This window comes from Centropristis striata, chromosome 2, assembly GCF_030273125.1.
Source record: "Centropristis striata isolate RG_2023a ecotype Rhode Island chromosome 2, C.striata_1.0, whole genome shotgun sequence".
Lineage (NCBI taxonomy): Eukaryota > Metazoa > Chordata > Actinopteri > Perciformes > Serranidae > Centropristis > Centropristis striata.
The window spans coordinates 4,158,530-4,446,887 of record NC_081518.1 but is presented as its reverse complement, the minus strand read 5'-3'; the positions used below and the strand labels follow the sequence as shown (position 1 = coordinate 4,446,887).

At 36.0% G+C, this 288,358-nt stretch overlaps 9 protein-coding genes across 10 annotated transcripts in view; 5 read left to right on the top strand and 4 right to left on the bottom strand.

Annotated features, from left to right (window-relative positions):
- The window catches only part of dennd5a (DENN/MADD domain containing 5A), a 69,823-nt gene extending 19,022 nt beyond the window's left edge, over positions 1 to 50,801 (bottom strand). Inside the window, 14 exon segments of the mRNA XM_059349254.1 lie at positions 131 to 218; positions 313 to 400; positions 501 to 653; positions 2,240 to 2,371; positions 3,667 to 4,014; positions 4,016 to 4,055; positions 5,753 to 5,903; positions 9,238 to 9,472; positions 10,022 to 10,237; positions 14,553 to 14,864; positions 17,371 to 17,558; positions 30,051 to 30,735; positions 31,748 to 31,857; positions 50,587 to 50,801. Of these exon segments, the coding sequence (XP_059205237.1) occupies positions 131 to 218; positions 313 to 400; positions 501 to 653; positions 2,240 to 2,371; positions 3,667 to 4,014; positions 4,016 to 4,055; positions 5,753 to 5,903; positions 9,238 to 9,472; positions 10,022 to 10,237; positions 14,553 to 14,864; positions 17,371 to 17,558; positions 30,051 to 30,735; positions 31,748 to 31,857; positions 50,587 to 50,686 (2,846 nt within the window). The 5' untranslated portion in view covers positions 50,687 to 50,801.
- Positions 50,802 to 57,507: 6,706 nt separating this feature from the next.
- tmem41b (transmembrane protein 41B) lies at positions 57,508 to 65,327 on the bottom strand. The gene is made up of 7 exons (XM_059359763.1): positions 65,072 to 65,327; positions 63,537 to 63,654; positions 61,815 to 61,943; positions 60,443 to 60,536; positions 59,448 to 59,552; positions 59,159 to 59,297; positions 57,508 to 58,281 (listed from the first exon to the last, which is right to left on the bottom strand). Exons 1-7 carry the CDS (start codon positions 65,157 to 65,159, stop codon positions 58,112 to 58,114), a joined length of 843 nt encoding a protein of 280 aa, XP_059215746.1. The 5' UTR covers positions 65,160 to 65,327; the 3' UTR covers positions 57,508 to 58,111.
- Positions 65,328 to 69,583: 4,256 nt separating this feature from the next.
- Positions 69,584 to 102,295, top strand: ipo7 (importin 7). The gene is made up of 25 exons (XM_059350871.1): positions 69,584 to 69,781; positions 73,348 to 73,429; positions 79,612 to 79,765; positions 80,548 to 80,706; positions 80,799 to 80,955; positions 81,983 to 82,072; positions 82,169 to 82,263; positions 83,309 to 83,393; positions 83,489 to 83,623; positions 84,898 to 84,997; positions 85,123 to 85,199; positions 85,856 to 85,972; positions 87,060 to 87,149; positions 87,842 to 88,007; positions 88,560 to 88,720; positions 90,629 to 90,757; positions 93,607 to 93,673; positions 93,825 to 93,950; positions 94,772 to 94,869; positions 94,977 to 95,072; positions 95,860 to 96,080; positions 96,948 to 97,156; positions 98,033 to 98,239; positions 98,329 to 98,445; positions 101,477 to 102,295. Exons 1-25 carry the CDS (start codon positions 69,698 to 69,700, stop codon positions 101,572 to 101,574), a joined length of 3,120 nt encoding a protein of 1,039 aa, XP_059206854.1. The 5' UTR covers positions 69,584 to 69,697; the 3' UTR covers positions 101,575 to 102,295.
- Positions 102,296 to 112,406: 10,111 nt separating this feature from the next.
- LOC131993624 (nuclear factor of activated T-cells 5-like) lies at positions 112,407 to 165,872 on the bottom strand. The gene is made up of 13 exons (XM_059359620.1): positions 165,657 to 165,872; positions 133,328 to 133,453; positions 130,126 to 130,741; positions 128,210 to 128,396; positions 127,272 to 127,462; positions 125,686 to 125,858; positions 122,658 to 122,792; positions 121,842 to 121,894; positions 119,837 to 119,969; positions 118,556 to 118,630; positions 117,659 to 117,756; positions 115,104 to 116,937; positions 112,407 to 113,831 (listed from the first exon to the last, which is right to left on the bottom strand). Exons 1-13 carry the CDS (start codon positions 165,727 to 165,729, stop codon positions 113,593 to 113,595), a joined length of 3,933 nt encoding a protein of 1,310 aa, XP_059215603.1. The 5' UTR covers positions 165,730 to 165,872; the 3' UTR covers positions 112,407 to 113,592.
- Positions 165,873 to 167,965: 2,093 nt separating this feature from the next.
- Positions 167,966 to 210,540, bottom strand: pkd1l2a (polycystic kidney disease 1 like 2a). Its single transcript, XM_059353220.1, has 42 exons — positions 210,225 to 210,540; positions 210,041 to 210,046; positions 208,950 to 209,108; positions 207,501 to 207,689; positions 206,078 to 206,188; positions 204,137 to 204,284; positions 202,941 to 203,170; positions 202,447 to 202,857; positions 201,135 to 201,253; positions 200,905 to 201,043; positions 199,017 to 199,215; positions 198,785 to 198,896; positions 198,405 to 198,546; positions 197,186 to 197,398; positions 196,140 to 196,282; positions 194,813 to 194,992; positions 193,990 to 194,127; positions 192,056 to 192,202; positions 190,554 to 190,678; positions 190,333 to 190,453; positions 188,942 to 189,070; positions 187,354 to 187,579; positions 186,130 to 186,320; positions 185,511 to 185,741; positions 184,739 to 184,840; positions 184,165 to 184,343; positions 183,921 to 184,067; positions 182,879 to 183,078; positions 182,276 to 182,499; positions 181,964 to 182,180; positions 180,260 to 180,732; positions 179,357 to 179,453; positions 177,973 to 178,113; positions 177,699 to 177,884; positions 176,409 to 176,739; positions 175,645 to 175,778; positions 174,755 to 174,882; positions 172,243 to 172,403; positions 170,213 to 170,423; positions 170,010 to 170,111; positions 168,827 to 168,958; positions 167,966 to 168,294 (listed from the first exon to the last, which is right to left on the bottom strand). Exons 1-42 carry the CDS (start codon positions 210,538 to 210,540, stop codon positions 168,121 to 168,123), a joined length of 7,464 nt encoding a protein of 2,487 aa, XP_059209203.1. The 3' UTR covers positions 167,966 to 168,120.
- Positions 210,541 to 213,310: 2,770 nt separating this feature from the next.
- On the top strand, positions 213,311 to 215,598 carry bola3 (bolA family member 3). Its single transcript, XM_059354507.1, has 4 exons — positions 213,311 to 213,501; positions 213,640 to 213,757; positions 214,553 to 214,641; positions 214,989 to 215,598. The coding sequence occupies exons 1-4, from the start codon at positions 213,433 to 213,435 to the stop codon at positions 215,052 to 215,054; spliced, it is 342 nt and encodes a 113-aa protein (XP_059210490.1). The 5' UTR covers positions 213,311 to 213,432; the 3' UTR covers positions 215,055 to 215,598.
- A 1,800-nt stretch (positions 215,599 to 217,398) lies between these two features.
- Positions 217,399 to 237,835, top strand: vat1l (vesicle amine transport 1-like). Its single transcript, XM_059360017.1, has 9 exons — positions 217,399 to 217,884; positions 218,448 to 218,577; positions 219,387 to 219,602; positions 220,823 to 220,965; positions 224,519 to 224,622; positions 226,177 to 226,232; positions 226,396 to 226,590; positions 235,152 to 235,235; positions 237,297 to 237,835. The coding sequence occupies exons 1-9, from the start codon at positions 217,670 to 217,672 to the stop codon at positions 237,393 to 237,395; spliced, it is 1,242 nt and encodes a 413-aa protein (XP_059216000.1). The 5' UTR covers positions 217,399 to 217,669; the 3' UTR covers positions 237,396 to 237,835.
- Positions 237,836 to 243,297: 5,462 nt separating this feature from the next.
- Positions 243,298 to 246,484, top strand: clec3a (C-type lectin domain family 3, member A). Its single transcript, XM_059360025.1, has 3 exons — positions 243,298 to 243,624; positions 243,717 to 243,809; positions 245,754 to 246,484. Exons 1-3 carry the CDS (start codon positions 243,513 to 243,515, stop codon positions 246,149 to 246,151), a joined length of 603 nt encoding a protein of 200 aa, XP_059216008.1. The 5' UTR covers positions 243,298 to 243,512; the 3' UTR covers positions 246,152 to 246,484.
- Positions 246,485 to 248,865: 2,381 nt separating this feature from the next.
- usp47 (ubiquitin specific peptidase 47) lies at positions 248,866 to 284,899 on the top strand. 2 transcript variants are annotated; one of them, XM_059349612.1, is made up of 28 exons: positions 248,866 to 249,161; positions 256,700 to 256,894; positions 260,906 to 261,022; positions 261,142 to 261,295; positions 262,827 to 262,923; positions 263,017 to 263,162; positions 263,293 to 263,372; positions 265,702 to 265,851; positions 267,582 to 267,677; positions 267,762 to 267,914; positions 268,845 to 269,000; positions 271,263 to 271,394; positions 271,604 to 271,680; positions 272,355 to 272,410; positions 272,770 to 272,882; positions 273,006 to 273,107; positions 273,947 to 274,154; positions 274,947 to 275,062; positions 275,176 to 275,295; positions 276,196 to 277,045; positions 278,011 to 278,186; positions 278,270 to 278,350; positions 279,909 to 280,024; positions 280,114 to 280,232; positions 280,901 to 281,031; positions 281,877 to 281,924; positions 282,040 to 282,170; positions 283,196 to 284,899. In XM_059349612.1, the coding sequence occupies exons 1-28, from the start codon at positions 249,117 to 249,119 to the stop codon at positions 283,368 to 283,370; spliced, it is 4,140 nt and encodes a 1,379-aa protein (XP_059205595.1). In that variant the 5' UTR covers positions 248,866 to 249,116; the 3' UTR covers positions 283,371 to 284,899. The 2 variants fall into 2 exon arrangements, with proteins under 2 accessions (XP_059205595.1, XP_059205589.1); XM_059349606.1 differs by having other exon boundaries at positions 268,842 to 269,000.
- The last annotated feature ends 3,459 nt before the right edge of the window (positions 284,900 to 288,358 follow it).

The following is a 288,358-nucleotide window of genomic DNA, read 5'->3' as shown; positions in this document are numbered from 1 at the left end:
AGTCTTAGCCCGACTTTCTGTTACTGACACATTTGAAAACCAGCTTGAGTTCACTGGATGAAATCAACCGAGACTTCATCCTTCACTTCTTTATTGAGTTTCTCATTAGCTCACATCTACATAACCTCACCTCATGTCCTGGATCAGGGAGATCTTGAGGGGGGGCATGGCTGATACACCACCATCAGATTTGCGTCTCTCTGTGTCGTGAATGAAGCCTGGTGTGGCAAGAAAGAAAAACAGGGTTATAATTGTAACAAGAGTCACTAATTTGCTGCGTTATTTTGTTCACCAGCTGGTTTCTGTCTTTACCTGGAGGCCCTAAACCTCCTGGAGTTGCATTTTTCTTCTCCTTGCTCTCCTGATAGTGCAGCAGGTGGGACCACAACGCAGATTTACCCTGAAAAAACACACACTCGTGTTATTATTTGTGCCGGGAACACGCTGTTTGTCCACCGGCTGTGCAGAGCCGGTGCTGTGTGGATGTTGTTCCTCCTGACCTGTTTGACCTGCAGCCCGTGGCTCCAGATCCTCTCCAGCAGGTCGCACAAGCTGGCGATCAGAGTGTTCTCCTCCACGCCAGTGATGCTGACCTCGCCGTGGCCCAGCTCCACCGCCTCCCGACCCATCTTCTCCACCAGCATACGCTTGGTCTGGAGACAAACACACAAACACACAAACACACACACACACACACACACACACACACACACACATTCTGTTGTTAGTCAAAGGTCTGCTGACAAAAACTAATAATACTGGATTTTCATTTTCTGCAAAATTCAGTTTTTTTACCAATATGTTTGAGATTTTTTCTTTTTATCCCAGAACAAAAGGTGAAATGCAATAAATTCAAACAGCATCAGACATCAATTTATGAGTCTGTGCTTATGTGCTTTTATTTGTGTGCATCTTGTATGTTTTCTTTAAATGCCATCAATCTGCCAGGGACTGAAAATTGAAAATTTGCCTGTTTGGCTAAATCTGACACATTTATATGATTAAAACATGAACCTTTGTAAGTACAAGAGATAGACTGACAGGATAATGCATGCTGTATGTATATCATACTTGCAAAATGTTGCAAGGCACTCAGCCTTTTTTGTGGTTTTAGTGGTTTGTAGAAGCCCCAGAAACCCACCGAGGGCCGACAAGTAAGAAACATGAGCAGCCCCTGAAGCCTAACCTCTGAAACTTAAAACTCACTTTTATAGACTTGCTTTTATGTAATGCTGTCTATCTCACCACTCCTTTTTACTTCTTCACTTTTTACTTTTACTCCTTTTCCCTTTTATTTTCTGTGTATCTGAGAATGTCTTGTGATTGTTCCTGCTCTGTCTCTTATTGTTTTTCTTTAAATGTAAGAATTGTTTTTAGCCTTATGGCATCATCATTCTCTGTGTAATTAACTGCTCTCTGTTTAAGCACTTTGTAAACTGCTGTTTTTAAAAGGTGCTATATAAATAAAGAAAATTAATTAATTAATTCAAATTCTGATTCTGATATTAGTTTTTGTGCTGCAGGAAAAACAACGTACAAACAACGCAGGTAAACACAAAGCTTTAATTTGTTTTTTGATTGTTTTCCTGTTTTATTGTTATTTGAGTGAATCAATCTGTCGTCCTCTGTGATTACATTATGTTCTGCTTTCTTTCGAATAAATGCAGACATAAAAAATCTGGTTATATGCCAATGCTAGCTATTTGCTGCTAACTTCATTTCACTGCACTGCAAAAAAGCTGTGTCTAAAAACAAAATAAAACACTAAATCTGCTGCATCGACAGATAATTTCACTTGACAAGATTTCTTAAAAGAAGATGATTAAATCTAGAAATAAGTATGTTGAACGCTTAAAATAAGAAATTAACTCTTAAAACAAGATAAATTAAAGCTGCAAGCAGAGATGAACTGCAAATTATTTGTTATTTGTTCTTTACCAAGATAAAAAAAACATTTAGATTAATAAATGTTGGATAATTTATCTTGTTTTAAGAGTTAATTTCTTATTTTAAGCATTCAACATGCTTATTTCTAGATTTAATAATCTTAATTTAAGAAATCTTGTCAAGTGAAATTATCTGTCCATGCAGCAAGATCATTTCCCTCAGATTTGGTGTTTTTATCTTGTTTTTAGACACACCTTTTTTTGCAATGTGCAGCACTCATTCAGTAAATATGTGACGACCCTTTTGTTTAACTGAAACACTGCAGCAGAGATGACAGTCAGGCTGCACAAACCTTGTTCCTGCACTCCTTCAGCAGTCCTTCAACAAACTTCCAGTTGGTCTGAGCGATGACAGACGGCGACAGGTTGGACAGTTTGGGCTGTCTGATGGTGGTGCCCAGGTTCCTGGCTTCCTGGATGTACTTCTAGTAAAAGACAGAGAGATTTCAGTCAGCTAACCACAAAAGGAAACAGAGAAACTTTCTGTCAGAGAATCAACTCATCTTACTGACGACATACGTCACTGGTGACGGTTACTAGAGAGGAGGAAGGATTACTAGAAGAACTACCGGCTGCATAGAGATAAAACATCCTGCTGCACTATTGCTGTGGTTAACACCCAGTCGGAAGCCCATATAGGCAGTGAAACTCACAAAATAAAATAGTGAAAAAACAGAAGATATTCAAAAAAGATCTAAAAGATTAGCTCTGAGAATTGTAACTTTCTTTGATCTTCCTTTTTAACACGATTTATTAAAAGAAAAATATCAAAGAGCTTCAGTTGAAACACAACACTTCAAATACTTTTACATCAAAGTGTGACGAGTCAATAACAAGTCACACTGACAACATAATGTGCAGGTTTATTTATATTTAAGAGATGCAATCCAGAAAACTAGAAAATATTTTATTATTATTATATATTTTGTATTTTTTTCCTTTGTACTCATTTATTATTATTTATATTTGCATTATATATTTATGATTTTTTATTCATCTTTTTATTTATTTTGTGTCCCACAATTTTTGTCACATTTAATTTATTCATCTGACCAATTCTGTTATATATATATATATATATATATATATATATATATATATATATATATATAATTATTTAAAAAAATATATTTTGTAAAAAAAATGTCTTTGTACTCATTTATTATTATATTGTGATTTTTTTGATTTATTCATCTTTTTATTTATTTTGTGTCTCACAATTTTTGTCACATTTAATTTATTCATATGTACAGGGAAGTGATAAAACCAATTCTGTATAATTACTAACAGGTACAGTAATACTGTAATAGTGATGTGGCTCTGTGTGAGTAGAAAAACAGTGGAGAGGGAGATATACTGAGTCTATCCAACTGATTCTGTGTTTAATTGCATTTTATATGACTTTAATTATCAACAAAAAGACCTTAGGCAAGAAAAAAAGGAATAAAATAAAATCCAGCCTAATATAATAAAATTATTCAGACTGAAACAGAACATTCATTTAGAAACGAATAATTTAGAGGGGGGAAAAAATGTAGAAATTATATCGTACTTTCACTAATTTCATTCTTATGAGTTTCAAAACATGCCGTGCTCTAGAAAGTGACACAGATCATCAGATCAAGCTGCTGCTGATGATGGTGGTGGTGGAGGAGGAAGCAGAGGGAGGTAAAGACCACATGTGTGCAGGAAAAGCTGCTCACAAACTACCAACACATACCACGTCCACAGTCACCGACTTTAGACAGGGCTTGAAGGACTGCGAGAGCCAGTAGTAGTCAAGAAACAGCAGGAGCTGCAGCTCCGGAAACAAACACTCTACATGCTGAGAGTGATGTGAGTGCAGGAGAGAGAAAGAGAGCGAGGAGTGTGAGGGGAGGAGGGTGGAGAGCAGACGAGATGGTGAGTCAAAATAAAGCAAACAGGTCATGCAAAATGAACAAAGACAACAGAGCTCTGAGTCAATCTGTGTGAAAATGAGCAGAGAGAAGGAAGCAGCGCGGTGACCTCTGACCTCTCTCTGGTCGTTGTCTAAATAAAGGTGCTCAGCGTGCTGCTTCTGTCGGTCCCCGCCTCCTCCACTGGGCCGGAGCGCTCCTCTTGGTCCACCTGTCAAATAAAAAACAACAAACCGTCCGTCAGCTTTATTGAGAAACAAGCTCAGAGTTATTATAGACACTGAGGGTTTATTTAAAGCAACTACAAACAACTTTGTGTTGATTTGTGGCGCCCCCTGTGGACAAAAGTGAGTCGTACAGATCTTAATCTGGCTGTTTGTTTTGGAAGCAAGTGAATTAAAGACATTTATAATATTATTTTTCCTTTTTTAACAGCTGTTTGCAGGATGCAGATCAATGGGGTAAAGCAGGGGTGTCAAACTCTGGCCCGCGGGCCAAATTTGGCCCGCAGTGTAATTTTATTTGGCCCGCGAGGCAATACCAAATTATGATATGATTATTGTACTATAAAAGCTGACCCGCCGGTATTATACGGCGCATTTACCGCTAATACTAGATTTATTATTGTTATTTTATTTTTAAATGTATTAACCTGTTGAAAAACTTTATTTTGATATTTAAATCAGAAGGATGCAAATAGAAAAGAGACATACGATTTTTATTTAATTTTTATTTAATAAATTAATGACATTGATGTGAATTTGATTTTGCATGGCTGCACTATTTAGTTATATATTGTATGTTTATAAGCGTTGCTGGTTCCATATTTAATGTTAAAGTAAAACATGTTTGGTATATATTAAAAGGTTTATTTGTTCAATGTTGGCCCGCGATTTTATTCAAGTTTTAAATTTTGGCCCATTGTGTATTTGAGTTTGACACCCCTGGGGTAAAGTAATTATTTGTAGCTATGTACAGGTGCATCTCAATAAATTAGAATATGATGGAAAGTCCATTTCCAGTAGTTCAAGTCAAATAGTCCCAACCAAGTATTGAGTTATATAGATGAACATACTTTTCAGAGGCCAACATTTCCATATTAAACATACTTTTTGAAATTGGTCTTTCGTAATATTCCAATTTTTTGAGACACTGAATTTTAGGTCTTCATGAATTATTTATTTAAGTATTGAAGCCTATTATGGTGAATAAAGGGTCATAACATTAGGGTCCAGTCCAGGTTCAACTGGGTCCCAGAAGTTGTTGCAGCAATTTTTGGGTTGATACCATTTGCTACACATGTTTGGTGCTAAATAATGCAATTTTATTCATATGGGTAATGGATAAAAATGGTCAGAGAAAACCTCCAGAATATAACATCAATATACAAAGACCTTTGGAACAACATAGAAGAATCCGTGCTGTTTATCTAGGATATTTTAATATCTCTTTTCCAGATTTTAATTCCAATGTTTGATATTCTCGAGATTAAAAAATGAATTGTTGTGGAAAAGGATGAACTTATCATGCTCTAATATCGTTATAAAACGAAAACAACATCAATACAATGATACTATCGTTTATCTTGATAGTTTCTGGGAAAATATATTGTGTTAAGGTGACAGGCCTAGTCCCATAAGTAGTTAAAAACGTTTTGTAGCTGCTTTAAAATAAATATTAATTACAGTTGTGTGACATTAATGTGAAATGACTGTATTTTGTATTTGTATTAAACTGTATTTAATTGTTTATGTTAACTGTGTTTAAATGTTGTAACTTGTCACTGTTTATGACGCTTTCTTGGCCAGGTCTCTCTTGGAAAAGAGATGTTTTTAATCTCAACGAGACTTTTTACCTGGTTAAATAAAGGAGATATATATATATATATATATATAAATAAATACTCACTTGTTGCTGGTGGGCCCCGTGGAGAGCACGTCAGACGTCAGCCGGGGGAAGAAGCCCTGCTCGTAGCGCCCCTGGCCGATCTTCATGTCCAGCAGGTGGGGGTGCAGGGCGGTGTGGTCGATCTTCACCACTCTCATCTCGATGGCTTTCTCTGTGGACGAGAAGTTTGACAAGTGAGTGGAATCACAGAGAGCAATCATCATTCTCATCTTGTTAAAATGCCCGAATCCCAGTGATTTCATTCTCAAGATGTGAGAGTGTTCTTGGTACAACAGCACGGGCAAAATCTAAATATTAACAATTTACAATTCATGAGATCCTCGTCATGAATTGAGGACGTCGACCCCCAAAACTGATTATTTAGGATTGGTCAGGGAAGATTTTAAAGGAAGATTTTCATGTTTTTCTGTAGGTAATTGTGTTGAGAAACAACACAGAACTGACCTACAAAGTCTAACTGCAGAAGATAAAACTGAGAAAAACTGCTTTAACGTATTTTAACTGACCAAATTGGTTACATGTAGATAAGTGATAGATCACTTATTTCTACATGAATTGATGATGTAATTTTTATGCTCAAAAATCATGATTTATTTCACCTTTGACCCCAAAAATGTAGTTACTGCACTCTGGTTTTGCTGTAAAAGGTTCAAATAGTAATGCAGAAACAGTAACAACAGTGTTTTTGCCTTCTTTCAGCTTTTATATTTGGTTTTCAGTGAATAACATTTTCAAATTAATTTTGTTATAAGTGTATTTAAAAGTGTTTAACAACTCTATTCAAATAGATTTAATATTATGATAAAATGTTATATATTAGTCTTAATATAATTGTATCTCACTTTTTTACTTCATCGCTAGCTAGATATAATTTCCCTTTCAAATTAACTTATAATTTCTATTATTTTGATGTTTAAATTAGTATATATGTCCAGAGCAGACCGTGGTAAGTGCAATTACTGCTTGGTTTTGAGTTGGATTTTGTGGTTGTTATATAATAATTTCTCTAAAATAAAGCAAAATTGAAATCTAAAACTTTGTCACAAGATAAAACAGGCATCAAGGAGTTCATTTTTAGTTATAACTCAATTTTTTAACCAAAAATGTAGTTACTGCAGTGATGCTTTGTAGGGCAGAGAAGAAAGACAAGAAAGTTAAAATAGAAAAAGAAATGTCCTCCCAAACACCCACAGCACCGAGAGAAGGACGGAGGCTTATAATAGATGATTTCTTTTTTCTCTAAAGTCACCAATGAAAGCAGCTTTAGACAGTGATTTTATGAAGCCTGATTAAAAACCCACGCACACATGGGTTGTGTTAACAAAAGAAAACCCACATTGTTAGAGAATACAATGGACCCAATAGATAAACAGAAACAGCACAAAACTTTACAAAAGGTGAAATATGGTGCAATAAAATCTCATAAATTGGCTTTCACTGTCTGAAGCTGATTCACCGGGACAAAGATTTGATTCCCTGAAAAATAATTTATCACCCATTCACCTGCATGCTGCAAGTTATCAGATCACCACACTGCAAAAAAGGGTGTGTCTAAAAACAAGATATAAACACTAAATCTGAGGGAAATGATCTTGCTGCATGGACAGATAATTTACCTTGACAAGATTTCTTAAATTAAGATTATTAAATCTAGAAATAAGCATGTTAAAATAAGAAATTAACTCTGAAATTATCTGTCCATGCAGCAAAATAATTTCCCTCAGATTTACTGTTTTTATCTTGTTTTTTTGCAGTGCACCATAAAGATCAGAGATAGTGCTTTGAATTGTAAAATGTATGCAATGCATTAAGGATCTCACAGAGGACTCTTTAATTTAAATGAATGAGTAAATAAAATAGATTTAGCATATTTAAAATAGAATAAAACACAGTTATAGTGTGTTTCAGTTAAAGTGAACCTCTGTGAGTGAACCTATCATAATTCATTGCACACACATTCAGAGAGCCGCCACCCGGGGACGTTTTTTAAAGTAACGAGAGCAAATATTACGAAGGTGAGTCTTGTCGTTCTCGAGCCCAATGGCATGAGGTCCAGGAGCGACAAAATCAGCTTTTTCATAACGCTTTGTAAGCAGCTTGTCTGCAAACAAAACAGCAATCAGCAACCAGCAGTCAGTTAACTAAAGAGAGCAAAGTCTGTCAGAAGTTCACACCTTCAAATTAAATTCTCACCACACTGAAATGAAAAACAGTTGATAGGACCTTTTCATTAAATTCACAAAACTTTAAATTGGAAATGTTTTGGCTTTACACAGGGTCCTATTTAAACATTAAAGAGGTCCATTTTTACTGTCTCAAGTTTAAATAATATAGTGAAGCTATTCATTTTTTAAACTAAAACCTTTCTCATTATTAGTGCAAACCAATCACAGAGTTTTCATCAAGTTGAAAGGTTTATATTCATAGATAGAAGATAGAAACAGGTTCAGGGCGCTGAGGTACAATGATGAATTTGAATACAACTATTTAAACATTACAGAGGCTCATTTTTACTGTCTAAAGTTAACCCTCTATGGTACGCAATATGATGCCAGTTAAAAAAAATATATTTTTGAGTGTGTTTTTGACTAAATAAACATAATCTGAAGAAATTTTATAAAAAAATAATTTTTGTGTGGGAGTTTTTGGGTTTTGTTGCCTGTAGCAACATTGCCCCTTAATGGTGCACAAGTGAAAAATATTGTTTTAAAAATTAATTTTAACATAATTTATGTAATAAACATGTGTAAAAGATTCAGTAGCTTCAACAGGGTACAATACATAATATTTTAAACTTAAAAACATTATGAAAGGAACTTTTTTAACCGGTTTCTTGTCTGAATGTTGCCTGTAGGAAACATTGAACCATTGAACCAACGACCCATTGAAAGTGTATGAAACTATCACAAATGAAGGTTTACTCACCTATCAGTAGGAATATATTTTTTCCAGATGGAAAAGGGCCACGAAATGACATGTTAAGTGATTTTTATTGTGACGCAAAATGGCAAAGCTGTTTTCTTTGGAAAAGTCTGCAAAATAGGGTTTCAATATGGCCTCCTGGAGGTCATGTGACAAATTAAAGCATTGCTATTGGTTCCCTATACTCTTCCTTCTTTTTAAAAGTATCGCATCACTCAAAAAGATGCATTGTAGAAATTTGACAGACTAAAAATGGGGCAACGCCATACCATAGAGGGTTAAAAAACTGTAGTGAAGCAATTCATTTTCAAACTAAAACTTTTCTCATTATGAGTGCAAACCAATCAGAGTTTTCCTCAAGTTTAGAGGTTTATATCCAAAGATAGTACACTGTAACACTGTAGTGAAGCTATTCATTTTTAAACTAAAACCTTCTAAAAAAGATAGAAACAGGTTCAGAGCGCTGAGGTACATTGATGAATTGGAATACAACATCTGGTGCTTTGAAAGCCTCTTTTTTCTGTTTCTCTGAAGTCCACAGAGCTCTGATCTTTCTTCCTTACCTGCTTCTTCAATGTTGGTGCATTTCTGGTACATGGAGGTTCTCAGTGTGGGCGTCCGGACGTTCAGCATGCGGATCTTGTCCACGCGGGAGTCGAACACCCTCAGCGTGTGCTCCTTCTCCTCGTCATCGTGACAGAGGATCTTACTGTCGATGAACGACGCAAACATCTGCGTCTCCAAGAAGCGAGACAGGAAGGGCAGGTAGGGCTCCGGCTGGTCCGACAGGAAGGACGCCTACAGAAATAAAAGGGGGGAATTAAATGTCATACTATAGGAAAAGAATACATTTTACTGTGTTATTTCATTTAATTTATTCATTTCTTCTTAAGAAGATCTACAGATCTACAGGTACCTGTAGATCTGAGGTCTGCCCAAACGGTCAACTCCTTTAAATCAGGACTAAAAACACTATTGTTTACCGCAGCGTACTCTTAACTTTAACACTGCTCTACTCTACTGCCCTTACTTTTTAACTATGCAATGTTTGACTTGTGCTTTTTATTATTTTGTCTATTTTCTTATCCTGCTGTTTCTTATTTTATCTTATTTGTATTTTTATTTCCATTTCCCTGTTTTAGTTGACTGTATTTACTGTTTTCAATTGTGTCTTGCTGTTTTTAATGTTTATGGAAAACACTTTGAATTACCTTGTGTTGAATTGTGCTATACAAATAAACTTGCCTTGCCAATGTCCTCATCCAGTTTGTAACCTTTACTTATTTAGCATATCATTGTTCATAAGCCTTTAGTTATGCTTTTCATTAAGTGTCTGTAGCGCTTTACCTTGTCAAAGTTCTGCATCTGGTCTCTGTTGGTGAACCAGGACTCTTTGTCTTGGCTCGGCTGGATGACAAACACCTCGTAGTCTGCAAACATCTGCGTGAATCTGTTGGCGAAGACTTCGCGCACGTGGATGTTGAGCTGGTGCATCTTCAGCTCCTCCTCGTCACACTGAACCCGCGGGTCTTTATTACTGCTGGCGTCCTCTCTCACCTCCAGCTGGTGTTCACCAGCATCCAGTACAGCACCCAGGAGGGAAAACAGCAGGGAGAAGGAAAGGAAAACAAGAAAAAGTGTGTGAGAAAGAAGTCAGACGAAGAAAATAAGCAGCAGTGTGTTTTCCATGTTATCTTATCAGACTGTTATCAGGCTGCTGGGGTTATGGGAAAGGAAGTCAAGGACATCTGTTTTGATTAATGACACAAGAAAACTGAAACACGCGTTCTTTTCTTAGCATGTCAGAGGGTCGGCTGGACAGACGCCAGCACCAGGAGGCTAAAAAAACACAAACCACTGTCAACTTAAGAATACATTCAACCACTGCTGTGTTCCTTTATCTCATTTAGGCCTAAAACGCCTGGAAAAAGTGCCTGTAAAACCTCTGGGCCATTTTAAAATAAGCCCCTAAAACCTGAAGTTTTTCTGTAAATTCAACAGAAGTGTCAACTCTTCCTACTAAATAATAGATTTTTCAGCCTCTGTAGCAGATAGAAATGAAATTCAAGAAGTATTTGAGAGCTTATAGCTGTTATATCTGAGCTCCCTCCGCTATAGTCGTCTTCGCCATGATTTCAGTTCTGGAAAAGTCCCATGTTGCATTGCGACACTCCCATATGTATTCTCATTTTGTGTCTTTTTTTTAGTCATTTTGTGTCTTTTAGTGTCTTTTTTTGGTCATTTTGTGTCTTTTTTTAGTTATTTTGTGTCTTGATATGTCTTTTTTTGGTCATATGTGTCTTTTTTTGGTCATTTTGTGTCTTTTTTTAGTCATTTTGTGTCTTTTTTGTCATTTTGTGTCTTTTTGTGTCATTTTTTGGTCTTTTTGTGTCTTTTTTTGGTCATTTTGTGCCTTTTTTTTAGTTATTTTGTGTCTTGTTATGTCTTTTTTTGGTCATTTTGTGTCTTTTTTTAGTTATTTTGTGTCTTGTTATGTCTATTTTTGTCATTTTGTATCTTTTTTTGTCATTTTGTGTCTTTTTGTGTCTTTTTTGGTCATTTTGTGTCTTTTATTTGGTAATTTTGTGTCTTTTTTTGATGATGATTTCAAAGTTCTGGAAAAGTCCCATGTTGCATTGCGACACTCCCACATGTATTCTGATGCATTTCATTGGCCAAAAGACCGAAAATAGGTGGAAAAAACTACAAATACTACAAAACGTATCCGCTTTCCCAGCTTTAATGGGTTAAATCATATTGAGCAGCCAGTTGAGATAAGAATACTTCTATGTGAGGTCTGACCTCATGGTTGGAAAACTACACACAGACGATGAGCTAATCCGTTCATGGAAAGCTAATGCTGGCCACTGGCTCATAAGCTGATTAGGCTGCATACAGAGACTCTCCCTAATTAGCAGCTAATTCATCCATTTATCAGTCTTCAGAGAGAGAGAGAGTATTTCATCGTACTGTTGGTGAGACACTCCAGCCAAATGAGACTGTACAGATGCCAACTACATCTGTTGATGTCAGAGTCCATAAAGTGTTTCTGTCATCTCGGCTGAGAAACATCGACCAGCAGCGTTTCAAAGGCTTTTCAACTGATGGAGCCTCTAGAATGGATAAACAGCTCCTCACTCCTGTGGGTGTTGGCTACCTGCTCTGTTTACATGATGCACTGGCTTTTAACACCACGTAGAGTCTTGATTTTATGATTTATCTATTTATTTTAATTTTATTTTTTTATGATTTTATGCATATACGTACATATTTTATTTTGTGTGGGCAATGCATTTTATTTATTTTTATTTTATTCTATTTTATCTTTTTGTATTTTATTGTTTTATTGTCTACTTACACTACAGGCCCAAAAATTGGAAGCAAGATCAAATTTGTACCAAAAAAGATCATAGTTTCATTGGTATATTAACAAAATAAACATGATTATTATATAAAGAGTCACTTATCGGAGCACATTTAAACTATAATTTTCGGCTTTTCTGGGTTTTTCTTGCTTAGACTTTGCTTTCTTCAAAGTAACCTCCTCTGGCTTTAACAACAGCATGGAATATATACGAGCCATTTGTTTATATTTAAAGGCAAACTCTCAAAAGCCAAAGAGCTAAAGTGAATAATGTGAAGAAACTATTTGTTAATTTAATTTTTTTTCTATTTTGCACTGAAGTTCTGACTCTTGCAAATCTTCTTAACCCTAAAACTAAGCCCTTCTTCTCTTTTGTTCACATTTATTCAATTTAATTCAATGAAACTAGTCTGATCATGCAGTAAACACATTAAAAAATCCAAAAAATGCATACTGTTTTTTAAAAAAAGTAAATGTGAACAGAAAATTTAAGATTTTTGGCCTGTACTGTCCTTGCTTCCAAACTTTTGGCCTGTAGTATATCTTTTTTTATCGTGCTTTTATTGTGTTATCTATTTATTGTGTTTTTCTGTAGCATTTATTTTGGAAACCCTGTGTTTGCTATAAACGTGCTACATAAATAAAGTGGGTTGGGTTGCTCAAAGAGTTATTGAAGAACTAATTTTGTTCTATTTTTGTTTTTGTTTTGGTACTTGTATATATAGCATTTTTTGCTTCATTTACTTTGTTTTATTTGTTTATTGTTTTTTGGGTTTGTACATATTGGCACTGTTTGCACCTGGAGAGGAGGAGAATAAAAACTCAGAACATTAATTTCCCGACTAAGCCTAGATTTTTGTATTTTGACGAGGTTGATAGTAGAACCCCGCGACACAGGACAAAAACAGTTGTAGTCTGCAACATATTTACTCCATATTTATGTAGTTTACATTAGTGCTAGGGGTAGTGCTGATTTACTGAAATGTGGTTCTATGAGGCACTTATCCACAGTCAGTGTATTATCTACAGTAGATGGCAGTCTGCAAGCCCCCAAAATTGGAGAAGCAGGCAGGAGTACCGGCACTGAAGCTAAGCTATGAACTGCTGTGGTCAGGGGCAGCAAAACAGTTTTTAGCCGATTTAAAAAAGGCTCACCTACCTCCAGTAATTTAAAGCTAGAGTAAACACAGACAGTTTGTGTTATTGTTAGACATCAGTGAAACCAAACTAACCCTCCAAAACACCAAACTAAACGACAGAAGCAGCGGTAGAGCAGCAGTCACATGATGTGTCTGGTAAAACGACTGGTTTTGTCAAAGGAGTCTGGTGTCTTTGAAGAGAGCACAGATAACAGCTTCTGTTCCTCCTGAGTCAACTGAAACATCTGACAGCAAGGAAACGCAGTGGAAATATTCTAAATATAGCGTATCTTTAAACTGATATTGATTTTTAGGCGGGCCTTTCTTTAACGGCCCCTTTCCACAGCAGTACATTGCTGAGCTTTTGTGCTTCTTTATCGATTCAAACAACTTCTGTTTTGTCCTTTTTCTGTCTTTACTGAAAAAACATATATCCATTGCAGTGTGAAGCATAGAGCTCCCCATTTGTTCAGTGTCCCTTACTGCAATACCAAGGGCAATAGTATAATAATGTATATGTATGTGTATATATATGTAATATGTTTGTATTCAAGTAATGTCCAATATAACACATTATAACACTGTTTAACACCGTCAAAAACTTGATGTGATTTGAACCTACACTGAAAAAAAGAGATTTTTTTGGCCCTGTAATTATTATTTCAATCATCAATATAAATTCTACCAAGAAATACAAATTCAGTGCTTTTACTTTAAAATAGCAGTTTTTCATACTTAGTGATTGTTTGTTATTATGTGTCCTCAGTTTTGTCTGTAAATTGAATCATTCGTTCCAAGTAATATTCACTAAACCAGTTCATTGGCTTAATTAGTTCATATTTCCAAGTAAAATCAGTGAATCTGCAATTTACTTGTGTATTTCCATTAAAAAAAGTGGTTCTATTAAATAAACATTACTTAGAAACAGCCTGAGTAAAGATTCCAAACACTTTCTGTGTGGAAAAACTTGCCTAGCTTTTTTTAAGTAAATGTTAAGTTTTTGAAGTAAATGTCAGACTTTAGAGTATCTGATGCAAAACCACCCACTTCTTTTTGTCGTGTGCACTAAATGCTGCATTATGGCACCTGTCATAAATTTCAAAATGTCTGCAATCTATCACTCTATGCCCGGGGATTTGAACACAGCTGCCCATTAGGACATTAATTCCATCTGAAAATGTATTTGCATTTGTGCTGAATATACTTTTTAAAAAAACATATTAGCAAGGCTGATTTCACACTGAATGCATTAATGTTTCAAACCATTCAACTATAATTTAAAATCTGTTTAAAAGATTATCTCCCAGGCAGAACCAGGTCTAATTATATATGTGTGCAGCCCATTTTGAACCAAAGCGATGACATCATTCCTCACCTTCTCCAGGCTGACGCCGGTCCTCTTGACCAGCGCCTGCAGCCTGGCGATGGTCTCGTTCTCCCGCAGCAGGAAGGAGTTGAGCGGCGACGCCAGGTTGCCGTTGCGTTTGTCAGAGACCATGTCGACGGATCTGAAGCCCCGGTACTTGGCCTGGCTGTCGCTGGATTGGATATTTCCCTCTGGAGACACGCCGAAGGACATGAGCACCTCGGAGATCTCCTGAATGAACTCTAGTTTGTTGGGGAACTGGGGCAACTCTTCTGGCAGCTCAATGAAGTGGTTGTCGATGTCCACGAAACACAAGTTAGCCTAGAAGAAGACAGAGAACAAGATAATAAAGCATGAAAACTTAACCTGTTACTATTCAGAAGTCCCGCGGGCGGGCCGGCCGAATAATACGCCAAATTTTTTTCCCGGAGGCCGTAGCGGGCTCAATTTTAGGATAACATGTCCGAAAATTATTGAAAAAAACGCTGCATAGTTATGCTATTTTGACGATTTACAAAATATAGATTCTGGACCTCAGTGTATAAAATGAGATGCTGTGACCTTGAGGATAATCACAGCCTCATGAAACTTTACAACCATAAACTAGAGACCGAGAGCATTCAGAGGATGTGCAGCTTTCCTACGTTTATTGACAATAAGAGGGTTTCTCAGCAGTTTGTAGAGCAGAAGTGCTCGTCATCCAATCGCTGAAAATACAGAAATCTCCTAAATGACCAAAGTTTTTTAACCCAAATCTCAACATGGATTCCTCTATGTTGTTCCAAAGGTCTTGGCATATTAATGTAATATTCTGGAGGTTTTCTCTGACCATTTTTATCCTTCTCCATATGAATAAAATTGCATTATTGAGCACCAAATGTGTGTAGCAAATGGTATTAACCCAAAAATTGCTGCAACAACTTCTGGGACCCAGTTGAACCTGGACTGGACTTCAGAAAGCGTCCCCTAATGTTATGACCCTTTATTCACCATAATAGGCTTCAATAAATAAATAATTAATTTATTGAGTCATTTTTATTAGAGATTTTTGACCAGAACAACTTGACACACAGTGCTGAGCTTCATCTCAAATTAATCTTCAGGTTCACAGCTTTCAGATGATGTCACCACTTCTATGTGGTATTTATTGTTGACCTGCTATCTCCCCCTAAACATCCATTGCCCACAACCACCAAAAAAGTTATTTGAATGATAACAGGTTAAACAAATGAATATATTGAGCCTGATGCATGAAAACGGGTGTAACACTAATATTACCAGTGCTACTAGTTCTATAAGTCATACTAACGAGTCTAACAAGTCCTAATAAGACAGTTACACGGCCTACAAAGCCTATTTTTGTATTCCTTTATACCTGACCTGTCTGACAGCACACTTTCTACACACGTCTGTCTGAGTATAAAACAGGAAACAAGAATCGTTCCTAATGAGCAAACTGATGACTGAGCTTAAAACTGCAGCCGCAAGAGGAATGAGAAGAAGAAAAACTGTCCGTGGTGGGTTGTGTCAGCAGTACAACAAAGACCTTACCTCTGCAGAATGACAAGAATTAACCTGCTGCTTCTGACTGTAAATAAAAACACTGACACAGATACAGCGTGCCCAAAAAAAAAAAGACAAGGAGGGATTTTTTTGTCTTATTTCATAGTGCGCATGGGTGGAATGTAACTAAGTACATTTCCTCAAATACTGTACTTAAGCACACTTCTACTACACTACATTTTGAGCAAATATTGTACTTTTTACTCCACTACATTTAGCTGACAGCTTTAGTTACTTTTCAGGTCGAGATTTAACATAAAAACATGATATATTTAAAGTGATAAGACCATATTAGACCTCATAACAGTATATAAAGTAGTTAAAATGAGCCCTATCTTTACAAAATGTAAACACTGCTTCCATAAATGCATCACTGCTAAGAATCTAATAATATATATTTTAAACAATCTGAGTGGGTCCATTCTGCATAACATGTACTTTTACTTTTGATACTTTAAGTCAATTTGATGCTGATACTTTTGTATTTTTACTCAAATAAGTTTTGAATGCAGGACTTTTACTTGTGAAGTAATTTTGCAATGCAAGTATTGATATTTTTACTTAAGTAAGGGATCTGAATACTGTATCCACCACTGATACTGCGTTAACAGACAAAAGGAATCACAAGTGAAAGCAATGTTTTAGGAGTGGGACAAATAGACATAAAAATAATATTACATAAATTATTAGACCATTGTTTTCTTCAATTTCTTGTTCATTTTGATGATATCTGATATCTAGCCATTTTCCATGGTTTTCTTGCTAGTGATTTTGGTTATTATCAAGAAAACCATGGGAAATGTCTAGATATCAGCTCTTTAATTATGAGCTATTTTTGTTGTTATCATTATATTTGTCCAAACAAATGTACCTTTAGTTGTACCAGGCATTAAAATGAACAAGTGGTCTAATAATTTGTTCCATGACTGTAGTATTAAAATCCTACACTGCAAGTTATTTGTTTCTTACCAAGATTAAAAAAAACTTAGATTTAGAAGTCTTAGATAATTCATCTTGTTTTAAGAGTTAATTTCTTTTTTTTAAGCGTTCAAGATGCTTATTTCTATATTCAACAATCTTATTTCAAGAAATCTTGTCAAGGTAAATTATCTGTCCATGCAGCAAGATCATTTCCCTCAGATTTAGTGTTTTTATCTTGTTTTTAGAAACACCTTTTTTGCAGTGTAGCAGTTAATTCGGCTGCAATTTACTACCATTTCAAGAGTCAACTAAGTATGGAAGACATGGTGTGTTTGTAGTGTACCTCCTGTGGCAGCTCTAGCTTGGTGCGGTCATCCTGCCCGTTGGAGTGGAGGCCCATCAGATACGGCACCGGAGCGTCCAGGAAGTGGAGCAGGGAGGCGGGCAGAATGGGAACGTACACATGCTGCCACTGGAAGGGGAACATTAAGGCTGTGATGCTCTCTGCCACCGTCATCAGCCTCTGGTAATCTGTTTCAGACACACATAAAAGAGAGTAGAGTGGTGAAGGACACGCTGTAACGCTGCAGGAGATAGTGTCTGTGTGTGCCAGCAGTATATATATACAGTGCACATTTCAGGGCTCATTTCCTGACTTGATTATTACTTATAAGCCTCAGTGATTGTAATGTTTCTGATGGATCATTTGTTCTTGAACATTTTGTCCTGATTGGTGGTTTCAGCACAATCATCAAAAACCCCCAAATGCCTGTTTGATGACGTGAGAAGTGATTAATTCAACATTTACTGGACAAGAAAAGAAGATTTAACCCGTTGGACAGAAACCTGCTGCTGTCTCCATAACACTGTTAAATTATTCTAAACTATTAAAGTGTGTTCTTGAGACAATTCCGGACATTAAAATAAATGGATAACAGATTGATATTCTCCCCTAAAAAGTTCTGGGCCACGCTGCCTTTGTCTGATGTTTATTCCTCCAAAACATTGGCAGTAAACAGAATATTACAGAAGAGTTGTGCAACATGACTGTCTGTTGTTTAAACTGGATTACATTGTTTATGCCTCAGCTATTGTGCTGATAGAAATCACCTGCTGCAACAACACTGAGCAGCTGAGGGCAAAAGTACAACAGGATGGAAAGATTCACTAGCGGTGTTTCCATTATAGTCCAATACCCAGAATGAGGCGGGTCTCACTCGCCCAAACGCTCCTAATTTGAATATGAGCCATCCTTAGTGGTCTTTTGTCCGGACGTTTTTGTCCCTGTAGAAGAGCAGGGCCATTTTTCTCACCAGAAAAACGCCTTTACTGATTGGATAGAACGCTAAGCGGGATGTGACGTAGCACTCGACGCCACAACAACACGTGCCATTTTTAAAATCCAGCGAAGTAGCGAGTAGTCACAAGCGACAATAATCATAAGCCCCTTTCATTGTGTGGTCCCGCAAATCCCCGCTATACTGCTGGAAAGATCTGTGCCAGCCCTTCACCTTAGCGGCTGTGGCTCAGTTGGCTCAGTTGGTAGAGGGTTCAGAACGTTGGTGGTTCGATCCCCGACCATGGCAGCTACATGTCAAAGTATCCTTGAACCCCCAAATTGCTCCCACTGCGTTCATTGGTGTGTGAATTCCCAATGGTGGCAGGTGGCAGGCACCTGGTAGCCTCGGCCACCAGTATGAATGTGTGTGTGAATGTGTGTAGTATAAAGCTTTTTGGATAAAAGCGCTATATAAGTGTACTCCATTTACCATTTAGGGCGTTCATAGTGATCCCACGAAGGCAAAGTGATTTTCTGTCCTTTCATAGTGCGGTCTGGCGTCGCAGAACGAGGTGCACAATAGGACAGTGCTAATAGGCTAACAGTTAGCTCTGTAGCAGTACAGTGTGTATGTGCTGCTGCTGCAGGAGGTGTTCACTTAGCGATCCCAGACACTCTATGTACAGTTAGCAATGCCGGTAAGTTCACGATCACTATGTTTATGATCAGCGGAGACGCTGTGCATAATTAGCCATGCTTGTTTGTTTATAATCAGCGGTGGACGTTGTGCACAGTTAGTGAGGGCGGCCACAGTTGCTTCTCCCGTGTTTCATCCGTCACGTATGTGATCACAGATCTGAGACTTTCCCAGCAGCAACTCTTCCCCCTAAAGGAAACATGGCTACTGCGTTCCAAAATGCATGCTTTTTCTTTTTACTTTTTTTGCTGCAACTGCCATTACAAAGTACTGTTGCATGCAGTATTCATATAATTGGGACATAGTACTTCATCATAAAAGTGCCTTGACCTTCTGGCTCATGCATATGCTGCACAGAGGAATAGCCAAATAGCCTGAAAAGCATGCTGACTTCCATACTGTAAAATTGGCTGTAAGCAGTAGAACATCCCAGCATTTATGTCATATTCATATGCTATGAATTGGGACGGATAAAATGTTTTTCTGACTCCTCTTATGGTAGTATGGGTAGTGGAACACGCAGTCAAAAGCAACAGAAATCAGTGCAGAAGCAATTTTCTGCTGTGTTTGATTCAGTATTCATTAGTAACCTTGTGAACCCAAAACAGTTTCAGGGTTTTGTTTTTGTTGTTGTCACATTTTACTCTCTGTGGCCTTGTTTTTCACTGCAGTATATTATTCCCACATCTCTATGGAAACAGCACAGTCACAGCTAGAAGTAGGGAGAACTAAAAATGTGCAGTTACATAGTCACAGCCGTAAATCCTAACAAAAATAAAGTTGTAGTTTCATTTTCTTTCGTAATTTATTTTACAAAAAAATGGTAAGTATATATTCCAAGTGCCTACAAGTGTTATTATCAATATTGTAAAACAAATTGGGGCTCCTCATGCTGTACATATGGAACTATTTACATTTAACAGGCTCTCTTGTCTTCTCCTCTCTGCTCTGTGTAAACAGCCTCCAGTTCAGCCAGATCTTCAGGGATTTTTTTGTCACATGATTGCTCGTCTCAGCTGAGTCATTGGTGGCTTCCCAGTTGTGCAGAGGAGTGAATAATTTAATGCTTTTTACAGGATCTGGTTAATGCAAACTGTTTATTTTTGGCGAATTTTCAATGTGGAATAAAGTGATTTGAATAAAATATCACTATTTTAAGTGTTATCTTCCCTGACAGAAGCATCCATCACACTTTGAGAAGAGCACAGGAGAGAAAAAGTGGATGAACATGACAAGACAAAAGGAAACACCCAACCCTGCTACTGTGTTGACTCTTTAGTCCGGCTGTCTTTGTTGTTCTCTGTTCTGTAAATCTGGGAGTGGAGCGGAGATCAATGACCAGCCTTAAAGGAATTAGTCGTAATTAAACACAAGCTGTCCAGTTTTAAAGCATTAGGCCTGGGCGATATGGACCAAAAGTCATAACCCGATATATTTAGGCTGAATATCAATATACGATATATATCCTGATATTTTTATCACAAAGTGAGAGCAAGTGTTCAGTCAAAGTCAAATATAACATGTCACAAGTAGTTTTATTGAAACTGTTTATTTAAGTGAACATAAATACTGTTTAACAGGAGTACCTTTTGCTAAATCAGAGCTCCATAAAGTGCACATTTAAATAAAAAAATACCTCAAATAAAAATAACCTATGATATATTTATATGAGAAAGGAATAACGAACATTACAAAAAAACTTAAACAAACTAACCCAAGTAAGGGCAGCATTTATATATGGGTCATATTTAGTTCTTTTGTAATGTTCATTATTCTTTTCTCATATAAATATATTTATTTCAGAAAACGATTGCTCTATTTTATTTCATAGGCTATTTTTATTGATGATATTTTTTTTATTTAAATGTGCACTTTATGGAGCTTTGATTTTATTTTTTTAAAAGGTACTCCTGTTATACAGTATTTATGTTCACTTAAATAAACGGTTTCAATAATACTACTTGTGACATGTCATATTGGACTTTGACTGAACATTTCCAAAATATCAGGATATCGTATATCGATATTCAGCCTTAATATGTCGAGATATGACTTTTGGTCCATATCGCCCAGCCCTAATTCCATATCACATTTAAAAAAATGTCCATATATATTTTTTTTTATATCGATATATCGCCCAGCCCTAGTGGATCTTCTGAAATCCACATTTGTAGAACAAAAGCACTGAGCCTAGCCTGTTACTGTATAAAGACTCCTGCAAGAAGACATTTTTTCAATTCTTGAGTGCCTGAACTCCTTATTAGTTTTGGTGTCTGGGATCATCTGATGTGAGGAGGAAGGTTCCCTGAAGGACATTAGTGTGCAGCTCCAGCTCCACTCAGCTGGCTATCGTTAAATTCTTTTGTCATGACTCCACACAGCAACACTCCTTCATGTTCACGGTTGTTGTACATGCAAATATGTGTCCAGTCCTCCTCATCTGCATTCCTGCTCTATCCCAATGACACCTACTGTACATTCAGCCTCTCCTGTTATGGTGCCAAAACAAACGCCATTCCTTCATTTGGTCATGTGCTGCTCCATGAGAAGAGTTTCTCCCCCGGCCCGGGCCTCCCCCTCAGCTCCCCCCTGCTCAGCAGGCTTCCTCTCCCAGGATGGGGACCAGAATACTAACATCAGCCGTCTGCTGGTAAACTAGGCCACCAGAACAAGAATAACAAGAAGCCACTTTAACGTGGGTCACAAAAGGTCAAGTGCTGCTGCTTATATAGACAGATGCATGCCATGAATGTTTTATAAATCTCCTCACTGAGAACTGGAAGCAGTCTGGACCTGAAGTGATGTTTGAACTGTTCAGTTTACATACTGGGTGCAAAAAGATGCAGCGCAGCAGGCTAAAAATACTCTGAAGAAGTGAAACTGGTGCAGATCTCGTTTTTTTTCTCTCTGATCAAAAGACTCTTTTGACCAAATGTGGTGTGTGTTTATTTAAACAGCCTCGGTTTGTTCCATGGTAATGAAAAAGTTGCAAGCATGCACGTACAACCCAGAAAATGTATGTCAAGTATTAAAAGTACTTTTTTTATACAGCTAATTGTAACCTAATGAAAAAAAACTTAAACACATAATCCTCTGACTGAAAAGGAAAATGATAATATGTGGTTATGGGCTGATTTCGTATGTGTCTTGCGCATGGCATGAAGGTTTGCATCCTCGATTTTGAAGATTTTTGAATTCATTTTTCAAAATATCATTATTTACGTAGGACGTGTTGCAGCATTGCACTGTTTCCGATCGAATGCCTTTTTAGGGGAGCTCCGCCCCCTTTTAGTGGAGCTCCGCCCCATTGTGTGATAGGCCTACACCTGGTCAGTAACACAATTCACTCTGGATTTCCACCCTGACTCATCTCAGCTGTAAGTCTATTTAGCCTACCTATCTTTAGGAGTTTTAAAGTGGCTACAAGGTTTGATTTTCCAATAATATTCAAATAGTTTCCAGTGAATATCAATGTTCATTGTGTATGTGCTGGATGTTGTGGTACCTTATGAAAAGTAAGTGTTTTATGGAGTTGCAGACGTTGTTGTAGCGCGATTAGCATGCTAAGCGGAGATTTAGCTTTATTCACTTCTTATGTTGCATTACTATGTAATTCATGGATGACATTCATGTTGCTTAGCATAATGCCCATAATCATTTGATATGAGATACTTACATGCAATATAGTATATCAGCTAATTGGGTTCATGTTAATGTACTTTTAGTGCAGCATACTGCGTAATGTGCTATCTCATCATTAGCATGCTAAGTGGAGATTTAAGCCCTTTCTTCTGTATCAGTTTGATCCATTGAAAACAATAAAAACAAAACTTTATTAACTGACAGCTAAGCATAATACGGATGGAAAGATAGTGTTTCTGTGTTATTATGTTACACTAGCAAGACGCATTAGCATTAGCAACAAAATACAATCTTGCACTATACAAATACATACTGTGTACGGGCACTGCACTAGTGAAAAAAATTAAACACACAATCTTCTGACTGAAAAGGAAATTGTGGTTTTGGGTTGTCAAAGACAGAGGGGGGGAAGAACCAGAGCACGTTTTACAATCGTGACAATATAATAATGCTATTCTGCTATTCCCCAATATACAAACAGGTAATATCAGAAGGAGTGAAGTGGCTGAAGGACTGGCTTGATCCTGTATCTTAAAGCAGCAGCCAAACACACTGTGCTGTCAGAACCCCAGCTTCAAATATCTGCTTTTAAATGTAATTTCAGATGAAGCGTCTCTGTGGCTCAAATGTGTGTTGTGTAACAGCAACATCCTCCGTTCAGATCTCCCTCTGCCTCGTCTCTTCTGTCACCCTCCACTGCACGAATCACACGGAGAAAGAAAGTGGAATAATAATAATAAATAGCTACTAAATTGTAGTGTGTCACAATGGCTGACACATGATTGACACATGAAGAGCTTCCTGTTTGGTAAGGCGGGAGACGCAGTCGACAGCATTTAAATGTGTTCTTTTATGGCTTCACGGAAGAAATTGTATTTTTTTTAAAAGAAGAGATATGAATTCTGATCCTATTTTTGGCACATAACACACACAGTCATGTCCTTATTTGAAGGAAGAGCATCCCTGTCCTCTGTGTGATCGTGTGTGTGTGTGTGTGTGTGGAGTCTTTTCCAAACAACCCCCTTATTTCTTCCCAGTGGAAGATTGCCAGGGCTTAACTCTACACAACAACGTTCACACGTTCTGCAGTGATCAGCCTCATGGGGGGAAGAAAAAAAAAGAGAGGCATGATGTCACTTCCAACCAATAATAATCATCCTGCATCACTGCCATCCTCCCTGTCTCTGGGTTGCCGGGCAACACCACAGCTTCCCCCTCCTTAAGAGCCCTCCTCCTCCTCCTCTCCCCGGCCCCTGGCGTTTTGTAAACCATTTGCCTTCTCTTGCCATTGTAATGGATCCAATCACCCACCAGACCCAGCATCCTTAAATGATTTCCTTTTTTCTTCTGCTCCTCACACACACACTACAAAAAAGGTGTGTCTAAAAACAAGATAAAAACACTAAATCTGAGGGAAATGATCTTGCTGCATGGACAGATAATTTCACTTGACAAGATTCTTAAATTAAGATTGTTAAATGTAGAAATAAGCATGTTGTATGCTAAAAAATACTCTTAAAACAAGATAAATTAAAGCTGCAAGCAGCGATGAACTGGCCCGAGCAGAGTGACCTGACGATTATTTGCTTCTTACCAAGATAAAAAAAACTTTAGATTTAAAAGTGTTAGATATTTTATCTGGTTTCAGAGTTATTTCTTATTTTAAGTGTTCAACGTCCTATTCTGCTCAGCAAAGACTGAATAGAAAGAATAAATACCAACAGAATATTGAGGGTTTTCGAATTTTGGAAGATGTTTTGGGGTTTTTTCCTGCTTGTCAGACTCTTGCTGTGTGTTTTTCTTAGAGGATGGATCACAAAAGATCATCAAAAATGGCCCGTACTGCAAAAAAGGTGTGTCTAAAAACAAGATAAAAACACTAAATCCGAGGGAAATGATCTTGCTGCATGGACAGATAATTTAACTTGTTTTGAGTACCTTTTTCCTAAGATTTGGTGTTTTTATCTTGTTTTTAGACACACCTTTTTTGCAGTGTACGAACACAAAAAAGGTGTGTCTAAAAACAAGATAAAACACTAAATCTGAGGGAAATTATGTTTGTTTGACAGTTATTTTAAAAAAAAATATTGTGGCTTTAGAGTGAGTTCTGTGGTGTAACTACTGTTCATAATTTGTAGTAGCTACATAACTCTCTCTGAAACCTCAAATTGTCAAAAACAAACAAGATTTATGATGTACACTGCAAGAAAAAGGTGTGTCTAAAAACAAGATAAAAACACTAAATCTGAGGGAAATGATCTTGCTGCATGGACAGATAATTTCACTTGACAAGATTTCTTAAATTAAGATTATTAAATCTAGAAATAAGCATATTGAACGCTTGAAATAAGAAATTAACTCTTAAAACAAGCTAATTATCCTACACTTCTAAATCTTTTTTTTTTTTTTATCTTGATGAGAACCAAATAACTTGCAGTGCACATAGCCTAGCATCTCAGTGTGCACAGACACAGATTTCAATAGAAGGAGCTGCCTGTGCTGGTTGAGGGGGACCAACATTTACACAGGCTGGTACTCACACTGCATCACTTTAATGGAAACACTCAACAGGTTATGTAATCTCTTGGATAATAGTCCCACCGTGCATATCAAACATGTGATGCTGCCTAAAGGCTGCTGGGGTTTTGTTCCTACACAACGACCATCCAGACATTTGGAATCTGAACATTTCTGCAGTTGGAGAAGAGCTGGATTATAGAGATGCAGTGTAGCAGCAACGTTTCCTTTTAGGTATATTAACTTTCTGCTTCCATGATTCTGTGTGAAACGGACCATGAAGAGCTCAGCAGACAAATAGTTTGTGCTTTGGCCGCTGAAGATGACTTTGAGTTATGGTGTTTGGAAATAATCTCAGGTAAATTAATCCTCTGATCCCTGCAGACCACCAATGGGATTGAAAGGCATGCTCTCTTTAAAAAATGGGCAAAATTACACCATTTATGAAAGCCAGAAACTGTAATAAATTGAAATTCATTCATTGGATTTTCAAATTTCCAACAGTCCTCGAACAAATAATGTGTGATGAAGGCTTCCGTAACCAAATCAATGCTTTGTATAGTGATATTTTATCAAAATCACTTTAATATACATGTCTCAATTAAATATAAAATTTTTTGCTTGTAAAAAAACCCCCATTAAATTCTGTACTCTCACTTCAAACAGTCACGTCACAAAAATTCACTGAAACTTCGGTTTAACTGCAGGAGAGCAGAGAGAGACAAGAGAGTTGTAAAAATGTTAATAGCTCCATATTACTTACTTACTTTTCTTCCAATACTGACAAAACTTGTGGGCACTTGGACAGATGATGTATCTATAGATTCCATTTTTTCCTATTTTTGTAAAATAAATTATCAGCAAAATTCAACTGAATTTGTTATTGTAACTGTATTAAACTGAACAAAATACACTTCTCCTGACTAGTGAAGATTTCCGTTTTCATAGAGCTGCAGAACTTAAATACTGCAGTAAAAAACAAGTCCTCAATGAGTAAAATGTGAGGAGCAAAGAACCCTGAAACTGTGTGTGAGTTCAGGAGGTTTATACTGTAACATGAATCACAAAAATCCACTGAAACTTCGGTTAAACTGCAGGAAATCAGTGAGAGGCAAAAAAGTTGTAAGTAGAAGTTGTACAAATATTAATAGCTCCATATTACTTACTTTTCTTCCAATACTGACAAAACTTGTGGGACAAATGTATCTATAGATTCCATTTTTTCCTATTTTTGTAAAATAAATTCAACTGAATTTGTTATTGTTAGTGTGTTAAACTGAACAAAACACACTTCTCCTGACTAGTGAAGATTTCTGTTTCCACAGAGCTGCAGAACTTACAGGAGCATCTCAATAAATTAGAATATCATAGAAAAGTTTATTTATGTCAGTAATTAAATTCAAAAAGTGGAAATAACACATTATATAGATCCATTACACACAGAATGAAACATTTCATGTCTTGATTTATTTAATTTCTTCTAATTATAATGATTTTGGCTTACATTTAATGAAGACCTAAAATTCAGTGTCTCAAAAAATGTGTAATATTACAAAAGACCAATTTTAAAAAGTATGTTTAATATGAAAATGTTGGCCTCTGAAAAGTATGTAATCTGGAAATTGACTTTTCCATCATATTCTAATTTATTGAGACGCATCTGTAAATACTACAGTAAAAAACGAGTCCTCAATGAGTAAAAAATGAGGAGCAAAGAACCCTGAAACTGCGTCTGAGTTCAGGGGGTTTATATTGTAACATGAATGAGAAAACTGCCTCTGCACTCCTTTCTGTGGCTTCAAATGTTTTCATGTTGTATTTATTGCTTTAGCCAAGTGATACTGCAGCAGGTGATTCTATCAGCAGAATAGCTGAGGCTTATAAGAGTGCTTGACCCAGGGGAAAAACGCTCCTGGAATAAATATTTTCTCAAGGATCCACCTTTTCTAAGCTTGTTGAGCATCAACAAGGTTATCCTTTAAGAGCCGGTGTGCTCCGTCAGAGGTTGTCCAACAGCTTTGGAAACTCCCTGCCCCCGACACTTCTCTGGCGTCTGATAAGAAAAGGATGTTTCTGACCATTTTAGCAACTTTCGGAGAAAAGGACAATCCCAAATTCACTCCCACTTCACGCTGCGAGCAGCCAGCTGTGTGGAGGAGAGAGAGGAGCCAAGGTTTGCTTCTCGCTCAAGCTCCATTATTTTCATTCTTAGCAGAACAATTTATTTCTTTTTTCCTTCTGAAAAATGTAATACAACACTATGAATGTTTAGCAGGGGAGAAAATTGAGTGCAGCAGCTATCCACACTATTAAACCACATCTCACACCCTCCAACACCACTGAAATCTAAAATGTAACAATCATTTTTCCTTCCATTTTTTAAGACTTGCAAAACATATATGCATGGGATATATATATATATATATATATATATATATATATATATATATATATATAAATCTTTATATATATATATATATATATATATATATAAAGAGTCACTTATTAGAACACATTTTACTATAATTATCAGGTCTTTGGGTTTTTATTTCTTAGACTTTGTGTATCCTTCTTTCTTTAAAGTATAAATCTGAACTCTTGTTTCTTTACTCAGCTGCTTCAATTTGAGCCATTTCTGTGGTAGTTTGTCAAAAATATGAACACAGTTGAGATTTATTGGGATTTTTGTATCCAAACTCTCAAAAGCCAAAGAGCTAAAGTGAATAATTCAAACTGTGATTTTTTTTTTTTAAACTTTTGCACTGAAGTTGTGACTCTTCCAAATCTTCTCAACCCTAAAACTAAGCCCTTCTTTTCTGTTGTTAACATTTATTCAGCAGTGGTCTGATAACATCAATGTTTACCTAAAGGTCAATTGAGGAAAATGGATCAATTCAATAAAGGTAAAGTCTGATCATATAGTAAACACATCCAAAAATCCAAAGAATCCATACTGGTCTTTAAGAAAGCAATTGTGAACAGAAAATTGAAGTTGCTTCCAAACTTTTGGCCTGTTTATATATAGTATATATATATATATATATATATATATATATATGCATAAAAACATGGAGGAAAGCCTTGGAGCTCCAGCAGCGTATAACAGCCCCGGTCCCCAGACAATAACTGGTCTCATGTCAGGACACTGATACGTCTCCCAGCTGCAGACACCACGTCTCCTGAGACTAACGCTACTAACAGGATCATCTCACAGCTCTCACTGAACAGCTGTTACGGATATTGCATGATTTTTCATTGCTTCCAGCTATTCAGAAAACATGTCTAGTGTTAACGAACTGTGTCAGTGCTACACAGGATTGCAATGTGAGCTTGACATCTTGTCTATTTATTTTTTTAAATGTGCACTGCAAAAAAGGGTGTGTCTAAAAACAAGATGAAAACACTAAATCTGAGGGAAATGATCTTGCTGCATGGACAGATAATTTCACTTGACAAGATTTCTTAAATTAAGATGATTAAATCTAGAAATAAGCATGTTGAACGCTTAAAATAATCAATTAACTCTTAAAACAAGATAAAATATCTAACACTTCTTAATCTTTAGTTGTTTTTTTATCATGTTACTCTGCTCGGGCCAGTTCATCGCTGCTTGCAGCTTTAATTTATCTTGTTTTAAGAGTTAATTTCCTGTATTAAGAGCAAACTTAAGACTTATCTTTTTAATTTGGCTTTTACCTGATCCATTTTTAGATAATATTTTTCTGCTCATGCATCTTAGTGTTATAACATCTTCTCTTTTATTTATTTATTTATTTGCTACTATTTATTAGTCTATTTCTATATATATATATATATTTTATCATGCTCTGTTTCTTAATTATTAATTTATTGTTTTATCTTTTTTATCTAGCTTTTTAATTTTTTTTTAACTTTCTATTGTTATTAATTACTTTTAATTTATTTTTTTATTTTATATATATATATATATATATATATATATATATATATTTATATATATATATATATATATTTTAATCTTATTTTATTTTATTTAATCTTATCTTACTTTATTTTTTATCTAATTAATTTCTAACCTGCTCCATGTTGAGATGGAGCTTCCTCAGTTTGTGCTTTGTATTTAATAGGATGGTTGGATGAAGGTGGGGTGGAGGATGTTTGTTTGTTTCTATGTTTCGTTATTTTTTTTAATTATTATTATTATTATTATTATTATTTTCTCCTTTTTTATGTAAAGCGCTTTGTGTTGCATCTCTCTTGTATGAAAAGTGCTATACAAATAAAGTCCAATTGATTGATAAAGTCTGATTTTAAGCATTAAACATGCTTATTTCTACATTTAACAATCTTAATTTAAGAAATATTGTCAAGTGAAATTATCTGTCCATGCAGCAAGATCATTTCCCTCAGATTTAGTGTTTTTACCTTGTTTTTAGACACACCTTTTTGCAGTGCACACACACACGAACATCAATGTCACCTTTTCAAATATCCTATTCTGCTCAGCAAAGACTGAATAGAAAGAATAAATACCAACAGAACATTGAGTTTTTTCAAATTTTGGAAGATGTTTTTTACCCTGCTTGTCAGACTCTTGCTGTGTGTTTTGCTTAGAGGATGAATCACAAAAGATCACCAAAAAAGGCCTGCACTGGAAAAAAGGTGTGTCTAAAAACAAGATAAAATCACTAAATCTGAGGGAAATTATCTTGCTGCATGGACAGATAATTTCACTTGTTTTGAGTACCTTTTCCCTCAGAATTAGTGTTTTTATCTTGTTTTTAGACACACCTTTTCTGCAGTGTGGTTGTAATGTGAGCAGTAGTTGTAATCAATGCATGGTGCAGGGAGCGGATGCTGAAGGATCCATGAAAACACTGAGTGTAACAGTAGCAGGGCGGCTACTTACGCTGTGAGTAGAGCAGGATCTGCATCTCGAGCAGGGCACAGGTGAACAGCTGGAGAACGTTCTCCACCCCCAGAAGGTTAATCATCTCCCTGATGGCAAAGTCAAAGAGTGGCAGCTCCGACGTGCTGGGCCTCTGGCACACCACGGGCCCGTACACCCCTGAGAACTTGAGGGATCTCCCGGAGGGCGGCAGGGGCACCTCATAGAGGATGTTGTAGATGTAGCTCTCCAGCGGGAGCGGCGGCGGCTGCGGCGAGGAGACGGCCTGGTGCAGCTGCTGCAGCACCTTCCTGCAGGCCTGAGGGAAGGCCATGGGCGTGATCAGGCAGATGCACTTGGACACGTAGAGCGTGTCGCGGCTGATGTCGTACGAGTTGAAGCGCTGCAGGCGGGAGATGGCGGGCGCGGCGTGCAGCACGGGGCGGGGCGGGGGGTGTTGGTGGCGGTGGTCCGCGGGGCCCGGCGGGGAGGTGGGGGTGTGCAGGATGTCGTACTGCTCTGCGTTGTGCATGTGGTAAAGAGTTTGCATGGCACTGCAGATCTGCTTGCTGGTCACCTCCTCGAAGAAGGTGAGGGCGAAGCCGTAGGTCCGAGAGCCGTCCTCTCTGGTGATGATGAAGGAGTGGAACTGAGGCTCCCGCGTGTCCACCTGCGTCCTGAACGACAGACCCTTCGGCATGCAGAGCTGAGAGGACGGAGAAACATCAGAGAGGTGAGGGAAAACAGAGGCGGCATCCGACTAGATCATAGCAAATAGACAGACTATTTAAAACAATTTTGTTGGCTAAATTAAATGCATGGCTAAATATTTTTTCGGCAATTTGTTTTTTTTTTTTTCTTTTTTTCTCTCTGAGATTTAGATAAGAAGATCAATATCACTCAAAAAAGTTAAAAATGACATGTAGCAACATCCTAAAAGCTTCCTTACACTGCAAATTATTTGTTTCTAATCAAGATTAAAAAAAATGTAGATTTAGAAGTGTTAGATAATAGATAGATAATACAATAGGAACAGTTTTTAGTATCCGGTGCTTGTTGTAAACAAACAGAGATCACTAAGTGAACACCTCCTGCAGCAGCAGCACATACACACTGTACTGCTACAGAGCTAACTGTTAGCCTGTTAGCAATTTGCAGACTGGATGCTAAGGGGTTAACATCCCCTCTGGCTTTGCAGCTGGGAGAGACTGCTGCAGGAGGACTGTGCCGCTTTGACTCACTCTTAACGAGCCACAGGGGCCGGCGGCTCATTAAGAAGAGTAAGAACGAGTCTCCAAAAGTCTCCAATAACACCAGAAAAAGTCTGAAAAGTCTCTAAATATAGCAACGAAATTGCAAAGTTGGCAACACTGCTTCGCCGGCTTTTACAAATGGCGCGTGTTGTTGTGGCGGCGAGTACTATGTCACATCCTGCTTAGCATTCTATCCAATCAGCAACCAGGCTTTTTTCAGGGGAGAAAAATGGCCCCGCCCCCTGGTGGTTGGTGGACTACTGGTGTAGAAAGTGCTTGATTAGATATACAGGAGAGCCGCATTTTAAAATGGAAATATCGCCGACGATCAGGTTAATTTAATCGTGGCGGCCAAAATCGTGTTCACGATTAAAATTTGGTTAATTGTGCAGCCCTATTTAATAGTCAATCTTGTTTTGTGATGAGGACATGAGGAAAATGCTTGTTGCTGTGCAGAGATCATACCATGCCGACTGCATCCTGGTCAAATGGATTCCACTCGACATTGTCTGGATAATGTGCGAGGACTTTGGATTTAAAGGTTCTCCGCAGTGGACTCTGCTCAAAATTCTCACCTGTGGAAGGGAAACAAAACAGAGACGGGGCAAAAAAACAAACAAAAAAGGAGACAAACAGTTAGTATAAGGTTCACGATGTAGATGGAGGAGCAGAAGAAACAATCTGATCAGAAGCAGGTTTGAAGTGCGAGGCGCAACTCCAGCAGAAAGGCAAGTCAGCATGTTTGTCTTGAGAGGAAGATTGTATTGCATCATATAAAGCTGTCATCTGCATCCTGCTAGAGGAGGTAAACAAAATAAACTATTCAGACAGGAAGCATCTAATACTCCAAAGATAGATAATTTACTGTATGGATTTTAATGCTTCCTGACAGCTTTAATGGCAATACAAAGGAACACACAAAATAATCAATCATAGGAAGCACAAATTGAGTTGATTTGAACCCAGAGTAAAGCAGAAGTGATGCACACACACCAAGGCAGTACTGAAAAGTCATTCAGAGTGCGGAGGGGGAGAGTAAACACTGACCAAGCAATGCCAGCGCAGGCAGCACTGGATGTGTGTGTGTCTGTGTGTGTGTGTGTGAGAGAGAAACAGAAGCAGTGATTGTCAAACATCAGCTCATTGTTCAGCTGCTGCTCAAGGATGTGAAGGAGGGAGGAAGGGGAGGAGGAGAGAAATCAGAGTGCGCAAAACAGAAAAAAAGGCCCCACACCTGTGCAGAAAATAACTCAGGATTTGAAAAAAAGGGGGCTGCTGAGTTGAAAAAAAAAAAAGGCGTGGCAGGTTAAAGGTTGAAGGGTTAAAGCTGAGCTCAGGTGAAGAGGGGGAGGAGTGTGTGTGGTGGGAGGGTTACCTTCGTTTGCCCCCGCCAAATTTCCTCTGGCCCCATCTCTGAATTTAGTAGCCTCTATATACTGGCATAGAGCTACACAACAAATAAAACAAAAGTATAATTAAAAGCCTGCTTGTGGAAGGGGGAGCGCATCACTTCACTCAAGTTTGTGCAAAGACACTGTGACAGCTCTGAGAACAAGCTGCGCACACACACAGGACGTTAGCGCGTCTCTGTCAGGTGGGCGTGTGAATTCAAACAAGCCGTTTGTGTTTCTGTGCGTCGTAGTTTCCTCTTCTTCTTCTAGAGATCCATGCAAATCCATACTGCTCTCACTGCAAAAAAGGTGTGTCTAAAAACAAGATAAAAACACTAAATCTGAGGGAAATGATCTTGCTGCATGGACAGATGATTTCACTTGACAAGATTTCTTTAATTAAGATTGTTGAATCTAGAAATAAGCATGTTGAACGCTTAAAATATGAATTGAACTCTTAAAACAAAATAAATGATCTAACACATCTAAATCTAAAGGTTTTTTTTTTATCTTGGTAAGAAACAAATAATTTGCAGTGCACTCTGCTCGGGCCAGTTCATCGCAAGGTTACAAAATAACGACAATTAGAATTGAAAAAACATTTTCGTTAACTGAAATAAAAACAAAAACGACCGTTTAAAAAAAAAAACTATAACTAACTGAAACTGAAACTAACTAACTAAATTATAGTGAAAATGTCCTTTTTTCATACGTAAACCTTTTTGGTTGATATGAAATCTATTTCATCTATCTGGTTTTATGACTTAATAAACTTATATAACAGTAAAACTACTAAAAACTAAACTAAAACTAAGCATATTCCAAAAAATAAAAACGAATGAAAACTAACAAACACACTTTGAAACAAATTAACTAACTAACTGAATTTTAAAACAAAAGTGGACAACGAAATTAAAACTAAAACTAATGAAAAAACTATTATAACCTTGGTTCATCGCTGCTTGCAGCTTTAATTTATATTGTTTTAAGAGTTAATTTCTTATTTTAAGCGTTCAACATGCTTATTTCTAGATTTAATAATCTTAATTTAAGAAATCTTGTCAAGTGAAATTATCTGTCCATGCAGCAAGATCATTTCCCTCAGATTTAGTGTTTTATCTTGTTTTTAGACACACCTTTTTTTTGCAGTGCTCATATGGATTATATATTCTCTCCACAGAGAGTCTGCAGCCATGCTAGCAGCTCTTTGAGGCACAGTGGTGCTTGGAGCTAAATGCTAATGTCAGCATGCCCACAGTGACAATGCTATCATGCTAATGTTTAAAAGGTGTTAGCATGCCATCATTTGCTTATTAGCACTAAACACAAAGTGCAGCCGTGGCTGATGGGAATGTTTTGCAGGCAGTTTTGAGCTTTTTTAAATGTTTTTTTAAAGGGACAGTTTCAGTTTTTGTGCTATTTATCAGTCTGGATTGTTTTGGTGTGAATGTTGCTGAATGTTGCAGATATCAGACATAGAGATGTTTGCTCTCTTTCAATATAATGGAACTTGATGGTACTTGATTTGTGAGTTGATACTCTTTGTGGGTGAAGTTCAGCAGAGAGAAAATAGTTCCTACTAGGGCTGGGCAGTATATTGATATAAAAAAAATATATTGATATATTTTTAAACGTGATATGGAATTAGACCATATTGCACATATCGATATAGTTAAAAAATATATATTTCTTTAAATAAAAATGCTGCCCTTACTAGAGTTTGTCATATTTAGTTCTTTTTTAGTGTTCGTTATTCTTTTATCATATAAATATATTTATTATTTCAGAAAAAGATTGGCCTATTTTATTTCATCGGCTGTTATCATTTAAGATATTTCTTTATTTAAATGTGCACTTTCTGGAGCTTTGATAAAAAAAAAAAAAAGGTACTCCTGTTATACAGTATTTATGTTCACTTAAATAAACAGTTTCTATAAAACTACTTGTAACATGTCATATTTGACTTTGACTGAACATTTTCTTATACTTTGCGGAAAAAATATCGGGATATATATCGTATATCCATATTCAGCCTAAATATATCGGGATATTTTGGTCCATATCGCCCAGCCCTAGTTCTTACATGAATCTGCTCACAACAGGTCTGTGAATTATCTATTATTTTTATATAATTATTATTATTATCTTTTTTTTTTAAAGAGACATTACTGGTGAGAAAGCAAACCACTGCAACACATGGCAACATACACATAAACAATGTAAATTGCTAAATAGCACTACAGGTAAGAGAAAAATAGGTTTTTTTTTTTTATTTTGGGGTTATTTTAAAGAGTTGTTCTTTCAGTAGGAATTATTCTTAGCGCCACAGAACAGACAGGGTAAGACAGGTGGAGTTAATGACAAACCAACACATTCAGTCTTTTTATGAGATTTCTTGGCAATAAAACATATCATGGAAAATAATGTTTGCCTCATTCAGACTTGACAAGACATTTTAACACATTTTTCAACATTTTCTCCTTGTAATCACATGTGGAATAAACATCTCAAGGTGTGTCTAATCTCATCACTAGACAGTCATGAGGTCTGCAGAGTGAATGGTGCTCTTGTGCTGCAGACTGACTGCTAGGCCTGGAGCCCAGTTAGATTATCTCATATGTAACGTTTTACATAAAAAATAAAACATCCTTTATGCAACCGAGCAATGCTTTTTATTGCTGTTTCCTCTTCATGGGTGCCATTTGCAAAAGCACCAATGAGACATTCCTGCTGGCAGAAACACAATCATGCAGCATGTCAAAGTCAAATTCGCTTAAAAGTGAAGCTGCTGTGTGTAGCTCAGGGGGAGAACATCCAGTTTCACTGCACTTATTCTATGACTTAATGGTGACACACATGAAACGATGACTCTCCACTCTCTTCCTTGATGATTACCTTAAATCTCTCTTTTGCATTTGTTTGAACAAGACACACATTTAATCTTGGGAAGCATTTACTTAGTGAGAATCCGAGATGAAGGAAGAGTTTTAAGGATTAAAGGGTTTAATCTGTTGGTTACTTTCATTTCTTAACTCAGACCAGGAATGTAAACTTAGACGTCAGCAACCAAAAATATGTCAGACTGTGAGATTATTGAGATTAGCAGGGACGGGGAAAAGATTATCCGCTCCCTCATTATTTTGTTGACATTTTTATACCACCATGATGGCTCCAGAATTAATGATGAATCACCATATTTAAGGCACATTATTATTTTCTGAATCTATCTATAAAAGCAAGAAGTGTGTGTGTGTGTGTGTGTGTGTGTATGTGTGTGTGTGTGTGTGTCTAGTTCATATCTCTCTAACCGACTGACCTCAGATCTCGTATGTGGCTTGCACATGACACGAAGGTGTGCATCCTCGATGTTGAAGATTTTTGAATTCATTTTTCAAAATTTCATTATTTATGTAGGACGTGTTGCAGCATTGCACTGTTTCCGATCGGACGCCTTTTAGGGGAGCTAAAAAGGGGCGATTAGCATGCTAAGCGGAGATTTAGCTTAATTCACTTCTTATGCATTGCATTACTTTGTAATTCAGGGATGACATTCATGTTGCTTAGCCTAATGCCCATAATCATTTGATATGAGATACTTACATGCAATATAGTATATCAGCTAATTGGGTTCATGTTAATGTACTTTCAGTGCAGCACACTGCATGGTGTGCTATCTCACCATTAGCATGCTAAGTGGAGATTTAGTTTGATCCATTGAAAACAGTAAAAACAACTTTATTAACTGACAGCTAAGCATGATACGGACGGAAAGATAACGCTTCTGCTTTACTTAAGGTTACACTAGCAAGAGGCGTTAGCCAACACTATCGCTGCATACTTAATCTCCCACTATACATACTTCATACGGGCTCTGTACTAGTTAATGTTAAATCACCATATTTAAGGCACATTACTATTTGTTTTATTATATTCAAAGAGGATAAAAATGGTTTAGGTGCAACTGAGCTTCTGCTGTCACTGTGTACATTTAGGTCAAATTCCAAGACTCAAAGTGAAACCAGACATGGAGCTCCATGATGTGACTGAAGCTCTTTGTACACTCTGTCCTGACACGTACTGCAGTGATAGGACAAAAACATCTGGAAGCATCTGGCTGTGAAGCAAGTCAGCCAGCAGCATCAGTTCTTATTATTTTTAAGTAATCAGATATCCACGTATCATTGACTAATGGTTGTCTTAAATTTGTGTTAATCAGACCTAAAGTCTGCACGCAGCACGCCTCTACACTACCACAGCAAAGTCTGTTGATTGTGAAAATCACAGCAAAGTTATTATCACAGCATAAACTAGCAGCATATTTTAGGAAAAGTACAAAACATTCCTGTCTAACGTGCAAAATACTGAAAGCATAACACAGTCTGAATGCATAAAAATTTACCAAATGACAGAAAATAAAAGATTACTACAGGGATGTTAAGTTTTATCGACTTTTTTTCAAACATGGATAACATGGAAATGACCAGTTATTGGTTATGTGTTGTGAATGGAGAATCATTTTACCCAGACTTAGAATTAGAAATGAAAGCAGAAAATGTAATACTATTATCATATTTTATCATTCAGGATCATTTGGGAGTCGACAGGAAATGAGGGAGAAAAATGCAACAAAGGTTCACGGCTGAAAAACCAGACCAGACAGTAATTAAATGTTGAAAAGAAAAAAGGAAACTGAAAAGGGAAATTAGACTTTGAAATGACATAAGGATATTGTAAAAGGGCAACATGAAAATGACAAGAGTGTCTGAAACTCCTCAAATGGAAAAATTCTGTAAATGCTAAAAACGAATCAAAAGCTTAAATTGAAACATGTAAGATGAAAAGGAAAGTGTAATGGAAGAAGAGTAAAATAGAAAATAAATAAAATAAAACAAATAAGAGTATGGTCCGTTAGTTTTGATGCTCTCCACACAGATTTTACTTTCATTTGGTTTAGGTGATGCCTTTACTGGCTTGGTTACTGTGCAGGTTTTGATCATGATCATATAATGCTTGCTGATCTCCAGACTAAGGGATAAACAGAAGGCTTAAATAGCTATTAGCTAGCTTAGCTCATCTGGTGTAAGATGTCAAGAGGAGCAACAGACTATTATGACCAGATTGTTTCAATTCAAATATGAAAAGATTTTTGGTTTACATGAGATTGTGTAGATGAAACACCAAATTATGTTGAAAATCAAGCATTTTTCAATAAGAATGTTACATTTTGAGCAATTTTGAGCAACCTTGAAAACATAATGAAGCATTTTCCAAACTTTTAAGAAGTATAAAACCTGTATAATATTCTCTAGGGCAGTGGTTCTCAAATAGGGGTACGTGAGATCCATTTTGCATCCATGCAATTCACAAAATTAATTTTATATTCAGTAGTTTATTCAATTTCATTATCCTAAAAACCCAGAGTCTCCCCCATACCAGGATGGTTTGACCCAACCTGTCATATGCCACCTGCCATCAACTGTTTTTTATAATTTTGTGTCTTTTTAAATAATTTTGTGTCTTTTTTTATAATTTTGTGTCTTTTTTGGTAATTTTGTGTCTTTTTGTTCGTAATTTTGTGTCTTTTTTTGTCATTTCGTGCCTTTTTTAAGTAATTTAGTATTTTTTTTAAGTCATTTTGTGTCTTTTTTGTCATTTTGGGTCCTTTTGGTCATTTTCTGTCTTTTTTTGATCATCTTGTGTCTTTGTTTTTTGTAATTTTGTGTCTTTTTTAAGTAATTTAGTTTTTTTTCTGTCATTTTGAGTTTGAGACCCCTGCCCTATTCTCTAGGACAAATAAATCACACTCAGACTCCACAGGTGTTCCTTCTTTCAACCGACTGCGTCTTCACCTGATAATTAAAGCTAATTAAAGCTAATTACAAGCTAACTGCCTCACCTGAGGAGGACGCTCTTTAAAATGAGCTCCAGCGAGCTCGACAGTGTAAACATGTTCTTGATTTGTCACAAACAACTGTGGCTGTGACGCTGTCGGAGCGTGGACCGGTAGCAGTGGGAGGAGAGCGTCACTGAGTCCTGGCTCCTCGCCGCCGCTCTCCTCCTCCTGAAGCCAGGGACCACCCACAGCTCTGCTCCCTCCTGTCTCCTCCAGCCTCACACCTCCTCTAGCATGGCCCACTGGGCTCACACATAAAGGGATGCACCTACTCTATCCTCCAGTACGACTTCACTGCCCGCAGCAGATTTGGGCGAAGACGCTGCTAACGCTTCGAAATAGTTCTGCAGCAGAAACATCAACACTAGTTGACCCCGAGGAGCCGCGCTGACAGGACATGATGGCTCACTCTCAGCTTCAACTCTCTGCTTCACAGCTTCTGCTCCCCACAGAGACAATATGTGGGGTTCTTTTCAATAACACGATCAAATTCCACAAATAGCTCCTCAGATTTTTTTCCACTTGTTACAGTGTGGGAATAGGGTTGTCAAAAGTATCGATACTAAAATGGAACACCCTGCCTGACTCAGTTAAACATGCCAAATCAGTAGCCATTTTTAAAAACAGATTAAAAACCAATCTTTTTTCAACAGCATTCGGTTGAACTGTGTACGTGTGGTTGTGGGAGTGGGTGCACATGTGTGAGTAAGTAAGTGTGTATGTGGTGAATATGGCATAGCTTGTCTACCTGCACTCTTCAATTAATTTGTAATTGATCTAATTTTTTTTTTTCATTTTTTTTTTTTCTAATTGTTTGTATTTGCTTGTTTTCTGTTGTTTTGTTTTGTTTTTCAACTGTAATTATGTATATTGTGAAGCACATTGAGTCTGCCTTGTGCATGAAATGCGCTCTATAAATAAAGTTGAATTGAATTGAATTGAATAAAATGTTGTATCCGGATACGATACTCATTTTCAAAAGTATCGATAAATAATAATAATAATAATAATAATAATAATAAATAAATAAATAAATCAAATGCCCATTTTACATTAATTGACACAGTGTCAGTATACATAAGCATGTTTACATGTTGCATTTTTTCTTGTTGATAAAAATGTTTCTGTTAAATTTTGGGGTCTTTGTTTTTATCCTTGTGGTATCGAAAATGGTATCAAGTATCAAATATTTTCCTGAGTATCGGTATCGAGTTGAAAATTTTAGTATCGTGACAACCCTATGTGGGAATGGTTTCTATACCGGCACTTTAATTTACAGACACACTAACATCGATGTCTTTCCTCATTCAAATTAATGGAAACCTCCATCAAAGACACCATCCAGCAGATCCCAGTTTCAAACCTATGTTTTCTTTAAAGGATCGGCACAAATACGACGTTTATTGTAGAAAAAAACAACTATAAAACAGCCATTATCATCAACTTTCCAGCAGTCATTGAATGGACCATAGCTTATGAAAGTTTCCGTTAGAAAAAGTAACCAAAACAAAGCTTAAAGTTGTGATATTTCTGTCAAAATCACTTCATTCTACATGTCTGATTTTAATGTCAATCAACATAAACCGTTTGTAACAACTAGATCCTGTTAAAAACATTAAATTCTGCTCCTCAGCTACACTGTGATGCCATGATTGATTCTGCTGAGACGAACGGTCACGTGACAAATATTCACTGAGAATCAGACAGAACTGCAGGCTGTTTACACAGAGCAGAGGGGAGAGGACAGGAGAGTTTATCCAAGTTTTGTATTTGTTCAGAATCAGAATCAGAAGCCTTTATTGTCATTGTACAGGGTAACAAGTACTAGTACAACGAGATTTGCCATCAACCCGTCCAAAACGTATACTATTTATATAATATATGTATATATTACAAACTATATGACAGAGGTGAACAGGGCAGGAAGACAGATTTTCTCTGTGGATGTTAAAGCCAAGCCTGATGCCTTATACATAAAAGAATGAATCCAGTCACTTCCACACAGTGAGGCATACACTGATAATTAAACACTGGTCTATCTGATATGAGGCCCAGGTATACGGAGGTATTTGGACTGAAAGATGAATTGCTGCGTCACTACTTTAAATGTTACACTGCTTTGATGTAACACGACAGCCTGAAAATTCTGCCCCCTTAACATCTGTTAGCAGCTCCAGGATTGGACTGCAGAGAAACTTGACCTACAGAAAACACTCCGTCTTTGAGACAAGAATGTGCAGGTTTAATGACCGACAGGAAAGAATGTAAACCAGCAGAGCGGGGGACTAACAAACCATCACCTATTCTCCATTCTGTGCTCACATTTCATACTTTTCTGTTAATGATATCCTAAATAATACACATACCTTCCCCGTTACCTCTAAGGTTATATTATGACTATTTGTTATTAATTATTTTTCAGCTTTTGCCCATCATTTTGGCATTGCAGACAGGTCCAAACAGTACAATATCAATGAGCTCAGCCATAGAAGAGTAGAAGCCAGTCAGTATGTTTACATGACAAAAAACGAATAATGTGTTAGTCCGACTAATGCTGGAGTTCTCCAACTCCGATTAAGACACACAAATAATGTGATTTGAGTAGGATTTTCGCCGGCATGTATGACAAGACAACGCATGCTCCACATGCTCCTCCCACCGCGCTGGCATATGACCCCGGAACAAAAACATTCAAGAAAGGCGGCAGTATTAGCCGGTCACAGTAGCCGGTCGCACATTAGCCGGTCGCACAGTAGCCGGTCGCATTAGCCAGTTGCATTAGCCGGTCACACAGTAGCCGGTTGCACAATAGCCTGTCGCACGTTAGCCTGTCGCATTAGCCCGTCACACATTAGCCGGTCACACATTAGCCGGTCACACATTAGCCTGTAGCATTAGCCGGTCGCGTTAGCCGGTCAAAGTGGCTGGTCAAAGTAGCCGGTCACATTAGCCGGTCGCATTAGCCGGTCACACATTAGCCGGTCAAAGTAGCCGGTCGCACATTAGCCGGTCACATTAGCCGGTCACATTAGCTGGTCGCATTAGCCGGTCAAAGTAGCCGGTCGCATTAGCTGGTCGCATTAGCCGGTTGCTTTAGCCGGTCACATTAACCGGTCGCGCATTAGCCAGTCGCACATTAGCCGGTCAGTAGCAACGGCACAAAGTGTCGAACCGAAGACAGACTACTGTTGTAGCTCTCTAACAGCATCCGGCGTTCATGGCTGCCCCTCAAAATCCCCAACTATCTTGTTGTTTTTGTTGTTCGAAAATGTCGGTTTCCCACCTTTCTCCACCTGTTTATTATGATGTAATAATCAACCGTATTAACCCGCTGAAACGATGCATGTCGCCATCTAGTGTTGAGGAAGACGACACGTTCCCGTCAGTTATTTGATTTTCTCAGTTGAATGTAAACTGAGACAAGGACAGAAGTCTGATTAGACGGCAAAAGTAAATTTTAAGCATAGCTCGATTAAACTGTGCATGTAAACACACTGAATGACCCAGAATTTAAAAGTAACTTCATTTAAAGTGCCGATTTTACTGTTGCTTTTATCAAAACTGTAATGTTTAGTTTTCATCATTGTCATTCCGACGCTTGTTAAAGCCTAATTTATCGTCTGCTTCTGAGGTTGTAATTAATTTGGATGTTAAGATGAAGATACACTGAATCCTCAAAGCCCTTTAAAAAATCTGTAATGAATCTTCAAACTGCATTTAAAAATGTCTGATGCTTTTTCAAGCCGATTTTAAAAACACAGACCCTTTACAGGCCCATAAATAAACTACTGAGTGAAAATATGAAAGCCCACAGTATGCTTTTAAAGCCAGCTTTCATGTCGAGCCATTCAACCACATTTGTTTGCTGAGTAGGATTGGGGGAGAGAGGCTGCCTGGGAAATTCAAAAGGATATTTAGCATTTGAATAAGTGGAGCCTGTGTGCGAGTGTACTTATGTCCCTGAGCTGCCTGTGTTTCCAGTGTCGCCTGTGAGGCTGCAGGGTCATACATATGCTAATCAGGTCCTCGCTGTGCTGCCAGACACTGCGCTTCAAGAAAGTTTTGCACGTTTCTTTGTGTTTCACTGTACATGAATAACGATTGCATCATATTAAAAAGTGAGAAAAAACCACAAGCTTGACAAGTTTTGGAAAATCTGGAAGGTTTTCTGTAATTTCCTTGAGAAAAATGATATTGAAGTAAATGGCTGAACTGAAGATTTATTTATCTTTTTAGTTTAGTTTAGGTTAGTAAACACATTTTTAAAATTTACTTTAAATATTAAGTTTTGCTGGCCGAAAGGCAACGGCTCACATATTCTCATAAATAAATAAATAAATGCATCTTTATACACATTTAGAGCTTTATGGACATGTATATGGATCTGTGTGTGTGTGTATATATAGATATATGTATTTATTTATTTTTCATTTATTTATTTTGTGGTTATAAATGCCCCCCCCCCCCCTTTTATTTTTATTTATTTTATTTTATTTATTTATTTATTTATTTATTTATTTATTTATTTATTTATTTATTTATTTATTTATTTATTTATTTATTTATTTATTTATTTAATTTTTATCATCATTATTGCTATTAATATTGTTTATTATTATTTTTCTTGTATGTGCCTTCTTGTTCTATGTTGTTCACCGTTTGTAAATTAACAAAATGTGCAATAAACATATGTTTAAAGAATAAAAAATAAATAAAAAAGGGAGAAAATGTAGCAAGTTTCTGTTACATCACTGGAGAAAACCAGCAGAGAGTTTGGTTTCAGGTATCTATCAACAGACCTGTCAGCAGCGTTTAAGGCAAGGTTAATGAATTAAATATGTTTGAATCATTAGGGCGTATAATTACTGAATAATGATCAATCATCTGCTCAGTAATCATAATAATTAGTGAGTGAGTACGGCTCCAGAGATACCATCATTAGTATCGGTTGTTAAGATCAGGCTGAGGCACTTTCATCACATTTTTTGTTTATGATGCTCAAAACTCTTTCTTTTTATTGTAGCTGATGCATTAAAAGTAGCTCAAACTAACCATTTACAATACAAACAATTATTTTCATTATTGGTTTAATCATGAATTTGTTGATTTCTTCTTTTGTAGAGATATATTTATTGGGAATTTAGTGCAAGTTTGCTGCAGAAGTATCAGCACATTCCCTTTTTGTACTATATCGGTTAACAAAAATAACAATGACATAACATATCAAAATAATATGTTGGTTTTTCTGATTTAATGGATTCATTATTCGCTCTATGAAGTGACAGCCACACTTCCCTAAAGCCTGAGCTGTCCAAAAATCCAAAGATTTTAAATTTACTATTAAATACGAAAAAGAAAAGCATCAAATCCTCAAATTTAAGAATCTAGAACCAGAGTTTGTTTGACATTTTTGCTTGAAAATGACTGAAGGGATTAATTGCTCGTCGTCATTGTAACTGCCTTACAAGTTTAAATAAAGTGTTATGTAATTGGCTGTCAGAATAGTTGCCAATTTATTTTCTTGATTGATTGATTGAGGGGGTTTTTTGCGCTGGTATTCAAGTTTTTCTCAGAAAGGTTGAGGATCATTTACTCTTGTTACCATCTGTGAAAATACTACTTTAGTTGTTGACTTTTACATATTTACAGTTGTGTTTGCTGCAGAATTTCCCAACATTTGCAGTTCCTACTAATCCAACCACATGAAAAATAAACAATAATAACAATTATTTTCTTAATTAAAGCCTGAGGTGTAGTTGTCAAATGTCTCGCTTTTTCCCATAAACTGTGCAAAAATCCAAAGATTTTCAGTTTACTATTAAATACGAAAAAAAACTATTTTGCTTGAAAATGACTTAATGGATTAATTGGCTAACAGAATAGTTGCCTATTGATTTTCTTGACTGATTAATCAAGTAATAAGAGTATTTTTTGCGCTGGTATTCAAGTTTGTCTCAGAAAGGTTGAGGATCATTTACTCTTGTTACAATCTATCAAAATACTATTTTTGTTGTTGACTTTTACATATTTACAGTTGTGTTGGCTGCAGAATTTCCCAACATTTGCAGTTCCTACTAATCCAACCACATGAAAGTATCTAAAACCCCCCGGTGTTACCAAACAAACAATATTTGGTTTCAGGGTGAAAAACGTCATGCACTCTCTAGTGAGATACAGAAACGGAGGGAAAACAGAAGTTCTCTAGTAAAGATTACAATCTGACAGGATGACACACTTGCGTGATATTTAAAATGCTAAATAATCTCCAACTCTACCTCTAGCTGACATTTAGCCGTTATAACCTGTCACCTGAAACAATGGAATTTCCTTTACCTTACCATTTCCTCTCTTCGACTGAACCTGAAAGTCTTTAAGGGCAAGCCCCTAACCTCGTTCTCCAGTAAACAGCAGCAGGCTGCAGTAAGTAGAGCAGCTGCTGTCATCTTTGACCACAGAGCTTCAGTTTGTGCATCTGTGCAAGCTTTCACTCGTGTACGTTTCTGTCTAGTCAGAGAGACCTCAAAGAGCCTTTATCTCACACTCACTGCCAGCTTTATGATAACATAATACTTTTACAGTCATTTGAAAATTGGAAATTTTTCCTCTGAGAACATGATGATTCAGATCCTGCAACTTAGATCTTTTTACAGGTGAGAGAGGAAGCCAAGCAGTGGAACATTCCTCAATTGTAACAATTACTTTCTAGGCAGCGCACACATGCACAAAATGAAGCTAATCTTTTTTTTTACTTGCATCTAAAGAAAACTATATTCATTGATGTCTTTTACATGCATAAAAAGGAACAATGTGGTCTCGCAGCTGATCATTTAAGCGCCTGAGAGCTGAATGACAAATAAATTAGACAAATGTCTAATCAGCTGAAACAAAACAAGATGTCGTAAGTCGACCAAAATACTAGACAGAAGGACATGTACTCTGCAAAAAAAATTGTGTTTAAAAACAAGATAAAAACACTAAATCTGAGGGAAATGATCTTGCTGCATGGACAGATAATTTCACTTGACAAGATTTCTTAAATTAAGATTGTTAAATCTAGAAATAAGCATGTTGAACGTTAAAAATAAGAAATTAACTCTTAAAACAAGATAAATTAAAGCTGCAAACAGCAATTAACCAAGGTTATAATAGGTTTTTTTTTCATTTCTAACCACAATAAAAAGTTTAGATTTAGAAGTGTTAGATAATTTATCTTGTTTTAAGAGTTAATTTCTTATTTTTAACGTTCAACGTGGTTATTTCTAGATTTAATAATCTTAATTTAAGAAATCTTGTCAAGTGAAATCATCTGTCCATGCAGCAAGATCATTTCCCCTCAGATTTAGTGTTTTTATCTTGTTTTTAGACACCATTTTTTAGCTTAGTCATTCTTCACTAATACTGAGTATTTTTTCTCTCTACACCTCTTTTGCAGTTTAGAAGACAGAGAAATAGTGTCAGCACAATCTATTTCTCTACTGGGAACTTCTCGAGAAGACATTCAGCTGACCATCAATCGCAACCAAAACCACATTTTTGAAGAAAGATAATCACGCGACGGTGTTTTCTTTCTCTACGCCGATGATGCAAGGCTTTATTTGGCATATCTCAAGTAAATTTTTGACTCAAGTTGCTATCAGGAAGTTGAATTTAAGGAAGTAAAAGAAGAGGAAGTCAAGGCGCTGAGTCTTTGAAGAGGATTATGGGTGAAGTTATTGCTTTAAGGAGGGAAAGGACGGCCTGGCCTCTCACTATCTGCTGAGTCACAATGAATCACATAGAAACAGAAACACAGCAGACATCTCTATAAATCACAGTGGTGTACAAAAACTTTTTCTGCCCACAAGACTAAAAATTAGGGGTGAACCGATCAATCGGCACCGATTTCCTTAATTATGCGGCCGATTCTTTTACTTCAAACCGATCTTATCTAGTGATCTTATCTACCTCCGCAAAGGTCTGAAAGTGCGTCTGCACACACGCGTACTTCTGCATAACTGTGTTGTAGGGTTGTCAAAAGTATCGATACTCAAAAAAGTATAGATACTAAAATGTTGTATCCGGATACGATACTCATTTTCAAAAGTATCGATACCTAGCCAAGGAATGAACACTTAAGTTAAGTTATTGTTATTTATTTTATAAAGCTTGCCTAATATTGTGCACAGCATACAACCTCAAAATATTGTTCTAATTCTTATTGTTTATTGTATTTATTTATTTTTTGCACTACCTCAGACCTGAAGCTTGTTATCATAGTTGCAGTTTCTTTTTGCACAACTGTTTTTTATTATAAATATTTAACCTGTGGTTCTGTTCATTTTAACATGTTACATTTTTCTTGTTAATAAAAATATTTCTGTTAAATTTTGGGGTCTTTGTTTTTATCCTTGTGGTATCGAAAATGGTATTGAGTATCGAATATTTTCCTGAGTATCGGTATCGAGTTGAACATTTCAGTATTGTGACAACCCTAGTTGTATGTATGTTGTACTATAACGAAACCAAAGACACTTTATTTATGGTTGCAGTTCTTTTGTTAGTTCGTCCTGTAAATTGTTGCTATTTATTATAAGTTCAATATTTTATTAACTACCTCAGACATTGTGATTTCCTTTATTTGTTAAAGTTAAATACTGCTGTGTTATTGTTTTTCAATAAAATAAGATTCAAACATTGAAAGTGTATGCTGCGAGTTATAAAAAAATCTGTATCGGACAAAATTGGAATCGGCAGGTCAGGCTTTTTAAAAATCGGTGATTGGCCAGAAAATTGCAATCGGTGCAGCCCTACTAAAAATAATCAGTAAAAACGGCAGGACTAATTGGATTGCAGTGTGAGGAGTACAGGAGCAGCCAGTGACCCGGTCAACAGCCTCTTAGACCTCCTAACACTCACAGCAGGATTAAGGCTCCATGTTGGCTGATTTGTTCTCAGATAGGTTCTCTGACTGGAGCTTATCAGCCATCAACATAAGCGGGTATTTGGTGATTTTTCTAAACTATAAATGCACTGATGAGTTCATCATTTGACATTCAACATCAAGGGTTTTTTTTAGTAAGGAGTGGCGTTGTGGAAAGCCCTGATATTATTTGGTAGGGAAATTATGGAGCTGCCAGTTATTTACATACTCTCCAAAATGACACAAATCTCCACTGTCAAACGTAGGGCTGGGTGATACATCGATATAAAAGATATACTGATATATTTTATTAATGTGGTATGGAGTTAGACCATATCGCACATATCGTTATAGTTTAATTTTTTTCTTTCTTTATATTTGTTTGGTCAAATATAATGATAAGAACCAAAATAGCTGATAAGAGTTTATTTTAAGAGCTGATATCTAGACATTTTCCATGTTTTTCTTGATAATGAGTTTGGTTATTATTATTAAGAAAACCATGGAAAATTACTAGATATCAGCTCTTAAAATAAACTCTTATGAGCTATTTTTGTTGTTATCATTATATTTGTTCAAACAAATGTATCTTTAGTTGTACCAGACATTCAAATAAACAAGAAATTGAAAAAAACAAGGGTGGTCTAATCATTTTTTCCATGACTGTATATAAATGCTGCCCTTACTAGGGTTTGTCATATTTAGTTCTTTTGTAATGTTTGTTATTCTTCTCTTATATAAATATATTTATTTCAGAAAAAGATTGGCCTTTTCTATTTCATAGGCATTTTTTATTTATTAAGATTTATTTAACTTTATGGAGCTTTGATTTGAAAAAAAAAAGTACTCCTGTTGTTATACAGTATTTATGTTCACGTAAATAAAAAAAATCAATAAAACTAGCCTACTTGTTACATGTCATATTTGACTTTGACTGAACCTTTGCTCTCACTTTGCGTTAAAAATATCGGGATATATATCGTATATCCTATATATTCAGCCTAAATATATCGGGGTATGACTTTTGGTCCATATCGCCCAGCCCTAGTTAAACGTATAATCTATAATCCAGCACTAACACTCCCTCCTTCTCTGATATCTTGGGTCTGTCACGACTCCCAGAAGAGACAAAGACTCAACAGTATTCATTATAACATCATCTTTTCCAAAGTGGAAGCCTTTAGGGCAAAATACATCCACACCTCAGAAACTACAACGCACCCATCCGTCTGTTACACACAGAGACAAGGAGAAAATCCAACATTTCACTCACAGAAGTCTTTAATTAGACTATGAAAGCATAACTCTACTATCATGTGACAAATAAGGAAAATAATAGGAGTCTTTTGAGAGCCGTAGTTTACATTTTTTGGACCCGGACAAACTGTTTGTGCATGTTAGGACCTGCTCCTTTCAGATGAAAATGTGCAGTTATGGTAACATACCCGGTCACGTGCCTGCTGTCAGTTGTCATGGCGACCCGACCAGATTCACAGAGAGACTTTGTTCATGTTTATTAGCTTGTCACTTAAAAACTGCAGCTTGGATTCTGTGTCTTTATTATTCCTTACGAGATGTCTTTCAACAAGTTGGGAACACTAAGCAGCTATAAGGTTTGGAAGACTTCCTAACTGTGTAGTGCTGCTGCATAGTGTCACTGTGGTCTTTGCATCATTAAATTAAAGTTAGTTTGAGTCATTTCAATACTTAAACACAGAAGAAATGATTTTACCATTTGTAATATCTGAGTAGTAGGAGTAATCAATATACAGTCATGCAAAAAAATGATTAGACCACCCTTGTTTTTCTCAATTTCTTGTTCATTTTAATGCCTGGCACAACTAAAGGTACATTTGTTTGGACAAAAATAGCTCATAAGAGTTTAATTAAAGCCATTTTCCATGGTTTTCTCGATAATGATTTTGGTTTTTATCAAGAAAACCATTGAAAATGTCTAGATATCTGCTCTTAAATTAAACTCTTATGAGCTATGTTATTTTGTTATCATTATATTTGTCCTTTAGTTGTATCAGGCATTAAAATAAACAAGAAATTGAAGAAAACAATGGTCTAATCATCTTTTCCATGACTGTAGATATAACCCTATATCACTGTAAAGGCTTTACGATGATGATATGAACCGTCAAAATGATATTAATATGTCTATCGGATATATTTTTCTATATAATTTCTATAAAAAATGTTAAAAAAAAAAAAATGTTATGGCAATATTTACATAATTTAAACTTGGAATATGGAGCACAATATAAGCTTTATCATGTGGTTATTTCATATAGACTATTTATTAAATGAATTACCAGAAAACATGCTATATCATGATATATATTGTTAAGATATTAAATTACCTATGTCAGGATAGAACATTTTGGCCATATAGCGAAAGCCAAATAACAGTACATGCAATTTTATATTGAAATATCAATATTATAGCAAATATTCTGTAAAGTTGAATACCAAAAGGTTTTTGAATACCATGTACATTTTGTGTAATTCTGTGAAAAAAATACCTGAGACATTAAATTACCTTAATATAAAAATTATACATAAATCAAACATTGGCCTGAGAAACCCAGAAATACTGAAAGGGATAAAGAGAATAAGATGCAGCATTTGTCAGAGTAATTAAGGTGCAAATAATAATTGCCTTATAAATAAAAGTATACCAATAACTAGCCCTGCGTTTTACCATCAACCAACACTGGATGTCTGAGGAAACTGACATTAAATATGCATTTCTGCGCAGAAAACCAACAGCAAACCATTTAGATATGTAGAGTGAAAATATCAGGAGGTAATTCATAGACAACCTTTGAATTAAAATTCATGTCAGAGCGTAAAAAGAGAGCCAACAAGCAGTAATCCTCGCTGAGCACTAACAACCAGGCGGAGAGGAGATGATCTAGGCCTGGCCTTATGTCCGCTCTACATTAATAATAACAACATATATGTAATGTTACACCAATAAATCACCGCCAGGTTCGTAAAGAGACATTAAAAGCTGTATAATAACAGTGACATGATGTTTTAACACCCCTCCCTTCCGTGCTGATTTGCTCCCAGCATCAGCTCGACATTCACCCCGATGGCTGCTCGCTCTTACCGGACAGTTCGTCGGGCTCCAGTCCGCTGTCGGTGTCCAGTCCGCAGATCACAAAATAATCTGCGAACCGGCAGGAACCGGAGCTGAAGCCGGTGGTCATGTTGAGCCTGGTCCGGTGGTTCCCTTCTCCCCCCAACAGGGAGCATATTAACGCGACCCGGAGGAGTGATTTCTCTCTGCCATCACGGATCAAACGCTACTGCGAAGCTCCGAAATCACCACCGAGACTGAGACACGCGTTCTCTATACTCACATCCGGTCACGACCCTTCACAATAAAACACCGCAAAGGTAAACCGAAAATAAAAAACAAACAACCGAACAACAGAGTTAAGGTATTAAATTTAGTGATAAGAACCCAGACCTATTTATCCTTGAAGGAAAATTACGGGGGATATACCGCAGACCAAGTGGACCACATAGAACACATTTCTGATGTGTTTTTGTTAAATACTACCCCTAAGTGTCAATGATCTGTGATGTGATATAAACGTTACATTGGGCAATTTATAACATACATTTCTGCATTCTGTAAAAAATACAAAAAAAATACACACCTTTTCTGCTTACAGAAATTTGCTTTTTTCTTTGCATCTCGACAACATTTATCAAAATTGACAATGTGACAATAATAGTACTATTTAACAACTAATTATTTTCCAGATTTGTTATTAGTAATAAACTAATAATAAATCAATAATAAATAAAAACAAATAACCATTTGCCTTTTTGTTTGCATCTACATAACATATATTAAAATTGAAAAACTTTATAGTTACCGAACAAAGTTAAGGTAATATATTTAGTTATTTTTTTATTTATTTAATATGGACATTGTGTGTGTGTGTGTGTGTGTGTGTGTGTGTGTGTGTGTATTTATAGTGATATAGTGTATATTTTTATGTATATAATGTGTATGTGTTTTTAAAATGTATGTTGCTTCTTTGATTGCCTCTCTTCCCTCACTTTACATTTTTTTAACAAAGATATACAAAGGTATGAAAGCATTATTCTTCTGAGATACACATCAAGATTCAAGATTCAAGAGTTTTTATTGTCATTTTACAAGATAACAAAATTTCCTTCAGACTCACAGCTTAAAGACATACAATATGTTAAAAAGACTCACAGTAAGTTAAAAAGGCACACGCTAGAATAAAACAAAGAATAAATAAAATAAAATAGATATGACTGTACATGATGTGAAAAGGCTGTAGTGTAGATCAAGTGCACTTAGTGCAGGACCCAGTTAGGGGGCTGGAAGTGAGTGTGTGATTGTCCGCAGGGGGATTTGAGTCACTGCAGGGGGCTGATTGCTTTCACAGCTCTGGGGAAGAAGCTGTTACTGAGTCTTGTGTTGCTGGTTTTGATGTGACTGTACCACTTTCCTGATGGCAGTGGTACAAACAGTCTGTTTCAGAATCCCTTTCTACCTCTCCTGTCCTTTATCTTTGTGCAAATAGGATGCATCTTGAAAAATAAATACATAAAACAAGGAAAACGGTATACATACAAAGAATAAGTAACTTAACATATGGATCTATAATAAGAATGAGTAAGGGCAAAAAACAATCGACCAATATGTGCATCTAGTGGTTAGAAAAAACTTAAAGTAAGTAAGCCATACTGTGCAATAGTTACACCTGGAGATTGACACTGTTTTTTTATATTTATATATATATAATATATAATTATATTTGTTAATTATAATTTAATTATAAAGTTAATTATATATATATTATTTATACAAACTATCATCGAACCTGCAGTTGTCCAAGAAAACAAAAAACAGGCCATATTAATTAATACAATATATATATTTTGAGTGACACTTGTATTGTCTTATTTTTGCTCTTTTAATAATGCATGTTTGATCTATCAAACATTCCTCCTCGTTAGTGGTTGTATCCATGTGGTGTAAACAACTCTACCATAAAATCATTTTACCCAACATTTGCTGTTGAGACCAATTATTGTTTTATTTCGAAGGAAGTTTGCATTACTTCCGGTTTCGTTCTAGTTCTCTCTGGCTTCACAGATCCATAGAAATCAGAGCGTTGCAGTCGAAATGCATTGTGGTCCATCAACAGCACAACAGCTGTAATCATCTGCCTCTAATCCATAAAGTATCACAAGGAGGAGGCGGGTTGTTTGTGCATGAACCTGCCAGGACATTTTATTTTTTACCTGCACATCAGCTAGTGCAGATTTAGTTACAGTGCATAGGTTTATATTTTATTCCAGCACTTTATTTTAAAGCAGTGAATTAGCAGTTGCAGTTGTTTATTTCTAGAGAAACATATTTGACAATGTTGTTTTTATATGTGAAATGCTGCAACATTTTCCCACTTTTTTATTATTTAGAAGCACACTCATTTGTTCTTTATTTCTACATTTTTTTATTTATTTTACTATTGAATTAAATATATAATCCCCGATAGACGCATCTTAAAAGCATTACCATGCAGACCACACCACAGTATGGTAATAAAGGGTGGATGTCAGGTTATCCCAACAGACCAAAGCTTAGCAGGTATGTTACAATATCACCACCTGGTGGCACTAAACCTTCACTCTTGTTCATCAGAACAAATTATAACATTTGATCGTGGTTTAATAAAAAAGTGTCAGTGTCAACCATTTTGTTTGGGCCATAGAGACAAATGCTGCATGTTCTGTGGTCCTGCAATGCAAAAAAAAAAAAAAACAGCCCAGTCTATTCATAAGCTTAATACGTGATTGCTGGGAAGCCCTGAAACCCATTAATTATTATTAATCATTTATAATTCAATGTTGTAGTCTGGCCTCAAGAACAGGCTAATATACACTGCTAATTATTTGTTTCTTACCAAGATTAAAAAAAAAACCCTTTAGATTTAGAAGTGTTAAATAATTAATCTTGTTTTAAGAGTTAATTTCTTATTTAAAGCTTTCAACATGCGTATTTCTGTATTTAACAATCTTAATTAAAGAAATCTTGTTAAGTGAAATTATCTGTCCATGCAGCAAGATAATTTCCCTCAGATTTGTTTTTTTCCCGTTTTTAGACACCCTTTTTTTTTTTGATTAGTCATTCTTCACTAATACTGAGTATTTTTTTCTTTAAATACATATATATTTTTAATAATCTTCAGCCTAATTTGCTAAAAGTAAGAAACCAAAATATGTAATTGCTTATATTTAGTGTATTTCACTTATTTTGAGGCTGTAAAAAGTAAAATTTTTAAGTAATCTCATTTTAAAACCAGCATTTTATGCTTATGTTTAGTATATTTCACTTATTTAGGGGCTGTAAAAAGTTACTTTTTAAAGTAAGCTGATCTTAAAACCAGCATTTTCGGCTTATTTTAAGCCTTCTGAATACATCTGTAAACATGCTTGTTTCTAGATTTAACAATCTTAATTCAAGAAATCTTGTCAAGTGAAATATCTTGCTGCATGGACAGATAGTTTCACTTGTTTTGAGTCGCTTTTCCTTCAGATTTAGTGTTTTTATCTTTTTTTTAGACACCCCTCTTTTGCAGTCTACTTTTTGACAATTCCCACTGCAGCATGATCAAACGTGCTCTTTACAGATAACTCAAACTCATATTCTGTAAAGATAAGTTTAATGATTCAATAAATATAAAAACGAAACAAAAAATTTGATTAGATGGAACAGAAATGTGCAATCTGTAAACACTTCATACTGCAATACATCACTGCTCAGTACAAAATAATACTGCTTATTGAAATGTTAACAGAAGGTTACACAATAATTCTCTCTCTACATATTTGACAGGGTAATAAGACAGAAAAAACAGCAATAATATATCCAAATTGAAGTTTAGAATAGGTTCAGGTTTAAATATTGCAGCAAATAGAAGAAAAAAATCAATTAATAATCTATGTGTTGGCAAATTTAGCAATATGGAGAACCTCCAAGAAGTTAATCAATCTTCTATTTAAATATTAAGACAAAAAAATAAGTTCAGGAGCAATTTATAGCATTTACCACTTGATTTAACCATCTTAGTAAAGATGCATTTCCCAAAACAACAATGTATCTCAGTTGTACAAATGCCATTTTTTCATAAACCAGTATCATCCTGCAGAAAATGCTAAGACATCAGTATCCTCATACAGTAGAAACATTTAAGTTTCACATAAATTGATGCTTATATAGTCGTTTTAAATCTGTGTTTGAGAGGTTTATAATGGTACAGTAGTACACAGTAAATCTGCTGAATAAGACATGAAAGTAAAAACAGGAAATCTCAAAATGCATCAAACCAACTGCCTCTATAAATGTGATATTTTAAGAGATTGAAGAAGTTGTCTGCATGTACATTCACTGCATTAACTTCTCTATTAAGTGTCCACAATGATTTTCTGCAGCAGCAATAAGTTAACTTGGTACACAGGCAAAACAGAAAATGAAATAATATAACATCTAAAATGAAAAAATTCAGTAAGCTTTTTTATAAATCAGCCATTCGAAAACAATTTGAAGAACACTAGCAACAGAAATCAGGCATCATAATACATTTCTCCTGGTGAAGAATGGAAGCAGTAAAAAGCAAGGTAAGGCTTGTTTAGCTCAGTCCGTTGGCAGTCTTATTGAGGGCACAGCTGTTTCGGACATCTCCATTTTTATACTGGCATAGCGATCAGGATCATGGGGTGGAGACGGACACACCGAGACGTGCATTATCATTATTATCATCACCATATGCAAAACTTCAGAACCCATCACACACTGGATTTCTTTAAATTTACAAATCAGGAGGATTTTATTTGGCTTTTGACCAACTTTGCCCACATCTTACCACACATAAATTGGTTGTGTTGACATAATTTAACCCTTTTATTGGGAACTTACAGGTAATATTTCGAGAAAAAAGTTGCATTTAAGAGATTTAAAGTGGCAAATCTGTGCGAAAAAAGTCGCAATTTACGGAAAAAAAGTGGGAAAAAAGCAACTTTTTTCTCACAGATTCACCACTTTAAATCTCATAAATCTGCGCACTTTTTTTCTTGTAGATTTGCCACTTTAATCTCGTAAACTTTTTTCTCAAAATATTATTTTCGTATGTTTTTTTACACATTCCGGCAGTATGTAAAACCTCCAATATTCTCTAGGGTTAAAATTTGGAATTTGCAAGTATTTCAATGAGTGCCCTATTAAGGGTTAAAGTGGTGAATCTGGGAGAAAAAAAGTCACTTTTTTCCCACTTTTTTCTCATAAATCTGCAACTTCTTTCGCGCACATTTGCCACTTTAAATCTCTTAAATCTGCAACTTTTTTTCTTGTAGATTTGCCACTTTAATCTCGTAAACTTTTTTCTCAAAATATTATTTTCGTATGTTTTTTTACACATTCCGGCAGTATGTAAAACCTCCAATATTCTCTAGGGTTAAAATTTGGAATTTGCAAGTATTTCAATGAGTGCCCTATTAAGGGTTAAAGTGGTGAATCTGGGAGAAAAAAAAGTCGCTTTTCCACACTTTTTTCTTGTAAATCTGCAACTTTTTTCGCGCAGATTTGCCACTTTAAATCTCTTAAATCTGCGACTTTTTTTCTTGTAGATTTGCCACTTTAATCTAGTACATTTGCAACTTTTTTCTCAAAATATTACCTGAAGTTACCAAATATAGTTCTTTGCCTGATAAAGGGTTAATAATGATCACTTCTTAAATTTAAAATAATTCAATTTAATTGGGACTTGCTTGGATCTCGGCCTCCAGCAATTTGGATTTCCTGGGTTTTAATGTGCGAAAATAACAGCAGCTTAGTCCGTTCTTTACAAGTTACAGTTCTACTTCTACGAACAGAAACGGGTGAAAACTTGTGCGGCAGTGGATTCAGGCACCTTTCAAGGAAGAACATGGGAACTCACCCACATGTCAACAAAATTAGCACTTACTAAGATCAATTATTACATTTTTTATCCTCCAGTTTTAGTCTGTGCTCACACTGCATGTTTGCTAAAGGCAAGCACCAGGAATCAGAACGTACTTTTAAAAAACTAAACTCCACTTTGGACAGTAGTGTGACAGTTATTGCTGTGGTGGTACACTTCATTAGATAGAAATTAGACACAAGCATGTTAAAATAAATATTAAAAAAGGGGAGTGGAAGATAAAAGGTGCTACATACAGGATGTAGAAATTGATATGCTACTGCCAAAGCAAATGTAAAAGATTTCCAGTCATTAAAAAAAAACAGATGTTTGCAACAGTAATAAGATACTGATGACACTGTTTTTAGCAGTATCTATCAAGAAGAATATTAGAGTGATAATCCAACACCCTACAGTAGCACCTTTAAAGGAACAGTGTGTAGGATTCAGTGGCATCTAGCAGTGAGGTGGTAAAATGCAACCAGCTCAATACCCCTTTGTTCAAACCTGTGTAGGAAAACATACGGTAAAAATACGATGGCCTTCAGGGAACATAAAAACTCAGAAGGCCATCTCTACAGCTGGTGTTCAGTTTGTTCATTGTGGGCTACTGTAGACACATTACAGACTCAGTGGAAGAGGGTCGGGTCCAGAAGGAAACCCTAGATCTGCAAAAAAAAAAAAGCAGAAACTAGCTAAGACTCGCTAACCAATCAAGGTCTCACAAGTTTCGCAAATCTGCCTTCTAGACACGGTTGTAAAAGACGACCTGCTCCCTATTTGTAGATATGATAGCTTCTTCTAACCCAGGGATGGGCAACTTAAATGCTGGAGGGGGCCACAACTACCACAGGGCCACATATAGGACCGTGCTCTTAACCAGATATGATGAAACTGCCATTTTAAATATGTTTTAAGTGCAGTAACTTAACATATTTCATGCTGAAATGCATGTGTAAAAGAACAAATAGGAATAGAAAAGGTTTGAAGCAGATAAAAAACAACCAATTACTGTGATTTTGTGTTTTTGTGAATGCATTTCTACACTGCACTTTTAAGATTTCATGCTCAAATGCATGTAGTTGTACTGAGGGCCACTTCAAGTGAGGGTGCGGGCCGTCTGTGGCCCCCGGGCCTCCAGTTGCCCATCCCTGTTCTAAGCTAACGAAAACAAAATGTATATCTTCCGGTGATTATACACTGATGATTATAAAACTGACTTATGAACATTATATTCCGTTTGTGCCAATAATTCTCTCTGAATCCTTCACACTGGTGCTTTAGTTGTCTGACAAGAATCATAAAAACAATGAGCAGTGCCTTAAATAAAAAACAAACAACTCGATTTGTCGTATTTACAAGATGTGCCCCAATCGACAACGTAATTCACAGAAACCAAAAGACTTGTGCAAGCAGCGGCCAGTTTACACTAAACATCAGGAACAACCCACCACTGCATGCATGTTGTGGTCAGTGAGAGCTCGGAGCGCCACTGGTCAGATATTCTCCCTCCAGCAGCAGCAGCAGCCGTGTATGAGACCGAGGCGGAGCAACTTGAGTGACAGCTGCACGTTCCTGAGCCGAGGGGGGGTTGGGGGGGCGCCGGGATCAGCCAGCAGATGAGGTGCTGAGGTGTTTAATGTTCTACTCTAGTTTCTTCTGCAGCTTTTTCTGGAAGCAGACCGGCAAGATGGAGAGCACGGCGAGGACTCCGAGCACCGCCAAAGAGTTCCAGGACACGGCCTCGCCAGCTGTGGTCAGTTTGTACAGAGTCGTACCGGCGTTGATCGCTACAAAGGACGGCGGCGCCACTCCTGTGAACCAGACAGGGTGAAGAGAGACGAGTCAGACACAACAAATAATAACACAATATGGTAAAGACCAGGGACGGGCAACTTAAATGCTGCAGGGGGCCACAGTTTTTCATGGACACTACCACAGGGCCACATATAGGACCGTGCACTTAACCAGATATGATGAAACTGCAATTTTAAATATGTTTACAGTGCAGTAACTTAACATATTTCATGCTCAAATGCATGTATAACAGTATAAATAGGAATACAAAAGGTTTGAAGCAAATAAAAAATAACCACTTACTGTGATTTCTTTTTTTTTGTTCAGTGCAACAGCAGATCAACATTAATTGCAAGAAGTAATTTTGTGAATTTTTACACTGAACTTTTAAGATTTCATGCTCAAATGCATGTGCACTGCAAAAAAGGTGTCTAAAAACAAGATAAAAACACTAAATCTGAGGGAAATGATCTTGCTGCATGGACAGATAATTTACCTTGACAAGATTTCTTAAATTGAGATTATTAAATCTAGAAATAAGCATGTTGAACGCTTAAAATAAGAAATTAACTCTTAAAACAAGATAAATTATCCAACACTTCTAAATCTAAGTTTGTTTTATCTTAAGAACCAAATAATTTGCAGTGTGTAACAGTAGAAATAGGAAAACAAAAGGTTTGAAGCAAATAAAAAATTTTCCAGTGCAAGAACAGCAGACCAACATTAATTGCAAGAAGTAATTTTCTGCATTTTTACACTGCACTTTTATGATTTCATGCTCAAATGCATGTAGTTGTACTGAGGGCCACTTCAAGTGAGGGTGCGGTCCGTATGCGGCCCCCGGGCCTCCAGTTGCCCATCCCTGCTATAGACAAAAGGGACAGATAGTCTTACCAAGAAAAGTACCGATGAAGAAAACCCCTAAAGGCACGTTGATGACAGGTGAGGTGATGTTGATGAACCAGTTGGGAAGAAACGGCGTTATCCTCAGGAAGATGATGTAGTTGATTAAATGATCTCTATGTTTGTCGACCTGCCAGCAGAAAATCATGAACAGAAAGTTTTTTACAGATATTCACTGAATTTGACAAAAAGTGTACTGGACATCCATATATCTCAAAAAAGAAATCACTCTCAGAAATAAACATTCTACTCATAGCACATTTTCAGGTTGGGATTTTACCTGCTGGGACCATTTCTGTGCTCTCTCTGTGAGATATTTGTAGACCATGGGTCTGCCCACCAGATATGACAGCATGTAACAAAAGGAAGCACCAAGGCCAGAGCACTGCCAACAGATAAAACACACAGTAAGAAAACATTGCTTACAACCTTTATCTCCATTTACATGACTGGTCATTTTAACTTGTAGCAACAGCTGTGTTTTTTTATGTTGAATATGTAGTACGTAGTTTCAAAGACAGGGCTGATGTGTTCCTTGGAACAACAAAAACATCATATTTAATATAAAAAATATAAGAACAGCATTGCTAACTTATCCATGGTTCTGTACAACACAATATAAGCCTCACAAGGACTTGCTAAAGTCCAGTGGTGGAAAAAGTATTCAGATCCCTTACTTAAGTAAAAGTACTAATAAAACACTGTGAAATGACACCACTACAAGTAAAAGTCCTGCATTCAAAACTTACTGAAGTAAAAGTACAAAAGTATCAGCATCAAAATGTACTTAAAGTAAAAGTAATGCAGAATAGCTGTTATGCAGAAAATCCCCCCTCAGATTGTTTTATATATTCTAAATATATTATTAGATTATTTGTATTGATACTTTTATGTAAGCAGTGTTTTATTTAGTAAATATTGGGCTCATTTAACTACTTAATATACTGTTATAAGATTCAATAAAAAAAAAGTCTAATCACTTTAAACTTATCATGTCTTTATGTTAAATCTCAACCTGAAAGGAACTAAAGCTGAGATCAAATTTAGCATAAAAATATAAGAACAGCACTGCTAACTTATCCATGGTTCTGTACACGGCCGTATTTTCAAATGCCAGATTTGAATGATCAATAATGACTTCATTGACATTTATACTAAAAGTTCAGGTTTAAAGGGCACCATCTATTATTGTAATAGAGAGCATGTGTAGCTTAATGTTCCTCATCATACATTTGTTTCCAATTACACGTTTCATACCGTGCTTCCTTTACTCACCAAGCAGACTAAGAAAAGAGCCAGAGGGAAAGGGTAGAGATATCCAGACAGGATACTGAGGAAGATAGATCCGGGGATCGCAAATGTCTGGAGGCTGAAGAAAGCGTCAAGGCCAAACAACTTTGTGAAAAACACACACTCAGGCATATGCATCTTAATATAAATAGATTTACAATAATAACAGAAACATCAAAAGCATATTCCTCTAGACCATGGGTCTCAAACTCAATTGCGGCCCTCCTGATGATATTTTGTGGCCTCCACCTTAATATGAAAGTTTAATGTGAGTTTTATATGAATGGCACTTTACTGTGTAGTGTGTGAAAGGTCCCTTTGATTACTTTTTTTTTGGTAATTTTGTGTCTTTTTAAAATAATTGTGTGTCTTTTTTAAGAATTTTCTTGTCTTTTTTAAATAATTTTGTCTTTTTTTTTAATAATGTGTCTTTTTTGGTAATTCGGTGTCTTTTTGGTAAATTTGTGTATTTTTTTAATAATTTTGTGTCTTTTTAAATAATTTTCTTGTCTTTTTTTAAATAATTTTGTGTCTTTTTTGGTAATTCAGTGTCTTTTTGGTAATTCTGTGTCTTTTTTGGTCATTTTGTGTCTTTTTTTAAATAATTTTGTGTCTTTTTTGGTAATTCTGTGTCTTCTTTGGTCATTTCGTGCCTTTTTTGGTCATTTTGTTGGTCATTGTGTGTCTTTTTTTTGTAATTTTGTGTCTTTTTTTTGGTCCCCAGGTAATTGAGTTTGAGACCCCTGCTCTAGACATTTTAGCTGGCTGGTCTTTCTGTAGAATCTTTGATTTGATATTGTTCATGTTAAAGGAGACAGAATTACACAGAGGGAATGAAAACAGTATTTTCCAGAAATGTTTAGTATGTCTCCACCTGATTCGTCTTCCTATCATCAGTATAAATGGAAAGGTCAAATAAACTGATAATTTATCTTTAAGATTTGACTGTTTGCACATCGCAGCCAATGCTCACAAACACTTCTTTACATTAGATAAGACATGGCCGGCAGCCAGAATTTCATTCCGCAGATTCAGAGCCGTTACTCTTTGACACTAAGGTGAAGAATGACTGATATATACACTGAGTTGTTGAAATTTTTCAGATGGAGGACATGCTGCTTGACAGGTTTTGTCAGCCTGAACTTGTGTTACTTTGTAAGGCCTGCCTGGCAGAAGAATCTATCAAGAAATCAGCTGACAGGAACTGTAGCCAAGACTTTTCAAGGCCACATTCCAAGATGAAGAACCTGAAGCTGAAACTAACAAAAACTAACTGAACTGTTGCTACAAATGAACACCACAAACCAATACTGCCTCCTCACAGGAAGCCAAGTTGAGATAAGTTCTCCAAGGATACAAAACATATGTAGCGAAGTAGGCCACCAACACTTGGGAGTAGTACGTGTCTTTGTATTTGGACAGCACAGTTCCCAAAGCTTTGGCATCATCCATGTCTTTAGGGATCTTGATTTTCTCCATTTCATCACTGAAAAAAACAACAACATTAAATAAGAATCTTCAGCCATATATACTTTCACACAAAGATTTTTTGTTTGTTTTCATAACAATACAATGCATATGGGTCAGTGACAAATATATATATATATATATATATATATATATATATATATATATATATAATAACTTAATTTAAAAAAACATATTTCTGAGTATTTCTACATTTACACATTACACATTTACATTTCATCAATATTGAGCAGAACATATTCTTAAAACAACCATTTTCTTTCTAAAGTTTTGACAAATTATGTAAAATTTGTTATATACCATAATGTTCCAATGTAAACATGATTTTTATGGGGGAAAAAAAGACTGGTTACACCAACTGACACTGCAGTAGATCACGTCATTGACCCATATACTAAAGCTTGATTGCTCAAAATGCTACAGTCTCATCTGGAGGTCACTGAAACGTCATGCAATCTAAAGATAAGTCACTCCTCCACTAGGTCTCATTTGGTTCCTTTACACCTCACCCAGTCTGCACCAGTTTGACTCAGACTAGTTCAGTCCTTTGCTGCAAGGCTCCTAACAAAATTTGCATTATGTAGAACCAACATTGCATCAGTGCAATTTGTTAGATGACCTGTTAACTTTATTTACATCAATAATTTACAAGACATTGCACATGTAGTCAGGCCATTCTGTACTTAAAAATAATGGCATCAGTACAAAATTATACTTTATCTTATGGTTTGTATGTGTCAATGTTTTAACCTACGTGGGTCAATGACGTCTGATTATATACAGGGAAATAAATGTGAACTAAAATGAGAAAAAAAATACAATATATATATATATATATTGCAACACTATGATATATAACAAATTTTCACATAATTTGTCAAAACTTTTGAAAAAAATGGTTGTTTTTAGAATATGTTCTACTCAATATTGACAAAATGCGTAAATGTAGAAATACTCAAAAAAATTTAATTTGATGTTTTTTAAAATTAAGTAATTATATGTATACGTCCACTTAAATACAATGTAGGTGGATGAAGTATTTAATATTTATCATTTTTTGTGGTTACACCATTTGACATCTTGCCAACCCTTATTTGTCACTGACCCACATATGTCTGTTAATTTTTACTTCCTGTGTCTCTTGGTAAAGTACTTTGTTATTAATGTTTTCCCCTATGAATAAACATACTGTGTGTAGTACAAAATGGTGCTAAAATAGCCACAAACTAACTCTTGTAGGTCTGTCATTGTCACTCATAAGTCAGTTTACATGTCTGGCCTTACTGCTTACTGAATGTGACAAAGTAATGTATCCTTCCCTTGGGAAGCAACAGCACAAAGTACACTTTGGTAATCATAGGAGTGGACATGGAAAGGTCACAGGTTAATCCACTGACTGCCAATCTTTTGTGACTGCTGAAAATGTATCTTAGATTTTAAGTGTAACTTCAAAAACCTGTAACATACTTTTTTTTAAATGCTAAATGAGAACCAACAGTATTAGAAGTGTATACAAAAGGCTTAATTTCCAGAGATAAACACTGCACCCACCCTCATTCAAACAGGTTTAACAATACACAAAGAAACTTACTCAGGAAGTTCTGGGAAGTTCCTGTAGACCAGGTACATGACTGAGGCCGAGCACGCAAAGATCGACACCAGAATCAGGAGAGACATGCGAGCTGAGCCTCCTTCAGCATGCGGAGCCTCTGTGGGGGAAAGATAGTAGGTTATTTGTCTAATAATTTTAGGGATTACCATAAGAAACAGAAAAACTAGCTACCAGGGAGTCTTGTGTAATTTGCTTTTGAGTTTTGCATCACTTGTTCAGGCCCCTACAGAGAACTGTTCCCGCCCCCTGAGACTGTTACAGGGCCGGCCTCTTAAATCATGCTTTCATTAAAGACTTTATGGAAAGTTACAAGTGTAATGTTCGTTTATTTCAGGTGTCAGATAGAGGTGTCATGGAATAAGAAATCTTTTGTGTTTTTAAACTAGCTAATAGCACTATAACAAATCAACACAGGATTTAGAGCAGCACAGTCCAATACAGATATCTACAAACAAGTCATAAACATTGCTCTTTATGTATGGGACAAAGGTAAGTATTTATTAAAAACATCTAAAGCCAGAAATCCTGGTGGGGCCTAAAGCAGTTGAGTCAGAACAAAAGCAACTATAGTATCATCCTAACATAAACTCAGTTGCAAGCTTTTGGTACACCCAACAAAAACCAATGCAATCTAATACAATCACCCTGCAATAAATCAAACCTTCATGGAGATAATGTCCCTATGATATAGTTTCATTCATGTAAATGGGGTTGACAAAACAAATAATTTAAAGCACCTTTTTTAGTATCATCAAACAGCTGTTACACCTCTATTACACTAAAAGGTGAGAATTTGTACTTTTTACTCGCTTATATTTATTACCTCCACTAGCTTTTTCAAATTCTGTACAAGACAGTGTGTAAATTCTCATCTTTTTTTTTTTAAAATAAAAAATGTAAATATGTTCTTCGGTAGGGGAATGGGGGGTAACCCCAAAATAGTCTTCTATAGATTTAGGGAAAACGCTAGATCCTTCCAGTATACCTGACAATACGTACTTAAGATTAGATAAGACTCAATGTAGTTCCTTGAAGTATTTTTTGTGTTTTTTTCAGTGCAGCATTGTTGGTTTTATCTGAGTTGAGGATCTGACACTTCCCCCACCACTGCTCGTTTGACAGCCTTTGTTAATGGAACAGCATAATTTAGCTAATAAAACACATTTAACTCTCGTTTTAACATAAAACAAGCCACAATAGCGGCCTACTAACACTCACTAACATAGTTTGGTGATTATGTTAGCGAGGTGACGTCACTTCATGACGACAACGTTGTGATCTTCGTTAGCTTTAACGTTAGCTTCAAAGCTAACGAAGATCCCAGTCGGCTAGTTTCCTCCGTTATATCCATATATATCTATGGTTATATCTGTCTGAGTTACAACAACCAGCTGACTGCCGACATTATCTCCTGACCTTAACACAGGGACGACACCACCGACTCGGTATATTACCTAATCTGTCTCTATCTACCTAGAAGAAGTATTTCCTTCTCTACCGCAGTCTGAACCCACCTTTCACCGGAGAGTCTCCAGCCTTCACCTCCTCCTGTCCCGAGGACAGACCGTCCGTCTCTCGTCTCTCTCTCCGCTTTTTAGCCATTTTTTTTTAACTTAATAACCGTTAAAAGGTCAGTTGAGGTACCGATGTGTGTGTAAGAGAAGCAGCCGGCGGGTGGAGTGACACCGGTATGAGACAGACAGGCTGCTGACGACACGTTACAGGATGACCTTTAACCTTGACGTCACAGCAGATTATAACCTGCGACTTCCGCAACAGCGCCCCCTACAGGAACCATACAGGAACTGTGTTTCTATGACGTATTAGATTTTTTTTTTTTTTTTTTTAACCTTTATTAATCCTTAGAAGTCTAAGCATTCACATTACTTAACCCTTTGGAGTTTGGGCTCCTTTTCATTCTGCCTGGTTAAACCACTTAAAAATCTTTACCATGACATGTTGGTATCATTGTTTTCAAGACAACCTCACCTATATGACCATAAAAAAATTACAAAAAACACACACAAAATTACAAAAAAACCACATACAAACACATTCAAAACACACCAAAAACATAATGAAAATACAAAAACCACAAAAAATAAAAATAAAAAAACACACACATAAAAGACCAAAAAAACACACAAAATTACAAAAAACACATACAAACACAATCAAACACACCAAAAACATAATAAAAATACAAAAAACACACAAAAATGACAAAAAAAACACACATAAAAAACACAAAGAGATTTAAAAAAACACAGATAAAAACACTAAGAAATCACAAAAAACACACACAAAAAACAGTAAACACAAAAGATTGTATTACAAATGCTAAATGCACAAAGCTAAATTAGAAAATTCTCTGCCAAAAAGTAAAATCATGTTAATACACTTGGGCGAGGTGTTTTTTACCTTTGCTAAAAAGGGTTAATGCATTAAATTGGACATGGAAACTTCAGACAAGACAAGAAAGAGAGGTCTTCGATGAATGCAACAAGATTTATGGATATGCAGTTTGGCCAATTGTATTATAAGATTGATGATATAGTATTGTTTTTCTTTTGCAAAAGGAAAGTCAGTGAAACCAAACAGTATATGTTCAAAGTACAGTGACAAATGAGGTTCAATCAAAAAATAAATCAGGTTACAAATATCTTCCCACAATTTAGCTGAGAAAGGGCAAGACCAAAATATATGAAAAAAATCTTCAGGGTGTCCTCATGTTAGAAATAATCAGGGTTTTTTTTCTTGTTTTTTTTTCAATGCTTCATTGAAAATTACAAAAATAAACTTTTCTGGCACGTTTTTTACAGTACATACCTTGCATGAGTGTAGAAAGAATGCTAGGTGAACATCAATCAACAGTAAAACTTATAATAATTACATCAACATTGTAAATTCAGAGCAGTTGAAATAAAATAAAAATAAATACAAAAATGAATAGACAAAAATAAGATACATATAAAACAGTCTAAATGTTGTTTTCAATAAGGGGGATTCAAATTAGTTTTAACTGTTCATTTCAGTGAGACATTTTTTTCAAGATATCATATAATTTTGTGCCTTTAGATTAGATTAGATTTTATTAATCCCACAGCGGGGAAATGTCTTTGTTACAGCCGACCACAAAATTGCACACAAAATTATTTCCCTTTTAGATAAAGATAAAAAAATAAACAATCTAATAGAAAAAGATATTTAACAATATACTATATACAACATGGGCCAATTGCGCTCTCGTGGCGATATTTTGTGGCCCCCATGTGTCTTTTTTAAAATAATTTTGTGTTTTTTTAAATAATTTTGTGTCTTTTTGGTAATCCTGTGTATTTTTTTTGGTCATTTGGTGTCTTTTTTAGTAATTTTAGTAATTTAGTGTCTTTTTTTGGTAATTTCGTGTATTTTTAAAATAATTTTGTGTCTCTTTTTAAATAATGTTGTGTCTTTTTTGGTAATTCTGTGTCTTTTTGGTCATTTTGTTTCTTTTTTAAGTAATTTAGTTTTTTCTGTCATTTTGTGTCTTTTTTGGGTCATTTAGTGTCTTTTTTTTTTTTTACATAATTTTGTGTCTTTTTTGGTAATTCTGTGTATTTTTTGGTCATTTTGTGCCCTTTTAAGTAATTTAGTTTTTTTCTGTCATTTTGTGTCTTTTTTTGTTGTAATTTTGTGTCTTTTTTTGGTCATTTTGATACTGCCTCTAACGGCCCCCAGGTAATTTGAGTTTGAGACCCCTGACGTACAACATAGTGCAAATTAAGTGAAGAATGTGCAGAGTGCAAATTATATGCAAAATGTGCAGAAAAGAAAGAAAGAAGCTACAACACGTTCAGGTTGTGCTGGTGTTGTACAGTCTTATGGCAGTCTGCTGCTGAAGGAGCTGCTCAAAGACCCCACAGTGTCATGCAGCCTTTGTTATTGTTAGAATATTTAGAGATTTTAAGTACAATTTGAATTCATTCACGAAGGCAATACATTTGGGGGATGATTTCATAACTCTATTCTTGTGGATGAAACATTTTGCTAAACAAAGGATAACGTTGCAACATAGTTCATCGTTTTTGTTTTGCAAAAGCATACTGAAAGTGACATCATCTCTGGAGATAGCAGCTGGAAACAATATGATTTTTTTGCTTAATCCAATTGTGAATGTTGACCCATGAATGTTTGTATCACATCAAGAGAAGAAGACATGGTCCGTGGTTTCAATGTCATTTTCACAGAATGTGCATAAATTGTCATTGATATTAAAGTGTAAGTAATTCTTTAGAGGGATAAATGTTGTTCATAATTTTAAAGTGTGTTTCTTTCATTTTGGGGGGTAAATAATCTGTTATTCTGTCTCTGTTTTCTGTCTCTGTGCATGGGGCTCACTATCTGATTGACTACACTGGAAAATAGGAACTGTTGTTTTTACAGTAAAAAACTGGCAGCTGTGGTTGCCAGAACTTTACCGTAATAAATATGGTAGAACTTTTTTAAAAATATTACAGTAAAATGATTTTAGCACTGTTGATTTCACATTTAAGATTTCCATTTTATTCCATATTTTACTGTATAAATAAAAGGTTTTTCCATCAAAAGAAATGCTGTTCTGCCATATAATTGACCAAAAAATACTTTATAAAGCTGCATAAATTAAAGATTTTACCTACATAAAATATGACAGTATATTTTTGTTAGAGATATGGTGTTTAGTACATTTAACAGTTAGAAAAAGTATTTTTACAAAAATAAATGCAAAAATTACAGTGGTGGCTTGTATTTATATTGCAGTATATTTTTGTTACAAACACAGTGCCAGAGTATTTTACAGTGGAGTAATGTTTTTTTAAATTTTTTTTAAATAAAAAACTGTAAAAAAAAAAAAAAAAAAAAATACTGTTGGCTGACATACACATTTACGGTGTTTCATTGTTACTGAAACTGAATTAACCCATTTATCATTTTACGGTCTTTTACTGTCATGGTTTAGCAGTTTTTCACCGTAAAATCTACAAATATTTTTTACAGTGTAGCTCACTATCTATGCATGCTTAATTCACTAACTGTGTTTGTGCCCTCTCCCAATGCATTTATAGATTAATCATGTAAGATGCTTTTGATACAATGATCATGTACTAATATTGTTTTAAAACTATGATTACTCTAGATACATTTATTTGATCTGCCTAAACTTTCTGTGTCCTATTAAGTGTAAGTTTATATAATCACAAAAATATATATATTTTACGTTTTATATCTTATGTGAACATTGCAAAATCTGTGTCCCCATCATCTCTGCAAGTCATAACAAAGCAGGAGGTTATGTCTCAAAAGTTGTTCCAGATGTTAGAAATATCTATCTATCTATCTATCTATCTATCTATCTATCTATCTATCTATCTATCTATCTATTTCTCTAGATATCAGCCCTTTTATTAAACTCTTATGTGCTATTTTTGTTGGTTTCATTATATTCGTCCAAACAAATGTACCTTTAGTTGTACCAGGCATTAAAATGAACAAGAAATTGAAGAAAACAAAGGTCTAATCATTTTTTTCCATGACTGTATGTATATTTAACTTATTCATTAGTCCTCAAATAATCAAACGCCATCTATATATATATATATATATATATATATATATATATATATGTATATATATATATAGCCTTTTCCCATGGTTTTTCCTGATAATAACCAAAATCATTATCAATAAAACCATGAAAAATGTCTAGATTTCAGCTCCTAAATTACACTCTTATGAGTTATCATGGTGGAAATGAACAAGAAATTGAGGAACAATGGTCTAATATTTTTTTCCATAAGTGTACAAATATATTTTTTTCCTAGAATGATGGTAACCAGTAGGGGCTCACCTTCCCTCTCTCTTTCTCTTTGTACATATTATGGTCTGGTTCTGCCAGTCATGCTGAAAACTACAACTACTGAAAACTACAACTCCCACAACTAACCGACCGCCGCCGGATGTTCGTGTTGCACAAATTTGGCGCTGATCTATCCGGGTACTTTATCCACTGCTTCCTTTCGCGCCGGGTAACCGGAGAGCCGTGCGTCCATGTGCGCAGTGACTGGGAACTGATAGACGTCTGAAATATTAAAATCCGAGCCGTAAACAGAGTTCTCGTGATGGATCCTGAAGCTTTGGTCGAAGCCCTTCGGGGGACGATGGACCCCAACCTGCGGGAGGCCGCGGAGAGACAGCTGAACGAGGTAAAAAGTTGAGATTAGCCCTTAATGGTGATGGAGGTTGTGGCGCGGCTGGTCTCGCTGCGGGCCTCGATCCCTTCACAACATCAAGATGGAGCAGATCAGCAGCCTGCCGAAACCTTGACACGTTAAAACCCAAACCCCGCCGCTCGACAAGTATTAAGATCCTTATGGACACATTCATATCACCATTGTTGACCCGTTCACACGATCTCGGTGCTATTTTTTTCCATTTCGATGACACACTCTTGTGCCATGAGCCAGCTGTGTCGCTAATGCTAAACAAGGCTTTCCCTTCTTGTCCCGCTGAAGAGGCAATTATTAGCTCTTGTCTTCACACTCACTTACGGGTTGAAAGTTTTGACTCATTTCGGAGCTGACACGACACAAGAATAACATGGCTGGTGTGTTACACAACAAGTAAACTGGAGTGAAATGTGGGGCATGTGCTAGTTAGCGTGTTTTAACAGCAGGATGCCTCGTTGTGCGGCTAATATCGGCGGCTACTTCTTTTTTAAAGGTTTTTTTTTTTTTTGCTTTATTAGACTAGGACAGATTGAAAGGGGAAGACATGCGTCAGGTCGGATTCGAACCCGGGTCCGCAGACTCAGCTTTAGCCAGTGTGAGCTGGTGTGTGTGTGTGTGTGACCGGGACGCCCCAGCTAGCTAACTTCTATTTTTTTTTAAAGATTATTTTTTGGGTATTTGTCATGCTTTATTACACAAGGGCAGATTGAAAGGGGGACAATGAGGGGAATACATGCGTCAGGCCGGATTCGAACCCGGGTCCGCAGACTCAGCTTTAGCCAGTGTGAGCTGGTGTGTGTGTGTGACCGGGACGCCCCAGCTAGCTAACTTCTTTTTTTTTTTTTTTTACGTATTATTGTTACTATAAATGTTACTATTTTTTTGGTATTTGTCATGCTGTATCACACTGACAGATTGAAAGGGGGACAATGAGGGGAAGACATGTGTCAGGCCGGATTCGAACCCGGGTCCGCCGCAGCAGCAAGCACTCAGCTTTAGCTCCACCAGCTAACTTCTTGCTGGATGAGCTCCGCTACATAGCTGCTGCTCACGTGTCACTGTGACAAGCCCTGAAGTGATGACATTATTCAGCAACGCAATAAAAATTAACATGAGCCAACCTTTACCGTGGCTGCCCTTATTATTATATGATCAGTGGCTGTGTAGCTACGTTGTAACAAATGTAATAAAATAGAGTTTTAGGTGAGCCGAGCCCGAGCTCCATGTGAGCTAATAACTTAGTTAGCAACACTGTCGTCGGGCTATTTAAAAAGTCCCCACTTCCGCAAATCATGTCCTTATTTTGACTTTATATCGTGTGTCTAACCACATAACTTGAGGGTAGTTACACAACTTGTTTTTGTCTTCTCATAATTGCTGTTGAAATTTAGTATTAGAAGTGTAATAGCTAAAGTTTGAGACTGGGGCTGTTAACTTTGACCATAACGGGACGATATGGAGTCTCCTGTTTTCACACATACACTACAGGCAAAAAATGTTTGGAAGCAACTTAAATTTTTCTGTTCACAATGGCTTTCTTAAAAACCAGTATGGATTCTTTGGAATTTTGGATGTTTTTACTGCATTATAAGACTTTACCTTTTATTGAATTGAACCTTTGCTGAACCAGAAACAGAAAAGAAGGGCTTAGTTTTAGGGTTGAGAAGATTTGGAAGAGTCACAACTTCAGTGCAAAAGTAAAAAAACAAATCACAGCTTCATTATTCACTTTAGCTCTTTGGCTTTTGAGAGTTTGGATACAAAAATCCCAAATAAATCTCAACTGTGTTCATATCTCTGACAAAAGAAACAAGAGTTCAGATTTATACATTAAAGAAAGAAGGATACACAAAGTCTAAGCAATAAAAACCGAAATACCTGATAATTATAGTAAAATGTGTTCTAATAAGTGACTATATATAATAATAATAATAATAATAATATAATATATATAATAATCACCTTTATTTTGTTGCAAAACATAGCAATGAAACTATGATTTTTTTTGTACAAATTTGATCTTGCTTCCAAACTTTTGGCCTCTAGTGTACGTATATATTTTTGGGTTTCCCCCCTAAAATATCTATCAGTAATTATCGAAGGTTTCCTACATAAAATAACTTGAAGCATTCATGTCATGGTTTCAAATGACTTTTCCCAGAACATGTTTGGAGTTACTGATTGTCTTTTGATCGTCCTATTGTTGGAGATTAAATGCATGCAGGGCAGATTTAAAGTCCAATGTGGTTTGACTTTACATTAGACAGTGAAATCACAATGCCATGATGATTAACCTCTATCTTCTTGTACATCTCTGCTCCTGTTGGTCTCAGAGTTGAATTGAAATGGATGAGATTCATCATGAACTAAAGCCTATTTTGTCTTTAATTCAAGTGATAATAACCCAGTCATCATAGTACACGTGTTTAGTATGTTTTGCCCCTTCCTCTCTGTCTATTTTTGACACTTCAAGGGTCTTGGGTTGTTTTTTACTCCCACATCATGCATTGATGGTGATGGCTCACTTGAATGGCATAGCTTGGAGAGTGTTCTTACACAGCTGGCTGGAGTTATTTGAGTTGTGAACAGACCAAAAAAAACTTGTCTTCTGGAGGAGGATGGAGTAAATCTGTTGGAGAGCATAGTTTCTAAATACAGAGCTTTGCTTAGTCATAAACTCTGACTTTGTTTTTCATGGAAAATGGCCAGATAAAAACTGAATAAGGCTTGACAAAATGCTGAAAGGCATTGCATATTATCTGTAAAAAATATATTTTGATACATTGGAGCAGCCTTGTAGTTTAAAGCACTTTAAAGGATATAATGCAGCTGGATTTTTGGAGGTGGCAGTAAATCAGAAATGACCTTTTTGTCATTTTATCACTTAGTCATGTTATTTAGAAAATTTTAGATTTATTGTCCCAAAGGGGAAATTCATTTTCACATCACATTATCATCAACAACAAAAACATCACACAGCACATGACATAGGGACATTTATATGGCAAATAAAAATGACTTAGATTTATGTTTTAGTATTGACTAAAAAGACTCATACAGTTTAAGACCCTGGCTGGTAAATATCAGCATCCATTTTTATGCAAATTCATAATTTGACTCACTTATGTGGTATCCACCACAAGTCTGACAGTTGACAATTTCTGACATATGCTAGTGTTTTTAAAGACAATGGAGACATTGAGATTCTTTTTTCAGTGCACATAAACATGTAACAAAGCACAAAATTATTCATCAGTTTCAAAGGGTAACTGCAATATCCATTTTGTCCATAATATATAATGGACCTGCAATGTCACAAATGCATCCTCCCAATTATCATATTTACCAAACATCCTAAAGCCACGCTCATCTCCCAACAGCACATTAGTAGAAATCTATTGATAGCTGGAATAAGCGTTTATGCAAAATTATATGAAACCTACTTCTTGCAACAGGAAAACCGTATGAAAAATGATACTCTTAGTGTTGTTTCAGTGTTTATAACCGGTTTACCTTCAGCTGTTCTCAATTCTGCTTTTCAGGGTCACACCCAGGTAAACTTTGTGTCCACTCTGCTGCGTGTCACCATGTCTGATCAGCTGGATCTGCCGGTCAGGCAAGCAGGTGAGTCCAACCTTTTGTCATGTAAACAAAAAAACAAAAATAGTTCTGCATTTGGTAAAATATGGTCTTGGATAAAGCATAAAACCAGCTCTGCATGATAGATTAATAACTGAACATAAAGATGAAGTCCCTTCCATCTGCTGGTGGCCTCAGGCGAGGAAACGGCACATCTTTGACTGAGTCAACTGATTTGTTTATCAGAGTTGTGCGAGCTATGACTTTAAAAGCTGAGGTAGACATTCTGCACAAACGGGTTAAGGTGCCAGATGTGCCCTGGCGAAAACAGCTTATAGGGGAAAATATGTTTGGAAGTAGAAGTCTAAAAGCAGATCCACTGGTTTGCTCTACATTGAGATTAAACCCACACATAAAAATATGTAAACAATCCCTGGTGGAGCTAGATCAGGGATGGGCAACTGGAGGCCCGGGGACCGCATACGGCCCGCACCCTCACTTGAAGTGGCCCTCATTACAACTACATGCATTTGAGCATGAAATCTTAAAAGTGCAGTGTAGAAATGCACAAAATTACTTCTTGCAATTAATGTTGGTCTGCTGTTCTTGCACTGAAAACAAAAGAAATCACAGTAAGTGGTTATTTTTTATTTGCTTCAGACCTTTTGTTTTCCTATTTATACTGTTATACACTGCAAATTATTTGGTTCTTAAGATAAAATGAGCTTTAGATTTAGAAGTGTTGATAATTTATCTTGTTTTAAGAGTTAATTTCTTATTTAAAGCGTTCAACATGTTTATTTCTAGATTTAATCATCTTAATTCAAGAAATCTTGTCAAGGTAAATTATCTGTCCATGCAGCAAGATCATTTCCCACAGATTTAGTGTTTTTATCTTGTTTTTAGACACACCTTTTTTGCAGTGTACATGCATTTGAGCATGCAATATGTTGAGTTACTGCAGTGTAAACATATTTAAAATTGCAGTTTCATCATATCTGGTTAAGTACACAGTCCTATATTAAGTCGCCCATCCCTGAGCTAGATAAATACTTGACCTGGTCTAATGTTGTACTTTAAACTTTAGCAATTCAAAACTCAAACGGAATAGAAAATGACACTTGCTTAAGAAATGATGTTGTGCTTTTCTATTTTTCTCGGTAGGTAGTGTTCTTTTAAAACAATGTTATGACCAGCAGTGTGGGCTCTTGTTTTTGTTTATTTATTTTTACCCCCTTCGCATTAACTGGATCCACATTTGGTTGTTGAAGGACTCTCAGCACTGTGACTTACGACTTTATCCTGCATCTGACTCCAAACGTGTCCGATTGCACGATACGACAAACGGAGTAGATATTCTCCATGATCCCAAGTTAAACAGGTCACTTATATAATGGTTTCTAAAAGGATAATTTAGCGATGTTACATGATTCACACTTGTGTTTTTGTGAGGCTAAAGTGCCACGCTGAAGAGCAGTGGACACGTGGAGTCGGTTAAATATAGCTTGTTTTGCTCCAGTCAAATGGTGCTCTGTGAGGAAGGTATAAATGGAGGGGGGAAAAATAATCAGCGTTCAAAGGTAGGATCTTGACAAGTTGTTGCAGAGAGTACACAGATGGTATCTGGATTGTTGTGTATCCGTCTCCCAAGTATTCATTGCTGCGCTAGCAAATTAAGCCGTTATGGAGCTGTGTTTTAGTGCAATAAATTACTTCTCCAGCTGGAGGGAAAAGGTCTGACGGTGTTTAAAGCAGAATAGAGGAGCAGCTCCTCCACACGGCAGACGGGTCATTCTAATGAACATGGTGCAGCTCATAGCAATAACCCAGGAGCATTGAATACATATTGTCTTTGACCCTTTATAACGTATACAATCTAAAGTCACTGTTTAAGAGGGATTTATAATCCATTTAAAAAATGTAAGGTCTTTTCTGACATTTTTAGAGACACTGTGAGCAAAATTTATTACCGTAACACATTTTAAAATAGAAATAAAAAAACAACTTTTTTTTTGTTTGTCAAGCACATAAATATGCTCAAGGGTAGCTGGTATCACCAAAATGTATTTTATTAAAATACACACATATTTTAATGCAAACAATTCTATCATTACTGGACCATCCAACCATCAATTTTATTCAGATTTTGTTCTTTATACATTGTTTAAACCATTATGTTTGCTTATATTCTGTTAAATTATACATTTTTAAGCAAATGTATATTTCTTTTTATAAAGTTTATTAAATATTTATTGTATATAAGTGTGGGGGAAACCATGACATTTTTATCTGGACGCATTACGGTAATGAATTTGTGAATCAAAAATATAGAAAATATTATTTTAGCACAAAATGATGAATTGTGCCTCATTATGGCTATATTGTTAATTCATATAAAAGTGAAATATATTTAGTTTAATAAAGTATGTCCTTATAATCTTTACAGACAGAACTTAGACTGGCTTCATGAGAATCACCCAGACTCTGTGGTGAAGTGAAGCTGATTATAAATGGATATTATCCAAACTTTTGTACAACCCTGATTCTAGAAAAGTTGGGTATTTAAAGGTAAATAAAACATGGTGATAATTCGCTCATTCTTTGAAAAATAATCAATTGGAAACTTGAGTGACTAATAAACTTATACACTCTGAATTTGATGCATTTTGTTTTTATTTACATTTTAAACCTCTGTAGTCCAGGAGATTTTGGTTCAAATTTGTCAACTTCCTATGCAGAGCCACTGAGAGTCCATCGGATAAATTAGATTTATGGACAGGAAGTAAATTACTTCTTGAAAATGTCTACCTGCATGTAACTGCTGGGAGCCCAACAAATGATTGGCATGTGCTCAGGTTTTATTCAACTTTTTCCAAAACACAATATCACAGATAAATTACTTCTTTGTTAAACCTCTGAAGTCCAGCAGGTTTTGGTTCAAATTTGTCAACTTCCTATGCATTTGTTTCTGTCTCTGTTCAGCATCTTTCAGTCTGTCCTTACATCACATGCATGGCTCCTTTTTCTCCACACAAACTTGGCTATCAGTCAGATTTAAAATTTTATTTTAATTAACAAAGTATAAAGCTGCCAGGAACCCAAAATACAAACAAAAGACACAGGTGTCTATGGAAATGTAACTTTTTTTTAAATTTATTTTTTATTTTTTTTACCATTTATACGCACAAAAACAGCAGGAAAAAAAATAATAAATAATAAGACTACAAAACAGTATTTGCATGTAAATTAAAAATGGTAATAGTTTTCATTGTAGAAAGAAAATTCCCATTTTAAAAATGGTCTAGAAACATAAATGTCACACTGTGAAAACTCCTATGATTGAACTTTCAACTGGCTTTCTCAGCTTGTCTACATATCATATATAAATAAAGTTATTACTGTAAATAAAACGTGTATTTTCAATAAATAGATGGACTCCAGAGGGTTAAACCGCATCCTAACTTCTTTGGAAGTTGGCTTGCAGAAGTCCGTAAACTTTGATTAGTCTGATTCATTGAACTTCTCTCTGGTTTGATGTTTGCAGGCCAACAGAGAAGATAACAGCCAGTCTGCTTCTTTTATGATCATTTTATTCTCTTGGCAGTCATGATATCATTTTCAGTGACTAGATTGATAAAATTCCTTAATCGTAGTTGTTTTATAAGAGACGGCATGATTGAATGTGGGTTTGAGTTGTTTTTGAATCAGTATTGGCAGCGTTTACAGTGTGGTGAGTTTTAGAGATCTCCCTGCCAACCGAATACAAAGGAGCTAAATCAAATTTAGTGTGTGTTGGTCAAAGCTTTAAAAAAAAACAAAAAAAAAAACCCCACTGCTGTCAACAATTGTTGACGTGTCCGTTCCATACGTTTCACTTGTATTTGTGTGCAGAAATAACTTTAACCATAAAAACTCGTCGCACAAGGACACAAAGAAAAGCTTCACAACCTGCACAGCTACCAGGGTTTATTGAGTACTGAGGGGTTTTTATGCTTTGTATTTATAAAAAACACAAATAATGAGCTCTGTGTGTGTGTGTGTGTGTGTGTGTGTGTGTGTGTGTTTTTTAGATGGACACTTAGGTTATTTTAAGTTATTCATTCATGACAACCTTTTAATATGTTCCTGCTTTTTAGGCTTTTTATGCTTTTTATGTAGTTTACTGAAGTTAACCCTCTGGAGTCCATCTATTTATTGAAAATACACGTTTCATTTACAGTAATAACTTTATTTATATATGATATGTAGACAAGCTGAGAAAGCCAGTTGAAAGTTCAATCATAGGAGCTTTCACAGTGTGACATTTATGTTTTTAGACCATTTTTAAAATGTGAATTTTCTTTTTTTTAAACTTACATTTTTATTGAAATTTTTCAGCTCCACATGTAAAACATCAAAGTATACATATAGATCCATGTATTACATCCTATGGGTGAAGCGGTTGAAAAAATCGGATACAACTAAAAAGAGAACAACAGTCATGGCTACATGCCTCCATTATTAAATTACGCTGTATAGTGAATTTTCTTTCTGCAATGTAAAGTATTACTATTTTTAATTTACATGCAAAAAGACTGTTTTGTACTTTTATTAGGGTTTTTTTCTGCTGTTTTTGTGTGTATAAATGGTGTAAAAAAAAAAAATAGTACATTTTCATAGACACCTTGTGTCTTTTGTTTGTATTTTGGGTTCCTGGCAGCTTTATACTTAATTAAAATAAAATGAAAAATCTGACTGATAGCTAGTTTGTGTGGAGAAAAAGGAGCCATGCATGTGATGTAAGGACAGACTGAAAGATGCTAAACAGAGACAGAAATTAATGCATAGGAAGTTGACAAATTATAACCAAACCTCCTGGACTTCAGAGGTTTAACAAAGAAGTCATTTATCTGTGATATTGTGTTTTGGAAAAAGTTGAATAAAACCTGAGCACATGCAAATCATTTGTTGGGCTCCCAGCAGTTACATGCAGGTACATTTTCAAGAAGTAACCTCCTTCCTGTCCATAAATCTAATTTATCCGATGGACTCTGTGTGGCTGTGCCGTGTCGGCCCTAGTGTGGTTTGGTGGTCAGAGGGGAGGGAGGGGGTTTATGCTGGCTCAGCATTGATAGGCTGGATTATGATTGCCTGGCCACTGGTGTAGACATTAGTGTCAGCAGTCTGACGTCCGGCCCTCGCTCCTCGGCTCCCTCAGATGCCTCGCCCTGCCACACACAGGACTCAGAGCGGGGCCCCGCGGTGGAGATGTGAACCCAGCTGACACCCTCGTGCCACATTCAAAACTACTGAACCACAGACGGAAGAATTTATTCCTGCACCTTCGCTTTAGGTGGTTCTGAATTTACACCACAGTGTTGTACAACCTCATGATGATGTAAATGCAGTCGCTGTGATTGGTGCACATTTGGGAGTTGCCAGAGGTTTATAAGCCGGCTCAATTTAAAAATGGTACACTGCAAAAAAGGTGTGTCTAAAAACACTAAATCTGAGGGAAATGATCTTGCTGCATGGACAGATAATTTCACTTGGCAAGATTTCTTAAATTAAGATTATTAAATCTAGAAATAAGCATGCTGTACGCTTAAAATAAGAAATTAACTCTTAAAACAAGATAAATTAAAGCTGCAAGCAGAGTGCACTGCAAATTATTTCTTTCTTACCAAGATAAAAAAAACTTTAGATTTAGAAGTTTTAGATGATTTATCTTGTTTTAAGAGTTAATTTCTTATTTTAAATGTTCAACATGCTTATTTCTAGATTTAATAATCTTAATTTAAGAAATCTTGTCAAGGTAAATTATCTGTCCATGCAGCAAGATCTGTGTTTTTGTCTTGTTTTTAGACACTTTTTTTGCAGTGTACATAGTGATTTGCTTAGATTTTCCTCTGTAAAGCAGTTGGCACATAAATTACAGTGACTTGCAGATTCTGCTATTTTTTCCTCGGGAATGGAGAGCTTACTGAAATGTCAAACTCATCTTAAACTGAAATCTGCAGGTTTTAGGATCTTGTAAAAAAAATCAAGTGAATCTTAAATGTGTTGCATCACATGGCGGTCCCATTGGCCATGTGACTTTTTCCACCTCATACAGCTTAACAATTTCATTGATACCCTATTGGACTAGATACTTTCAGCATTTAAAAGATATTTCTATCTTTGTTTCAGCATGTTATGGGCGTGTCTTGCTGTTAAAGGGCTGACCCGTGTGTTCTCTTCCTGTCCAGGTGTGATCTACCTGAAGAACATGATAACCCAGCACTGGAGTGATGGTGACGGTACGGCCACAGAGACCGCCATCAATAACATCCCTGATGAGGACAGGCAGTTCATTCGAGACAACATAGTGGAGGCCATCATCCACTCCCCAGAGCGCATCAGGTAACCACACACACACACACACACACACACACACACACACCAGGGTTCATACAGGTGCTTAAAATGCTTGAATTGAAATGTTATATTTTCAAGGTTTAAAAAGTGCTTGGATTTTCTTTTTGGATCGGACTATATCCATCTATACACTATAGAACAGGGGTCTTAAACTCAAAGTACCTGGGGGCCACTGGAGGCAGTATCAAAATGACCAAAAAAGGACACAAAATTACTAAAACAAATACACAAAATGACAGAAAAAACTAAATTAATTAAAAAAGACACAAAATGACCAAAAAAGACACAAAATTACTAAAAAAAATACACAAAATGACAGAAAAAAAAAATTACTTAAAAAAGACACAAAATTACCAAAAAAGACACAAAATGACAGAAAAAACGAAATTACTTAAAGACACAAAATGACCAAAAAAGACACAAAATGACAGAAAAAACTAAATTACTTAAAGACACAAAATGACATTACATAACATTTCCACTTCTTCCGGTAACAACAACATGGCAGATAATAAACGCTCCGGTAGCATCTGCCTTTCTTTTTGTTAACGTCGTCATAGAAACAAGTGAAACAAAGCTCCAGCTGGAGCAATAAAGGGACCTTCCACACACAACACGGTAAAGAGACATTCATATAAAACTCACATTAAACTTTCATATCAAGGTGGGGGCCACAAAATATCGTCACGAGGGCCACAATTGACCCGCCAGTTTGAGACCCCAGTTCTTGATCAACCAACCTAAAACTGTACTTTTGAACTTGTCAGGGTCCAGTTGACGACATGTATCCACCACATGATCAAACACGACTACCCGGCCAAGTGGACGACCATCGTGGACAAGATCGGCTTCTACCTGCAGTCAGACAACAGCGCCGGCTGGCTGGGCATCCTGCTCTGTCTCTACCAGCTCGTCAAAAACTACGAGTAAGTCTCAGTCCTCAGTCCTAACTGTACCTTTTATTATACCACATGGCATTGTGTATGTGTGTCTGATGTACTGTGTGTATGTGAACCAGATATAAGAAACCAGAGGAGCGTCAGCCCCTGGTGGCCGCCATGCACATCTTCATGCCCATGCTGAAAGAACGCTTCATCCAGCTGCTCCCCGACCACTCCAGTGACTCTGTCCTCATCCAGAAACAGATCTTCAAAATCCTCTACGCCCTCTTCCAGGTAACAGCACAGTACAGTAAAGAATGAGAATGTGTTGAATAGTTTAGATCTCTGAGTAAAATTAGATAGAAAGATAGATTACGTTATTCATCCCAGAAGGGAAATTTGGTTGTCACAGCAGTCTGGTATTTAAGTACAATAAAATACTGAGGTAGAATAAATAAAAACAACAATAAAAAAAAACCACACAGAATAGAACAAGGACACTTAAGAAGTGAAAAAGATCATACAGCTATTGCTGTATGGGACCAGTGCTCGGTGCGATTGCCCCGAGGCCCTAATAACATAACAATGTGTCATATTTAGCCTGTGCAGGGTGTGCATACATAACATAATAACAGGATTACAGGATTTGTTTTCTTAACCCATTTAGGCCTAAAACGCCTGGAAAAAATGCCTGTAAAACCTCTGGGCGTTTCTAAAATAAGTCCCTAAAAAACCTGAAGTTTTTCTGGAAATTCAACAGAAGTGTCAACTCTTCCTACTAAATAATAGATTTTTCAGCCTCTGTAGCAGATAGAAATGAAATTCAAGAAGTATTTGAGAGATTATAGCTGTTGTATCTGAGCTCCCTCCGCTATAGTCGTCTTCCGCCATGATTTCAGTTCTGGAAAAGTCCCATGATGCATTGCGACACTCCCACATGTATTCTCAGTCTGTCTTTTTTTTAGTCATTTTGTCTTTTTTTTTTTTTTAGTCATTTTGTCTCTTTTTGTGTCCTTTTTTTAATCATTTTGTCTTTTTTTTTTTTGGTCATTTTGTGTCTTTTCTTGGTGATGATTTCAAAGTTCTGGAAAAGTCCCATGATGCATTGCGACACTCCCACATGTATTCGCATGCATTTCATTGGCCAAGAGGCTGAAAAATAGGTGTAAAAAACTACAAATACTACAAAACGACGTATCCGCTTTCCCGGCTTTAATGGTAGAATAACACAACAGCGCCCCCGGTTTTAATGGTAGAAATGCGGTAATGCTTTCCCGCCTTATATGGGTTAAATACCACTGACTGTTGCTGGTCTCCACAGTACAACCTGCCCCTGGAACTCATCAACAGACAGAACCTGACAGAGTGGATGGAGATCCTGAAGACAGTAGTGGACAGAGACGTGCCTCCGGTAAGACGAAGTGAATTTGTAACACGTTAATATCGCCAATCGGTCGTAAACTCTCCAGTTCTCCACCAGCTGACTGATCCTACGTTGTTTGTGCAGGAGACGATGCAGATAGATGAAGACGAGCGACCTGAGCTGCCGTGGTGGAAGTGTAAGAAATGGGCCCTTCACATCCTGGCTCGGTTGTTTGAGAGGTAAAAAGCCACTAAATGTTCCCTTAGAGTCATTATCTCAGTAGCCACATTTTACCACGATGACGCGCACACACACACACACACACACACACATACACACACACACTCTCACTCTTGTCCTTCTATCTTTGTGAGGGCCCATTTTGGAATAGTGAATTCCTTAGCAAGGTTATAATTATGAATCTTTTATCAGTTTTATTTTTAATTTCATTGTCAATTTTTGTTTTCAAATTCAGTTTTTTCAAATTCGTTTTTTAGAGTCAGTTTGCTAGTTTCAGTTTGGTATTTATTTTTTTACATTTTTGATTAGTTTTTAGTTTTTTTGTAATGGGGTATTTGTTGGGTGGGAGATTTAAAAAAAGGTCACAATCATTTTTTCCTTTATTTCCTTTGTCTTATCCATCTTCATGTATGAAAAAAGTAAAAAAAGGACGTTTTCACTATAATTTTAGTTAGTTTAGTTAGCTCAGGAGATTTTTGTTATTATACAGTTTTCTGTACACACACACACACACACACACACACAGACCCACAAGGTGAAACGCTGTCACCTGTGTTGCGGCTGGTAATTGCCACTTGTTGCTATAGGTTCAACCACAGAAGACATAAGAGGTCTTCAGGATTGTATCTTGACCTTGTAATTAAATCGTACAAGCATTTTTTTTTTTTTTAAGCACTTTATTTAATGTTACTGTTCTGTAACTTCAAAAATCTATAAACAACCAATCAATCCCACCCACCCACCCCTCATAAGGCCGAAATACATAATTAATAAAATAAGTAGAATTAAATGAAATGAAAAAAATAGATAATAATACATTAATAAAATGTAATTAATAAATCAAAATTTATTTTTTTTATTAAAAAAAATTTATTATTTTTTTTTAAAAAGGGCAAAAACGGAAAGGGGGGGGAAAAAAGACAGTTTATACTTTTATGTACAAACAAACAAACGCATATTGAAGCACTTACACTCTTATGCGTTCTCAATGAATTCTATGAAGTAAGCATTTTTTGACAACAAATATCCACTTTGTCTTTGCAGGTATGGAAGCCCAGGCAACACAACCAAAGAGTACGCAGAGTTTGCCGACCTTTTCCTCAAGGAATACGCAGTTCCTGCTGAGCAGGTAAGAGCTTCACGAGGCAGCAGCTTCAGTCTGAACCGAGTCTTTGAAGTCGACTCCACAAACCTAAGGAACGTCTTTGTACATGTGTCTTCTAGGTGCTGCTGAAAGTCTTATACCACTACAAGGAAAAGCAATATGTGGCTCCCAGAGTACTCCAACAGACGCTCAACTACATCAACCAGGGCATCGCACATGCTCTGACGTGGAGAAATCTCAAACCACACATCCAGGTACTGTCATAACCCGGCGGAGTGTTAATTCAACTCACATAGTGTTAAATTTAACACTTTTTCTGAGTTTATATAGTTCAAATTACTAAAAATTAGTTAAAATTACACTTTGAAAAATGTTAATATTTTTATATGTTAATATTTTAACTATTTAATGGTGTTAAATATTTGACACCCTTGGTGTTGTTTAATGACACCACATAAGTGCACTTTTAACTCCAAATTGTGGTATTCCTTTTCACTTTGAGTGTTAATTTTTTAGCATATATCGTGTTATTTTATGACTCAAAGTGTATTTTCAACACTAAAATCATGTTACTCCCTTTTACTGAGTGTTCATTTTTAACATACATTATGTTACTTTGACACATTAAAGTGTATTTTCAACCCTAAAATCATGTTATTTCCTTTCACTAATGTGATAATTAACATTCATTGTTTTGTTTTACGATACATTAAAAGTGCGTTCTGTCTTTAGCCGAACATACAAGTCACAAAATCTGAAAGTCAACTCCAACTGAAGTGAATGTAACTCAGGTGTTAACATGTAACAATGCTGACAGAAGCTTTTTGATCACTACAAGTGTTAAAACAACTCCAAAGCAATAACACTATAGATTTTGCTCTGTAGGCTATGACAAATACAGAACAGGACACAAAGGATGTCTAGAAATTAATGAATTTATTAAATTAACTTAAACAACTGAGGTGATAAGTACAAATGTGAAGTGTGTAAGTCAAAGTCAAGTTAAACTTTATTTATAGAGCAAAAAAAACGTTTAAAAAAACCGGGGTTGACCAAAGTGCTGTACAGATATCACCGTTGCAGGAAATACGGTAAAAACTAAAATACATAAACACAGTGCAACAATAGAATAAAATAAGTAAGTCAGTTACATCATCAGTAATGTAAATGTGGAGGTGTGAGCAATATGAAGTGTAAATGTTGTAAAGTGGAAACAAAGCAGAAACCAAACAAAGAGAATGTGCTGCTGGCTGATGGAGAGAGCAGCGTTGAAACAGGTTTTTATCCTTTTAGGAGCCTGAAACAGGTGCTCCAAATACACAATCTGCTGATGGTGCCTTCAAGGACACATAGGAGAAACAATAACTGGTCAACCACATCAGCACATCAACACTAGACGGGGGCCGTCACAGTATAAAAACAGCTGAATATCTAGTAATCATGTCACAGAGCTTGTAAGAGGCGGAACTATCCCGGCATTAACTGCTCGTCCCACTCCTGATTGTGACTGTTTTTTTGTTTTTTTCAGGGCATCATTCAGGATGTGGTCTTCCCCCTCATGTGTTACACAGACAGTGATGAGGAGCTGTGGCAGGAGGATCCATATGAGTACATCCGCATGAAGTTTGGTAAGAAAGAAAAGGAAAAAGTTGATGTTTGTGTGTGTGTAATCCAAAAAGATGTGTGTGTGTGTGTGTGTGTGTGTGTGCACCGGTGATGACTAACCATTTGTCCAATCTCTGCTGTCTCTTAGACGTGTTTGAGGACTTCATCTCTCCAACAACAGCAGCCCAGACACTCCTCTTCACTGCCTGCAACAAGAGGAAAGAGGCAAGTTGAAGATGTTTCTTGGTTCTTTTTATTCTGGTTTTTCACTTTTAGTTAGGAAAAAACCCAAAAATGGAAAAGTAAAAAATATATCTACACCTGTCCCCACCTGTATTTACTAAATGTAATGTGTATTTAGTATTGTGCATTTAAAATAGCACTTTATATTTACTGTGCAATCAGGCAATCTGCAATATAATCACGCACCTAACACTTTAACACTTCAACACTTCAGCACACTTTAATCAGCCCTTTGATATCTAAATTTAGCGTTTAACACTACATATGGTCCCCTGACCCTTGGCCTGTATGTTCCATGATCCACTATACTTTTCACTGTTCTTGCTTTTATTTTTATTTTCTGTTCCATTATGTTTTCAAGGACAAGTTTTTTTTTTTCTCTATGTAATTACTCCTCCTGCTCATTCTGGCCATGAAGGCCAACTCTTCTACTTGTTGTTACTGTTGTTTTATTGATTTTATTGTCTTATGGTCAATCTGCCAAAGGGACTAAAGATGGAAATTAGCCGTTGGCTATAATCTTGCATATTTACATGTATATGTTCATTAATATGTATTGTCCCCTTTGTAAATAAATAAATAAACTCAAACTATTCACTTTCATTGAGGCCTAATTGCTGATGTTCTTGCTCCTTCAGGTGCTGCAAAAGACGATGGGCTTCTGCTACCAGATCCTCACCGACCCCGCCTCCGACCCCAGGAAAAAGGACGGCGCCCTCCACATGATTGGCTCTTTGGCTGAAATCCTGCTGAAGGTAAACATGTCACAGATTAAAAGACATTCAGGGTTCGTATGGGTGCCTGAAATCCTTGAAAATGCTTGAATTTATATGTATTTTCAAGGTTTAAAAAGTGCTTGGATTTTGGATAAAATGCTTGTAAATGCTCGAAATTCTTACTGTATTTCTCTTGTAATCTGACTATATCCATCTATAGACTATAGAACAGGGATGGGCAACTGGAGGCCCGGGGGCCGCAAACGGGCCGCACCCTCACTTGAAGTGGCCCTCAGTACAACTACATGCATTTGAGCATGAAATCTGAAAAGTGCAGTGTAAAAATGCACAAAATTACTTCTTGCAATTAATTTTGGTCTGCTGTTCTTGCACTGAAAAAAATGTATTCCTATTTATACTGTTCTACATGCATTTGAGCATGAAATATGTTAAGTTACTGCACTGTAAACATTTAAAATTGCATTTTCATCATATCTGGTGAAGTGCACGGTCCTATATGTGGCCCTGTGGTAGTGTCCATTAAAAACTGTGGCCCCCTCCAGCATTTAAGTTGCCCATCCCTGGTATAGATAATCACATGTTCAATGTAAAAAAATAATGAGTAGCCTATCTGAAATGAAAACCGCTTAAGTGCTTAAGTGTACGAACCCTGGACATTGTTTCCATTCTGAGCAAAACGTGTTGAACATTTGCAGCATCGTGCAGCAAAACAGGCTTTTTTAACCGCCTCTTCCTGTTTTTTTTTTTTCACCACGACTGGCCTCATGAGCATCTAGTCGGAAATGATCGCCTCAGACCAGGGCAAGACATGATTTAGCAGAAGTTGGTTTTAAGCTATTGGCGCAATGTCTTTCCTCATCACTAAAAGCCAAGTAAATTGTGGCTTGGCAGGCGATTGAAATCAGTTTCAATATTTTAAAGCTGTGGACCAAATATTCAAGTGCTGATAGTTGTCAACAACCAGTTTACTCCATGTACTCTTGGCATGTTTAACTTTAACAAAAAAACATCCAGGACTCTAGAAACAGGCTGTTCAGACTGAGTTTAAGTGTGTTTCTTACTCTCTTTGCAAACCTTGACAGTTTGTAATTCTTCTCCTCCACAGAAAAAGATTTATAAGGACCAGATGGAGTTCATGCTGCAGAATCACGTCTTCCCCCTGTTCCGCAGTGAACTGGGCTACATGAGGGCCAGGGTGAGTCATCCTCTGGTGTAATAACATGACTAAATAAGGTGCTTTGACTTAGGGCTGGGCGATATATCTATATGAAAAAAATATATTTATATTTTTAAATGTGATATGAAATTAGACCATATCATGTATATCTATATAGTTTTAAAAATGTCTTTCTTTATATATAAATGCTACCCTTACTAGGGTTTTTCTTATTAAGTTCTTTTGTAATGTTTATTCTTTTCTCATATAAATATATTTATTTCAGAAAAAGATTGGCCTATTTTATTTCATTGGCTATTTTTATTTAAGTATTATATTATTATTATTATTATTATTGTTTATTTATGATATATTTTTATTTAAATGTGCACTTTATGGAGCTTCGACTTTTAAAAAAAAAAAAAAAAAAAAAAAAAAAAGGTACTCCTGTTATACAGTATTTATGTTCACTTAAATAAACTGTTTCACTAAAACTACTTGTGACATGTCATATTTGACTTTGACTGAACATTTGCTCTCACTTTGTGATAAAAATATCAGGATATATATCATATATTGATATTCAGCCTAAATATACCAGGATATGACTTTTGGTCCATATCGCCCAGCCCTACTTTGACTTAACACCAGCTTGTTTATTGTCTCAGTCCTTTGCTTTAGTTTGTCATAAACTGTATATCTAACGTGTCCTATGACCTGTTTCCACTCAGGCCTGCTGGGTGTTGCATTACTTCTGTGAGGTGAAATTCAAAAGTGACCAGAACCTGCAGACGGCTCTGGAGCTGACCCGCCTCTGTTTAATCAACGACAACGAGATGCCAGTTAAAGTGGAGGCAGCTATCGCCCTGCAGGTTCTCATCAGCAACCAGGAGAAAGGTGAGACCCTAAACTCATTCAGATGTTTGTACTTTACTGACTTGACTCAATTATTTTTTTTTCTTTTAATGTAGTAATGTTTGTTTTTTAAACTTACATTTTATTGCAATTTTTGCAGCTTATACAGACATATAAATACAAATTCACATTTAGTCTGCTGTTTTTCATTTGTGATCTGCTTAATACAGCATTAAAGTCTATGCATCAGGTCAAATGTGTATAAAGCATATGGTTAAACAAAAGTAACACAAACAATAAGTACTTAAATATTAAACTGTGTAAAGTCAGTGATTGTTTGTGTGCATACAGATGTGTATGTGGGAATGGGAGGAGTGGGTTTTGTCATTTTATTGTCCGTTTTAATTCTTATTTTTTGTAAAGCACTTTGTGTTGCATTTATATGTATGAAAAGCGCTATTTAAAAACAGCTGAAATCAGTAATATTTATAAAATTTTATTCCCCCCTTCCAGTAATGTAATTTGGTATTAGTCCAGTTTAGTAGTTTTCTTTGTGTCTCTTTATTAACTGGTGTGTTTTCTATCTTCCTGTAGCCAAAGAGTACATCACCCCGTTCATCCGGCCAGTGATGCAGGCGCTCCTGCACATCGTCAGGGAGACGGAGAACGACGACCTCACCAATGTCATCCAGAAGATGATCTGTGAATACAGCGAGGAGGTGACTCCCATCGCCGTGGAGATGACGCAGCACCTGGTGAGTGTACCAGTAAAGATTCATCATCATTTTTACGGGAAGCCATCAACAGGACCGGGAATCTTTTAAAAATGCTTGAATTTTAATGTTGCGTTTTCAATGTTTGAAAAGTGCTTTCATTTTGGATAAAGTGCTTAAAATTGTATCTGCATTTCTTTAACAACAAAATCTTATGGAATAGAAATATAATTAGTTGGAGAACCTGAAATGAAAAATAATAAATTTCTGTATATATGTATTGGAAGAAATATGTAATTTATCACAGCTGTAAGATGCTGTAAAAGCTTGAAAATGGACCTTAAAAGTGCTTGAATTTGACCTCGGAAAAGGTGTAAGAACTCTGAAAAATGTTCAATAGCGGTACCATTCCCTTACTTTAATACCAGACATGAGTCTCCCATCTGTGTTTTAATGTGTTTTTCCTGCATGCCTCTATGATGTGACGTTAGACAGCCAATCACCAGCATTATTAGACACTTATTGTCTCACTGACGCTCATAAGATGGACTCCTTAGGCATTGAAATTTGATATTGAGAGCTGAGGCATTAATCGATATTATGTAGGCAAACCATTCATGCCTAGAGTTTGGTACTCAGCCCGAACCGTCAATGAGTGCTTTGATAAACTTCCTGTGGCTGCAATGTATAATATATATAAAACAAATGATCATAATGATCCATAGTACTTGGAATAAAAAGATGGACTACAAGCAACCGAGATAAGTCACTCACTGTGTTATCCAAAAGGGAAGAGATTATCCAATTGACATAAATTGCCAGACAATAATGTTGCTGCTACCTTAAATTAAGTTGCCAAAGTGCTGAAAACATTTTTCTCTTCTCTTTAGCCAGCAGAAGTTTGTAAAAAAAGTGTGCAGTCAGTTCATTCACATGGCAATAAAACGCTGCTAAAACAGTTTCACAGCACCTCTTTTTTTTTAATCTTTTATTAAGTTTTTATCAACAATTTTTGCAACAATTAAAACAAATGCAAGCGAAGCCAAACACAAAGCTGCCTGGGGAGTGCACACTAGTCTTACAATATTGTAGAGTGGTATGTGTTTCAATTATTATTCAGTCCATTATCAGCATTTAGAGTCCTCTACAGGGTCCATTTTTCCCCATTTCCTGTCCAGTTGAGCTTCCTGTAGCCTCAATATATTTGTCAATTATTCCACTAAAAAGATTTCTTCCACTTTGATCAGATATTCATGATGAGTAATATCAACCTCTTCTATTAGTTTCCATAAATAAAGCACTAAACAAGTCACTCCATGCCCTAATATTTGCTGTAACATAACACATACATACAGTGGAATGTTTTAAGTCTCGTCTCAAGACCCATTTTTATTCCTTGGCTTTTTAACACTGCGTGAGTTTTGTGGTCCTCTGTGTCTTTTATTTATTTTATTTATTTTACTACTTTTAACTACGTCTTTTATTTTATTTTACTATGTTTATCTGTTTGATTGTATTGTTTTATTTATGGCATCATTTTAGATTTATACACTTATTATTTATTGCTGATTGGTATATGGATTTGTTTGTTTTATTGATTTTATGTACAGCACTTTGGATACGTTTGTGTTGTTTGTGCCATACAAATGTGCTATACAAATAAAGGGGGATTGGATTAGATACCATTTCCCAGAATTACAGTTATTCTTTGTCATTTACAAATGATATCCACAGCAGCTCTTTACCGAGATCTGATGCTGAAAATGTAGCCTTTCAGTCAGTTAAACATGATGTCACATGCATATTCTGCTAATGCTTTTAAGCAGAGGATGTGATCCAATTTAGTAGGTTTCCCCTGTTTTTTTCTCTGCTGTAGAGATAATAAATCAGTCAGATCTTGGAGAGAAATGGACGCAGTGCTGAATGTGTTTGTGTTTGTCTCTTTGTCAGGCGATGACGTTCAACCAGGTGATTCAGACGGGTCCCGACGAGGAGGGGGGGGACGACAAGGCAGTGACGGCTATGGGCATCCTCAACACCATCGACACGTTGCTAAGTGTGGTGGAGGACCACAAAGAGGTGAGCAGCATCGCCACTAAGCACACTGCCCACACACACACACACACGTTCTGGTCCTTCTGTCTTTGTGAGGACCCTCATTGGAATAGTGGATTCCCTAGCAAGGTTTTAATAGTTGTGAATTTTTCATTAGTTTTAGTTTTAATTGGGTTGTGAATTTTTGTTTCCAAATTCACTTAGTCTTAATGCTTGTCTTTTCTTAGGACTGAAAGGCACACAGCCAAAAGAAAGCTTCCAACTTTCATGCTTTGTGACCAAATACTCATAAGAACACAATGTTAATGTTTTAACTTTTGTCCTTTACAACATTTGAGCTGTAATAAACATTTGTTCTTTGAGGTTCGATTTGAATACCTGCAAGAACACAATGTTACTATCTTCTGTTTTTTTTTCTATTTCTAATAATAAAGAAACTCTTTAGTTTGGTATTTATTTTTTTGAAATGCTTTAGTTTTAGTTTAGTTTTTATTAGTTTTAGTTTTTTGTAATGGGGTATTTGTTGGGTGGGAGATTAAAAGAGGTCACAGTAAATTTTGCCTTTATTTCCTTTGTCTGATCCATCTTCATTATGTATGAAAAAAGTTGACAAAGACGAGAACAAAGGACATTTTCACTATAATTTTAGTTAGTTTTGTAACCACACAATACCGTTTTAGTTAATTATCATTATCATGTAACCTTTAACCCTTAAAACAAAGTCTGGAATCTCAAAAAAGCCTTTAAAGAAGTGAGGACCGGCTGAAATGTGCTCACTTTGCAAAAATGTCCTCACTCTGTTGGTTAAAAACATGTTGTGGTCCTCACTATGTAGGAAGTACAGTTTGCTAGCTTTAGTTTGGTATTTACTTTTTTGAAATGCTTTAGTTTTAGTTTAGTTATTCGTTTTTTGTAATGGGATATTTATTGGGTGGGAGATTAAAAGAGGTCACCGTAAATTTTGCCTTTATTTCCTTCGTCTTATCCATCTTCATTATGTATGAAAAAATTTGACATGACAAAAATGACTTTCACTATAATTTTAGTTTCTTTTAAGGGTTAAGGTTACATGATAATGATAATTAACTGCAACTGTATTGTGTGGTTACAAAACTAAGTCTGAAATCTCAAAAAAGCCTTTCAAGAAATGAGGACCGGCCGAAATGTCCTCACTTTGCAAAAATGTCCTCACTCTGTTGGTTAAATACGTGTTGTGGTCCTCACTATGTAGGAAGTACAGTTTGCTAGTTTTAGTTTGGTATTTACTTTTTTGAAATGCTTTAGTTTTAGTTTAGTTTTTATTAGTTTAGTTTTTTATAATGGGATATTTGTTGGGTGGGAGATTAAAAGAGGTCACAGTAAATTTTGCCTTTATTTCCTTTGTCAACTTTTTTCATACATGATGAAGATGGATAAGACAAAGATGAAAAAGGACATTTTCACTATAATTTGAGTTTCTTTTAAGGGTTAAGGTTACATGATAATGATAATTAACTGAAACTGTATTGTGTGGTTAGAAAACTGAGTCTGAAATCTTTAAAAAAGCCTTTAAAGAAGTGAGAACCGGCCAAAATGTCCTCACTTTGCAAAAATGTCCTCACTCTGTTGGTTAAAAACGTGTCCCGGTCCTCACTATGTAGGGAGTACAAGAACACACACACACTCTCTCTCCAGGCTGATCACTCATCTCGGTGCCACTTCCTCTGCAGAAGCAGCTCTGGTCTGCTGTAGCGTTGCTGCCAACACACTTCAGCCACCCACCAACTCCTGGGAACACGCTCTGTTCTCACCGTGCTGAAATGACTCAGAGGCTGAGGCAGACGCTAGAAATAGTGCCGGGGCACGCTGCCACCGTGTCTGCTGAAACACAGGACCGCCGGCCAACAAGCCGTTAGATTCGACCGAGCGTCTCTTTACACCGAGGACTTTAGGTTGCACAACAGTTCAGCAGTTTATGTTTCAGCGATGGTCAGCGGACGTCACTCTGCTTCGAGGAAGTGCAATTATTTTTATTTCACCAGTGAAATTACGGGGAAATTTAACCTGTTCACTTGGTGCCAGAGGAGATATGACAGGACTGACGCACTAAGTGCATATTTAAAATAATAAAATACTCATTCACTGAATTCATAAGCGTTTCCAGACCTCAACACTGATGTTTGATCATGTTTTTAGTGCAGGAGGGATTCAGTTCATCATTTATACATTTTTATTCCTTGGCTTTCAACCACACGAGACTCTGCTCTTGTTTTTAATTGTTTTATGGTTTGCTTTTATTGTTTTTTAAATTGGTGTTTTTTTTAAAAAGCAAATTAGAAAAAATTGAAAGCAACCAGATGGATGAAATAGATTTCATATCAACCAAAAAGGTTTACGTATGAAAATAATTGACAAAGACGAAAACTATGCACATTTTCTCTATAATTTTAGTTAGTTTGTTTTGTTACCGCAAAATACAGTTTCAGTTCGTTAAAGTTTTCATTGTTTTATTTTATTTTTATTCTGTTTGTTTATGTAGAGCACTTTGTTGCGGCTGTGGTTGTTTTAAAGTGCTTTACAAATAAAGTTGATTATAAAGTCACATCCTGGATTTAAAAAATTGGAACAAGAAATGATGTCTTTGATGCAAGCTTCCCTTTTTTATATAAAATTCAGTTACATACAGCTATAATGTTTAAAACATTTGGCTCAAATATGCTTTGAAACTGAGTTTTGCATGCATTTAATTAGGTTCTTAAACGGATAATTCGGTTTGTTTGAAGTGGCTTTGTAAGAGGAACTTATCTGTAGTCTGTGTATTACAGCAGCTGTATCTCCTTTAAGTTATCATATTTACCAAACCCTCATTGTATTTCTCCCTGGTGCTGTTTCAGATCACCCAGCAGTTGGAGGGCATCTGTCTGCAGGTGATTGGCACGGTGCTGCAGCAACATGTTCTGGGTGAGCAGGTCCTTCCTGAGCCGCAGCATTCCTCTTGCATGTTGCACTAAGACGCTGTCTGCCTCCCTGTCTAAGAGACGCTCTATTGATAATAATAAAAAGACTATATTTACCTCCACTGACTCGCATCTCTTTCTCTTTCTTTTCCCAGAGTTCTACGAGGAGATCCTGTCTCTGGCTCACAGCCTGACCTGCCAGCAGGTCTCCCCACAGATGTGGCAGCTCCTGCCACTCGTCTATGAAGTCTTCCAACAAGACGGCTTTGACTATTTCACAGGTAAATAGGTGGCTGGAACTACTGCTTGCATCCCTATAGGAATACCGATCCTCAGGAAAATATTCAATACCGATTTTTTTTTTTTTTTTTTTTTTTTTTTTTTTTTTTTTTTTTTAACTCTCAGCATACACCTTCAATGTTTGAATCTTATTTTATTGAAAAACAATAACACAGCAGTATTTTTCTTTAACAAATAAAGGAAATCACAATGTCTGAGATAGTTAATATAATATTGAACTTAAAATAAATAGCAACAATTTACAGGACAAACTAACAAAAGAACTGCAACCATAAATAAAGTGTCCTGAGTTTTTGGTTTCGTTATAGTAAAACATATATACAACTAGGGTTGTCACGATACTAACATGTTCAACTCGATACCGATACTCAGGAAAATATTCGATACTCGATACCACAAGGATAAAAACAAAGACCCCAAAATTTAACAAATATTTTTATTAAGAGAAATGCAACATGTAAAAATTAACAGAACCACAGGTTAAAAATTTGTAATCAAAAACAGTTGTGCAAAAAGAAACTGCAACTATGATAACAAGCTTCAGGTCTGAGGTAGTGCAAAAAATAAATAAATAGAATAAACAATTACAATTAGAACAATATTTTGAGGTTGTATGCTGTGCACAATATTAGGCAAGCTTGATAAATAAATAACAATAATTTAAGTGTTCATTCCTTCCATTCCTTTGAAAATGAGTATCGTATCCGGATACAACGTTTTAGTATTGATACTTTTTTGAGTATCGATACTTTTGACAACCCTACATGAGACACTCAGCTTTGTGAACGTGTTTGTGTTTCAGATATGATGCCACTTCTTCATAACTACGTCACAGTTGACACAGACACTCTCCTATCTGACACCAAATACCTGGAGATCATCTATAGTATGTGCAAGAAGGTAAGGTGCAGGTGCTAATACAGGATGCAGCAGACTGTTTGCAGGCTAATTATTAGTGGTGGTGGGTGTGTATCAGGAGGTTTACCTGAGCCTCTCACTTCATAAAGGTCCTGACAGGAGATCCAGGCGAGGACCCAGAGTGCCACGCAGCCAAACTACTGGAGGTGATCATCCTGCAGTGCAAAGGACGCGGAATAGACCAGGTCAGAACGTCACACATTTACACCTCAAACTGGTTAGCTGAAGAGAAGCACCGACATGTTAGGGCTGGGCGATATGGACCAAATGTCCATATCCCGATATGTTTAGGCTGAATTTTTTTCAAATCAAAGCTCCATAAAATGCACATTTAAATAAAAAATATCATAAATAAAATAGACCAATCTTTTTCCGAAATAAATATATTTATATGAGAAAAGAATAACTAACATTACAAAATAACTAAATATGACAAATCTGAGTAGGAAAAAAATTGAGCTATATCAATATATGCGATATGGTCTAATTCCATATCACATTTAAAAATATATCGCCCAGCCCTAACTACAGGTACATCTCAAAAAATTACAATATCATGTAAAAGTAAAAAGCAATTATTTCAGAAAGTGAAACTCGTATATTATATAGATTCATTACACATGGAGTGAAATATGTCAAGCCTGTTTTGTTGTAATTTGATGATTCTGGCTTAGAGATAATGAAAACACAAAACGCAGTGTCTCAGTATAAAATGAGAATATTGAAATACAGGCTTGAAATATTTCACTCTGTGTAATGAATCTTTTATAATATAAGAGTTTCTGAAATAATTGACAAAAAATACTTTTTCATGATATTCTTATTTTTTGAGATGTACCTGTATAGAGCCTTGAAGCTGCACAGGATGCATTCACTCCTGGCCTTCACAGGGACCAATCCTAATATTTGCCATAAAAACACCCATAAAGCGTGATGCTCTGTTGAAGATATAGGTCTTGCTGGTTATTGCAGGTTGTGCCCTTGTTCGTGGCTGCTGCACTGGAGCGTTTGACGCGGGAGGTGAAGACCAGCGAGCTGAGGACGATGTGCCTGCAGGTGGCCATCGCCGCACTTTATTACAGCCCTCCTCTTCTCCTCAACACTTTGGAAAACCTTCGCTTTCCCAACAACACCGAGCCTATCACTAACCACTTCATCACCCAGTGGCTCAAAGATGTCGACTGCTTTCTTGGGTAAGAGTTTTCAGTGTTGGTTAGCGCTACGCTACACCGACTGTTGGAGCAATTAACAGTCTGTGTGAAGTACAGTTATTGCTGTAGGCTATTTTATATCCTTCAAATGTTGTTTCTTTATTCTTTTACTATTTATTCTGTTGTTTTGAGACATGTCTATGGTGAAACCAAAGAGGAATTTCCACTCGGTGGATAATAAAGTTTTCGTATTCTCTAGCAGCAACTGCAGTCACTTAACATTCATACTTGACATTACATACAACCCGATTCCAAAAAAGTTGGCTCACTGTGTAAAATGTAAAGTATTTTCCTGTTTGAATATTAAATATTTTGTCTGTGTATTCAATTGATTGTAGGTTTTGAAAGATTTGAATGATTGCTTCTTTTCCTTTTTTTTATTTATTTATTTTAAACAGCGTTTCAACTCTTTTGGAATCAGTTGTACTTGACAAATGTATAAATTATCACTGCAACTATTAAAAATTTCATTGATATTCATCTTTAGTTTTGATGAAGACAAATGCTGATCTGTACAGCCCAAAATTATTTTCAAACTTTTTGGTAAATATTTGTTTTATTTCAAGCCCAAAGTTTATGATTGGACCAAAATATTTGACCATTTGTTCATTTGGTAGATTTTCCCTCTGCTCAGAACTTAAGTCTGTTTGCTGCTTGTCTAATTTGTACTTTATCAGCCCTTCTAACTGCTTTGCTTTGAATATTTGCTGTTAATTACTACCAAAGCTCCAGAGCCTAAATTTTTTTTGGGGGGCAGCCCAAGTGGATTTACCAAGTCATTGGTCAAATTTAACCATAATTTCCGAACCGTTTTCATAAATCCAACTAACCTGTTGTTCTCCCTCTCAGCCTCCACGACAGGAAGATGTGCATTCTGGGACTTTGCGCTCTCATCGACCTGGACCACAGGCCTCAGGTGGTGAACCAGGTGGCAGCTCAGCTCCTCCCAGCAGCGATCCTCCTCTTCAACGGGCTGAAGAGGGCGTACGCCTGTCGAGCAGAGCACGAGAACGACGAGGACGACGATGATGAAGACGGCGAAGATGAGGACGACAATGGTAAGACATTAATGGTTCAGTGTTACTCTGCAAGATGAGTTTAGTGCATGAAGATTTAAGATCTTTTTACTGGTTTTTAAATCTCTTAATGGTCTTAGTCCAGCCTATTTATCTGATTTACTTTTATCCTCTGAACCCTCGAGGACCCTCAGGTCTTCTGGGAGCCTTTTTCATAATAATAGTTAGCACAAAAACCCAATGTGAAGCGTTGTTTTCTCACTGTGGTCCACGTTGGTGGAACAGCCTCCTGAAGACCTGAGGCCAGCAGAGAGACTTCAGATTTTTAGGAGCAAACTTAAGATTTTTTTTTAAACTTAAGGCTTTTACTTGAACCATTTTAGAATATTTTTCTGCTCATACATCTTAGTGTTACAACATCTTCATGTATTAATTTATTTATTTGCTACTATTGATTAGTCTATTTTTATATAAATATATTTTATCATGCTCTACTTTTTTTTTTTTTACTCTTTTTATTGGATTTTTCTTTTCAAACCATAAAACAAGACATACATTCAACAAACAACAGACACTTCAATCAGAAAGGACCATGCTCTACTTTTTAATTAGTTTTCATCTTTTTTATCTAGCTTTTTTTGCTTTTATCTTGCCTTACTTTACTTTTATTTTTATCGAATTAATTTCTAATCTGCCTCCAGTGTTTCCTCGCTGCTCCACGTTGAGATGGAGCTTCCTCAGTTTGTGCTTTGTTTTTAATAGGATGGTTGGATGGAGGGTGTTTGCTTGTTTCTATGTTTTAATATTTTTTTTATGTGAAGCACTTTGTGTTACATTTCTCTTGTATGAAAAGTACGAATAAAGTCTGATTGATGATTGAAGTGATTTGTAAACGTTCCCCTGACTCTCTGCCTGTAGCCGAGCTGGGCAGTGACGAGGATGACATCGATGAGGAAGGCCAGGAGTACCTGGAGATGCTGGCGAAGCAGGCGGGAGAGGACGGAGACGATGAAGACTGGGAGGAGGACGATGCTGAGGAGACGGCACTTGAGGGCTACACTACAGCTGTAGATGACGAAGACAACTTAGTGGACGAGTATCAGATCTTCAAAGCCATACTACAGAGTAAGCATCTCTAGAGGAAAAAAAATAAAAATAAACGGTTCAGTGAAACAAATATTTCCGTCACTAATGTGTCTTTACTGTGTCTGCAGATATCCAGAGCCGTGACCCAGCGTGGTACCAGGCACTAACACAGGCCCTCGACGAGGATCAGGGCAAACACCTTCAGGACATCGGCACACTTGCAGACCAGAGACGGGCAGCACATGGTGAGCGTCTGATGAGACTGCACCAAAATTTGCAAATTAAACTCTGATGCAGCCCCTAAATCTGACAATAAAGCAACTTTTTTTGTTATGATTTCGTTGCATTTTTTTAAAAATTCCCAAATGTCTACACATTTACTTTGAATACCTGGTACTGTAGTATTCATAGCCTCTATCACATTACACTACAGTCCATCATGTAGCTGGTAAAGACCATTTTATCACGTGAGCCCACATGATAGTCTGGCCTTTCCCCCGGTCCAATCGCTTTCAGTAGGCGGGAGCTGGATGGGAGTATTTACCAAAACAGACTCCTTTAGTCAATCAGTGTACCAAAACATGTTACACTCTTCAATGGATACACAGGAGGCAATATTTTTATTCCTAGGTGGGTAAAGGCAGAGGGCGGGCCATGCCTTATCCCACCTACAGGGTTTGTACGGGTGCTTGAAATCCTTAAATTTAAATGTTGTATTTTCAAGGTTTAAAAAGTGCTTGGATTTTGGATAAAATGCTTGAAATTACTTCCTGTATTTCTCTTGCAATCTGACTAATTCCATCTATGGACTATAGATCAGGGATGGGCAACTGGAGGCCCAGGGGCCGCATACGGCCCGCACCCTCACTTGAAGTGGCCCTCAGTACAACTACATGCATTTGAGCATGAAATCTTAAAAGTGCAGTGTAAAAATGCACAAAATCACTTCTTGCAATTAATGTTAAAAAAAAAGAAATCACAGTAAGTGGTTATTTTTTATTTGCTTCAAACCTTTTGTATTCCTATTTATACTGTTCTACATGCATTTCAGCATGAAATATGTTAAGTTACTGCACTGTAAACATATTTAAAATTGCAGTTTCATCATATCTGGTTAAGTGCACGCTCCTATATGTGGCCCTGTGGTAGTGAACATGAAAAATTGTGGCCCCCTCCAGCATTTAAGTTGCCCATCCCTGCTGTAGATAATCACATGTTCAATGTAAAAATAATGAGTAGCCTATCTGAAATGAAGACCGTTCCTAAAAGTGTAACACCATCTCTGTTGGTATGGTTCAGTGAAATCTCCCCCTTTTAGTATGTAAGTACTCATCTAAAACATGCAATTTACAACAGGTGTAAGATACTGGAAAAGCTTGAAAATGGACCTGGAAAGTCCTTAAAAAATGCTTGAATTTGACCACTGCTAAAGTGTACGAACCCTGCAGCTAGGAATAAAAATACTGTACTACAGGATACATGATAGCATTTTAGGACTAGCAAACTTTGCAGAATCCAGTTAGAACAGTTAAAACATATCTGCCTCCACCACCTCTTTAAGGGTTTACTCCTGTTTTATTTTTATTTATTTCATCCATTTCACCAATTAGTGCAGCTATGGCAGCGTTTCCTGTCCTAACAGTAGCGTAGGAGCTGGTTCCTTCGGGAGCCGCCATTACTGTTTGGCAAGCAGCGAGCTGTATTTGACGTCATCATCTAAAACGCTGTCCCTGATTAGGAACATTTAAAACTTTTTGGAATCAGGAGAAAGGCCATAGTAGTACAGAGAGCCAACAGAAAATGTTGAGCTCATGTGACTGGATGCTCTTATTACCAGGCTACTGAACATGAGTGGGATGATAAAAAAAAAAACAAAAAAAACATTTCACCTCATGAAATAAAATGACGTGTGTTGTGATCCTGGTTGAGTTGTAAAATGCCAGTAGACTGTGGAGCGTCCTGCCTGCTCAGCTTCTGTCACTGTTTGTGAGCCAAAGTGGAGAAAAAAAAAAAAAAGAGTACAGGAGCTTCCTATGAACCAGAGTCCAGTGTTTTTTATTGTTCCCAGGGTAGAAAATATATATTTATTGTTATGGGTGATTTCTTTCCCCCAGATATTTGAAATTTTGAGGCATTTTCACACATTTATTTTTGCCCCCTTGGTTGTGTTTTGAGGCAAATACCTTTTTAAATTTGGTTGTCTCCAAGGTTATAATAGTTTGGGATTTTTCATTCATTTTAGTTTTAATTTCATTGCGATTTTTTGTTTTCAAATTCAGTTTGTTTTATTTCGTTTTTAGAGTGAGTTTACTAGTTTTAATTAGTTTTTATCTTTTGGAAAAATGCTTAGTTTTAGTTTAGTTTAATTTTTTTATTGTTTTAGTTTTTTTGTAATGGGGTATTTGTTGGGTGCGAGATTTTAAAAAAGTCATAATAAATGTTTTGTCTGATCCATCTCCGCCCCAATAAGTTTATTAAGTCATAAAACCAAATAGATGAAATGGAACCAAAAAGGTTTACATATGAAAAAAATGTCCAACTCTTCACACCATCTGTGTAGTAAATGAGCAGTGAACACTTAAGGCAGGGGTCGGCAACCTTTGAGATAAAACGGCCTTAATTGAGGCCTTATTAGCCTTCCAACATTGCTAATAGGTTACAATGAGCAGTTATTAAGATGCTTTTGTCAGAATGCAGTGAGGACGGAAGTGAGGGAAACTCAGAACTAGACTTGAAATCGGCTATATTTAGAGATTAAGGCGTCGGGCTGCAGACTTTCAAAAGCTAGGGTGCACATTTAAATTGACTAAAATGTTGTTGTTTTTTTAAATGTTTTAGTGCTGTTTATAAACCACATTTTTACAATTGAAGAATACAAATTGATTTGGGCCTACATCAATGATAAATAAAAATTATAATGTAAAAAAAACAAACGTATTTCATATAATTCTTTGGTCATCCTCTAATCATCTAAATTTTGCCAATTAGGGCCAAGTATGAAAGTCACAAATTTATGAGATTTAAATTGGCAAATCTAGGAGAAAAAAATCAGATTTATGAGATTAAAAGTGGCAAATCCAGGAGAAAACAAAACAGATTTATGAGATAAAAAGCTGCAAATCCAGGAGAAAAAAAAATCAGATTTATGAGATTAAAAGTGGCAAATCCAGGAGAAAAAAGGGAGCCGGAGGTTGCCGACCCCTGACTTAAAGAAACAACTTTATTCCCCTTCACATTTGTAATATTTTAAGCATCTTACTTATCGTCTTATTACAGAATCCAAGATGATCGAGAAACACGGCGGGTACAAGTTCACAGCGCCAGTGGTGCCATCTACTTTCAACTTTGGAGGCACTGCTCCAGGAATGAATTGAGTCATCCGTTCTACTTTTTATTACTCTGTGACTGATTGTAGTGAAGTGAAAAAAAGCTTGTGTTGTTCCCTTAAATAGTGGTTCCAGAACTGGTTCTTCTCAGTCATTCTTCAATCTGTCAAATGGGGAAATAGCACCAGAAGATGTGGGAAAGCAACCAAAATGCAACCAATGGCTGGGGAAAACAAACCAAGAACTTGAGCACGATGCAAGAGAAGAGGCTCTGAACAACGTTGTCTTCTGGAGCCCAGCGTGGACGGGATACCATGACGTCAACTCTTTTGTTTTTTTTCCCACTTAAACAAAATTTGGGGGATTAACAGTTAGAAATTGATAATGGGACTAAATATTTCATTATCACTGTTGTGGCCAAACGGCCGTAATAAGATTATACCTCTGGTAGTGGTGATATCTACGTTATTTTCTGCATAAACAAACACTCATGTTTATGTACATACAAGCCAAGGTTATTGATTTTTCAAGTAGCCTTGAAATACAACAAGAGGCATTTGTAAGGTGTTAACAGCTGTATTCATATGTAGCATATTGGATACTTCATAGCACTATGTGATGCCTGATCTCTGTAAATTAATGACTAGCACTTTCATATTGTTCAGGTCTCCTAGCCTTCTGTATCAGACTGCAAATTTTTTAAATTGAAGACTATTTAAAATGAAAAAAAACAGCTGTAACTTTGTTACTTTGCAAGCGACTTCTGTAACGGCTGGTTGTCACGCATCTGGTTACAGAGCGGATCGGTGGGCAACTCGGAAACTTTATTGATTTCAGGAAAAAGAGAATGCTCTTGGTGTTAAAGTACGGCTACAGGACATGTGTTTGTGAGCACTGAAAGTACAATTGAATACATCATTGAAGCATGTACAATTGGACTTATCGTGAAGGTCTCAAGCTTTTGGTTGATGTATGGATGAACCATCTATATATACAACATATTAAAAAGAAAAAGCTAAGGGAAACCGTGAGCCCGAGTGTTTCCTTAAGTAGACTTGTACTGTGTACCTGCTCTACGTGTTTAATTTCAGGTTCACTTTAGCTGCCTTTTTTTCATATTTTTAACACTTCAGTTTGTTTACATAATGCCACTGTTTTTTTTGTTTTTTTTTGTTCAACAAAAAAGTGTTTCTGCATACTAAATACCAGGGAGGATTAAAGAAAACAAACCATAACACAATGCTGCTGTCTTCTATAATAAAGCAGCATGAACCACTAGTGCAGTGGTCGGCAACCTTTTCCATGAAAAAAAAAAAAAGACATTTTTGGGCAAAAAAATGAAAGAAAAATCCCTCTGGAGCTGCATCTTTGAGCCTTATAATTAAAGTAATTTGCCAATTTCTCACTGCAAATTAAGCAAATCACTCACAGGAAGCACTGACAGTTAATATAAACTATTATGTCTTTTCTGTGTTAGGTAGTTTTTGCAGAAATGTATAGAAGAAAATAAATTGTGAAGAGCCAGATGGTCATAGGCTATGATGCACATTTCAGTCCCCTAAAATATATTTTTTCCTGTCTATAGGGTACAAATTTTTACAATTGGATCATTTAATAATAACTACAATGATGTAGATTAAATTGTAGACAAATTCCATTTTTTTTTTTTTTTTGTCAAAGCAACAGGGAGCCTCAGGTTGCCGACCCCTGCACTAGTGGAAACCAGGAGAATAGCATGAACTCACCCCCACAGGCCAGACTTAAGAAAATGGCCCAATCTGGTGGAAAATAGTAAAACTGCAATTTCTGAAGCCAGGGCTCTCCAGATTAAAAGCCTGATCTAATAGAATGTATGATTTTATGATGTAATGGCAGTTGGTTTTCAAAATAACTCTGGTTTTAATGGTGATATTTTGTTGTAAAGGGTCTGAGTGTCTGTATTAGGGCGTCACAGTGTATTAAATATGTATTATAGGAGCTAAAAAAAAGACTTTGCCAACATGTATGTCCTATGCATCAACACAGTCAAAATGTTCATTATGAGGCACAAGAGTGAAGCCTGTAGTCGAGGCTGGAAAGCTCAGAAAATACATTTTACTGTGAATAATATAATCAAGAATTCCATTTACCTGCTCAGGGTCCTGCATGGTGCACAGGAAGCAATCATTGTGATTAGTTACACCTGTGCTCTAGTTATAAAACTCAATATCAGCTGAAGTGATGCCTGATGCTACCTATACACCAGAAGACTGAAAAAATTTGGAAAAGACTCCCAGAAAACTATCGTGTCACACCTGTTCACATCTAAAGACAAGAGTTTAGAGTTTCTAGTCTCACACTGAGATTTTAGACAGACTGTCAATCTAGCAGGGAAACTATTTACAAGACTACAACTAGATTTTTTTTAGCAGTTTTTCCCATCATGCTCTTAGTAAAAACTGACTAAATGGAGGAGAAGCAGCTTTTGGCTGGAACATTTAGAAATTAATTCATGATATACATTTATGTCCTATTTAATTATAATGTGTTTAATTGAATAATTATATTTATCAGCTCTATTAACTTTCATTTAGTTAATCATGGATTATTTATGACTTATTTATGTCTACATTTATTGATACATTTTAACTGGGTCTCCTTACTGTTCTCTTTACTAAGAAACATCTAAATATATGACATCACTAGATTTTTATTGAGGCATTATTGTGATGTTCCTTTTTCCTGTGGAAGTGGTTTTACTGGCTGGTCTGGAACCGTGATTCCAGTAAAACTCCTAGATTTACTAAAGACTTTCAGCTTTTAGTCTGGAACTGGGGAGATATTTTGGTGGAAGCCCAGCATTAAGGTGCATTGTGCTTTATTACCTAATATTGGTGTTCTGTTTTGAGCCAACCTATTAGTTTTAAAACCATTATTTTGGTTTTGTTTGTTTATTCTTTTAAGTGTGTTTGATCACTTTACCACTCAGTAAATCAGAATCAGAAATACTTAATTGATCCTGGAGGGAAATTTGATTTCAGTTACTCAAACTACAAACAGTAAAAAATAAAGTATATATAAATATAGTAGAAAAATGGTAATAAACAGACTTTTAAAAAATATGCAAACTTAAAACAAAAAATACAGACTTAATAAAAAAATGTATACTCAAGCTTCAAAACAAATACAGACTAAAAAATACCAAGTAAGCAGGTGACAAGTGACATTAAATTAAATTAAGGTGTTAAATCTAGTATTGTAGCATAGGGAAGCTGCACATGTTGCTTAGAAACTGGAGAAAACAGGTTTAATAGAGAGCTGCCTGCTCATTCAGGGCCTACAGATACATCTAAAAAAATTGAATATCATGAAAAAGTTCAATATTTTTTGTCAATTATTTCAGAAAGTCAAACTCATACATTATATAGATTCATTAGACAGAGTGAAATATTTCAAGCCTGTTTTTTTTGTAATTTTGATGATTCTAATTTTCTGAGACACTGAGTTTTGTGTTTTCATTATCTCTAAGCCAGAATCATCAACATTACAAGATAAACAGGCTTGAAATTTTTCACTCTGTGTGTAATGAATCTATATAATGTATGAGTTTCACTTTCTGAAATGGTTGACAAAAAATATTGAACTTTTTCACGACATTCTAAATTTTTTTTAGATGTAGGCCTACCTGTACTTTGAGTTTAATCAAAGGCTTTATATGTCCAAAATACTTGACTTGAGGCAATTAAGGGTCAAATTCAATTTCCCGTCCTTTAAAATTCCCTGTTCATGTTACCTTGTTAAAGAGTGTAATGGGTTTTATTTAAAAAATAAATGATGGAGAAACAGGCCAACCTGGCGCTGGTGAGTTAAAGTGATGAAAATAAACTGAAGTAACCGTTAGGTGGCGATAAAATCACACTTTTCTACTGCGCCTCCATCACTGGTTGTATTAAGGAGGCGCACAGTGAAACTACACACACAAAGTGACACACAGACAGACAGACAGAGAGAGAGAGAGAGACAGACCTGCTGTGATGCTGCTGAGGGACAACATGTGGCTCCAGGACCAGGTTTTGAACGCATCACAGCTCTGGACGTGGACCACTGTGGAAAAGTCTCCAAATCTCAGTTAAAGGTGCGTTTCACTTCTGTTTTTATTACTTTCGTTGAGAAGTTCAGACTTCCTGAAGGATGAACAAACCCTCAGAGTAACTGCAGGATCTTTATTAACGTGTGTTGCGTTGATTTTAATCCGTGGAGTAGAAGTATAAAGTTACATAAAATAGAAATACTCTGGTGAAGTACAACTTCATCAAACCTGTACTTAAGTACACTACTTGAGTAAATGTAGCCTACTTAGTTACATTCCACCACTGTATTTATAAATACAGTATATACATTCTTGTTTAGTGTTTATTTGTGCACTTACTCTTCAACTTATTGCTCAGTTTATTTGTTCTTTTTTAGTACATTGAGGAGCACTGTGAAACGAGTCTAATCCTTGTATGTTGCACACATATTTGGCCAATAAAGCAGATTCTGATTCTGAAAATATATTTTGTGTGGTTACAGTGACTTTAGACCAAGGTTATTATCGTTAACGGAAACTAGAATTGAAAAAAACATTTCCGTTAACTGAAATAAAAATAAAAACGAGATTTAAAAAAAAAAACGATAACTAACTGAAACTATATTTTGTGGTTACAAAACTAAAACTAACTTAAATTATAGTGAAAATGTCCTTCTTTTTCGTCTTTGTCAACTTTTTTCATACGTAAACCTTTTTGGTTGATATGAAATCTATTTCATCTATCTGGTTTTATGACTTAATAAACTTATTGGGGCTGAGATGGATCAGACAAAGGAAATAAAGGAAACATTTATTGTGACTTTTTTAAATCTTGCACCCAACAAATACCCCATTACAAAAAAACTAAAACTAAAGCATTTTCCAAAAAATAAAAACTAATAAAAACTAGCAAACACTCTAATTAATTAACTAATTAAAACTAACTGAATTTTGAAAACAAAAAATCACAACGAAATTAAAACTAAAACTAATGAAAAATCCAAAACTATTATAACCTTTGTTTAGACGTCCAAAATCTAGATCTAAGGCGATCCTGAGATATTGCACAAGAACATAAAATAAAAGCACACAGACACATTTAAAGTATATATGTTTAATATAGATAGCAGCAAGTTTACAGAAATTTAATTGCAAGAGAATAAAAACATCCCAACAAAAGCAAAATATAAAGAAAGTTTTTCTCCCCCCCAAGGGTGATTATTTGACAGTTGTTCACATGGTTAGAAACAAAAAGGCAAATTTTACCCCTTGCTATTTCCAGGAGCTGTTTACTTGCAGAGTGGGTCACGTGTGTTGTGAGTGAAGAGACTTTGGATATATTACAGAATATTTGGAGTAAGCAGGGAACAAATTAGGGACAATCCTTTCCCTAGAATCGTTTTTTGGAGAATTTGTAATCAGAAAGATCAGGAGCCACTGCAGCAGTAAACAGTTAGCCTGGAGCCACATAAACCCAACAAGCAAGAAGGCAATAGAGAAGACTGGAAAACAATAAGTGACCCTTGTTTCACAAAATAAGAATTGTTGGTTTTTCAGAAGAGAAATCTGCATTTTAACTGTCTAAAAAGGATTTAAAATCTGTTTCAGGCGGCACTCAAAGCACGAGAAAATAATTCAACAAGCAACATAAATAATAGAAAGAACATCTACTTTGGTTTCTCCTTTATGCTGAAAACGGGAGATGCTATTTAGAAAAATATATATTCAAAAACTAACAGATCTACATTTACAGTATATTAGCTGCATAGCAGTTTCAGGGAAAATGTGTCTGCATCTACGTTGTATAACATAAATGCAATGGATACTTCAGTACAAACAAGTTAGATGCATGACAGAAATTGCACAACACGTTCATCAACCACAGCCACATTTATCTGGTCACTGTTGTCGAGCATTTAAAGTACATTTAAAGTCTTATTATGGCTTAAAAACATTCTAGTTAATGAGGACTAATCATTGCTGGCAGAACCAGCAGGGTTTAAACAGGCAACAATGGTCAAACATCAATCTGGTCACGACTACGCTGCAAAAAAGGTGTCTAAAAATAAAATAAAAACACTAAATCTGAGGGAAATGATCTTGCTGCATGGACAGATAATTTCACTTGACAAGATTTCTTAAATTAAGATGATTAAATCTAGGAATAAGCATGTTGAACTCGGGCTGCACGATTATGGCCAAAATGATAATAACGATTATTTTGATCAATATTGTAACCACGATTATTCATCATGTTAGGGAAAACAAATGTATTTTTATTGCACTACTTTTAAAGAAACAAAAGGAACAGTTGTAGTGTGTGCAGTGTCTAGTAGTGCTTGTTGAAAACAAACAGATCTCTAAGTGAACACCTCCTGCAGCAGCAGCACATACACACTGTACTGCTACAGAGCTAACTGTTAGCCTGTTAGCAATTTGCAGACCGGCTCGTTAAGAGTAAGTACGAGTCTCCAATAACACCAGAAAAAGTAGCTGGATTTGTCTCCAGTCACTTTTTTGAAAAACAGTCGCTAAGGGGGCCTGAAAAGTCGCTAAATATAGCAACAAAGTTGCTAAATTGGCAACTGCTTCTCCGGCTTTTACAAATGGCGCGTGTTGTTGTGGCGTCGAGTACTACGTCACATCCTGCTTAGCGTTCTATCCAATCAGCAACCAGGCTTTTTTCAGGGGAGAAAAACGGCCCCGCCCCCTGGTGGTTGGTGGACTACTGGTGTAGAAAGTGCTTGATTAGATCTGCAGGAGAGACGCATTTTAAAATGGAAATTAAATATTAATTTAATCGAAGTGGCCAAAATCGTGATCACGATTAAAATTAGATTAATTGTGCAGCCCTATGTTGAACGCTTATAATAAGAAATGAACTCTAAAAACACTTCTAAATCTAAGGGTTTTTTTTTCTTGGTAAGAAACAAATATTTCTTATTTTGAGTGTACAACATGCTTATTTCTAGATTTAATAACCTTAATTTAAGAAATCTTGTCAAGTGAAATCATTTGTCCATGCAGCAACATATTTTCCCTCAGATTTAGTGTTTTTATCTTGTTTTTAGACAACACTTTTTTGCAGTGTACTACGTCTCCTCAAGGCACATGTACGTCATCTACTGGTGTCTAAAGTGACATTTTAGGAGAAAAACATATTAAATTAAACAGGAAAAAGAAAACCACTTGTTCTATTGCAAGAAATAGAGAAATTAAGGAAATATGAGAACTTTTTTTAAAATCAACAATCATCCTCTTTTCTGTACGTTCAGTATAATAAGTCACGCTTTTACACATTTCTGATCTCCAGTTACATTGTAAATACACAAATGAGGAGACTGTAATTTCAAAAAAGTAATTACCTCCCCAGTGTGTGTATAAAAAAAGCATTCTGGATCTAAAAGAGACATTTACAGCCATGCTGCATAATCACATTCAGTTCTATATTCATAGTAAAAATACTGAAGTATGTTTTTTTTGATTTCTTGAAAAACTGTTTGGTCAAAAAGGACTACAGGGCCAATTATAAGCCTCGGACATGCATGTGATATGTACATTATAGTGTATATTATTACAAAAAAACAAAAAGAGGACAGGAATGTACATGTTATTTATAGTGAACAAAGCACTTTACTGTCTCGTTTAAAGGTAGGGATGCACGATACGGACTTTTTTCAGTCGATGCCAATAACTACGATACTGGTATGATTATTTCACATTTTAGTTTTTTAAAGAGAAGTTTATAACCTGTAGTTTATGCACACCTGAGGGTTAGATATAGTGAGCAAATATGTGTGATTTTATATTCCAAATCTATCTGACATCACTATTGTTAACGCAACAAAAATAAAGACCTACTCTTCAACTCTTCAAATTTTAATTACATTTTTCTCGTAAAGTAAAATCAGGATACTTCACAAACATACTTTGGCTTTTATAGAGAATTTTGCCAAAAAATTCCAAATAAATACTTTGGCAAAATCAGTCAAATCCGACATGTCAGTGTATTAGATACTCATTATAAAAATAAAGGTTTTTATACAGGGTTCGTACAGCATTTTAAGGGCAAATTTAAGAACGTATATAAATATATATATATATATATATATATATATATATAAAATCAATAATACGTATATATGTATATAAAATCAGACCGTGGTAAGTGAAATTACTGCGGTCTGCTTTGGTTTAGGGTTTAATTCTTTAGTTAATGCAGTTTTTACATCATTAATTCTCTGAAATAAAGCAAAATTGAAATCTAAAACGTTGTCACAAGATAAAACAGACATCAAGGAGTTCATTTTTAGTTATAACTCAATTTCGACCAGAAATGTAGTTACTGCAGTTAGGCTTGGTAGGGCTTATAGTAGACCAATAATAAAGAAATGGAAAAAGTTAGAAAGCAATTTGGCTTTGGATTATAATTCATAATAATATAAATGTCCCACTGTATATCGTGCATCCCTATTTAAAGGCATCACCACCATCATCACACAGTTCCAGTTTCAGTATCAGCAGGTGTTTGGGTCCAAATCACATTGCTGTCATCAACACAGTTAGAAAAGATCTGAACACGACTGATTATGGGAAAAAAAAATATTTAGATAATAAAACAACACACAAATAAATTAGATGGTGCTCCTCCGAAGAGAGGCACAGGTACTACAAAAAGATCTAAACTTTGTAAAACAAACAAAAAAACAAATAAAATCATAAATACTCAACACTGGAAATCTTAGTTCTTCTATTTCACAAGTTGAAGAAAGCCAATCACAGATAGCTCTTTTCTCCAAAGTCAGGTTTCCTTCAGGAGTAGGGTCCCTTTAAAAACCACTCGCCGCCGCTCAGACCGACACCACACGCCCACAATCACTTTAGTCAAGTTTACATAATCTCCATCATAAAACAACAGCTGTTTCTGACTTTTAAAGTGTATAAAATGTAACGGTGTTTACGTGAGTTTCTAACAAACTGTACATAGAAAAACAAGACGACAACTGAGGCATAAAACTGAGCTAATCCTGTCATCGTCAGAGACCAGCCCCTTGTTCACGCGTACGCTTACAGTGAAACTAAACAAACAGGTTTTATTTTACCAAAACAACACAACAAACAAACAGAAAGAAAGAAAGAACAAAAGTGTGGCAGCAGGATGCCTAAAGTCATCTACAGGAAATAAAAGCTCACGAGCCATAAAACTGGCCTTTCATCAGGATTCATGCAAAGCAAGATTGGAGTCAAACTTTGGTCCTGAGGCCACTGGCCGACTGTATTTACAAGAAAACGTGTGAAATGGGCTCCGTTTCTGCATGTTAATACCTTAACCTGGATGAGATGTATAATGTACAGTTGTAGCCACAAACAGCTGCTTCTCCTCCACATTCACTGAATCCATCACATTAATAAAACTGGTTTAAAAAAGGCTCTTTTCTAGCTGGTGTGAGAATACTATTCCAGTTCATGCGTGCCTGACGCAGAATGATGCCATTAAAATGACACTAAAACACATAATAATAATAATAATAATAATAATATTGATAATAATAATAATAATAATATACTATATTACATTCTACTATCTCTACTGTAGATGTGTTTGAGTTATTTGTCACCTGAAATGAGATGATTTGAATAAAAATGTCTCAATTTCCTCCCCATTTGCCCAAGCTGGTTTCCAGGAATAAATAATGTATTTGATTTTGGGAATGAATAGTTGATAGTTGTAACAGCACGTAAAAAAAAAAAAAAGTATCTTCTTCACTGTAAACAATGAGGAAGAGGCGGCTGAAAGAAAATAAAAACCCACACCAGCTCCTGTTGTTGTGGGTCTGTACTGGACCCTGGATGAGTAAAGTGGTCACAAAGAAGAACAGCATCATTAAAAGTGCTGAATAAACACATAAAATAAAAATAAAAATCAGCCATTTTTTTTATATTTCTACCGCCACATTTTGCTAAAAGATTCCTCACTTTGTAATGTATTAAAAGGAAGATCTGTTCTAAAAAGTTGCAAACTGACACAGTTTGTTTTGATGAATACAGACTAAATGTTAGCCTAAACATGTTTGATTATCTATATGACAAAGTGCTTTCTGTACACTGGTGGAGATGAAGAGCACATCACATCTCGTACTGAAAGATATGTTTCACAGCTGTTAGCTGAACTACAAATATTCTTTTCTTTTTATAAGTATTACTACACAAAACTACGGTGGCTCTGAGAGCTCACAGCAACTTAATGCAACTTAAGAAAACACATGAAAATATACAAAACACAAGCAAACTGAGAAAAAATCTTCATCAATTTGAAAACACAAGCTCAGCATTTAGAAAACGCTGCAAAGACCAAATAAACCAAACCAGCGATCGATAGCATGCTAATGTTAGCACGCTATGATCAGCCGCTAACGTTGGCACGCTATGATCAGCCCCTAACGTTAGCACGCTATGTTCAGCTGCTAATGTAAGCATGATATGATCAGCCGCTAACGTTAACATGCTATCGATCACGTCTAATGTAACTAACTAACTTGTAATGAACTACAACGTGTATCATTCATTCATTTATTTGATTTGTTTAACTGCAATGTGATTGATACAGGCTAGCGGGCTAATGCTGTATATCACGTTATAACATGAAAATATCATCATGAAATAACGTGATCATTTTACGTAATAATGCTATAACGTGAAATCATAATTATCTTGAAATAACGTGATAATATCAAGCGTGTCCAGACGTGTGCATCACTTTTTAGTGTCCTCTGGAAACACTTCTGTTGTGTTGTGGTCTATTGCGCTTGTGCATGTTTTCTCAGTTTGCTTGTGTTTTGTGTATTTGCACGTGTTTTGTTAAGTTGCAGCGCTGTGAGCTCTCAGGGCCACCGTACAAAACCAGTCTAGATCTTATTCAGCCAGGCCTCTAAAAACATCACATTATTAGTTAAAACACCTACTGAGCACTGTTTTTTTCTACGTCTCTTTATCGGCCATCCGAGACAGACAGCGGATCTGATTATATTTATATTCTCAGGTGCAAGCTAGCTGCTACAACATTGAAATAATCCCACATTTAAGATACTTGTTTGTCCTCTACACATCAGATTAGTGTAGAGCACTTTTCTACTTTTCTTCTACCTTTACTTTCCCTCGTCTCTAACCTTCTTTCTATGCACTTTCTGTTTCTCCAGTGAAAACTATTTCACCCGTCAACAGAGGCTTCTCTCTACATCTTCCCTACATACCGCACTCTTTCTAAACCTTCCTGCTACACCGCACGCTACGTCTTCCATGCAACAAAAATACAAAAAGGATTAAAGGGAACACTATTCATGGAAACCACTAAACACTTTGGAGAACACTTTAGAAAACACCACGAGAACCGAAAGACGCTGCAGATAAAATCACTGACAATCCGTCTACACACACACACACACACACTCACACAACTTCACAAGTTAAATGAATAACAAGACCACTAAATTACTTTCATAAGAAAAGTTGAAGACAAGCACCAAATGTTGCTTTTCTCAGTGATTATGATTTGTCTGTTCTTTCCTTTTAGGGGGTTAATCAAATTTTACATGTTTGTTACACCAGAGAGTCAGTCAGTCTTTAAGTCAAAAAGACACATTTTCAGTCAAGAAATTCCAAACTAAATTCCTTATTCACTGTCTGGATATTAATTTGAGATAACAGAAATCATTCATGCCACTCTGGAGAGAAAAAATCATGAGGATTTGTTTGTTTTTTTGGGAGGGAAGAGACACAATAACTGCTCTTTCCTAATAAATCCTCAGTCCTGAAGTGTGTGAGATGGGCAAAAAAACAAACATTTGGTGATCAAATAAAAGAAAACAGCTGTTATGTTTGTCTCGAACTTCATGATGCACGGCTAATTCTCAAATCTTTAACTGCATGTGCTTATCAAGAGACAGTATTTTGACTATTTTGTCTACATTTTACTCCATAAAAATAAAAATAAAAGACAAAGGTGTGAACCTGTGTGCAGGTTAGTATGAGCGGGTCAGGTTGCTGCCCGACTCCTGCAGGCTGACCAGCAGGTCGTCGATCTTCTCCATGTTCTGAGAGGCGGCCATGCTGTTCTGCACCGGGCCGGACTGAGACAGGGACTGGCTCAGCAGGGACTGGATGTGAGCCTCGCTCTCTCTTTGGTTCTGACCCGACTGGCTGATGGCGATGATCTGATCCGACAGAGTGTTCCCAGGAGTGTTCATCAGCTGGCCGCAGTCTGCAGGGAGAGAACCAAGGTTATTATAGTTAACGAAAACTAACAAAATAACGAGAACTAGAATTGAAAAAACCTTTTTCATTAACTGACATAGAAATAAAAACAAGAGTTTTTTTAAAATACGAACTAACTGATCTGTAAGTTCACTTACCACTGTCTGCTTTGGATGTGTATGTATATACAAATATATAAATATATATATATATATTTAAACATACAACTAAAGCAAAATATGATACAGTGTGGCCTTGCATTTCTTCATTGTGTTAAATAGTGAAGACAAGAATAATATAAATTATAAGTTTATTTGATAGGAAAATTATAATCTAGATAGTGATGAAGTAAAAAAGTGAGATAAAATTATATTATGGCAAAAATATAACATTTCTTTATGGTATTAAGTCTAAAATACACAAATATTAAAAAATAAAAAAATTTAAATACATTTCTAACAAAATAAATTTGAGAATGTTTATTCACTGAAAACAAAATATAGAAGCTGAAGGAAGACGACAACATGATTATTAGAAGCTTTCACAGTAAAACCAGAGTGCAGTAACTACATTTTTGGGGCCAAAGGTCAAATACATTATCATGATTTTTGAGCATAAATATTATCATCAATACATGTAGAAATAAGTGTCATATCACTTATCTACCTTATTACTTATTACTTATTACCCATTTGACTGGCCAGTTAAAAAACTTTAAAGCAGGTTTTCTCAGTTTTATCCTTTGTGTAGTTACTGCAGTTAGACTCTGTGGGGCAGTGTAGGCAAGGCAACATATCTACATGAAAATATTCATTAAAATGTGAATCTTTTACTCTGTTTTATACCCATTTTGTAGCCTTTGTTTAAAAAGTTTACATCATGATCAGTTTTGACATTGGATTGTGTATTTAAATGTCACAACATGGTTCGACTGAAAGACAATTTTCAATAATATTACAGGGAATTCTTACCAATCAGACAGTTATCAAAAAGGGGGAACAATGGGTGAAATGTATCCTTACTGATTGTATATGTGTTATGTCTTGACAACCCAATAAAGATATATATGAAAGGAAAAAAAAGGGATTTCGTCTTTGCAGGTTGCACATAAAATTCAGACTTGGTTCCCTATTTTACTTTCACTTTTGATAATGCTTTATGTGGTTTTGGGGAACGGTCAGTTTGCTGAAGGTGTTAACAAAAGCTCCCATTTATATAATATTTGTTATCTGGCACTCATTAATACCTCAGCAGGTTTAAGTGTGTATTGAGTCCTTACCGTTCTCGATCCCAAACAGGAAGAGTCCTGGTTGTTGCGGCTGGCTGGGCTGGTTGATGCTCCCGCTCACGGCGCTCTGGAACAGAGTCCCCGGCTGCTGAACGGGGGACGAGGTGGTCGTCTGGAGGCTCGCCACGCCGTTCTGCGAGGCGAACATGGCGGACTGAGCGAGCTCCTGAGCGGCCAGTCCCCCCTGCAGAGACGCCATGTTCGCCTGAGGCATGAAGAGGCCCACCGGCTGCTCCTGCCGGCTGCTGGAGCTGCTGCCCAGCTGCATGGGCTGCTGCTCCTGGAACATGACCTGCTGCCGTGGGTCGCTGGGGTTCCCCAGGGCCATGGGCTCCGAGCGGTCCTGCTGGTTCACGGCCACCATGCTGGCTTGGGAAAATAGCATGGAGGGGTTCTGGGGCTCTTGGGGGACCAGACTGCTGCTGGTGAGCGGGGGCATCTGGCCCTGGCTGCTGAACAGCAGGCTGGAGGTCTGCTCCGGGCTGGACAGGGGGTTGTTGCAGAACAGTAATCCAGTCTGCTGCTGCTGCTGCTGCTGGCCTGGAGAGAGAGTGTTAGCAGACGCATGTGGGGAGATGTTCTGAAACAGGGAGGCCTGCTGGGCCGGCTGTGTGTGGGGCTGGGGCTGGGGGGGCTGCTGCTGCTCCATGGGGCCTCTCTGCTGGATGGGCGAGAGCTGAGTCTGAGCCTGAAACACTGACTGAGGCTCAGGGGAAGGAGTCTGCAGAGCGTTGAGGAAGGCCAGCTGCTGTTGTTGTTGTTGTTGTTGTTGCTGCTGTTGCTGAGCGCTGCTGCTGGTGAGCTGAGAGGGCAGCGAGGTCTGAGGGAGGAAGAGAACCGGGGTGGAGGGACGCTGGTCTGGAGACTGCAGCACGGTCATGGTGTTCTGGAAGATGGCGGCCTGGACCTGCTCCTGGGACGCTTTCTGGAACAGCGCCCCCTGAGGGTCTTGTGTTTCAGCTAAAGAGCTGGGGTTGTGGAACATGGGGGGAGAGGGGTGAGAGGGCGTCTGCTGCAGGAAGTTGGTCTGGATAGACAGCAGGTCACTGGCCTGCTGGAAGAGAACGGCTTGTTGCTGCTGCTGCTGCTGTTGCTGCTGTTGCTGCTGCTGCTGCTGGGCCTGTTGGAAGAGAGTCCCCTGGTTTGGTACGACTCCCTGTGCGGGGCCCTGCTGCATATGGATCTGAGACTGAAACAGCTGCTGCTGTAAATTCTCCAGGACCTGCTGCTGCTGCTGCTGCTGCTGCTGCTGCTGCTGCTGTTGGTGCTGCTGAAGCTGCTGCTGCTGGATTTGTTGTTGTTGTTGCTGCTGTTGTTGTTGCTGAATCTGCTGTTTTTGGATCTGCTGTTGGTGCTGCATGTGTTGCTGCTGCTGTTTGGCCATGGAGTTATCAGACTGAAGACAGTAGCCTTTGGCTTTAAGTTGCCTCACCGCCTCCTCCAGCTGGGCCACTTCGTCAGGAGGGAACAGGGGCAGTTGCTGCTGCTGCTGCTGCTGAGGAGGAGGTGCAGGTTCTCCACACAGCCTCCCGACAGCCCCGGAGCCACTGCCGGGCCTCTCGGGCCCCAGAGCGTCTCTGGGCTCCAGGAGGAACTGCTGCGACCCCTGCTGGAGCAGAGAGTCGGCCGGCACGGAGAAGGAGCTGGGGGCCGCGATGTCCTGCTTCTGGATGGTGCTTAAGGGCTCCGTGTTGGTAAAAACAGGAGCCGGGCCTTTATCTGGCTCTCCTGCAGGCTGAGACAGGTTGTTGGAGAATTGTCTGTTTTTATTGAGATGTCCGGCGGTCATGTCTGGGTTCTGCTGGGCCGGACACAAATCACCAGGCTGAAAACACAAAATAACACTTAAAAGATGCTCTTTATTTAGCTTTTAGCAAGGTTTGTACTGAGGTTATTATAGTTAACGAAAACTAACACAATAACGAAAACTAGAATTGAAAAAACATTTTCGTTAACTGAAATAGAAATAAAAACGACCACTGGACCTTGAGATGAGAACTTTATTGTCTAAATAAAAAAAATATATATCTAAATTAATTCTTGAATTGGTAAATCAATAGCTAATTGGACAATTAAGAAGGGAATAAAGTTACAATTTATAACAAATATATTAAAAAACTACTAGTTATTTAATTTCCTTGGAAATAATTAATCGCATCAAATAAAATCGACCAAATTAAATATTATGACGTTTATTACTTTACTGACAATTGAGCAAATGCATCCAATGAGAAAGGACCTTGAGATGAGAACTTTATTGTCTAAATAAAAAATATATATATCAAATTAATTCTTGAATTGGTAAATCAGTATTTTGAGCATCAAAATGGGAATTCATCTTTGCAGGTTGCACAAGAATTAAGCTTTTTTTTTTTGTTTTCAGTTTTATTGTGTGCACATGACACTTATCTTACATTGTAGAGAATAAAGCATGAACTGAATTAAATGTTGTTTGAACTATGAAATGACTTCAATCAAATCCCAATAGTTTCCACAGTGTAAAAGTTATTAATGAGGCCTTTTTATGAGGTTTCAGAATATCTCACCTTAAAAACACCAGAAGACTGGAGGTTGCTGGTGACCTCCATCGGCGTCACGTCTTCTCTCTTCACTAAAGGCAACATGGAAGGCATCAAGGCTCCATCTAGAGAAGACATCAAGTGTTATTCTTAACCATTCTAGTTCACTATACTAAGAGAAGTGAGCTAAAAACCACTGAATATCAGGAAATTAACAGCTTTTAAAACGTGAGCCTGCAATCCTGGTTACTGTGTTTGTACACTGCAAAAAAGGTGTGTCTAAAAACAAGATAAAAACACTAAATCTGAGGGAAATGATCTTGCTGCATGGACAGATAATTTCACTTGACAAGATTTCTTAAATTAAGATTGTTAAATCTAGAAATAAGCATGTTGAATGCTTAAAATAATAAATTAACTCTTAAAACAAGATAAATTATGTAACACTTCTAAATCTAAAGGTTTTTTCTATCTTGATAAGAAACTAGCTAAGTGAGTAACACTATCAGTGCACTGCAAAAAAAGTGTGTCTAAAAACAAGATAAAAACACTAAACCTGAGGGAAATTATCTTGCTGCATGGACAGATAGAGAGAGACTTTTAAAACAAGATAAATTATGTAACACTTCTAAATCTAAAGGTTTTTTTTATCTTGGTAAGAAACAAATAATTGTCAGGTCACTCTGCTCGGGCCAGTTCATCGCTGCTTGCAGCTTTAATTTATCTTGTTTTAAGAGTTAATTTCTTATTTTAAGCGTTCAACATGCTGATTTCTAGATTTAATAATCTTAATTTAAGAAATCTTGTCAAGTGAAATTATCTGTCCATGCAGCAAGATCATTTCCCTCAGATTTAGTGTTTTTATCTTGTTTTTAGACACCTCTTTTTTGCCGTGTGTAGAGCAGATATCGAAGGGAAAATAACCTTTAATTTGTTCATCAAATGAACAAGTCTTCACCGGAGAAGGCGCCTCTGTCTTCACAGGAACGTGCTCTTTTGCTACAAGGACACACATCAACAGATTTTTATCTCTATGAGCCCACAACATTAGACAATCAATGTAAACACAAAGCACAATAACAGTTACTTTGATGATTGAGGTGCCTGAGGACGACTACAGAAGGTTGTGATGTAAGAGAGTCCTGAATGTGGACGACCCTGTTCCTCTTGTGTTTTGTGCTCTTGAAAGATAACGCTGATGATGCTAATTGTTGCTCTGACCCTGATATACTGCAGGTGGTGATGTCATTAAGTCAGGTGCAAATATAGTTTAACCCTAAAAAAGTCTAACAAAATGTTTCTCAGAGGTTTACAGTATCAGATGTACTTAAAAACATATTAAAAGTTTTGACTCCAAGAAATGCCCCATTTTCAAAATAGCGTCTGCCAGGTCTTTAACCCTTTATCAGGCGAAGAACCGTATTTGGTAACTTCAGCGGATATCCAAAATAAAAAATTAAAATATTTCGAGAAAAAAGTTGCAAATTTACTAGATTAAAGTGGCAGATCTACAAGAAAAAAAGTAGCAGATTTATGAGAAAAAAGTGGGAAAAAAAGCAACTTTTTTTCTCGCAGATTCACCACTTTAAATCTCGTAAATCTGCAACTTTTTTTCTTGTAGATTTGCCACTTTAAATCTCGTAAATCTGCAACTTTTTTTGCGCAGATTTGCCACTTAAAATCTCGCTAATCTGCGACTTTTTTTTCTTGTAGATTTGCCACTTTAATCTAGTAAATTTGCAACTTTTTTCTCGACCCCATTTTGGTATCCACTGAAGTTACCAAATATAGTTCTTCGCCTGATAAAGGGTTAAAAAGACCATTACTCCTTTTAGTCAGGAGGCGGAGCTAAATAAAGGGGACACGTCCGACAAAAGCTCCACATTTTTTCCACATGCTCTCCATCATCAGTTTCAATTTCTTCATCAAGATTGCGTCTCGGAGATGGCAGCCATATAAATCTATGAGAACCAAAATATCTTCCAAGCCACTCAGAAGGTCAATCTTGGGCAAATCTTTGTCAAAATCTACATTTTCTGGGTCAAGGAATCATTTAAAGCTATTGAGAATATCATTACATTGTAAATAATGACGTCATAATCAGAAGTTGTGATGCAGTCTCGTGCTGCTCGCTTCATTATAAAAAGAGACAGATGACTTTGTGTGATTGTGTGAGTGAATAAAGTGAAACGTGCTGGAACAAACCTGAGTCTGGAGTGTAGGTGAACGGCTGAACATCGTGGGATCTGCCAGCATTCGTCACCACGTAGATTCCCACACACACTGAAGAGGAGATGGCCTGGTTCTGGTACGGAGGAACCTTCACGATCAAGTGATTCTGAAAAAAGTCAAAAACTTTCATTTTATGCTACTTTGTACCAAGGTTATAATAGTTTTATAATAGTTAATTTCGTTGTGATTTTTTGTTTAGAAATTCAGTTAGTTTTAGTTAGTTTTTAGAGTGAGTTTGCTAGTTTTAATTAGTTTTTATTTTTGGGAAAATGCTTAGTTTTAGTTCAGTTTTTTATTAGTTTTAGTGTTATGGGGCTATGTGTTGGGTGTGAGATTAAAAAAAGTCACAATAAATGTTTCCTTTGGCCTCTAGTGTAAATAAAAGATCTTCTTCCTCCGCTGCTCGCTACATTACATTGGAGAACAGATGGAGAAAGAGAGACAGGAGATGTTGCAAACTCAAGCAATCGTCAATGATGAAACTTTTGGTAAATTAACCAAATAGCTAGCTAGCTGTTGGTAAATGACAATATGTTTATATTCTAGCATTGCTTGGTGATGCAACTCTGTCCTGTATTGCTCAGGAGTGTGACGATGTTTGGATGAGAAAGCTGCATACGGCAAAACCAGATTTAAAGCAATCAGTCTGTTCTGAACGGGCAAGTTTTGAATGGGAGCTGCACTATATCTACCAGATAGGGCTGGGCGATATATCTATATAAAAAACATATGGATATATTTTTAAATGTGATGTGAAATTAGACCATTTCGCATGTATCGATGTAGTTCAATTTTCTTTCTTTCTTTATATATAAATGCTGCCCTTACTAGGGTTTGCCATATTTAGTTCTTTTGTAATGTTCGTTATTCTTTTCTCATATAAATATATTTCTTTCAGAAAAAGATTGGCCTATTTTATTTCATAGGATTTTATATTTAAGATTTTTTAATTTATTTAAATGTGCACTTTATGTAGCTTTGATCAAAAAAAAAAAAAAAAGGTGCTCCTGTTGTTATACAGTATTTATGTTCAATTAAATAAACGGTTTCAATAAAATAATAATAATACATTTTATTTGTAATGCACTTTACATTAAAGGAAATCTCAAAGTGCTACAGGTTAAGAAGCATTACGATCTAATAAAAAAAAGGATAAAACAGCTAAAAACAGAAGAAAAAGTATACATATATACATACACAAGCTAAAAACCATCTGGATGGGAAGAACCAAAGGTTTTGCTAAAACGGAAAGTTTTTGGTCCTTTTTTAAAAGTGTCTATGGACTGTGCTGCCTTCAGGGATAAAACTACTTGTGAAATGTCATATTTGACTTTGACTGAACATTTGCTCTCACTTTGTGCTAAAAATATAAGCGGATATTTATCGTATAGCGATATTCAGCCTAAATATATCGGGATATATATCGCCCAGCCCTACTACCAGATGAAAGGAGCAAAACCTGCCTCACTCAGCTAAATGAAGTGTTAAGTTTAAATTCCACACATCAACAGCTGGTGGCAGTAAAGCTTTGAAAAAAGAGCATAAAAGACCACCAGCCAACCTAAACATGTCTGGTTTCTGAACATGTTGTGGTTTTGAAATGCATCTAACATGTTTGTTAGGACGAAACAATGAATGTAAACAAAACTTTGCGTTTTTTTACAAGAAAAATCAACAGTTTCCAAATGAGTTTAACAAAAGAAGTCTTTCTTTTAGCTGCAGATTCATCTGCGTCTGACCATTTTGTTTACGAGGACAAAGGTTTAAAGTGGACTGTTGAGACACACTGGTTCTTAGTGTAATTAGGTCAGAACACAATGAGACTACTCAAACCTTTGAACCAGCAGCCATTTAAGATGATTACATCTAAAGCCCCATACAAATCTGAAACGGCTGCTTCTATCTACTCAGCTGATTAGTAATTGGCATTAATCATTCAGCACAAAAATAACACACGAGAAGAGAAATCTCATTTTACCTGGTGGAAGAGCTCCATGTCGATCTCAGCCTCTGCCTTCCACGACTTCTCATCTGGGACAGACAGAAGAGGCAACATGAGAAAAATTAAAATGCACAAACCCAAAATATTAAGAAATCATATTAACCTGGTCCTCAGGGGTCAAAAAGGACCCCATGACATCAGGCTGGTTTTAGGACATGGAGAAAAAAATTATTACCAACTTTTTTTTTCACCTTTTAAGGTAACTCATGACCAACAAATTGATATTTAATTTTCATATTTTTTTTTCATTATTTTCGCATCATTATTATTGGTCAATTTCAGTCAAATATATAAAATCAGGCCTCATTTCAAGAGGAAAAAAAGTAATAAAACCTGAAATTTTTTTTTCAATAGTTATAGTGAAATAATAACTTCTTGATTGGAATGAACAGAGTAGGTGATGTCAACTTTTAGTGAAACTTATGTTTTGAAAACATTGTTCATTTTTGGATAAAAAAAATTTAAAAAGTATAACACCTGTGCTCCTCAGGGGTCAAAAAGGACCCCATGACATTTGACTGGTTTTAGGACATGTAGAAAAAAAATATTACCAACTTTTTTTTTTCACCTTTTAAAGCAACTCAATTTTTCTCTACATGTCCTTAAACCAGTCAAACATCATGGGGTCCTTTTTGACCCCTGACGACCATGGGTGCTATAAAAATGTATGATGAAAGTTGAAATTTCAAGCAATTCTATTAAAGTTAACCTATATTAATCATATGTTGAAAATGATTTGGGGTCAAAAAGGAGCCCAGGACCACAGGAGGGTTAATAATAATTAATTCTCACCAGAAACATTCTCCTGAAATATGACTTTGGTGTCTTTCAGAAAGTTTTTCCCGATGATAAAGACTTCCTCTCCACCTCTCACTGAACAGCTGTGGAGTGACTTCTTCAGGATCTCAGGAACTCCTGCAGGCTGAGCTGTAACCAGAGCAGATAAATACAGTTATGATAAGGCTGTCTCTTTTACTGACTTGCACCAAAACAAAATGTATGACGTATCATCATAATATCTCAAATTATTAATGTAATGCTAAATGGTAACAACATAAGCTTTGGGCTGGAAATGGTATTAATAAAAATCCAGCAAAACTCCGCAAAAAGGATTAAAAAACCCTCCTGCAACAAAACCCACCATTGCCACAGTATCACATGTAGTTTTTATATTTAATATTATATTTATTATATTATATTATTATTATTATATTTACTGACACTGTGAATAAGGGGAGATATGCTTTTGACTGGAATACTTCTACAGGATGATTTATGCTATTATATCTGTTATTGCCAGTCAAATTTAAACATAAAACTAAAGCAAACTGTGATACAGTGTAGCCTTATATTTCTTCATTGTGTTGAATAGTGAAGACAAGAATAATAGAAACTATAAGTTTATTTGATAGGAAAATTGTTATCTAGATTGCAATTAAGTAAAAGAAGTTTTTTGTTGAACTGATGGTTTAATTTAATTTATTTAGGTATATGAAATTAATTTATTAATTTAATTTGACTGTTTATCTGCTTTTATTTCATTTACTTAATTCTTATTTGACGTCATCCTCCCTGTTATTGTCTCGTGTACTTGTATAATTTTGGATGGTGGTCTATTTTCCTATTTGTTGTGATATCTTTGTGAATATAGAGAGCACTTGTATGTTGTTTATGTTTTCATTTTGAAAAAAATCAATAAAATCTATTTAAAAAAGAAAAAAAGAAGACATTTGAATAGTTCAGTGTATGTGTGGCTGTGGCTGCATGAACCTCAAGTTGCTCCGTCTGGTCAGACAAGTGTCTGTATATTTGTGTATGCTAATGAGCGGCTAACTGTCCAGTAAGACAGAAAAGCATTCACCATCACCACATTATGTCTCCTTAGAGCCTGCAGCCTGCAACCTGATACAGAACTGTGAATGCAATTTAAGACTTTTAATTAGGGATGCACCGATGAATCAGCCAAACATCGTGTCAGCATGTAATCACCTCTCACCATGGTACAAAGGGGATAATAAACTAAATAAACAACAACAAAACATAGTTATCAGCACTGGCTCTCTGCAAACTGTTCTTCTTCAATCAGTTCCTCCTTTTAATCCATTCAAACCCCCATTTTTTGTTTTTAGGAAACCGAAATCAATGCTTTTTAAAAAGTTTTCAGGTAAATAAAGCAGAATGTGATCATTTGCGACATATATTCAATTGAAAATGTACAAAAACAGTATATTTTAAGTTGAAACTGATTTGTTTTTGTACAACTGAAACACTGGCTATTTCTCACAGAACTCCAAAATGCCAATAAAAGCAAGTTGAAGCTCAAACCCAGCCCCCTTTCCCTCTAATATATTTCACAAATCTTTTTCACTATTCTGCACACACACACACACACACACACACACACACCATGGGGGATTACTGTTTTTTTGGTTTTGTGGAAAGATATTTCCCTGGATTGCATGCTAGCTCTGTATAAACAATAGAAATCCACACACACACCTCTATTGTTTCGTCCTTTCCTTCTCTTTCTCCCCTGTCTCTACCAAATCCACTTACACAGTAACTTTCTCATAGCCCTAAGCGTCTTTCCTGTTTATGAAACCACACCCTCGGACTGCATGCATTATCAAATAACACTTGAATCTAAACGGATCTTTACACACTGTCTCCAGATGTGGACATAAATAGACAGCAGTCTCCTGACCTGCAGACACATTAAACGTCAGAAACAGAACCTCCCGGCTCTCGCTTTATAATTGTTAACTATGTAAATTACAGGTCATCTGTCTGTTTTTCTTCATTTAACTCCTAGTGAAACTGTTAATATGATGAAAGAAGACACCAGGATTCCTGCATTTACTCGGAAAAATTAGATCCACACACAACCTTCATCCGTTTTCTGTATCTGCTGCGTCCTGTTCTTTACCGTCTAAGTGCAATAATATTATAGTGCAATATTCATGTTATGATATTATAACTACCTCTACATGCTACCACTCCTCCTCATTCGCCTCCTTTACATACACAGCTATTTATTCTATATTCAATATTTTTATGCCATGCAATTATTGATTCTTATTGTGATATTTCATACCTTTTATACCTCTATACCTTATTGTCCTTAAGTGTTTGGATGTTGTTGTTCTTAATTTGTTTTATGCACTATGGGAGCTGCACTCTAATTTCTTTGTGCTATGTACAATGACAATTAAGGATATTCTATTCTATTAACCCTTTGATGAATATGTATGAGTTTTTATGTTCTATATCTTTGCAATAAATTAGTTTCATCATTCAGTATTCCAGGTTTTCCTCAATGAGTTTGTTTTTGATCATCATTTGATGTTTTCCTTTATTAATTTTGAATAATGTCCCTTTTTGTGTCACTACTCTTTTAATGCACAACATGGGTGAAAAATTACCAATATCCATTTTTTAGGTAAGTAGCTTGCAAAGCTAACTACTTAGCTAACTTCTTGCTGTGCTTGCTAAGCTAACTACTTAGTTAGCTTAGTAGTTAGCTAAGCAAGCTACTTAGCCTAGTTAGCTACGTAATAATACAAAAACTGTTTTTCTTCATAAAGTATGAGAAGCAAAATAGAAATAATGATCTGATATTTAAAGAATATTTGGGATCTTCAATCATAAAACAAGTTGATATCAAAAGATAGAGCACAGAAACACACAGCAAGCATTAAATAACATGAGAGATCAATGTGGTTCATTTTTGACACCTGTTGTACATTAGAAGGGGTGTCAATATGTTGTGCATCAAAGGGTTAATAACTCCTCAGAGACAAACACAAGGCAGCTGACTTACTACACAGAATTGGAGATGAGGGAGTCTGTAGTGTGAGCACGGATCCATCTGGACGGGGGATGTTGACCCGAAACACCAGCCGAGCCCGCGTGCTCTTCTTCTTTGATCCAGCCACACCAATGCGAGCCTCCACATCAGCATTACGGAGCTTCAAGATCCCCACACAGTCCACCCTGCACACAGAGAGACCGAAAAAAAGTTGCAATTAAAACAACAAACTTTGAAACGTTTGCTAAACCGCTCTTTACAACACTAAATACCTCAGCATGTCTTTACAATAACTGATTGCCCTTAAGGGATCAATAAAGCATTTACCCGTTATGCAATGGCTTTGTGATTTATTCAATGTGTTTGAACCGTCTGTGAAGTGGCCACATGAAAGCAACACTTTGTGGTTTAGTATATTAAATTCTTAACTGGTCAAGTAAAGTCAAGTTCGTTTTTAACAGTTGTTTGTAATTAGCAAAGAGGTGCCAGAGATTTATCAGCCTTTTTTTTTTTTTTTAAATATGACATCGGCTCTGTAGACAGGAGTCAGAACGAAACTTCAGTGACAGTATTATAAAGGCTTTTGTGTAATTGTGTGTTTAGAAATGTCTCATGTTAGGATTTGTAACTATTGACAGATCTATCTCTGAGCTGAAAACCTGTTTTTTAAAGTTTACTTCAAAGAATTCAAGGTAAATCGAGTTGAGTAACTGATATTGAAATGGTCATCTTAAGGGTAAAAATTTTCCTTTAACCCTTTGATGCACAACATGGGTCTAAAGTGACCCGATAAGTATGGAATTTTATGTTCTATATCTTTGCAATAAATTATTTTCATCATTCAGTATTCCAGGTTTTCCTCAATTAGTTTGTTTTTGATCATCAAACATCCTAATTTTTATTTTCCTTTATTAATTTTTGAATAAAATCCCTTTTTGTGTCACTACTCTTCTAATGCACAACATGAGTCAAAAACGACTCATATCCATTTCTTAGCTAAGTAGCTTGCTAAGCTAATTACCTACCTAACTTCTTGGCTAAGTATTTAGCTTGGTAGCTTGCTAAGCTAACTACTTAGCTAACTTCTTGGCTTAGTATTTAGCTAAGTAGCTTGCTAAGCTAATTACCTACCTAACTTCTTGGCTAAGTATTTAGCTTGGTAGCTTGCTAAGTTAACTACTTAGCTAACTTCTTGGCTAAGAAGCTTGCTAAGCTAACTACTTAGCTAACTTCTTGGCTAAGTAGTTAGCTTAGCAAGCTAAATACTTAGCCAAGAAGTTAGTATGTAATAATACAAAAACTGTTTTTCTTCATAAAGTATGAGAGGCAAAACGGAAATAATGATCTGTTGTTATCAAAAACAAGATATTTAAAGAATACTTGGAATATTAAATCATAAAATAAGTTGATATCAAAAGATAGAGCACAGAAACACACAGCAGCATTAAATAACATGGAAATGATTGAGGGTCATTTTTGACCCATGTCGTGCATCAAAGGGTTAACGTGAAATGACACTTCAAAGGTTGATGTACATAACTGGTGTATTGTTTTCCACACACAAAAAAGCCAATTTCAATCTGAAGAGAAGTACGTACGCTAGTGTCATGCTGGTGCTTGGATCGAGGGACACCTCGATGACGGTGGTGCCATCGATGTCCACCTCTTTGCAGGCGGTGGTGTTGCGGCCTGTAACCCTGCAGGCTTGGTAGAACCCGTGAGGCTTCACACGCCCGGTGTCGTTTCCCACAAACACTTGCAGAACAACAGGCTCGTTCACCCCCTCAAGCTGTAGGAGAAGCAAAACACAAGATGCATTATAATACATGTGCCAACTACCAAGGTTATAATAGTTTTGGATTTTTTATTAGTTTTAAACTGCAAAAAAGGGTTGTTAAAAACAAGATAAAAACAGTAAATCTGAGGAATTATCTTGCTGCATGGACAGATAATTTCACTTGACAAGATTTCTTAAATTAAGATTGTTAAATCTAGTAATAAGCATGTTGAACACTTAAAATAAGAAATTAACTCTTAAAACAAGATAAATTATCCAACACTTCTAAATCTAAAGGTTTTTTTATGTTGGTAAGAAACAAATAATTTGCAGTGCACTCTGCTCGGGCCAGTTCATTGCTGCTTGCAGATTTAATTTATCTGAAAAGTCACAAGAACCCATACCCTAAAACGTACAGGAAGTCAGCCATTTTGAATAAAAAACGGCGTTTCCTGCTGTTTTTTGCCATTTCCACGTTGCATACTTTAACAAACTCCTCCTACAGATTTAACCCGATTGACTTCAAACTTGGTCAGTACCATCACAAGGCCTTTGGGATCAAACATTATTGACATTATATTTCATTGCTCCTATGGCTCTAACTATAGCAAATCTTACCCCCCACACACACATATACACATTCCAAACCCTCAGGCAATAGCCCAATCATTAACTGAACCTTAAACAAAGCCACACTGTGTCAGAAAAGTCAAATGAGCAGCTGCAGAGTCCATCACAGAGGCTGTGTCAGGGCTTTACCTTTACAGTAGGGAAGCCCTGCTGAGTGCGGTCCTTCACTGACCCTCTGCTGCCTTCGGTCAGGTAGCGGGCTCGGTGCTGCGTCTCCGGCTGGACGAGGATCTTCAGATCCTTCCCCTCGCTCTTCTGTGGATATTGCATCGAAAGAGTTCCTCCTTTCTGGTTCGTCGTCTGAGGATCATCAGAGCTGCAGCAAAGACACAAGAACATTAGATTTTTATAGCAATTTGATGGTGCAACCTGGCCGCTATCTTCTGATATAGTGGTGGAAAAAAGCAAAAGAATGTCAGGAACTTGCTTTAACGGATTATGACCCTGTCCTTATTTGTTCAGAGCCCCCCCCCCTCCACCCCCCATGATGCTCTGAGCATTGCAGAGTTAACAGGTCCTCCATCAACCAAGCATATTGAATCCCTAGCTCTTAAAGCGTTCAGAGTTATCTGTTTATTTTATCTGCTCTGCTTATCCTAGGTCTTTGAGAGAGGCTCTGTGATTCACTGTGGCTGACCATTGTTTGTACTTCAGTATCCTGCCCCTCCCTCCCCTCTGATCTAACCGCTCTTCTTCAGTCAAAGCGTGGTGGGAAATTTAGAGCAGGAGAAGTTTGCTGAAGATTTCCATCTGTTGTGCAATGTGTGATTTCCTGATATCACCTATTCTGACAGTCAGGATGAGTGCTGGAGGAGATTATCCACAAGGGCCTTTTCAGACAACCAAGGATCAAGAATCAAGTACCTACTTAAAGATTAACTTAATAACGACTACAGGGGGAATATTACATGAATAAAAAGTCAATTAACCACTTTAAACAACTTCCCCCATTAAAAGTCATTGTTTTCTTTGATGTGCAACAGATAGTAAAGGATTAATAAGTGCACAAAAATGCAGATTCTTACATAAAGGACACAAGGCTTTATTGAATGGTTTGATGAGGATCATGTGCTGTGGCTTCCCCAGTCACCATATCTGATTATAATTAAATAAAAATAGAAGATTTTTTAACATTATGTTAAACAAGCTTTTTCCTTCAGGGAGCCCTTTTCTGTACTTGCCTACCCCTGACTAAGTGACATATTTTATGGATATTTCATACTATATTCAATGCATTACAATAACACAGAATAAACTGTACTTGTGAATCCAAAAACTGCAGTTTGAGCAGAAATATTCACTGTGAATATTGGGTAACACTTTACAATAATCATCATTTATAAATGGTAAACAGATAGTTTATTAATGTTTAATCGTCATTCATAAACCGTATATAGGCCATTTAGAATGGTAAATACATGTTTAACTAACTAAATCATTTATAAATGGCTAATTAATGGTATATTAATTAAGGTTATAGTTAATTTACCATTAACAAACAATTCAATTATAATTACAGTTTGTGTCTTTTTTGGTCATTCTGTGTCTTTTTTGGTCAATTTGTGTCTTTTTGTGGTCATTTTTTGTCATTTTGTGGTCAATTTGAGTCCTTTTTTGCTTAATTTTATGTATTTTTTTGGTCAATTTGATTCTTTTTTTGGGTAATTTTGTGTCTTTTCTGACAAATCCCAAAGTAGTAAGTTATTACTTTCCAAGGAGTCTCTGGCTTGAAGCTGACTGTTACACACTCAGGAGGTCAGAATGGACCTTTAAACTGATAGCAAAGCACTTAGATTAAAAGTAACAATAAAATATAAAAAATATAGATAAATGCACAGACAGAGATGTTTTAGTTGTTGTCTGCTTCATTATTTGTCCAAAATTTGTCGTATCAACTGAGTTTGTATGATCTGAACTGTGAGATTCATGCATGTTAAATTGGGGGTTGCCACTCAAAAAGGTTGAGAACTACTGCTGTAGAGGAGCATGTGGTTGAGATTATCATCTAACAGGTGAAACTAACTACATTGGGAGGTGACACCAACCTTCCTTTGGATCCCGTCTTGCTGTCGGGGCCGAGCTGCGACAGGACAAAGTGTGGCCCTTTGGCGCTGTCTGCATCGAACATGTCCATGCTGGCTTCCCCGGCGCGGGCCGACTTGGGCCCGGGTCTTTGCCGAGGGGTGCGTTTGCGGGACTTGCGCGGCACCTCGGTGTTGTCGTTGTACGACACGGTGCTCATGATGCTGAAGTTGGACAGAGAGTCCTCCATCCAGATGCTGTTGCTCTGCTCCGAGTCCAGAGACGTCTCGTCCTGGCACGACATCTGGCTGTCGTCGAACAGGTCTTGAGGAGGAGGAGAGATGTTCAGGACCGTGCGGCGCTTGGAAGGAGTCATCTGGTGGTGCTGCTGGGCCTCCTGGGGCGTCAGGCCTCTTCCCGCTCCCAGCTCGCTGCCGCCCCTGCTGCCGTTGCCGTTCCCACCTTCTGCGCCGGCAACCTCTGGAACCACTCTGCTGCTCCTGGCGTCCTCCGAGTCGACGCTGCCGCCGTGAACCGGGTTCTGGTCACTGGCCGAGGCACTGGAATGCATTGTGGGGCTGGAAGAGGTGGAAAAAGCACTGCGGGGGCCGTCCATGGTCATAGAGGAGGACATGGCATCTACAGTGCAAATAATTAGACAGTGAATAAAGGCCTCTCAACCAGTGTTGGCTAGCAGTCCCATTTAAGCAGCAAAATTGGTTTGTGATCGTTTTTTTTGTGCTTTTTTTTTAGCTTTTTGTTATTCATCCAATTAAATTTTCCCCCTTTTCATTGGATCTTAAGTGTGTGTGTGTGTGTGGTACATATGTAGAGTATGTGAAGTGCAGAATAGTTGTGGCTTTAAAGGGGCCAAAGGAGAGCTGAGAGGTGAGAAGTACCCCTTATTTAAACTAAAAATACTACTGAATGGATTTATTATTAGTATTATTATTAGCGTTTTTGGTCATTCTCACCTGTAAAATTAGCCAAATGATGAAATGGAGAGGGAAGTTCAAACCAATAATATGTACAATATAATGCATGCCAATTATTGGAGCTTTTAACTTCAATTTTTTTTTTTTTTTTTGCTACAAAAGTTCATTTTGTTGGGACTGAACGTAGCCACAGAGACAAAATAAACAAGCTTCTGACCTATGAAGCAGAGAACTGCAGACCATTTTATATGCAGACACTCCCTGCTTCAGAGGGAACTTCCTGGAATATAAAAATGAGACAGCGAATGAGCAATAAGAGCTGAACAGTACGAAATTATTCAGATTTTTTCAAAAAAGAATAATGACACATGGTATTTTGTTTGTCAAAAAAATGTTGCTCCAGCATGCTTTACATACACTGTAATTTCAAAAGCATTCAAATAGTTACGACGGACTACATGGAGAGTGGGGGAAAAGTCTGGTTAAGTTGCAGATCATAAAAAAGGAGTTAGACTGCTGTTGACATTCTGGATTGTTTGGTGACTCATTAGTTTGCAAAACACACAGTGGGGAAGGAAAAGAGGCAAATAAAAAGTACGGAGGTGGTGTCACTTTGAGCAAGTTTCAAAACATAAAGACACATGATCACAAACCCAGAACTTAGAAATAGCTATCTAAATTTATGAACAAATACAGTCGCATGTCCAATGTTATTACAAATTTTGGAAGGCAGGTTATGAGTGTTTACCCCCTCGGTAACACTTTATATTAGGGAACACATATTTTACATTAATTAGTTGCTTATTAGCATGCAAATAAGTAACATATTGGCTCTTAATTAGTCATTATTAAGTAGTTATTAATGCCTTATTCTGCATGGCCTTATTATACAACCAGGAAGACATTAACTAAGAGTTTTCCCTCAATAGCCTCAGAATTATTGCTTATTAGTAGTAAGTAAGGAAGTTGTTGTATATGAGTTATGATCTTAATATGCTTTACTTTGTATGGACTTTATAAGTCTCTACATAGTGACTAATTAAGAGCCAATGTGTTACTTATTTGCATGCTTATAAACAAGTAATTCATGTTGAATATGTGTTCCCTAATCTAAAGTGTTAGCTTATCCTCTATTCTAAGGTTTTAAAACAGTGCTGCAAACGAAAAACAAATTGTTATTACACTATTCTGCTAAACAAAAAATGGGGTCACTGAAGTCTGTTCTTTTGAAACAAAAAATAAACATAAAAGACATAAAAATAGGTCAACAAGCTCATCATCCAAATTGGCCATGGTTTCTGGACTTCTTGTGTTTATCTGCCAGTTTGATGATTTTTATTAACTCTACTGCCCTACAAAGTCTAACTGCAGTAACTACGCAAAGAGTAAAACTGAAAAAAACTGCTTTAAAGTTTTTTAACTGGCCAGCCAAATGGGTTATAGGTAGATAAGTGATATGATACTTATTTCTACATGTATTGGTGATGTAATTTTTATGCTAAAAAATCATGACGATTTATTTGACCTTTGCCCCCAAAAATGTAGTTACTGCACTGAAGGGTTTTGCTGTAAAAGGTTCTAATAGTGATGCAGAAACAGAGTGCAGTAAGTACAATGTTGTTGTCTTTTTTGAGCTTTTATATTTTGTTTTCAGTGAAAAAACATTTTCAAATTGATTTTGTTATCAGTGTATTTAAAAGTGTTTAACAACTCTATTCAAATATTTGTGTATTTTAGACTTAATATTATAAAGTAATGTTATATTTTAGTCTTAATATAATTTTATCTCACTTTTTTACTTCATCACTATCTAGATAATAATTTCCCTATCAAATAACCTTATTATTTTATATTATTTGTGTCTTCACTATTCAACACAATGAAGCAATACAAGGCTACACTATTTTTGTCTGATGTATCCCTTCAGTTATGTAAACTAAAGGGATGAAAAAAACATCTAAACCTGCAATACATGTCCCACATTTCAACACTTTGTTGCTGCAAGAGACCACAACATACAGTAGATCCCAACAACAGTATTTCACATTAGATACATTGCATGTTCAGGTGACTGGACTCCAGTGACATAACTTCCTTTTTGAGCAGTTGTTTTGGGGTTTTTATTTGAGGTTCACAGCAGCAAGCTGGTTTTCTGACAGGCTTTTCCGTTGTATGCAGGTGTTGGTTTGCATACAGGTAGAGACTGTTACTGTAGTTGTGTTTTTAGGGGCCGGGCATGATCAGTCCTGCTCGCAGGGAAGAGATCGAGATTAGAGGAGCAGGATCCTACCTGATGCAAGAGCAGCTGAAGGGGGAGGCCCGGCCTCTCCGCCGCTCTTTTGACTCATGGTTTTCGGGCTCTGCTGAGTGAAGAAAGGAAACTGTAGCTCTCTGGGGAGAAGGTCATACGCTGACTCTGTAGAGATAGAGAGGAAAGAAATAGAAAAAAAGGATGATAAGGTGACATAATAGCAGGAATCCTGATTTACACGAGTCAGAAACATGAAAATGACATAACTCCACATTGTACACTGCAAAAAAGGTGTCTTAAAACAAGATAAAAATAGTAAATCTGAGGGAAATGATCTTGCTGCATGGACAGATAATTTACCTTGACAAGATTTCTTAAATTAAGATTATTAAATCTAGAAATAAGCATGTTGTATGCTTAAAATAAGAAATTAACTCTTAAAACAAGACAAATTATCTAACACTTCTAAATCTAAAGTTTTTTTTTATCTTGGTAAGAAACAAATAATTGTCAGGTCACTCTGCTCGGGCCAGTTCATCGCTGCTTGCAGCTTTAATTGATCTTGTTATGGAGTTGAAGCAATGTCCAAACATGAAACAGTTTAAAATGAAGGACAAAGACACTATTTTCCAAAGGTACAGGGATGAGGGAGATGTTGGGTAGTGTTATGAGGATACTGTGTTTATTTATTTTAATCTTTTTACACTGGTTGTCATTTTGTGTTGTTGTTTCTATTCCTTGTGTTGTTGTTTTTTTGTGTGTGTTTGTGTATGTATGTATGTATGTAGGTATGTGTGTGTGTGTGTGTGTGTGTGTGTGTGTATGTATGTATGTATATAGGTATGTGTGTGTGTGTGTGTATGTATGTATGTATATAGGTATGTGTGTGTGTGTGTGTGTGTGTGTGTGTGTGTGTGTATGTATGTATGTATATAGGTATGTGTGTGTTTGTGTGTGTGTGTGTGTGTGTGTGTATGTATGTATGTATGTATGTATGTATGTAGGTGTGTGTGTGTGTGTGTGTGTATGTATGTATGTATGTATGTATGTATGTATGTAGGTGTGTGTGTGTGTGTGTGTGTATGTATGTATGTATGTATGTATGTATGTAGGTAGGTATGTAGGAATGTGTGTGTGTGTGTGTGTGTGTGTGTGTGTGTGTGTATGTATGTATGTATGTATAATTACGGTGTATAGGTAAATTATATTTATGTTTTGTAATACAAGACATGTTTAGACAAGGATTTTAACTTGTCATATTTAATGAGAGGGGGTGGGAGTTTATAAGTTTTATTTCTTTTCACTCCTTTTTGAATATGTATTCTACATGTCATGTTAAATGTTTTGTCCGACTCATTTTTATTATTATTTTGTTCTCATATTCGAAATAAACTTAAACCAATCAATCAATCAAAAAAAATGATGCTAGATCGTGAAGCTTTTGTCTTTTTATTGCATGCTGTTGCCGTGGTGACCATCCACGCCGTGAAACAGGAAGTTGTTGTAACTTCACCATACATTGTCCAATCAGCCCCAAATTTGTTATGATTCACAAGGCTCCATGCCTGAACACAGCCCCATCTCAACATGCAGTCAAAGTCATAGCGCCCCCTGCTGACAACAGGAAATCAGCCTCATACTACAAACAAAGGGCCTCTTCACTGCTGCTTGCAGCCCCAATTTCATGTTGATGTTGCAATCAGAGTGCGACACATGACGGTAATTTCTCATCACAACTCTTGCGCAATCGTAACAGCATACCTGAGACCTGGTTGGCAACTGACTTGACTGACAAGGGAATATGCTCGATACAGAGCCATGTCAGTGGCAACAATGGAGGATAATTCAAGCCTCAGTTCTGATGCCAAAAATAAAAATCCACCTCTTCACTACTGCCAAACTCTGCCGCAGGCTGCACATATGTATCTGTTGCCTGTCCTCTTCAGGACAGTGGCGTTAATGTGAAGAAACAAAAGCCCAGTGCATGATCAGTTTGTTTATAGACTCTGAAAAAAGTGACATTAGAGTGGGAATAAATATGAAGTGACCTTGTTTATGATGAGGCTTTTGATTAGGAGTTGCTACTTCATCTTTACCCACTAAATCTAAATAAAATAAATAAATAAAGATAAAAAAAATAAAAAAAACAACATTTTTATCAACAAGGAAAATGCAACATGTAAAAATTAACAGAACCACAGGTTAAATATTTATAATAAAAAACAGTTGTGCAAAAAGAAACTGCAACTATGATAACAAGCTTCATTAGAACAATATTTATTTACAATATTAGGCAAGCTTGATAAAAAAAAATACAATAACTTAACTTAAGTCTTCCTTCCTTGGCTATGCTTTACACACATAACAATAAACTAAATGACACATACAGGTCGACTTTTCTCTGCTTCATTCTGGGACTTCAAGAGAGAAAATAACACTTTTCAGTCACCAACATTTATGTAAACTTATTAACTCTATGCTTATGTATACTGACACTGTGCCAATTAACGTAATATGGGCATACTATGTGCCTGATTTATTTATTTATGTTGTTTATAATCATTAACGTGACGTCAGCCTTTAATTGCTAGCTGCGGTTAATGGCTAATAATAACACGGCCAACATTAATGCCACGATAACATCAGTAATAGGTCAGTTTGGTATCGATACTTTTCAAAATGAGTAACGCATCGTAATGAGTATCGTATCCAGATACAATGTTTTAGTATCGAATCGATACTTTTTTGAGTATCAATACTTTTGACTAGGGTTGTCAAAAGTATTGATACTCAAAAAAGTATCGATACTAAAACGTTGGATCCGGATACAATACTCATTTTCAAAAGTATCGATACCTAGCTAAGGAATGAACACTTAAGTTAAGTTATTGTTATTTTTTTAATCAAACTTGCCTAATATTGTGCACAGCATACAACCTTAAAATATTGTTCTAATTGTTATTGTTCATTGTATTTATTTATTTTTTGCACTACCTCAGACCTGAAGCTTGTTATCATAGTTGCAGTTTCTTTTTGCACAACTGTTTTTATTATAGACATTTAACCTGTGGTTTTGTTAATTTTTACATTACATTTCTCTTGTTAATAAAAATATTTCTGTCAAATTTTGGGGTCTCGAGTATCGAGTTGAAAATTTTAGTATTGTGACAACCCTACGAGGAACACGGATTTTGCTACAATGCAAGTTAATGACAGTCATATCCCGTGGCTATTCCATGGATATTTTTTCCTATTGGTTTGTTCGAAGTCACGTGACTTTCAAGGTCCCGGCGGTCAGAACAAAAAACATGGCGGACAGTTCTCTCATTTTTAGTGAAAAAAAATCAATATTTTGACTTAGTTTCTGCATAAAAATGGATTTCGATCACATTTCTAGCGAGAAATATATGCTTTATTTTCTAAATATTCACTCAGTGAATGTACATAATCACTTTGTATGTTGGAACAGCCACGGGATATGACTGTCATTAACTTGCATTGTAGCGAAATCCGTGTCAGTTTCACGGAAATTTGAGTGATTCCGTGGCTATTCCACGGATTTTGAGTTAAGCGAATCCGTGGCTATTTCACGGATTCCTGTGAGACCATGTTGCTACGAGAGGTAAAAAGCAAAAAGCTGCAGGACACCAAATACACAGCACATCTCTTTACAAACAGGCTGCAGGGTGGTACAAAGGCTTTCTCTCTCTCTGTGTGCCTCCCTCAGGGCCTGCAGGACACGGGGAGGGGAGAAAGCCTTGGGTCAACAGCATGACAACACTTTTACTAGCAGCCTGATTCATCATCCAAATATTATGGTATGAACTTAGAGCGGCCATTACAGTCGCCTGACTCTCTTCTCTGCCAACTGCCAGCTTTAATTACTTGCAGCTGAGTCCCAGGGTTCGGTGTGTATATCAGATACTTAACCCTCCCATTGTTACCACTCGCTGTGTACAATAGACAAACCTGGGACATAGTGAAACCAGCCCATGCCTCTTCATTCCCAAAGCCCTCCAGTCTCTTACAGCTCGCTTTAGAAGAGCAGGGAATGCTGGTTCCCAGAAAGGGAGCTTAAATCTGGACTCGGCAAACTCATATAACTCACACTGAAGCACACATACACACAGGGTTCTAGTGTGGTTTTGCTGGTTATTTGCTAAGTTCTCCAAACAAAATCGCAGACACACATGCATGCACATGCACACAAACGCCCCCCCACTCACCCACCACCTCCATAAAAACACTTTCTCTGCCACTGCATTTACACTTTAACTCTACAGTCTTCTTGGGGCTCACTGACTGACTGCACATGCAGCAACATGTGCTCCGAGTGAGCAGCACTTCCAGTAAACAGATTGCCAACCGCACAGACAGAAAATATGTACTCTTCTCTCAGAGCAGTGGTCTCGAATCACTGGCTGGCCTGTTCAAAGTCTTTCCACAGTCCCTTGACGCTTTAAAAGGCTGAGAAAAAATTGTATTTTGCAGCATATTTGTTTCCTTGTAAGCAGACTGAGTGCAAGTCCTTATTTACACGTGACAAAACACTGTCCCTTTCACACAGGGGAAGATTTAAAAACTTAAAAAAGAATAAAATAAACTGTACAAACTCACACACCACGTGATGTTTTGATTTTTAAGATTCATGCTGCGGAGGCGACTGACCACTGAATAAAACCTTTCATTTTCTGTCCGTCTGTGATCATCATAATAACAGATTAAAGCCTCCACACAGACATGTTCATGTGGTGAGTTTGGACCAGGTCTCCTCGTGCTATTAATACATTTTGATGATTATCAGCTGAATTGAAGAAGTGGCTCAACTCTCATTAACTGTTTCACAACTTTTCAACGTAAACAGAAGGTTAAAAAACAAACCACAGACACTAAAAAAAAGCAACTTTCAGTTTGTTAGAAATCCTGCAGAAAGTTAAATATTTTTGGAGCCACCAGTCTTTATACCGCCACCGTACCTTGTGATATGTTTATTTGGTAAGTAGTGCAGGCTAAAGGTGAAAAAAGAAAGCACTCACCATGTGAATGGCAGGACTTACACTCCCATTCATTTCCCTCACATTCCTGCTGCTTGCTCTTACTAGCCCTGGCACCTGGGGCGTGGCACTGGTTTTTTGGCTGAGTGACTGATTTAACTCCCCTTCTGTCCCCCTCCTCCACTCCACCTACCTCTCTCCCTCTCCCTGTCTTGTTTACTGTGCTCCCAGACCCTTTTTTCTGTACTTCAACTCGCCCAACAGGTTAGTGGTATTGTCATGTGGAATCCTGTCAAGCAGAAATGAAGCAACAGAATAAACTGTGCTTCTGTGTTGCAGAAAATACTAGACACACTAGAGATTCACAAGGTGGATTCATTCAACAAGTACGACTGAAATAAAAAAAATGACGATGGAAGATTAAGAGAGATTATTCCAAAGTAGCGAAGGGAAAAAAGAAAGAGTGAAGGGGCTGGCACCTGCAGCAAACCATGTACAACAACCCTGAAATGTTTACAGCCAAGCCTACACGAAGGCTGCCAGCGACTCCATAGCAACAGAGATCAGGGGACTGAGAAGTCTTTTGGGCGTTTGCGTCTCTCCTGAGATAATGTGGAGAAAATAGAAGAATAGAAAGAGCATTATCCAAATTCAGATGGAGAACTGGGCATTAACAATGCAACATATTTATTACATGAACATTAAAAGAAACACTGTGGCAAAAGTCGAAATGATCTCTGTATAAATGTCACCACATATTATCATATTTCACTCCAAAAAAGATGACACTAACATACTGTTTATGCCTAATTAATGCAAAGTTAATGCATAACTCTTCTTTATCTAATGCAAGAAAGAGTATATGATATATGACAACACTTGTTTTATATTAATATAAATAATTAAACCGCACAATTATGATTCTTAGCATTATAATAAAATAATAATAATAATTATTATTATTTAATAATTATTAAATAATAATAATAATAATTATTATTATTATTATTGAATAAATTATTAAATAATAATAATAAAAATAATAATAAGTATTGTTATTATTATTACTACTATTATTTAATAAATTATTAAATAATAATAATTTATATAATAATTTATTTATTATTATTATTATTATTATTATTTAAGTAATAGTATATGATATATGACAACAGTTGTTTTATATTAATATAAATAATTAAACCAGACAATTACTATTCTTATCATTATAATAATAATAATAATAATAATAATAATAATAATAACAATAATGATAATAATTATTTTTATTATTTAATACATTATTAAATAATAATAATAATTATTATTACTATTATTATTATTTAATATATTAAATAATAATAACAACAATGTATTTATTATTATTATTATTATTATTTAAGTACATTTTTCTTTGTAAGAATTCTTTAAGTAAAAATATCTCTGCAGTGGAAAACCAATGATGTCTTGAAATAAATCCAAATATACTTATTTTGAGCAATTGTGGCTTAAATAGCCCAACTGTAGTAACATTAAAATAAGCCAGTAATACTTGAAACGAACATGTTTTGGTGGATAGAAAATGCTTTTGAAATAGAATTAAAACTACAAGCAAATAAAACTCTCAATCAGAGCCAATATTTTAGTTAAAAACTCACTATATTCAACAGTTGAATAGCTTGAAAAGCATGAAAAAGCTCATAATGTCACTCCTAAAAAGAAGTCTTTAAACAATAAGATAATTAAACAAGCACATAATAATAATACTAATAATTAAATGAGCAAATAAAGCTATGGTCAGTAGGTAAATTATACTAAAAACAGTATAATTATGATACTATTGCTAGATATAAGAAGAAAATAATTGGTAAGCTTCATGTTTTTTGCAGTGTGTGTATCTAATAAATTAAAATAATATGTAGACAAACTTGTCTCAGAAACATGCGGTAGTGGAGTGACAACATGATGGAGATGAATGGATGTGGAGGTGGAGCGATCGTACGTGAGACGCAGTGAAAACATCCGGTGGGCGTTTCTTCTGCGGTCACAAACTATTTCTTCAATGACAGGAGACAGAAGGGAAAGGCCACATGCAAGAAAAGCCAAAACTAAAAACAAAAACAACAACAACAACAGCTGGTAACAGCTGATAAACAGATTGCAGGTATTGTGATGAGAAGTCATTTATGATGGTTCCAGTGCTTTCTGATTCTGTTCAAATAAAATAACCCCAAACTGAATAGTACATTCGGGGATGAATAAAGTAATATATCTATCTATCTATTAACCCTCTGAAGCTCAGGATTGAAATGTATGTTTTCAATAAAAGATCGCCAGAAGTTCACCGTTTACCGTAAAAAGAAACTTGAACTTTCCAACAGTGACTGAATGGATCATTGGTTACAAACCATTCTACTTATTTACATATTGTTATACTATTAGTATATTATCTATTGTATGTACAATACATATTGTATAGTCAAGTACTTATATGCATACCGGTATATAATGCCGGTACAATATATCCTATTATATCATATCCTGTGTGTGTGTGTGTGTGTGTGTATGTCTGTATATATACATGTATATATTTACATATATATATTATGTTGTGTATGTATGCACACCCCCTGTGCAGGGTGTGCATACATAAATAAATATATGGCACATTACTATGTTATTATTATTATTATTATTATTATTATTATTACTACTACTACTACTATTATTATTATTATTTCTACTACTACTATTATTATTATTATTTTATACATATACTGTTGCTGCCATTCCTATTATTACTATATACTGTGATATACTACCATTATTATACTGGTCTTATTATTACTATTATTATTATTATTATTATTATATATTCAATTATTATTATTATTTTATTATATTACGATTATATTATATGTTATATACACACCGTACTATTATTATATACTGTCTAGTCACAATAACATGATCTTCTGATCTGATCTTCTTTTTAACTTCTTAAGTGTCCTTGTTCTATTCTGTGTTTTTTTCTATTGTTGTTTTTATTTATTCTACCTCAGTATTGTATTCTATTGTATTTTATTGGACTTAAATACCAGACTGCTCTGATAACTGAATTTCCCTTCTGGGATGAATAAAGTTATCTATCTATCTATCTATCTATCTATCTTTAGAAAAAGTAACCAAAACTAAGCATGAAATAGTGATAATTCTGTCAAAATCACTTTATACATGTCTCATTTAAAACGTCTAGATTCTAACTAGATCCTGTTAAAAACATTTATTATTATTATTATTATTATTATTATTATTATTATTATTATGCTCCGGTCATGTGACAAATATTCACTGAAAATCAGACAGAACTGCAGGCTGTTTACACAGAGCTGAGAGGAGAGGACAGGAGAGGTTGCAAGTAGAGGTTGTAAAAATGCAAATAGTTTAATATGTTTAGCATGTGGAGACCTGATTTGTTTCCTCCTTTATTTGTGACACTTGTGTGCACTTGTTAAAGTGTTGTACATATAAATTATATTTTATTCCAATTTTTGAAAAATTGTTTATCAGATAAATTCAACTTGCATTTTTTCTTTCTTTACGATTTATGTTATTATATATCATAACTGTCTTATTCTGCACAAAAGACATTTTTTAGTTGCTCACACTTCTCACCTTGATTGCACTGATTCCATAGAGCTGCAGGACTTTTTATATATTGCAGTGAAATACAAAACCACAGTGAGTAAAATGTAAAAAGAGCATAAAACACCCTGAAACTGCTTGGGATCTAGAGAGGTCACCTGCACATACCTTGATCATGTAACATTGCACCACATAAAAACGTGTAATTTCAGAAGTGAATTAATTCACTGCATATTAACAAGTAATTCCTTTGCTGTTGCATGTTTTAGACTTGAGCTGTGAGCCGTTATCATACAGCGTTTGCCGTAAAAGTGATCAAAATCTGCTGACTCATATCTCAATCAGATTATCATGGTAAGCATTAAATGTTTTACATCCGTTTACTGTTGGATAAAACAGATAACGAAGGCTGACTCGAACTTGAGTGATAAAAATAGCTTTATGTGTTTGATCTGCATGTTTTACTCCACGTAAACTGATATATACTCGTAATAGTTAACGTGGACAAAATTGCCTCATAACAAAATACCCGCTGCTGAGTGGAAACCAGGTCACACAACTTTCATTTTGACTCTAAAGCCAATCACTAATCAGATGATTGCGTCAGACTTGATGACTCAGATGTGTTGCAAGAAATGCGAACGCTGGTTACTCTACAGTCTAAGTGCTGCACAATAGCAGCCATTATGACTGGAGGTGTCAACACAGCATTAACCACTTAGTGTGTTCAGGAAGGACCATGACACCATCATGTTTGATAAAACCTTGTTCTCATGAAGAAACAGACGGGGATTACCACACCGGAGGGAACGGATGTGTGAAATGTGTCTATCTGTGGTCCTCCTGAACTGGTTGTATAATACATGTTTCTACAGTGGCATCACGACAAACGCACATTTAAAATCTTTTGACGGCAACAGCTTTTTTAGATCATAATTGTATATGAAAATACAATCTCTCTCTATATCAGGGATGGGCAACTTAAATGCTGCAGGGGGCCACAATTTTTCATGGACACTACCACAGGGCTACATATCGTTAGCCTCATAGCATAATTGCCTAAGTCATTTTTTGGCCAAATTGTGATACCTGCCTAACTTTACTCTTCTACTACTGCTGCATCTTTCTGCCTCATTGCCTATGTTCTCAGCCTATCAGAACACTTGTTAGAGTCCAAAATCACTTTCTGCCTTAGTCATCTCCTTGACATTGTGTGGCATTTTTGCCACTACATACAAATATGGCCAACCACATGACAAAGAGGGCTCTGCACTACCACAAGTGAAGCAATAAGTCTTCTCTTTGATTCATCTGGTAAGGTAGTTCATGTTTCTTCAATTTTCTAGACAATAAATGTACTTTCAGTAAATCAAAGGGATTAGGAGAAGTGTGTTTTTACTTTTAATCACATTTCTGCGAGAAGGTATGATGAAGTGATGTAAACGCTAGCAAAACACTTTTAAAGAAAGACTTGTAAAGACATTTGTTTTGACTAGAAATAAGACATTTTGACAAGATAAGTATTCTTGGTTAGATTTTGAGTTTTTGCAGTGAACCTGTTCATATTTTCGGAATAGCGTTCAGTGAGCAGAAATACTCTGTGTTCGTTCCAAAAAAAGACCAGTGTGATGTATGTATGTTTTTTTTCTTGTTTTCCGAAACGCTCAAATATGACTTAGGCAAATATGCTATGAGGCTAACGATATAGGACCGTGCACTTAACCAGATATGATGAAACTGCAATTTTAAATATGTTTACAGTGCAGTAACTTAACATATTTCATGCTCAAATGCATGTATAATAGTATAAATAGGAATACAAAAGGTTTGAAGCAAATAAAAAATAACCACCTACTGTGATTTTTTTTTTCAGTGCAAGAACAGCAGACCAACATTAATTGCAAGAAGTAATTTTGTGCATTTCTACACTGCACTTTTAAGATTTCATGCTCAAATGCATGTAGTTGTACTGAGGGCCACTTCAAGTGAGGGTGCGGGCCGTATGTGGCCCCCGGGCCTCCAGTTGCCCATCCCTCCTCTCTATATATAACTTTTAAGACTTAATTGCATAATATCAAATGACCATTAGGGGTGGGCGATATGGGCAAAAAAAAAAAAAGCTTGATTTCTTTCCGACAATAATCTGACAATATCCTTTAAAATGTGATTTCTTCACCAAAAAAAGCTGTTAAAATACAGATACATGAATCAAACTAAAAAAAATTCAAATTACATGTCAAATACATTTGATGTAATCTTAGGTTGTTCCTACAACGCTGACATATGTTAGTTATGTTAGAGAGCTCATATTACGCCTATTTTAAAGTCTCTGCATTGGCTGAATGTGAGCTTCAGAATCCGTTTTAAGATTCTTTTACTGGTTTATAAATCTCTTAATGGTCTTAATGGGGATGCATACAGATCAAATACTGCTCATAATACAAGTTGAGATTCCCTGCAGAGGGTCTGCAAATTTAAACTGGACCTAATCCAAGCAACACATCATTTATATTCAAGGCCAAAAACAAATGGGTTCAGGTTCACTAATAGATTTTATCTACTGAATTTAAAATGATGTGCTCCTACTCTAACAGCTACAGTGAATCATTTGTGGAGCCTTTTATTTGTCCCACATGTTTAATTCTTTCTAGAGCTGCAACAATTATTCGAATCGATTATTAAATTTTTAAAGACAATAAGTCCAAATTCTCTGATTTCAGCTTCTTCAATGTGAATATTTCTGGTTTCTTTGTTCCTTTATGACAATAAACTGAATATTTCTTTGGTTTGTGGACAAAACAAAAGATTTGAGGACGTCATCTTGTGGTTTTGGAAACACTGATTGATATTTTTCAACATTTTATTGACCAAACTAATCGATTAATCGTTTAAATAACTGACAGATTGAACAATAATGAAAATAATCATTAGTTGCAGCCCTAATTCTTTCTACACAATCGTTTGAAAAAAAGTGGAAGTCCGTCAGGCTTCAATCAGGCTCTCCAGTCTCACAGTTTGCAGCTCTTTCAGTCAGCTAATCCTGAAGTGACCAGGAACGACCTCCAGGCATCAGTTTACACGCTTTCAACAAACACCCACCACCATCCTGGCTTTACATAACAGACCAGAGAGGGTCAAAGCAGCCCGCCACAGGTCAGGGTTGAAAACAAAGTGGGTTGAATCATATTTAACATCCTTCTACAGCAGTGCCATGTGATTATTTTGTGTTATTTGGAATTAATCAGAACATTAATCACAACTCTGTGCACCACATCTGCCTTTGTCTCTGTGTCTGTGTTTACCAGTGGAGTCAAAAAGATGAAACAGACTCTGAGCTTAACATGAAGCATGACTTCAAAAACCGGAGGAATTCAAACTATTTACAGAAGACAACACACCCGCAAGCTCACACACACATGCACACTGGTGGAAAAAATGCCATGCTTTGACAAAGATAAATGGGCAAAAAACTCTTCAAAAGAAATCAGATCTAGCTGCAGACCACACACACACACACACACACACACACACACACACACACACATAGAAACAAACACTAACGTATAACACAAGTGTTGAACAAAGCATTTAGTGAGCCAACAGAAGCATTTCATGGTGCTGAGGCAACAGGAAGAGCCTGAGGCAACAACGCACGCACATACTCATCGCCAGTGTGACATCATCAAACTGCCACGCTAACCGCATTTAGTACGAACCTGGAAAGGATTCACAGCAAAACTAAACGACTTAAAGCTTAAAACAAACTTTTTTTTTGCAGTTTAAAGTATTTAAACTGCAAAACAGTACCTCAAAATTCTACTTAAGTACAATACTTGAGTAAATGTACTGTTCCACCACTGGACGCCACTCTACATCAGAACAGCTAACCCGGCTCTGTCCAAAGGTAATAAAATCATCTAACAGCAACTCTAAAACTCACCAATTAACATGTCATTAACATGTCATATCTTGTTGGTTTAATCCGTTCCAAAGCAGCCAACTGAGACTGAAGGAAAGTGTTGCTCCAAGCCAAAAACCAGTCTGCTACGTGACCTCTGACACCCAGGAAGAGAAGACTACTTCACATAGGGGCCAAACGGTGGAATTACAAGTTCAGGGTCTGTCACTTGAAGCCACGGGGCCAAAAAGACTTTTTCCTAAAAGCTTACATCGTGAAAGACATTTGTAAATCAGTAGATGTATTTTTTTGGAGCACCACCACTCCCTGAGAAATGTATCAGAATTGTATCTACTTGGTCTGATAACATTAGTAAAGACTAGAAGAGACGTAAAATTTAGGGATGCACGATATTATCGGCACGTTATCGGTATCAGCCAACACGCCGATATCCGCCGATATAATAAACCGATTAAATAATGTGATGCTGCTTACTTTTTTAAATGCACAACCTCGGCACCTTTGTCTGTCATATTATCGGAATTTTTTATTGTTTGCACATCAGCTCTCTGTTGCACCTTAATCACATGTTTATTTATTATGTCAATTGTGAAATTGGCCAAATTTGTCCTGATTGTAGGTATTATTGTTATGGATTATCTCAGGGAGAGCATCATCCAAGTTTTAAGTATCAAGTATTTTTCTTATTGAGCACAAGGAATGAATATTTCATAACAAATGTGATAAGAGTATGCACCACAATACCGTATGCTGATTCCACTACAGAAGAGAGATGAAGATCTCTGCAATTAGTTGTGTGGGAAAAAATATCGGTAATCGGCTAAATGAGTTGCAAAAAAGCGGCATATCGGATGTTGGCAAAAAATCCAATATCATGCATCCCTAACAAAATTGGATGATTTTTATCCCATACAAAGTTAGCACAGGGCAAACCGGAAGGTAGGTTCCCACAGTGGTGAAGATTCGGGTAAGTTTATGCACGGAGGTCGAACTTTTTTGGCTTCATGTGCCACTGAGCAACTTTTTCATAGGAATGAACCATGCAGCAACCTGAAAAACAAAGCCTTGCAGAGTGATTTCTAGTGGAAACTGTTGACAAGAAAGTGGGAATAAAGAGAAAAAACAGCAGGCAACATTTAGCTTTAGACTGGATGGACTTTTTTGTGTCTTAAATGAACAAGAGCGTGTAAGAATGTTTTATTTCTAAAAGACTTGCCATTTTCACATTTCTGACAATGTTTCCCTCAAGCTTACTTTCCAGAGCTAGACTGAGCCTACGCCTTCAGACATTAATTACTTAAGAAGATTTTGCATAAAGTCTCCAGTAATTAATGATCTGGAATGTCTGGTGATTAGTCAGCAAAAAAGCCAGAGCAGACTGAAGAAAAGGAGGTCAAGAATCAGCAAATAACACGACCGAATGAAGTGGAGCAGCAAATGAAAAGAGCAGCTACCTATAAAGTGTGCATCTTATTATTTCTTCTGTCTGTTTGAGCAGGTTGTGGCTTGCTGAGACGGTGAGAAATCAGCATTGTCATCTCTGATGATGATGCCTCATCAAAAAAAAACAAAAAGAGAAAGAAAAAAAAGTTCCTCGTTGCCAAACTTTGATTCATGAAGGCGTGGCAGGACGGAGACAGACAAAATTACTGGCACAATATAATACCGTCCTAATACTAATACAGGAATAATACAATGGGAAGTTGGTTAGTGATTAAAATAAACAATAGCTACTGTTTTCTGAAGAAGAACCAGGTCACTTTAGATGATTTCAATAAGATATAAAGTGTGAAAAAGGGACATGAGGGACCATAATAACCTACATAAATGTATGTAAAGGCATCAAAGACACACCAAGTTCACCTTGACTTGCCTTGACTTGTCCTGAGGCAACAGATTCCTCTGTGTGTGTGTGTGTGTGTGAGGAATACAAGGAAACATGACCTTTGATTTGAACAGCCTTGCTCAAGGTTAAAGGGGCCATAATGTCCTCAGGAGCTAAACAGGCTACCGCTAGCTACTGAATGTGTTAAAGTTTCATAACACCTGCAGTTAGCTGCCTCATGACCAGCTGCCACGCTCCAGGTGGTTTAAAGAGGGAGATTGATTCAAGTTCAACATGAAAAACAAACTTTTAATCAACTTTTATAATAAATCCCTTTCATCTAACATAAATACATACAGTCTATTTATTTCCTCTGACAAGGAAGTTAAGTTTTTAGTATAAATAAAGTAGAATAAAACTAAAAGATTGTGCTCAACCAACAACAAAAAGGCATCTAACAGTAAAAAAAAAATAAAAAAAATAGACAATATTGATGTGTGTCAATCAACCAAATACCAATAGTCGACAGCAAGTCAAACCATTCTCACACTTTTTGTATTTTTTTTGGTTCAGTATTAATAAAAATCCCATTTTTGTGTGATTATATCATCTTTTCAAATTATCCTCAAGGTTTTTTCTATGGAGGGAGTTTGATTCAAGCTCAACATGAAAAACAAACTTTTAATCAACTTTCATAATTAATCCTCTTCATCTAACATAAATGCATAAGTCTATTTATTTCCTCTGACAAGGAAGTTAAGTTTTTAGTATAAATAAAGTAGAATAAAAGTAAAATATTGAGCTCAACCAACAACAAAAATGCACCCAACAGTATAAAAAAAAAAATATATATATATAGACAATATTGATATGTGTCAATCAACCAAATAGCAATAGTCGACAACAAGTCAAACCCTCCTCACACTTTTTGTACATTTTTGGGTTCAGTATTAACAAAAATCCCATTTTTATGTGATTATATCATCTTTTCAAATTATCCTCATGGCATATGTTTTCTTTTGTAGAACAATTTGACAATCCAAGTGCATATTGATGCAGTCCATGTTTCCTTTGAGTTATTCATCAACCCTATGAGCAACAAGGTCAGGAATGTATATACATCTTATCTATCTATAAAAGCAAGAAGCATCTGTGTGTGTGTGTGTGTGTGTGTGTGTGTCTAGTTCATATCTCTCTGACCGTTGGTCAGACTGACCTCAGATTTTGTATGTGTCTTGTGCATGACACGAAGGTGTGCATCCTCGATTTTGAAGATTTTTCTAAATATCATTATTTACGTAGGACGTGTTGCAGCATTGCACTGTTTACGATCGGACGCCTTTTAGGGGAGCTCCGCCCCATTGTGTGATAGGCCTACACCTGGTCAGTAACACAATTCACTCTGGATTTCCACCCTGACTCATCTCATCTGTAAGTCTATTTAGCCTACCTTTCTTTAGGAGTTTTAAAGTGGCTACAAGGTTCGATTTTCCAATAATATTCAAATAGTTTCCAACAAATATCAATGTTCAATGTGTATGTGCTGGATGGTGTGGTACCTTATGAAAAGTAAGTGTTTTATGGAGTTGCAGACGTTGTAGTGGTCTGCATAGCCACAATATATGAAACACAATAGTTATCAATCAATCGACACATTCCACAACACACCTAATAACTCTTACTCACATTATTCACATCCATCTGTTTGTGTTGCATGTAACCTTATTCCCTCCTATATCTGTGTCTGTATATATGTCTAACCATGTTGAATGATTAAGTTTCTTTTTCTTAAAATAACTATTTCTATGTCTCTTTATATCTCAATGTAAATCCATGTATTACCCAATATACACTTTGTATATTAACACTATTAGAGAGTATTACACCTCATTGTACATCCCACTTTCACACACAACCTCATTTGGCCAGAATTGAAAAATCAACTTAATCTCCCACTATATGCATACATACTTCCTACGGCCACTGCACTACACCATAAAAAAAATCTGTTTAACTTACGGTAAAATACCGGCAGCTGTGGTTGCCAGAACTTCACCGTAAAAAATACAGTGATCGTATTTAAATGTAAATATCAGAAAAAACTGTAATTTATACTGAATAATCCCATTACTTTTAGGATAAGTGTGTCATCATGGTATTTCTCCATTAACTTTACATGAAAATGTAATATTTTTTACAGCAAAACGTTGTGTTTTCTACAGTTTATAACAGTAGAATTTAAAGTTTTATACTATTTTTTGATTCACAGTAATTAAAAGTATCTACTACGGTGATGTACAATGTTTAATTTTACGACCTATTTCTGATGCAATTTGACAGTTTTTTACTGTAATTTCCACAAACATTTTTACAGTGTAGTGCATTAATTACAAATGTAGCACAAATGGCTTTGGTGGAAGTCTGAAGTATGAATGAGTTCTACAAAACTTGACCTTCACCTTACTTAACTTGGTTGGCACTCCTTCATTAACACCTTCCTTCTTCTAAACATTACAGTAACAGTATTATCTTGATTATGGTTATCACCTGACAAGTGCTACTTGAACTGAGATGATCCATCTGCTACAATAATCTCTCTCTCTCTCTCTTACTGTAATTTCCCAGCTTGGGATAAATAAAGTATATCTATCTCTCTCTCTCTCTCTCTCTCTCTCTCTCTCTCTCTCTCTCTCTCTCTCTCTCTCTCTCAGCGGTAAAACCCTCTAAAGTCGCTTCAATACAGCAAAGAAGAAGAGCAACAATGGCAGGATGCAGGGGAAAGCAGCCAGTCCATTCCTGGCCTGCCAGTCTGCCAAGGAAGCAGCCAATGAGTCAGAAAAAGAAATGAAAACACAGGATATTGAGATACCACAACCGTTAGACTGGTGGGCGGATTGTTTGACTGCTTTGTGTCAAAGGTATTTGGGCATTCCTGAAGGTCATGAAATGCCTCCATGTATGAAGCAGGAGACCTCGTGATGTGACAGCACGCTGTATAAAAGTCAACAAAGACGCTCTCATCCCCTTCAGCGGTTTGACAATCTGGAACAGGTCTTTGAAACCAAGAAGTGACTGCTGCTGTGTCTCAAAACATCCATGTGGCAGGTGGAAAAAGGCCTCAGGGCATTTTTTTTTTCTCTTAGTGGGGTAGTGGGACAGAAACAAAGAGATTGTCATGGGTCTGAAACTTTGGACCTGTTGAAAACTTTCCTAAACTTGTATCAGTGTGCTAATGTGCATGGAATTAATCAATAGTGAAAATTAGACCTGATCAGCAGCTGTGATTGAGTAAAAAAATGCGGTCGATTAGACCGACACTGCAAAAAAGGTGTGTCTAAAAACAAGATAAAACACTAAATCTGAGGGAAATGATCTTGCTGCATGGACAGATAATTTACCTTGACAAGATGTCTTGAATTAAGATTATTAAATCTAGAAATAAGCATGTTGAACATTTAAAATAAGAAATTAACTGGCCAGCGCCGTGATAGCTGCAGGACCGGATGGCTGTGTATGTGCTTATGTACTTTACTTGAGTATTTCCATTTATGTACCTTTATACTTCTACTCCACTACATTTAGCTGACAGCTTTAGTTACTTTTCAGGTCGAGATTTAACAAAAAAAATACATTTAAAGTTAAAGTGATTTTACTTTTTTTCATTGTTTTTTCCTCCTTTCCTCTCCTCACGTTGTGCTGTATTTCTTTTCTTCCACCTCTGTCTTCCTGTCCTGTCCACCTGTCATATTATATGTGTGTTTTATACGTTTTGGACGGGTTGATGGCTAATTTCGTTGTCCGAATACTTGTTACTCTATAAAGGAAATCTGAATCTGAACTATTAAAACAAGATGAATTATCTAACACTTCTAAATGTAAGTTTTTTATCGTTGTAAGAAACAAATAATTTGCAGTGTACAACTATCAGTTGATTGACAGAGCATTGATTGAGTACTAGTTTGAGAATTGGTTAATGATTTAAGTCATGGGTCTCAAACTTGCGGCCCGCGGGCCAATTGTGGCCCGTAATTTAGTTTTTGTCTGTCATTTGTGTCTTTTTTGTTCATTTTGTGTCTTTTTTTTAATTTTGTGCCTTTTTTGGGTCATTTTGTGCCTTTTTTTGTAATTTTGTGCCTTTTTTGTGTCATTTTGTGTCTTTTTTTGGTCATTTTATGTCTTTTTAAAATAATTTTGTGTCTTTTTTTGGTCATTTTGATACTGCCTCCAGCGTACCCCAGGTCATTTGAGTTTCAGACCCCTGATTTAAGTCATTTTTCAACACTTGATGACTCAAGGTTCTGCTTGTCTTTGGCTTGCAGGCTCCAGTAAACTTTACTGTGTTTGGGTTTTAGACTCCAAATTAAACTAAAAAATGCATTGTTTGTCCCTGAGCTCATGGACAACATTACATGAAGTTTCCCTGATGTGATGCTCCTGTCAGCAGGACGACAGCAGCACCTTTTAAAACCTCCACTGTTTAAAAAACACTTAAGAAAATGGTGGTTTGAGTTTAAATGACTAGTTCATTGACGTAGGGGGACGTTTGACGTCATGGTTAACAAAATAAACATGTGGTTAAGGTTAGGGAATGATCGTGGTCATCCAAGAAAAAGAAAAAAAACATTGACTGTGTGTTGGTGAGACACAGGAATAGATAGCAGCCTCAAAGTCCAAACCAAGCCTCCTTCTATTACACACTTTGTCACTCTATAACAAAGTCACCTGACTTTCTCTTGAGCTCATTTTTACTACAGCAGCTACAGAATGTCATCATACCGCATGTTGCTTCTGGCCCTGAAACAACTGATTTTATTGCTCGTCTCGTAATTCCAGTCTATCCATTTGATAATGTCCCCTGGTATTCTACAAAAAAGTAATTTTAATAGTGAAAACAATCTTTTATTTCAATTGCACTTCATTTTTCCTGCACATCACAGTACGGATCCTGTGCAAGTCTATTCCTTCTATTTAAACCTGGTATTTCTGCAGATAAAGTTTAGAAGAGAAATAATAAAAGAATATTATTATTGTGGTGGTATATTTTCCGTTACTTTTAATCATAAGTCCTCTGCTTTACTAAAAGGCCCCAGTATGACCTTCTGATCATGTAACAGCCGGTTTAAACCAGAAATAACGTACTATAGGATCTGGGATTTGTTAGATATTAGAGGCGTTTGAAAGCAGAATATAAACAGTAAGAATTGTATCTTTTAAGTTTAAAAGTAGACCTAGCAGCGTGCGTGTGCATGGAAAATGTGCAAATGTGTTTCTTTGTTCTTTTATGACAATAAACTGAATATCTTTTTGGTTTGTGGACAAAACAAGAGATTTGAGGACGTCATCTTGTGGTTTGGGAAACACTGATTGATATTTTTATACATTTTATTGACCAAACAACTAATCGATTAATCGTTTAAATAATCAACAGATTAATCAATTATGAAAATAATCGTTAGTTGCAGCCAAACTAAAAGGAACATCAACATGTTCTTTGATTCATTTTCTCACTCAAGAGAGGTAGTAATTCCACTACATTATTATTATAATATTTGTAAAATTAGAATCCAGTGGTGTTTTCCTAATGAAATGATCAGCTTCAATCCATATTTGTTGATGTTTAGCCTTTCAAAATAAACATTTTCAATGCTGCCAAAAATGTGCACGAGTGTATTAAATGCATCAGTGCCAAATGTAATTGCAGCAGCAGAATCACTTCCAACATGGCGTGAACCAAATAACATAGTAGGAGGACACATGAGCTAATTAGTGGTGGCCAATAACAACATAAGTCACATTACTAAGAGGTCGCTGCTGCAGGAGGAAGGAGGTGATGAGAGGAAGGGGAGTCAGCTGTTAAAGGTCACTCTGAAGATTATTTTACTACATTAAAATGAAACAATGCACAAGCACAACATTCAGCCTCCAAGAAGACTTGAATCAACAGCTCTCTGGCTCCGGCTCAACAAAAACTGAATATGATAAGCTGAGCAGAGGGAGGTTCTATTGTACGGCTGCTGTATTGGATTACATGAAGCGGTTGTTCTGGTTTCTGGTATGTCAGCGGGAATTCAAAACTTCATACTATTAAAAATGATTCGACTGTGTAAACGTGTCGCTGTCATTTAAAAAACAATGTCCATACAGATATCAGATTTCTTATGTTATGTCATATCACCCATGTGCCATCTAGGCCTGTCACCACAATTATTTTATCGACTTATCGTTCCATATATAAAAATGGACACAAAGTTTTTTCTGGACTCGATATATTGTCGTTTACATGCGTGACTTTTTGTGCTTTTTGTGTTGTGTTTAAAGTAATGCTGTAAATGTTTGACAGGCAGCAGGAATTGCCGGAAAAAAACAACAATTTCCCAAGCAGCCATTCCAGCGGTTTATATGTCATAATTAGCCATGTTCATTTGTTTATTATCAGCAGCTACTCTGTGCATAATTGGCCATGCAGGTTTGTTTATGATTGGCAATGCTGTGCATAATTAGCCAAAATGCTTGATATGTTTGAAAATCTATATTTCCCTAGCAGCCATTCTAGCTGTTTGTATGTTATTTTAATAATAAAATAATATAATACATAATGATTATCTCATTGCAATGTTTTCTTAACAGAGCCTGAAAGTCTATTTTATTTGTTTTGGTTGTAGTTTATTTATTTATGTTTTATTAATCTAGGATATTTTGATATTTCTTTTCCACATTTCAATCCTAGAGATTTAAAAATTAATCGCTGTGGAAAAGGATGAACTTATTATGCTCTAATATCGATATAAAACTAAAACCACATCAATACAATGATACTATTGTTTATCGTGATAGTTTCTAGGAAAATATATCGTCCCAAAATATGTGTTATCATGACCTGACAAGTGCCATCATACATTTAGTATTAAAAAATAATAGTTTTAATAGTAATAGTAATAAAAATAGTTGTATTCCAATATGACTTATAATAAATGACAGTTTAATAGGCCACACATGAGCCAGGCAGAGTGTTTATGAGCTCCTGACACCTTAACTGCTGCTTGTCGTCGGCCAGTGGAAAGACTCCAGCCGGCCAAGATTCACCACTTAATATTTAATGTCTTAGTTCAGAATCATCTTGCTGCGGAGAGAAACACGAGGGGTGGATGTTAGATCTCACGGGTGCTTTGGGCTTTTCACAGAGGAGTGTGAGAAATCCTCCACATGATGATGATCCTGAACGCCTCCTCTGAACCAGGAAGACACACTAAAACCAGCCTAATATGAAAATGCATGAAAATGCATCTTTTATGCAACATCATCTACAGATTAATTTACAAAAATCGTAACGAAACTAGGGCTGGGCGATATGGACCAAAAGTCATATCCTGATATATTTAGGCTGAATATCGATATACGATCTCTATCCTGATAATTTTTTTATCCCAAAGTCAGAGCAAATGTTCAGTCAAAGTCAAATATGACATGTCACAAGTAGTTTTATTGAAACTGTTAATTTAAGTGAACATAAATACTGTATAACAACAGGAGTACCTTTTTAAAAAAAACCAAAGCTCCATAAAGTGCACGTTTAAATAAAAAATATCTTAAATTAAAATAGCCTATGAAATAAAATAGGTCAATCATTTTATGAAATAAATATATTTATATGAGAAAAGAATAATGAACATTACAAAAGAACTCAATATGACAAACCCTAGTAAGGACAGCATTTATATATAAAGAAAGAAAAAAATTGAACTATGTCAATATATGTGATATGGTCTAATTCCATATCACATTTAAAAATATATAGATATATTTTTTATATCGATATATCGCCTAACCCTAGGTAAGGTTAACCTCAAGGAAACTATACAAAAAAGTTTAATTTATTGTTAAATGTCAAAGTGTTCATTTCAGGGTTATAAAATATGCAAAATTCACCTCTTAATGCCGTTTGTAGCTGCCAACTTTAGGGGTTTGCAGCTCCAGTCAGTGTATTGGGCACTATTGCTAACTTAATATAACTATTGCATGGCTATGTGGTCAAAAGTGCCTTTTTCCAGCTGCGACTTCAGGCCAGGGTAAAACCATCCCTCTCTCCTAGTGACCTGGAGAAGCTTATACATGCTTTAATTTCCACAAAACTGGATTTTTGCAACTCGCTGTATGAAGGTTTAGACCAGCGATCATTGCGACGCCTACAACTTGTACAGAATGCTGCAGTGCACTAAGAAACGGGAACACATCTACCCAGTTCTGGCCTCTCTGCACTGGCTTCCTGTCCGTTTCAGAATTGATTTTAAGATCCTGATGTTTGTTTTTAAAATTTTAAACGGATTGGCTCCAGCATATTTGGCTGAACTCATACAGGTTCACAGACCGACCAGAGCTCTGAGTCTGAATGAGTCCTACCTGGATGTGCCTAAATGCTAAAAAAAAGGCGATTGATCTTTTGCAGTGTCTCCCCTAAGCTGTGGAACAGATTACCGCTGCATATCCGGTTGTCAAAGACTTTGGACATTTTAAAATCTTCTCTTAAAACTCATTTTTTCTCCCAGGCTTTCAAACCTGCGTGAGAAAAAAGTTGTTTCTGTGTGATGTATTGTACATCTCATGTCATATATTATTAGATGAAACAGAGGATAGAGGTGTATGAATTATACAAAATAGGCTTTACCATGTTTTTATTGCATGTAGACTATATATGTAGACTATATCATGATTTACATCGTTATCTAGATATGAAACTATATTTATCAGGATAGAATATTTTGGCCTTAACGCCCAGCCGTAGCATCATTATGTTATTTATTATTAATTTTCTATGCGAAACTATCAATTACTCCTCATGACAGTGGAATCACAGAACTCCAGCTTGACACAGAAACAAACAGAAACTGTACAGTCTGAAAGATAAACGGCATCTGGTTCCACTTTGTAGTTTTCCTAAGTAATACCTCGCAGCAGCTGATGTGTGTTTGCGGCTGCTTCAGGGGAAGAAAAAGATCTGCTTCCATTCTGTGAACACAATTGACCTGCTAACCTAAAATAGGCCAAGGAGACAAAGTGTCTGCCACAGTTCTCATGGAGAAGAAGAATCTGTGTGACGGAGGAAAAAAACTGGGCAACATACTTGTCGTATTTTACAGGTTTTATGGGTTTGCTGAGAACTTTATTGAGGATCATAAAATCTATCAAAGTGTACGATATAGTACATACTGTACAAAACGGTGACACAACATGTTTTAAAAGATATGGTCGAAAGATGTTAAGTCTCTTCTAGTAAAGCATAAAACATCCATAAATATTGACACACCTTTCTGCCACAATTTCATCGAAACAGCAGAATGAGTATCACCATTTTGGCAATTAAATAAAACACTAAGATTTATAGTTAATCCATGCAATGTTCATGAATAATGATGCAAAAAAGCCATTGACCAATACTGTGAATCATATCGCAATTAAAATATCAGTTAAATGAATCACAATCAGATGGTTTTTCCCAAATTTCCTCATTCATAGTGGGTTTTGTCTCTTGATTTTACTAATTTCTATTCAATACTATCCTAACATTTTACTAATTTCTGTCAGATGTTTAATGAAATACTTTTCTGATTTCTGTCAGGTATTTTCCGAATTCTTTTCCTGATATTTTACTCATTTCTGTCAGATGTTTTCTGATATATTTTTCTGATATTTTTACTAATGTCTGTCAGACGTTTCCTGATTTTTTTTCCTGATATTTTACTAATTTCTGTCAGACTTTTTCTGAAATATTTGTCTCATATTTTATCTATTTCTGTCAGATGTTTTCTGAAATATTTGTCTCATATTTTATTTATTTCTGTCAGATGTTTTCTGAAATATTTTTTTGATTTCTGTCAGATGTTTTCTGAATTTTTCTTCTGATATTTTACTAATCTCTGTCAGACGTTCTCCGAAATATTTTTCTAATATTTTACTACTTTCTGTCAGATGTTTTCTGAAATATTTTGCTGATATTTTACTAATTTCTGTCAGACGTTTTCTAATTATTTTTTTTCTGATATTTTTACTAATTTCTGTCAGACGTTTTCTGAAATGTTCTGATTTTACTTTCACAAAATAAGCTCTTGTGTGCAAAGCAAAAAAAAACTATCAAGTGTGAAAATAGTACAACAACAATTTCGAGGCTGTAGATCAAATCAAGGTAAGACAAAAAAAAATGAACAAATTGTAGCAGAAACCTCAGAAGCATCCAGTTATTCAAGCCTGCAACACAAAAGAAAGAAAAGCACAATAGACACTTGAGTTTCAGATTGAGTTGCTCCAGCCTTTAAGGGTTAAACTACTCATATATTGATATGCCGCGGCCAAAACAAAGTCACAAGTGTGCAGTAAATACCACAGGAGGTGACATCTTGACCTGAGGCCTGATTAGTCTTTTTACACAGGTTTGGTTAGTGTTAATGATTAATCAAAGACGTTTAAAAGAAGTTAAGCTGGTGTGTGTAATTTGCATCACCGCATTTGTTTTTGTCGAGATCACACACACAATGACTCTATCAACACTTAACCCGAACACTCAATATATAGTGTATAGATACAGAAATTCCTATCCAGTATCATTATCCAGGCTTTAAATTTGACTCACTAATACGTTTAAGCACATTTCAAAAAGGAACCAACACTGATTACTTCAGTTAAAATGCAGCTACGGTCAGTGGTGGAAAGTAACTAAGTACATTTACTCAACTACTGTACTTAAGTACAATTTTGAGGAACTTGTACTTTACTTGAGTATTTCCATTTGATGTAACTTTATACTTCTACTCCACTACATGTTAGAAGCAAATATTGTACTTTTTACTCCACTACATTTAGCTGACAGCTTTAGTTCCTTTTCAGGTCGAGATTTAACATAAAAAATACATTTAAAGTTAAAGTGATTTGACTTTTTTTCCATTGTTTTTTCCTCCCTTCCTCTCCTCACGTTGTGCTGTATTTCTTTTCTTCCATCTCTGTCTCCCTGTCCTGTTCACCTCAGTCATATTGTATGTGTGTTTTATACGTTTTGGACGGGTTGATGGCTAATTTCGTTGTACTAGTACTTGTTAATCTGTGCAATGACAATAAAGGAAATTAAACCTCATAACATATCTTGATCAAATTAAGTGCTACTTACATAAATGCATCATAATATAAATCTAATAATATATTTGGATTACATTAAACAATCTGAGTGGGTCCATTCTGGTTGATAGGATTTAGTTCGGCTTGTGCAGACGCGCACGGAGAGATGATGTGGGGACGGGACTGATACAGACAGGTTGGCACGGCAACTCTGTAAATTTGGTGAGTGTGTGTAAGTGTGTGAATGTGTGTGCATGTCCTGCAGGAGGACAGAGAGGAGGGTCGGGGTTTTGAGTGACTGACAGGTGACACTCTGCTGAGCAGAAATAACGTTAAATTATGAATAGTGTAGATATAATTTCAGTAGCTTGAAATGTGACGTTAGTGCAGCAGATGAGACTCTGGAGCCGCCACAGTCTAGGCTCAACAACTCAACTCAACTTTATTTGTAAAGCACTTTAAAACAACCACAGCCGCAACAAAGTGCTGTACATAAACAAACAGAACAAGAGACAATAAAATACAGAAAACAGGAATAAACACTAAAATAAATAGATTCATTGCTTTTTAAAAAACAATAAATAAAAAGAAACCATAAAACACTAAAATAAAAGGGCAATTAATAGGAAATTCTTACACCAATACGTCAAGAAGTAGGAATGTTGCCAATATCGTGATATGGATTTTTTTTACACATAAAAAAATTATACCGGTATAATCGTGATAATGCACATAGCATCTCAACACCAGCTTGAATGATTCACGGTACCAACACACACAATCACAGAATCACACAATCACAGAGGCCCTGAGGACAAACCTGACAAAACTCAAGTGTAGCTTACAAAGATGTCTGAGGCGCCAGAAGACCAGGACCAAAGTAAATATCAACGACAAGAAGTGTGTAATACTGGTGGCTCACTGGTAGAGCGCATATTAATAGTAATACTTATGGTCTGATAAAGCTAAAAAATGCCCCAAAAAAAAGTGTGAAGTGTGCTATATAACTAGGGCTGCGATGATGAATGATTATTTTCATTATTGATTAATCTGTCGGTTATTTAAACGATTAATCGATTAGTTGTTTGGTCAATAAAATGTGGAAAAATATCAATCAGTGTTTCCCAAAAACACAAGATGACGTCCTCAAATCTCTTGTTTTGTCCACAAACCAAAGAGATATTCAGTTTATCGTCATAAAGGAACAAAGAGCCCAGAAATATTCACATCGAAGAAGCTGAAATCAGATAATTTGGACTTATTGTCCTTAAAAAACTGCTTATCAAAATAGTTGACAATTAATTTAATTAGCGATTATTGTTTGACTAATCAAATAATTATTGCAGCTCTATATACTGTATAACCAGTATCTAAATCCACAGTAGTAGATTCTCAAACAGGTTTTTTTTAAATGGGACTCACATTGTTCTCTCCTTTATGGTTGGCTGACTGGTTGTACATTATGCAAATGAATACTGTATGTAGGTATGCAGAACAGTTGGGGTTGGTGTTAAACATGTGAAGACACCATAAAGAATGCACTGACTATAAAACACTGAACGCTTTCAAAGATCATCACAACCACGGAGGTTAAAAATATTTATATTTTCTGATCTAAATACAGATTTGAGTTCAGAGTCCGTGTGTTCGTGTGGCACATTTATGAACTCTGACTTCTTTATTTTTCTGATGTTTTCCCTCCACGGTATTTTTTCTTTCATCATCAGATATCAACAAGCTTTCAAGGCAATCAAGTATTTTTAAGCGCATGCCGCTAAGTTTGCTTAACACAGCAGAGTCAATATTAATAGAGTGCTATTTAAGCCCAGGTTTACACACAGGGCAGCCAGAGGGTTAATGATTGACCCAGCTTTGGTGGGTGTAAATATGAAGAAAAAAAACAACTATGTCGAGATCTGCGGTCTTACAATTGTTAACTGGGCTCGATAGAAGTTATGGGAAAGCCATAACATTCTTCACCTTTGATGTGAAACTGGTGGGAAGACTTTTACAGCATCTATTAACCCGCCGTCCTTTACCAGCCACAAAAGGTAGAATGACTGGCATTCCTATCCTGAGCGCCATTGTTACAGTTTTTCCTTAGTATTCCCTGAACTACTCGCATGCTAAAAATATAAGTATTTCTCATCGTGCAACGCAGTTTTCTGGAGCCAAACTGACAAAACAACCGGATAAATAACTGCAAAACGCTACAATAATCGACTTTTTCCATCTATAAAAGCAAGAAGAATTCTGAATTTATTGAATGTTCAATAAACAAAAAGGGCCGACACAGTGTTACGGCAGTTGGTTGCCATCCTGCTACTGTTGTCTTGTCAATAGTTTAGTATTGAAATATTGCAGTTATTGTGATATAGGTACACGTTTTTGGGTCATAATAGGGGTGGGCGATATGGCCCTAACAGATTATTACGATATTTCAGGGTATTTTTGCGATAAAGATATTCTTGACTATAGATATATAAAAGTAAGAAGCATCTCTGTGTGTATTATCGTACAAAAAAAACTTTTTTTTGTCATTTGTTAGTTGACATTTCTTGCTTCAAGTTATTATTAACTACATTTTTAACAAATAATCAAAAATCAGCCAAACCAGCCACACCAGTGCAAATGAAACCTATCTATCTATAAAGCAAGAAGCGTCTGTGTGTGTGTGTGTGTTTGTGTGTGTCTAGGTCATATCTCTCTGACAGTTAGTCAGACTGACCTCAGATTTCATATGTGGCTTACGAAGGTGTGCATCCTCAATTTTGAAGATTTTTGAATTCATTTATCAAAATATCATTATTTACGTAAGACGTGTTGCGGCATTGCACTGTTTCCGATCGGACGCCTTTTAGGGGAGCTCCGCCCCATTGTGTGATAGGCCTACACCTGGTCAGTAACACAATTCACTCTGGATTTCCACCCTGACTCATCTCATCTGTAAGTCTATTTAGCCTACCTATCTTTAGGAGTTTTAAAGTGCGCTACAAGGTTCGATTTTCCAATAATATTCTAATAGTTTCAAGTGAATATCAATGTTCAATGTGTATGTGCTGGATGGTGTGGTACCTTATGAAAAGTAAGTGTTTTATGGAGTTGCAGACATTGTAGTGGTCTGCATGTAATGTGCAAATTCTGTAATTTGCGATTAGCATGCTAAATGGAGATTTAGCTTTATTCACTTCTTATGTTGCATTACTATGTAATTCAGGGATGACATTCATGTTGCTTAGCGTAATGTCCATAATCATTTGATATGAGATACTTACATGCAATATAGTATATCAGCTAATTGGGTTCATGTTAATGTACTTTTAGTGCAGCATACTGCGTAATGTGCTATCTCACCATTAGCATGCTAAGCGGAGATTTAAGCCCTTTCTTCCGCATCAGTTTGATCCATTGAAAACAGTAAAAACAAAACTTTATTAACTGACAGCTAAGCATAATACGGACAGAAAGATAGTGTTTCTGTGTTATTTATTATGTCACACTAGCAAGAGTATTACACCTCATTGTACATCCCACTTTCACACACAACCTCATTTGGCCCTAACTGAAAAATCTACTTAATCTCCCACTATATGAATTCATACTTTCTACAGGCTCTGCACTAGTATCCATAATAGAGAATGACTCCTTTTATCCAGGTGTGTGGTAGGACCTGTCAATACTGAGGATTACAGGAATTAATGGCTGAGTGGGATTTTTCTTTATAATCAAAGGCACAATCTCTGTCAACAAGATGCAAATAAAACTAACTTCACCTCTCGCACACAGCCGAGTGTAATGTGCTGACACAAATGCACAATAGTGCGATTAGTAAGCAAACAAGGCAAGCTAAAGACCACGTTACTATTGGTCTAGATCTCAAAGGAATTCAGATGACTTATGTGGTTCAGAAGAAATGATTAAAGTGTACAGTAAGGCAGGATCTCTTGTGACTCATAAGAAAGACATCAATAGGTAATAAAACAGATGTTAAATAGATGTATCATCTAGTTCTTCGGAATAATCACTACTTTTTTGTTGTTTAATTCAGGGAATTCACTTTTGTGGTAAGGAAAATAAATTGTGTTTCTGAGAACTTCTGTGTTCACCTTTCTTAACCCTTTGATGCAACATATAAACACCTTCTAATGCACAACATGGGTCAAAAAAAAACCTGCATTAATTTTAGTATGTTATTTCATGCTGGCTGTGTGTTTGAATATCTTTTTTTTTATTACAACGGATCATTATATCCATTTTTCCTTTCATACTTTATGAAGAAATAAGTTTTTTGTATTAATACATCAAGTTTACACACATGGGTCCAAAAGGACCTTGTGCATTAGAAGCATAGTGATGCACTGAATTAACAATTTGAGTATATGTGTAATTATGTTTGTCTTATTTTGAAGGTTTAACTTCAAAAGAGTTGTTAGAACCACCAGACTACATTGGAAAATCACATATTTTAACATTTGAGACTTATTAAAGCCACCAAATAATAACTTTCCATTTTTTTAATTCAAAAAGTAAGAAATTAAAACAAAATATTAGGATGTATAATGATCAAAAACAAGTTAATTGAGGAAAACCTGCAATACTGAATGATGAAATTAATTTATTGCAAAGATATAGAATATAAAACTTAATTGGGTCACTTTAGACCCATGTTGTGCATCAAAGGGTTCATTATTGGAGCCCTTTGTTGTAGTAATTAAAGGTAATTCAACAGTTGTGAAGGCCAAACCCAAAGAATACTTAATTACCTATCCAGACTTAAATGAGAGTCAATAAACAATTGAATCTCTGTACAACCAGAAATCAGCATGATGACTATTTATCCTGTCTTAGCATGAAGAAAGTTACTGGATGTGTTGAATGAAAAGCAACAATATCACGAGGAGCGATTCTTTTGCAATGTAGCAACGCACTGGAGCCATTTCCTATATTACACAGATGTTACAGTAGTTACATAAAACTCCTCCGAAGTCCTGACATCAGACATTAGCCAACATTATGTTATTGTAGATATATCCGTATCAGCACATATTTATATCAGCTGATGAATAACAAGAAATTGCACAAATTGATGTTTTGTAAATGCCAATGACGTGTTTTGCAGCAATGAAGAAAAACCATGTTGTGAAGTTGATTTCTCAACTGTAATACAGTATATCCTGCTCAGTACATTCATATCTTGGTCTCAAATCTTTAATGGACATATTTCAGTAATTTTTTTAACATTATTAATAAATTCTGTTATTCACATCCATCTGTTTGTGCTGCATGTAAACTTACTCCCTCCTATATCTGTGTCTGCATATATGTCTAACAATTTTGAATGATTAAGTTTCTTTTTCTAAAAAATAACTATTTCTGTGTCTCTTTATATATAAAGAGTGCGTAGTGTTATATATATATAACACTACGCAAGAGTATTACACCTCATTGTACATCCCACTTTCACACACTTCCTCATTTGGCCATAATTGAAAAATCTACTAAATCTCCCACTATACGAATACATACTTTCTACGGGCACTGCACTATTGGTTTATTAATGTACATAAAAAATACTTTTTTTCTTCCTTAAAAAATACTTTTTTTGTCATTTGTTAGTTGACATTTCTTGCTTCAAGCTATTATTAAGTACATGTGAACAAATAATAAAATTAACCAAACCAGCCACACCAGTGCAAATGAAACCTTGGTAACACTTTAGATTTTGGAACACATACTCAACATTAATTAGTTGCTTATTAGCATGCAAATAAGTAAAATATTGGCTCTTAACTTTGCCAGTGACCCACTCTGTAGAGAAATGACTGACATTACAATCTACCAATCCTCATCCAATCATCCAAAAGGAGCCACCAGTCACGTCAAAGGTCTGGAGAAGGTGGCTATTTGTCGTTTCCATGGTTTCGTTCATCGATATGTAGAGATTATAAAGTCCATACAAAGTAAAGCATATTAAGATCATAACTCATATACAACAACTTCCTTACTTACTACTAATAAGCACTAATTCTGAGGTTATTGAGGGAAAACTCTGAGTTAATGGCTTACTGGTTGTATAATAAGGCCATGCAGAATAAGGCATTAATAACTACTTAATAATGACTAATTAAGAGCCAATATGTTACTTATTTGCATGCTATTAAGCAACTAATTAATGTGTTCCTTAACATAAAGTGTCACCGAAACCTATACTAAAAAGATACATAAAAAACTTCTTTTTTTTAACTTTTCCTGCTGCTGGCATGATGCAAATGATCATATTTCCTCCCTAAACACAGCTGCTCTCCTGAGTTAAATTCACAACAGTATTTTTTGTTCCTGGGGGTTTGCAGCCTGAGGCTCTCATAGACTTGATGATGACACAGTTTATGTTTATGCGCCCACTAGGGGCAGTGTAGAGCATATAGGGGTTATTCCCTCAGGGGGGCGGGGGGCACTGGTGGCCTATTCAAACAACCCACAGAAAATAAGACAGCACTGCTTTTCAGCTGGCAGGGAAAAAGTAAACTGGTCTGACCGGTGTGCATGCAGCTGCTGAGGGCTTCAGCTTGGAGGTAAAAATAAAAAAGGAAGAGGGAAAACACACATGTTCAACTTGCCTAAAGAAACAAAACCAAAGTCATTTAAACTAAACATGCTCCTGGCTTCTTCTTCTCTTTAAAACAGATTTTTAAAAAATAAAAAAAACCTATAATGAGCAGGCATGTGGCAGGTTTAGAGAGCGCGAGGGGGGCTGGACGCCACCAGCCACATGAACAGTTAGCACCAGGTAGGAGGAGAAGTTACAACTACACCTAAACTAGTTAGATGTCAGCTACAGTAGACACTTTAACTAAACATTTAAGATAATATAAGAGTTGTTTTTACCTTTTGAGTACAAGGATCTGGGAGAATTCAGGTCGAGGTCCCCGCTGAAAAGGGAGATAAAGTCAGAGGGCATCGCAATCCCTCAGCCTGAGGAAACCAGACAGCGTCTCTCTACGAGCTTATTATTTTCTCTCTGAATGTCAGAAAACAGTAAATGTTGTGTTCAGGCAGCCGAACAGACTGAGTTGACCCCGTCGTTAAAGCTGCTCACCGTCTCCGCTGTCACTTGGCTCTGAGTCCCCCCTCGGTCCGCCTACGACGCATGTTGTTGTCCCGAGCTGCGCACACCGGGAGCCACGCCCCCTCTGACGATGACGTAGGACGTAAAACCTACGTCGGGATTATTTATGAGTAATGAGATGGGAAGTATGAGTCCCCTTCTAATTATTGGGGGGGGGGGGGGGGGGGGAATACTGTTTAGATTTACTGAATATGTAAATAATCTTTTATAACCAATTATATTTATTATTATATTTTATTATCAATTAATTGTTTTAAGTCACTTCTCAAAACACATTTTTACAGACTTGCATTCATGTGATGTTGGTCCTTCTAACTTGTGTGGTATGTGTATATGTATATATATATATATATATATGTGTGTGTGTGTGTGTGTATATATATATTGTCAAGTCACTTCTCAAAACAGATTTTTACAGACTAGCATGATGTTGGTCATATATATATATATATATATATATAAATATATATATATGTGTGTGTGTGTGTATATATATGTGTGTGTGTGTGTATATATATATATATTTTATTTCTTCTTCATTGTTGGTTTCTTATTTTTGCATTCGTTTTATCCATGCTTGATCTGTGAAAGCACTTTGTCAACGATGTTTTTAAAGGTGCTATATAAATAAAGGTATTATTATTATTATATCCACAAATACATTTTTTAAACAACAATCCAAACTTTACAGAGCTGTTTATCTCACATATATTTTTATTTTATTTTATCAGTATTTCTATTTTTATTTGTACTGACTTATTTATCATAAATAAATGTATTTGTACAATAATGCACGGCGTGCCTGTCTGCTAAAACGTGTTTATATTTGTGGATTGGGTTATATAGGATAAAATGTGGGCTAAATTAGTTATGATCAAGCAATGTGTGATTTTGGAAACGTCAATTTCCAATTTTATTCACATCTATTAAACCTATGCAACTATGTAGTCTATGAATCTATGCAACTTTGTCCAGCACTCTCCCATACAGTACACACAATATTACTAATCTTAATAGTAATAAAAGCAGCAAAACTTGCAGCAATAATACCAGCTGTTACTGTGCATGTGTTTTTTATTTTTTATTTCATGCTTTGTGGAGCATATTTTATGTATGTGTTTGTATGTAATCTACCTATGCTGGCATTCCTTCTGTCATCTGACCTTTACATTTCTATTATCATTCCCTCTCTGTTACAGGTCAAGTACACTGCAAAAAAGGTGTGTCTAAAAACAAGATTAAAACACTTAGTCTGAGGGAAATGATCTTGCTGCATGGACAGATAAATTATGTAACACTTCTCAATATGAATTTTTTTTTTATCTTGGTAAGAAACAAATAATTGTCAGGTCACTCTGCTCGGGCCAGTTCATCGATGCTTGCACCTTTAATATATCTTGTTTTAAGAGTTAATTTCTTATTTTAAGTGATCAACGTGCTTATTTCCAGAGTTAATAATCTTAATTTAAGAAATCTTGTCAAGTGAAATTATCTGTCCATGCAGCAAGATCATTTCCCTCAGATTTAGTGTTTTTATCTTGTTTTTAGACACACCTTTTTTGCAGTTTACTTCAATAATTGGATACGTAAACATCTAGCCATTCATCTATTCTATTTCATTTCATTGCACATCAAAGCTGAAACGCACTGAAACGGTTAAAAGGCAGTACAGTAATCTGCACCTGGCACCAGATATCAAGTGCATACTAATGTTTATGGTTCACAGATCTCCAGCTTGTATTACGCATTAATATCTATTTAGACTATATACATACAGTAAAATGATATCTTGTTGAATCTGATAACATCCAGAGGTAGAGGCATCATATGCCTCAACTTTTTTGAGGTGAGTGCTGAGTTGAATGATACTGTATGTCTCATAGAGTAGACATTATAGTGAGCAACTGTTATAGATTAGTCAGATTTATGCAAATACTAGTATCCATAAATAGTTATTATAAGGAATAAAAGCACATTAGCAAGATTCAATAACAGAAACACAAATTTATTTGCTTAACAAAATATACTGCAGCCTAAATACAGAGTCAGAGCGCAACATAAATCTTTATTCCTATTTCCCCTCAGTGTTTTAGCTTCTCCTACAAGAGAAACAGATCTGCAGCAGTAGAGAGAAATGCTAATAATTTATCGATGTGCAAAAGCTAATTATGCAGTCGCAAAGCAATGATTGCAAAAACTGAAGCAAAGCATTCTGTGGGAGCGTCAACCCTCACAGATATTCCCAGAAGAAACAGTTGAGAGTCCGTTATTTGAAGCAGATGAAACCAGTGGCCTCTCGTTAGTGAGGCAGTCGCCACCTTGTTTCTTACATTTGACTCCGAACAAACTGAAGAGTTTCATCAGCATCAGGTCCACAATCTCATCCTCTTCTGACGGCTGTAAGAACAATGATTCATATGTATATAACTCAAGGAGCACACTGCAAAAAGGTGTGTCTAAAAACAAGATAAAAACACTAAATCTGAGGGAAATGATCTTGCTGCATGGATAGATAATTTCACTTGACAAGATTTATTAAATTAAGATTGTTACATCTAGAAATAAGCATGTTGAACACTTAAAATAAGAAATTAACTCTTAAAACAAGATAAATTAAAGCTTCAAGCAGCGATGAACTGGCCCGAGCAGAGTGACCTGATGATTACTTGTTTCTTAACAGATAAAAAAAAACTTTAGATTTAGAAGTGTTAGATAATGTATCTTGTTTTAAGAGTTAATTTCTTATTTTAAGTGTTCAACATGCTTATTTCTAGATTTAACAATCTTATTTTAAGAAATCTTGTCAAGTGAAATGATCTGTCCATGCAGCAAGATCATTTCCCTCAGATTTAGTGTTTTTATCTTGTTTTCAGTGTATCAAGTCATCTGTCATGATGTACAATAAGACATTCCTGCCTGGGTGAGTTACCTTGTGATGGATCTGCTCCTGACTGAACGCCACCAGAATGACGGAGATGAAGAGGTTCAGCACCACAAAGGTCATGAACACGATGCAGGAGCCGATGAGGAAAGCGCCGAGCACTGGGTTGTAATTCAGAACCTGTGAGATCAGGAAGAAGACGTACACTGAACCGGTGCTTATGTGAGAATCATGTTTTAAATTTTTTTTTAATTTAACCTTTATTTTACCAGGAAGTCCTTTGAGATTGTAATCTCTTTTTCGAGGGACACCTGGCCAAGATTGGTTGCCAGTTACAGATTAAAATGACGGTGACAAAACATGGGAACATATAGTAAAAACAGCAGCAAAGAAAAATAGGCACTACTCACATTATACATACAGAAAGGTACTAGGTATTCAGCTTTATGCTTCACCTTAACTCATTAAATCCCTAAGTGACACATACTCAACACCCTGGTGTGGTGGTCATGTGACTGTGACAAGAAGTGACTTCTCCAAAATGTAGCTGTAACTGGAAACAGAAATGTGAAAAAGTAGCTAATTTCAAAAAGCTTATTTTTTGTTACTAGGCTAAGTTTAAACCCATTTAACAATTCTAATCCGTTAATAGTTTGTCCTGTATTGCATTTAACTTGTTCTGACCATATTTCCTGAACAAATCAAAGTCACAATTTTGATATATGTTACGGAGACTTGGTTTATTATTATTGTATTATTATTTTGAAAAAGGCAAATTTGTGTTTCTGTAAGCAGAAAAAGTGTCTATTTTTGTATTATTTTAAAATAAGAAATATAAGATAAATACCATAAACGCCCAATGTAACATATATGTCACATCACAGATCTTTGACATTTAGGGGTAGTATTTAAAAAAACAAAAAAACATCATAAATGTGTTCTATGTGATCCACTTGTTCTGTTGTACGATATATCCCCCATATTTTTCCTTTAAGGATAACTGGGTCTGGGTTCTTATGGGTTAAGGAAGCTCAGATCTCTGGACATCTGTAGTGAGATGCTGCAGATGTTTTATCAGTCTGTGGTGGTAGTGTGTTGTTTTATGCTGCAGTTTGCTGGGGAGGCAGCATCACACACAGAGCTGATCAGACTGGTCTAAAGAGCTGGTTCTGTGTTTTTGTGAGCTGTCATTAAATCAGCCTTGACACAGTTCTAAAAGTCTCATACTAACCTCTTCGTAGTTAAAAATGCCGAGCTGCAGGCTGACCATGGTCTGTGCAGCATCCAGCAGAGTCCGATAGGAGTAAAGCTTCCAGCCATACATCAGATTGGACTGAAAGATAAGAGAGTTGTGTTAATAATCATTCACAAAGTGTATTTAAAATGTGGTGACTGCAGCAGCGTGTTGATGTTGAAGTGTGGGAACCTGCTCACAGCGATGGAGTAGGCCAGGAACATGATGGTCATGACCACCAGGAAGCCTGAGATATCAGTCCAGGCGCGCTGCAGCGTGGCTGTGATCATGTGCAGCTTTGGGTTCAGTCTCAGCAGGTGCCACAGTTTGACTGTAGCCAGCAGCACCAGGAAGGCAATCAGATACCCCAGCACCGCGTCGGCCTTCGCTGTCTCATGGAAACTGGCATATCTGGAGACGGAGCGTGAGAGGACAGAGCCTTGTTATGACAGTCTATTGAAGAAAGGCTTTTAGACGGATTGAGAAAATAATAGTAATTCAAACAACATATTCTCTGTGTCCGTATTCATTTCCAAAGGCATTTTCTCTGAGATCATTTTAAAATGTGGAAAGCTTCTAATTTGTCTAATAGAATGGAATGGAATGGGATGGAATGAAATAGAATAGAATAGAATAGAATAGAATGGAATGGAATGGAATAGAATAGAATAGAATAGAATAGAATAGAATAGAATAGAATAGAATAGAATAGAATGGAATGGAATGGAATGGAATGGAATGGAATGGAATAGAATAGAATAGAATAGAATAGAATAGAATAGAATGGAATGGGATAGAATAGAATAGAATAGAATAGAATAGAATAGAATAGAATAGGATAGAATAGAATAGAATAGAATAGAATGGAATGGAATGGAATGGAATGGAATGGGATAGAATAGAATAGAATAGAATAGAATGGAATAGAATAGAATTGAATAGAATAGAATAGAATAGAAGGCCTTTGTCACTGTACACATGTACAATGAGATTTGAGAGCTGACTCTAAAAAGCAATGCGACAATAAATAAAATATAAAAATATACAATATAAGCATAAACATACATAGGCAAGTAAATGTAAAGAAAAATATATACGATATAATGTAAACATAGGCAAGAAAGGGAGGTAAGGTAAGGTGCACACTCTTCAATTCAATTTGCCAGAAGCAGATATGATGCTATGCAGTGTTCATTAATTATATTGCATGTTGAAGGACAATTTATTGCAGTAATTTGGTCCGAGCCATGAGGATAATGAGACAATAGGCCAACGTCTCTGTTACACAGGAGCAAGACACACAGACTTATAGTTGTTTAGCCTGTTTTTTTGTCATTTAGTGTCTCTTTGCAAGTTTTATGCTTTTTATCCTTTTGACCAGGGGTCTCAAACTTGCGGCCCGCGGGCCAATTGCGGCCCTCTTGCCGATATTTTGTGGCCCTCACCTTGATATGAAAGTTTAATGTGAGTTTTATATGAATGGCACTTTACCGTGTTGTGTGTGGAAGGTCCCTTTAATTACTTTTTTTTTGTAATTTTGTGTTTTTTTTGTCATTTTGTGTATTTTAAAAAAAATAATTTTGTGTCTTTTTTAGTAATTTTTACTGGCTGTTCTGCAAGGCCTCCAATCAGAGCACGGCTGTGCCCTCGCTGAATTTGTTACATGGTGTGATGATAGCTTCCTCGACCTACACTGCAAAAAAGCGGCATCTAAAAACAAGATAAAAACACTAAATCTGAAGGAAATGATCTTGCTGCATGGACAGATAATTTCACTTGATAAGATTTCTTAAATTAAGATTGTAAATCTATGTAGAAAGAAGCATGTTGAACACTTAAAATAATAAATCAACTCTCTTTGCAGCTGTTTTGGATCTCTCTGTAGTCATTTTATGTTTCTTTGTTGTCATTTTGACTCTCTTCCTGGTTGATACATGTCTATTTCAATAGCTACCACATACTGTAAAAAATGTTTAAAAAAAGGGTGAACAACTCAAATAATTGTCTCACATATATTCTGTGTAAACCAAAAAAAGTCATGTTTTATGTCAGGGAGTGCTACTATTTATCAGAACAGAATAAAAAGTGAGAGAGGATGTTCTGGTAACTCCAGGATGGAGGTACGGTCAGAAAAAAATGCTAAGTAAATCAAAACCTGCTGTTCATACCAATGTTAAGATAAATCCCTTGATTATGTCCTCATATTGGGTGTGTTATTCTTGTTGCTTACTGGTCTTTGTTGTTCTGGTAGTACTCCATGTCCCGCTTCCCCAGTAAAGTCCTCTTGATGAACACAGAGAGGGCGCTCCAGCTGAGGATGATAATGGCCAACTCCAGCAGGTTCCACTTACTCCTGAAATAAGCCGATCTCTGCTGCTTCATCAGCTTCCCCTGTCAGGAGGAGAGGTGTTCAGATGAGAAGTCATCATCACATTATATCTAGTGATGCTGTGGTTTTAGACTGTCTTACTGCTGGATGGCACAAAATCTCATGAAATTAAATAACTCAAAATCTTAAGTCCTGTTGCTTAATCCTCCCATCCACACAGGCTCCATCCTAACATCACTTGGTTGCTATGCCAACTGCGTAACACCCACCGCCTGTAATCTAGGAGTAAATTTTGACTCAAACCTCAACTTCGAAAAACATCAATAAACTAACTGCAAAAAAGGTGTGTCTAAAAACAAGATAAAAACACTGAATCTGAGGGAAATTATCTCGCTGCATGGACAGATAATTTCACTTTTTTCTTAAATTAAGATTGTTAAATCTAGAAATAAGCATGTTGAACACTTAAAATAAGAAATTAACTCTTAAAACAAGATAAATTAAAGGTGCAAGCAGCGATGAACTGGCCCGAGCAGAGTGACCTGATGATTATTTGTTTCTTACCGAGATAAAAAAAAACTTTAGATTTAGAAGTGTTAGATAATTTATCTTGTTTTAAGAGTTAATTTATCTCGTTTTAAGCGTTCAACATACTTATTTCTAGATTTAACAATCTCCATTTAAGAAATCTTGTCAAGTGAAATTATCTGTCCATGCAGCAACATGATTTCCTTCAGATTTAGTGTTTTTATCTGGTTTTTAGACACACCTTTTTTTGCAGTGCAGGATTTGATTTAAAAAATGGACTGTTGAATCCCATATTCAATTAACGATATTATGACTTTCATACTGCTTTGCAAGAAGAGAGCTCATTAATCCAAAGGTTCAGAGAGTGAAAGTGTTTTAATCTTGTTTTTAGACACACCTTTTTTGCAGTGCACTGATGTTCGACAGATTAGATTACTGCAACTCGCTTCCTTCCGACATAAACCACAAATCACTCTCTCTCCTCCGACTGGTTCAAAATGCAGCAGCTCGGCTTCTTATTGGTTTTAACAGACGACAGCACATTACTCTGATTTTAGCTTCTCTTCATTGGCTCCCTGTTTGTTTTAGAATTGATTTTATGATTTTACTGATCACTTTTAAAGCTCGTCAGGGCTCCAAGTTACATTTCAGAGATATTTACACCTTAAGAGCCAGACAGCAGCCTCAGGTTGGGTCCCTTATGGAGGTTCCAAAGTTGAGGCTCTAAACCAGGGGTCTCAAACTCGTGGCCCGTGGGCCAATTGTGGCCCTTGTGACGATATTTTGTGGCCCCCACCTTGATATGAAAGTTTAATGTGAGTTTTATATGAATGTCTCTTTACCGTGTTGTGTGTGGAAGGTCCCTTTAATTACGTTTTTTTGTAATTTTGTGTCTTTTTTTTGTAATTTTGTGTCTTTTTAAAATAATTTTGTGTCTTTTTTAATAATTTCGTGACTTTTTTGGTAATTCTGTGTCTTTTTTTGGTCATTTTGTTTCTTCTTTAAGTAATTTAGTTTTTTATGTCATTTTGAGTCTTTTTTTTTGTAATTTGTGTCTTTTTTTGGTCATTTTGATACTGCCTCCAGCAGCCCCCCAGGTAATTTGAGACCCCTGATATATATATTGTTCCAGTTGGAGCTTGGTTTCACTTGTTTCTATGACGACGTTAACAAAAACAAAGGCAGCTGCTACCGGATTGTTTATTATCTGCCGTGTTGTTGTTACCGGAAGAAGTGGAAATGTTATGTAATGTCATTTTGTGTCTTTTTTGGTAATTTTGTGTCTTTTTCTAATAATTTTGTGGGGTTTTTTTTGTAATTTTGTGTATTTTTTTGGGTCATTTTGTGTATTTTTTTTGTCGTTTTCTGTCTTTTTTAAGTAAAAGTGTGTTTTTTCAGTCATTTTGTGCCTTTTTTTTGGTAATTTTGTGTCTTTTTAAAAAAAAAGTAATTTAGTTTTTTTCTGTCATTTTGTGTCTTTTTTTGGTCATTTTGTGTCTTTTTTATAAAAGTAATTTTTTTTCTGTCATTTCGGTGCTGCCTCCAGCGACCCCCAGGTAATTTGAGTTTGAGACCCCTGGTCTAAACTAAAGGTGATAGGATATTTGCCATCAGGGCCCCTCGACTGTGGAACGCCCTGCCTGAGGACCTGAGGCTCGCTGAATCACTGAATTCTTTTAAGACACTTTTCAAAACACATTTTTACAGACTTGTATTCACATGATGCTGCTCTTTTTAACCTGTGTTCTTCATTGTTCATTGTTGGTTTCTTATATTATATATATATATATATATATATTGTTCTGTCAAAGCACTTTGTGAACGTTGTTTTTAAAGGTGATATATAAATAAAGGTATTATTATTATTCTTATTATGAATTCATACCTGCACAACCATGTAATAGATGATGAAGAGGAAGTAGATGGCTTCAGAGGCCATGACGAAGATGTGAAGGCCGCCGGTCGACTGGTAGAGACGAACGCTCTGAAGCTCGCTGCGGAACTGGAACGCTCCTGCAGGAAAAGTAGAAGTTAGAGTTTTCAGAATCAGAAATACTTTACTTTCCAGAGGGAAATTGCTTTTGTTACAGTTGCTGCTGTATAAGGAATAGAAATAGAAATAAGTAAATATGTAAATAAAATCAATTTTTAAAAAAAGCATGCTAGGCTGAATAAAATACAAATGCAACAAGCCTTCAGTAAATAGAGATATGTACAAATATGTATACAGTCATTTAAAAAAAATATTAGACCACACTTGATTTCTTCAACTTATTGTTCATTTTAATGTCTGGTACAACAAATATAATGATAATATCTATCTAGCCATTTTCCATGGTTTTCTTGATAATGATTTTGGTAATTATCAAGAAAACCATGGATATCAGCTCTTAAATTAAACTCTTATTTTTAGTCTTTTTTTTTCATCTATTATTGGTCATTTTGTGTCTTTTGGTCATTTTTACATCTATATTTTGTCATTTTGTGTCCTTTTTGTGGTCATTTTGTGTTTTCTTTGATAATTTTTACATCTATTTTTGGTAATTTTGCGTATTTTTAAACATTTTTATAACTATTTTTTGTCATGTAGCGTCTTTTTTTGTCATTTTTATATGTATTTTTGGTCATTTTGTGTCTTTTCTTGGTCATTTTTACATCTACAGTCATGGAAACATTGCACACAATTTCTATAGAATGTCCATATTACAGAGACTAATTATTATAAATAAAGTTATGAATTATGTGGTCGTAGCTGTTGACAGATGATATGTTTACCTATGCCTGTGGTCTCCAGCATGAGAGTGACAATACAGAAGAGGTTGACGTTGGCGTTGTACACAGTGAACTCGACAAAGACGGCCTGAGTGTACACATCAAACCAGGTGTTGTCATAAAGGTACTGAAGGGATCTACAGAGAGAACAACATGATTAGAGGATATGATTATTAAATGTTACACCAGAAAACACAATTCTCTCCTGGTGTCATGATAACTTGAGTTTAGTACAGTGGTTCTCAAATGGGGGTACGTGAGATTTTAAAATATACATTTAAAAAGTAGCATCTATGCAAAAATCCCTTAAAAATAATTATTTAATATATATTTTAGGAAAATATAAGTATAAGTTCATTCGTCGTTTATTCACCTGTCAATCACCTGAAAACTCAAAGGAAAAAGGTTGAGAACCACCGGTTTAGTACATCGCTGGACATTAGAAAAATCTCTGAACCTTTGGATTAATGAGCTCTCTTATGTTATGACAATTATTAGTTTCTTTCCAAGATAAAAAAACTTTAGATTTAGAAGTGTTAGATAATTTATCTTGTTTTAAGAGTTAATTTCTTATTTTAAGCATTCAACATGCTTATTTCTAGATTTAATCATCTTAATTCAAGAAATCTTGTCAAGTGAAATTATCTGTCCATGCAGCAAGATAATTTCCCTCAGATTTAGTGTTTTTATCTTGTTTTTAGACACACCTTTTTTGCAGTGAACTAATCGTTTCAGTTGTGCTACTAAGTTGATTTTACATAGCCTACCTGCTGGAGTTGTGTAAATCTGGCCCCAGATCCACCACAAAGCCTCCTCCCCTGTAGAGCTTCACGTTGCCCCAGATGGGGTAGGCCCTCAGCCTCCCCTGGGACTGGTACATCCAGGGGCTGTCACCCTTCACTGAGGTGTTATCAGCCTCAGAGGGGCTCCAGCCTGGACCGTAGGAGCCCATGTCCTCTAACTCCCAGGAGTACGGAGCGTGACAGTCCCGTCCAGTCTGCTGCATGGAGGAGACCACGTGGCAGGAGTTCTGATGGACCCTCACCTGGCGGAGACGAGCGTTACCCACCAGCTTGGAGTTTCCATCTGTGATGAATCCTGTCACAGATAAAGACATTTTAAAGGAAATATCAGTCAAGAGTGATATGAATTTTGTGTTATGTAGATAAAAAAAGGCCACAGTCAGTCCAAATAAAGTGTAGCTTTGCTCACAACTAACTCCATATTTTGAAATACAGAGCAAGGTTATAATAGTTGTGGATTTTTCCTTTTTTTTTTTTTTCATTTTGTTGTTTTCAAATTCAATTAGTTTTAATGAGTTTTTAGAGTGAGTTTGCTAGTTTAAAAAAAAACAACTTTCTTTTTCACTTGTGCACCGTTATGGTACAATGTTGCCTACAGGCAACGAAACCCAAAAACTTCCATAAAAGTTAAAAATGTCTTCAGAACTAACTGGCATCATAATGCTTACCATAGAGGGTTAAGTTATTGTCATCACAGCTCTTAACATTTTATTTTCTGAATTGATTTAGATAATTGCACGCACAAAAAAAACATAAAACACACACAGAAAAGACAAAAAACATATATAAAAAAACACAAAGATACAAAAAATAAAAATAAAAAAATCCCCCCCAAAAAAATCAAAAAAATACACAAAAAATGACAAAAAAAAACCCTGAAAAAACTTTTTAAAAAATACACAAAAAACACTTGTAAAAACACAAAAAACAAAAAAATTACAAAAAAAATTACAAATAACACACAAAAATCACACAAAAAACATTAAACACAAAATATTGCATTAAAAATGCTGAATGGACACTGCAAAATTCAGTGAAATCTCTGCAAAAACTTCAGTAATATCATGTTACACTTGGTCAAGGTGGGTTTTTTTGCTGAAAATGGGACATGGAAACTTCTGGAAAATCCAAAACTTTAGAGTGAAGCTGACAGCAGGGCTCCATGCTGCTTTGTTTTTACATTGCAACATCATGAGCTGTCATGCTCCGGTGCTTTGGTGGACTCCAGAGTTAATAAAATCTCATCATACTGACCTGGGTACTCTCCAAACAGGTTGCTCAGCAGAGTTGTGTTTGCCCAGTTGAACACGTCCTGAATGCTCAGACTGTCTGAGATCCCTTTACTGAAGCTCTGCCGGATGTGTTGAGTCAGAAAGTAAGCGTTGGGGTCCCTCTGGCCGTACGCCACCAGCAGCAACATCCACATGAATCCCATGTAGGCTGCAGCACAAACAGATAGTATATCTCACATCAGCATGTCAGACTGTATCTCAGTGCTCTGTGTGTTGTATCAGAGTGGCTCTCCTACCAAGAATCTCCCTGATGAGGGCGAAGACTTTCTGCTCTTTAATCATGTTGTTCCTGATCTTCTCGATGTCGGTGGGAGGCGGCGGCTGGTAGAAGCTGCATGTGCTGTCTCTTCTGGCTGCACGCACCGCATCAGGATCATCTGAAGAAGAGAAGAGAGAGATACTGTACTCACATGTTTGTTTTTTTCACACAAAACAATCTATATTGGATAGAATATATAGTACAGTCATGGCAAAACATATTAGACCACCATTGATTTCTCCTTGTTTTATTGTTCATTAAGATGCCTGGTACAACTAAAGGTGCGGCTGATATATAGACATTTTCAATGGTTTTATTAATAATGATTTTGGTTATTATCAAGAATGTTTCCATGACTGTAGATGTAAAAATGACCAAAAAAAGACACAAAATGACTAAAACTAGATGTAGAAATTACCAAAAAAAGAAATTGTCTAGATATCAGCTCTTAAATTAAACTCTCAGCAGCCATTAAAATGAACAAGAAATTGAAGAAAACAATTGTCTAATAATATTTTCCATGACCATTTTCCATTTTTGTCATTTTGTGTATTTTTTGATCATTTTTACATCTATATTTTGGTAATTTGGTGTCTTTTTTCAACATTTTTATAACTACTTTTTGTCATTTGGCATCTTTTTTTTAGTCATTTTTTTTTCATCTATTATTGGTCATGTTGTGTCTTTTGGTCATTTTTACATCTATTTTTTTGTAATTTGTATATCTATTTTTGGTCAATTTGTGTCTATTTCGATAATTTTGTGTCCTTTTTTGGTCATTTTTACATCTACAGTCATGGAAACATTCTTGATCATAACCAAAATCATCAATAAAACCATGGAAAATGTCTAGATATCAGCCCTTAAATTAAACTCTTATGAGGTATTTTTGTTGTTATTATTATATTTGTCCAAACAAATGCACCTTTAGTTGTAGCAGGCATTAAAATGAACAAGAAATTGAAGAAAACAATGGTCTTATATTTTTTTCCATGACTGTATATACAGAAATTTACTCGAATATGTTAATAAAAAATATATATAGGCTATATTTTTCAATTATATAGTATACATTATATCTTAAGAAAATATCATATAAATGTATCCAGACAAAGAAATCCATGAATAAATAAATAATTCATGCAAAAATAAACAAGAACAATAATTAATTTAGTATCCAAAAAAAGGAGTGGGAAGAAGTACAATTTCGTAAATTCCACCCTTCTCTGAAATGAGTAATAGTTGCCTATTTAATGATGTATTTATTTATTTTGCTTATCAATGCCAGCCTACACAATAATATACAATAATTAACTTACTCAGACTTATTCTAATAATTTACTGAGACAGAAAAAGCCTACCTGTGTTTCTCAGACTGTCGTCTATCTGAGGCTCTCCAAACTCCTCCTGGTCCACTTTCTTCAGAACAAGAGCGAAGAAAGCAGCGAAACCAAGAACCTGTGATGGAAGATGTTCAGCTTTCAACACTAGAGGACTCGAATAATGACCAATCTATTATACGGGTACATCTAAAAAAACTAGAATATCATGAAAAAGTTCTATATTTGTTGTCAATCATTTCAGAAAGTGAAACTCATACATTATATAGATTCATTACGCGTAGAGTGAAATATTTCAAGCCTGTTTTTCTTGTAATTTTGATGATTCTGGCTTAGAGATAATTGACAGATAATTGACAAAATGACAGGAAAAAAAATTACTTAAAAAAGACACACAATGACCAAAAAAGACACATTACTAAAAAAGACACAAAATCACCAAAAAAAATACACAGAATTACAAAAAAGACACAAAATGACAGACAAAAATAAATTACTTAAAGAAGAAACAAAATGACCAAAAAAAGACACAAAATTACAAAAAAAAGACACAAAATTACCAAAAAAGGCACAAAATTATTAAAAAAGACACAAAATTATTAAAAAAGACACAAAATTACCCCAAAAAATACACAAAATTACCAAAAAAAGTAATTAAAGGGACCTTCCACACACAACACGGTAAAGTGCCACTCATATAAAACTCACATTAAACTTTCATATCAAGGTGGAGGCCACAAAATATCGTCACGAGGGCCGCGAGTTTGAGACCCATGATCTATATAATATATGAGTTTCACTTTCTGAAATGATTGACAAAAAATATTGAGCTTTTTCACAATATTCTTATTTTTTGAGATGTACCTGTAAACACTGTATAAGTCTATCCTGAAGCTCTCAGAGGAACGTCTCTGTAGGACTCACCTTCAGAGGTTGAGTGATGAAGAGACTCTCAAAGAAGGAGACCAGCATGGAGATCAGCCAGCTGATGGAGCGCTCCTTCCCGTACGTCAGCCCGTACATCATGGTGAAGTACCCCGACACCCCGCTGGTGGCCATCACCAGGATCCAGCCCACAAACACAAACCACCAGGGCAGACCTCCCTGACAGCACTTCTTACTGGAGTCCCCGTTGACGCTGTCTTCTGGACTGGGGCTGCGGTCCAGCTGGTCTCCTTCCAGGCTGGAGGAGGGCAGGTGGTACTCCAGGAGACCCTTCATGCCCTGAACCTGCTGCATGGCTCGCTTGTAGCTGTCGGGGTTTGGGAAACGAGAAGGTCCCAACAGAGCCAGCTCCTTCTCCACGTGACGCAGCTGCTTGTACAGGTAGCGGCTGTTGTTGCTCTTCTTCTGGACTTCATCTGAGGTCTTCTCAGGGCTCCCCCACACACTGTCTTCTGTCCTCACAAAGAGAGATATGAGTCAGTCAGGATATCAAATCCATTATAATATTTCTCATTCTGGGTCATTTGTTTTTTATAACAATTTGCTGTTTGTTGTCAACAAAGAAGCTCATATTAAAACACAGACAGAGGGAGAGTGACTTCATTCTCTGCTGAGGACAACATTTCTCTGCTGTTTCTTATACATAGGCCGTGTTCCATTAGGGGAAAGAGTGGCAGCTGGGAAAGTCTCAGGCCACGCCCTCTCAAATGGACACTCAGGTAGAGTGTCTCCATTAAAAAAAAGGCCCCAAAGGGATTTTTGAGACTCCGGAGGTGAGGTATGGTTCCTGATTTTAGCGTAATCCCTTAGCGACAGTTTCGACCTGAATTCACATAGGGGACGGATTAAACAAGGGAGACTCAACTGTGGCCTCCGTCGCTAATTGTGCACAAGTCTGCCGCTGACCATAAGCAAACCAGCATGGCTAATTATGCACAGTGTGCTGCTGATCATAAACAAACAGGCATGCTAACTGTGCACAAAGTGCCAACCGCTGATCCTGAATTAACTGTGCACAGTGTCCAGTGCTTGAGAGTGATTTTTCTTTGTAACTTTATAGCGTAGCACTAATATTTAGTTTTATAGTTTTTCTAGATAGCCATTTTGTTTTCCTCCGGTTGAAGTGATTTTGTGTTCATTTATACTTTACCCCTTTAGTCCTTTCTCCAGGTTTATCGGAGTGTTTTGTAGATTCTTTATTTTTCCCTATCAGGTTTGGTCCCTCCCTTTTGGAGCACCTTTTGTTAGAGTTTTCATTTGTTAGTTTTCCCCTTGTCAGGTTAGATAGAATTTTCCGTTTCATAGATTAGGACATGTTAGTTTACTTTATTAGTGTAGCTAGGTTTCCAGTGTGTTTTCCTCCTTCAGGAGCGACTTTTCTTTATTATCAATCTCAGCTCAGCTTCAGGAGATTTTTGTAGCCCTTTTTGTTTTCCACTCTGTTGAGGATTAGTCTTGCTGCTTTCTTGAATGAAGAAACTTTAAGTACACCTGCTCTGCGTCTGAGTCCTGCCTTTAACACGGCCTGAAAGGTGTTTGCTTGTTTCTATGTTTTTCTATTATTATTATTATTATTATATATTTATTCTCTCCTTTTTTATGTGAAGTACTTTGTGTTACATTTCTCTTGTATGAAAAGTGCTATACAACTAAAATCTGACTGATTGATGGATTGCTGTTTACCTTGTAGATTAACTGCACGTAAACTGAGGATCATAGAGCGGTCCATCTTTGAGGCCTCAGTGTAAAAGTCTCCTGCTGCACGATTCTGCTGCCGGATGATGTCCTCCACCAGAGACAGCAGAGTGTTGATGTCCACCTGCTGACCAGGACGCAGCTCCGGGTGAGGCAGCGGACTCTTCATGGCCTTTGAGAGCGACTGAGCAATCCTCTTTATGTCCTAATGGAGACACCACATGACGCACTTTAGACATGGAGAAAAGTTGTGTTATTAGTTCTTCCAAATCATGATGATATGGATATGTGTTCGCTCACCTTAATCACGGTGTCCGGTGTGATGTCCTTCAGCTGTTTCTGAGGAGAAGAAGTCTGTGAGGGAGAAACTCGAGTCTTCCCTTGTTTAGACGTGTCCGTTTTAGCGCCTTTCTCTCGAGGACGAGTGTTTCTGAAGATGCTCACGATGAGTAAATTGATGGGAAACATGATGATTGAGCTCTGAATGCCAATCATTACCTGTTGCCAGGTAAACTCAATGTGACCTGCAAAGAACAGTTTTATTTTAAGTGGAGTTATTAAAGGACAGGTTCTTTAAATTACTGCATTAGTCAGATATCATTGCGAGATAGGGTATATTATGATTTATCATGTGGTGCCAGAATAATTAGAAAAATTTGTCCCAGTTATACTTCATGCACAATTTCAATTTAAAACCCCTTAGAGATTTTTTTTTTTTTGGGTTGCATGTAATTATAGAAAGCAGGTTCATGCTGAACCTCTTCTGCGTGTGCACGATGGAAAGTAGAGTTTTGAAGAACTAATTAATTCATATTCAATTGTAAAGTAAAATAATCCTACTTTTACATCTTAACGATGTCATCCAGAATCTCATCTTGTTCAGAATCTTGTTTTGTTACCTACCCAGGTCCATGGTCTGCTCAGAGGGGTCAGTGGGGATGCCCCAGAACATGATGCTGGTCAGCATGGTGCAGAGCAGCAGGGAGAAACAGCAGGAGACTCGCTGCACACGTGTGAAAGTGCTGCAGGGAGGCCGACTGATGACGGAGAACCAGATGTGGCCATCGCGGAAATCCTTGGCTGTCTTCATGAAGAATAAGTTACTGAAAATGAATTTTGGATTCAGGAGAAACAGTTAATCACAGAAACAAATCTGATGTTTTCACTGCTCGCGTCTCCCAAGGCGTCCCCCAGGGATGGGTGCTTGGTCCCCTCCTGTTCATTCTCTACATACTCCCACTCTGCAACATCATACGTCACCATGGCCTCCGCTTTCACTGTTACGCCGACAACATCCAACTCTTCATCTCCACCAAAACCATCTCCATTCTTTCTGAGTTTTAAAGTGCGCTACAAGGTTCAATTTTCCAATAATATTCAAATAGTTTCCAGCGAATGTCAATGTTCAATGTGTATGTGCTGGATGGTGTGGTACCTTATGAAAAGTAAATGTTTTATGGAGTTGCAGACGTTGTAATGGTCTGCATGTAATGTGCAAATTCTGTTTTTCGCGATTAGCATGCTAAGTGGAGATTTAGCTTTATTCACTTCTTATGTTGCATTACTATGAATTTCAGGGATGACATTCATGTTGCTTAGCGTAATGCCCATAATCATTTGATATGAGATACTTACATGCAATATAGTATATCAGCTAATTGGGTTCATGTTAATGTACTTTTAGTGCATTGAAAACAGTAAAAACAAAACTTTATTAACTGATAGCTAAGCATAATACGGACGGAAAGATACTTCCTACAAGCACTGATTGTAATTGTTTGTTTTTATTTGTAACTGCATTTTCATTGTGTTTTAACTGCAAAGCGTCTTTGAGTACCTTGTAAAGCGCTCTATAAATAATAATATTATTATTAATATTATTAATATATTATTATTATTAGATGCCTTGGTGATGTGTTTGTAATAGATCTGTGGCCAGTCTTACCTGAACCTCTTCAAATCCATCTCTGTAGCTACTGGGAAGACCTTGTCCAGACAGCACTCTCCCACATCCACAGCCAGCCAGGAATTACACAGAAAGTGCCATTTCTGTCCACTCTCCAGATCCTGCACCATGACTTTGTTGACATACCTGCACGCAACATTCATCATTATCTTCTGTGCTTAAAGCAACATTGCGAACTGAAGCATAACTTTATGATTTAATTGTCTCTCCCTCTAACCCGTACCATGCAGGGTGTGCTCCCGAGTTGTCGTGCCACAGCCTGATGCTCTGCAGATCTCCAAGAGAAAAGTGCGTGGTCAGCAGGAACATGTCCACCCCGCCCCTCTCAAACACTGGCTTCTCATGGTCCGTCAGGTGGTGGGGCTCGCTTTCTCCCTCTGTGCCCAGCAGGGTTATCGTCACCTAAAACCCACAACGGATCCATCAAGATGTTCAGAGTTGTCATTATCTTAAGTGTTGTGCAGACAGTGAGTCAAGTCAAGTCAAGTCAAGTCAAAGTTTATTTATAGAGCACATTTTAAAACAACCTCAGTTGACCAAAGTGCTGTACAGTTATTAAAATACAATAAAAATCATACACAATAAATAAAAACAAATTTAATACTAAAAACAGTAAAACAATAAAATAGTAATAAAAACTCAATCTAATAACAGATTTAGAGTTAAAAAAAAGAAAATAAAAGAGTAAAAAAGTTTTTAAAAAAAGCCAAGGATTCTTGCCTAGCTGGGACTGAACGCCAACAAGAATAAATAGGTTTTTAATAATGTTTTAAAGTGCTTTCAGCTTTAACACTGACCTGAGAGGAGGTGGATGCTCCGTGCCGATGCCCGGTGCTGATGTTCAACATGTAATGATACTCAGCCAACGGGTCGTTGTCCTCCAGCACTGTTATCTTCACCTGTAGGCACATTTACATCAAGTGAATGTGATGCAACTAAGTGTCAAATATAAGACAAAACAAAGACTGCTGGAATATTTTAGTATTTTAATGTGAATGTGCCTTTTGCAGTAGATCAAAGCAGGTTTTTATATACGTACAGGTACTTTGAAAATTTGCTTAAACACTAATGCCAGTGGTGAAAGAAGTATTCAGATCCCTTACTTAAGTAAAAGTACTGATACAACACTTTGAAATTACTCCACTACAAGTAAAAGTCCTGCATTCAAAACTTACTGAAGTAAAAGTACAAAAGTATCAGCTTCAAATATATATATCAAATATATATTTTAAAATACAGATATATACTGTATATTATCAGTATTTTTTTAAAGAAATTATCTGTCAATTGTCATTTATTTTGCCCTACTTATCCTGCTGCCCCCGCGACCCGGCCCTGGATAAGCGGAGGAAAATGGATGGATGGATGGATGTTGGTAACTTTTTTATTTATTTAACTATTTTTATTTTTTACGATCTCTTTTTACAATGTACAACAACAACACACTTGAAAAGGGCCACAGTTATAACATGATGACAAACCTGAGGCTGTATCAGCATCTTCTCTGCACATTTCACATCTACCGGCTCTTCTGGAGAGACAATATGAGATAAAAAAACTGAGAGTTACCTTGGCGGAGTCCTGGATGTCTTTCCTTCGTGCCCACACAACCACCAAGAGATAAGCAGCAAAGATGGCCCCCACAAAACACACCACCACGGGGTTGTTAGTGAACGTAGCGAACAGTTCTGCTGTGCGCGAAACATCCACCAAGTTTGGCATGACGAAGAAAGAGCTGCCGAAGAAAGTCAAGTGGTTACAGAGACACTGGGTGACCAGAGGGGTTGTTAGGGGGCCGACCTGGAGAAGAAAAGAAGAATCAAAATCAGAATCAGAATCAGAAAGCCTTTATTGTCATTGCACAGGGTAGTACAACGAAATTTGCCATCAATCTGTCCAAAATGTATAAAAACACACAAACAATATGACAGAGGTGAACAGGACAGGAAGACAGAGATGAAGAGAAAGAAATACAGCACAATGTGAGGAGAGGAAAGGAGGAAAAAACAATGAAAAAAACCTCAGCAACATAAGCATAATACACATCACAGACCAGATGGCCACAGCTTACTTTTCAAGATGTGCAACCACTGTGGATGTGTGTGTGTGTGTGTGGATGTGTGTGTGTGTGTGTGTGTGTGTGTGTGTGTGTGTGTGTGTGTGTGTGTGTGTGTGTGTGTTTACTCACCCTGCAGCCATCTTCACTCCAAGAAGACTCGGTTTCATTCCAGTATTTGCACTGGGCAGCGATGGAGATGACAGTGACGGTGGCATTGATGGATTTGACGCCTGGCTCAACAATCGGCTTCATGACTAGGTAGTGCTCTCCAACTTCTCCTGTTCTGTCTTTGGGACTCAGGACCCAGGTGTATTTCTCCTCTGTGGTAAAATGACTCACATGAGCAATCATATTTAAAATGGGGCTCACACACTCAGATAAATGCTGGAGAAGTTGTGGGACACACATTGGTGAGCATATTCATATATTTTGGTAATGCCCTAAACTGAAAATATTCTGGGATGAGGTTTTTGATGCACTTGGAAAAGTATTCCAGAAAAAGATCCCAAGATGGTAATGTTTGGACTAATACCAAATTACATAACCGGAAGGGAGAAAAATATATTTTACAAATATCACTGATTTCAGCTCTTTAATGTATTACTGTTAAATGGTTAGCCTACCTGGCCCTCCAACATACAATATGTGGATTGAAAAGGTCTGGGAAATCTACCACATGGAACAAATAACTTACTCCTTGAGGCTTCAAAAAGATATATTTGTTAACCCTTTGATGCACAACATGGGTCTAAAGACCCGATATGTATGAGTTTTTATGTTCTATATCTTTGCAATAAATTCTTTTCATCATTCAGTATTCCAGGTTTTCCTCAATTAGTTTGTTTTTGATCATCATACATCCTAAAAATATGTTTTCCTTTATTCATTTTTTAATAAAATCCCTTTTTGTGTCACTACTCTTCTTATGCACAACATGGGTCAAAAATGACCCGGATCCATTTTTAGCTAAGTAGCTTGCTAAGCTAACTACCTAGCCAACTTCTTGGCTTAGTAGCTTGCTAAGCTAACAACTTAGCTAACTTCTTGGCTAACTACTTAGCTAACTTCTTGGCAAAGTATCATGATCTGTTGTTATCAAAAACAAGATATTTAAAGAATACTTGGAATATTCAATCATAAAATAAGGCGATATCAAAAGATAGAGCACAGAAACACACAGCAGCATTAAATAACATGGGAAATGAATGAGGGTCATTTTTGACCCATGTTGGCCATGAGAAGGGGGGTTAATATGTTGTGCATCAAAGGGTTAACAGATGGAGAACTGTGATGACCCTATTAATGCAATAAGTCTTATTATCAGCTTTATTATGTAAGCCACAAGAATTGTACCTTCTTTTACATTCTCCAGAGGGATCTGAGTCTTGGCGACATACTTCTTATCATCTGGATAATCTTTATATCCCAGGAATAGCACGAAGGAGATGTTTTCAGACGGCTCCATTTTCAGCACCAGTGTTACATCCGGCGAGGGAACGTCAATTATTAATGTGCTGAAATTGGCCAAGTCCAGGACGGTGCTGTTCTCCTGGCCCACATCAGGCCTCGGCAGGAGAATCTGAAACACCAGAAAACAGATTATTGTGAAAATCCTACAGATGTTGACCAAAGTACAGGTACATCTAAAAACATTAGAATATCGTGAAAAAGCTCAATATTTTTTGTCAATCATTTCAGAAAGTGAAACTCGTATATTATATAGATTCATTACACATAGAGTGAAATATTTCAAGCCTGTTTTTCTTGTAATTTTGTTGATTCTGGCTTAGAGATAATGAAAATTCAAAACTCAGTGTCAGAATATTAGAATATTACATAAGATCAATAAACAAAAGGATATTTTAAACACAAATGCTTCTGATAAGTCTGTTCATTTCTATCCATCAATACTTGGTTGGGCTCCTTTTGAATCATGAATTAGTGCATTAATACTTGGTGGCATGAAGGAGATCAGCCTACAGCACCATGTTGCTTTTATAGCAGCCTTCAGCTCATCTGGTGTCTCTCACCTTCCTCTTGACAACAGCCCATAGACTCCTATGGGGAGTTTGCTGGCCAGTCCAGCCCAGTAACACCATGGTCACTGAAGCAGCTTTTGGTACCTTTGCCAGTGTGGGCAGGTGCCAAGTCCTGCTGGAAAATGAAAGCAGCATCTCCTGGGAGCTTGTGGAAGCATGAAGACTCTAAATGTCCTGCTAGATGGCTGCTATGTTGACTGTGGACTTCAGAAAACACAGTGGAGCAACAGCAGCAGAGGACATGGCCCCAAACCACCACTGACCCAGGACCAGCACATTACACTCACCAGCAATATTCTACTTTTATACTGACACACTGAGTTTTGTGTTTTCATCAAAGAATCATCAAAATTACGAAAAACAGGCTTGAAATATTTCACTCTGTGTAATGAATCTATATAATGCAGGGGTCTCAAATTCAAATTACCTGAGGGCCGCTGGAGGCAGTATCAAAATGACCCAAAAAAGACACAAAATTACAAAAAAAGGGACACAAAATGACCAAAAAAAGACACAAAATGTCCAAAAAAGACACAAAATGACCAAAAAAACCCACACAGAATTACCAAAAAAGACACAAAATTACCAAAAAAAGACACAGAATTACCAAAAAAGACACAAAATTATTTAAAAAAAGACACAAAATTATTTTTTTTAAAAAGACACAAAATTACCAAAAAAAGTAATTAAACGACCTTCCACACACAACACGGTAAAGTGTCATTCATATAAAACTCACATTAAACTTTCATATCAAGGTGGGGGCCACAAAATATCGCCACGAGGGCCGCAATTGGTCCGCAGACCGCAAGTTTGAGACCCCATGATACAATGTATAAGTTTCACTTGCTGAAATGATTGACAAAAAATATTGAACTTTTTATCTCTAAAACGAATATTACCTCGATCTCCTCGGGTAAGTTCTCGACAGTAATGACGGAGCCGTTGGATCTGGTGAGAGAAACCGATCCGACTGTTCCTGTGATGTTTCCTCCCTTCCAAGAATACGGATTCTTCTCAAAACTCATCATCTAGACAGAGGTGGACAAACATTGATGTATATAAAAAACACATTTTGTCAAACTATGATTCAGATTACTGTAATCCTCTGAACCTGAATCACTTTCAGGGTGTGTTTACTCCTGACACACTTTACTTGCTGTAGCCTCATTTTTCACTGCAACATTTGAATCATGTCACTCAGCTGAAGTCATTTGTGCCTTCAGCCCAGAACTGAATAATTTCGACAGGATCTTGTTCATGCAAACACTTTATTTTCTGCAAAATCTTAAGGAAGCAGACCTGATCTGAATATTTTATATTATACACAATTCAACAGTTGGGTCGATAGTTGATATCCGATATAAAATATATATATAAATGAGATTCAAATTATCTATAAGTTTTTTTTTTTGACTTGTCCTGACTTTAAGGTTGTTCCAACAATAAGGAAAGCAAACCTTATGCTATGCTATCCTTATCAAAGCAGAAATTTACTGTATTATTTTACAGGGTAATTCAGGGCAATCTGTTGCCTAAATTTTATTGAGTAGCTATTATTTATCTTTTTTTTTTACAGTGTATGTGTAGTACACTCAGGGCCAAGGTTATTATAGTTAACGAAAACTAACGAAATAACGGAAACTAGAATTGCAAAAAGATTTTCGTTAACTGAAATAAAAATAAAAACTAGAGTTTTTAAAAAAACGATAACTAACTGAAACTGTATTGTGAGGTTACAAAACTAACTAAAACTAACTAAAATTATAGTGTAAATGTCCTTAGTTTTCGTTTTTGTCAACTTTTTTCATTCATAATTCAGTGTTTCTATTTGAACATGCAACACATGGTGAATATGTTTACTGAGACTGGGATGTCTACACTCGAAACAAAATTCAAAACACCTAGAGCTGTAATAGTTAATAACCTTATTGGGGCTAAGATGGATAAACCAAAGGAAATAAAGGCAAAATTTATTATGACCTCTTTGAATCTGGCAGCCAACACACACGCCCATTACAAAAAACTAAAACTAACACTAAAACTAATAAAAACTAAACTAAAACTAAGCATTTTCAAAAAATAAAAACTAAACTAAAACTAGAAAACTCACCCTAAAAACGAACTAAAACTAACTGAATTTGAAAACAAAAATTCACAACGAAACTAAAACTAAAACTAATGAAAAATCCAAAACTATTATAACCTTGCTCAGGGCAAAAAGGAAAATGAAGTTTATCAGTATAAACTATAGTAGCAATAGTCAATTGTGCTGCACATTTCACACACTTACTCTGACATCCACCGGCTCCTCTGGAGAGACGATGTGAGCCGGCAGCGTGGGGAAGGAAAACCTGGAGGAGCTGTTCTTCTGCACATTTATATCCTGCATCTGCATCGTCCCTGGAGACACTCTGCAGGAAGAATGAGACATATTTCATATTTCCTATTCCAGCAAAGCCTTGTTTATTCTGCAGCATGCTTGTGCTCCAGCCAGTGTCAGTCATCTCTTACCTGTTGACGTACACACTGATCTGACCAGAATCTATGATGGCAGGGACTCCATTCAGCTTCTTGTTATTCAGCAGAGCACTCTGGACATTGTTTATCCCAGTAAGAAGAAAATCTGAGACTTTTTTCTGAGGAAAAAAGATAGTTGGTGTTATTTGGTATCCAGGGGCCAGATACATAAAGCATTCTTAAGAAAAAAAATGCTTCTTACGTGCCACTTTTTTCTTCACTTTGCTCTTAACTCTTAATAGGGCACTCACTGAAATACTTGCAAATTCCAAATTTCAACCCTAGAAAATATTGGAGGATATTACAAACTGCCAGAATGTGTAAAAAAACACAGGGACCCGGGGGAGGGGGGTAATATTTTGAGAATTTTATTTACAAGATTAAAGTGGCAAATCTACGAGAAAAAATGCGCAGATTTATGAGATTTAAAGTGGTGAATCTGTGAGAAAAAAGTTGCTGTTTTCCCCACTTTTTTCTCATAAATTTGCATATTTTTTCTCGAAATACAGTCAACTTCTCCTGGTACAAGTCATTGAAGAATAACTCTGTTTGTACGACTGTTTCTTGCTGATTTTTTTCAAAATTTTTCATTTTTACATTGGAGGTCAAGGTCAATAAAGTTAATATTATTATATTATTATCATACTGATTGGTCAGATGTCATGGTGTCACCGTCTGTGACGTAGTCTGATCTTTGCTGATTATTTGGAGAAATCCATGTGGTTCTACGACCAAACAGAGAAACATGGGGACCTCATTCTGATATCCACTGAGGTTACCAAATATAGTTCTTTGCCCGATAAAGGGTTAGGACAAAATTTAATAAGATTTGGTATTCATGAAGAAATTCTTATCTTTTCTTGAATTTTTTCTTAACTTTCTTGATTTTTTTCCTAAGATAGAACTTGAGAACAAATGAGATTCTTGAAAACAAAGTTCTTAGATTTCTTCTCATATTTCTTCACAACTTTAAGAGAAGCCCTCAGCAGTCTGAAAACAGCTACAGTGGAAAGGAAAGTCTTGATTTGTATTTACTTGAACATTTCTTTATGAAATGTATTTGATTTTAGCCCTAGAAATAAATAAATATTCTGGCAGTTGACATATAATGTAAATGTCCTTTCAGTCTGTGTGACATGTGACACTATTCCAAGATTACACTACAATGTTCTCTTAGTAAATCACAGAGGCAGTTGTTGTATTTGATACAACTTAATTAATCATTATGAACATTTTATTTAAGTAGGACAAGTTACTGAAACCACACAAGTGATCTTAAGTTAAAAATCTAAGAACGTCCTAAGTGAGAAAACTAAGAAGTTCCTAAGACGTACGACAATTCTTAACAAAAAAAATGGTGAATAGCATTTAAGAACATTCTTAGAAACATCCTATTTTTTTCTTAATTTTCTTAAGTTTTATCTTAAGAACACTTTTGTGAATCCAGCCCCAGAAAAACAGATCGTTTCCAACACTAGTGGCAGTTTTGTTCTTACATTTGATGAGACATTTAAAATATTACTGGCTGCTTCGACTATCGGTGTAGCTGCTTCTACGACTTCTCCGTCACTTTCATCATCCTGATTAACGCTGATGGTGTTGAGGGAGGAGCTGAGGTCGACCAACAGGGAACCTGCTTCTTCCTGTAGAACAAAATACAAATGAGCTGTACACTGCAAAAAAGGTGTGTCTAAAAACAAGATAAAAACACTAAATCTGAGGGAAATGATCTTGTTGCATGGACAGATAATTTCACTTGACAAGATTTCTTAAATTAAGATTATTAAATCTAGAAATAAGCATGTTGGACACTTAAAATAAGAAATTAACTCCTAAAACAAGATAAACACTTCTATAAAAAAAGGTTGGAAACAAATAATTTGCAGTGTGTCCATCTTTCTAACGACTTACTTCACTTATTAATGAGCAGTTTTCTAAACATTTTATTTCCTTCTCAGTTCACTCAGGTTGAGAAAGGCAATTAAAGAGTTGGAAATGCTTTTAAATAACCTGCTCTGCCTTGGCTGCAGACTGCAGGAATTAGTTCTGCAAACTGAGCAGCACACACGCTCCAGAGAGTCCATACTCAGGTGCACAACATCATTTTTCTTTCCTTCTTTATTTGTTGCTTTGTCAGACTTCAGCCTCCACTTACAATTTTCTTAACCCTCCTGTAGTCCTGGGATCCTTTTTGACCCCAAATCATATTTATCATACCATTAATAAGGGTTAACTTTCATAAAAATGCTTGACATTTTCAGCATATGTGGCCCTCGTCCTTTTTCCTTGAAATTTCAAATTTCTTCATGCATTTTCACATGTTTTATACATTTTTACAGCACCCATGGTCCTCAGGGGTCAAAAAGGACCCCATGACATTGGGACATGTAGAAAAAAGTTATTAACAATTTTTTTTTTTTTTACCTTTTAAGGTAACTCATGACCAACAAATGGATGTTTAATTTTCATATTGTTTCATTATTATTGGTCATATTTAGTCAAATATTTGACTAAGTATTGATAAATAATAATGAAAAAGATTTAAAATTATTCATCAATGTGTTGGTCATGAGTTAGCTTAAAAGGTGAAAAAAAAAAAGTTAATTTTTTTTTACTACATGTCCTAGAACCATTCTGATGTCATGGGGTCCTTTTAGACCCCTGAGGACCATGGGTGTATAGTTGACAGGAGGACTAACAAGGTAAAGGTTCCTAAAAATAATGGGCATTTGTAGCATTTTTCATTTGCAACTTCGCAATATTACTGACGCTGCTGTACTGTACATTTTCTGCCTTCGGCGATCCTCCATTCGATAACATCAAAGCCTGTTGTGAGGAATCTTGGCGTCTGGTTTGACAGACGCCCACAGAACTTGTGCAATCATGTTTTTTATGATCTTAGAAGACATATTCTAAAAAATACGATCTGTTGAAAACACAGAAACCATTTTTCATCTCATCACAGGTAATAACTTCAACAGCCTCTTTACCAAGGTTATAATAGCTTTGGATTTTTCATTAGTTTTAGTTTTAATTTCGTTGTGATTTTTTGTTTTCAAATTCAGTTCGTTTTAATTCGTTTTTAGAGTCTATTTGCTAGTTTTAATTAGTATTAGTATTTTTTGGAAAATGCTTAGTTTTAATTAAGTTTTTATTAGTTTTAGTGTTAGTTTTTTTGTAATGGGGTATTTGTTGCACTTTTAAATCTAAACTGAGAGTTATTGAGGCCAATTCCACATTATGCACTTGTTTCTCATAACACGTTTAAGGTCTGTGTCTGATGTAAATATGTAACTCTATTTTGTGTTTGCTGCCTCTTGGTCAGGGCTCCCTTGAAAAAGAGGTTCTTAATCTCAATGGGATATTTCCTGGTTAAATAACTAACTAACTAACTAACTAAATAAATAAATAAATAAATAAATAAAAGTACCTGAGAAGCGGGGCTGAGCTCGTCGGGGCGCTGGGTGAGTCCGGCTACAGCTCTGGCCGTCACCTGCACTTCCTGTGTCGTGTTGCTGGGTGAGTCCAGAAGAACTGTCGTCATTTTGGTCAGCATTTGATTTCTGAGCTGAAAGATGAGGAAGTGCTGATTTAAAACATCACAGTTCTTGCCCACAATAAAAGCTGCAAACCTCAGATATACCACAGAAATATATACGTACACTACAGGCCAAAAGTTTGGAAGAAAGATCAAATTTGTACAAAAAAGATCATAGTTTCATTGCTATACTTTGCAACAATATAAACGTGATTATTATATAAAGAGTCACTTATTAGAACACATTTTTACTATAATCTTTGGGTCTTTGGGTTTTTTATTGCTTAGACTTTGTGTATCCTTCTTTCCTTAATGTATAAATCTGAACTCTTGTTTCTTCACTCAGCTGCTTCAGTTTGATCCATTTCTGTGGTAGTTTGTCAGAGATATGAACACAGTTGAGATTTATTGGGATTTTTGTATCCAAACTCTTTTTTTTTTACCTTTGGACTGAAGTTGTGACTCTTCCAAATCTTCTAAACCCTAAAACTAAGCCCTTCTTTTCTTTTGCTAACATTTATTCAGCAATGGTCTGGTTCAGCAAAGGTTCAATTCAATAAAGGTAAAGTCTGATCATGCAGTAAAAACATCCAATAATCCAAAGAATCCATACTGTTTTTTAAGAAAGCCATTGTGAACAGAAAATTTAAGTTGCTTTCAAACTTTTGGCCTGTAGTTTATAACTCCAGTTTGAACATCCACCATGCTCTGTTACCTTGGTCCTTGCATCCTTCTGATCCTGGTCTTCCTCTGTGTTCAGCATGTCAGAAACAGAAGTGAATATTTGTCCGAGAGCCTCTCCAGAGAGAAGACCCTGCTGCTCTAACTGACTCACAGAATCCTCCACTGCATTCTGGAGAGCCTCCACACTCACACTGGAGCTGCTCTGTCGTACCTGGAGGAACACAAACAGACACTCTGTATTCTGAATACAAGACTTTTATTTTGACAACCTGCTTCAGTAATCCTCCTTCTGTACTGTTTACATGTTTCTGTCCACACTGCAAAAAAAGGTGTGTCTAAAAACAAGATAAAAACACTAAATCTGAGGGAAATGATCTTGCTGCATGGACAGATAATTTACCTTGACAGGATTTCTTAAATTAAGATTATTAAATCTAGAAATAAGCATGTTGAACGCTTAAAATAAGAGATTAACTCTTTAAACAAGATAGATTTTCTAACACTTCCAAATCTAAAGTTTTTTCTATCTTGGTTAGAAACAAATAATCATCAGGTCGATCTGCTCGGGCCAGTTCATCGCTGCTAGCAGTTTTAATTTATCTTGTTTTAAGAGTTAATTTCATCATTGTGTCTTTTTAGTGGTCATTTTTACATCTATTTTTGGTCAGTTTGTGTCTTTTTTGGTAATTTCACGTCTTTTATTGTTCATTTTGTTTCTTTTTAATGGTCATTATGTGTCTTTTTGGTAATTTTGTGTCTTTTTTAGTCAATTTGTGTCTTTTTTGTCAATTTGTGTCTTTTTAGTGGTCATTTTTACATTTATTTTTTGGTCATTTTGTGTCTTTTTTTAATCTTTTTGTGTATTTTTTGGTCAATTTGTGTATTGTGTGTAAAATAAGAAATGAATGCTTAAAAACAAGATAAATTATCTAACATTTCTAAATCTAAAGTTGTTGTTTTTTATCTTGGTAAGAAACAAATAATCATCAGGTCACTCTGCTCGGGCCAGTTCATCGCTGCTTGCAGCTTTAATTGATCTTGTTTTAAGAGTTTATTTCTTATTTTAACGTTCAACATGCTTATTTCTAGATTTAATAATCTTAATTTAAGAAATCTTGTCAAGGGAAATTATCTGTCCATGCAGCAAGATCATTTCTCTCAGATTTAGTGTTTTTATCTTGTTTTTAGACACACCTTTTTTTGCAGTGCAAGACTTTTATTTTGACAACCTGTTTCAGTAATCCTCCTTCTGTACTGTTTACAGGTTTCTGTTTACCTGCTGTGAGAATAAATCTCCCTCCGGAACAATAAATTAAAATCTTCTTCCATACATAATAACTGGTGAGCTGATTACCAACCTGAGTGGAGACGGTTGTTGTGGCCTTCTCGTGTTCATTTTTCACAGTCACCACAACAGACAAACTGTAATTGTTGTTCTTATCTCCGAGAGGCAGGAAGACAGATTTCACCTCGTTTGCGTTGCTGCAGCGCAGATGTTTTCCTTCAAGACAAAAGGGACAATTTACCAGCGCTGACGTACTGAACTTCAAATCGCTGGAATAAATTAAAGCAAAAAACGTTCTTTGAAAGGTCAGTCAGCGTCATCAAGCATGTGATATTATGACAAGTTTAAAATTGTTTGTATGTCCGTAGACTCTCTCACTGGTTGACATTCATTCATAAATCTATTCTTGGACTTCTGCTTACACGTTTGTGTTTACACATGTGTAGAAACCTCAGCCAATATATCCTGAGTTCTCAGGACTTGATACAGATGCAGGTCCTGAGAGTCAGAACTGAACTGGGCAAAAAGACTTTTAAATCTTCTGCCCGTCTACCATTGTTATAATAGTTTTGGATTTTTCAGTTTTTTAGTTTTGATTTCGTTGTCAATTTTTGTTTTCAAATTCAGTTAGTTTCAATTCGTTTTTAGAGTGTTTTTGCTAGTTTTTATTTGTTTTTATTTTTTGGAAAATGCTTAGATTTAGATTATTTGTTATTCGTTTTAGTGTTAGTTTTAGTTTTTTTTGTAATGGGGTATTTGTTGGGTGTGAGATTAAAAAAAGTCACATTAAATGTTTCCTTTATTTCCTTTGTCTGATCCATCTCAGCCCCAATAAGTTTATTAACCCTTTGATGCACAACGTGGCTCTAAAGTGACCAGACTAAGTTTTTATATTCTATATCTGTGTAATAAATTAATTTCATCATTCAGTATTCCAGGTTTTCCTCAATTAACTAGTTTTTGATCATCATACATCATAATATTTTGTTTTCATTTCTTACTTTTCGAATAAAAACCCTTTTTGTATCACTACGCTTCTAATGCACAAGGTCATTTTTGACCCATGTGGCAGAGCTTTTCAAGCAGTTTAAAGGTGAATTAACAGTGCACATTCTTTACCTGTGTCTGTTTTGAAGCAATAAATGCAGCCGGAGGAGCAGAAAGAGTTCACTGCACAGGAGATGTCAAAAGCATCGAGGACCGTTCCTGACGGAGGAGAGATGCTGCAGGAGGGCGCTCTGGGCTCCGTTGGTGCAACAGTTACTACTGGTTCTGTTGGTTCAGGATCTGGTATCGGTAGAGTGAACCGCACAAAACCGGGTTCGTTCTTGCCTGTAATAAAAAAAGAATATCTTTATCAGCTTATTTTGAAGCCAGATGTTTGAAAAAAAAAAATGTACTTAAGTTGGAAAAGATATAACAGGTACGTCTGTAATGTGAATATCGTGGAAAAGTTCAATTTTTTTTGTCAGTTATTTCAGAAAGTGATACTCGTATATTATATAGATTCATTACACATAGAGTGAAATATTTCAAGCCTTTTCTTGTCATTTTAATGATTCTGGCTTAGAGATAATTAAAAAACACAAAATTCAGTGTCTCATCAGAATCATCAAAATTACAAGAAAAACAGGCTTGAAATATTTCACTCTATGCGTAATGAATCCATATAATGTATGAGTTTCACTTAATATTCTATATAATTTTATAATTTCAATTCTAAAATGATTGACAAAAAATATTGAACTTTTAAATGATATTTAATTTTTTTGAGATGTACCTGTGTAAAAAAATACACAAAATGACCAAAAATAGATGTAAAAATGACCAAAAAGGAAACAAAATGACCAAAAAATACACAAAATTACCAGAAAAGAAACAAACTGACCAAAAAAGACATGAAATTACCAAAAGACACACCACATAACAAAGAAAATACATAAAATGACCAAAAAGACACAAAATTACTAAAAATAAATGCAAAAATAACCCAAAAAGAGATATACATTTACCAACAGAGACACAAAATACCAACTGTGGACTCACATATTATAATAATATATTATCATAATTTTCTGAGACACTGAGTTTTGTGTTTTCATTATCTCTAAGCCAGAATCATCAAAATTACAAGAAAAACAGGCTTGAAATATTTCACTCTATGCATAATGAATCTATATAATGTATGAGTTTCACTTTCGGAAATGATTGACAAAAAATATTGAACTTTTTTGATATGTACCTGTAGATGAACAAAGCACTAGGTTTTTTTTTATAAAATCTCTATTAATACTAATGTGTATCTAAAAATCTGACTGACTGTGGGATGACAACGTACCATAAGCAACAACACTGATGTTGTGCAACTTTTCTCTTGAAACCTTCAGATGTTGACTATGAACGACGTATTCAGTGTTGCCGTCCTGCCTCTCAATAGGCGGCCTCCTTCCTGATTTGGAGTAACATTTTTCGAGGTCATCCTGGAAAAAAATCATCAGTTAATACTTTTTAAGACTTATTCATTTTAAAGTATGGCATCACTCAAAAAAAACATGCATTGTAGAAATTTGACAGGCTAAAAATGGGTATGTTGTCTGAGGGCAGCACTGTACCACAGAGGGTTAAACTAACTAAATTTGAAAACAAAAATTTACAACGAAATTAAAACTTAAACTAATGAAAAATCCCCAAATATTATAACCTTGGATCTGGCCTTACCGGTAATGGTCTGGGATCCTCGATATACCAAACTACATCTGGACAAGTCGTCTCACAGCTCAGTCTGAGCTTCACGTCGTCTTTCACGTTTAACGAAGTGCAATCGTCACAACTGCAAGAATAAAAGAAAGCATACAACAGTAAGTATAACTATTAATAAAACCTGACAACATCCTTCAGAATAACTATTTTGAGGATATTTTAGCATTTTTTGTACACAATCTCCCTTTACCTGATGCTGATGTCTGTGAATTCTTCTGGAGCAACAGTGATGCATTTTGAAGCTGAAGCAAGATCGACCGGTTTCCTAAACCAGGTTCTTCTCTTCACGGCTAATTCATAAATAAAAACCTCGAAGGGATTTGGAAGGCAGTCTTTTTCAATAACGTGAGTGTCGTCCTTTGTTTTGTTTGCACATTTGCAGTTTCCTTCTGTGTGGAGAGAAAGAGAAGTAAAACTTTAATGTGGAACTTTAAAAATAAAGAGATTAGATCAGAATAACAGGAACATCTGACACAGTAGAACAAGGGTCTCAAACTCAAATTACCTGGGGGCCGCTGGAGGCAGTGTCAAAATGACCAAAAAAAGACACAAAATGACAGAAAAAAACCCTAAATTACTTAAAAAAGACACAAAATGACCAAAAAAAGACACAAAATTACTAAAAAAAAGACACAAAATGACCAAAAAATACACAGAATTACCAAAAAGACACAATTATTTACACAATTATTTAAAAAAGACACAAAATTATTTAAAAAAGACACAAAATTACCAAAAAAAGTAATAAAAGGGACCTTCCACACACAACACGGGAAAGAGCCATTCATATAAAACTCATATTAAACTTTCATATCAAGGTGGGGGCCACAAAATATCGTCACGAGGGTTGTAATTGGCCCACGGGCCGCGAGTTTGAGACCCATGTAGGTTGGTGTAGAACATCACCACTTATGGCAAACAGAAAGAAACGTAAACTCTCTGAATGCCTGTTAAGACATGGTGAGTGTGTTTCTTCAGAAAGTTGGATAAACACTCATCTTGGTTTTGAGAAACCAGAATGCTGTGAATCAGCAATCATGATTTACACGGAAATGAAACTTAATGTTTACCAAGAATACCACTGAAATGAAAGTGAAAGTCAAACACTGGTCAGGATAAACTGTATTGACTCTCTCGTTATCAATGACTGGTGATCAGATGGAGAAACCAAATCCAGCTGTTTGTAAAATAAAGTGGTGTCCACACAGCCAGAGACCAAACAGGAAGCATCCTCAAAGGTTTAACCCTCTGGGCCCACTCTAATTCACTACCCTTCAGACCCTTCTGGCTGAAAATGTCCACTTCCAAAAAAATGCTATAAAAACTTTACAGATTAATATTGTTTTCTACTTTTTTCTGCTTAAGCCTCTTAAACAACTTCCTCCCTGCTCTACACTACCAAACAGTCTAAGATTTTGAGGATTTTAACCCTTTAAATGGCAGTTTGACTGCACAGTGTAACTTTTTTTCAAAGAAAAAACACAAAATTATTGATTCTGGCATTTAAAGGGTTAAAATACTGAAAATAATTGAATGTTTGATAGTTTTTATCAAGACTGAAGTTGACTGAAAGATTTAACCCAAAAAAGTTGAAAAAATATATATCAGTAATATTTCTATAGCGTTATTTAGAAGTGGACATGTTTGCCATCAAGTGACCATAAAGGGGTTTTTACATTTTAAATCTGACATGACACTAAAACTAAAAATGCATCAAAATCAATTTTGTTCTTAATCTTTGACATATCCAAGGCTGTGATAAAAACCAATCAAACTGGCATTTAAAGGGTTAAAATCCTCAAAGTCTTTGAATGTTTGGTAGTTTTGAGCAGGGCGGAAGTTGTTTAAGAGGTTTATGCAGAAAAAAAGTAGAAAAAAATATTAATCTGTAAAGTTTTTATAGCGCTTTTTTGGCGGTGGACATTTTCAGCCCTGGCTGATATATACATTTACGGTGTGTCATTGTTACTGAAACTGAATTAACCCATTTATAATTTTACGTCTTTTACTGTCATGGTTTAGAAGTTTTTCACCGTAAAATCTACAGACATTTTTTACAGTGTAACTGTTATACTTACTACATGTCCATTCAAATGCCAGTCCTTTTCCCGGCAATGATTCAGCTCCAGTTGCACTCAGTGTGACACTCTGACTGTAGTCAGCCACAGGATCTGGAGTAGACGTTATCTCCAGGTCGTCTGTACTCACATTAGCTGTCTGTAGATAAAAAACAACATCATTGTGGTGTAACAGAAACACCTGAACATGTGCACATATCATTATTGTTTCATTCTGATCTTCCACTTACTGTGTTTCCAGGTTTATCTGGTGAGTAATCCCGGCAAGCCATCAGTATGTTCTCTAACTCCACGTCCACATCAGAGGCAGAGAAGGCGTTCACAGCTTTCACCTTCACCTTCAACAGTCCTTTACCAAAAGAGTTTCTATTTAATGAGCAGGTTTTACACACTACACTGCCCTACAAAGCCTCACTGCAGTAACTAAAAAAAGGAACTCCTTGAGGTCCGTTTTATCTTGTGACAAAGTTTAAGATTTCAGTTTTGCCTTATTCACTTCAAAAAACAACCAACTGACAAAAACATGAGAAATAAAGAACTATAATTAAGCAAATACATGCTTGAAGCAAGTAAAAGTATCTGCCAGTGCAGTAAGTAAATGTTTCTCTGTGAGAATTATTTAAATTAGTAAAAAAATATCTAGGCACTGGAAAAACAATGATGTCTTAAATAAGTCAAAAGTAGTGACATTAAAATAAGTTTAAGTATATATAAGTATATTTGGGCTTATTATTTCAAGACATCCTTGGTTTCTCCAGTGCCTTGATATTTTTTTTAACTTATTTAAAGAATTCTTACAAAGAAAAATGTACTTCCTGCACTGGCAGATAATTTTACTTGTTTCAAGCATGTATTTGCTTAATTCTAGTTCTTTATTTCTCATGTTTTTGTCAGTTGGTTTTTGCAGTGTAGAACCTTTTACAGCAATGCAAAACCAGAGTGCACTAACTACATTTTTGGGGTCAAAAGTCAAATAATTTGTCATGATTTCTGAGCATTAATAGTTTATTAGGTGGGAAACAAAAATGAGTCAAGTCAAATAAAATGTGAAAAATATAGTTTGGGTATATGCAAATAAATTAACTGGTGTCAATCCAAACATTAATTCAGTTAAAAGTGAATATATTAGGTTGGTTCAATTTAATTTGGTTCAATAACTAAAATGTTAAAGAATTAAGGTTGAGTCAAGAGCAGTATTATTGTTTACATCAACATAAAATAATCAGGTCATAAGAAGTTACTCAATTTAGATTCTATGAAGTCAAATATTTTAGATGTGATATCTGGACATCATTTTTTTTTGTTTGAGCAAGGTTATAGTTTTTTTAGTGTATTACATCATCAATACATGTAGAAATAATATAAAATTATATCACTGACCTACCTATAACCTATTTGGCTGGCCCGTTAAAAAAAGTTAAAAAAAACTTTAAAGCAGTTTTCTCAGTTTTACCCTTTGTGTAGTTACTGCAGTTAGACTCTGTAGGGCAGTAATAGCTGAATGCTTTCATTTAATTACACTGCAGATTAAGCCGTGAGTACCTTCAAGGGGGCTGGAGAACGTATAAGCCTGAAAGCTGCCGTTGATCATGTCCCTGCTCTCAGAGATGGAGTCTCTGGCTCCTGTCAGAGTGAAGAGCAGCTCCACAGCGGCTCCTCGCTCCAAAGATACACCGATAACCAGATCAGCTGAGTCTGGACACACGTCCTCCTCTGCCATCAGCGAGGCCTGCAGGCCTTCAACGGGCTCCAGCAGACACAGCTCCACACCAGAGGACGCTGAGTGGGCTGTGACCCTGTTAGAGGCAGTCACACTCAGGTTGTGGCAGCCGTGTCCCAGCTTCTCCACCACGCCTGCTCTCAGTGTGATGTTGTGGGGTTGGATCCCTTTCTCCACCGTCAGGTTTGCAACCACTCGGCCTTCATGTTGGATCGTGTAGGAAACATTTGTACCTATTTACAGAAAAAATGGGAAATAAATTAGTCAGAATTTTGGTTTATTTGAATTATTTCCTTGTAGTTTCTGTCTGACTCACCTGCTTCCACTATGACCTGGATGTGAACAGGCCCACCATGAAGTGCGTTGCATTTAGTGCCATCTGTTGACGTGTTTCTGTTAAAGCACTTAATGAGGCCGAACTCTCCAACGGGCTCCTGGATGGTGATGGCTCTCTGAGCTGTAACATGCCAGTCACTGGTGGAGCACTCAACCCGAACCATGAAAACACCAGGATGGGTGAATTTGTGAATCACGCTGCTCTCCATCCTGTGAGATAAAGGAAAAGTGAATAATAATATAATCAGAGTTGCCACACCTTCTTAACCCATTGAAGCCTGGAAAGCGGATATGTCGTTTTGTAGTATTTGTATAAGCTCTCATATACTTTTTGAATTTCATTTCTATCTGCTACAGAGGCTGAAAAATCTATTATTTAGTAGAGGAGTTGACACTTTTTCCCCCAGAATTTTTCCAGAATTTCCAGAAAATTAGAGGCTTATTTTAAAATCGCCCAGCGGTTTTTCAGGCCTCAATGGGTTAAGCGTCAAATTCAAGGACTTATCAAGGTCTCATCCAGACCCAATTCCCTTAAAATTCAAGGCATAGTTTGAGACATGGATCAGTGTTAATTACTGTTAAAACACTGACTTTTTCAATGAATCACAGACCATTAAAAAGAAAAGAAGAGAAGAAGAAGAGGCTGCAGAAGGCATACATGCAAACTGTAGCCTCTTAATGTTAAGAAAACATTTTTTCCGCAAAATATATAAATTCAAGCACTTTCAAGTACCCATATTGATTCATTTCAATGTTTCTGAAATAACACTTACTTACAATAGATCCTAGAATGAAAACATTTAATATTTAGACTTTTAGATTTCTTCAATAGTAGTTATTGATAATGTTGATTAGGGGTGCAAAATTCCGGGTCTTATCAAAGTATCAAAGTAAATTTATGGGAAATAACAGGAATGTATGAGAATTAATGGGAATAAACCAGGTGGCAACCTCCTGGTCTGAGCATGGAGGCAAACCAGGAAGTGCCTTCAGCTGCATTCTACCGAAAATTCCAGCAGGGGGCGCTAAGTTTGGCTGCAAAAACATCTCTGTCCATTCATTTCAGTGCAAAATCTATCTATCTATCTATCTATCTATCTATCTATCTATCTATCTATCTATCTATCTATCTATCTATCTATCTATCTATCTAGTTAATAACAAAGTCTTGCTCACTCTTCTGGGCTGTAAGGATCGATAGTGTGTCCGTCTCCAGCCTTCAGTGTGCATGTGAGGTTTCCCTGAAAAGGATGAAGCAGCCACTTCACAGTGATGGTGACGTTATCAAAGACGGCCGCCAGCTTGCTCATCAACAAGTGGAGCCCTGAGAGGAAATCACACTGTTCATTTCAGTCATGGAAACATAGCAACACAACAGGTTTGTCCATAAATAATGAGCCTGAACCAAGGTTAAAATAGTTTGGGATTTTTCATTAGTTTTAGTTTTAATTTCGTTGTGATTTTTTGTTTTCAAATTCAGTTAGTTTTAATTCGTTTTAAGAGTGTGCTAGTTTTTATTCATTTTTATTTTCACAATAAATGTTTCCTTTATTTCTTTTGTCTGATCCATCTCAGCCCCAATAAGTTTATTAAGTCATAAAACCAGATAGATGAAATAGATTTCATATCAACCAAAAAGGTTTACATATGAAAAAAGTTGACAAAGACGAAAACGAAGGACATTTTCACTATAATTTTTGTAAGTTTTGTAACCACACAATACAGTTTCAATTAGTTATTGTTTTTAAAAAAAACTCTCTTCTTTATTTTTATTTCAGTTAATGAAAATGTTTTTTCAATTCTAGTTTTCATTATTTTGTTAATTTTCATTAACTATAATAACCTTGGCTTGAACATTTTCATCACGAGTATAATTTATCCTGAGTGAACTCTAGTTGTCACATTATTTGAATATATAACAGAGCAGTTTATCTGCTGATTATACCAGCGAGGAAGTTATTTGATAGAGTTGAAAGTTAACTGGCAAGTTTAGCTTCAGAGGCTACAAAGTTTAGGGGGTAAAGTAGATTAAAGTTTAAGTATGATAGAAAAAAAATCCCTAAATTGGAAGTATTTGATCTGGTTGAGTCATGAAATAAGCAACAGGAGACATTAGGCTTTGGAGAATCATCCAATTTAATTTTCAATTATGATTTTGGCTTCCACTGATTAATAAAACAATTATTGTGTTTCAAAGGGTTGCTCTTATTTTGTCTTGTGTCACAAATGAGTGTGCTTTCCCCCTGAGTTACTGGCAGAAATATGTTGAATATAGTTTGCAAAAATTAGTATATGTATTATGTACTGTACATATATTTGTTTTTTGTTTTTCAGTTGAATCATATTTGAAGTTCAAGAAAATCCATGGTTAAAAAGTTGTTGTTTAACAAATGCATGACTTTGCCAAAGTTAATGAGTAATTGTTTTAAATAAAATAATTGACCTAAATAATTGTGATAAGGATTTTTTGCCATAATTGATCAGCCCTATGAGACATGCAGTACATAGTTTAACATTGATGACATCGACCCTAATTATGGCCAAACCCAAACTACCTGTGAAATAAATAAAATATATTGGTACACTGAAAAAAATGTTTTTTTGCCCCTGTAATTATAATTTCAATCATCTATATAAATTCTACAGACGAATATGAATTCAGTGCTTTTACTTTGAAATAGCAGTTTTTCATGTAGTGCATTACTTAGTGACTGTTTGTTATTATGTGTCCTCAGTTTTGTATGTATATTAAATCATTTGTTCCAAGTAATATTCACTAAACCAGTTCATTGGCTTAATTAGTTGATATTTCCAAGTGAAATGTAATTGAGGGACATCAGTGAATCTGCAATTTACTTGTGTATTTTCATAAAAAAAATAAGTGGTTCTATTAAATAAATATTACTTAGAAACAGCCTGAGTAAAGATTACAAACACTTTCTGTGTGGAAAAACTTGCCTAGCTTTTTTTAAAGTAAATGTCACTCCAATTTTTTTCAGTGTAGGTAACATGGAGTTTATAAGTTACTGTTTTATTGAAATCTGCTCCATCTAATAATAAGCTTCAGTATTATTATATTATAAGAGTCTTTGTATAATAGTAGAAGGAGAGTCTGACCGTGTTTGCAGCGGTATTCTACAGAAAGGTAACTCCCCAGCCCCGGACACGGTTCACCAAAAGAGCTCAGATCCACTGGAGCCTGGCAGGCCTGCAGCCCGTGGCAAACAGCTGGAACGACACAAAAACCAAATGAATTAAAGTGTGCTGCAGATTATCAGATTTTTCTAATTCAATTTTACTGACTGACAGACCTTGAAAGTATTGTTACACATAAAATTGCTATTTCAACAGCTTCTTCCCTGCCACAGTCAGACTGATGACAAAACAAAACTACTGAATATGTGTATGTGTACAAAAACTACCTCACCTCACTGTTCCTGTGCAATATGCAACTATTATTATCTCTCTCTGCCCCCTCACCCCAGAACCAGTGTATTTATTAATATTTATTGATATTTATCACACTGAGTCTGCACATATCACACCTTCTGTACAGTGTATCCATATTTTACATATTTATATTTTTCTTATTAGACTGCCTTATTTCATTTGGGGACCGGAGAACAAATTCTAGAAAATATGGCGCCCCTTCTTGGTATTTTATGAGAAACCCTCAACAATAATTTCTGTATATATATATATATATATATATATATATATATATATATATATATATATATATCCATATATATATATATATATATATATGTGTGTACTTTTTTTACTCTGTCCATTTACACTTTTTTGTCAGTGGCTTTATATGTATGTCTACGTTCAAATGTTTGGGCAGTTGTTTGTGTTGTATCATGGGTGGATGTTGTACAAAAAATCTAAAATGTTCTTCCTGTACAGTGACTGTCTTATACATGCTTTGTCATCAATAAAAACACCATTGAAAGACTGCCTTATTTCATAATGTGGTGTATAATGTCCATATTTTGAGCTGATACCCTTGTATATTTTTATATTTTATATTTATTCTCCATATTTAAGTTATTTTTGTTGACCACGAGAGAGCCATGCACAAAAATTCCTCTGTGTTTGGACTGTGGTCTGTTCATAAATGACAAATAAAAAACCTTGAACCTTGTTTTAGTAGATTTAAAATGTTAAATAATCTTGCTGGTGTTTCTACAATCTTCTTCAACAGTGCCTGAGTGCTCTTTAAAGAAGTGTATTAACAATAAAGAGAAACTCCAATTATTTGTTTAGTAATCACACAAACTCCTCCAGCACAGCTAATACCAGACAGATATAAATATGAATGTGTATTTACTCCTTTACTCATCCATTCAACTGGAACTGTAATCCTTTTGTTCCACTCACAGGGCAACAACATTTTTTTGTGGTTAAGTGGTAACCTGATCCAGGTTATTCTATCATATCTGTGATTATGTTTGCAGGACATATAAAAGGCTGGCTCTCTAAATATGATGTATCACGCTAACGAAAAAACAAACTTTAACGTAATTTCTAACACCTGTTACAGAATCTATCACGTCTATCCAGCTGCACTCCTCCTGGGATGACGCGGGCGAGGCTGTGAGACTGGATCGGCAGTAGTGAATCGTTTTTCGACCGTAGAAGCTGTCGTCTATCTCTATCACTTGACCAGAACCACACTGCAATGTTGCATTTTGGCCATCACATGCGATAGAACTCCCAGAATCTGGAAAAAAGAATTAAATTAAAGAAGAGCAATCACAACCATAAGCTTCATTATTAACCCTTTGATGCACAACATGGGTCTAAAGTGACCCGACTGAGTTTTTATGTTCTATATCTGTGCAATAAATGAATTAAATCATTGAGTATTCCAGGTTTTCCTTAATTAACTTGAAGAAAAACATGAACTTTTTGAGGTTTTCCTCAATTAACTTGAGAAAAAACATTAACTTCAGAAAAAAGTATGAAGGGAAAAACGGAAATAATGATCTGTTGTAATAAAAAACAAGGTATTCAAAGAATACTTTGAATATTCAATCATGAAATAAATGGATTTCAAAAGATAGAGCAAAGAAACACACAGCAGCATAACATGGGAAATGAATGTGGGTCATTTTTGACCCATGTTGTGCATTAGAAGGGGGGTCAATATGTTGTGCATCAAAGGAATCAATGCAACAAATAAGTTAAAACACCTTATAGCAGTCAATCGAATATAGAATATTGTCAAATACACTGCAAAAAAGGTGTGTCTAAAAACAAGATAAAAACACTAAATCTGAGGGAAATGATCTTGCTGCATGGACAGATAATTTACCTTGACGAGATTTCTTAAATTAAGATTATTAAATCTAGAAATAAGCATGTTGAACGCTTAAAATAAGAAATTAACTCTTAAAACAAGATAAATTATCTAACACTTCCAAAAAAATGTTTTATCTTGGTAAGAAACAAATTATTTGCAGTGCACTCTGCTCGGGCCAGTTCATCGCTGCTTGCAGCATTAATTGATCTTGTTTTAAGAGTTAATTTCTTATTTTAAGCGTTCAACATGCTTAATTCTAGATTTAATCATCTTAATTTAAGAAATCTTGTCAAGTGAAATTATCTGTCCATGCAGCAAGATCATTTCCCTCAGATTTAGTGTTTATATCTTGTTTTTATACACACCTTTTTTGCAGTGTAGTTAAAACAACAATAACCAATAGCCTTAGCACAATAGTCCCAGTAAAAAAAAGAAAAAGGTAGGTATTAAGCGGCAGAAATTAGTCGAGCATAGAATCTTGGGCCGATTAGTAAATAGGGGGAATTTAATCAGCACAAAGATCTGAAATAAGTGGAACAAATCAGATAAACATCTCATAGCAGTCAATAGAATATAGAATAGTGGCAAATATGATGTCCGACCGATATAACAGTCCATCCCTATTCACAACATAACCGTAATGCTTCTGTATTTGGTGACTAATTTAAGAGTGAATACCAAACTGGCAAATGAAGTTGAGTTCCTGGCTGCAGTTCCCTGCAGCTTCCCACTGGAAGCCTGAATGTCTCAGGACGTGTCCACAGGCTGCCTGTCCATCCGGCAGGTTCACCCAGTTACTATAGCTGACATCTGAGCCATCCAGCCAAGCAAGGGAACCTGGGAAAGGACAAAAAAATACACTATTTAATGTAATCAAACTATTATTTTGAGTCCTGCTATTCAAGCGAAACGCTGCAGAAGAGCTTATCACCACAGGTGTTAAGACTTTCAGTAGTTGTTACGATGCAATTAAGGGATCATAAAACACCAAAGCAATAGATTGAGCTGGTGACAGGGTGAATAGATGAATGATAAAGCCTCATTCTCTGTGAAGGGACATAAACACACGTTTGTAAATCAGACCACTTGACAGCAAGCCTATTCAAAAGTCAAAATGAATGAGGAATATCTCTCAGTGCACCTGCTGCTGGAGGAAGATATCCAAATGTGTCAGTCTTCTAACAAATGCCAGCAAACAAACATGTCCAAGATCTATTCAATGGACATGCAAGCTGCCTGACGATAGATAGGAGCTGAGGTGATAATCTTTATTCCAGCATTATTTGATATAATCACTGATGAGAGAAATTTGTTGTTCATACATGGTGCAAAGTACCTTAAATGTTAGTTACTTTAATACTCTGGAGTCCATCTATTTATTGAAAATACACATGTTTTATTTACAGTAATAACTTTATTTATATATGATATGTAGACAAGCTGAGGAAGCCAGTTGAAAGTTCATCATAGGAGCTTTCACAGTGCGCCATTTATGTTTCTAGACCATTTTTAAAATGTGAATTTTCTTTTTTTTTTTACTATTATTTTTAATTTACATACAAATAGACTGTTTTGTAGTGTTATTTTTTTAAATAATTTTTCTGTTGTTTTTGTGTGTACAAATGGTTAAAAAAATTTCCATAGACACCTGTGTCTTTTGTTTGTGTTTTCGGCAGCTTTATACTTGAATTAAAATAAAATGAAAAATCATACTGATAGACAAGTTTGTGTGGAGAAAAAGGAGCCATGCATGTGATGTAAGGACAGACTGAAAGCTGCTAAACAGAGACAGAAATGAATGCATAAGAAGTTGACAAATTTGAACCAAAATCTCCTGGACTTCAGAGGTTTAAACAGTAAGTTTCAGAGAAATTTACAGGATTTTATAAATAATCTTTAGCACTTGAAAATGAATGCATTAGAAGTTGTGCACTGTCTGCTGTGCCCTCTCACCCTCGGTGGCGGCGGAGTCGAGCGTGAGGTTTGGAGCTGCAGGAGCCAGCCCCAGCCACCAGTCCTTCTCCGGGTCCAGGTGCTTCTGGAGGAACTGCTGCGTTTCATCATTGAGGATGAAGGCGAGGTGTCCTCCGCCTCGCTCACACCAGCCCTGGGCGCTGAGGAAGGGTCGCTGCAGAGCCACAAACTCGTAGCAAGAGTCGTCGAACCCCTCCTGGTGTTCTGGGCAGGATAGAGCGTCTGAATCCTCCTGAGCAGAACAAGAGAGGAAGAGAACCATCAGAGTCAGTGTGGAGACGCTGGAGCTCTCCATCTCTGCACCTGGACTCTGTTCACACTCTCTGCTAGCATCATGTCTTTAAAGGGTGCTGACGTCAGCAGTTCTGACAGTAGGCAGCACTTCAGGTTGATTTCTGACATTAGGATTGCTTCCTCGATGGCTGTCCAGCTTTGTGTTGCGCTCATAATTCTTGTGCACAAACAAGGCTGAGGCCTGTACTGAAAAGGGAGCAAAGCCTTTTGTCAACAGTCAGTGATTACCCCTCTGCCTCCATTAATGTAGAGCTCCACAGCCTGCAGAGCCAGATAAGCTTCTCATTCAGACCTGCTCTGTTCCTACCATGAAAATGTCAGTCTGAACTTTACAAGGAGCGTCTATGGGCCTGTTGTTGTTCACACTGATATGTAAAACATTCAAACTAAAAGGTACTAGCCTTTACTTTTATATGGGGTTAACTAGGGCTGGGCGATACATCGATATAAAAAATATATCAATATATTTTTAAATGTGATATGGAATTAGACCATATTATATCAATAAAGTTCAGATTAATAAATTGAATGTGAAAACCTACTTGGCAATAAAACTGATTCTGATAAGATTAGCCGCACAAGGACAGAAATATGATGAATTATGATGGCTGAATTTCATTTATCTGCTTCAGTATCAGGGTCTTCAACTCAACTTTATTTGTAAAGCACTTTAAAAACAACCACAGCCGCAACAAAGTGCTGTACATTAACAAACAAAACGGGAACAACAAAACAAATAAAACAGGAATAAACACTAAAATAAATAGTTTCATTGCTTTTTTTAAAAAACAATTTAATAAACAATAAATAAAAGCAAACCATAAAACACCAAAACAAGAGCAGGTATTGACCTGGTATTGCACATGCTGGCTCACTGTCATAGCTTACTGGGACACATAAATAAAACACAGCAGTCTTAATGTTATTAGTTCCACCTGTGTTTTATCAGCAGTGAAAGGTTGAAATGAGTGCAGTGCTCATAGGCTGCACACCTTGTATACTTTATATGAACAGGCAACATTTTGTGTATTTTGTCTTCTTTTTTGTACCTGATGAAATGCTAGTCTGTGGTATTCTTCATATAATAAAGAAAAAAATATGGCCTTTGTTATTCCACATGAATCATTTGGTCTATTAAATATTAGAAAATAGTGAAAAAATGTCCATGCACTTTCTCCAAATCCAAGGTGATGTCTTTAAAAGTCTTGCTTTGTCAGTCTAAAACCAAAAGATTTTCAGTTGAATGTGGTATGTAACAGAAAAGCAGATGCTCCACATATTTGCAAGGCTGGAAACAGCATCTTTCGTCAATATTTGCATGACAACTTTTTATCAAATTAGTTGGCAATCAAAGAATTGTTGCTGTTCTAATTAATTTGTAGTTTTGTGTATCACATATTGAGTGTAAACACTACATTTTCAATAAGTATTGCATTGTTTTTATGGCTTTTTATACTTTATTGTATCAATATTTGTACCAGTCTTACAAACCATGTGTATATAGAATAAGTCAACAATTACAAGTATGCCAGGAGGACAAAAGAATGAAAAACAATGGAAAATAACTATAAAAATAATGAAGAAAAGTTAAATAAAAACATTGTAAAGCTTACATTGTTTATTCGTTTGAAAAGCTTTTTTTGTTATTACATTCACAAATAGATGCTCTAATAGCTCTGTAAAGTTTGGCTTTTTATGTAAAAATGTGGATTTATGGATATATAATTTAGTCAAAAATAATAGGTAGATTAATCAAATAGAATTGTGAGCAATGATTTCTGTCATATTCAGTGAATCCAAACATTTTATTTACATTTATATATATTTGCATCTATTTATATTTTTATATACGCTGTATATATTTATATACATTTTATTTATATATTTTATACACACATACACATATGTTTATATAAACATTTTATTTATTTTTTATATATTTTTATTTATTTATATTTTTATATATGCTGTACATATTTATATACATTTTATCTATACATACAACATTTTATACATACACATACATATATACATTTAATTTATATTTTTATATATTTGTATTTATTTATATTTTGATATATGCTGTTTATATTTATATTTTTTATTTATTTTTTATATATTTTTATTTATTTATATTTTTATATATGCTGTACATATTTATATACATTTTATCTATACATACAACATTTTATACATACACATACATATATACATTTAATTTATATTTTTATATATTTGTATTTATTTATATTTTGATATATGCTGTTTATATTTATATTTTTTATTTATTTTTTATATATTTTTATTTATTTATATTTTTATATATGCTGTACATATTTATATACATTTTATCTATACATACAACATTTTATACATACACATACATATATACATTTAATTTATATTTTTATATATTTGTATTTATTTATATTTTGATATATGCTGTTTATATTTATATTTCTATTAAATTATTTATATTTTGATATATGCTGTATATATTTATATAGCTTTCATTTATATATATACAACATTTTATACATACATATACATATATTTATATATACATTTTATTATTACTTGTATTTATTTATATTTTTATATATGCTGTATATATTTATATTTTTATTATATTATTTATATTTTTATATATGCTTTATATTTTTTATTATATTATTTATATTTTTATATATGCTGTTTATATCATAGACTGTATATAAATAGGTTTATATGCTGTAACAGGTTTCAAACTTTGGTTTTAAAATGCGACTCGTGAAGTACCCGGATAGTGACGTCATATTAACGAGACGACGCTCTATCTGAGGACATGACTTGTTAAACAACCCGTGTGGATTTTATAATCGTCCCATTACTAAACTGACGTAACATTTTCACCATGTTTGCTAGTAAACGGAGTTTATCCAGCGCTGTGGTTTCTGCTCTGCGGGTTCTCCGCACTAATCAGGTAAAGACACTTTAAACAGTCCTGCTGCTGCAGGTCACACGGTCGCTCTCATAGATCTCTATAGTCGCTCTGTTATCTGTTACGCGATCTGCAGTTTGCTGAACTTTTCTCAGCTCATGCTCCTTTCTGCCTCTCCAGGTTGTTGTGTCCGGTCAGAGATGTCTGTCCACACAAACAGAGGGAGAGACCCGCATCGTTAACGTACTAAAGGAGAAGTTTCCGTTAGCCTCGTCGCTCAAAGTTGTTGACATATCAGGTAAACAGATCTGTTATCAGATGTCTGGCTGCACCATATTCCAGATGTTCTATTCACATGCCATAAAAATACTAATTAATTTTGTTACTAATCTTTGGCATATCCAAGACTCTAATCACCACCCAAACCCCAGCTCCCTACTATTTAATTTATGGGGAAAAATCATCTTTTGTGTTTTTTTGGAAGAAATTATAGAAAAATTCACATATATATACTGGCATATAAAGGGTTAAAATTCTGAAAATGATTTAATGTTTGGTAGTTTTGAACAAGTCTGAAGTTGTTTTAGATATTTATGGAAAAAAAATCTGAAAAAAATGTTGATGTATGGTGATTTTAAAGCAGTTGTTGTTGCAGTTGGCCTTTTTTGGCCACGAGGGACAGCAGAGGGTAGTAAATGCACCAGTGGAGTATAAAAGACATGTAAGGGTTAATGACAATGGATTTTAAAAAATTTACTAAAAAGATAAGTTCCTGCAAAAAGTCATGCCCCAAGCTGTAACACAGCCAACATGATCAACAAATAAATAAAAAAAAGAAGAGAAAAATGAACAAAAATTTCCGAGGAGGGCACAAGGGTTAACGTTTAAACAGACATCAAGGAGTTCATTTTTAGTTATAAATCAATTTAAACCAAAAATGTAGTTACTGCAGTTAGGCTTTGTATGGCAGTATAGACATCAGTTATTATAATGAAGATGTGTTGTCTTTGTTGTGGTGAAACCAGATGGTGATATTAATACTGAACTCTGGGGGAATGACAGTGTTGTTTGTGTGATCCTGTGCTGTGTTTAGGTGGTTGCGGAGCCATGTATGAGATCCACATAGAGTCCTGTGAGTTCAAAGGAAAAAGGACCATCCAACAACACCAATTAGTCAATCAGGTAAATAACAACAATAACAATCAACTCAACATATTACCAAATTAATACATGTATGCCTATTAGGGCTGGGCGATATGGATAAAAAAAAAAAGACCAAAAGTCATATCCCGATAAAAAATATACACTGGAGACATTATGTACTAATATGATGTTATTTAAATCAGAGAAGGAGCTGTGCAAACTAACAAATAGCCCAAAGCTATGTGCAACATATTGTACAGGAGCGTTTTTTTGTTGTTGAAGATTATCCCCTTTACTTTGGTGGATATTGTACACTTGTTGTTGTTAATACTTTCTACTTTCTTGTGGAATTTTATTCATTTGCTGTTATGTTTTGTCTCCCACAGGCACTCAAGGAAGAAATTCAAGGAATGCACGGTCTGCGAATATTCACTGATGTTCCAAAACAATAGAGAAAGTCCTTCCATTGTTGACCCAAGACTTTTCCCTTTGTTCACCCTATCTATTCTGAATGTACAGTTTTAAATATGATATTGCGTAGTAAATCAATCCCATCTCTGACAGTTATATATGAACAGTGGGGAATGTGTAATAAATGTAAGAAGTTCCCACTGTCAAAGTTATCTTTTTTTTTTTTAACGAGTGGGATATCTTCTACTCTGAGATTGTATATAAAACTGGTGAAGGCTACAATGCGCACAAAATGACTTTGCAAAATGCTTGTAAGTCATGTAGGTTTATGCCCAGTTTGGGGTCTTCTCAGGGTTGATAATGAGGCTGGTAATAAATACAACTGTCCTGAACTGGGGTCTGCTACAGATCCTTGTTCATGGAGCAATATGTATATGAAACTGATCACAATTAGTGTGACTGTCCCATGACTGTTGATCAATTTTAAATTGATTACTTATCGTAGGATTGTACATGGACGATGTATTCACTCAACCTATGCATTGATAGTGCACGTCGCAATAAAAAACAGCTTTCCTCCACACACTTCTGACTTGACTATGGAGGCTTTTGTGATCAAACAAACCTTTTTTAAATTAAATTTGCAAAGGAAATGCAACTGTAGAATAGTAGAATCCCTTACCACATGTAGTCAAAAACTCAAAATCCTCACAAATTAATATTGTTTGTATTAAATTGGCAGTGATGACCTTGGAAATCTGAGGTTATCACCCAAACCTGCTCTTCTTTAGATCCTTTTTAGTCTCTTGTTTTGGTTGGATTGTTGATACACTTGCAAACCTAAGAGGCAAATAAACTTCATATTTATATATCTTTCTCTTTCCTCTATCCAGCAGTAGAGTTAATCCTGCTGTAAATAATGGCACTTTTTCTATCTGATTCAGCAGATTCGTATCCACGGGTAACAGTGTTACGATTTTATTATTGACCTTGTTAACTGGCGGCTTTAAAGGGGCTGAAAAGCTAATTTACTTGATAAATGCATATTCAAACAGACACCAAAGATCAAAGATTAATTTTGACATTTTAATGTAAAAGTTAAACAAAGAGGGCAGCTTTGTGTTTTCTCCTGTTTTCCAACAGCTCGCTGAAAGTTTTAAGTTTACATGGTCACCAGTTAAACGTAACACCGGACAGACACAATCAATGCTAACGGCTAAAAGTCAAGTTGGAGACGATAAAACGGACGTGAACATCGACTGAACTTGATGTGAAGATAATGCTACTTTTGATTTAAGTATAAGTAGTTATAACACATTAAATTAGCCAAAACAACTTTATAAAATGATATGTAAGGGCCAACGTCAGCTAGCTTGCTTTAACCCTTACGCTAGCTTAGCATGACCGTTAACCTGGTAGCCAAAACTTACAATTGCAATTAATTGTGTCATTATGCGTTATTTTGGGTGAATTTTGAGTGGTGGAAAGCAGTAATGTTTGATGTGTAACTTGATCTTATGCATTAAGTATTTATTATTGATTATCCTGTTTTCTTTTTTTTAGGAATTTAGGAAATTTTTAGGAAACTTTTTCTAGGAATCGGGCTTGTAACTGGATAGTTGCCGGTTCGAATCCCAGTACTGACAGGTCAGAGACTGAAGTGCCCTTGAGCAAGGCACCTAACCCCCCCTGCACAGCTCCCCGGCGCAGTAATGTGCTGCCCACTGCTCCTTCCATGGTGTGTTCACTTGTGGGTTAAAATAGAAAAGAAAAAAGGATGGGTTAAATGCAGATGTTGAATTCCCCCATTGTGGGATTAATAAAGTAATTCATCTTAATCTTAAAGTGGGTGATATGAGTAAAACATACATGGGCCTACATTTTCATAGCGAAGGCTATATATTGAATTTAGTCTAGCCTACTTTATGCAAAAAGTAAATTTTGTATGGATTTATGTACATCATGTAATGCACTTACACACACGTTTTTCCTTTATTATTCATATTATATATCACTCCATTGATTTTAGGCTACCCTATAGCATATATTTAGAGATTTATTGGACAGAAATTAAGCTCATCCAGCGCAGAAAATCCTAAATGTATTTTTGTCTATTATTAGGTTTTGGCCTTGTTTATGTCTATTAACTTTGATTAATCAAGCACTCAATGGCGGGTCTGAATCTGCAGTCTCCGGGTCTGCAGATACATAGAGACAGAAGAGGAAGCTGGAGTTGAGGGGAACAGGCTGTAGGATGCTCAATTTACATTTCCCTGGCGGACTTGAAGGCACCACACTTGTTGCAGGATTTTGGTTGCATGTGCATCATGGCTGTATTTGCGTTATCACACTTTCTGTAGCAGCTCCACCAGCAGATGGTGCACTTACTTTAAGCCTCACTATCATCAAAGGCAGTCACGTTACACAGGGATGCATTGTAGTCCAGATTTTTCTTTAAAAAATGTAAAGTTTATTTGAATGAATCTACGTGACTTGAATAGAAAAAAATGACAACTAGGCTCAGAACTTAAATTGCGCATGAGTGAGTAGTAGCAGAGTGGACAGAGAGATCTCAGGCTCCACGGTGGATCACATCCACACAGGCTGCACACCACATCACTCTGATCCTAGAGAGGCAGAGCAGAGGGTCTCCGACATGGCTAAAGAAGGAGCAGATATGACAGAGGAGACCGAGTACATGATAGACAAAACCGTGGCGAAAGAAACAGAAAACGTGGAGTCTCCAGGCGATGCGAAAGAAATGCGAGCGGTGATTCTGGCAGGTTTTGGAGGTCTAAACAAACTCAGGGTAACCAAGAAGGCAATGCCCGAGCCTCTGGATGGGGAAGTGAAGATACGCGTCAAAGCATGGTAAATATGAACAATGGGTCTATATCACAGATGCATTTTGTACTTTTGGATTGTGATGTGCTCTGGTTGCATGCCCACGCGTCACAGTATGAATCTTATTGAAAAAAAATTCGCAGTCATGAAGCCACAGGTCTTTGGCTGGCGCTAGCACCACTCATACCAGGCAAACTGTTGTCAGGCAAACCAGCATTTTCAGGCAGATTTTAAATCAGAATTTCAGTTTGATAATAGCTGCATTTACAAAGTATTGATTGGCTCATTAGAGCAGAAGATTGCAGCTGAACAGTGCCAATTGTTGGCTAAATCAAAGTTAGGAAATTATTATTGTTTGATAGAGACATACTGCCTTGTTTTCACAGGGGAATAGCCAGTGACTCATGCTGTGAATTATGACATAAATAGTACTGGGCAATCCCTAAATCTGTTAAAAGCTCATAATAAGTGTTTGTGTTATTGTTTTAATGAGTCAGTGGGTAGAGAAAGTTCAGGAGCATGATTTCAATTCTGAATCAAAAGGATTTAATGTCAACAAACTGTAAGGTCCAGTTTATTCTTTGTCGCAGTGGCTTGAATTTCTTGGACCTGATGGTACGCCAGGGGACTATTGACAATCCACCAAAACCTCCTCTGGTCCCTGGGTTTGAATGCTCTGGAATAGTGGAGTCAGTGGGTGAAAACACAACAGGGTTTGAGGTTAGTGACAATAAAGATTTTAACTCTGTTCCTCCTGTCCAGAAGATTTTTAGCTTATATGTATGTATGTATCAGGGTTCGTACAGGTGCTTGAATTTAAATGTCGTATTTTCCAGGTTTAAAAAGTGCTTGGGTTTTGGATAAAGTGCTTGAATTTCTTACTGTATTTCTCTTGCAAACTGACTATATCCACCTATAGACTATAGATAATCACATGTTCAATGTAAAAAATAATGAGTAGCCTATCTGAAATGAAGACCGTTCCTCCTAAAATTGTAACACCATCACTGTTGGTATGGTTCAGTGAAATCTCCCCCTTTTAGTATGTAAGTACTCATCTAAAACATACAATTAACAGGTGTAAAATACTGGAAAAGCTTGAAAATGGACCTTGAAATCCTTGAAAAATGCTTGAATTTGGCCACTCAAAAAGTGTACGAACCCTGATGTATGTATACTTTTTCTTCAGTTTTAAGCTCTTTTATCCTTTATTTAAAATCCTTTTTTAATTAGACTGTTATGCTTTAAATCTGTAGCACTTTGAGATCTCCTTTAATATAACTTGCATTGCAAATAAATGTATTATTATCTATTATTATTCCATAATGCTGTGACTCATGAACTAATGTCAGTTTACAAGCAACAGAATACTAGAATAAACGAGAACAGCCCTGTGCTCCTAATGATGAGAAATCCATTTAAATGAATCCATAATCTATTAACAGCTTCCTCCTTAGTGCCACATGCTCGTTTGTTTCACATTGGTGTCTGCTTGTTATCCGGCTACTCTAACATGTTTCATGTTCCAGATAGGCGACAGAGTTATGGCATTTGTCAATTACAATGCCTGGGCAGAAGTTGTTTGCACGCCAGTGGATTTTGTCTACAAAATGCCAGAGGAAATGAGTTTTGCTGAGGCTGCTGCATTCTCCCTGAACTTCGTGGCCGCATATATGATGCTCTTTGAGGTCGCCAATCTGCGAGAGGGAATGTCAGTGTTGGTTCACTCAGCAGGAGGTGGTGTAGTAAGTAGAGTTCCTTTTATGACTTTTGCATCCAACCGTCCAATTATAATCCAGTTGTATCCAATTATAACTGACAGCTTCACACATTTAAATGGAACAAGTTTGTTTCGCTCTTATTACTTTAAATGTCACAGTGCAAAATGAAAAGATATACGAGGCTTTGAATGATTTCCTTTTAAAATATGTCTTGAACTTCCTTTTGAGTTATTTATTTGATTTGGAAAGTATTGAAATAAATGCTTCATTATTCATAAGTACAGTTGTTTTTGTTATAACTAACCATTTATTTATAATTAATGTAGGGCTGGGCGATATGGACCAAAAGTCTTATCCCGATATATTTAGGCTGAATATCGATATACGATATATATCCTGATATTTTTATTACAAAGTGAGAGCAAATGTTCAGTCAAAGTCAAATATGACATGTCACAAGTAGATTTATTGCAACCGTTTATTTAAGTAAAGATAAATACTGTATAACAACAGGAGTACATTTAAAAAAAAAATCAAAGCTCCATAAAGTGCACATTTAAATAAAAAAATATCTTAAATAAATATAGTCTATGAAATAAAATAGGCCAATAAATATATTTATATGAGAAAAGAATAACAAAGGTTATAAAAGAACTAAATATGACAAACCCAGTAAGGGCAGCATTTATTTATATATATCAGCATATTTCTAGCTTTTTTTTTTTAATGAACACCAGTCCAAATCATAAATATCAAATATTATATTTGTTGATTTTCTGAATTTTAATCCTGTAAGTGATTTTATGTATTGTTATTTTTGTATAATTTATAAATGATGACTATACTGTCAGTACAATTAGTCATGTTTCATTCTTGTTGATGCTCTTAGTATTATTATGCTATGCTATATTATGCTATTTTTTAATGCTACTTTAATGTTGTTTCTACTGCCTGGAGCAAGGATCACAGTGCAAATTTGAACTATATTGATATATACGATATAGTCTAATTCCATATCACATTTAAAAAATATATCAATATATCTTTTATATCAATATATCTTTTATATCTACATATAAATTAATGCAATGTAGATATTCTCCACCACTGTGTCTCATTTTCTATTAATATGTATTGCTTGTACGTGCTGTTGCCTCTGTGTGATTTATGTTGGTACATTCAGAGTTAAAGCCTCCTGCGTTCTCAGCCATTGATAAATTGTTTCAACTGTTTGTTATTTCCAGGGTCAAGCTGTGGCTCAGCTCTGCTCCACTGTTCCTAATGTCACTGTGTTTGGGATCGCCTCATGTTTCAAACACGCAGCCATCAGAGACTCGGTGACTCACCTCTTTGACAGAAACGCTGATTACATACAAGAAGTGAAAAAGTAAGTTTGATCCATTTGAGTCTATATTTAGTTCCTCGTGGTGTATTTTTGCAACGTTGCAAAATTAATTTTGTGTCACTATCAGGCCTGTTTGCTGTAGCGTGGCATACATGTGTACAAATGTGATAACGTGGAGCTCCCTGAGAAAAGAGGGCTGTGCAAAGCGAGGAGGCAGACGTTACCTGTTGCCTTATTTGGTCTTGTGTGGCCGTGGTCCCCATGGCAACTCATGGCTCATCTGAGTGAGCAGCAGCATTGTGTAGGGCGGAGGTCTGGCAATGTGAAACAACTGAGCCAATTAGGGCCGAGCGTTGATGCCCTACACATTCCATTCACAACACAACACGCTGTCAGCCTCTTTGCACTACAAAGATAACACCTTGTAGCAAACAATGCCGGAGATTCCATGCACTATGCAGATTTACTCCAGTTTTTTTGCAGTGATGTTTTCATCTTTTTTTAAAAGCTTATGATTATTTTTAGAGCTCTCCAATGCCATGTTGCTTCAAAAAACCTTCAGTATAGTGTTGAGCCATTACATCAAGATAGAATTATATTTTTTTAGATTCTAATACATAAATATTCATTTTTTTAAGGAGCACTGCACTGCAAAAAATGTGTCTAAAAACAAGATAAAAACACTAAATCTGAGGGAAATGATCTTGCTGCATGGACAGATAATTTAACTTGACAAGATGTCCTGAATTAAGATTATTAAATCTAGAAATAAGCATGTTGAACACTTAAAATAAGAAATGAACTCTTAAAACAAGATAGATTAAAGCTGCAAGCAGCGATGAACTGGCCAGAGCAGAGTGACCTGATGATTATTTGTTTCTTACCAAGATAAAAAAAAACTTTAGATTTAGAAGTGTTGGATAATTTATCTGGTTTTACGAGTTAATTTCTTATTTTAAGCGTTCAACATGCTTATTTCTAGATTTAACAATCTTAATTCAAGACATCTTGTCTAGTGAAATTATCTGTCCATGCAGTAAGATCATTTCCCTCAGATTTAGTGTTTTTATCTTGTTTTTAGACACACCTTTTTTTGCAGTGTGATTATTTCATGTTTTCTGCCTACATATCAACAGTGGTAGTGGATTAATTTGCCTTTCATCTCTCTGCCCCACACATTCTTCTCAGGATCAAGAGCAAAGTACAATTAAATTAGTGTTTTTACAAAAGGCAAAAACCATGGGAATCACAAGACCACCGAGCAGTTTAGCCAAGCAGGTGTCCAGGACCACAAGGCAGAAAGTAGTTGCCTTGATAATGGCATGCCATTCATTCTTTCATATCTGTGCCTTTAACCCTCTGGAGTCACAAAAAACGTAAAAAACAAAGCAGCGTGGAGCCCTACTGTAAATTTACCTCTAAAGTTCTGGCTGTAAACTCCATGAGGCCAGTTTCAGTTTGATGATGATATACCAAGTAAAACTGGAGACAAGCTCAAATATATTTAGTATCAAATGATAGAACTGGATGGAACCCTCTTATATGTTAGATTTGACACCTTTGTTCACATTTGCAACATTTAAAATACTTTATTGAGCATGATAGTGTTTTGAAAGTAAAAAAAAGATTCAAAATCACATTTCATGACTAAAAAAGACACAAAATGACAAAAAAAGACACAAAATGACTAAAAAAAGACACAAAATGACCAAAAAAAGACACAAAATGACTAAAAAAGACACAAAAAGACTTTAAAAAAGACACCAAATGACCAAAAAAGACACAAAATGACCAAATAGACACAAAATGACCAAAAAGGACACAAAATGACTAAAAAGACACAAAATGACCAAAAAAAGACACAAAATGACTAAAAAAGACACAAAAAGACTTTAAAAAAAAGACACCAAATGACCAAAATAGACACAAAATGACCAAATAGACACAGAATGACTAAAAAAAGACACAAAATGACTAAAAAGACACACAATAACTAAAAAAGACACAATAAAAGACACCAAATGACCAAAAAAGACACAAAAAAGACACAAAATGACTTACAAAGACACAAAATGACCCATAAAGACACAAAAAACACACAAATAAAATAGAGTCCACTAGAATAAAAACCAGAGTTGAATGACAGGATCACACACAATCACAAGATCACATTTATGTTGGTTTTTCTTTGTTTCTTTTTGGTTCAAAATGTTGATCCACTAAGTCAGAATGAAAACAATCAATTATTATCAGGTCATATAAATGAGGTTGTGCTGAAAAAAACCCCAACATGCCATTTAAACATTTTTTAAGTGGTGTATACAGGCAGGATGAAAAGGATTCAAAAATGGACAAAATTGCCCCAGACTCCATAGAGTTAATGAGTGTCTTTATTGCAAACCTTTTGATTCTGTGTGTGATTATTAAACCTTTCTGTCATATGGTAGAAAGCGAGTTACTGATGAGGAGCGATGTGGGCATTGCAAAACATCAAGTTCTTTTTAAGAAAACTGTAGGCAGAGTGAAAATAAATATAAAACGTGGGTTGTATACTGGAACTTTGTCTCACAGTTATACTCCAGAGAATCAATACTTATGAATCCATGATTGGATAAAACCTGAAGCTGCTCCAGAGCATGACTCACAGGCTGAATATATGGATTTATAGAATATGTTCTGCACTTTTACATTCAGTGCTTGCAGTTCATTTACCGCTATGTAGAGACTTATAAAGTCCATACAAAATAAAGCATATTACGATCGTAACTCATATACAACAACTCCCTTACTTACTACTAATAAGCAATAATTCTGAGGTTATTGAGGGAAAACTCTTAGTTAATGTCTTACTGGTTGTATAATAAGGCCATGCAGAATAAGGCATTAATAACTACTTAACCCCCTGGAGTCCATCTATTTATTGAAAATACACATGTTTTATTTACAGTAATAACTTTATTTATATATAATATGTAGACAAGCTGAGAAAGCCAGTTGAAAGTTCAATCATAGGAGCTTTCACAGTGTGACATTTATGTTTCTAGACCATTTTTAAAATGTGAATTTTCTTTCTACAATGACAACTATTACTATTTTTAATTTACAAGCAAATAGACTGTTTTGTAGTTTTATAAGTTATTATTTTTTTCTGCTGTTTTTGCGTGTATAAATGGTAAAAAAATAAATAAAATAAAATAAAAATGGTACATTTACACCTTCGTCTTTTGTTTGTATTTTCTGTATTTTCGGCAGCTTTATACTTCAATTAAAATGAACTGAAAAATCTGACTGATAGCCAAGTTTGTGTGGAGAAAAAGGAGCCATGCATGTGATGAGAGGACAGACTGAAAGATGATAAACAGAGACAGAAATTAATGCATAGGAAGTTGACAAATTTGAACCAAAACCTCCTGGACTTCAGAGGTTTAATAACGACTAATAAAGAGCCAATATGTTACTTATTTGCATGCTAATAAGTAACTAATTAATGTTGAATATGTTCTCCCTAATCTAAAGTGTTACTAAATTCTTAATTAATACATTTCAGCCCTGTTTTCGGTGGACTTGAGGTTTACTTTGTTCTTTTTTATTTGAGGATTTCCCCAGAGGGCGTAGACGTCGTGTTGGACTGTCTGTGTGGGGAGAACACGGGGAAAGGCCTGACGCTGCTGAGGCCTCTGGGAACCTACATACTCTATGGTGAGAACAATACTTTCATTTCATTCCATTGATTACATTTCATTCTTTCTAATTGAAAATAACTACATTTGCAGTGTATTTGTGTGTCGCAAGATTTTAGTAGACTTTATTCAAGTTAATATTAGCAGTTAAAGGAATAGTTTGACATTTTAGGAAAACTTGTGTACTGGGGTTGAATGGAAAGATCAATAGCACACTCCCATCTGTTCATTAAATCTAAAGCTTTAACCAAGAGATGATAGCTTAGCTTAGCAAAGAGACTGTAAACAAGCAAACAACTAGCCTGATGACAACAAGAATTCAACAAGTCACTGTTTGAAGCCAAAGTCTGGCACATAATCCTCTTTAAAATGGTCAGTTTTAATTATTACACATCAATTTTTGTGTGGATTAACCCTCTATGACCTCAGGCAACATACCCATTTTTGGTCCATCAAATTTCTACAATGCATGTTTTTGAGTGATGCGATACACGGGAAGAGTGTAGGGAACCAATAGCAATGCTTTAATTTGTCACATGACCTCCAGGAGGCCATATTGAAACTCTATTTTGCCATTTTGCACCACAAAAAATCACTCAAAACGTCATTTTCTGGCCCTGTTCATTCTGGAAAAAAATAGATTCCCACTGATAGGTAGTTTCATCCACTTAGACTGTTGTAGACATTCATTTCAATGGGTCGTTGGTTCAATGGTTCAATGTTTCCTACAGGCAACATTCAGACAAGAAACCGGTTAAAAAAGTTCCTTTTATAATGTTTTTAAATTTAAAATGTTATGTATTGTACCCTGATGAAGCTACTGAATCTTCTACATATGTTTATTAAATAAATTATGTTTAAAATAATTTTAAAAACTCTCTTTTTCACTTGCCTACGGGCAACAAACCCCAAAAACTTCCAAAATTTAAGAAGAATTATAAAATGTTTTCAGATTTTGTTTATTTAGTCTATTTTAAGACAAAAAAAACACTCCAAACATCTTTTTTCTAACTGGAATCATAATGCGAACCATAGAGGGTTAAACAAACAAGGCATAACATCTAAATCTGAGAGCTTTACAGATGCTTTCAAGCTCTGTTTGTTATCTTCGGACAGACGATAAGCTAGCTGTTTTATCATCAACTCACCTGGCTGTAGCTTCATTTTTAGGGTGATATTGGTCTTCTCATCTAACTCTATTTCCCATATCGTTAAGCTTTTTGTTAAAAGACAAGTCTTGCATCATTAAATGTATCGACTAGGCGTGAGATAGTCAGGCACACTTGAATTTAACATACTCCATCCACAGCCTGCAAATTAAATTGTCCTTTACAGCTCCTGTCTTATCTGATCTCTGTTAATTAGCTGAGTTTTGTGTTAAGCCTCATGAATCAAGTCACAGCATTAGCGGTAGATTAATTCATTAATTTTAGTTATTCTGAATATGTGCAAAGGCATGCTTTGACAGGTGTAAAGGGTCTAAAGGTGCTCCACCTTCACTCTCCATGCTCTATTGGCTCTAATCAGCCTTTTTTCACAGCATACAATAATCTTTTTATTTTTGTTTTTTCAGGCGCATCAAACATGGTAACTGGGGAAACAAAGAGTTTCTTCAGCTTTGCAAAATCTGTGAGTCAGAGAAGCATTCTGTCATCATCATTTGAAGAAAACAGCACTACCCAATACCATTATTATATAATTTCATGACAATTGAAACACGCACAAATGAGTCACTCGGGGTGAACTTTCCTCTCTGTGTGTGTTTTTTTTTCTGTGTTGTTTTTTCCTCCAGTGGTGGCAGGTGGAGAAGGTGAACCCTATTAAACTATACGAGGAGAACAAAGTCATAGCAGGCTTCTCGCTGCTCAACCTTCTCTTCAAACACGGGAAATGTAGTCTTGTGAAGTCAGTGATGGACAAACTGTTGTGTCTCTACGAGCAGAAGAAGATCAAGCCGGTGGTGGACTCCCTGTGGGCCCTGGAGGAGGTAAGACCCCGGGGGGATCCAAGGGGTGTAAGACAGGGAATAAGTCAATAATGAGCTAATTAGAAATGATCTCATCCCGACTGGATATATAAACTGAGACGCCAGGTTTAAGGTTTAAGAGAAGATTTTATGCAAACATCTTGGACAGCATATAATCTGCTGCTTTCTGTGGGACATTGTCAGCTGTTACCGGACATTCTTCCACAGATGGTGGGTAGGTTGCATCTTCCTGTTCCACAATTATTTCACGCCCACACAAAGCCAGACAGGCCATACGTCACTCACTTTCTGCAAATTCTGCAAACTCTTTAAGCCCCCCTTTTTTTTTAAAGACCCCCATCTAACAAAAATCAGGTTTTTAACTTTGTAAACATGTCCATATGATGTTTTTTTTAAATACGTCAAGACCTGTGTTGAACAAAAAAAGCAGTCAATGCCAAGGCTGAGCAGTGAGCCAGTGACAGACAGGCAGGGTTACATCTGCCACCCCTCAGAAACAAATGCTGTCAACTAACAGGGTGGGGCGTTCCAATCATTAGCCGTGTTTCCATTAGGATAAAGAATGACCGATGGGAAAGTCTCAGGCCACGCCCTCTCAAATGTCCGCTCATTCAGTGTGTCTCCATTACAAAAAAAGGCCCCAAAATGATTTACGAGATTCCAGAGGTGACGAATCGTAATCGCTTAGCAACAGTTTCAACCGTGATGTCACATATGCGACGGATTAAACACGGGAGACGCAACTGTGGGCGCCATCGCTAACTGTGCGCAATGTCTGCTGCTGATCATAAACAAACCAGCATGGCTAATTAGGCACAGCATTGCCGATCATAAACAAACCAGCATGGCTAATTAGGCACAGCATTGCCGATCATAAACAAACCAGCATGGCTAATTATGCACAACATTGCCGATCATAAACAAACCAGCACGGCTAATTATGCACAGCATTGCCGATCATAAACAAACCAGCATGGCTAATTATGCACAGCATTGTCAATCATAAACAAACCAGCATGGCTAACTGTGCACAATGTCTGCCGCTGATCATAAACAAACCTGCATGGCTAATTATGCATAGAGTAGCTGCTGATAATAAACAAACCTGCATGGCTAATTATGCATAGAGTAGCTGCTGATAATAAACAAACCAGCATGGCTAATTATGACATATAAACAGCTGGAATGGCTGCTTGGGAATTTATTTTTTTTCTGCAATTCGTACTGCCTGTTAAACATTTACAGCTTTACTTTAAACACAACACAAAAAAGCAGAAAAAGTCACGCATGCAAACAGGTGTGTCTGTTCCAGTCTTATGAGCCATTGTGTGCTGGTCGTTTGATAAAGGGTTCAGGTAGGGGTGTGCCATATCATATCGTACACGATTATACCAGTGTGTATTTTATTAGTAAAAAAAAAAAGCATATCATGATATTGGCAACATTCCTACTTTTTGACATAGTGGCATTAGGGTTTCCCATTAATTACCCAGACTGTGGTGGCCCGCTATAATCTCATTTATCAGTAATTTAAAAAGTACAAAATTTTCTCTCCCTGGACGGCTATTTTTTTAATTTAAGAGTATTTTTTTTGTATTTGGCAACTGTTGAGATTTGCACTTAAGATTTAACTACTTTTATTAATCCCACAATGGGGAAATTCAATGTCTGCATTTAACACATCCTTTTTTTAACACAGAAGTGAACACACCATGCAAGGAGCAGCATATTACTGCACCCGGGGAGGTTAGGTGCCTTGCTCAAGGGCACTTCAGTCCTAAACCTGTCAGTCCTAAACCTGTCTGTCAGACAAAAAAAATCTTATTTATTATATATTTTTCAGTATTTTGTAATACCGTCAAGAATTTCGTTATCACAACAATTCCCTGAAATATCATGATAATCTTTTAGGGCCATATTGCCCAGCCTTAGGTTCAATAACTTTCCTGAACTCTTTAGTCAGGAAATAACTCATGACAGCATCAAATTGGCCATTTATTTTAGTTCAGGTTGACATCACTTACTGGTAAATAAAGTTTCTCTGTGACTCCCTTGAAGCCTCGGGTTGTTTGAACTCAGCATGGTTGTGGTCCATCTCAGAGAGATTCGGTGTCTCATTAAGTCTGGTTTCTCTAAGACCACAACTAATGAGACAGTTGAGGCAAGAAAGTTGAAGAAAGTTCACCATCTTCTTGATCTTCTCTTTTTTATTTCCTCTTAATATTTGTATCTGACAAATATTAGGCTCTTTTGTTGGCCATTAGCTCTTTTCCTTCCCATGCACTGTAAAAATGTCTGTAGATTTTACTTTGAAAAACTGCTAAACCATGACAGTAAAAGAGCGTAAAATGATAAATGAGTTAATTCAGTTTCAGTAACAATGAAACACCGTAAATGTATATATCAGCCAAAACAGTATTTTTTTACAATTTTGTTTTTAAAAAAAATACATTTCTCCACTGTAAAATACACTGTAATATGTATTCAATGTAATTTATATATACAAGTCATCAGTTTAATTTTTGCATTTAGCTTTTGTAAAAATAACCTTTTCTCACTGTTAAATGTACTAAACACCATAACATCCAAAATATGTTTATTTTACTCTATTTTAAGACAAACAAACACTCCAAACATTATTTTTCTAACTGGCATCATACTGCGTACCATAGAGGGTTAAACAAACAAGACATAACATCTAAATCTGAGAGCTTTACAGATGCTTTTAAGCTACATTTGTTAAAATTAATTTTAAAAACTTTCTTTTTCACTTGTGCACCATTATGGTACAATGTTGCCTATGGGCAACAAAAACTTCCACACAAAAAAAATTATATTATTATAAAATTTCTTCAGATGATGTTTATTTAGTCTATTTTAAGACAAAAAACACCAAACTCCAAACATTTTTTTCCCTAACTTGCATCATAATGTGTACCATAGAGGGTTAATTATGTGGTATAAGTGAAAACAACTGTGTGAGTGTGAGGGCCTCAAGTTCAAGTTACTTTATTTGTACCCAGAGGTAAATTTTGTTTGCAGTATAGAGTCCTAATACACACACACACACACACACACACACAAAAGAGGCACATATCACACATCATTCGACTTAAGACAGTGGGAGTTAAGAAATGGCAAATTAAATAAAAAAATTAAATTAAATTAAAAATTATTAAAAGTTCTTACAGGTCCAGACTATACTTGGATATTGATGTGAACTAAAATACGAATAGCAAAAAAACAAAACAAAACAAAATAAAACTTGTTGAGGTTGTAAAAACGTAGATAAAGGTTAAAATGTATATATAGAAATAGTAAATACATACATTAAAGCAACAATAAATAAACACCTGTGCAAAGCATAGCTATGACTTGTTCCTCAGTGTAATGGCTGCAGGGACAAAAGCTGGCCTTTTGAATTTACCACTTTGCACTGAACACTGAAACTCTAGTCACTAACCATTAAATAGATAATGCACCTATTTCACCGTCTTAGCGGGAAAAGCAAAGGTGTTAGTGCTTTTTTTCTTGCTTAAAATGTTAAAATGTGTGATGAGTAACAGGAGGATTGAAGGTTTGTCCCTGGCAGCAGGCAGTGCTTGTCCAGAGGTCTTTTTCTTTAATGAGCCACAACTGAAGAATCAAAAGGATAAAAGCCTGACTACTGTCTGTGGTGATGAGGTTTTATCTCCACTTCCAGCAGCTCCATAGGCTCCATATGGCTCTACATATGGTACCATTAAATCTTGAGCTACAGCCACTTCCCTAGCATAAAGTTTTCCCTGAAAGTGACTTGCCTGATATTTCCCATCAGTGATGCATAACATAGGAATTTATTCCACAGCCAAGAATGTAGATAGTAGGTGAGGTGGTGCAAGCAGCCCATCACAAGGAGCTGATAACAAGTCATCCTGAACTCTGTACGTCCAGTCAGAGAGAGAACAGTTTGATGAAATGATCTTCACATTTTTTAATTTCTCATGGGAAACTCCCCTGGTGCTGATTGTCATTAAACTTTGGCAGATTTGTCAGGCCATTCACTGGAGCCACGGCCCATGAAGAATCTCATTAAGAGGGGAGGATGGCGTGGGATGGAGCGTCGGGGGCACAGCCTGCCTCATTTGTTCACATGCCTGGGCGGAGAATTCAGACGGAGCTAGTTTACATGTTGACCAAAAAGTAGGAGAGTGTGCGTGACCGAAACAGAATAACAGGAACACCAGCAGTTTAAGTTAGGAGGACCTGTCTCTTTTACCTGCTCACCTCAAGATAAATGCTTTTAGGATACTAAAAAAATAAAAGTGAGCGTACACTGCAAAAAATGGTGTCTAAACACTAAATCTGAGGGGAATTATCTTGCTGCATGGACGGATAATTTCACTTTTCAATTTCAGATTTCTTTAATAAAGATTGTTAAATCTAGAAATAAGCATGTTGAACACTTAAAATAAGAAATTAACTCTTAAATTGTTTGCAGTGTACACTTTGCAAAAAAGGTGTGTTTAAAAACAAAATAAAAACACTAAATTTGAGGGAAATTATCTTGCTGCATGGACAGATAATTTCACTTTTCAATTTCAGATTTTTTGAATAAAGATTGTTAAATCTAAAAAAATAAGCATTTTGAACGCTCTTAAAAAATATGAAATTAACTCTTAAAACAAGATAAATTATCTAACATTTCTAAATGTAAGGATTTTTTAAAATCTTGGTAAGAAACAAATAATTTGGAGTGTACACTTTGCAAAAAAGGTGTGTCTAAAAACAAGATAAAAACACTAAATCTGAGGGAAATTATCTTGCTGCATGGACAAATAATTTCACTTGACAAGATTTCTTAAATTAAGATTATTTAATCTAGAAATAAGCATTTTGAACGCTTTAAATACGAAATTAACTCTTAAATTTCAAGTGAAAAGATCTGTCCATGCAGCAAGATCATTTCCCTCAGATTTAGTGTTTTTATCTTGTTTTTAGACACACCTTTTTTTTTGTAGTGAATATAATATCTCACATAGATATTATTAAGTAATAATGCATGTGGATCATATCCTCTCTTGCTACCTAGCAGCAAAGTTGTGGACTAGTTTTGACCTATTTTTGCTCTTGGCTTGATTTCCGCTATTTCTTTTAGCAAATGAATGCTTGTGACACAATGGCATCCAGACAAAGAGCCACATTCAGTTTTTGTCTTTGTGTGGACTGTAATGAGAAAGCAAGATATGACATCCTGAGTAATCTTTTGTGATGTGTAATTTATTTTCTCTACACAATTGATTCAGACAAGCTTTAATGAGTAGCTCTGGTGTCTCATTGTTTACTAGTTGTGACCTGCGAGGTGTGTTGTTGGACAAAGATGAGAAAAGGTCACAGCTGAAGCAGAAGCAGAATAATGGCGCGATTGTGGTGCCCTTTAAATTGTCTGATATCAATAATAATAATAATAACTTTATTTATGTAGCACCTTTTAAAAACAGCAGCTTACAAAGTGCATCATGTAGAGCTGGGCGATATGACCATATATATTTATCATCATATTGAAATATCAATCAAACATATTCTTCTATATCGTTTCTAATACAATGTGGCAGTACGTTACAGCATTATTTACATCATTTTGATGACAATTTACCTTCTGATCCCTGCATGTGGGATTGAACCATAGAGGTGTATGAATTATACAAAATAGGCTTTACCATGTTTTTATTTCATGTAGACTATTTATTTATTGAATTACCAAAGAACATGCCATATGATGATTTACATCGTTATCGAGATATGAAACTTATTTATCACTATATAATATTTTGGCCTTAACGCCCAGCCCTAGAATCATTATGTTATTTATTATTGTATGTAAATGCAAACCATGTAGACTACACACATGGACTCTACAATTCTTTTTCAAGTCAATTTTATTTATATAGCCCAAAATCACAGATTTGCCTCAAAGGGCTTTACAGACTGTACATGGTACGACACCCTCTGACCTTTGACCCTCACATCGGCCAGGGAAAACTCCTCAAAAAACCCTTTTAACGGGGGAAAAAGAAGAAGAAACCTTAGGGAGAAACAGAGGAGAGATCCATCTCCCAGGACGGACAGACGTGTAATAGCTGTCGTAGATCAACAGAGCAGAATAACAATGACGGCAGATTGTAGCTTTAAATGTTTGTTGTTGACTCGGAGAAAATAATGAAATTGATTGCCCTTTCCTCCCGTTCCTCCAACACCCTGTTTGTAGCAATCAGACTGCAGTTGATTAACAGTGTGGACCTACGCTCTGATTTTCTTAAGCTGCTGATTAACTGGTCACATCTCACAGCCTTAAACATTCTGACGTATTGTCTTACTCACTTATGTTCGCTCGCCGTAGCAACGGGGGACTGTCATAAACAAAATGTCAGCTAATAAAACATATTGTGGACAGATGTTCCCACGAACTGTCTCATTGCAGAAGAAGCCCTAGATTCAGATTGATTAGAAGCTCCGCCTGCGCTCTTTTTCCTGTTAAATGTTTGTAGTGTACGTGGCCTTCATGGACAGGATCTCAAGGCACCTTAGAATTGCATCTCTGCCTTTTTGCAGATGATGTGATTCTTTTGACTTCATCACACTGCAAAAAAGGTGTGTCTAAAAACAAGATTAAAACACTAAATCTGAGGGAAATTATCTTGCTGCGTGGACAAGTTTTCTTAAATAAAGATTATTAAATCTAGAAATAAGCATGTTGAATGCTTAAAATAAGAAATTAACTCTTAAAACAAGATAAATTAAAGCTGCAAGCAGCGATGAACTGGCCCGAGCAGAGTGACCTGACAATTATTTATTTCTTATCAAGAAAAAAAAAGGCTTTAGATTTAGAAGTGTTGGAAAGCGTATCTTGTTTTAAGAGTTAATTTCTTATTTTAAGCGTACAACATGCCTATTTCTAGATTTCTAGATCTAGAGATAGATGCGGGCGTTGTACCGGACCGTCGTGGTGAAGAAGGAGCTGAGCCAGAAGGCAAAGCTCTCGATTTACTGGTCCATCTATGTTCCAACCCTCACCTATGGTCATGAGCTTTGGGTGACCCAAAGAACAAGATACAAGCAGCTGAAATGAGCTTCCTCCCTAGGGTGGCTGGGCTCAGCCTTAGAGATAGGGGGAGGAGCTCAGACATCCGGAGGGAGCTCGGAGTAGAGCCGCTGCTCCTTCTCCTCTAAAGGAGTCAGCTGAGGTGAGTTCCAGGTCCAACTGGTAGGAGACCCCAGGGAAGACCCAGAACACGGTGGAGGGATTATATCTCTCTCCTGGCCTGGGAACGCCTCGGGGTCCCCCAGGAGGAGCTGGACGTTGTGGCTAGGGAGAGGGACGTCTGGAATGCCCTGCTTAGCCTGCTGCCCCCGCGACCCGGCCCTTAATAAGCGGACGAGAATGGATGGATGTTTGCAGTGCAGCTAGGTGTTAGGCACTTTATCAGTATATATATATATATTCTGAAAGAAACACAATTTTTACTTTACTACCTATTGTTTTATATCGATTATTAAAAACTGTACACTATGTTTCTACCTTTAAAGGTAATGAAAAGTCTCGTTGCCTAAATCTGTTTGAAAATCTGCTCTTAAAACGTGTCTAGTTTCCAGAATTTTATATTTAATTATTCAATAAAACATCTTCTTATTACACTTGAAGTAATTTCAGACTTCATTCATACTCAAACATATGAAAGTCAGAGCTGAGGACTTCATGTTCGTGCAAACGAGAATGATAAGATAATTGTTTTTTGCAGTATGTGCTGCACTCTGTTATTAGAGCCCATTTGAGATAGTGGTGTAACACCTGTGCTATAAAAATTGCAAAATACAGTCTAGATCTTTTCCTGCAATTATAGTAATATAAACCTCCTTGGAGCAGTTGGACAGGCAGTAAAGTGTTGAGTGTGATGTCAAACAGAGCCCAGCAGGGTGAGTCAGCATCATTTAGTCAACATTAAGTCTATTCACTGTTTCTCACAGAGTCAGATTAAATTATAGTCGCTCTGAGGAAGTGCTGCTGTCTCTGTAACGATTACAAAGTGGTTGCAAAAGCATCTTTATGTGGATTCAGTTGACAAAATAATCTGTTCAGTAGGTGATTTGAAATGTGTTTTTATTGTTACAGCAGGCTTCCTGCTGGAGAACCGTTATTGCTGGAAGTCATTCACTAAATTTATGAGCAGAAGTAAAAAGTTGTTTGGTACCATCATTTCTTATTTTTTCATTTTACACATTTACTATAAAAATGTCACACCTCAGATCATTAAAAATATAACTTTGGTTCACTTGGTGCTTTGTTTTTCTATAAAAAGATCCACATTAGACCTCAATGCACCAGCTTAATACAGTTCCATAACAAGAACTTGAAGAACTTATCTGATTATTTTAAATGCTGTGTTTAGATATAAAAACAAGACTGTGTTTAATGAGATTTACTTTGTAATATCACAGATTATATATGCATCTTCTTGGCTTTTTTTTTTTTAACACTGTTTCTACTTGTTGAAAATCAGTTTGTTCTTGTGTTTTATTCTCAGGTAAAAGAGGCCATGCAGAGAATTCATGACAGAGGAAACATAGGAAAACTCATTCTGGATGTGGAGAAGTCTCCCACCCCTCTGGTAACATTTCCTTTATTCTTCCTTAGATCTATTTTTACTGTAAAATAGTCAACTAGTCAAAGAATCTAGTTGTAGTCTCGTAAATAGTTTCCCTGCTAGATTGACAGTCTGTTTAAAATCTCAGTGTGAGACTAGAAACTCTAAACATTTGTCTTTAGATGGGAGCAGGTGGGACACCAGAGTTTTCTGGGAGTCTTTTCCAAACCTCTCTCCTATCTTCTCCTCCTTCTCCTGTTCTCCACCCTTCCACCTCCTCTCCTCTTCCTTCTCCTCTCTCCTCCTCTCCTCCTTCTGCTCTCCTCCTTCTCCTCTCTCCTCCTCCTCCTCTCCTCCTCCTCCTCTCCTCCTCTCTCCTCCTCCTTCTCCTCTTCTCCACCCTTCCACCTCCTCCTCCTCTCTCCTCCTCCTTCTCCTCTTCCTCCTCCTCTTCTCCTCTTCCTCCTCCTCCTCCTCTTCTCCTCTTCCTCTTCCTCCTCCTCTTCCTCCTCCTCCTCGTCCTCCTCCTCTTCTCCTCTTCCTCCTCCTCCTCCTCTCTCTCTCCTAGTTGTAGTCTTGTAAATAGTAACCCTGTAAGATTCACAGTCTGTCTAAAATCATTTCCAACTCCACCTTGGGTGATAAGGAGCAGTGAGTAGGATTTTGTTTCCATAGTAATCTCAACATCAAACCTAGAAACACGACTAGATGTGTTCATGCTCTTATGCACATTTACATATTTACTGTAGCACCTGATGTCAACTCACACTGATGTTTACCTCTGTTTCTCTGTGTGGCTAGCTCAGTGTCAAGGTTATTATAGTTTTGGATTTTTCATTAGTTTTTTGTTTTCAAATTGAGTTAGTTTTAATTCATTTTTAGGGTGAGTTTGCTAGTTTTAATTAGTTTTTATTTTTTGGAAAATGCTTTAGTTTTAGTTTAGTTTTTGTTAGTTTTAGTTGTTTTGTAATTTGTTTGTTTGGTATTTGTTGGGTGCCAGATTCAATAAGGTCACAATAAATGTTTCCTTTATTTCCTTTGTCTGATCCATCTCAGCCCCAATAAGTTTATTAAGTCATAAAACCAGATAGATGAAATAGACTTCATATCAACCAAAAAGGTTTACGTATGAAAAAAGTTGACAAAGATGAAAACGAAGGACATTTTCACTATAATTTTAGTTACTTTTAGTTAGTTTTGTAACCACAAAATACAGTTTCAGTTAGTAATCGTGTTTTAAAAACTCATTTCAGTTAACGAAAATGTTTTTTCAATTCTAGTTTTTGTTATTTCGTTAATTATTCACACTAATAGATTCTGACTACTTATGGAGCTTCAATGAATCGAAGAGACAAGAACTTTGAGTGAAAACACATCTCCAACATGGTGTCAAGATGTTAAAATAAAGAGTCTATATCCATTACTTTTTAATTAACTAATTTAATTAAACCAGATAGATGAAATAGATTTCACATCAACCAAAAAGGTTTACGTATGAAAAAAGTTGACAAAGATGAAAACGAAGGACATTTCCACTATAATTTTAGTTAGTTTTAGTTAGTTTTGTAACCACAAAATACAGTTTCAGTTAATCGTTTTTATAAAAACTCTTGTTTTTATTTCTATTTCAGTTAATGAAAATGTTTTTTCAATTCTAGTTTTCGTTATTTCGTTAACTATAATAACCTTTTATCCTGGAATCTGTGTATATTACCAGTCTCTCTATATTGCTGAATTTATGTTGTTGTGTGTTTTTTTTTTTTTTTTTTTTTGGTCGTCTGTCTGTTTTCGCCGTGTGGCTTTGTACTGGTGTATCGTTGTTTTCATTTTTTGTTGTTGTGGTTATCCTTTATATTATTCTTTGTATGTTATTTGTGTGTACATTGTCTAATTTGTAAATATGTTCCTGAGTCTTTGTTGTCTAGAATTGTGTTTAAGTGTTTTGTTTTCATATTATGGCTCCTAATAAGTAATCCACTGTTCTTTTCTTTGTTTCTTCGTTAATAAAAATAATTAAAAAATAAATAAATAAATAATAACCTTGCTCAGTATACAGTTAATGACTAAACGGTGTTTTATGACTAGATGGCCAACGACAGCACAGAGACCAGTGAGGCGGGAGAGGAAGAGGAGGAGCCGGAGGGAGACAACGACAGCAAGGAGCGGATGCCTTTCATCCATTAAAGCCCACTGACCCTCCGCCCGCCACACATGTAGAGACTGTCCCCACAGAGGAACACATCCACACACACGTGTTGTGCAGTATGTACGTATGCATGTGCTGTTTGCATGTATGCATGAATGGATGTATGTACAGTATGTGTTTGTGTCTGTCAGCTGATAGGTCAAGAGAAATGTTTGGGTTTACGAAGAGAAACTAAATGTTTGTCAACCAGGCGAGAGGTGCAAGTGCCATTTTCAGTATATTATTATTATAATATTTACAGTATTATGAAGTCATAGCCAATAATGTCAATAGATTTATGTCCATTTCACAATTGATTGTATCTGCCAACAGTTTATTTGACTGAATTAGCATTTAAACCTGCTGACTTGCTATTATCACTTTTAGGTTAGTTCCCTTAAAAACAGATTACTAGAGCACTTAAGGTGTCATATATATATATATACAGTTCAATTCAATTTCTTGTTCATTTTAATGCCCGGTACAACTAAAGATACATTTGTTTTGGCAAATATAATGATAACAAAAATATAAGAGTTTAATTTAAGAGATGATATTTAGACATTCTCCATGGTTTTCTTGATAATGATTTTGGTTTTATTATCAAGAAAACCATGGGAAATGTCTAGATATCAGCTCTAAAGTTAAACTCTTATGAGCTATTGTAGTTGTTATCATTATATTTGTCCAAACAAATACTTGTAGTTGTACCAGTAATTAAAATGAACAAGAAATTGAAGAAAGAGTGGTCTTATCATTTTTCCATGAACTGTATATATATATATATATATATATATATATATATATATGTGTGTGTGTGTGTGTGTGTGTGTCATATATATGTATATATGTATACATATATATATATATATGTATGTATATATATATATATATACACACACACACACACACACACACACACACATATATATATGTATATATATATATATATATATATATATATATATATATATATATATATATATGACAAGATGGGAACAAGTGTAATTTGACTCTTTATCCCCAGTGATGAATAACTGAATGGCTGTAAAATGAAAGCAGACGATGGACACGATGCCCCCGATGTTTTCTCGTGTTCCAATAGTAAATAATGTGTCTGTGAGCCCCGAGAGGTAGAAAAGTCTGTGTGTAGATATTTGCATGATATTTTATTTGTACGTGCCAACCTTGTAATATTACAGGATCACTAGTGCCTTTGAGCTACAAACGAGCGTTTAATACTTGAAATGTTTTCCTCGTGTGAACGTCACGTTGAACAAGCCAACATAGAAAGTATTTCTAACGGGAATACTGAAACAGAAGAGAAAAGCATTAAAAACTCTTCGTCGCCTGATCATTTAATTAACAGTGAGGTGAAACTACAGAGCTCTGTTTAATCAGTTATCAGATTGAGGAGTTATTTTCCCTCCATACTGAACTTTTACTAAAATACATACACCATACAGTGTTATATTTATTGAAAAAGTCACAAATATTTGATAAAACTAAATGTAAATACAAGAAAACATGAGATAAATCAGTAAATTCTGAATTTTCTTAGGGAGAATCATGAAGTGGTCAGACAGTTTGTAGAGTCTCTGCTTTGCTTGTCTGACCAAAAGTTGTTTACTCGCCGGTGCCTCACAACAAAAAGTGCCATAACTCCAAAATAAATTATTTTTACAATGAGCTGGGGTATAAAGGTCTGAGCAATGCTGTGTATTACTTTATTTAAGTACGATACCCTCTGCTTCACCCCACCAACTGTAAAAGAACGGCTGAAAAAATGTTCACAGTCAAATGTTCTAATGACTGATTGCTTTTTATTTTTAATGTAACAAAGTAAAAACAAATTATATTGTTTTCACTGTTTGTTTTTTTTGGCCTTGCTTAGTCAGTGTATCTTTAATATCTGAGTTATTTATTTGCTTTACTTGAGTCATTAAAATGAAACCAGAGTATACATCAAAAGATTTCTCATCTATTAAAACAATAAAAAACAAAACAAGTCTTGGGCCATTTTAAGAATAAAAAATGTATCAACAGCAAAACTAACAGGATTTAAACGCTGCATGCTTTCATGTTGAATGATAAACGGTGGAGAGAAACATCCAAGTGATGAAATAAGACATTTTAGAAGTTGATGTGTAGACTTGGAAGTAGGATAATGAAGTGTAGACACTTTGGGAGTACATCTCAATTTTGATGCCTTTAATGTCTGGCCTGTGTGTGTGTGTGTGTGTGTGAGTGAGTGAGTGTGTGTGTGTGTGTGTGTGTGTGTGTGTGTGTGTGAGAGAGAGAGAGTGCATATGAGTGTATTCATATTGCCTTGTAAAAAAAAAGTGTCTTAAGAAGTGTTTAGCATTTTAGTGTCTTCACAAACTTCCTTCTAAACTCTGGTTCACCTGTGGTCGTATATTTTTGTCACAGTTTTTGTTGTGTACTTTCTCTGAGTACAGCTCTGTTTACTTGAATAAATGTATCTGCAAAGTACAGAAAGTTCTTCTGTTTTATTTTATTATTTAATTATGTTTAAATGGCATGACTCAATCATTTCATTTACAACTTTCAGAAAACAAATAACCGAGTAAATGCTGTGAATATCTTTGCAATGTTTTCAGTCTCTCTCTCTCTCTCTCTCTCTCTCTCTCTCTCTCTCTCTCTCTCTCTATATATATATATATATATATATATATATATATGTACATATATTACTGGAGACACAGATTTTGCAATGTCCACATAAAATATATATTTTTGTGATAATAGAATCTTACTCTAAATAGGGCAGAGGAAGTTTAAGCCGATGGAGTAAATGTATTAAGTTTACCAATAGTTTAACAACAATATTAGCACATGATCATTATAGCAAAGCAGCTTGCATGATTAATCTATCAATGCACAGAGAGAGCACATACACAGGTAGTGAATTATGCACGCATAGATAGTGACCTACGTCAACAGATAGTGACCCACGTCCACAGAGACAGAATAACAGATTGTTCTAACACCTTCTGGAGGTCTTGTGACAAATTAAAGCATTGCTATTGGTTCCCTATACTCTTCCCTCTTTTTTAAAGTATTGCATCACTCAAAAAGATGTATTGTAGAAATTTAAAAGGCCAAAAAGGGGTTTGTTGCCTGAGGGCAACACTGTACCATAGAGGGTTAAATAGTTAAAATGGGCCCTACCTTGAGAAAATGAAATGCTGCTTACATAGATGCATCTATAATAATAATAGTCTATTAATATACTGGGAATACACATACCTATCTGTTCTGCATAACAAGTATTTATACTTATGATAAGTACATTTTAATGCTTGTACTTTATTTTACTTAAGTGGGTCTTTCAATACAGGACTTTTAGTATTTTACTTAATTAAGGGATCTGAACACTGTTTCCACCACTGGGTATCTGTATACTGCACATTCTTTATCATACCTCAGTTTTGCACCAGGTGGCAACAAAGTCATGGATTTTCTAAATTCTACTGATAGTGTTTTAAATGTTTCTGTGACTCTGAAGTGAACATGTGTCTCAGAGGAGAAAAGAGAAATAAAGTGCTGTCTAATTAATTGCTTTTTTTAACTTTTGCCATGATGTTCCCATGCAGGTAGCAGGACACCAGAGTCAATGCTTAGACTAGGGATGGGCAACTTAAATGCTGCAGGGGGCCACAATTTTTCATGGACACTGCCACAGGGCCACATATAGGAGCGTGCACTAACCAGATATGATGAAACTGCGATTTTAAATATGTTTACAGTGCAGTAACTTAACATATTTCATGCTCAAATGCATGTATAACAGTATACATAGGAATACAAAAGGTTTGAAGCAAATTAAAAAAATAACCACTTACTGTGATTTCTTTTGTTTTCAGTGCAAGAACAGCAGACCAACATTAATTGCAAGAAGTAATTTTATGCATATTTACACTGCACTTTTAAGATTTCATGCTCAAATGCATGTAGTTGTACTGAGGGCCACTTCAAGTGAGGGTGAGGGCCGTATGTGGCCCCCGGGCCTCCAGTTTCCCATCCCTGGCTTAGACTGTTGAGTTTTATTTGAAGATCTGAATCAATTATTACTTAAACCAAAACTCCTGAGCCTCTATCTCATCTCTAACTGCAGGTCCGGTGTGAGTTGTTGGTTTCATGTCTGCCTAGAGATGGAAAGAGAGAAGAGAGAAGTATTAGCAGATATTTCATTGCAATAGCTTGCAAGAATTTGCTAATACAGCTTTTTTGTTAATGCTAACTAAACAGAACTTGGACTGGATACTATTTAATGAGTCTAAACTGAAAGATGTTACATACAGAACCTTTTCACATCCATTTACACCTTCTGCATGTAACGGTAAACACAAAAATATGATATTTTGTATGTTTTGTGTGTTTTTTTATGTTTTTTCTGTAGGTAAATGTATTACCAATAGTAAAATTATCACAGAAATGAACCTTGCTGAGAATACTGTATTATATTTATATGATATCTCACTTAGTTTAATACAACCCTGCTTAGAAATGTAGAATCTGAAGACTGTAAGATGAAAAAAAAACATGCTTGAGCTGATTATAAGAGTTGTATTGCTATACTGAGCCGGTGTGCCCAAACGTTTTTCCTATTTAGCTCCCCCCTCCCGTCTGTATACAACATCTCACTCTAAAAATAGCTCGCCTGTACCCGAGCTGGGAGCTGAACTTCCTCAGCTTTAATAGAAGCTTTATTTTGAAAGATTATACAACTGGAAGTCTGTGAGACTGAAAACATTGCAAAGATATTCACAGCATTTACTCAGTTATTTGTTTTCATGTACTGAGAGTTGTAAATGAAATGATTGAGTCATGCCACTTTGTGTAGATAAAAAGTGATTTTGCATGTCCAAAACTGACACATAGAACAGGATGTGATGAAGGACATTCTGTTATAGCGAAGCAGTCAATGAATTTCCAGTTTGTTTGTGAAATGAAAGTGAATACACTGCAAAAAAAGTGTGTCTAAAACAAGATAAAAACACTAAATCTGAGGGAAATGATCTAAAGTTCTGGCTGTAAACTCCATGAGGCCAGTTTCAGTTTGATGATGATATACCAATACGATGATAAACCATGATAGTGTTTTGAAAGTAAAAAAAGATTCAAAATCACATTTCATGTTGGATTAAAGGACTAAAGACACAAAATGACCAAAAAAAGACACAAAATGACTAAAAAAAGACATAAAATGACAAAAAAAGACACAAAATGACCAAAAAAGACACAAAATGACTAAAAGAGAAACAAATGAGGAGATAAAATGACCAAAAAAACCCAGAGAAGACACAAAATGACCAAGAAAAGACACAAAATGACTTAAAAAAAGATACAAAATGACCGAAAAAATACACTAAAGACACAAAATGACTAAAAGAGAAACAAATGAGGAGACAAAATTACAAAAAAACCCCACAAAAGACACAAAATGACTAAAAAAAGAAACAAAAGACATGAAATGACTAAAAAAGACACAAAATGACCAAAAAAAGACACAAAATGACCAAAAGACACAAGACACTAACAAAAATCAATTATTATTAGGTCATATAGGTGAGGTTGTGCTATAAAAAAAATACCAACATGGCATTTAAACATTTTTAAGTGGTATATACAGGCAGGATGAAAAGGATTCAAAAATGGACTTAATAGCCCAAAAAGACTCCATAGAGTTAAGCATACAACATGCTTATTTCTACATTTAATAATCTTAATTTAAGAAATCTTGTCAAGGTAAATTATCTGTCCATGCAGCAAGATCATTTCCCTCAGATTTACTGTTTTTACTTGTATTTAGACACCTTTTTTGCAGTGTACTGCTTAGTTCACCTTGTCCCAAGTCAATATTTATGAAAAGCCAGACACAAGGAAATCATTATTTGCCACTGCACCCTTATACCTCTCTCACCTCCTCCTCATGTTTGGACAAAAACAAACAGAGCTGGAGCCAATGCAGGGGGAGGCATACACAAGAGCCAGTATATATATGGAGCTGCCCACGATGCATTTGGGTCCTTTCACGGCTGTACAAGCTGCACCACTGTGTCCTGTCACTGTAGGACCCTCTGGCCCCAGGCATGGCTCGTCTGGTCCTCCCTGTCCTCCTCCTGCTCTGCTTCTCCTTGCTCCACTTCAGCTGCAGCCAGCCGTCTCGCACCAGGAAGGCTGTGTCACCCCGTCAGTCTGGAGGTAACTCTTATACACACAGGGCATAAATAAATGTGCTGGCTGCTGATTTTTTTTTATCTGACCTTCTTTTATTTTTATTTTTTGTTGTCGAGATGCAGCTGCAGAAGAAGATGATGTGAAGTCTCAGCTGGAGAGGCTGTGGCAGGAGGTGAACTCCCTGAAGGAGATGCAGGCGTTACAAACAGGTACTCAGCATATAAAGGACAATTAAAGACAGATTCATAATCACTGCTGCAACCATCAGTATGCATAATTAACCCTCTGGGCCCCTTTCAAACGCTAAAAACAGATTAATATTTTTTTCTACTTTTTTTTACAAGTCCTGAAACTCTGTTATCTCTCTGCAAAATCTAAACTATTGCATGAGATATTATTGGCTAAATTAACAAGTAACAGTGAAGAAGAAAAAAAACAGAACCTAAAATCATCATGTAATTCTTATATTTAACCCTCTGGGACCATTCCTGACATTTTCAGCCATATTTGTCATTTTTCACTTTTGTTTTGGCAATCATTTTGGCTGTGATACTGCAAATGGCATGGTTTTTTAAATATATTTTGTAATTTAAATTTAACTTTCTCTAACTTTCTCACTTTCTAATGTATCTATACAGTGTATACTGTGTACACATTTACTCCCCTTTCAGACCCCTCAGGCTGAAAATGTCCACTTCCAAAAAAAAAAACCGCTATAAAAACTTATATATAATATTTTTTCTACTTTTTTCTACATAAACCTCTTAAACAACTTCCACCCTGCTCAAAACTACCAAATGTTTAAACATTTTTGGCATTTTAACCCTTTAAATGCCAGTTTGATTACATGATGTCACTGATGTTTATTATGGGGGAAAAAAACACAAAAATTTAGTTACTTTCCAAATAATAAATGATTTTTGGCTGGGGCATTGTTTTTTTTTATCACAATCATGGATATGTCAAAGGTTAAGAACACAATTGATTTTGATGCATTTTTAGTTTTTGTGTAGTGTCAGATTTAAAATGTAAAAACCCCTTTCTTTGAAAAAACAGTGACATCATGTAATCAAACTGGCATTTAAAGGATCAAAATCCTCAAAATATTTGAATGTTTGGTAGTTTTGAGCAGGGCTGAAGTTGTTTAAGAGGTGTATGTGATAAAAAGTAGAAAAAATATTAATCTGTAAAGGTTTTATAACATTTTTTGTAAGTGGACATTTTCAGCCTGACAGGGTCTGAAAGGGTAAACCTTTGTGTACACAGTGTATTATAGACACATTAGAAAAAATTACATTTTAATTGCAAAATATATCAAGAAAAAAAACCCTCCAAAAATCATGCCATTTTCAGTATCACAGCCACAATAATTGCCAAAACAAAAGTGGAAAATGACAAATATGGCTGAAAATGTCCCTGGTGGTCCCAGAGGGTTAAAATATAAAAATGACATGAGGATTTTAGGTTCTGTTTTTCTTCTTCACTGTTATTTGTTAATTTAGCCAATAATATCTCATGCAATAGTTTGGATTTTGCAGAGAGATAACAGATTTTGGACTTGTTAGTGTGCTGCGTCTCCAGCAGAGGGAAGCAGCACTCATATCAACCATTAGACTGTAAAGTAAAAGGTCAAATTGAATCTTATTCTTATGTTTCTTTTTTCAGACAAAGAAAAGTAGGAGATGTTCTTTACCTTACCTGTTTCGACTTTCCTTTGTCTGAAAAAAAAAAAGAATAATATTCAGAGTAGACAAAATGAACTTGCTAGAAGTATCAAATTGAATAAATTATAACACACAATTTATAGGAACAGTAAAAAAAATAAAAAATCTAAATGATTACTTCCAACAATGTTTTTTTTCTGTTTCTCTTTGTTGATCATATAAAAATTCCATGACTTTATTTATTGTTAATTCTCTTTCCGCTAGTTTTACTAGTCACTATTCATGTGAACTCTATTTACTATGAGTTGATAAATATGACTGCATGAATTGCTACAGGAGAAAATAAAGTATTAAAAATGTTTTTGTGTGTTTATCACTCTAATGTTCCTGTGACAGAGAATATTAAACACTAGAGTAGTTCTGTAAACACTATATAGTAGTTACTGCACACTTTGATTAACTTATGAAATAAGTGCTTTGCTCTTCCAGTCTGTCTCCGTGGCATCAAAGCTCACAGGAAGTGTTATCTGACCATCGAGGAGCCCAAACATTACCACGAAGCAAACGAAGACTGTATTGCACAAGGAGGAACTCTTGCAACGCCACGAGACACGATGGAGAACAATGAACTGAGAGACTATGCCAAGAGGAGCGCTCCAGGATCCAAAGACTTCTGGATCGGTGTGGCAGACATCGTGAAAGAAGGCCAGTATGTTGATGTCAACAGCCTGCCGGTCAGCTACTTGAACTGGGACCGATCCAAGAAACAGCCCACCGGAACCAAGAGGGAGAGCTGCGTTGCTCTGTCGGTGGTCGCACAAGGAAAGTGGTACGATGAGGTGTGTCGCAGCCTCAAGAAGTACATCTGTGAATATGTCATTCCATAAGAAAGACCAGACGAGAGCAGCTGTTAACACATTAAAATGTGCTGTCAAATCTGTACTAAACCATAAAGGAAATTTCTTTTCTTTTTATTAATTAGGTTGCTAATTATCCTAACAGATCCTCATGTCATGACTGAACAGCACAAGAAGTAAATAATTCTTGATGAAGTTTCATAGAAATAAACAAGAATGTACACTTTTGTTATTTTCTTCTGTTCATTTTGAACATGAAACATATGAGACACTACAGACACCAAGTACACATTTACATAAAAAGGTAATTTAAGTTGTATTAACTTATGTATCTCAAAATGAAAAGTAGACAGATGTAGGAGATTAATAAAAAAAAAAAAAGATTATACCTATATATGTACCCAAACATGTATACACTCTTCAAAAGTAAAATAGTAATAATATATATATATATATATATATATGAGCTGTGTTGCTCTGTCAGTGGTCGCACAAGGAAAGTGGTACGATGAGGTGTGTCGCAGCCTCAAGAAGTACATCTGTGAATATGTCATTCCCTAAGAAAGACCAGACAAGAGCAGCTGTTAACACATTAAAATGTGCTGTCAAATCTGTACTAAACCATAAAGAAAATGTCTTTTATTAAAATGTGTCATTTTGAGACACTACAGACACCATAAGACACCATTTACAAGTACACATTTACATAAAAAGGTAATTTAAGTTGTATTAACTTATGTATCTCAAAATAAAAAGTAGACAGATGTAGGAGATTAATAAAAAAATAAATAAAAAAAGATTATACCTATATATTCCCTAAGAAAAGACCAGACGAGAGCAGCTGTTAACAAATTCTTTGTCATTTATGCTGGTTATTCATTAAAAAATGTGCTGTCAAATCTGTACTAATCCATAAAGGAAATTTCTTTTATTAAAATGTGTCTCTATGGTTATTAATTAGGTTGCTAATTATCCTAACATGTATCACTAACAGTCCCAGATCCTCATGTCATGACTGAACAGCACGAGAAGTAAAGAATTCTTGATGAAGTTTCATAGAAATAAACAAGAATTTACACTTTTGTTATTTTCTTACGACTAGCTTGTTTTCTACCAACACTTTTCAGAATTTCACAATTATTCTTCTGTTAATTTTGAACATAAAACATATGAGACGCTACAGACACCATACATATTTACAAGTACATGTTTACATAAAAAGGTCATTTAAGTTTTATTAACTTATGTATCTCAAAATGAAAAGTAGACAGATGTAGGATAAAAAGATTATACCTATATATATGCACCTAAACATGTATACACTCTTTAAAAGTAAAATAATAATCATAATAATATATTTTTATATGTTTTATTATATAATAACACATAACTCTCAAGATGCTTTAATCATTCATACAAATGTAGGGCTCTCATCTAAAATCACTTCTGTGTCTCCAGACTCAACCGCAGCACTAATTCTCATAAAAAAACTCTCATTTGAAACAATATGATATGAGCAATATTTAGATTTAATCCATCTCACTTGTCTTCGTAATGTGGAAGGAAACAACAAAAATAAACTTAGAAACGAACATAAGAACAAACATAGAAAGAACATGCAAACATGCAGAAAGGGACGGTTATTAAAACGGATCCTTCTTGCAATATGGAGTGTACTGCTGCATTATAATAACGTCCAATAATATAAAAAGAAATGATGTGATGACATGACTTTTTTTTTTTTTTCTTTTCATATTCGAAATAAACTTGAATCAAATCAAATCAAATCAATTATATCAGTACTGGGTGCTCATCCAGGTGGTAATATTGATTATGAAACCATGTTGCGCACTTCACTCAGTTTAATCTATTAGACATGCTGCGATGGATTGAAAGCATTGCTGAACTGACCCAGTTGACCCCGGCCTGCATCAGTCTCTCACAACCCTCTGGAGTCCATGAAAGCTCCGGAGCATGACACCTCATGACGTAGCAACGTAAAAACAAAGCAGCATCGAGCTCAACTTCGCTCTAAAGTTTTGGATTTTCCAGAAGTTTCCAAGTCCCATTTAGCACATCAACTCTTTTTCAGCAAAGGTAAAAACCACCTCGACCAAGTGTAACATGATATTACTGAAGTTTTTGGAGAGATTTTATTGAGTTTTGCAGTGTGCATTCAGCAATTTCAATGCAATAATTTGTGTTTAATTATCTGTGTGTGTTTTTTGTGTGCTTTTTATGTTTTTTTATTTTTTGTGTTTTTTCTGTGTTTTTTTGTAATATTCTTGTGTGTTTTTACATGTTTTTTGTCATTTTTTGTGTATTTTTAATGTTTTTTTATGTATGTTTTTTGTATTTTTTTGTATTTCATGGTTTTTTGTGTTCAAAATGTTGATCCAGTAAGTCAAAATGACAAAATAATAATAATAATAATAATCAAGTGAGGTTGTGCTGAAAAAAAAAAATGAAACCAGCATGGAATGATAAACATTTTATAAGTCGTTTATACAGGCAGAATGAAAAATAGTCAAAACCCATCAAAATAGCCCCAAACTCCAAAGGGTTAATAAATAATAAAAAATAACAATTTGGGGTTAATGCCCTGTTTACGTGTGTTTCACACATTCACAACAAACACACACAACACGCACACACACACACACACACACACACACACACACGCACGCGCCGACGTCACCCTGCCTGCTCACATCACGCCGCTTGTCTGGATGAATGTGACGCCCATAGAGATCTATGGTGACGCCAGTGAAGTCTCGCAGTAAAACACCGGCCATCTTTCTCCGTGTTCAGCAGCAGGACACTTTGTAACCGAGAGTGCTGCGATCACTTTGATAAGCTTTACAAGTTTTGGCAAGTTTAATTTAGTTATCCAAGCAACCAAACTTGCAACAAACAGGAACACAAACCATGTTTGTGAAGTTCCTCCGCTGACATCCTGCCTGTCTGTCCGTGTAGATGCTCTGACGGTCTGAACATGGAGATGGTGCCCAGCGAGGAGAACCAGTTCGTTCCCAGAGAGGTGAGCTGATCACGGACCTGCCCGGGTCTGGGGGATCGGGGGGGTCTGGGGATCGAACCCGTGGCGTCAGCTGTCACCCTGTTACACACCATGTTCATCAATAATGGCGAAACTTTTGCAGCACTTTGGGACGCTGCGGTGTTTGGTGCATCATTTAGAGGCAAAGATGCTAACAGTTAGCATCATTTAGAGGCAAAGATGCTAACAGTTAGCATCATTTAAAGGCAAAGATGCTAACAGTTAGCTCGACATGCTAACAGTTAGCTCAACATGCTAACAGTTAGCTCAACATGCTAACAGTTAGCTCAACATGACTTGTTGTGGCCTATAATGAGCTAACGGCGGCTAGCGGCTAGTTTCACTGACTTTATGACGGCAGCCAAAGCTTTTCCATCATTATTATTGACTCTTTGAATCTGTCTTTCTTTCTGCACTTCGAAAACTCTCCAACCCTTCAAATGTTGCCGCTGACATGATGTTCCTCCCCCCCAAAAAACAACAAATATTTGTCAACATTAGTTAGCCAACTTGCAAGTAGCATTAGCTTCGGTTAGCTAATGTCGTTAGCTCTTTAAGTCAATGTTTTTGAAGTTGCTAAACCAAATGCAAATAGCTACATAGGTGGAGCTGACCTGGCAACGTCGAAGACACTTTTACCCTAACCCTAGCTTTGTAATAATGTACACTTTTATTCCTTCTCTCCGTGTTTGCACATTGTTTTGAGTAGAACTTGTAGCTGTATTGTGAACGTCAATCTGTGAGCTAAATGCTAATGTTAGCGGATTTGACGAGCTAACGTTAGTTACACAACCGTAGCTTTGATGTTAATTATTTGGGGTGTCCCTAATTAATTTAATAAACATGTTTGCCATTCATTTGACATGGTTTGACATGTGTGACAGTGTTAGCTACATGTCCTAGCCTTATTTTGTTTATCATGTCATGTTTGGATTGGCTGCCGTTAACGTTGCATTAAACAACAACAATGCAATAATCTACCATGGCACTATGTTGTCATGTTTTCCACATGAGAAAGAACATAATAAATCGGCTATAGCATTTTGTAAACACCATTAATGAATAACAGATGGTAGTTAATCTAAGCAAACATGTCAGCAACCAAATTGTTATTTTTTGTTATTTATTAACCCTTTGGAATTTGGGGCTATTTTGATGGGTTTTGACTCTTTGTCATTCTGCCTGTATAAACGACTTAAAAAATGTTTATCATTCCATGCTGGTATATTTTTCTTCAGCACAAATTCAACTGATTATTATTTTGTAATTTTTGACTTACTGGATCAACATTTTGAACACAAAAAAACACACAAAAACATACAAAAACACACAAAAAAAACAGTAAAAACACAGAAATACACAATAAAATACATAAAAACAAACATAAAAACACAAATAATGCAAAAAACACTCAAAAATGACAGAAAAAACAGAAAAACACAACCATTAAACACAAAAGATTGCATTAAAAATGCTGAATGCACACTGCAAAATTCAATAATAATTCAGTAATATGTTACACTTGGTCGAGGTGTTTTTTACCTTTGCTGAAAGAGAGTTGACGCGCTAAATGGGACATGGAAACTGCTTTGTTTTTACGTTGCAACGTCATGAGGTGTCATGCTCCGGCGTTTTCGTGGACTCCAGAGGGTTATGGTCTGAGAGGGTACTATTGGGATGCCAGTCACATTCATGTGGTAATATTATACTAACCTGCATCTATGGAGTTACTACACAATATATGAAGTCCCAGTTTTCATTCATGGGTGTTTTTATAGCAGTTTGGCTGCATTTACGTCAGCTGCAGAGTCACACGACAAGCCTAGGACGTCACTCGGTGGAAAAATACATTTGATGATGCAGCACTGCACAGTTACTCACTTTCATTATGTTTCATAGTAATAGTGTAGCCTTTAGCTATACACCTTTTATTAAAGGATTATTGATCTAATCTAATAATACCCTGCAGGACAAGCTTTTATAAAAAAAAGTTTAAAAAAAAGGATGTTTGAGCTTGTGAGAAGGAAATAGATTTATTTACTTATCTCTTCTCTAGACCTTCATATTACTGGTTTTAAAAAAGTTACATTTGTGACAGTGCTAGCTAAATATCCTAGCCTTTTCTTGTTTATCATGTCATGTTTGGCTTGGCTGCCGTTAGCTTTACATTAAACAACAACAATGCAATAATCTACGATGGCACTATGTTATGTTTTCCACATGAGAAAGAACATAATAAATCGGCGATAGCTTTTTGTAAACACCATTAATGAATAATAGATGGTAATTTGGTTGCTGACATGTTTGCTGAGATTAACTGTTATTTTTATTATTATTTATTAAGGTCTGAGAGGGTACTATTGGGATGGCAGTCACATTCATGTGTTTATGTTATACTAACTTGTATCTATGGAGTTACTACACAATAAATGAAGTCCCAATATTTATTCATGGGTGTTTTTATAGCAGTTTGGCTGCATTTACGTCAGCTGCAGAGTCACACGTCGAGCCTAGGACGTCACTCGTTGACATTAGTGCTGGTGGGAAAATACATTTGATGATGCAGCACTGCACTGTTACTCACTTTCATTATGTTTCGTAGTAATAGTGTAGCCTTTAGCTATACACCTTTTATTAAAGGATTATTGATCTAATCTAATAATTCCCTGCAGGCTAAGCTTTTATTAAAAAAAGTAAAAAAAAGGATGTTTGAGCTTGTGAGGAGGAAATAGATTTATTTAATTATCTCTTCTCTAGACCTTTACATTTACGAGTTTAAAAACAAGTTGGATATTTACAAGATAAAGTAGAGAACAGGTGGTGGAATTACATAATATAAGTCCCGGGCCGGCTCTGCGCTAGATCATTTTAAGTACCTAAATATCTATGCAAATGTAAATTTTGTTGATTAGATGGAAATACTTTAGCTGTTTGTCTGGAAAGATTACATCAAGTGTGAATATTATCATTTTGAATCTTTTTAAAATGCCTACATTTAACCGTCACACTGCCAAAACAAATACACAAAGCAAGCACATTGGACATTTTTTTTGTTTGAAATGAAAGTTTTTTTGTTTGCTTGTAATTGTTTATTTCGCCACATCAAGTTAATGAAATCAGCTGATCTTCAAGATATATGTCAGACTATCCTTTGGTTCTGTAGAAATGTTGGTAGGATAGGAACATAAAGCGTGGTGAAATATCACTTTCAGTACCTTCGTTCTGTTGCTGAAATGAATGGCGAGGTCACAAATTATTGACTAATGTTGTGGAACAAGACATGAGCTCAAGTGTAGGTAATTTAAGCTGCAGTTTGGTGTTAAAGGTGGTGTGGAGTTCTGAGTTACCAGAAGACACTCGGAGCTCTCTGTTGATGCCATGAGCCCAATTAAATAAAACACTTGTGAGGAGAGTAGCTCAATTAATAACCCAAGAAACATAATCCTCCTCACACATGCAACACTGTAACATTTAAAATGGGTGGCTACTAAATAGCTTTGTGTTTGTGATGGCGTTAGGTATTATCCTCAAGAACAACACATCAATTACCTTGTATTTTAACATGCATATTGGCTTTAAGTTCTGCATAAAATGCATTCATTGTTAATCATGGAGTTCCTTCCAGTAGAAAATTGACTTCCTTTTATGCTACCTCGACACATTTTGCTCATCAGGGTGATTCTCATGAAGCCAGACTAGGCTATGTCTGTGAAGATTATGAGGACATACTTTATTAAACTAAATATATTTCACTTTTATATGAATGAACAATATAGCCATAATGAGGCACAATTCATTGTTTTGTGTTAAAATAATATTTTCTATATTTTTGATTCACAAATTCATTACCATAATGCATCCAGATAAAAATGTCATGGTTTCCCCACACTTGTATACAATAAATATTTAATAAACTTTATAAAAATAAATATACATTTGTTTGAAAATGCATAATTTAGCAGAATATAATCAAACATAATGGTTTTTAACAATGTATAAAGAACAAAATCTGAATGAAAATTGATGAGAAAAAATGGTTAAATGTTACAGTAATGATAGAATTGTTTGCATTAAAATATGTGTGTATTTTAATAAAATACATTTTGGTGATACCAGCTACCCTTGAGCAAATTTAAGTGCTTGTCAAAGAAAAAAAGGAAAAAAAAAACTTGTATTTGTTTTTTTTTTAATTTTAAAATATGATACAGTAATGAATTTTGCTCACAGTGTCTCTAAAAATGTCAGAAAATACCTTAAAAAATGTTCAAATCGATTATAAACTCATTTGAAACAGTGACTTTAGATTGTATATGTTATAAAGGGTCAAAAAAAACATGTATTCAATGCTCTTGGATTGTTGCTATGAGCTGCACCATGTTCATGAGAATCACCCATCACAGCTTGTAACACTGTGACAGCATTATGTATGAAAAAGCTTTGTAAGATAAATAGTGTCGAAGCTGTTGCATATTGGTCTTTTATTGCTTGTATAAGTCACAACAAGCCGAGTCAAACAGACAGTGAGCTTGTGTTGTTTGCCTCCAGTATTTAAATGGATTTTGTTGCCGTCATTAGAGTTCCCCAGTGTTTTAGTAAAAACGTTTACAGGCATTATTCCACTTACTTTATTATTTTGACTTTGTCAAGACCTCTTTCTTCAAGTGGAAGGTAAACAAGCATGCATAAAACATCCTATGTAGTTTCTTATTTAAAAAAAGAGATATTATTATGATAAATAATAATAAACTACATTATATATACAACTATTATTTATATCACAACCTGCTCATGGGTTTCATTTTAATGGATACTGATATTATTAGTATTTGTGAGTCATTTAGAAGCGGTTCCGGCTGTAAATAAATACTTCCTGTGCTTTGCAGTACCTGTGGCTTCATGTCTGCACCTTGTGATTATATCCACGGTAAAAATAACCTTTAATCTCATAATACACTCGTGTGTTGTCAGCGGCAGCGACTTTATAGGACCTGTCACATTTTGCCAAGATCACAGACCTCATAAAGAGATTAAAGTTCAGGAGTTACTTGATTATATTCCTGTAATTATGACCCTTATCCTAGCCAAGAGGTTGATATTCCAGCCAAACAGGGACAGGCGTTGGCCTACAAGTCAGCCTAACGAAGCCTAAATATGTTTTCTTTGTGGGTAATTAGACTGTCATGATTCACACTGTATTTCCTTGTTTTGTTTGTTTTTGACTTGTTCTATCATTAGGGTGTGTTTTGGAGTTGCAGACAGAGTATTTTTGATGAGATGAAGAAGATTTCTAAGGTAGCCATGGCTTGTGTGTGTTGTGGGAGAGATAGAGCATGGTGTTAAATAGATGCATGAAGCAGCATCGTGATGAGTCTTCTCCAGGAGTCAGCCTTACAAACAGCAGCTTTATCAATCATAAACATGTAGACATGCAATGACATAATGTCCACTTTAATGAAATACTACAAGTTGTGTCCTTTAAAACACACATTTCTGTAAACTTGGTCATATTCGAAATGTAAATATGCACATTTACATATCATTACAATACTTTCTCATAGGGCTGGGCGATATGGACCAAAAGTCATATCTCGATATATTTTGGCTGAATATTGATCTACAATATATATCCTGATATTTTTATCGGAAAGTGAGAGCAAATGTTCAGTCAAAGCCAAATATGACATGTCACAAGTAGATTTATTGAAACCGTTTATTTAAGTGAACATAAATACTGTATAACAACAGCAGTACCTTTTTAAAAAAAAAAAAAAAAAAAAAAAAAACAATGCTCCATAAAGTGCACATTTAAATAAAAAATATCTTAAATAAAAATAGCCTATGAAATAAAATAGGCCAATCTTTTTCCGAAATAAATATATTTATATGAGAAAAGAATAACGAACATTACAAAAAAACTAAAAATGACGAACCCTAGTAAGGGCAGCATTTACATATAAAGAAATAAATAAAAATTGGAACTATATCGATATATGCGATATGGTCTAATTCCATATCACATTAAAAAATATATCGATATATTTTTTATAACAATATATCGCCCAGCCCTACTTTCTCACTTTTCTTTATTGTGCAATTACATATCTATCTAAAATGTGATCATAAATACCTGAGTCTAGGGAAACTGGTCTGGCTGGCTTGTTTGGTGAGTTTTGTTGCCAGTTTTTTCTACTTTCATTTCCAGTCTACAAATCGACTTGAGCCTGAACAAGTACAGCACATACAAGACCAGTTAGGAAACAAATTACAGGGAGTGTTCAGATGACAAAGTCACCTGCTGTGTTCTTTTTGAACAATTCACACAGTGTGTTAAACACTCAAAGGAAGCATGTGTCAGCAATTGCATGGCCTGTTTTTGTTTTGAGGTTGTAGACAGTTTTAGAGGAACTTTAAAACATTCCTGTGTGCCTGTTTGTCAAAATTGTAAACAAATGATCGGTGACTGGGCTTGTCCAGTTGTGTAGGTACGGCAGGGGAAGGTTTCTGTCTCAAGCAGATTGATATTAAGCCTTGAGAAAACACAAGGACAGAAATGAAAATCTGAGCTGCTTTTGCAAAGCAAGCCAAGTCATCGTTGGAGATAAGCTCCTGCTCTCATCAACACAACAGTTTTTTATTGTGAAGAATTATTTTTCTGTGATTGGCAGGATAATCCAGCACAAACAGTAGGCCCACTGTTTGGTCTTTGTCAAAAAAATACCACATATTTATATATATCTCCATAAATTGGGTTACGGTTACTTGAATTTACAACCCAGATTCCCAAAAAGTTGGGACGATGTGCATATTGTGATAAAAGCAGAATGCATCGAATTCAGAATGGTATATGTATATATGTATATATATATATATCTATCATTTATTTATCCAGGTAAAAAGTCTTGTTGAGATTTAAAAAAAAATCCCTCTCCAAGAGAGACCGGGCCAAGAAAGCAGTATAAAAAGTGACAAGTTACAACATTTAAAACACAGTTAACATAAACAATTAAATACAAATCCAGCCATCACAACATGAGTGAAAGAGCCTCAAGTAGAGACTCACCGACCACGGGAAATTATTTCTTTATCCTTTAGAATCGATTTAAATTCACCAATTGACCAATTGTGATCAACTCAGACAATTTCAAATGAGTGCATGTGTTAACAAAAAACAATTTACATTCAAAGATTATAAATCTAACCAGAGATTCTATTCCAGCTTCTGATATTTTAATTTTTGATGCTCTGACAGATTTCACTTGGTACAAACACATGTTATTGTTTCCATAAATGTGACCTGTAACAACTAGCTCATATCAGCACTGAGGCATGAAATAAGTTGGTTGGTATTTTACTTTTGTGTACTGACATGTTTCTGATGATGGCGTTTGCTGCATAGCCTTACTAACGGTTTATACTAACGCTTGACTTTTTACCAATACATGGTGGTTAAACACAAAATACAGACTGAATATTTAGCTAATATGTCATGTTAATCTTTTCTTATTCTTCCTGATTTTCAGATTCAGAATGCAGCCGAGGAGCCCAGAGTGCTGTGTATCATTCAGGACATCACCAGTGCGAAGACGGTGAATGAGAGGCTGACGCTCAACCTGCCTGCCTCCACCACGCTCTCCAAGCTCTATGAAGATGTTGCACACAAAGCGGGATATGTCAAAGCCACTTTTGAACTTGCATGGGGGAATACAACGGACATGGTAAGGGAATTTATTAATTAGTTTTATTTCTGCCAACACACTAGGGTGATTCTCATGAACATGGTGCAGCTCATAGCAAAAATCCAAGAGCATTGAATACATGTTTTCTTTGACCCTTTATAACATATACAATCTAATGTCACTGTTATATGGATTTATAATCTATTTAAAATTTTTTAATGTATTTTCTTACATTTTTAGAGACACTGTGAGCAAAATTCATTTCCGTAACACATTTTTTAATTAAAAAAACAACGAAAGTTTTTCTTTTTTTTCTTTGGCAAGCACTTAAATATGCTCAAGGGTAGCTGGTGTCACCAAAATGTATTTTATTAAAATATACACATATTTTAAATCAAACAATTCTATCATTACCGTAACATTTAACCATTTTTTCCTCATCAATTTTCATTCAGATTTTGTTCTTTATACATTGTTAAAAACCATTATGTTTGATTATATTCTGTTAAATTATACATTTTTAAACAAATGTGTATTTATTTTTATAAAGTTTATTAAATATTTATTGTATATGAGTGTGGGGGAAACCATGACATTTTCATCTGGACGCATTACAGTAATGAATTTGTGAATCAAAAATATGTTTAAAAATATATAAAATATTATTTTAACACAAAACAATGAATTGTGCCTCATTATGGCTATGTTGTTCATTCATATAATAGTGAAATATATTTAGTTTGATAAAGTATGTCCTTATAATCTTCACAGATATAACTTAGACTGGCTTCATGAGAATACTTCTACACAGCTTTCAGTGCATTTATAGATCTACGTTGGGTTGTAGGCTGAAGTTTTGGTGATTACTCTGTCAATTTTAGTAGTTTGGGTCTAGATGCATTTCAGGGTTTCAACATGAGCCTGTAAAAGGATGTTTCCTAGCCTCATAGCTTCCATAGTGTGTTGAAAATGTGAGGTTTGCTATCAGTAGGAGCCTTTTCTTTCTTCTACTTGACTTAAGTGTTCAAACAATGCACAGTTGATTTAACCTAGCTTGGAAGGGATAACTCTGTGTTTGTATAATAGCTCGGATAACTGAGGTTTGTGAAGGATTAAAAATGTTTACATATCAGCTCAGAGATGGTTAAAGCTGCACTAATATACAAACCATATGCCACTGAGCCAGCAGCAAATAGCTATGGAAAAAAGTTGAGGAAAGTAGTTTACATAGTGGACTTTTAGATATTTCTCTCAGAGCAAAAAGAGTCAATATTGGACTTATTCTTTATTTGTCAGGACTCCAGACACTAGGGTTGGGCTATATGAATGCATATACCGCAAGACAGTAAAAATATGTTTCTGATATAGATATTTTAACACAGTAGTAGTAGTTGGGCTTGGCGATAAGGACCAAAAGTCATATCCCGATATATTTAGGCTGAATATCGGTATACGATATAAATCCCGATATTTTTATTGCAAAGTGAGAGCTTTGCAATTTGAAATGTTCAGTCAAAGTTAAATATGACATGTCACAAGTAGTTTTATTGAAACTGTTTGTTTAAGTGGACATAAATACTGTTTAACAACAGGAGTACCTTTTAAAATAAAAATAAAAAATCAAAGCATAATAAAGTGCAAATTTCAATTAAATATTATCTTAAATAAAAATAGAAAATAAAATAGGCCAATCTTTTTCTGAAATTAATATATTTATATGAGCAAAGAATAACAAACATTACAAAAGAACTAAATATGACAAACACTAGTAAGGGCACCATTTATATGTGAAGAAAGATACATTTTTTTTAAACTATATCAATATATGTGATATGGTCCAATTCCATATCACATTTAAAAATATATTGATATATCTTTTATATTGATATATCTCCCAGCCCTAAGTAGTAGTATGAGTCTCGCATGGTCTCATGATCTCACAAATCCAGCTGCCTGCAAAAAGCATTGTCTTTGTAATCTATAACAGTTTTATTGTTCTCTTTTAGACCCAAAATCTCATCAATCCCATTTAAAAGGATTTTAGTTTTGCTGTTTTCAGTCTTTTGTTTTTAAATGTTGTCCCATGTGAGGCAGTTGTTTGTGTTTGTAGCCTGGGAAAGTTTGGAATCAGAGAAGTAAATAGAATAGGATGCTAGTTTAAACCATTTTGTAATTGAACTTAAATTGTTCTAGCTTTTAGTTAATGTTTTGGTTTAATGCAGTTGAGTTCAGGCTCATTAGTTCAGGTGGGCTCCGCTGGGATTCATGCTAATAGCTTCCAGACTCTGTTTGCAGTCGCTGTTCACTTATCGTCCACTTACAGGAAGTTTATGTCAGGACTCATTGCTGCTGCCACTTCTGCACTGGGAGGGCCGTGTCACCATATCATGACCCCAGAGCAGCTGATAGTGTTTGAGATATGTTTGAGAGCCACACAGTGCCAACAGTCTTTTTTTAGTCATGCTGTCCGTGTTTGAAAATGGATTTTGCCATACCATTGTTCTCTGCTACAAAGAAAGTTGTTTCTAAGCGAAAGCACCTTCATATGAATGAATGTGTTCCCCTCAGTGTGGACTATGAGTTTATTCTGTGTTGTCTATAGGGTTGTCACCATACTAAAATGTTCAACTCGATACCGATACTCAGGAAAATATTCGATACTCGATACCATTTTCGATACCTCAAGGATTAAAACAAAGACCCCAAAATTTAACAGAAATATTTTTATTATTAACAAGAAAAATGCAACATGTAAAAATGAACAGAACCACAGGTTAAATATTTATAATAAAAAACAGTTGTGCTAAAAGAAACTGCAACTATGGTATCAAGCTTCAGGTCTGAGGAAGTGCAAAAAGTAAATAAATACAATAAACAATAACAATTAGAACAATATTTTGTATGCTGTGCACAATATTGCTATGTTATTAATATTATTACTACTACTACTATTATTATTATATATACTGTTGCTGCCATTACTATTATTACTATATACTGTAATATACTACTATTATTATTATACCGGCCCTACTTATTATTATTATTACATATTATATATTATATATCATATTTTATTTATAATTATTTTATTTATTTTAATTTTATTTTATATTGTTACTATTTATTATTAAATATTATATTATATATTATATACTGTATTATTATTATTATTATTATTATTATTATTATTATTATATACTGTCTAGTCACTATAGCATTGTTGCCATCATATCACCAGTATGATTACCTTCATAATTACCATCATCTTGCCAACCAACCTACCAACTTATCTTCTTTTTTTTACTTCTTAAGTGTCCTTGTTCTATTCTGTGTTTTTTGCTATTATTGTTTTTATTTATTCTACCTCAGTATTTTATTCTATTGTATTTTATTGTACTTGAATACTGGACTGCTGTGACAACCGAATTTCCCTTCGGGGATGAATAAAGTTATTTATCTATCTATCTATGTATATTAGGCAAGCTTGATAAGTCGACTTTTCTCTGCTTCATTCTGGGACTTCAAGAGAGAAAATAACACTTTTCATCATTACTTTTGAAAATGACTATCGTATCCGGATACAGCGTTTTAGTATGGATACCTTTTTGAGTATCGATACTTTTGACAACCCTAGTCATCTATGTTTGTGTACATACTATTCCCTTTTCTTAAATGAGCCAAGGCTAATCCTGCTGCTGACCCAGGCCAAAGCCCAGGTGCTGTGTCTGTTGTTATCTCACTGAGTAGGTCAGTGGATTAAGCCACTGCATGTTTCCACTGCAGCACTTTGCTTGCTTGTCCTCAGCCGCCTGGGAGAAAGACAGAAAGTCTCCTGCTACGTAGCGTTGCTCACATGTTGGTTTCAAGCTATTTTCATCGTATGCGTCAATACAGAGAATTTGCTGAAAATGAGTTTAAGGGAAATCTGAGTCTTCTAGTGAGTTCATCCAGTTTGCAGCCTTGTAGTCTTGTTTTGCTGCTTTTCCTCCATTTTCCCAAGCATTGTTGTTGTTTTCATGGGATTTTTTTTCCTCTGCCTCCCTTTAGGCACCACTGGACCACAGCAGTGAGATGTTCCTCTCAGATTCTGGGTTTGAGCCCGGCGGTAAGAGGAATTTCCTGCAGCTAACGGACAAAGATGGAGAGCAGCCTCAGATTGCTTCGGTGAGTGAAAACAAGATTAACATCTCATTGTTTAAAATCATATTTTTTGCTGTCATCATGTCTAGTACAGTGAGATATGTTGTTAAAATGTTGCTCTTTGGATGTTTTTCTACATGCAGGATGAGTCAGGAACAGCAGAGAGCAGCGGACTGGACGACAGCTCCCAGGAGCGCTTCATCGGGCCGCTGCCCAGAGACGGCAGCGCCGGCTGCAGCGGTGACTACAGCAGTCCGTCTTACTCCTACTCATCCATCCTCAACAAGTCTGAAACAGGTCAGTTTTTGTTACATGTTGAAAATGTGACACCATTCCTTCTACAGGACAAACAGTAGGCCTTCTGTTTGGTCTTTGTCAAAACGATACCATAAAATTATCAGGGTTCTTACGGGTGCTTGAAAATGCTTGAATTTAAATGTTGTATTTTCAAGGTTTAAAAAGTGCTTGGATTTTGGATAAAGTGCTTGTAAATGCTTGAAATTCTTACTGTATTTTTCTTGCAATCTGACTATATCCATCTATAGACTATAGATAATCACATGTTCAATGTAAAAAATAATGAGTAGCCTATCTGAAATGAAGACCGTTCCTCCTAAAAGTGTAATACCATCACTGTTGGTATGGTTCAGTGAAATCTCCCCCTTTTAGTATGTAAGTACTCATCTAAAACATGCAATTTACAACAGGTGTAAGATACTGGTAAAGCTTGAAAATTGACCTGGAAATTACTTGAAAAATGCTTGAATTTGACCACTGCTAAAGTGTATGAACCCTGATATATATATATCCATAAATTGGGATTAAGTTGCTTAAACTTACAACCCAGATTCCCAAAAAGTTGTGACGCTGTGCATATTGTAATAAAAGCAGAATGCATCCAATTCAGAATAAGTGCATGTATTAACAAAAAACAATTTACATTCACAAACTCCTATCAAAATGTAAAAATTATAATTATAAATCTAACCAGAGATTCTATTCCAGCTTCTGATATTTTCATTTTTGATGCTCTGACAGATTTCACTTGGTACAAACACGTATTATTGTTTCCATAAATGTAACCTGTAACAACTAGGTCATATCAGTACTGAGGCATGAAATAAGTTGGTATTTTACTTTTGTGTACTGACATGTTTCTCATGATGGCATTTGCTGCATTATAGCCTTACTAACGGTTTATACTAACACTTAATTTTTCACCAGTACATGGTGGTTAAACACAAAATACAGACTGAAAATTTAGCTAATATGTCATGTTAATCTTTTTTTTTTGTGACCACATTTTTATTGGGCAAGTTCACATCAAAGTACAAAAAACAATGCAATATTGAGTGGGCATAAAAAAGTGAGAGGTCCACCATTTCTCCACCCGTTCTCCTCGTACAAGTCACTGAAGAATAACTCTGTTTGTACGACTATTTCTTGCACATGCAAAGTTATTATTATTATATTATTATCATACTGATTGGTCAGATGTCATGGTGTCACTGTCTGTGACGTAGCCTGATCTTTACTGATTAGCTGGAATAAATCCATGTGGTTCTACGACCTCACAGAGAGACATGGGGACCCCATTTTGGATATCCGCTGAAGTTACCAAATGTAGTTCTTCGCCTGATAAAGGGTTAACATATAGCACTCCTGTAGCGATTACAGTTGGCTCTTAATGTTCTGTACTTACTTGATTCCTGTGGTCTAAGTCTAGTACCTTCAGGTTGAATGCACTTATTGTAAGTCGCTTTGGACAAAAGCGTCAGCTAAATGGCATATAATGTAATGTAATGTAATCTCTCTCCCCCCTCTGTAGGGTATGTGGGCCTGGTCAACCAAGCTATGACCTGCTATCTGAACAGTCTTCTACAAACGCTGTTCATGACCCCGGAGTTCAGAAATGCACTCTACAAGTAAGGAACTGAACCCTCAGAGAAGTCCTTGTAAAGTTTTACTTGCAAAGTCCAACTTCTCATAGTGATTTTGTCATTTCTGTCCAACTTCAGCTGGGAGTTTGAGGAGACTGAAGAGGACCCAGTGACCAGTATACCCTACCAGCTGCAGAGGCTGTTTGTCCTGCTGCAGACGAGTAAGAAACGGGCCATCGAGACCACCGACGTGACGCGTAGCTTCGGCTGGGACAGCAGTGAAGGTGAGCTCCTGTCCTCTCCTGTGACTCCACTCACATGGCTCGTCTACGTGTTTGAGACCATGTGCCTCTGCATCTCTTCACTCAATTATACTTCTTGTGTCTTTGTTTGTTTTTTTGTTTTTTTTCCTAGCTTGGCAGCAGCATGATGTCCAGGAGCTGTGCAGGGTCATGTTTGATGCCCTGGAGCAGAAGTGGAAGCAGACAGAGCAGGTAGGAGAAAGCAAGACGTTTTTCTAGACTTCTGACGACAACAACAACGTTTCAGCAGCCGGTCTGAGCTCAGCCCCCCCACACACACTCACAATGGAAACAAAAGATCTAGTGTGGGAAAAGTGAAACGGACCAGTAAGCCCCAGGGTTAGCTGTTTCTTATCTTAGAAGTGAATTCTAAACTGCAAACACTTTAGACAATGTGCGTACTCACACCCATGTGGTCTGTACACACATGAGCGCCTGGTTAGCACAGAATAAATGCATGTGATTGAACACATCCTTTTTTTTTTTCTTTTCTTTTAACTCCTGATGCCTGTCAGTCCAGATCCTTTAAAAACAGTTTTGTCGAGCAGCAGATAACATCATCCCTGTAACTAGTAGATTATGTCCTGGTCAGTTGTTGTGCACACTGGTCATAATAGTTGGATTGTCTAGTGCAGGGGTCTCAAACTCAAATTGCCTAGGGGCCGCTGGAGGCAGTATCAAAATGACTGAAAAAAGACACAAAATGACCAAAAAAAGACACAAAATGACCAAAAAAGACACAAAATGACAGAAAAAAACTAAATTACTTAAAGAAGAAACAAAATGACCAAAAAAAGATACAGAATTACCAAAAAAGACAATTATTAAAAAAAGACACAAAATTACTAAAAAAAGACACAAAATTACTAAAAAAGACACAAAATTACAAAAAAAAAGACACAAAATTACTAAAAAAAAGAGACACAAAATTACTAAAAAAAGACAGAAAATACACAGAATTACCAAGAAAGACACAAAATTATTTTAAAAATAGACACATGACCCAAAAAAGACACACAATTATTTAAAAAGACACAAAATTACTAAAAAAACCCCACAAAATTACTAAAAAAAAGACACAAAATTACTAAAAATAAGACACAAAATAAAATAAAAAAGACACAAAATTATTTAAAAAATACACAAAATTACCAAAAAAAGTAATGAAAGGGAACTTCCACACACAACACGGTAAAATGCCATTCATATAAAACTATTAAAACTACTAAATATCGTCACGAGGGCCGCGAGTTTGAGACCCATGGTCTAGTGATCAGGTTACCAGAATTCCCCCATCATGAGGTGCTTTTAGACTCTGTAAGGATCATAGTGCTCATCACGGCCCCTGACAGGCCTGGAGGACTTTCTGCTCTCAGAGGCTGCAGTGTGCTCAGCTCTTAATGCTGCTATCATGAAAACTAGAAGACCAAAGAATCCTCCGTGTCATTATATCTTGTGAGGAAGAGGGCTAAACACGGCTCGTTGGGCTGCATTAGATGGCAGTTCTTTCTATTCTGTAAACTACAGATTCTCATGAAACCAGTCTCAGTTATATCTGTGAAGATTATAAGGACATACTTTATTAAACTAAATATATTTCACTTTTATATGAATGAACAATATAGCCATAATGAAGCACAATTCATTGTTTTGTGCTAAAGTAATATTTTCTATATTTTTTAAACATATTTTTGATTCACAAATTCATTACTGTAATGCGTCCAGATATAAAATCTCATGGTTTCCCCACACTTGTATTAATAAACTTTATAAAAATAAATATACATTTGTTTAAAAATGTATAATTTAACAGAATATAATCAAATATAATGGATTTTAACAATGTATAAAGAACAAAATCTGAAAAATGTTTAGATGTTACGGTAATGATAGAATTGTTTGCATTTAAATATGTGCAAATTTAAATAAAATACATTTTGGTGATACCAGCCACCCTTGAGCATATTTAAGTGCTTGCCAAAGAAAAAAAAAATTTTGTTGCTCACAGTGTCTCTAAAAATGTCAGAAAATACATTAAAAATGGTCAAATAGATTATAAAATCATATTAAACAGTGACTTTAGATTGTATATGTTATAAAGGGTCAAAGAAAATATGTATTCAATGCTCTTGGATTTTTGCTATGAGCTGCACCATGTTCATGAGAATCACCCAACTGCCTATTGTCAACATTCGTCGGGAAAGTTGGAACATTTGGGGTCGACAGAATACAACTTATTACTTACAACTTACTAATAACACTTGACCTACACTAAGTCTGTCTGTTATTCTTAGATTCTTACCACCAGTGGGGCAAACATTTAATGTGTTTCATTGATCTATTTTTAATCCATCCAACAATTTCAGATGGCAGCTGGTGTCACACAGCAATACTTATAACACACTGCAGCCTCCTTTTAGTTAGAGAATGTAGCAGGGTGAGTTTGTAGGCCAAACACATGTTAGTATTGTTTAATGGAACGTGTCTGCGGAGGCCTGACTGTCATGCTCCACATCCTCAGGCTGACCTGATCAACCAGCTGTACCAGGGCAAGCTGAAGGATTATGTGCGCTGTCTGGAGTGTGGCTACGAGAGCTGGAGGATCGATACGTACCTGGACATCCCTCTGGTGATCAGACCCTTTGGAGCCAGCCAGGCCTACGGCAGTGTGGTGTGTTTCCTCTCCATATTTCACTCCTTTAAACACCAAACACTCAGTACTACACAGTTCATTTAACCCTTTGATGCACAACATGGTCTAAAGTGACCAGGGTTGTCACAATACTACAATTTTCAACTCGGAAAATATTCAATACTAGATACCATTTTCGATACCACAAGGATAAAAACAAAGACCCCAAAATTTAACAGAAATATTTTTATTAACAAGAGAAATGCAACATGTAAAGATGAACAGAACCACAGGTTAAATATTTATAATAAAAAACAGTTGTGCAAAAAGAAACTGCAACTATGATAACAAGCTTCAGGTCTGAGGTAGTGCAAAACATAAATAAATACAATAGACAATAACAATTATAACAATATTTTGAGGTTGTATGCTGTGCAAGGGGGGGTATTGATACTTTTGAAAATGAGTATCGTATCCAGATACAACATTTTAGTATTGATACTTTTTTGAGTACAGATACTTTTGACAACCCTAAAAGTGACCCGAACAGTGAGAAGTAATTTTTTTCACATGGATTTTTAGTATACCATTGAATAATGACTGAATACATAAGCTTAAGCAACAAAAATATTGTTTATTTTTGTTCAAGTCCAACAGACCAGTGCAATTTTTGCCATGAAGTGTAGCAATAGCATATTTAGAAATATAGTACATTTCATAAATTCAGGTAGCCTATAGGTAGGTAGACCTTCTGTAAACTAGAATACTTTGTTTTTTTAAGTAAAACACAATCCACGCTACCACACTAGCCGCTAGCTGCTATATGTTTAGCATTGAGGTGATACTTGAGGCTGGATGTGCTGCGGTGATATGTGAATTCCTTGTTGCATAGCAACACAACCATGCTCTTATGGACGCTTCCATCCGTTGGTTTTTAGTAACTAAATGTCCCATCATCCACGGGGCCAACCAAAGGTCTCATCAGCTTCTTCCTTCATGTTCACTGTGGTTTGTTGTTGTCTCAACTCATCAACGCTAGTTGGTGCTCCAGTATAATCGGTCCGCCTGAAACTCATCCAGAGAGAAACGTTCCGCGGTGCAAAAATAAGTGTGATTAAAATGCGTCAATTTTTGTGTAATTAATTAATCTTAATTAACGCGTTAAAGTCCCGGCCCTTTTGTTTTACCACTACGCTTCTAATGCACCAGGTCATTTTTGATCCATGTTGTGCATTAGAAGGTGTTTATATGTTGTCACCAATTTAAAACCTGACAAAGAAGACACAGATATTAACTACCCTATTTTGTTACATTGGTGTTTTTCCAATGGAAATTATTATTTGGTGGCTTTAATAAGTCTCAAATGTTAAAATATGTGATTTTCCAATGTAATCTGGAGATTCTAACAACTCCTTTAAAGTTAAACCTTCAAAATAAGACAAACATAGTTACACATATACTCAAATTGTTAATTTAGTGAATCACTTTTTTGTATCACTACGCTTCTAATGCACAAGGTCATTTTTGACCCATGTGTGTAAACAAAAAAACAAATTTTCTTCATAAAGTATGAAAGGAAAAATGGATATAACGATCTGTTGTAATAAAAAAAAAAAGATATTCAAACACACAGTCAGCATTAAACAACATAAAAAATGAATGCGGGTCATTTTTGACCCATGTTGTGCATCAAAGGTTTAAACAGTTTATGACCATTTAGTATTTTGTCCGCCATCTAAATGGACCTGAAACAATGTTTTCTACCACAGGAAGAGGCCTTGCAGGCATTCATCCAACCAGAAACTCTGGACGGGCCCAATCAATACTTCTGTGAGCGCTGCAAAAAGAAATGTGACGCCCGGAAGGTGAGCACACTGAAAATGTGTCATGGAAGTCATGTTGAGTGTTTCTGCTATTGGCCGGCTTTTAATCAACGCTTCCCTTCACAGGGTCTGAGATTTCTGCACTTTCCGTACCTGCTGACGCTCCAGCTGAAGCGCTTTGACTTCGACTACACCACTATGCATCGCATCAAGCTGAACGACCGCATGACGTTCCCCGAGGAGCTGGACATGAGTCCATTCATCGATGTGGAAGACGAGGTGAGGGCAGAAGTGGAACAACCTGCTTTTTCTCCACTATTTCTGTCTTACATCAGATTAACAAGTCTTCAGAGGAGTTTCTGTGGGTTATAGCATATATTATTTTTCCTTCTATCTGATGTTAACCATCAGCAGAGGTGTCAAAAGTATTCACAATTATTACTCAAGTAGAAGTATAGATACTAGAGTTTAAAAAGACTTTTGTAGAAGTATCAACTCAAGCTTTTTACTCAAGTTAAAGTATAAAGTAAAAGTAATATAAGGGGGGAAAATGCCATTAAGGACAAAAGGTTAGGCCCTGGGGGCCACAGGGGCCTATAGTGCTCTACCCCACCTCCTCAAAAAAGCCATAATAACTATTATATTATTCTAAAAATGTTAATGTTGAAACATTTGCGATGCACCTGTTTCAGCTCCATTTACTCCTATTGAAAATGAACATACTTTAGTACAATGCAAAAACATTAAAAAATCATATATGTGAACTACTTGAGCATTAACATGTTTCATGGAGCAGAAGACATGATAACTAGTTGCCTTTAATTATTGTAATGGTGCAGAAAGTCAAACTTCAGAGGCTTGTTATCATGATAGTGATGGATAGATGGATGGAGTGATTTATCTGGATAGGTGTTAATGTGTGTGTGTTTTTTGAACGATGAAAATCCGTTATGAAAAAGAGCAGAAATGAAATGGGAGTAACGAGGCTATTTTTTAAAATGTAAGAAGTAGAAAGTAAAGATTATTGCTTGAAAATGTAGAAGTAAAAAGTAAGCCAGAAAAATAACTACTCCAGTAAAGTATAGATACACAAAATGTCTACTTAAGTAAGGTAACAAAGTATTTCTACTTGGTTACTTGACACGTCTGACCATCAGTAACTTGATGTGATGATAAATCTTGTTTCTGGCATGAACTCCTCTCTAGAAGTCGCCTCAGACAGAGAGCTGCACTGACAGCGGAGCAGAGAATGAAGGCAGCTGCCACAGCGACCAGATGAGCAACGACTTCTCCACCGATGACTGTGTGGATGAGGGAATCTGCCTGGACAGCACCGGCAGCACAGAGAGGGTGCTGAAGCCAAAGGTAATCATCTCCACCAATCAATACTTATCTGTTGTTATTGATTTGTTAGTATCCTCTTGTTACCATAGTGTGTGAAAGTGCACAAAACTAAGGATGTCCTGATAATAGACCATGGTCTGAGTTAGGGATGTGCAATATTATCGGCATGTTATCATTATCAGCCGATATTGGCTTGAAATTGAACTATCGGACATCAGCCAACACTCCGATATCAGCCGATATAATAAAGTGATTAAATAATGGGGTGCACATCACCTCTCTGTTGCACCTTGTTTGTAGCTCATAGAGTTGTGCAGTGTAGTCTGAGCCCACCTATTGATTTATGTTCTGATTAGGGACTGAAGCTGCTTGTATTTTTGTACTTTTTGTGATTTTGTTTGCACAGTGCAGATTGAGTCGTCACATATTGGCTCCTGTTTTAAGTTAAATTTGAATTTAAGCAGCAGTCTGTAAGGTACATGAAGTTTTATTCAATTTGGGTTTAATTGCTGTACAGTTGCACTTTTCACATGTTCCCAGTGAACACAGGTTATGTTTACTTATTATGTCAACTGGAAAATTGGCCAAATTTGCCCTGATTGTGGGTATTAGTTGTGCAGGGAAAAATTGTCTGTATCGGTAATCGGCTAAATGAGTTGTAAAAAATCGACATATCGGATATCGGCAAAAAATCCAATATCGTGCATCTCTAGTCTGAGTCCTTTTAATATTGCTACATATCTGCAGAAACTGAGTCCAATATTTATATTTAGCTAAATATGCATCTGACACATTGAAATAACAGGCATAATCTTCTAAATTCGGTTCACCTTATTTTTCACAATCTATTTGATTCAAACACCAATCATCCCTGGTTAAAAGCTATAAAGCTGACAAGCTTTATGGATATGATTTAGCTGAATATTTCACTCGGAGAACGAGACTCCTCAAACTGACGTGATCCGCCTAAAAAGAAGACGCATCACTCTGGATTTGTTGGACCACAGAACCATTCAGACCACATGCAGTGTCACAGTTTTTACAGAATTAATTGCTGCTTGCAGAGAGCACACAAACCAGACGACAGTCAAGTTTTATTTTGGCCTTCCATCAAGTTCCTCTCAGAATTAACATTAATTAGAGACAGCTAATTTAACTTACCTCTGGCAATGTTTGTCATTTCAACCGGTGGATGCGGCATTCTGCCAGCAGCTTAAAATGAAAAGCTGCTACCTGAACTCTGCTCTTTGCTTAAAGGAGGAAAGATAACAGCTTTATAACTGTTGAAGCTTAGAGAACTCATGTATCCTGCCAACCTGGCTGTCAGAACACAGTCAGTCACTGGGGCTCCAAATAATATTTCACTTTCATACACTCTTAACCCTCTATGGTATGCATTATGATGCCAGTTAGGGAAATAAATGTTTTTGTTTTTTTTGTCTTAACCCATTTAAACCAGGAAAGCATTACTGCATTTCTACCATTAAAACTGGGGGCGCTCTTGAGTTATTCTACCATTAAAGCCGGGAAAGTGGATACGTCGTTTTTTTAGTATTTGTATTTTTTTTTTCACCTTTTTTCGGTCTCTTGGAAATGCATCAGAATACATGTGGGAGTGTCGCAATGCAACATGGGACTTTTCCAGAACTTTGAAATCATCACCAAAAAAAGACACAAAATGACCAAAAAAAGACACAAAATGACTAAAAAAAGACACAAAATGGCTAAAAAAAAAGACACAAAATGGCTTAAAAAAGTGTGGGGACAAAATTTGGGAGTGTCACAATGCATCATGGGACTTTTCCAGAACTGAAATCATGGTGGAAGACGACTATAGCGGAGGGAGCTCAGATATTACAGCTATAAGCTCTCAAGTACTTTATGAATTTCATTTCTGCTACATCTGCTACAGAGGCTGAAAAATCTATTATTTAGTAGAAGAGTTGAGACTTCTGTTGAATTTCCAGAAAAACTTCAGGTATTAGGGGCTTATTTTAAAATCGCCCAGAGGTTTTACAGGCATTTTTTCCAGCCGTTTCAGGCGTAAATGGGTTAAAATAGACTAAACATTTAACATTTAGATTTATGATTGATTTTTATTTTGTTGTATGCTTTTTATTTTTTTATACAGTCTAAACAATCTTTTTCTTTATATTTTTCAGTATTTTTTAATATTGTCAAGAATACCCTGAAATATCGTGATAATCTTTTAGGGCCATATCACCCACCCCTAGTTGTTTTTTGCTTTTTCTAATCAATCAGATTTTCTCTGTCTCTTCTCAGAGTTTGTTGACCTTTGAGCTGTTCTCCGTCATGGTCCATTCTGGCAGCGCTGCGGGTGGCCACTACTACGCCTGCATCAAATCCTTCAGTGACGGCCAGTGGTACAGCTTCAATGATCAGCATGTTAGCAAGGTCAGTCCTCCACTCAGCTCCTCCAGGAACCGGTTTGTGATCTCTTACAGCAGATAAATGTCAGGCAGAATGACTCACAGCACTATCATCACTATTAGTCATCGGTTTATACTACTCAAGTGTCATCTTACAATTCTGCTCATCATTAACATGGTAGCAGTTGCAGAATCATTCACTTTCATTCATTTCTGGACATTTCTGTTGTGCAGATCACCCAAGATGATATCAGGAAGACATACGGGGGTTCCTCAGGGAGCAGAGGCTATTACTCCAGTGCCTTTGCAAGGTGAGCTGTCTCCACCTCTATGAACTGACACGTACCACATGCTTACAGTACACTGGCTTAGGTAATACAATAATAATAAACAATACCTGTTTATTTAACAGATATAAGGTGTGTCAAAGGAATGTCAAGGAGTGTCTTGTTTACTCTTTTATTGTTCTTTCATGTTTCTCTTAACTCTATGGAGTCTTATAGGGCTATTTTGTCCATTTTTAAATCCTTTTCATGTCTTTTCGTGTCTTTGTAAGTCATTGTGTGTCTTTTTGGTCATTTGTGTCTTTTTTAGCCCTTTTGTGTCTTTTTGTGTCTTACTTTTGGTCATTTTGTGTATTTTTTTTTTGTCATTTTGGGTCTTTTTTGGTCATTTGGGGTCTTTGTTTAGTCATTTTGTGTCTTTTTGTGTCTTTTTTTTGTCATTTTGTGTTTTTTGGTCATTTGTGTCTTTTTGTGTCTATTTTTTAGTTAGTTTGTGTCTTTTTTTTGTCATTTTGTGTCTTTCTTGGTCATTTTGTGTCTTTTTTTGGTCATTTTGTGTCTTTTTTTTTGGTTTTTATTTTTTTATTAGTCATTTTGTGTCTTTTTTTTAGTCATTTTGTGTCTTTTTTGACAGAACTTTATTTTCTCTCCCCATATTTCACTAAATATATTAATAAAACATCTTTTTTCTCTCCCAACAGCTCTACAAATGCATATATGCTGATTTATAGATTGAAAGATTCCTCAAGGAATGCAAGTAAGAACATAATTGTATTCAATATGCTGTGGGTAATGCATTTAGAGCCTTTATGGTGATGTTAGAAACTTATTAGAGGTCCTGTGATCAATTAGATAATTTAGTACTATGATGTTAATGGTGGTAAACATCTTTCTAGTCCTCATGCTGTATGAGACAATAACTTGAGCTCTTGTTCTATAATGTTCTCCACACCAGTAGATAAAACATCTCTACATCCCTTCAGTGTGGCAGCCTTATGGAAAGGCTTTTTATTTTGATCATAATCTTACAGTTTCAATTACTCGGGTTGCTTTGACCCTGCTGGTGCTAGAATTAGTATGCAGCTTTAATGTGCACCCCGTCTGTCCCGTCTGCAGAGTATTTAGCTGCAGAAGACTTCCCCGAGCACATAAAGAGTTTGGTTCAGAAGGAGAAAGAGTCTGAAGAGCAGGAAAAGCGACAGAGGGAGATCGAGCGCAACACTTGCAAGGTACAAGCTCCTTCTGGATCCGTTCAGGAACGTTTGTTTGGCTTCTGAATGAGGACGAGTTGACGTGTTGCCTCTCTTTCAAAACTCCTTAAACTATCATTGCTCTCTTGCTTTTCTCTCCAGATCAAGCTTTTCTGCATGCATCCTGTAAAGATGATGATGGAGAGCAAGCTGGAAGTGCACAAGGACAAAACTCTGAGAGAAGCAACAGAAATGGCCTACAAGGTTTGTTGCTTTATTGTTTGTCTGTTTGTTTCTCTTCTCATTTTCCAGCAACAAAGCTTATCAGTGGAATAAATTTAAGCAGCAGTGAAAAAAGTTATTATTAGCAGTTTTTCCACTACATGCCATGGGACCTTCTTGTATAGTTAAAAAACTTTGCTATGTACTTGGACGTCAAGTTCTTTTATGATATTTTAAGTATTAGAGGAGCAGTTTGCTGCAAAGTGAACACCTCCTGCAGCAGCAGCACATACACACTGTACTGCTGCAGAGCTAACTGTTAGCCTATTAGCAATTTAATTGTGGTGGTGTTTGTTTGATGGTTGTTCTGTTTGTTGTTAATTTTTTTAATAAGACAAAGCACTATAGAGATTTGCACCCATTGTTATTTAATCCTGGGGCTGTTTGTTGATGTGTTTTTTTTATTTCTATTTTTATATATAAAAGGTTTACTTGAAATAATAAGGCAAATAAAAACATGTAATGAAAAGTTATATATATATATATATATATATATATATAGATGCTTGATTATTTTAGAGAGTAAAGACAAGCTTTGCAAAAAATAATGATTGAAAAGACAAAAATGCAATAGATGCAATAAAACAGCTGTTTAAAATCCTCCTTCTGTAAAACAGTTTTGGTTGAGCATTTAAATGTGATGGCTGCATTTGGTTCTGAATTCTTATGCATTAGTTTTTCTTAAGCAGGTGTCAAGTAACCTGGAACATGTTTCACACACTGCACGTGACTTGAAGAAGATTCTTTTGTTTTTTTACTTTAATCCATGAACACGGCTATTGTGTAGTAAAATGTACCACCGTGTGTGTTGTGTACCTCAGCTGATGGAGCTGGAGGGCACAGTGTCTCTGGACTGCTGCCGCTTGGTGAAGTACGACGAGTTCCACGAATACCTGGAGCGCTCCTACGAAGGCGAGGAGGACACGCCGATGGGCCTCCTGCTGGGAGGAGTCAAGTCTTCTTACATGTTCGACCTGCTGCTGGAGACTCGCAAACCAGAGCAAGTCTTCCAGCCGTACAAACCTGGAGGTCAGTAGCCTGCTGCTGAGTCAGACTGATGCTGTTTTATATTGTGCTGTACCAGTTAGTTTGTGCAGTTAGAAAAAAAAAAAGATGAAAAAAGTCCATCTCAAAAAATTTGAATATCATGAAAAAGTTCAATATTTTTTGTCGATCATTTCAGAAAGTGAAACTCATACATTATATAGATTCATTACACATAGAGTGAAATATTTCAAGCCTGTTTTTTTCGTAATTTTGATGATTCTGGTTTAGAGATAATCCATCCATTCTCGTCCGCTTATCCGGGGCCGGGTCGCGGGGGCAGCAGGCTGAAAACACAAAACTCAGTGTCTAGAATATTGCTGGTCAGTGTAATGTGCTGGTCCCTGATCTCCTCCATGCCACCAAGTATTAATGCAGTAATTCATGAAAAAGGAGCCCAACCAAGTATTGATGTAGAGAAATGAAGATACTTTTCAGAAGCCTGACATTTGTGTTAAAATATCATTTTTTAAAATTGATCTTATGCAATATTCTAATTTTCTGAGACACTGAGTTTTGTGTTTTCATCATCTTTAAGCCAGAATCATCAAAATTACAAGAAAAACAGGCTTGAAATCTTTCACTCTGTGTATAATGAATCTATATAATATACGAGTTTCACTTTCTGAAATGATTGCCAAAAAACTTTTTCACGATATTCAAATTTTTTGAGATGTACCTGTAGACTACCTGCTATATGCAAAACAACTCTGATGGCCTCAAGTCAGTGAACATTATTGCTTCATGTCCATGTGATGTGTGTGTGATTGTCTCCAGAGGTGATGGTGAAGGTTCATGTTGTGGATCTGAAGAGTGAGACCATCGCCACTCCAATCAGCGTTCGGGCGTACTTGAACCAGACGATCACTGAATTCAAACAGCTTATTGCACAGGTTTCCTCTTCCTTCCTCAACTTTTTATTTTTTAAGCATCATCACAGAATATTGTGTAAAATAGATTAGTACAATTCTGAGAATGTGAGATGGTTCTTTGTGTTTCTCCTCAGGCTACGGGGCTTTCTGCAGAAACCATGCGTGTGGTCCTGGAGCGCTGCTATAACGACCTCCGACTCCTCTATGTTCCCAACAAGACACTGAAAGCTGAGGGATTCTTCAGGAGTAACAAGGTCCCCACATTTTCTTTTATTTCTCACTTTTGTGCTTCAGTGTATATTTTCATTGTGTAAACCTGTAACTGTTCTGAAGTCCCGTGGGCGGGTCGGCGGAATGATACGCCACATTTTTTTCCCTGGAGGCCGTAGCGGGCATAATTTTAGGAGTATACTAAATAATATGATATCATATGAAACTAGAACATCTAAATCATGGGTCTCAAACTCGCGGCCCTCGTGACAATATTTTGTGGCACTTTAATGTGTTGTGTGTGGAAGGTCCCTTTAATTACTTTTTTTGGTAATTTTGTGTGGTTTTAAAAAATAATAATTTTGTGTGTTTTTTTTTTTTATAATTTTGTCTTTTTTAATAATTTTTTTCTTTTTTTGGTAATTTTGTGTCTTTTTTGTAATTTTGTGTCTTTTTTTGGTCATTTTGATACTGCCTCCGGCGGCCCCCAGGCAATTTGAGTTTGAGACCCCTGATCTAAGGAATCTATAGAGCCCGAACATGTTAGTTATACCATGTCGGGAAGTTGTGGAAAAAAATTGTTCCCACAAAAATTGCTGCAACAACTTATAGGACACAGTTGCACATGTTATGGCCGTTTATTCACCATAATAGGCTTCAATAAATAAATAAATAAATAATGAATTCATTAAGTCATTTTAATTAGATATTTTTGTCCAGAACAACTTGACACACACTGCTGAGCTTCATCTCAAATTAATCTTCAGGTTCACAGTTTTCAGATGATGTCACCACTTTTTTGTGGCATTTATTGTTGACCTGCTATCTCCCCCTAAACATCCACTGCCCACAACCACCAAAAAGGTCTTTGAACAATAACAGCTTAAGCCAGTTTTGTTTTAGAAAGTCTAATTTGACCAGTGTTTCATTTTGTTTTCCATCAGGTTTTTGTGGAGAGCTCCGAGTCGACGGATCACCAGGTGGCGTTCACTGACTCGCTCTTGTGGAAACTGTTGGATCGTCACGGGAACACGATCCGGCTCTTGGTCCTGCTGCCTGAGCAGTCTCCTGGCACCTTGGCCAACAGAACTCTTTGCCAAAAAGTAGGCGGTGACTCTGACGCGCCCTGTGAGGGTTCAAAGGGTAACAGAAAGTCTGTAGAGGCGATCCTCGAGGAGAGCACTGAAAAGTTAAAGAATCTGTCTCTGCAGCAACAACAACAACAGCAACAACAACAACAGCAGCAGCAGCAGCAGCAGCAGCAGCAGGGCTCCAGCCCCAGTGACAGCCAGAAAAGCTCTGACGCCAGCGACTTTGAACATATCGAGTCCCCGACCCAAGAGGCCGACTCCAACTCTTCCCTCTGTGTGGCTGCAGACAACAGAGAGCTGGAGAACCGGATCAGGGGAACAGCCGGAGGCAGCAGCGGCGCCTCCTCCGACCCCGAGAACCACTTCGCCGGCGAGGAGCGTTCAGACTCTGAGGTGAACAACGACCGCAGCACCAGCTCGGTGGACAGCGACATCCTGAGCTCCAGCCACAGCAGCGACACGCTCTGCAACGCGGACAGCGGGCCCATCCAGCTGGCCAACGGCCTGGACTCACACAGCATCACAAGCAGCCGCCGCTCTAAAGCCCACGAGGGCAAAAAGGAGACATGGGACACCGCAGAGGAAGACTCCGGGACAGACAGCGAGTACGACGACAACGGGAAGAGCAAGGCCGAGGCTCAGTACCTCTACTTCAGAACAGAGCCCTGTTCTCAGGATGACTCCTCGGCAGACGCACAAAAATGTAGGAACCTTCTATTTATTATGAGTTTATTTAAAAGGGGACAGTGCAATTTCATAAAACACATGATTATACATGGTTAAAAAAGCCAGAAGGCTAGTTTTCATCTGTAGTCCCCTGGTCATGATGTAAAAAAAGCTGAGAATTACGAAACAAAAAACAAAAACAAAAATAAATAAAACTACATTTTTGGACAAAATTGAGTTATAATTAAAAATGAACTCCTTGATGTCTGTTCTATCTTGTGACAAAGTTTAAGATTTAAATTTTGATTTATTTTAGAGAAATAATGATAAAAAAAATTGCAGTAACTACAAAATCCAACTCAAAACCAAAGCAGAACGCAGTAACTCCACTATTCAACACAATGAAGAAATCCAAGGCTACATTGTATCACAGTCAAAGTGAAGACAAGAATAGTAGAAATTATCAGTTTATTTGATAGGGAAATTATTATCTAGATAGTGATCAAGTAAAAAAGTGAGATAAAATTATATTGAATAAGACTAAAATATAACATTACTTTATAATATTAAGTCTAAAATACAAAAATCTTTAAAAAGAGTTGTTAAACTACATTTTTGTGGACAAAGGTCAAATAAGTCATCATGATTTTTGAGCATAAATATTGCATCATCAATACATGTAGAAATAAGTGTCATATCACTAACCTCCCTTTAACCCATTTGGCTGGCCAGTTAAAAAAAAATGTTAAAAAACTTTAAAGCAGTTTTTCTCAGTTTTTACCCTTTGCGTAGTTACTGCAGTTAGACTCTGTAGGACAGTATAGGTCCCCCCTAAATCCTACATGCTGGCCTTTTTTAATTAAGGAAAAAACAGTTAAAACTGCATATCAAAGGCAAACACAATGACTTCTGATTGTGATTTCTTGCAGAACTTGATTGAACTTGAACATGTTCTTCACTCTTCTGACCAAATGTTTGATCTTTTCTTGTGATCTGCTTTAGGTTTAGTGGTTCACGTGGACAAGAGAATAACACTAGCAGCGTTTAAACAGAACCTGGAGCCCTACGTGGGCGTCACCTCCACCCAGTTCAAGGTGTTCCGGGTCTACGCCAACAACCAGGAGTTTGAGAGCGTCCGGCTCAATGAAACTCTCTCATCGTTCTCTGACGACAACAAGGTCAGGATCTACCTAAGGTTTCTAACGTCAGATTTATTAAGTCAAGAAGGAAGTTAACTTGTTAATTTTATTACTTTCCACAGATAACTATCCGACTAGGAAGAGCACTGAAAAAGGGTGAATACAGAGTGAAAGTGTATCAACTACTGGTGAATGAAGCTGAGGTAAGAACTGACTATATTTCTAAACCAGGGAGAGGCAATCTACAGCGGCTCACTGTGACTGTGACAAAAACAATTACACAAAATAATAACAGTTATTTCTTTACATTTTAATTGGATGCATAATTATATCAGCTGTCAGAGCACACATAATTAAAACAAAGAAAGAAATATTAACAACAAAATGATATAGTCAAAATATACAAAAAAAAAGCAGATAGAAAATAAATAAATGAAGAAAACCATTTAGAAAATAAATTAATAATAATAATAAAATGGAATAAAAGGAAGATAAGACACATATAAACAGACAGGAAAGGACAAAACATTTTAATTTTAATTTATCTATATGGTGTAGGCCCAAATCAATTTTTATTCTTTAATTGTAAAAATGTGTGGTTTATAAAGGGCAGTAAAACATTTTCTTTCTTTCAAAAATTATTTTTATTGGATTTTCCTTGGATGCATAATTATATCAGCTGTCAGAGCACACATAATTTTATCCAACACATCCATAGATTAGACAAGTACAAAAGAAATATCAACACCATAAGTATATAGTCAAAATATACAAAAAACAAAGCACATAGAAAATTAATGAAGAAAACCATATATGAGAAAATAAAGAAAAAATAATAATAAAATGGAATAAAAGACGCATACAAAAATTTAAATTTTTTTATAAAGTGTAGGCCCAAATCAATTTGTATTCTTCAATTGTAAAAATGTGTGGTTTATAAAGGGCAGTAAAACATTTTCTTGAAACATTTTAGTCAACTAAAATGTGCATCATAGCTTATGAAAATCTACGGCCCGCACCTTTACCATTTCACCAAATTTGAGTCTAGTTTTGAGTTTCCCTCTTATTTGCACTTGAGTCCTCACTGCATTGTGACAAAACAATATTAACAACTGCTCATTGTGACCTGTCAGTAATGTTGGTAGGCTAATTAGGTTTCAATTAAGACTGTTCATCTTCATTGTAAGGCTCAAAAAAAAAAATGTGGCTCCATTCTGAGATTTTTTCTCTTTTTTTTGGCCAACAATGACTCTTTTGTTAATAAAGGTTGCTGACTCCTGTTCTAAACCTTTGTAATCAAAAATAAAATAAATTTCAACAATATATTTATTGAGTTTTGTTTTACAAAATTGACACATAGGTCACAAGAAAAATACAAAACAAGCAAACATACAAGGACATGGCGGCCAAAGGTAGCATCATTTAAGAACAAGAGTCCTTGAGGATCCGTTCAAAAAAGAGTACATGAGTATAGAGCAAATGAACATAAGTATAAATATGCAGAGAGTAAAATTATTCTGCTCCAGGTTTGTTTATTAAATGAGCCAGATTATTGTTCTTCATATAATGTATAAAACGTCCCCATACTCTTTGAAACACCTCTTGTTTATTCTTAAGCATGTATGTAATTCTTTCCAGCGGCAAAAATAAAGATAATTCCTAAAACCACTGTGATATGCTGGTTTACTGATGTTTTTCCATGTTAAAGCAATCTTTTAATCACAAATATTGACTGTTTGCCCGTGTGTCTCTGTCTCCAAGCCCTGTAAGTTCCTGGTGGACACGGTGTTTGCTAAGGGAATGACTGTGAGACAGTCTAAAGAGGAGCTGCTCCCTCAGCTCAAAGAGCAGTGCAAGCTGGACCTCAGCATCGACAGGTAACACTTTGATACGACACATTTAAAAAAAAAAAAGAAAAGGAAGAAGAACTGTAGGTGTTAACCCAACAATGTTTCTGTGTGTTTAGTGTTCGTCTCAGGAAAAAGACATGGAAGAACCCCGGCACGGTGTTCCTGGACTACCATGTTTATGAAGAAGACATCAGCATCTCCTCCAACTGGGAAGTTTTCCTGGAAGTTCTCAAAGGTAACACTTTGTTTCAAACATGTTACAATGGGTTAATGTATCATAAAAGTTATTTTTACGTACTTAGGGAAATTCCCACTGAAGCTGTATTAATACAGGAGCATCTCAATGGATTTGAATATCAAAGAAAAGTTTATTAATGTCAGTAATTCAATTCAAAAAGTGGAAATAACACATTATAATGTTTAATGCTTTATTTTTGAATAGGGACAGTGCACATTAATGAACATCGAAAACATGCCAGATTATAGCAAAACTGCTAGTTTGCATCCGTAGTCCCTAAAAGTAAAAATAAATACAAATATACATTTATTTTTTTTAAAGTACATGGTGGAAGACGACTATAGCGGAGGGAGCTCAGATATAACAGCTATAAGCTTTCAAATACTTTTTGAATTTCATTTCTATCTGCTACAGAGGCTGAAAAATCTATTATTTAGTAGGAAGAGTTGAAAACTTCAAAGTTTACAGGCATTTTTTTCCAGCCGTTTGAGGCCTAAATGGGTTAAAAGTGTTTGTTTTAATCTGAGGATGTCACTTTGACAGAAGTAAAGTGACTGAAAAAAGAAGTTGCTTTCAGAGACTCAAGGCAATATCACAGTTAAGAAATGATGACGTGATTATAGAGTCAGTCTTTCTTTGAACTCCTGTTCTGATCTGTTCCTCAGAACCAGAGAAGATGAAGTCCATGTCTCAGCTGGCGGTCCTGACCCGCAGATGGAGCCCCGCCACCATGAAGCTGGGACCCTTCCAGGAAGTGATCCTAGAGAGCAGCAGTGTGGAAGAACTCAAAGAGAAGGTATGACGAGGTCCCACTGGAGGCCTTTCACATCCTCATTCATTCAGAAAAGTGTTTCAGTTTGTTCAACCATAAAACCGTTAAAATGCTTTAATCATGGTCAACAAACTCTGATTGTCAAACACAAAATAAATAAATAAGTAGATATGAACAACATAAAACTATATTCCATTATAATGCATGTTATTGCTTTGATGTATTTCCTCAGTTTGATTTCACTTTTCACAGAAAATCACAGATTTTGCAAAGTAGCTGCTGCATTTTACAACAATGTCGATATCGAAATGACGAAAACTAGAATTGAAAAAACATTTTCGTTAACTGAAATAAAAATAAAAACAAGAGTTTTTAAAAAAACGATAACTAGCAAACTGTATTTTGTGGTTACAAAACTAACTAAAATTATAGTGAAAATGTCCTCTGTTTTCATCTTTGTCAACTTTTTTCATATGTAAACCTTTTTGGTTGATATGAAATCTATTTCATCTATCTGGTTTCATGACTTAATAAACTTATTGGGGCTGAGATGGATCAGACAAAGGAAATAAAGGAAACATTTATTGTGACTTTTTTTAATCTGGCACCCAACAAATACCCCATTACAAAAAAACTAAAACTAACACTAAAACTAATAAAAACTAAGCCTTTTCCAAAAAATAAAAACTAATTTAAACTAGCAAACTCACTCTAAAAACTAATTAAAATGAACTGAATTTGAAAACAAAAAAACACAACGAAATTAAAACTAAAACTAATGAAAAATCCCAAACTATTATAACCTTGCTGCAAGCTCTAAATTACCGTCCATTGGCCTTTTGTGACTAATTTCTTTCGTCTGTTTGCAGCTCAGTGAAATGAGTGAGATTCCTCTTGAAAACCTGGAGTTTGCAAAGGTACGTGATCTGACACGGAACATTTATTTTTCTTCTCGTGTCGCTTTAATCTCCCGTCTCCTAAACTTTTCCATCTTTGACTGAAAAATCCGTCCTGTCCGTCTGTTCTGTGCAGGGTAGAGGAACATTTCCTTGTGATATTTCCGTGTTGGAGATCCATCAGGATCTGGACTGGAACCCTAAAGTGTCGACTCTCAACGTGTGGCCTCTGTACATCTGTGATGACGGAGCTGTCGTCTTCTACAGGTAAAACAGTTACAGTCCAAGAGGAGAGGAGGTCCACAGAGTAGACTCAACTTCATCACAAACCCTTAGTATATTCATTCTTAAACATTTGTGACTTGAGATAAACATGTGATTAGGGGTGGGCGGTATGGCCCTAAGACAGGGCTCTCAAACTCAAATTACCTGGGGGCTGCTTGAGGCAGTATCAAAAATTAATCAAAATAACCTAAATTACTTTAAAAATTACCAAAAAAAAGACACAAAATTACCAAAAAAAGTAATTAAAGGGACCTTCCACACACAACACGGTAAAGTGCCATTCATATAAAACTCACATTAAACTTTAATATTTTCATACTGTCACGAGGGCCGCAATTGGCCCGCGTGCCGCGAGTTTGAGACCGATGGGCTAGGTCATTAATGGCAAACCCTTATGCTACTACGTCAAGAAGTAGGAATGTTGCCAATATCATGATATGCATTTTTTTACCCATAAAAATATGATCTACTGTGACCTACATGTGATCTACATGTGATCTACATGTGATCTATGTGATCTACATGTGATCTACTGTGATCTACATGTGATCTATGATCTACATGTGATCTACATGTGATCTACATGTGATCTACATGTGATCTATGTGATCTACATGTGATCCACATGTGATCTATGATCTATCTACATGTGATCTACATGTGATCTACATGTGATCTACATGTGATCTATGTGATCTACATGTGATCCACATGTGATCTATGATCTATCTACATGTGATCTATGTGATCTACATGTGATCTATGTGATCTACATGTGATCCACATGTGATCTATGATCTATCTACATGTGATCTATGTGATCTACATGTGATCTACATGTGATCTACATGTGATCTATGTGATCTACATGTGATCCACATGTGATCTATGATCTATCTACATGTGATCTATGTGATCTACATGTGATCTATGATCTACATGTGATCTACATGTGATCTACATGATCTACTGTGATCTACATGTGATCTACTGTGATCTGTGTTCAGGGACAGCAGCGAGGAGCCGATGGAGCTGTCGGAGGAGGAGCGCAACGAGCTGATGAAGAAGGAGAGCAGCCGCCTGCTGAAGACGGGACACCGCGTCAGCTACTCGCCGCGCAAAGAGAAAGCCCTGAAGATCTACCTGGACGGGGGCCCTGCCAAGGACCCGGGGCAGGACTGAGGCCCCCCTCCCCCCACCGCCGCTCCTCGTTCTCCGGATGGTCCGGCTGCTGCAGCGGAGCCTCCGGGCTGCAGGACTCCAGCTGAGCGTCGGGCCTGATCGTTACTTGAACATCAAGCAGCGCTGTGAGGCTGACCAGCTCTCTCTCTCCACTCTGAGCCCCGGGACCGGCTCACAAACCCTATAGTGCACTATAGTGTATTGTACTGTAAAGTTTAAAGGGAAGTACAAAAAGCTATTGAATACAGAGAAAAAATAAGAATCAAATACTGTATAGACAAATCAATTGAAGGTAAAAAGCTCCAGAGATGGATGATGTTAGGACTGTGTCCATCCTGTCTATTTAAGTCTCCTTCCACTCTCCATCTTTCACTCTCCTCTCTGTCACTTCCTGTTTCAGGAAAAGTGTCGACTCTGATTCATCTGTGACCATCTTGTAAGTCCATATGCTCACGCCGCCCCGAGCAGCATTGCTCTATTACAAAAATACTCATTTCCATCTCCCATTGCTCCTCAACCTTCCCTTTTTAAACACTTTAAAAAAAAACAACAGCACACACAACAAAAGGACTATTTACCCTCAGCCTCCCCTCTTCTTCTAAAGAGGCAAACCTCACTCTCTCAGTGACTTTGACAGCATCATTTCACAAGATGTGATGAATCAAACGAGAAAAAAAAAAAGCAACAATTACGAATTTGTAAACAGGAAGTGGTTTCTGTTCTGATGCTCCTCTTCTAGCCAGAGTCGTCCTTACTGCTGCTCTTTGTGCTTTATATAGGGGCTTTACCTCTGTTACATCACTTCCACTAGATTTAATGATGCATAGACTATTGGTCCTTTAAGTACAATTAAACAAAAACCAAGTAGGCTATGTTAAGAATCTCCTTTGTTTTGTTTCCGTTTGTTGTAAATTATTCTTTTGCTCCCAGACGTAATCATTCAGTTAGGTCTTGTGAAGCACCAGGCAGTCACACATCTGATGTCTGTATTAACCTTTGATTTAGAAAAGTGGATTTCTTTTGTCTGTTTTTTCTTTTTTTTTTTTGCACCATGTGAACTGGGTGTACATCTCTAGTGTCATCCGTGAGTGTGTGTGTGTGTGTGTGTGTGTGTGTGTGCTGTTGTACTGAGGGGAGGGAGCTCTCTCTGGGGTTTTGGCTGAGAGCACAAGGTTGTTTTTGGCGCTTCTACCTGCTGCTGCTTGATAGACTGACACCAGAGGGTGTAGAAAGCATGCTGGACTTTATTGGGTCCGCTCGGGCAAACTGGTCTGAGGACTTGAAGCTCGGCATCCCGGGACCGTCTGGGCTCCTGATGCTGCCACCAGCTGTTCACTGTAGAAATGCCAATATCTTTTCTTTTTTTTTTTTTTTCTTTGTTTTGTTGTTGATGTTTATTTCTTTGAGATTTAAATCCTGTGTGAAAATAGTTTAAGATGATTTTAGAAATGAATTAAAATGCTTTTTTTTTTTCTTTTCATAAATGCAGTTTTCTGTCACTGTCATTAAAATAGCTTAATTTAACTAAACGCCTTAGGAACAAGGGGTTGTGGTGTTCAGAAAAAAAACAATTTTATTTTTCTAAAGGCAACAGTTATACAAGCTGCATGTCTGGTTCAAGTATATTTGACCGTTTTAGCTGTAAAGATAAAGGAACAGTTCACCCCCAAACAAAAATGCATATTTTTCCTCTTACCTGTTCTGCCATTCATCAACCTAGTTTGTTTTATGCTGCTCTTACACCAAAAGATCTCCCCAGTCCCAGAGTAAAAACTGAAAGTCTTTAGTAAATCTAGGAGTTTTACTGGAGTCACGGCGCTCCGTCATCTCCATCGTTCAGTTTAAGGTAGTAATCTGCTCTGTTTCATATCAGTCTTTTCCTAGTCTTGGGTTTGTCGCAGTGACGTAACACAACATGGTTTCATTCATAATGATTTTGGTTATTATCAAGAATGTTTCGATGACTGTAGATCTAAAAATGACTAAAAAAGGACCAAAAATTATCGAAATAGACACAAATTGACCAAAAATAGATGCAAAAATGATTAAAAAAAGACACAAAATGACCAAAAATAGATGCAAAAATGACAAAAAAAATACACAAAATTACCAAAAATAGATGTAAAAGTGATTTAAAAAAAAGACACAAAATGACCAAAAATACAGTCATGGAAAAAAGTATTAAACCAATCTGCTGTGTTTCATATCAGTCTTTTCCTCGTCTTGGTTTGGATCATATCAAAAGTGTTTGATGTTATCTCAAGTCTCAGTGACGTAACACAATCACCAACCAATAGATGAGCGGGGGAAAGGTCCCCGGTTCAGACTGGTTCCAGACTGGTTCCAGACTGGTTCCAGACTGGTTCCAGACTGGTTCCAGACTGGTTCCAGACTGGTTCCAGACTGGTTCCAGACCGGCCAGTAAAACCACTTCCACAGGAAAAAGGAACATCACAATAATGCCTCAATAAAAATCTAGTGATGTCATATATTTAGATGTTTCTTAGTAAAGAGAACAGTAAGGAGACCCAGTTAAAATGTATCAATAAATATATACATAAATAAGTAATAAATAATCAATGATTAATGTATGATTAACTAAATGAAAGTTGATAGAGCTGATAAATATAATTATTCAATTAAACACAATTAAATAGGAGATACATGTATATCCTGAATTCATTTCTAAATGTTCCTTTCCTTTATTCTTCCTTTATATCTAGTTTTACTGTTAAATAGTCAACTTTTCATGTGATAAAAACAGAAACCCTTTTTCAGCTTTGTGAGGGGCATTTAGGGGCGTCTTCTCCTCTTTTTGTTGTTTTTTTCAACACAAACCACTGAGTCACACACTAGAGCAGCTGGAGCCAAAAGCTGCTTCTCCTCCATTTAGTCAGTTTTTACTAAGAGCATGATGGGAAAAATAACTGCTAAAAGTCTTGTAAATAGTTTCCCTGCTAGATTGACAGTCTGTCTAAAATCTCAGTGTGAGACTAGAAACTCTAAACATTTGTTTTAAGACTCCTGATGTGTGTGAGGAAGCATTAGTGTGAGTTGTCGAGTGAGAGAGGTCAGACGGATCTTATCTTCAACAAATAATATTGAGCTATACGGCAAGAAATCATGACTCGTGATAATCCACCAGACCTTGTTTTGAGCCGTTTCATGTAGAAACTATTTTCTTTCTGTATCATTGCACAGAAGATTAGCCAACACTGCAACTCATACCAAAACAATATAGATTGATAAATAGCACTTCAGGTGAGAGGGGAAATGTGTATTTTAGATTTTTTTAAAAATTTTTTTTTTAGGACACAAGTTGCTAGTGAAAAAGCTACATTCACACATACATCGGTTATTGCTTGCATTGATATCACATCTTCCTGCCAGGATGTTAAAATGATAAGTCACATTGCTGTACATCAGGGGTCTCAAACTCAAATTACCTGGGGGCCGCTGGAGGCAGTATGAAAATGACCAAAAAAAGACAAAATGACAGAAAAAACTAAATTACTTAAAAAAGACACAAAATGAACAAAAAAAAGACACAAAATTACCAAAAAAGGCACAAAATGAAGAAAAAAAGACACAAAATGACTGAAAAAACACTAAATTACTTAAAGACACAAACTTACCAAAAAAGACACATTATTAAAAAAGACACAAAATTATTTTAAAAACACAAAATTATTTAAAAAAAGACACAAAGTTACCAAAAAAAGACACAAAATGACCAAAAACTAAATTACTTAAAAAAGACACAAATTGACCAAAAAGGCACACAATTACAAAAAAACACAAAATGACTGAAAAAACACTAAATTACTTTAAAAAGACACAAAAAGTAATTAAAGGGACCTTCCACACACAACATGGTAAAGTGCCATCCATATAAAACTCACATTAAACTTTCATATCAAGGTGGGGGCCACAAAATATCGTCATGAGGGCTGAAATTGGCCCGAGGGCTGTGAGTTTGAGACCCCTGATGTACATGGAGAACACAGAGAGCTTATTGTACAAACATGAGGTGTTGGGGGCTGCTGGCATGTGAAACCACAGCGGAGTGTAATATTAGATGAAGGTGTTCACAGCTGCCTTCAGGCAACATACCCAGTTTTGGCCTGTCAATTTTTTACAATGCATGTTTTTGAGTGATGCAATACTTTAAATAAGAGGGAAGAGTATAGAGAACCAATAGAAATGATTTAATTTGATCTCCAGGAGGCCATATTGAAACTATTTTCCAAAAGGAAACAGCTTTGCCATTTTATGCCACAAAAAATCACTCAAAACGTAATTTTGTGATCCTTTTCCACCTGGAAAAAATATATAATAACTTTATTTATATAGCACCTTTCAAAAAAATAAAATAATTTTGTACCTTTGAATGATTTTCCCCAGCGGTAACATGTAAATAGAAAAAAGTAGGGTCCCCAAAATTGAGCCCTGGGGGCCCCACAAAGACCACCGAGAGACTCTGAGAAGGACTTGTTTGATAAATGGGACTTGAACCACTCCAGTGCCACACCACTGATGTCAATAAGGCGTTCCAGACGGCTAATTAGAGTTTCATGGTCCACCGTATCAAAGGCTGAGCTCAGATCAAGTCAAATTAAAACTGAACAGAGTCCCGAGTCAGCTGCAGCAACAAGTCATTAGTGACCTGGATGAGTCGCAGTACTGAGCTGGGAATGAAGCAAAGAAGTCATATTCCTACTAATAGGTGAGTAAACCCTCATTTTTCATAGTTTCATACAATTTATTTTCTAATTAAGTAATGGAAACTTGTTAAAATGCAACTGTTGCAACAACGTACCATTATAGAAAACTGCTGTGTTGCCTCGAGGGTAAAATGAACCATTATGGAATCGGCATGGCAGCATGAGATATTGGTAGTGTGTTTATGTATTTACATAATGTTGAAAAGCATACCATTCATCATAATTTAGTTTTGATCTTTACAATTTAATGTGACAATATTTTGT

Coding starts and splice junctions, on each gene's coding strand:
- tmem41b (XM_059359763.1), bottom strand. CDS start 65,159: ATGGCTAAAAAGCGGAGAGAGAGACGAGAGACGGACGGTCTGTCCTCG. Junction 59,298..59,447: donor CACAGAAATGGTCCCAGCAG/GTAAAATCCCAA, acceptor TTCTGCTGGCAG/GTCGACAAACATAGAGATCA. Junction 58,282..59,158: donor CTTCATCGGTACTTTTCTTG/GTAAGACTATCT, acceptor TCTGGTTCACAG/GAGTGGCGCCGCCGTCCTTT.
- usp47 (XM_059349606.1), top strand. CDS start 249,117: ATGGAGATGGTGCCCAGCGAGGAGAACCAGTTCGTTCCCAGAGAG. Junction 262,924..263,016: donor TTCAGAAATGCACTCTACAA/GTAAGGAACTGA, acceptor GTCCAACTTCAG/CTGGGAGTTTGAGGAGACTG. Junction 269,001..271,262: donor AGAGGGTGCTGAAGCCAAAG/GTAATCATCTCC, acceptor GTCTCTTCTCAG/AGTTTGTTGACCTTTGAGCT.
- bola3 (XM_059354507.1), top strand. CDS start 213,433: ATGTTTGCTAGTAAACGGAGTTTATCCAGCGCTGTGGTTTCTGCTCTG. Junction 213,502..213,639: donor GGGTTCTCCGCACTAATCAG/GTAAAGACACTT, acceptor CTGCCTCTCCAG/GTTGTTGTGTCCGGTCAGAG. Junction 213,758..214,552: donor CAAAGTTGTTGACATATCAG/GTAAACAGATCT, acceptor TGCTGTGTTTAG/GTGGTTGCGGAGCCATGTAT.
- LOC131993624 (XM_059359620.1), bottom strand. CDS start 165,729: ATGCCCTCTGACTTTATCTCCCTTTTCAGCGGGGACCTCGACCTGAAT. Junction 127,463..128,209: donor AGGGCTTCCCTACTGTAAAG/GTAAAGCCCTGA, acceptor CTTCTCCTACAG/CTTGAGGGGGTGAACGAGCC. Junction 122,793..125,685: donor CTCATCTCCAATTCTGTGTA/GTAAGTCAGCTG, acceptor CTCTGGTTACAG/CTCAGCCTGCAGGAGTTCCT.
- pkd1l2a (XM_059353220.1), bottom strand. CDS start 210,540: ATGGAGAGCTCCAGCGTCTCCACACTGACTCTGATGGTTCTCTTCCTC. Junction 190,454..190,553: donor ATCAGTGTGTACGTCAACAG/GTAAGAGATGAC, acceptor TTCTTCCTGCAG/AGTGTCTCCAGGGACGATGC. Junction 170,112..170,212: donor TCCTGGCCTACTCCATCGCT/GTGAGCAGGTTC, acceptor CTTATCTTTCAG/TCCAATCTGATGTATGGCTG.
- clec3a (XM_059360025.1), top strand. CDS start 243,513: ATGGCTCGTCTGGTCCTCCCTGTCCTCCTCCTGCTCTGCTTCTCCTTG. Junction 243,625..243,716: donor GTCACCCCGTCAGTCTGGAG/GTAACTCTTATA, acceptor TTTGTTGTCGAG/ATGCAGCTGCAGAAGAAGAT. Junction 243,810..245,753: donor GATGCAGGCGTTACAAACAG/GTACTCAGCATA, acceptor TTGCTCTTCCAG/TCTGTCTCCGTGGCATCAAA.
- vat1l (XM_059360017.1), top strand. CDS start 217,670: ATGGCTAAAGAAGGAGCAGATATGACAGAGGAGACCGAGTACATGATA. Junction 219,603..220,822: donor ACTCAGCAGGAGGTGGTGTA/GTAAGTAGAGTT, acceptor TGTTATTTCCAG/GGTCAAGCTGTGGCTCAGCT. Junction 220,966..224,518: donor TACATACAAGAAGTGAAAAA/GTAAGTTTGATC, acceptor TTTTTATTTGAG/GATTTCCCCAGAGGGCGTAG.
- ipo7 (XM_059350871.1), top strand. CDS start 69,698: ATGGATCCTGAAGCTTTGGTCGAAGCCCTTCGGGGGACGATGGACCCC. Junction 69,782..73,347: donor CGGAGAGACAGCTGAACGAG/GTAAAAAGTTGA, acceptor TCTGCTTTTCAG/GGTCACACCCAGGTAAACTT. Junction 93,951..94,771: donor CGGCTTTGACTATTTCACAG/GTAAATAGGTGG, acceptor TTTGTGTTTCAG/ATATGATGCCACTTCTTCAT.